We start from the raw sequence: 288,358 nt of genomic DNA, 5'->3' as shown, positions 1-288,358 counted from the left end.
CATGTACCCATCCTCTGATGGCTACTAAGAAACTAAGAAAATGGGACGCAATGAAAACCCTGTGGTCGTTGTGGTTTCTCCTTTGGTCGCACTCATGGAGGACCAAGTAAAAGAAGCAACACTCATTATTTTACTACTTCTTCCAGCGTGCGTGTAGTTGAGTTCTGTTGACAACTTTGCGTAGCTCATAAAAAAAAACACTTACTGCGTTGCTCTGATTGGTTGTAGGTCTATCCAATTGAGTGCAGAGTTTTTTTTTTCCCTGGTTCGGTTAAGACACGCCTCATAATCAAAGCCCTATGGAGCAGTATCAGACTCACATTCTGACTAGAATATGAGTATGACGAAGTCAAGCTACCTTGTTGAATCAATGCCACGTAGAATTAAGGCAGTTCTGAAGGCGAAAGGGGGTCAAACACAGTATTAGTATGGTGTTCCTAATAATCCTTTAGGTGAGTGTATATCTAGTTTTTTTATTGGTGGATCTCATGTGAGTGACAGGTTGCCCCGCCCTCACGCCAGTAGACACGTGTTGCAAGAGGGAGGGGAAGTTATTTTGATTAAAGATTAAGAGGACACATGAATTTAAAAAAATGACGTGCATGCACAAATAAATCGTTTTTAATAAATACTGCAATATACCATGAAAGAAATATTGTCATTTTTGATTTCATGGTGACTTATACTACAAATTTGTTAAGTCACAAAAAATGACAAATAAAACATTTGCAGTTCATGAACATTTTGAACAACAGGCATAACCTGTGATTGGCCAGAACTGATGAATTCAAGTTTTGTTTTACTGTAACTTAAAACATTATGCATTCATTACATTATGGGTCCAAATTGACCCGGTTTACTTTGTTAGTGCACGTTAGTCTTTTAACAATTAACCCGTGCAAGTTTATTTCTTTGCTGCTGATTTTGAATTATGAAATATAACAGTGTAACCGCAAACTAATTTAGGATACTTTAGTTAAGCCTGACGCCGTGTTTGAATTTGTTATTTTTATAACAATAATACATTCAAATAATATAAAAAATACCAATTTGCAATATCAACACCCCATACGTTAAAATGTGATGTATAGGGAAGTTAGAATGTAACTTTTCAGAGCAAATTTGAATCCCCAGTTACTGACTTTATTTGAGGTTTGACTAATGCATTTGTCAGAACGGGCTTGGATCACTTCGGCACATCCGCTGACAGGAGGGGGTTCTGGGAAACGCCGTGATGAGGAGATGCGGAGAGGGGAGCACGCCAGCACCTTTGACATGCAAATCTCCGAGAGCTCAGACAACAGGTGTCCAGTGCCACAGTACCCTCTTTCACCTCTCCTCATCCCTCATTCCCTCGCACTCTTCCCTCCGCACCCTGCCTGACTCACTAATTACTGACGCAAACAACCATTCACCAACGGACAAGCTGAGAGTATCACATTTATTTCATGAAAAACTGCTCAAACTTGAATTTGCATACAGGAGGATGTACAAATTTGAGTGTAAATGAGCAAGAAAACAGGGAAATTAAATCAAAAATAACTAATTTCTTTTCAAAGTGACGTGTGGATTCTCCCAAATAGTGCTGGATTTCAGCTGGTTCCTTTCAAGGGATCTAAAACGTAAATCTTTGAACCACTGCATCAACGAAACCAGTAAATATGGCAAACACTTTACAATAAGGTTGCATTTGTTAACTGTTAACATGAAATACTCTAAAGCATTAATATGTTACACTTTATTTTAAGGTGTCATTACAGTGTGATTATACATTAGGCTAGGCTATATAATAGGGTTAGGATTAGGGTGTGGTTTGGTTAGTTGCATGTAACTATGCATAATGCATAGCTATTACTATGTAACATACACTGCAAAATAAAGTGTTACCTATTAATCTTAACAAAGATTAATAAATCCTGTAACAAATGTATTGCTCATTGTTAGTTAATGCACTAATGGAACCTAATTGTAAAGTTACCAACATATGATTACAAAAATGAAGGGTTACAATTTATGTCAGTGTCCATGTTACAGTGTAATTATACATGTAATTACTGAGTAATAATAATGAACTATGTAGGGTTACAGTTTGGTTTAGGGTTAGTTGCACGTAATTATGCATATTTTACTGTTATTACTACAGTAACTACATGTAGTGTAACAAGGACACTGAAAATAAAGCGTTACAAAATTAAGAATATGCTTGCTTCTCTCATTAAAAATATAATATAGCTTTAGTACAGCACTGTTTTTGGCACTAAATCTATATGAGAATACCTTCTCAACCTCAATGCATGTGATTTCCCACAAGAGTATTGAACCTAACTCTAAAAAGCTTAATAAATATGACACCTGGATCATCAGCGCATACAATTCAGCAGTCGACAGAGATCAAGCATGCATACTAAGTGTCAGTTTGTGGTTCCTCATAGTGAAATATTGGGTGAATGATGTCAGTTAAATGAAATAACATCTGATATGAGCTAGACCACCTCCTCTCAAAGAAAATGACTTGCAGCAAAAATGTCTACACCTCGACCAATAAGCGAATACATAAGAAATCTTGCCATGAATTCTCATATCTTACAAGAAGCCATAGCAAGAAGAGAAATAAAAAGTCTCATAGTGTCACAATAATCTTGGCTATTCTATTTACATCAGAGAAAATAAATCATTGATATTTAAAAAATATAATTTTTTCTTCACCCTACAAAAGGTCAGAGTATTGTGCCCTACAGCATGCCTTCATTTGTAGTAAATCAAGATGGCAATGTGCAAAAACAATCTCTTGGTCAAGAATTTGACAGTCTAAAGTCATGTATGTATACACAGCTAACTTACACATAAGATAACATTGGACCGCAACAGAAATACAAGATGATTATAACTGGAACATACTCAGGGCATGTACACAGTATCTGTGCAAACCTTCTTGCCTCATATAATGATTCTCCCAAAAGTTCATTCAGTGGATTGATTACGACTGACTTTTGCAGGGAATTCAAAACTATTTAGCAAAATAGTCATTTCTGTTTTCATTTTGGCACTAAGTTAAATAGTTTGATATAGTCCATGTTTTCAGCAATGAATCTGTGCAATTTTTGGTCATTTGATGTGATCTCTCCCAATTCTGCTCTAGTGTTCAAGAAGGTGAACTGCAACTGAATTTGGGATTGAAAAAAAAAGAAGCTCAATAGAGCCCCTTAGTGGTCAAGACAATGAATTACAACTGAATTCAGAAAAGTATTTTCTGCCAGGCAGATGCAAAACCTTCCACTCATTTTGATGCTAATGACAAGTACTTAAAGAGTTAATTACATTATTATTTACTCACTCTCATTTTCTCTGAAGAATATTTACACTGACCTAACAGTTATTAACTTGTAAGGCGTTTCAACGCCAGATGGGTCACTGTGGAAAAGTGCAGTGTAAAGATTCTTCAAAATTGATGTTTTTTGGTTCCACTGATAAAAGGATGACATTGTTATTTTTTTGGGAGAACCATTCACTCAAAAAAATTTATATATAGGCCTAAATTTAAGATATTTGAATTGCATATGAAATGTCCATCCATTTGAATTACGCAGTTTAAAAAACCCATTAAACTTCATGTGATGAACATTTGTCAGTCATACATAAATAGAGCAGGAAAAAAAGGGCAATATTTCTGCACTCATTGCATTGAAATATTTTCAAAACATATTCATCCAAATTGCTTATAATGAGCATAAATCGTGAAAATAATTACATTTATTCAGTTAAAAAGTATGAACAAGTAATATTCAATCAGTTAACATGAATGTAACAAACTGGATTGATTGATGATAAATATATAAACCAGGTTATTGTGCATTCAAAACGTTTAGCTTATTAGTACTATTACAGAAATCTGACCCGTTTCATGTATGACTGACAAATCTGCGTCATATTAAATGTATTCGTTCATTTATGTTTAAACTGTGTAAGGATGAACATTTTATAAGCAATTCAAATACAAAAATCTTTCATTTAGGCATAACTATTCAAGAACAAAAACAGACAGATGTAATCTCCTGAGGAAGATGGAGGAAATGTACTTGCATCCCACTACAGTGTGTCTTCTGTACAGGAACCATAACTAGTTTAAACCGCATGAGAACATCTGCATCCAGCGCAGCTCATAAACGCTTCATTTAGAGATCTGAGAGTTGCTTTTGGCTATCCTTCATTTCATTTCCAAACATGCACATATACATATAATCCAGTAAACACACTTTAAAGCTCATGATGTAAAGTGGCATCCTCTGTAATAACTTCTCCTACGTGACTGTGACTCCCACAAGTATAGCTTGGTCATGTGAACTCCCCTCTGATGGGAAATCCTGAGAGTGGGGAGGCAGGAGCGGACTGATGCCAGATGTTTTAGCACAGTGAACAGGTTTACAGGTACGTGTCGTGCTCTGCGCTGCTCAGACTCTGACTGGAGCTCTGCAGGAGTGTGTCTTTCTGCAGGAGCTGCGAGAGGTTGCCGCTCTGCAGTGCTGGGTCTCTGGGTAACGGGTACGGATTAAGGGGAGGCGAGGTGTTAATGGTGTCTTTATTCTTCTCCGTTTTGCTCTTCTTGGCTTTTTTCCCTTTGTCCGCCTGGCTCTCGGTGGTCTGCGGTGCCTCGACGATGATTGTGGGCTTTTGTTTGAGCTCCTGGCGACTGGGCGGCTCGGCGGCCATGATGGCTTTGGCGCCGTGCATTCTGGGTGGGGATTTACAGTGCAGCTCTCCGTGGGTCTCCTTCCAGCGCCGGAGCTGAGAGAGGTGCTCCTTCTCTATGTCTCGCTCAGACACGGTCAATTCAATGACCTGACAGGGTGGGCAAAAGAGAGGGAGATATACGTCTTAAAATGGTCAATAACAATAATAGAAAAGGGAAAAAATACTGTATTGTCAAAGGGTACGTTTCCACGACAACGATATGCTTAAAAGTGAGAAGTTTTTCCTTGAGTTTTCCGCGTACAGACATTGTTAAAATGATCCCCGTTCACATTGATCCACGAAAGCTATTAAAACGCTGTATTCTGTCAGGCCATTAGATGGCGATGAAACACTATAGACTGAATGCGTAATACGCATGTGCATGACGTCATCGTCTTCAGAGATTCACGTTTTTATTGTTTACACAGAGACCGTTTTCTAAAACGTCCACTTTAAAACCCGTTTTCTAACGTTTGCGTTTTCAGGCTCCCAAAACACTGTTGTCGTGTCAACGAACGGCCAAAACGCATAAATAGCTTAACGTTTTTAGTTGAAAACGGTGTCATGTAAACCGCCCCAAAGTTGATATTGTGGCTTTATATTTGGCGAATTTCTGATAATTTTGTACATGTGTGTTTTGTCCGTCATCAGAACGGCAGCAAAGTGCATTGCATTACGTTTTCATCAACGTACAGGTTGTAAAGTTTATTGTGGCTATGTGGGCGCTCAGTTTTTCTGTCATTTGGCAAAAATCTCATGTTATAATGTTATGTTATGCTATTTATAGGCTATGAATCGACAACAAATGCTAAAATTAGACACTTTTTCTCTGCTAATGATTTGTGGGGGGGGGAAAGATGCAATATCAAGATGCAAGGATTCCATCCAACAGCGTCAATTTCTGCGGATTATGACACAGCAAATGAAATGGTACTCAAGGCAGGCCTGAGCCAAAAAGACATGTTACAACCAGCAGGGGGAGACACAGGTTATGTTTGGCTGTTGCTGTCTACACACCGCACAGAATACAATGTATACCTACTACTATTTCTATTCATAATTATCATTCATTTATTCATTCATAATTATAAGAAAAACTATGCAATATGCAACAATTCCAGTGGTAGAATTCTACATTGTTAATCAGCGAAAAACATGGCAAAGAAAAAAAGTTATTTTGCATGCGTGTGTTTTAAATTGCAATTCAAGTGTAACACGTAATGGTATATGTGTGCGATACCTCTTGTACTAGGAAAACCTCGTGCATGTATCGTGGCTCAATAGATCTGAGCAGCTCCATGGTCTCATACTGGCCCTGACACGCCTTCAGTTTCTCTTGAGATCCCAGCATGCACTTCAGGAGCACCAGACCCACGCGGAAGATGATCTTCACTCCTGCATCACACACAGACATGCATTTCCATTAGGTAACAGTGTATATGCAACTCTGGCTATGTTCAGACTGCAGGCAAATGTGGCCCAAATCCGATTTATTTGCCAAATCAGATTTTTTGTCACGACAGTGTGAACGGCACAAACCACACGGAATATGACTTTTTCAATACTGATTCGTGTCATTTCCATATGTGGTGCTAAATCCAATACAGGTCAGATGGTTTGCAATGCGACCTCGGTCTGAACAGTCGTATTGGAATTCATCCGACATTTATGTCACTCTGGATCAACATTCGTCACAATTCTGCACTCATGGGAGTTACTTCAAAGATTTGACATACCCGACGTTAGTGAAGGACAGTGATGTGTCAGAGCTCATAAGTATTACAGTGACAGCTCTATATACAAGCAAAACGTGGGCTCATATCATAAATGTTTAAAAACTCTTTTTTTTTTTGCATCCTCGTCTTTGTTTTTTTATATGGCCTGCGCTTAAATTCGCTGGCTTTGACGGCAAATCACTCTATAAATAAACACGTAATCACTTGCTTTGATGTACTCCGCGTTTACTTCCATTTGACACCTTGCTGCGTGACGTCTTTTTATCGTTCTTTCGTGCATGCGGGTCAGTCTGGACGATGATCTGTTCACTCTGGAATCTGATATTGGCCACATTTAAAACAATGTGAACGCAGCTATACCAAAAAAAGACGAATCTGAGCAATAAATTGGAATTCGGCACTAAGGCTCGCAGGGTGAACGCAGCCATAGAAACGTTTGCACTACTTGTGTATCAGTCTAGGGCTGTCTCGGGTAGCTGAGTATTTATTTTAGAACATATCAAAAACCTTTAAAGCGTCGGTCGACAGGAAACGGACATGCAATGAATGTGTTTTCATAATTGATTGTCCATAAAATAAAATTAATAAATGAAATGTATTAATTTAATATTATTAACATTAAATAGCTTTACTGTTTTTCTAAAATGTGCCCAGTAATAATAAAAAATGAGTAGGTTTGACTGGCAGTATGTGTGTTTTGGAACCTGCACACCTCGAGGAAGCAAGCTTTGAGAGTTCAGGGTGTATGTGACTGTAAGTTAACCTTGCTTTCTGGAAACCCCTCTGAAGTGAGCATGTTAAATATTTACACATCTGCTTTGGCATCAAGTTATTGCACTCTGCAAGTAAATATCACAAGTAGCAAGGTGCAAATCCCTCTGTGGAGGGGTGAGCTGTCAACAATGGACAAAGCGCACATGGTGTTCAAGTCTCACCCTCACAGAAGAACATGTCCCACACGCGCAGCACAGAGGCCCAGGGCAGCGTTCTAGAGAAGGCACACATGAACCACTCTGTCATGTAGAGGATAGGGTCAATCTTGTGTTTCTTCAGATGCCGGTGGGCCACCGGGGACACGCGCTTGAGCAGAGCGAACAGGATCTCGCCGTCTAACTGGATGGCCTCCTGTGTAGACGAGGACGGGTAGGAAACAAAGAAAGATGAAGTCTGGGATGTATTGCAGTGGATCCATTTCCCTATAACCACTTTTCATGTTAAACAGATTCCCAGCATGCAAATGATCTATGGTGAATGAACAGTTTCGCTGATAAGTTTCTACAATCTGACACTGCGAACATGGATGGGTTAAACAAATTTTGACAGCAACAATTCACACGCTAACAACAGAAACGGTAAGAGGAAACCCCGCAGGCAGAAGCGAGTGAGAAAGAGCAATAGAGAGAGAGAAAGATCCTGATGTTGGTTTAATCTAGTTCACTCCTTATCTGACAGGCAGGGCCCTGCCGCCCACTCTGGAGCATTTGCCTGTTGACTCCTGAAGGTCAGACACAAAAGCCCTCACATAATGCGGGATTGCACTGGATTCCTGGTAATGGAACAGCCCCTTTTCTCTTTTAGTTCTATTTTAATCCCGACACCTAAATGCATGATGGTCGCCATATCGATAACTACAGCAACAGTTTAACCTGTTTTGTGTCAGGAATTGTTGACCAGAACAGGACTGTTTGTAAACCATCAAATTGTTTTTAGACAGTACACTCTCAGAGCGGGACGTACCCAACAATTCGAGACCAGGTAGAACTTGTTAGATGTGTTTGTTAGATGGAGTTTAATAGTTTGCATTTGGTTAAGTAACATCCCAGCTTTCCAAATTTAGTCCAAACTTCTGATTTGTAATATTAGTTCAACTGTTCAACTAAAGCAGCCAGTTTTATCATTCGTTATTAATAATCTTATATTTTTTATATGTTCAAAATTCAAAAAGACATTAAATTAAATTCAACTGTAAATGTATGAAAAAAAGGCATTACCACAAACTTTTTTTATTGAATTTCCAGAAATCAAAACTACATTTAGCCATAAAATTCTGGTCAATACTGATAAATGGCTGATATACCGGTAAAAATGTTATATTTGGTCAAAATAAATAAAAAACTGAAATCAAACATTTTACATTTATTTTACATTTAACTTTTTTAAATGCTACAAGTGAATTTAGGCATCACAACATTATAGTGTACTTACTATATGAAAAAAAAGATGTTCATTTCGAGATTTTCTATATACATTATATTAGATTGCATTTAATGTTTAATGCTATTAAATTATTAGTGTTTTTAATAATGAACTTTAAGTGAGCGTTAGATGATGTCAAAGTCACGTTTGACTGTGATATTTTGCCATTTTGTTCACAGTCGGGACTTTAGTGCTAGTGTTAGTGCTTTTCTTGTTAGTGCTTTTTTCTTAGTGCTTTTCCTGACTCCACATACTATAGGAACAAAACTCATAAAACGATGATTTTTTTATCGTCATGTTTGTGGTCTCTCACATTTTGAAAATCTGAAAAGATTGAACAAATTTATGTGTGGGCCAGCCTTTATTTTTTGGGAGTAAACTCAAACAGCACTGACACCTCTGTTCAATTGCATTCACGCTACTAACAACCAGAAGCCATAAAATCCCAATTGAAGTAGCTATTGTACTGCAGAAGTCTTGTTGAGACTAGGAGAGCATGGTTAATCAGTTCTGCAGGGTTAGACAGGCTGTGAAGCGTACAAGAGAAGCAACCCTTGAACTCTGATCACTCTGAACAACAGCTCTCTACATCAGCATATTTCCCTTGGCAGAACAGTGCAAACACAACCTGAGAGCATCAGCATCTTGTCAGCGATTGATCGAGTGTTTTGTCAGGATGATTGATTGCTCTTGTGTGGATCTGAGGGTTGACAGCATGCAGAGAAGTTCTGAATGGAGGAGGACTGTGTGTTGTCTGCTCTTACCAGGCCTGCGCTGTAGTATCCGGGCAGATACTTCTCACAGATCTGGACCAGACCCCAGAATGCATCCTACCAGAGCATGACCATAAAGGAATAAGAGACCAGAACAGGGTATAAGCTTAACTTGCTTCTGTACTCAAAGCATTTAAACCATTCAAGCAAACATATGTATATGTGTGTGTGTGCGCGCACGTGTGTGTGTGTGTGTGTGTGTGTGTGTGTGTGTGTGTGTGTGTGTATATATATATATATATACACTCACCGGCCACTTTATTAGGTACCCCATGCTAGTAACGGGTTGGACCCCCTTTTGCCTTCAGAACTGCCTCAATTCTTCGTGGCATAGATTCAACAAGGTGCTGGAAGCATTCCTCAGGGAGTTTGGTCCATATTGACATGATGGCATCACACAGTTGCCGCAGATTTGTCGGCTGCACATCCATGATGCGAATCTCCCGTTCCACCACATCCCAAAGATGCTCTATTGGGTTGAGATCTGGTGACTGTGGAGGCCATTTTAGTACAGTGAACTCATTGTCATGTTCAAGAAACCAATTTGAAATGATTAGAGCTTTGTGACATGGTGGAAGTAGCCATCAGAGGATGGGTACATGGTGGCCATAAAGGGATGGACATGGTCAGAAACAATGCTCAGGTAGGCCGTGGCATTTAAACGATGCCCAATTGGCACTAAGGGGCCTAAAGTGTGCCAGGAAAACATCCCCCACACCATTACACCACCACCACCAGCCTGCACAGTGGTAACAAGGCATGATGGTTCCATGTTCTCATTCTGTTTACGCCAAATTCTGACTCTAACATCTGAATGTCTCAACAGAAATCGAGACTCATCAGCCCAGGCAACATTTTTCCAGTCTTCAACTGTTCAATTTTGGTGAGCTCTTGCAAATTGTAGCCTCTTTTTCCTATTTGTAGTGGAGATGAGTGGTACCCGGTGGAGTCTTCTGCTGTTGTAGCCCATCCGCCTCAAGGTTGTGCGTGTTGTGGCTTCACAAATGCTTTGCTGCATACCTCGGTTGTAACGAGTGGTTATTTCAGTCACTGTTGCCCTTCTATCAGCTCGAACCAGTCTGGCCATTCTCCTCTGACCTCTGGCATCAACAAGGCATTTCCGCCCACAGAACTGCCGCTCACTGGATGTTTTTTCTTTTTCGGACCATTCTCTGTAAACCCTAGAGATGGTTGTGCGTGAAAATCCCAGTAGATTAGCAGTTTCTGAAATACTCAGACCAGCCCTTCTGGCACCAACAATCATGCCACGTTCAAAGTCACTCAAATCACCTTTCTTCCCCATACTGATGCTTGGTTTGAACTGCAGGAGATTGTCTTGACCATGTCTACATGCCTAAATGCACTGAGTTGCCGCCATGTGATTGGCTGCTTAGAAATTAAGTGTTACCGAGCAGTTGGACAGGTTTACCTAATAAAGTGGCCGGTGAGTGTATATATATATGTATATGTATATATATATATATATATATATATATATATATATATATATATATATATATATATATATATACACTCACCGGCCACTTTATTAGGTACCCCATGCTAGTAACGGGTTGGACCCCCTTTTGCCTTCAGAACTGCCTCAATTCTTCGTGGCATAGATTCAACAAGGTGCTGGAAGCATTCCTCAGGGAGTTTGGTCCATATTGACATGATGGCATCACACAGTTGCCGCAGATTTGTCGGCTGCACATCCATGATGCGAATCTCCCGTTCCACCACATCCCAAAGATGCTCTATTGGGTTGAGATCTGGTGACTGTGGAGGCCATTTTAGTACAGTGAACTCATTGTCATGTTCAAGAAACCAATTTGAAATGATTAGAGCTTTGTGACATGGTGGAAGTAGCCATCAGAGGATGGGTACATGATGGCCATAAAGGGATGGACATGGTCAGAAACAATGCTCAGGTAGTCCGTGGCATTTAAACGATGCCCAATTGGCACTAAGGGGCCTAAAGTGTGCCAGGAAAACATCCCCCACACCATTACACCACCACCACCAGCCTGCACAGTGGTAACAAGGCATGATGGTTCCATGTTCTCATTCTGTTTACGCCAAATTCTGACTCTAACATCTGAATGTCTCAACAGAAATCGAGACTCATCAGACCAGGCAACATTTTTCCAGTCTTCAACTGTTCAATTTTGGTGAGCTCTTGCAAATTGTAGCCTCTTTTTCCTATTTGTAGTGGAGATGAGTGGTACCCGGTGGAGTCTTCTGCTGTTGTAGCCCATCCGCCTCAAGGTTGTGCGTGTTGTGGCTTCACAAATGCTTTGCTGCATACCTCGGTTGTAACGAGTGGTTATTTCAGTCACTGTTGCCCTTCTATCAGCTCGAACCAGTCTGGCCATTCTCCTCTGACCTCTGGCATCAACAAGGCATTTCCGCCCACAGAACTGCCGCTCACTGGATGTTTTTTCTTTTTCGGACCATTTTCTGTAAACCCTAGAGATGGTTGTGCGTGAAAATCCCAGTAGATTAGCAGTTTCTGAAATACTCAGACCAGCCCTTCTGGCACCAACAATCATGCCACGTTCAAAGTCACTCAAATCAACTTTCTTCCCCATACTGATGCTCGGTTTGAACTGCAGGAGATTGTCTTGACCATGTCTACATGCCTAAATGCACTGAGTTGCCGCCATGTGATTGGCTGCTTAGAAATTAAGTGTTAACGAGCAGTTGGACAGGTGTACCTAATAAAGTGGCCGGTGAGTGTATATATATATATATATATGTATATTAGGGATGTGAGAGACCAGTCAATTAAACGATACTCCTGCTGCTAGTCAACTTGGAAATATTAGTCTTTTTCATATATAAATATATATAAATAAATGTGTGTGTTTATATTTACACATATGTATTTATGACGATGTATATATATGTGTGTCTGCATTTATATGTATATAAATAATGATAGTGATTCGATAACACTTGCAGCCTTTATATATAATGCATTATAAAAGTATTTTAATGCTTTCATTGTTGTAATTATGCCTGTAAAGCGCCTTATAATGCATTGTATGATCTCATCAATAATTACAACCACAGTTATTATGCACTAGAATACTTATAATATATTCCTTGTTACACCTTGAGAGCATATAATGCATTAAAACACATGACAAACAACCAATTGATGTAACAAGGAATCTACAAATATTATAATGCATTTTAACTTGGGTTAGAATTATTTATGAACATAAATAATGCATTACAACGTACATTATGAATACGTTTACAATGTATTACACATAAAGGCTTCAGATAAAGTGTTACTGATAATTGTAGTGTTTTGTTATAACACATAAAACATTGCAATAGATAACTGTATACATCAATAAATGATTGATGAGAGGCATCGAGGGGCGTGCGAGTGATCAGAGAGGAGCACAAACACGAACCTCAGCAGGCATGTGCATGAGCAGCACTGCGGCTATAGGGGCCTGCGCCTGACAGTAACCCTCCTCCGGTCTGTGCAGTGTGTATGCCTTCAACACCCGGAACAGATCCTGCTGCCTGCACACACACAGGTCAATGTGTTATGTAACAGAAGGGACGAGGTTCAAAGGCTGAGGCTTGTAGGTGAAGTGACGTACCCGTGGCCTCCTCGAGCTACAAACATCTCGTGGAAGGGAAACTGTCTGTGGAGGTCTTTTTCTATCACGTCCAGCCATTTAGGATCTCCTGGCTGACTGTCCAACTCCTGCCAAGTCAAGTCACATTTATTTATATAGCGCTTTATACTGTACAGATTGTTTCAGAGCAGCTTCACTTTGATAAAACAGGAAAATAAGTGTTAATGTAGTGTAAAGTAGCTCTAGACAGAATAATACTGACATTTTTCAGCTCAATTTTGGTTTCAATTCATTTCAATAACTGTCAACGTTGCAACGTTTATCAATTACGAAAGTTCAAATTATTCAGCTAAAAGTCGGTTCAATATTGATCCAATAACAGCGTAGATGTTGCCAGTAGTGTTCATCCACTTTTGTTTTCAGTGCCAGTGCAGTTAAATCCATAATATTACTGAATATGAATAGCCTTTTAAACCCCAAAATGCAATGATAACTCATTAATGACAGCACAAGACTTAAACTCTGACTTAAACATAAATAGATTTGAGATAGTTTTAAAATGCATAATGCGCACAGATATTATACACATAATATGTGAAATATTATTACAATTTAAAATAACTGTTTTCTATTTTAATATATTGTCAAATGTAATTTATTCCAGTGCTGAATTTTCAGCATCATTACTCCAGTCTTCAGTGTCACACGATCCTACAGAAATCAATCTAATATGCTAATTTGATGATCAAGAAACATTTCTGATTATTATCAGTTAAATTTTTTTTTTGTTGGTGAAAACCATGATAACATTGTTTTTTTGGATGAACAGAAAGTTCAAAAGAACAGCATTTATTTAAAATAGAAATTTCTTTACTGTCACTTTTGATTGATTTGCATCCTTGCTTGAAAATGTTGGCTGAAAATATAGAAATCTGGCTGAAATAAGGTGTCTCAGAAGGTGGCATAATCACGATATTTCGGAACAGTGGCGTGGTGCTACCCAAAGGTTGGAGTGGACAAACCTTGGAGATACTCTCAGTCTCACCTGAAATTTGCCCAGATTCTGTTCTCTCTTCACTTTGCCTCCAGAAAGATAAAGCCAAGCACGACCTCTGAGTGATGGAGGGATGCCCTTCTGACAACGCAACTTCACCTTCGGAGAGATGGAGAAAGACAGTGGGATTTTACACTTGTATTTTAGGATGACCTACGACCCTTAATGGCCAATGACATTTGCCATGTGCCATTACACAAATATTAAATTAAACTGAGCACTTGCGCTCATAAGCCTCATTTATACTTTAGTGCGAGTGTTCATTTAGTGTGCTTGCATAACTCACTACCGCACCAGCAACAGACATATAAAAAAAGAGTATTTCATTTCTATATTTGCTTAAAATGACATTATTTTGATGGCAAAATGTAACTGGAATAATTATGGTTATCGCAAATATTCGCGACAGGCCTTGTCGAGCTGAATTACAGTAATTATGCATGAGCTGCAGATGTGGCGTCTAGCTGCTGTTAACTTGTGAAATGGCTCAGTGTTTTGTCTGGAAGGTTAGTCACTGGAGAGAGATTGAGCACCAAGAGAATCATCAATGACAATCATAAAAGCAAATGGTAAAAAAGCCATTTAACATTTAGAGACTAGTGGTCGTCACAGACATTTTGTGCGGGCCTGGTCATAACTTTATCTGATTCTATTAAATAGTTTGTGAAGCACACGGTGTGAGTTGTGTAGTCAAATTCCTAAGATAACATCATGAGAACATGATTGCTGTTGTTGAACGTTTTATGAACATTACGGCATTCTCTAAAGAATTTGAGCTAATCGAGAACAAAAATAAAACCTGTGGACAAACACAGGCCTGTTTTTCAGTGTCCAACCTTCTTGTGTTTTTTGGCCATCCACTTGTCCCAGCTGTTCAGCATATCCAGCCATTTGGCTTCTCTCTGCCGGAGCACGTCTGGAGGAATATCATCACTGTATCGAGAGAGAACAAAGAGAGATTAGATCATTTATCTGATATAATATCACACCCACACATACAAAATCACGCATGTTAGCAAATACGGGGTTAGGAACAGAGAACCGGTTCTTGTTCAGAACAGACGTTCATGACAATCTGTTCTATTAATGGTAATGGTCTATATGATCTGTGTTTATAAAAAATACCCTGACAGTGTTTTCTGCAACGCTATTCACCAGCAGAGCATCACTGCTACTGAATCTACAATGGCAGTTTTAATCAGCCTAACCACTCACTTCCTCACTGAACCGGTCAGAGTGCTTCTTGACTAATCATAACCACGCTTTCTTCATGTCCAGCTCAACAGGAAGCCAGAAACCTGTTACGGTGTCATGTGTAGAAAAATATACATTTCTTAAAGTTGTACAAAAAAAAGCAGATTTAAAGAATTTTAAAAAATTGCTTCTAATCCCTATACAGTACATTTAGAAGCTCATCCTTTCATATTTATAAACTCATCCCGACATATTTACAAACTCACCCCTATTTATTTACAAACCCATCTTTATATCTATATGTTTAGACATGCATCCCAATATTTACAAACTCATCTCTATATGTTTAGAAATATATCCCTATATTTTTTACAAACTTATCTCTATGTTTAGAAATGAATCCCTATACGTTTACAAACTCATCCCTATGTTTAGAAATGCATCCCTATATATTTACAAACTTGTCCCTATATGTTTAGAAATAAATCCCTATATATTTACAAACTCATCCCTATGTTTAGAAATGAATCCCTTTATTTACAAATGCATTACTATTACAAACTCATGCCTGTTTCGAAATTCATGCCTTTATATTTACAAATGCATCCCTATTCATCCCTGTGTTTAGAAATTCTTCTTAAACACAGGGATGTATTTACAATACATTGTCTACAGTCAACATTTGAAGTGGATCAAACCCTTTCATCAAAGTTATACATGAATTTTGAACAATACTTAGGACAACTTTGATGAACTTTTTTGATCCACTTCAAATGTTGACCACTGTATTTACAAACGCATCCCTATATATTGCAAGTGCATCCCTATGTTTAGAAACTTATTATTTATTTACAAACCCATCCCTATATATATTTAGAAGCTTATTAACTCTTGACCTGATATGTCCACTCCAACTGTTTGAAAAGCATAACGTGGGTGTCAAATTAGCTCAATTGAATCAGAGTACTGTGGGCGTCATCATATGTTCACAGGAAGTTCTTCTGACGGAAACTCAAAACACAAGCTGGTTTCCACTGCTGAAGAAAAATCACCCATTTTTAACTACCACCGTCATGTTTAGCAACTTGCATGTCTTCAAATAAATTACTTAGTTGCACAACCTCTATGTGATGTTAATGTGGGATGACTGTTTATAAGAATGTTCTGGGCAGTCAGAACGGGGGAGACGGAGATCACAGGGGAAAGCCCTGTTTCTGGGAATCTTTCTGTCTGATTGTGTTCATGTGACCCCGGCACCTCGGCCTAGAAACCTTTTTATTACATCCAGATGACAGACACACCCTTACACATGAGATCGAGTGGCTTTATATCAGATAAAACACAGGAAAATATAACAATACAGAGATTTACAGTATTTTTTCTTCAGAAAACGTGAGCGCATGTCTGTACAAAACCTGCCATTACAATTAGGGTTAGGGGTAAAAGCATTATTTAGAAACAACACTTATAATGGCTCTGGTCCTGCTTCTGTGTGTCATCATAACTGCAGTGGTCGAAGCTCTGATCGGTGGGAGGTGGACTGACTCAGCTCAGAGGAGATCTGACATATTAAGCACTGAAGATATATTTTGACAGTCCTTTTACTTATCAAATGGGAAAAGATTAGCATACAATGAATGAAAAACGATTACACGCTTATTACTCAAAGCCCCCGCTGAATAAGAAACAATGACATGATGTTGATTAACCATATAAAAAACAATACAAATTTTAAAAAAAAGTACAAAGACACATTTTTGATTTTCCCTGATGGATGAAAAGTATGTTGGGGAAGTCCATCCCTGAGAAACCATCGCATCCAATAATCCTTTGCCAAAAGGTTAGAGACAGGACAGGCTGCGTAAACCCTGAAGGCACACACACACGCACGGTCACGAAATGGAAAGCAAATATACTCGCACACACACTGTGTGTACACAGATTACGCAGTCCAGATTGGATTATCGTCAGCGATCAGATTACAGATGACTGCGGTTGTTTAGATCTATGGAACAGAAACAGGGCCCGCCGTTCGCCTGTTTACTTTTCCCGTGTACGCAGGTAGAGCTAATTGTGTTATGCTGAAAACACAAAGATGTAGGCTGGAGGATGGACTGCAGTACAAGAGGAGCGGCCTCATGGAAAAGGTAAGGCAAGGCATGTTCACTTTCACCCAACAAGTATCGTATAAGTACTCTAAAAGTGTTTCCTTTCACCCTATAGACACATTCTTCAGGTCAAAGCAGAAAGCCTGCAGTTAGTAGAGGAAAACAGGAAGCACATGACTGCAGCGGGAAAAATCCCTTCCTGGTACTCACTATATATGGCCAAAACAACAGCCGGCAGACAGACAAACTGGCTGACTAAAGAACCGAAAGTGTCAATGTTAATATATGTAGGGCTGCCACCGATTTCTAGCTGACTAGTAATCGTTTCTTTAAGCCATTAGTCGACTAGTCGCAGGTTTGGATGTTAATTGAATTACTTAAATGTGTGTGTGGGGGCATCGTAAAATGGTTTTAGTTTCAGAGCTGAGAAAGAATATGTTAACACTAGCCATTTTCCATCAACCTATTTTTTAAGCAAATTTTGGGATATCGTCAAAGTAAACCTTGATGAAAACACCAAGATGCACCATTTTTTTATTCGATAAGAAGACATGCGCATATAAACTATGATGGAAACACATTCACCAAATATATACCTTGATGCGCAACAAAAAAACTCGCTTGGCTTTGCCTCTACAGAGGATGTGATTGGATAACTGGACTAACCAGTAGACCAATTTCATTGCACAGCATCTCAGATGTTGTTTTGACGGTGGCCGAGAGAGCTCAACGCGCTGCAACTGAAGAAAAGACATGCAAATAGAAAAACACCCGCAAATCATCAGTTTCACAGGTGTTTCAGGTGTGCTCCAAGTACTCACAACACAACCAAATACAGAAACGCACTGCAAATAGCACCACAGACCACAACGGAAATGTTTCCAGGGGACCCAAATGAGTGACGAACCCGGAATGAACATGCGCTCTCTTCCACTCTCATTACCCACAACTGAGGTACCTAACAAGGCACCTAACCCTCAATCACTCCACAGGCGCCGCAGCAAAAATGGGACACCATACTTGGCTACACTTCACTTCACTAATAATAGCGCATATTTATCTAGGTTAATGTTAGAGCAAGCAGTCATGTAAAGTGGCTTATGTTAGGATACTTCTTACATGTTTCAAATGATAAGCATGTTTGAGGTTGATGAATGATAGGCGAACATTTGAATTTCCTGCCCGACATAATTACCATATGGGCCAGCCGTGTTAACGGACTGTGTGACTTTGCCACTTCCTGTGCAGGTTTTTTTTTTTGTGCTACCAAAATATTTGTGTGTACACAAAACAAAAGCACATGAAGGCAGCATTAGCCTCTTCTAAACAACTAATGTTTGGTCGACTATTAGAGGGCAACCCTAATCATATAGATAGTTCAGAGACTAAATTCAGATTGGATGAGCCATGTTCAAAGTGAGAAACCATCCAAAAAAAAAAACTACATTTGGCCATAAGTTCCAGTCAGTTTGAATGAAAACGTTCCTATTTGTAAAACATCTCAAAATCAGAGAACATCATAAGGCACAATGATGAATGGTGAAGCTCTGTTGTGTGCTTGCCGAACGTGAACAGGTTCACTGAAACGCTCCCCAGAGGCTTGGCGCTCAGTTTCATCTCCATGGCAGTAGTAAACAAACGGAGGGAAACAAAAGCCAAGAGGTGAAATGTCATAAATGAGTCCTCTCCATAGAGAAGTGCAATTATCATTGTCAATTGTGCAGACAAACTGTCCTCGTAGCATAAGCACAGTCGTCTTTCTTTAACAGACTTTAATTTTATTAGGCATGAATGATTTTTCTGTCATGATGGTCCACAGAAAACACAGAATCCTCAAAGACCTCTTTTATATGATATTCGATGGGAAAGAAAGAGCGATGTGTGTGAGAGAGAAGGGCAATTGCTATTTTGCAATAAAAATGCACATTAAGGGCGAAAGCAGATTTTTCCTACAGTCGACGTCAAAACCAATGTAATGCATTTCTTATAAGAGAGAATCAGCATATTTCTTAAGAGGGTCTAGATACATCTATACTATCTTTCAAATCTATACTATCTTTCAAATCTATACTATCTTTCAAAAGTTTGGATCATAAGGTCTCTTTGATGATTTGAAAGACGTCTCTTTTTCTTTTTGATTTATTTATTTGATCAAAAACAGTAAAAACAGCAATATTGTGAAATATTATTACAATTTAAAAGAACTGTTTTCTATTTGAATATATTTTGTAAACTGTATTCCTGTGCTCAAAGCGGACACATGATCCTTCAGAAATCATTGTAATGTGATGATTTGATGCTCAAAAAACATTTCTGACTATTATCAATGTTGAAAACAGTTGTGCTGTTCATATTGTGTGTATGTATGTATATACACAAACTGCAAAAAAAAAAGAAACGTAGCTTTTTCAGGATACTGTATTTTAAAGATAATTTTGTAAAAATCCAAAGAAGCTTTACAGAGTTTTATTGGAAAGTGCTAAACAATATTGTTGCACATGCACACGTGTAACGCTCCTTAAAGGGTTAGTTCAACCAAAAATGAAAATTACCCCATGATTCACTCACCCTCAAGCCATCCTAGGTGTATATAACTTTATTCGTTCTGCCAAACAAATTAAGAGTTATATTAAAAAATATCCTGACAATTGTTATACAGAGCAATAAAGAGTAATGTCCGTAAGATGCCTGAGAGTGAAAAGAGTGGCTCATCTTACTGAACAAATTTTTTAACTAGTAGAAAAACCAGAAGACACACATTGGCTAGTTAGTGTCATCCTCCTAACCTCATCTGGTACTACAGCCATAACTACCGATGGGAAAAAAACATGATTGAGGGCCTTTCAGATTAAATACATTTTCTGCCAAGGAAAATGTCAATCGCAAGCATTTCATTATGTTACACAAGATGTGTTATCTGCCAAAGCATTACATAAGTGAGCATGCGGGGATCAGTGAATGTAAAGAATTTACAGAGCTTTTGGAGATTTTCTGTGGATCTGCTAGCACTCATCAGAGTTTAAAACTGACCCTGTCTTGAGCTATTTTATCAGCAAGTAAAACTATTTTGACGCCTGACCGCCACACTATTGCCTGTAGAATGAACTGAATGAGTCACTGAGCAGTTTTATTTCACAACTGAAAACACTTGCAGGGAGGTTCTGCCTAAACAAATCAATGAGCCATTCTGAGTGCTAAAGGGAGTTCACAGCAAGAAGGGAAACGTCCCGCATGAGAGCCTAAATGAGAGACTGGAAAGAAACATTCTGTTACAAAGGGAATAAGGGAGATTCTTCATGTGAACTGTAGAGGACTGATGTGCCTTTCTGTGATTAATTCAACAGCAGATTCATTTGATCTGTGCATGTTTCCTTGGCCAAACAGAACTGCATTGTCCCGAGCCATAAGAGACACTCATGTAAGTCAATGCAAAACAGACAAGTGTTTGTAATAGAAGCATGGGAAGAGGACACAGGCAATTTACTTGATCATCTAAAGCAGTGGTTCCCAAACCTGTCCTCACGGCACCCCAACACTGCACGTTTCCTTTATCTCCCTAATCAAACACACCTGATTCAACTCATCAGCTCATTATCACATGGGTTAATGAGCTGATGAGTTGAATCAGGTGTGTTTGATTAGGGAGATAAAGAAAACGTGCAGTGTTGGGGTGCCGTGAGGACAGGTTTGGGAACCACTGATCTAAAGAATAAATAAATGGATTTGGCGTGAAGATTAGTTTGTACAATATATCCAGTCTTGAGACTAATACACTATAGTTGTATGGGGTAAGGCTTTTTATTTTGAAAGATATTAATAGTTTTATTGCACAAGGATGCATTCATTTGATAAAAGTGACAAAGCCATTAATGATATTACAAAAAAATGATATTTCAAATAAATGCTGTTCTTTTGAACTTTCTATTTTTCGAAGAATCCTGAAATAAATCGTATCACAGTTTCCACAAAAATATTGCCTCCAAATAAATAGTAAATTCACAAACAAATCTTAGAAAATGGAAAACAAATGATAACATACAGACACAGCTTATGATATTACATAACGATATCCGTCCGGTATTACATGACTGGAGGAACGTGAGCTGATCAAGCACTTCTCAAAGCTAGTCGGCTTAGAAGAACTCAACAAGAAGAACAACCACTGGGGACTTTAGCGGTGTTAAAGACCTGTCCACTCATCTGCGCTCACATGGACGAGGACTTTCAGCAAAGACTGTCCACACAGAGTCCACTTAATGCAGTGTGAAAATGTGACAAACTCAAAAACAAAAACATCAGTATGCTTCACACTTCACAGTAACTTTCATGAATAGGTCATTAACAAACATCACATAAGGACTCAGTAAGGACATTTGAATATATATATATATGCAAAAATGTGAAAGTTTCCAAATCACATGACAGTTATAACTATTGTGCCTGTTAGGTATTTTATGATGCTGAATAATATTTGTTAATGTTACCAATGATAGATAAATTCAATTACAAAAATACAATTAACTAACATATAATAAAAAATCCAAAACCTTTTCAGGCATAATCTTACTAAATAACATCACAAAAGAGCATTCTACTTGTATTATACCCAGGGCAGTCCAATAAAATGTTTTGTTACCAATGAAAGTTAGTATAAAGTGTTACTGAGTCTATGGCACAAACAACTGACAGGTATTTATGGTTAATGTCTTTCTTTTACCTTCATAAATGTGACCGCCACTTACTTTTCTCCTGCGCTCTGTTGAGCTCCTCCTATGAAGCCATATCTGTCGGTCTGGGTCTCCGTGTTGGCGAACCCGTTGAGCTCGGAGTCTGAGCCCAGAGAAGAGCTCTCGTGCTCGGCCAGATTCTCCGGCGTGCCCCGCGGACTCCTGCTGTCCTTCCACTGCACTCCGTTCCCCGACTGAAGCTTAGCCATGATGAATGTGCTCTCCAAACGCGACGAATAAACTTGCTTTTGGCCCAAGCAAGTATAAAATGTGTTTTGACACACCGATAGTGGATTTCCTCCTGACAACCGCCTCAAACTATCAACACACTGAGATTTGAGCCTCACAGCCTCCAGTGACACTAACGATACGCCATAGCTGATGGTAAAGACGTTAAAGTGAGGTTTATCTGACCCTGACAGGCCATTGTGGATATTTACCACCAGCTAACTTATATCTATAAACGACAGTTTCACAAAAGACACGTACATAAAGACATATTATTAATTAATGTATTAAATTAGCTTAGCAAAGTAAAAATATCTCTTAGTCGGAGGAAATCTCTAGCGCTAGTTTATTGTGGCTGAAACAAACTGTTCGACTGAATGTAAGTTAATGTTTGTCTTCTGTCAGATTCTGTCAAACAAACCACAATTGTAAGTTATAAGCTAACAAGCTAACCTGACGTAAAATAAACACAGCTTGACAACTCTCCGTATAGACGAATGAAACTCAGACTCACTGTGTTGTAATGTCAGCGTTTGTATAATGTTTCTGACGCGATGGTTTTAATCTTATTTCATATAATCTGTGTTTATGAGCGTTTGTATGTGACTAACTGAGTGGCTTGAGCTAAAGTCGCAGTCGCGAGCTTTAAGGAGGCGTGGCTGATTATGCGCAGTACAGCGCGCGCGTGCACAATGCAGTAGGCTATTATTTACATCACCTTATAATTGCAAGTGCAAACATTAACATAATAAACATAATAATTAACTCTATTGATTTGACTAATATACACAGATTTTGACATATACATTTTTTTTTACATAGTTTTGATACAACAAACAGCAATTTCTTATAGTTTATTTATGTATATCTTATGGTGTAGCTATTACACATAAAATACGTCGATTATTAAATAATAGTAATAATAATTTAATAATGTTTATTTATTATTTATTTAACTGCTTATTTTGGAGAACCGGGTATCATCCTCAAAGGCTTTCCAGTAGCCCAACTTCGAGCTCAATGGTTAACCATGTCATCTGCACTGATTATTGCCTCTCGTTATGACAAAGCAATTATAAGTGTATCCTTCACATGCTGCTCTCATGACTGTCATAAAAGTGCCCTAAGGAACTCGTGATGAACGTGCTTACACATTCAGTTCACATGAGCGCACACACACACATTCGGATGTATGCCTTGGCTAGCCTACTGTGTGTTTAAAAAAAAAACCAAAGAGTTTGAATGTATCTTCTATATATAAACAGATATATTTTCAGATTTCAGTGCTGTAAGGTCATTATTCAGTCCAAATTAAGCGAATGGCTGCCCTCCTGTGGGTGACTCAAATATCACCATGTGCCAGTGAAGCTTGTAGAGCATTTTGCGGGTTCACGTGCATTACGAATGCAAATGATGGGATAGCACAATCAAAATCTATGGTAAAATCTGAATCATAATCAAGTCGAGTGCAAACAAAATTCAATTCTGCTGTAAAGAAGTTGATTCGGTTGAGTTCAATTACTGTGTAAAGTTCATCAATTATGGAATGAGTTCAATTCAGCTTTTAAGCAGCTCTGGAGAAAACAACGATCTCATCATCCATCTCAGTTCAGTTCTCATCAGATACAGTGTCAGTGCAGTCTATAATATTGCAGAATACTTAAGGGATAGTTCACCCAAAAATGAAAATTCTGACATCATTCACTCACAACCCTCATGTTGTTCCAAACCTGTATGAGTTTCTTTGTTCTTGAACACAAAAGAAGGTATTCTGAAGAATGTTGGTAATGCTGGTTATCAACATTCTTCAAAATATATTATTTTGTGTTCAGCAGAAAGAAAGAAACTCATTCAGGTTCGAAACAAGTTGAGGACGAGTGAATGATGTCAGAATTTTCATTTATGTAGGTTTTCCTTTACATTTTTGCTATTTACAAACACATATTGTGTTCTTGCCAGCTCTGTTTAAACCACATGACACCTCATCATCTGTCACTTTTCTGCATCTTTTGATTTTTGTTCACAGATTAAGTTAACATTTAGCAACTCTGTACCACAGTGAATTACACTGTAAAAGAAAAGTTGCTGCCTTAAATTTTTTAAGGACATTCAACTTGGATGTTTAAGTCATTTCAACTTAAATTACATTAAACTGACTTAAAAAAATGAGTCAATGAGTCATAGATTTGTAAAACTGATATAAAAAAGTTAAAATTGCTTAAACAATTATTTTGATGAGTTAAAGCAATGTAAAAACATATGTTGTCATAACTTATTGACTTTTTTTTTACAAGGCAGTAATGAAATTTCATATAGTGACATCCTCTGAGTCTATAGGCTATACAATGTTTGATTTAAATTCTCAGTGATTTATTTTTTATTTATAAATGCATAACGATTATGTTTTTTTTTCACGTGTTTAGAGAAATAAACAGTTTTATTCAGAAGAAAAGCCAGGAGAAGTTGACTGAAAGTAAGGGACAGCTTGGATTGTATAGCGTTATTAAACAATAGAGGATAAAAATCACTCAAATTAAGTTAATAAGAGTTTTTTGGATAGGTATATATAAAATTTATAAAATAAACACACATTTAATTAAAGGAGAGGCTAAATAAACAAACATTTTGAGGAAAGCATTCTGACTATATTAGTTAAATTTCTTACTTTCTTTTTATTTGATTCTTTGTTTGTTGGTTCTGTAAGTAAAACATATATATATATATATATATACACTCACCGGCCACTTTATTAGGTACCCCATGCTAGTAACGGGTTGGACCCCCTTTTGCCTTCAGAACTGCCTCAATTCTTCGTGGCATAGATTCAACAAGGTGCTGGAAGCATTCCTCAGGGAGTTTGGTCCATATTGACATGATGGCATCACACAGTTGCCGCAGATTTGTCGGCTGCACATCCATGATGCGAATCTCCCGTTCCACCACATCCCAAAGATGCTCTATTGGGTTGAGATCTGGTGACTGTGGAGGCCATTTTAGTACAGTGAACTCATTGTCATGTTCAAGAAACCAATTTGAAATGATTAGAGCTTTGTGACATGGTGGAAGTAGCCATCAGAGGATGGGTACATGGTGGCCATAAAGGGATGGACATGGTCAGAAACAATGCTCAGGTAGGCCGTGGCATTTAAACGATGCCCAATTGGCACTAAGGGGCCTAAAGTGTGCCAGGAAAACATCCCCCACACCATTACACCACCACCACCAGCCTGCACAGTGGTAACAAGGCATGATGGTTCCATGTTCTCATTCTGTTTACGCCAAATTCTGACTCTAACATCTGAATGTCTCAACAGAAATCGAGACTCATCAGACCAGGCAACATTTTTCCAGTCTTCAACTGTTCAATTTTGGTGAGCTCTTGCAAATTGTAGCCTCTTTTTCCTATTTGTAGTGGAGATGAGTGGTACCCGGTGGAGTCTTCTGCTGTTGTAGCCCATCCGCCTCAAGGTTGTGCGTGTTGTGGCTTCACAAATGCTTTGCTGCATACCTCGGTTGTAACGAGTGGTTATTTCAGTCACTGTTGCCCTTCTATCAGCTCGAACCAGTCTGGCCATTCTCCTCTGACCTCTGGCATCAACAAGGCATTTCCGCCCACAGAACTGCCGCTCACTGGATGTTTTTTCTTTTTCGGACCATTCTCTGTAAACCCTAGAGATGGTTGTGCGTGAAAATCCCAGTAGATTAGCAGTTTCTGAAATACTCAGACCAGCCCTTCTGGCACCAACAATCATGCCACGTTCAAAGTCACTCAAATCAACTTTCTTCCCCATACTGATGCTCGGTTTGAACTGCAGGAGATTGTCTTGACCATGTCTACATACCTAAATGCACTGAGTTGCCGCCATGTGATTGGCTGCTTAGAAATTAAGTGTTAACGAGCAGTTGGACAGGTGTACCTAATAAAGTGGCCGGTGAGTGTATATATATATATATATATATATATATATATAAACAAAACAAAAAAGCCCCAGCCCTGAGCATCACATCTGGGTCATCTGTCCACATGTGGGCCCTGCAGATGGACCCTTACACACCCCAGGTCTCCTCCTGCAACACTTCCTTCACGTGTGTAAGTGTGTAACGGGCAGGAAGTGTTTCATCTAAGCAAATGAATGCAGCTTTACAGATTGTGCCCCAAACGCAAGAGTTAGCAGGCTCTGTCCACTCTTCACTCCGTCTTACACACGTGTACGAGAGTGTGCAGGAGAGAGAGATGAGTTGAGCAGTGTTCACTCTCTCTCTCCTCTCACAGACACGTGCCACAGCCATGGCCGTAGCCAGCTATGAGGTCACCGAGGTCCGGACCTCGGTCATTTTTTTTACATTCAAAAATAAAATGTCAAGCTCTCTGAATGATTAATTAGCAGTGTTTAAACCACCTCATATGAGTGTTTGCAATTCATGTTGCTGCGAGAAGCTGGCGCAGTGAACTGAACGGGGCTTGAGAGCGCGTTGTGAACGCGGGTGCAGCCTCCGTGTTGCCAGATCCACCTAATAGAAAGGTGGCAGTAGTCACCTGTTTTTCTGATTTAATGTGACACTTTAGGAAGTTATTAATGTGGGAAGGTTTAGTGATATATTAACCTTATTTCCAAAACACAAGCTTTGAACTTATTTCGGATTATTATTATTATTTTGTTTTGCTTGTTTTTCGTAGCAATATCTGGCAACATTTAACTGTCGGCATTAATACATTTAAAAAAAAAGAAGCTTATAGACAAACTGTAATTGCATAAAGCTACCACATTCGGTAAGACAAACGCAATGACAATCGATTATCTGTAAGAAATGTATAACACTATCAAAAACAATAGCATAAAACAGATCTGTATGTTAGCCTACAGAATGAAATTTGCCAAATAACTTACTGGCCAGCTGGAAGACGGCTCATGCTGTTTAGTTAACCTTTCACAAAGCCATCATAAAAACATTAATTAAAGCAGTGTTTCTCAACTAGCAATCTATTCAGTCAGCATATTTGTGTTTGATCTGTGTGAATTTCGTCCGAATTTGACGAGTGATTAAAAGATGGCTAATTCGTAACAGTTCGTACGACCTCACTCGTACGAATTAGTACGATTTTTGCTAAAACGTACATATTTGACGAGTTGCCCAATTCGTATGAATTCGTACGAATGACCCTGACCCCGCCCCTAAACCTACCCATCACGTGGGTTTAGACAAATCGTACAAATTCGTACGAATGAGGTCGTACGAATTCGTACGAATTAGCCATCTTTTAATCACTCGTCAAATTCGGACGAATTGGTCGTGAGATTGCGTTGAACTTGCTAGACCTACTTTTTCTTTGCACAAAACTCTCCAGAAAGTGCCATTTTGGTTTATTTTTCACAAAAAAAATCCCGGGGGGGCAAACCCTCGGACCCCCCTAGTGAGAGACTACCCCACACATAATTAAATCCAAATTTAACCCCTGTATATATATATATATATATATGCCAAATTCCATTAAAAAAAAGGGTCACAGCTTAATGTCCATTGGGAAATGTGGTTCCAATGGCCAAACCATTATTATAGCAAAATTCTTTACACAACACCCCGGACCTCACTAATTTTCAAACCCTGGTTACGGCCTTGGCCACAGCTCTCCGACTGAGAATAAAGGATTAGAGACAATGTGCCGCCAGTGCAGCCAGCAGACGACTGAGGGGTTCCTCACAGAAACTTCTATACAGGGCGGACAACAGGGACCACATTTCCCTCTGTGGCTGATTCTTCAAGGTTTCTGAAAACTTGACAAATAAAACTTGCGCAAATTATATTTTATGTGACTAGTAGGCTAATGTTGAGACATTTATCACATGTACTGTAATACAAATCTGATAGCCTTCGTCCAGTGTTGTTACTGTTAACTAAAACTAATACAAATAGTTTTCGGTCATTGAAATAAAGCTAAGATAAAATAAAATATAAGTATTAGATGAAAAACTTCGATGTAAAATTATAAATTTTGCTTTGGCAACTAACTGAAGTATAATTTGAAGTGCTAAAATTACTAAAACTGAAAAAAAGCACACAGCAAAATAAAAGTACAATTAACATGAAACCGGAAAATATCAAAATAAAAGCTCATTTAAAATATTAATAAATACAAGAATTGTAGGCTATAAATATTTCTAAAATAGCAGTTAAATAGAAATAAATAAACAGTAATAAAAACAAATTAACAGTCTTGGTAGTAGACTGGAGTCAATTTTCAATCTTTTTTGTGCAATGAGTATTCTTTGAACTTTCACATTAATATTAATTCTATTTTGCATAATTTGACATAAAAGTTGATATAAAAATGAAACTACTCACCCTTATGTCATTATGAACCATTAAAATGCATGAATCACACATATGCGGTGATACTGTCTTCTCATTTGGCTTGTGGTAAGAAGGTGTCAACCAAGGTGTCAACCAAAGGAAACATAAAAACAGAGCAGCAAAGTGATTCATGACTATGTGTCTCAGCTTGAGAGTTATTGGGGAAAGCTCATCACTGCTTAAAGGCTAAGGGTGATTAAGTTATACAAGATTAATCTAATTTTTGTAAGTTAGTTTAATGCAATTTAAGTTGAAATGACTTAAACATCCAAGGTGATTGTACTTAAATTAGGGCAGCAACCTTTTTACAGTCATGTTGTCAGTTATACGGTTCGGGTTAGTATTTGACAAGTTACTTACAGTCAGTAATGTCTATTGGGGAGCATCAAAATAAAGTGTAAGTAGATATTGAGCAGACAGTCTACCAATACTCTTGACATGCAGTTGCAAAGTTACTTATACTATATCTATAGTGCTTGAAATAAAGTGTTGCCGAATCTTTTAATACAGAATCATTGTTGACATTAAAAAAAATGACTTCAAATAATTGTAGAGACAGAAAAGCAAGTGTTATTTTACTATTTTTTTATACTATTAAAACTTTTAATTAGCTTTTATTTTTACACGCTTACGTACTTTTATTTAAGTTTCAGTTTGAGCAATTTTGTTTGTGCATTTGTCTTTATAAAAAAAAATTATTTCAGTTCTAGCTTGCTTTTTTTTTTTAGTTAAACTAAACGAAATGGTCTAGATTGTTTTTATGGATTTAGTTTTCTTTCAGTTATGATAATATCCCTGCAGGAAAGTTGAAGAATCACCCTCAGCCTTTAGCTTTCCCCAATAACTCTCAAGCTGAGACACATAGTCATGAATCACTTTGCTGCTCTTTTATTACGTTTCCTTTGGTTGACACCTTCTTACCACAAGCCAAATGAGAAGACAGTATCACCGCATATGTGTGATTCATGCATTTTAATGGTTCATAATGACATAAGGGTGAGTAGTTTCATTTGTATGTCAACTGTCCCTTTAAATGCAAAATATCATTTATATTAATGTGAAAGTTCAAAGAATACTCATTGCACAAGAACAGTGACACAATAATAACCCCCGAGTCATATTTTAGTATAAATACTATATTTTTATTTAAATATTTTACAACTTGGAAAACATATTTACAGGAACTTATCTTGCATTGTTACACTGTACACACAGAAAGTGTAGTTCTCATTTGCACATTGTCTGCTTCAGAGACTGAGAGACTCATCTTGACTGCAGAAGCACCATAGAAACTATCAAATAAGAGAAGGACAGATGATACAACCGAAAGTGACGACACTGCTGCAAGCGACACCCAGACGAGACACGCAAGCTTTGCCACACAAAGGCCTCTGGATGGGACAGTATGAGATTTTAAGGCGTCTATGGTATGGTAATGGAGCCACTGCCATCCGGATTCACTCATAGTGAAACACAGACACAGATTTGATTAGCGTTCAGTCATTATCAGCCCGAGTCAGGGAGGCAAGTTTCCTTAAATTAGGATGCAAGAACATTGCTCTATATTAAAAGTGCTTCTGATTTGATTGGGATAGGCCATAACAAAAGCCTTGTGTGCGTTGACAGACAAAGTGGCAAAACCCCCGACACTAAAATGTTTCAGTCACGACATCATCTCATGCAATGACACTCACTAAAGGCAAAACGTGTACTTTATGCACCACCAGTGACGCCAAACAGAACTGCATGTTTTCAAACCAGTTTAATTGGCTTTGTTCACACTGCACACAAGTCCGATTTATTTTCATATTCTATCCCTAGGACTGATTTTTCCATCGTCATTTGGCTGAAAATGAAGTGAAGAAATCAAATCAGATTGTTCAAACAGCCAATAAATCAGAGTAAAGTAATCAAACTGGTAAAAAAATACTTTCTGATACAACAAATGAGAGTAGTTGTCTGTGTGGATGGAGAGGACGGAAAACTCTTAGCATATTTGGACACAGATCCAGACAATATTGCTCATTTTGTCATTTGTATGATATATGTGGTGCATTCAAACAGAGACGTATGCTAAAAATCCAAAAATGTAATCAGATTTCAAACCATGGATGTTTAGACCAGATTTATTTATTTTTATTGCATTATTTATAGTTTAATTAAATGATTACTTTTCCCATTCCTGACAAACAAAAGTAATTCTTATTGCCTGTATGAACAAAGCCAAACACTGACGTGCTCACGCCATTGGTAGAGCTGGTCAAACACACAGACAGGCTGCAATTCTGTTCGCTGCCTCTAGAGGCACTGCAATAACACACATCACCTTCGACTAAAATAAAATGACTCGATCACTCAATTGATCTTAACGATTGCACATTACTGGCTGTTTAGTTGATTTCCATTTAATTTATCTAGAAAGAAAAGCAGACATGGGACACAATGGTGATTCCGGCAGATACTCTCAACATTTAACGGTTAGTTTGCAGTCTTCAAAAGGTGAGACCTTGGTCATGCTGGTCTTATGGCTTTCCTGCTTTGGTTTTCTTTACAGATTACACAATGTGGATTTGAGACATTGACTTCAACATGACCACGACCCACACTTCTGGTCTAATTTTGTTGGAGGCACAACTGAGGACTTGATTATAGATCTGTAGGTGGAGAACTAGAGCCATGCCTTTGTGGAACATATGAGGATGGCAAACCTCACAAAACATTGAGTTACATGTTTAGTTGTACAGGACTTTGAATATGAAAGCTCAAAGCATATGTATTCACTGGTTATAGTTTGTCATCCTGGGCATGCATGCATGGGCAACTGGAGAAACTAAAACAAAAAAAAAGACACATTTTAAATAACTGCATTGCTTTCCCAATCTCAATAAACTGGACAAAAATATAACCATTGTGTATAGTTTTTGCTTTTCATACAGCAGAATCGGTATTCCACTTTATTGAAAGACTGCAAGGCAATCACTCTCAACACTCAATCAGCTTGAATTGTCGCTTTTTTTGTGAAATAAAATCGTCATCGGCTCACCTATTTTATATTGTACAGGTAAAAACATTCATATAAATAAATGTAGTCACTCACGCATTTATAACTTACAAAAAATTAAAGCAGCACATGAATGTGAAAATGGTCTCTAACGACACAAAAAATGCGTTAGATAGCCTCCAATCAATTAAAAAAATAACCTAAGCCTCACTAGGGAGCACAGAAAACGCCAACAGGCCTTACAGTCGATCCATAAAGACCAAAGTTCCCTAGCTTATGCATTCTGTTGAATCCTGTCCACTAAAAGCTAAATATTTATAAAAATAAACATTTATTTATATACCTGACCTTTCGATTCATGAAAAGCATTGCCAGATGCTAGCCATTTGTGCGTGTAGACTTTCAAACTCAAGAGCTGAAGTCATGTAAATATACATCCAACACGCATTCACAGTCAATGTCAGCGAGTGTATCTGTATATTTGCGGATTGTGACATTCTCTGGTATGACGTCTCTGCAGTTTAGTTTCTATCTCTGGTAAATCAAACACAAGATGTCCATTATAACCCAACTCCTTCCCGCCTTTGAACTTGCAATCCATTATCTGAGACCTCACAAAGTGACAGTGAAGGTGAAGGCTGTATAACTCTAGAGGCAGACATGAACTAGTCAGCACATACTTAAGCACTTATATTTCCCAACAGGTTTAAATCTAGCCAGGCCTCCTTCTGAACATTAACCGACCTTTCCTTTACAGCTTAAACAAAGTTGACCAACAACCAAACAGGACACTTATTACACACGTACCAGCACGTAGAAGCACTTCATATAAACTTCAGAGACGCTCACATTTTTCTCTCAAGGCATAGACAATCAACCATTTAACAACAAAAACTACTTTTCATTTGAAGTATGACAGCTCCTTCCATTAGTAACCCCTTTTTGTTGTAATGCATGGCCCACCTTGCCCCTACTAGAAATGACACAGATTTACAACACAGGTGAAAGATTCTCAAAATCCTTTTGGGAGTGAGGTCATCAATTTTGGACATAGTACCACTTGCATCACCACCCAACCACAGGTTCATGCTCTCCTCTCTGCGCTGACTGGAGATCTACTCGAGAAATGGAAGAATGGAAAGGGGTGCTTGGAGATGTGAGATGGGGAGCAGTGCAATAGGACGGGGTGGAAGACACAGGTGTACGAGAGGAGCAAGCTCCACTGAGCGCGCTCAGTCTGTGTATTCTGCCACAATGGACAGCAGCACTGTGATGTCATCAGGCTTCCCCCCTGAAATGACAACAAAACAATGACAAGGTCAGTCTCTCCGATTATGGACATTCGAAGAAGTTTTGGGATCACAACGGTAATGGAAATCAAGGACCTCTTTTTGTAGACTCACCTCTTACATTCAGCCCGTTGTCACAGGCAAACTGGGCGAAAGGGGACATGTAGTTGGGGTCGTAGGCCAACTGATGAGCCTGTTCAGCGATGCTGCGGGCAGTCTGCTGGATGCTATCATAGTTGGTGTTCTGAGGGAAATTAAATACAAAAAATGATTGATTGGAAAAAAAGAAAGAACACAGTCTTATATATCGGCCAGGGGGATTCATCGACAGTTATACAGCCATTTAGAAATTATTGGAACGATTACCAATAACCTCATAAAAAAATAAATAAATAAAAAACGTAGAACGTGCAAGAGTACCCAAAAGTATTGTGTTAGACCGATATATCGGCCAGGGGGATTTATCGTCAATCATACAGCCATTTTAAGATTATCAGAACGGGCCGATAACCTGAAGATAAAAAAACTAAAAAAATTGAAGAAAGTGCAAGAGTACCCAAATGTACAGTATATTGTGTTAGACCGATATATCGGCCAGGGGGATTAATCATCGATTATACAGCCATTTTGAGATTATCAGAACGGGCCGATAACCTGAAGATAAAAAAAAATTAATTAAAATGAAGAAAGTGCAAGAATACCCAATAGTATATTGTTAGACCGATATACAGGCCAGGGAGATTAATCGGCAATAGGCTTTATGCACAGCTGCACTACTTCCTGAACTTCAGCCAGCCCTTTTACACCTGGATTAATCAGTTTGTCCAATAATGGCAGACAGGAAACAAAGGAGCTGGCTAAAGTTCAGGAAGTAGTGCAGCTGTGCATAAAGCCAATTATACAGCCGTTTTGAGATTATCGTAATGGGACGATAACCTGAAAAATAAAATAAAATGAAAAAGGTGGAAAGTGTACAATTAACCAACTATACTGTTAGAACGACATATCGACCAGGGGGATTAATCAGCCGTTATCCGCCTATATTAAGATTATTGGAACGGGCCGATAACCTGACGAAAAATGAAAAAGGTGGAAAGTTTACGTATAACCAATTACGGTGTTAGACCAATATATATATATATAGTATATATATATATATATATATATATTAGGGGTGGGCGGTATGACCAAAATTCTATTTCACGGTATGACTAATTTTATTTCACGGTAACGATATATTTCACGATATAGTTATTTATATATGTAGCTATTCTCGAAAAATCGACAAAAAGGGCTTTGTATAATAAATAAACCCAAATACTTTAGAAATGAAAAGTACTTCACATTGTTTTCTGTTTCTCTTATTTGGTAAATTATTTCTTTGGTAAACTATTTAGATAGCTAAATATAAACAAAACACACTCATCAACTTTAAGATGAACTGCCCCAAACTGATTGATATTAAATACAACTCATAGGTGCAATTAAACTTTAAATAAAGTGTTTCTGAATATTTTTTCAATCTCATGTTATGCTTACTTCATCAATCAGTTTATAACATCTGAATATTTTATATTGAACTATTCTATTCATGATAAATTAGTTATTTCCTTTTAATTTTGTAGGATAGTAATACTAGTTATGTTTAAATGTGTTCCCCGGTACATTTTTGCCATGTCTGCTTAGGCTGCACTGCGTTTTTAAGGGGCTTGTTTTGCTCTTTTTGTGATATCTGGCCACCCGTCACCATGCGCTTTAATCAATAGAAGTTCAGAAGTGACTAGAAGGAGAGCAGCAGTTTGAAAACCGAACAGCAGCTACTGTTAGTGTTGACTAAGTAGCCTAGTTTAAATTATACACACCTTGTAACTGCGTCATTATTTGACCATAGCCCGGTGAACACCGCGCTCCCTCAGTGCGTGTGCACGCGCGCGTCTTCTGCATCAGTAAAATGCGATCGGTTAATTTGAGTGTCAAGTTGTAATCACGTATCGAATCAAAGGAAGATTTTATCAGCTGGTTCAGTGGCCAATTGTTTGGAGTTAGAAATATATAACTCGCGATGCATATTTAGTAATTTTGCCTCAGATTGGCTACAGGATTACACTCACTTTAACAAGCAGGTTGCACATTACCACGGGCGGCAAACTGTTTGCGTGTTTTAAAACTATAAGAGACGGAAAGATGCTGATAACTATACATTATTTAAGGTTATTTCTATTCGTTACGATATTGATGAACTGTTGTTGTCCAGCTTTCCCCGTTGCGAGCGTTCATGCACTAATCTGTAGCCTGGGTGCTGCACTGCTCTAGTGACTGCTGCGCCTTTCCCCCCGAAAATATCACGTTAACAACAACAACAACCCTTTAGAAAATGTAATTCCTTTGTGGATCATCTTGATCTGCTTTCTCCGTGTTTCTTTTTACAATTCTCAGTGTTTCAGTCTCACGCACGTTGGACACGAGTTAACCACGCCCACTTATTTGCATGTCGCGGTATACACGGAATAAAAAAATCTGTTACGGTTGACATTTTCTACCGCGGTAACGATATATACCGTCATACCGCCCAGCCCTAATATATATATATATATCGGCCAGACGGTTTTATTTTGAGATTATTGGTATCTACTAATAATCGTGGACACGGGTCTGCTTGGGTCCAGTTTTGTCTTATATGCCATCATAACACTGTGTTATATACATATATAAATGCAATATATTGGTCACTCCATTCTCTATAATATTGGTACTGGCCAAAATACAAATCAGTTGACTGTCACCCAAGTAGGGTTCACATTTATTGCAACTATTGTCTGTACTAGGGATGGCGAAAACAAAAAAATTTCTTGACCGACCACCGAGCCTCATTAGCCGGTTGAAACCGGTTAACCGATTAGTTTAAAATATGCTACGCTATTTGAAATAACAGCCATTTCGAGCCGCGCCTGCAATTTCACAACTCTGTCGCATCTCTCTGCCGCTCTGCCTCCCGCTCACACACACACTATAATAGTCTCTGACCGCTGTTTGTCACATTTCCTACCAGCTAGCATAGATGACACGGTAGCTTGGCTTTGGCTACCTTTCTCACCCGAAGAGGCTTGCGGGTGTCGCACTTTCAGGTGATACATCATAGATGATGTGCTACTACTGTATTTAAGCACTGTATCACACAAGTTGCAACTTACATCTGTGTCATTCTTTTTGGTGAAATGGCCCCACACACTACTTTTCTTTGCACGCTTCATCCTGTCGTCTGCCCTGGCTCTAACCTCGAGTGTTTTAGCCTGTAGCCTTAACTTTTCGCAAACCTTGTGAGCGTGCGAACCCAAACGCTGTGACCTCGCGCCAAATGTTTTATTGGTTTATTAAGTACAAACAGGCGAGTTATAAAAAATTGAGTGTGAGGGATTTGTTCACTTCACACAAAAATATCTTGGAATGAGATGGCTAACTGTAGTAGCGTTTAGTCCACTGTCTATAATAGCCTAATTTAGAGATCAACTTTGATCGGTTAACGTCGATACGGTCAACCATCGGTCAAACGGTCATCGGTTAACATCCCTAGTCTGTACCTTTAGTTTCTTGAGTTCTTGCAGGATCATGTAGTCCGGCATGTTGTCAAAGAGGCCATCAGAAGCAGTCAAAATAATGTCCCCTAACTGGACATCAAAGGAGGAGCTATCTGCCGCCTCAGGACTGAAAGATAGAGACAGAAAGACATGCAGTTAGACTTCAGCACAGTTAAACCCAATATAAGACGTACATGGCCCATGCCAACCTTCTATAATACCAGTGTATTTTAATAACTATGCCACCCACATACAAACAAATTGATGCCAAGTCTTAAATATTGTTATGAAAATTTTAACGTCACCTTCTGAATTGCACTGATAAACAAAAAACAATCCAATATGTCAAGTGATTTTTAATGGGCAACGATCCAGTCATTTTGTAGAAAAGTTAATGGGGAAACAATGCTCTAATCCACCAAATTAGAATGAGACACTTGATGAGGGTTGAAACTCAAGTAGTAGGGCGAGAGAGGAACAGGGCACAGATCAGTCTGACCTAAACGGCGGGTAATGGACACTCGGGTTTAAGAGAACTCGTTCAGACCCAACATGACCTCTGGACCAAATTCAAGCAGTCAGGTTGTTTTCTTGGAAACTAGACTGGCCTCTTCAAGCTCCAAATCCCTTGAGACCGAATATTAGTTTAATCCATCTTAGTGCTTGGGTAAGTATTGGAGCTCCGATTATAGGTCATATTTAAGGTAAAAAGAGGACACAAAATATCAAGACTTCAGAAAGAGATATTTTACTAAATGTTTTAGTCACATTTACCTTTGTATGGCTAAATTTTACCGACGAAATGCAGTCATCTCAAGAGGAATCAGTGCGATTGGGAACATTTTCCCCACACAGATTTTGCATCGGATTCAAGTACACTTTTGACAATGGGTAATGGACCAACTTTCCCGTCCAAATTTCACCAAAGTTTTGCCAATGTGACCGCTCTTTATGCAGTGCATGGAAATTGATTTTTTGCTCTGATGACTTGAACTGCCTAAATGTTGGCCACATGGGAAAGAAAGAAAGCCAATGGAAATGTACAATGTTTAAAACTCGCTGGTACTATGCTAGACAGCTGTGGTTGTTTTCCAGAGCTCTGTGTCAATCTATCGCATTTGTTTGCCCAAAAATTGTAAGTCTGAATGCAAAGAAAACACAGCTCTCCTAAACAAGTTGCACAATTTGAAGTATCATTCATGCCTTTAGCCCAAACAGCACTAGATAAGTTACTTCAGGATAGGAGATTTCCAGAACCTTTACTATCTCTGATTCTCTGTGGCAGAACGAGCTTCCACCTGATCTGCTGGGAATATTGCAACCTTCAAGAAGACACCTCTTCCATTAACTGAAACCTCAACCGCAGAGGCACTCTGATAACTCTGTGGTACCGAGACCATTGTTGACTCTTGATATGATAAATTGCTTGTGATGCTCCTTATATGTAAATTGCTTTGGATAAATGTGTCTGCAGATATTGTAAGATAAAAATGCACTGATCATTTAGTCATTTAGCAGAGCATAAACTGTGTGTTAATGGCAAAACATCTTTTGCAAAAGATTAGAATATTGATTGGCCATTTTGCAATGAAAATGACGTTAACAATGAACTCAAAGAGGGTGCAAAGTAAATGCATGTAAATGAGCGAGTCACACTTAGAAGCCAGCGCTCAGGTCAGATTCCCTGCTGCACATGAGAAGGTTAAATGAGTGTTTTCTGTGGAGGTCTGTTATAATGGACTCCGGACGACACAAAAATATTAAGGTCCCACGTAATTTAGCAGGACACAAGGAGCTTAAAATAATCACACCCTCTACTGGGACTTGGGGGGAAAAAATGTTTTCAGCACATCCCTGATTGGCTGATTTGCTTCACCACCCTCCCTCTTTGATTGGAGGTTTTGGGTGTTTGCGTGTGTTTGTTTGGATGTGTGCCCGGCAGTGAGGAACTAGAATCACATGGCCTTGACATTGAGGATTTGGGCCAACACACACACGGTGATTTTGGCGGAACGATTTGGCTGTTTTCACTACTACAGGGTTCATAAGAATCCCAGCTAATATCTGCTAACACTGCTCAATCTAATCTAGTGGAAAACCATTTAATAAGCATCCAAGATAAGGAATATATATATATATATATATATATATATATATATATATATATATATATATATATATATATATATATATATATATATTCATGTTGGATTCAAAATTTCAGAAACTTCAAAAACATTTCAGAAAAGTTTACACTTAATGACCACGATGAAGTATTGAGTTAAATTTCCTTACACCTTAAAGATTTACACATCTTAATTATTAAAAATATATAATTTTATATATTTAATAATAATAATAATAATAATAAATATATATATATATATATATAATATATGATTTATTTTATTTTATTATCCCCCTCCTTAAAAGATAAAAAGCATTTGTTTTTACAAATATCACACATTTAATGCAGAAAGTTTTTTGGAGGTTGTATGGCATCGTAAAATCTCCACTCAAGTTAAAATGATTTATTGACCTTGACACACAGTCATGAGGGTCTGCATGCGTCCACTCTATTATTATTTCCTGCTTGCTTTATGTTTATCTTACAGCATGTTTATGCACATTGGTTGCATTAAATGACTTTGATTTGGCAAATGTTTTACAATTTTTCATGTTTTAACAAAACTACTTACACAGTAATAAAATATTATGCTAAACTACACAAGGTAATACTTGTGAGACTTTCTCTTTATTATAATATCAGCCCCACCATGACCCCTCCCCCCAAAATATAAAAATCTTATAATTAAAAAATGAACTAATAAACAAAAAAAAAACATGCTTCCTATAGAGGTGTATTCAAGTCATTACATGTATGAATTGGATTTTTTTTATGTATTTTTGAATAATAGATCCAGTAGAGAAAGACAAGACAGGAAATGACAGTGGTAAGAGGAGGGAATGTGAAGAATCAAACTCAAACTCAAGTGTTGGCTCCTACACTAGGTGCATTTTACACTATTAATTGATGTAAAAGCCACACGGCCTCCACAGACCGACATCTGTGACACTGATCTGTAACAGGCCACCATCTGTGATACTGCAGTGAGTGTATCGGCTATCACCTGTCGCTCAACACCACTCCCTCAGCCCCCGGCGGAGCTATGGACAGCTGGAAGGGTGTGTTGAAGTAGTGCTGCTGCTCGTCTGACCGATGGACCACCTCTCCACCCCGAACCACCAAGAAGCCCGAGTCTCCCAGGTTACAGGTGTGTATCCTGTGACTCCGACGATCCAGAACGACTATACAAGCTGTGCTACTCCCTAGAGGAGAGACAATGAGAATGAAATGGAGAAAATGAGAGATTACTGAACAAATATCTACTATCTATAGGCTACTATTAGCAACATAGAGTTGCATAAGTTAAGTAAAATAAAGATAACTTTTGTTGAAGTAACGAATATATATATATATATTAATTTTTTTACTCTATAACATGAAATTCATTTTTGCTTGCACATAAAACAAATAAATTAAAAACAATTGTTTACATACAAAACAATTGAAAATCTTTGTCCCCATAACACAGTCATGTAACCTACGTACTGTGCATGACACCATGTCCTCACTGCAAACGGGTGACATAATGCATTGTGGCTCCTATTACATAAGAAGCTGTATATACACTGCAAGCAGCGTGACGACTATGCAGGGTCAAACTGTTGCATGTAAAGTATGTCAGGGGGACAAATATGTCCACGGCAAAAAAACGAAAAAATACCACCACATGTTAAACAACAACAAGCAAAGAATCACGCCTAAGAACAAAAGTTATGCCAAAGTAAAAGTCATTTATCTAACATGTACTTTTATAAAACACAATCAGTAATGCTTTACAGCAAGGTTCAGTGTGTTAGCATTAAACGCAAACAATAAACAACTTTTTACAGCGATTTTTTCTAGGTTAATATTGAAATTATATACTATTGTTCATTTTCAATAATGTTTGTTCAATATATTTCAATTAATGAATAACATTTAAAATATATTTTTTTTAAATACCATTCAAAACAGACAGTAAGATTTTTTTAAATATATGTATCTGCATAAATAAATGTATTCATGAACAAAGGTGACAGTTTAAAAGACATTTATAATGCTAAAATAGATCTCCGTTTCAAATAAATGCTGTTTCTTTGAACTTTCTATCCATCAAAGAATCCTGAAAAAAAAGAATCAATTTGTTTTCCATCAAAAATATGAAGCAGCACAACTGTTCAGCATATAATAATTATTTTTGAAGAACCATGTGATAATGAAGACTGGAATAATGATGCTGAAAATTCAGCAGGAATACATTTTAGTATTTTAACAATATTTTTGATCAAATAAAAATGCCTTGAACACTGAGCAGAAGAGACTTTTTAAAAACATGAAAAAAATCTAACCGTCCCCAAACCTCTGTACGCTCGTGCATGTAAAAAATTTGATTCATAAACGCTGCAAAAGTATTGCTCATCATTGTTAGTTCATGACACCCAACATGTCAATTGACGTTAACATTTTTATTAACCATTTTGTAAAGTGTTACCCTATTCTTTTAAAATAGCATTGATCAGCTTTTAGGTTTAACACTAAAAATACAGGCATTTCTAAATAGGTGAGGGTCTCTCAGTTTATCACTAAACACAACCTTTCCTTCTCTCTCGATCCCTGGCCAAAGCCTTGTAGCCCAAGTGACCTGTCCTACGGTCACCTACAGACCTTTACCGCTCCACATGCCTTCCTAAAATAAAAGCAGGTCACATTAAAAGAGGCAAACAACTCAGCAAGAGGAAGAACACAGAGTGACAGCCCTTGATGTCAGGTTTCAGCAAAAAGACGACCTGTTGCGTGCTTGGTAATCCAACGCCCTCCTCAAGAATCTAACTTCGGCTTTGCTCTTACTGTCACATCAGCAACATGCGCATCCCGAACATTTGTTAACTTAAACCTTAATAAACATTCACATTTCTGCTTTATGAAAACTGTTCCATGACAACACTAAAACAATAACAATCAACAATAAACACGCTATTGCAGTATTTTAAGATATTTGAAATTGATATGTCAAAAAATTGTACTTTTCCTGATGAGACCTTGGTAAAAGCATCCATTAAGGAACTTTCGGAATAAAATGTTTGTCTACTGATATTTTTTATCCAACATTTGGGTGTTTTTTTCAAAGCTGAAACAGCTCTGGAAGATCATCACTCATCCACCAGGATCTTATTACTTGTTCTTTATTCTATGTACTTCTATTGTAAGTAGGTAGTTCTAATTTTCCTCGTGTGTGTGCTTGGTGGTGTTTTCGCGGAGATATTAGCAGAAAACCATCGGGCGCGCTGCAAAATTGCGGACGCCGGTGACGTCACGATCTCAGAAGAAAATTGCTCGTATCTCTGGAACGCAAAGACCCAGAGAGCTCAAATTCGGGGGAGGAGGTCCCAGGGGAACCCTTGCCCGAACGCTAGAGTGGCGGGCCTCGGGGATGCCCCCTACCGGATCGCCGTTCGCTGGGACCCCCCATTTCGAACGGCTATAACTCGGGGAGCCGGGCGAGTTGGACCTCGGGGGTGGGCTCGTTCGAAAGGCCCCGTCCAGCACTACGAACGATTAGAGTCTTGGGAATATTGATCAAAGATTGACTGAGATATAAGCCGAAAAACGAGCGCCTTTAACCGGACGTAACTCCCTGACCGTCTACAATAGACTGTATATAAGGAGAGAGGCTCGGGAGCGCATGCACGTCACATCCGTTGGATTTCGCGGTAAATCCGACCCGGAGACTTCCCATAGAAATAGGAATACTGGCCTTCAGAGGTAATAGCAAAACTCGACAAGTGGATCATTTTAATGTGTGATTACAACCCCTTCACACACAGGAAATAAAAGAAGGATTCATTTTAGTAGAAGAGTAAAGTGCATAGAGCACCTTTAATCAATCATCGATTAATCGTTAACATCCCTACTCGGAAACTAACTGAAATCACTGCTTATTTAAAATATTAATAAATTCTATTAAATAATGCTAAAATAACACACTATAAGACACCTGACAGCAAAATCTGCCGGTTTCCAGCTCTACAATTGTCAAAAAAACAAAAAATCGAATCATTATGGTGGGAAAAAACCTAGACAAGAATCAATACCCTACATCACGACGCAAGGCCAGTGAGTCATCCTGCAGTGTAGGGTTGTGCGATGTCTACCAATTTGGCATCAGACGATGTGTACAGTGAAACATCGCGATGGACGATGATATCGGGAGGAGGGGCGGGGCTAACATTCAAATTTTTCACTTAAGCAATAAGCCCCGCAAAGCCGTGTTTTACAGTGGATTTAGAACAGCTAAGAGGCGTAGGCACAACGCGAAGATATTTTCCTCTACATCTCATCAGCAATTTTGATGTCGGCACGCTCTGCAGCAGCTGAGCACTAAGAGCTAATGTACAGTGCCGTGACATCACTGCCAGATTCAAACTGCGTGCTTTCGCGCGGTGGCTGCGCTGAGCCAGAGACGGACGCGCTCAGCGCTTGTCATATATATCACAACTATTCAGTGTTTTTAACCACATAATGTTTATTTTAGGTTTCAGACATTTAAATGCATATAATTTATAGCAAAACAATACATTTATAGTTTGTAAAATACACAATGGTGTCTATGGAAGCAGCAATTACAACCCATTCAAATATATTTGCCGACGGATTTCATTCATATCAGACACACAGTGTAAGTAACTATAAAGTTAACTATATTCTTCTCCCAGTTCACCGGCCATGTATTTCGGGAGAAACTGATGAATTCACGTGCTGTAATAAACCCAACAGACATGAATCTCTGAACTGCGGTCTGAACAAACATTACGGCGCCCATCTCGCGTTACAGATCAAAATCATTTATAAAGGTTTTTTAAACAACAAAAACTCACTTACACGTATTTGAAAATCGGAATAGAAGATAGTTGATGACATGGTAATCAGGTTTGTTAATATTTAGAAATAAAAGCGCTAACGTTACATCTGTCATACAGCGCTATTTTGGCTGTGGTGAATCACGTGCCAAGTATGATGCGTCACCATGGAAACATGGGGGGGGGGGGGGGGGTTCGCGATGCTGGCTTAACATCGTGATGTCTGTCAGCCATCACGATGGACGATGATATCGTCTATCGGCACAACCCTACTGCAGTGGTTTAATTCGTTTACCCTATAACAGTGGCAGTGAGGATATGATCTTACCCAGCAGAGGTACTTTGTTCTGCAGGAGTTCATAGTAGCCGGAGGTCAGGATGCCCACGGGGCTGCTGGGAGTGAACCGGCCCTCCTTCACGAGCCGCTCGCACGTCCTCATCAGTGTGGCGGAGAACTGAGATGGGTCAACGCCGTAATCCCTCCAGCCCCCGACGCCATCCGCAACACCTGAGACAGAAAGAGCGGGGAGAGATGTTGTTATTAAGTGTAAAAAACAGCCAGACCAGTGTTAATGCTAACCTGAAGGCTTCAACACCTGAAGATGAAAAGAAAGGAAGAGATGGCGGTTTTTGATGCCGCAGAGACAGATGGCAGCTGCCACAAACCTCCTTCCTGCCCTGCCCTGCCGTCTGACTGCGTATTGTGATGGTAATGCCAAACGGCTGTCTGCTACAGCGTGACTGACGCCTTCAGTCAACAAAGAGGTTGTTAGACACTAGGAGTGTAACAATATATGATGTCACGATATATTGCAATACAAAAATGCAACAATATGTATTGTGGCTGGATAGTGACAATCTGTATCGTGTATAGTTCAACGTAAATTAAAATTACTTTGTGAGAAAAATGTGTGTCATTACTACATTAAACTACTATATATAATGTTGAATATAGTGTAAAATAATGCAATGAGGGAATCTTGTGGGTCCTGATAATGGCAAATGTCTGATGTTACCAGTAAAAAGTGGCCTACATTATTTTAAATATATCTAGTCAGAGACAGAGTGCAACCATATTCGTCTAAAATAATTCTGTATTTTCAGCTTCAGAATCATGAATATGTTTATTCTGGTGTCATTGTCCCGTACATTGGGTTTCCAGCACCGAGTTCAAGCCTATTAATTTACATCCACAATGTAACACCAAATTTAGTATTTTAATCAACAGTAAATTTTTTTAACCTTGGCTTTTATCATATGTCTGGGAGTATCACAATAATATCGTATCATGAGTTCAGTATGGAGATAAGTATCGAATCGTGACATGAGGGTATCGTTACACTCCTATTAGAGGCATATCTTGTGAAGCCTATGACCTCTCACTTAGATTTCACGAATAATGACAAAAAAATTAATAAATAAATGTGAAATTGAGCAGAAAAATGGAATATTTTCTTGTAAAATGTACTCCAGTAATCTTCGTTTTATTTACAACTTCGAAAACTTGTAGTAATTGCTGGTTATTCTTTACAAAATCTAAACTCAAGCACTGCTAGTTTCTCAATTCGAAAAAAAAAAGAAGCTATAAATGAAATTCAACCATTTAGGATTTGTCACAAAGATAATTATAAATGTATAATTTAAAATCACCACCATTTGTTTTAAAAAGTAGTTAGCTACACAACAACAGACAAACAAACAGCTATTTACGTTGAAGATATTTAAGGAGACATTTTTAAATAACTATCTGATGAAATATGAAAAACCTTAAGGCTCTGTGTGTCCAATATAGCATAGCATAAAACACTGTGTTATGATGCGCTACACTGCTACTTTCCTCGTTACTGGAAAGTTCCACTGTTTTGAAAACAGCCGAGATCCTGTCGCACTGCTGGAAAATGTTGTCTCTTCAACTCTGATACTGTGACATCTTACACTCACTTCATATTGTAACCACACACACAGAGAGAATTAAGAGATTGCATAGGCACAAAAGGAGATCCAGGCTCATAAGGAATGAAGGGCAACTTATCAGAGTTACACATGATTTAGAGCAGCACAAGTCAAGCCACCATTCACATCTCAATGGAGCTTTGCAAACAAGACCAACTGTTCATCACAAAGCTGCAAACATACTGAAGTTAGAGTAGGAAAAAATCTTCAAAGTGCAGAAAGAATGTGACATTATAACTTGCCGTATACTGTATCATAAGACTTTGCACCAAGAAATTATTATTATTACTGTCATATGATGTAACATTAAATGTCTATCAGCCAAGCCAAATAGCGAAGTCAGATGAGTGATTCAATGGCTCAAATCTTTATTCAACAAACGTTCGTATTTAGTTTCAGAAACGTTAACCTGAGACGGCCATATTTACAGCTAAATGGCTAAAGCGAACGGCTCTCTGAGGAAACGTCCTTCTGTTTACACCAGCTAACACTTGAGCGTATTGAAAAAAACGTTATTATGTTTTACTTCATCGCTGCACAACATGACATTTTTAGAGTAGGCTATTAATCAAAGTTAAAAAGTTCTTGAAAATAGTACAAATAAATCCTATGAAATTAAACTTAATTAATATTGTTTTAATTAATGCCAACACTGAAATGCGTTTCACTTTCATCCAACTGCTAATGTGATTTCAAAGGTTCACACCCTCCTGAAACTTCAACATGAACCGCTGAGAAAACAGATACTGCAACAATAAGGGCTCCAAACAAACCCTGGAGCTGTTTCTTAAAGGGATATTTCAGGATTTAGCATTAAGCTTTATATTGTATTAGTAGAAAACCTGTAGTATTTTCGAATTACCGTGCTTTCCACCCTCATATCCCCCTGAGACGAGAGATTTATGTATTTTTTGTCTGGAAAAAATCCTCCGATGACACAAAAATTGTCATTTTGTGTCATCGGAGGGTTTTTTGGCCAGAGGCTAAAGACTACAGCCAGTAGTAGGGGCTGTCCCGCATGTTCTCAACCCGCCCATAGAGGGTGGGATCTCACTCACAGAATGTACACATAGTGTCAGCCATCTTTTTTTGGAAGCTAAGCTAGCAGGCTCTTGTTCTGTGGAGAAAGCTTAGTAGTAGGGGTTACCATCCTCTTTTTCCCGGACATGTCCGGCCGTCGATGTCCGGGATTCAGCTTTTGTTTTCTGCAGTCGCCATTCATTGTTTACATGCACACCTTTTGTTTCAATCTAACTGAATTCATTCCGATTGGTGAATCTGAATGTAGTGTTTACATGAACGCTAAACAAGTGATCGGTTGATGTGCGTTTTAACATTGCTAAGAAAATTCCCGCTCCTCCGTGAGAGATACGAGACCGGTGCTCAACGGTAATCACGCCACCGGCCTCGCGCCGTCCTGCTCGCCACAGTAAACATAATGAATGGCGACTGTAGAACGCAAAAGCCGAATCCCAGACATTTTGGACGATCTCGAAACACATTTTCGGGCAGACTCATCACGGAGACTCACTAGTAGCCTAGACTTGTTGTTTAACTTCTGCGCTCTGTTACTGGTAGGCGTGGCCTCCTAGGGCAGCGAAGCAAGTGCATTCTGGGAGTTGTTGTCTTTCATCCACATAAGCCAAAAATACATTTTCTGGCTTTTCTCAGTCTAGAAAGCTCCAAATTCAAAAATAATTTCACATTTCTTCTACATAAATGACCCATTTTAAATACACATTCATCTTTCCAGAGGTGAAGTATCCCTTTAAGGGCAGCTTATTAAGCTAAAGTGAAGATCACCTACTACTGACCTTTAAAGACTTGTGATCGTAAATAGAGGAGTTAACCAGACTAAGTGGGCAGAGACACAGACACACATTTAAATGTAATTAAGTATATATATATATAAAAGGGCAGATGATATTGCAAAATCATCTCTGGCAAGGGTGACCAGGACTATTATATACATGATTGGACCAGGATACCGTGTGCAACAGTGGCCGTCCGCTCTTTCAGTAGCCTTGGTTACGAAAGTAATTTCTCCATTCATTTTTCTCATACAGGGATTTTTAAAAAAAAAAGCCTTTGCTAAAACATTATAAGCCATGAACCAAACCAACAAGCTACAAGATGAATCAAAATATCACAAACTTAGATTTGCAGCAAAGTTATTTGAAAATCAGACCCAAAAAAAGTATAAAACTGTATTAAGAGTGAATGAACAACAATCCCATGAAGCATTGTCAATCAAATAAAAAAAGGTGGATAAATATACAACTATTAATTAAAATGTTTATTGTGCATATAAACAGTATATTTTATGTTTATTTCAAAAAATTATTATAAGAAGTTATTATAATATTATATTATTTAAGTAGTTTGTAAGCATAGGGATACTGACAGCGCTTCATTTTGCCGCAATTCTCTGATTGGAGTATTTTTTGCAGAATCATGGGCAATTTAAAGCAGCACTAAGTAGGAATTCCGTTTTAGTCAAACAGCGACCCCTAGAGTCGCTGTGGAGCACTTGTACTGTCGTGAATAGCACTCACGCAGAGATGGCTCGCACTCACGGCCGGATCCCCTCCCCCTGTACACCGGTACCTGTTCAGTAGGATGGACGCTGTAACGAGTGGAAATAAGGTATGGCCCCTTTAAGAGCTGCGCGCGCCCAACACCACATGTATACGGCGCCGGGTTATTTCTGTTTGATGCTCATTTTATCAGAATTTTATCAGATCTGTTTTTTGCCGTAAAGCAGTTCGTTACCTCGTGAGACCTGATATCACACGATACTTCCTAACACTGAGGCCGGCGGCTCGCCGGCCCAAAGTTGCAAGGGTGGTTTTGCGGCTCACAGGCACCAGAGGGGTGCGAGACGACCACCATTCAACACGAAATCAGTAATATAAACATTACAATGACTCCAAAGCTGTTCGGTTAAGGTAAAAAAGTTACTTAGTTCACCTTTAATAGGGATTCTGCCGTTTGTCGAGAATAAGAATTATTTTTAAAAATAAGTTAAAAATAAGTGTGCTGATGGCTTCAGCAAAAGCATATAGGCTACTATTAATTAACAACCTGGTAGCTTTGCTTGTAAATGTTTTAGAAGTTATCGTTAAAATCAATTCCCCTATGGAAAAAACGTATGTGATTTTTACTTCCGAACTTTGTGCTCTAAAGCCGCGGTGACACTAGACTTCGAGCACACGAATGCCGTGTCCCAATTCAGAGGCTGCATCCTTCAAAGGCTGCATTCGAAGGCCGGTTGAGTCACAGCGGTGGGAAGAAGGCTATCCCAATTCAAAGGCTTCTTCAAATGCATCCTTAGTTTCCCCTGAGATGAAGGATTCGACAGCTGGATCCTTCATGGCCCCAGAATTCATTGCGCGCCAGTTAAGACAGGACTCTTGAGAGAATGTGTCAAATTACAATTCAAGTATTAGGTTTCAACTTACTCAAATATCTAATGACATGGCGTCTTTTTTTTCCCAAACATTAATTCAACATATAACAAAATATACAATCGACTCAACTTTACTGAAAAAATATGCATTCTTTTAATTCAGTCAGTCAAGAGGTCACGCAGTGAGTTATCGATCTTCTATTGGTCACACGTCTTCACATGATGCGAATTAGCAGGTCATAGTTCACCAGTCTTAAACTTAGGAAAAACTTCTTTGAAAGAGCTTGCGTTTCCGGTCTGATACATTTGCATATGAATGGAATGAAAAGTGTAGTGTGACCGCCGCTTAAAGGGATACTCCACCCAAAAATCATTTACTCACCCTCAAGTTGTTGCAAACCTGTATGAGTTTCTTTCTTCTGCTGAACACAAAGGAAGATATTTTGAAGAACGATTGGAACTTTGGCACCATTGACTTCCATAGTATTTTTTTTTTTCAACTATGGAAGTCAATGGTGCCAAACAACTGCTTGGTTCCAATCGTTCTTCAAAATATCTTCCTTTGTGTTCAGCAGAAGAAAGAAACTCATACAGGTTTGCAACAACTTGAGGGTGAGAAAATTATGACAGAATTTTCATTTTTGGGAGGAGTATCCCTTTAACAACGACCTAGAATGGTGACAGTTTTGTAGCCAATAAATGCAGTAGCTTGTATTTTGATCTAAGTTACGTGCAACCACAGTACTTTTAGGGCTGAACAGCTGGCATGCTCCTCACGTGCTTGTTAGTATGTAACAAAAGCTGGAGAACCTTCATTGTAGCACAAGGATGTATTAGGGAACTCATTGTTTTCTTGTATTTTGAATCATTTCACATTTTCCCCATGAAACCCCTCCGGTATTGTTTTTTTAGGATTACTATATATTATGTTGTAGAAACAGAAAGAGGATATGTCTTTGGATCAAAGTAAGGACAATGAAGCCGCCTGTGTGTGTCGCTGTCACGTGGAAGCGAATAAACAACATGGCGGCCTCCATGCTCAACCATTCTGACCTTTACAAAGAGCTCCAGCACAATGTACAAGTAAGCCCTCAAGCCTCCTGCGTGTTATAATAGAGTGCAATTATAGCTCATATCGTTCTTTCAAGGGATCAAACTACTTAAAACATTAATATTCATAGCGTGCAATCATCGAATCAATAGAGGCAAAGAAAGTACACTCGATCGGAGAAATCTATTCATGTTCAGCACACCTGACCTCACAACATGTCATCTATATCCATGTTTCCGTGATGGAAAGGTTTTACATGGCAATGATTCTAGTTTCTGCCGCTAGTCGCGCTCAAGGGGTTCAGCAGCTTTCTGGGTGAAAGGTCAACCCAGATTACCCAAGCTTATTTTGCATTAAATTTAGATTTTGTATGATATATAATATGTAGAATCGGTTGCTCCTTATTTAAAGTAAGTATGTTAAATCTACCAACGTGATCAGGAAAATCGCAAAGATTGAAAAAGAGGGAGGTTATCTAAGGTGAGGGCTGGACTGTTCGTCCCTCACACCCTCTCCATCATGAAATGAATGCTGACCTAACCCGTGAAGGTCATTTTCGTAGTTAAAAGCCCATAACACGTGCATAATGTATGTTATCACATATGGCATTTGTATACGTTGTATGAATCGCACTGAATTCTGGTGTCAGGTTCATGATCACTCACCCAAGACGTCCGCGGACTTGTGCCGGGCAATGAAGCAGGCATCATCGCCGTAGCACATGCCTTTCTTCAGGATCCCCTTCCGAAAGTCCTTCCCGAAGCCGCAGCTGGCCGTGATCAGGCTGTAGTCTCTGCCGTCCGTTTGCGAGAGTCCGCCCAGGACAGCCCTGGCAACGATCCTGCCATAGGAAAGTACCGATAACATTCCCCTCCTCCGGTAAACGGTAAGCGTGTAGATGCCGAGCCCGTGCCCCGTGTGTCTAGGATCCGCGCGCGCGTGCACTACCTGCGCCCGTGTGCTCCAGCATTCGCAGATCAACCACACGACACAAGCCAAGCCAACAAACCGAGCCCGTTTAAAGGTGATACAGGGTCTTCTTTACTGAAAGCCGGACACGTTAAATAAATGGCTGTTTTATGTCTTAGCGGATTTAACAGACAAAGTTCCTCCAGTACACTCCATCCTATCGCACATCCTCCCGTGTACTCGCTCGCATTCCCCGTGTTCCGGAGACGAGAACATACGGGACCCGGGGGGCGTCACGTGACCCGCTGCGGTGACGTCAGAGCGTAGTGGAAACCCAAGGACGTAGTGGAAGAACATGTGCTGCTGCTGAGTATTCATTACTCTTGCGACTTCTGTGAAGGTTTATTTTTTCCAGTGCATGCCATATACTAATCTATTTTGTATTGTTGTGGAGCTTTTCAATTAAGAGAGAGAGAGAGAGAGAGAGAGAGAGAGAGAGAGAGAGAGAGAGAGAGAGAGAGAGAGAGAGAGAGAGAGAGAGAGAGAGAGAGAGAGAGAGAGAGAGAGAGAGAGAGAGAGAGAGAGAGAGAGATAGTTTGTGTGTGATAAAAAAAAATATTTAAGAAAATATATCTGATATTATAAAATGTAATAATAAAAAATAATATATATATCTGTGTGTGTGTGTGTGTGTACTAAAACAAATAAAAAAACGTATATCAATAAACCACATTATAGAATGTAATAATAATTAAAAAAAAATCTATAATAAATCAGTGTATCTCAGTTCCGTTGATCTCGTATATGGCATTAATAATAATAAAAAGTTCAGTGGTTGCGAAAACAAAAATAAATCACTGGAGATAGAAACTGGTTTATTTTTCTTGTAGCCAAATATTACATAAACTATTCATTTGACAATATCTTGGATATTGCATAATTAATAATCAAAAGAGTATGGCATTTTTGAATAGTTATAACCAGGAAGACAGTTTAACCTATTCATTTATTAAATTATATTTTACTGTTATATATAGATGAGCCACAGAAATTGCTTGGTTTGGATTTTAATGGGATCTGCAGCTTTGCAATCCCACAATGCATTTCACTTCCTAGATACCAGCAGGGATACCAGTGACACAGCGCGCTGTAACCAAGCATGGCGGCGTTGTGCTGTCTTATTATTCTGACATATTTAGAAACCGCGTTCTGTATTGAAGACACGAACACCACAGGAAACATTAATGTTGCACTCAGAGACACAAACGACACGTCTTCCGATCGAGATGAATCGCTTAATTTCACGGAGCTGGGAGGCAGTTCTACTCCGTCTGATGTCTCTCCTGCAACAGCCTGGACGCCCGAATCCGTGACCGCATTACCGGACCAGACCGAGAGCTCGGAGAGGGTCATCCCCAACCCGACGCCCGAGTCCCCGCGAGCCGCCGCGTCAGCACCGCCTCTGCTCCTGTCCGGAGTCCTCCCTGCCCCGCTCACCGACGGTAGGGGTGTGATGCCTGCCTAATCTGACTGAAATCTGACTGACATGAGTGTTTCCTCGTTTCAGCCTAACTCCGTGTGTGTTCCTCCAGTCGTGCAGCTGTGCCCGTGTAACGTGCAGCACGAGCAGTGCGACATCAGCTGCTGCTGTGACCCGGACTGCGCAGAGCAGCTGCCTCTCTTCACTCACTGCTCACCGCACACTGTCAGGTCAACACACTAGTCTGCAACACTACATGACATTATCCCTTTCCATATACATATCCGCTCACTGTTTAGATTACGGTCCAATTCTCACTAACTATTAACTACGACTTTTGCCTCAATACACCTCTAAATAATTACTGCGCTTATTAATAGTTAGTAAGGTAGTTGTTAAATTTATGTATTGGGTAGGATTAAGATAATATGGTAATGCAGAATAAGGCATTAATATGTCCTTTATAAGTACTAATAACAATACCCTAGTAATATGCATGCTAATAAGCAACTAGTTAATAGTGAGAATTGGACCCTAAACTAAAGTGTTACCATCAATTAGGTGAAATAAGAAAAAATTTAAATGATATCTATCTATCTATCTATCTATCTATCTATCTATCTATCTATCTATCTATCTATCTATCTATCTATCTATCTATCTATCTATCTATCTATCTAAATACCAAGTGCCATATTTAAAAATCACTTTTTATGTAAACATATTCTGAGTAGTCATTTATAATCTAACTCATCATTTAATTTCAATGTCCATTGCATTATATGACGATTTGGGATTAATTAGGACTAAATATTTGTGATATTGTAATCAAATATGTATGATGGGACATTTATTACCCTTTCTGACTTGATTTTGTGTTTGTTTTTGTATTTTGGTCCTGACAGTAATTCAATAATTATTTTATGAAAGAATCAATCCTGATCATGAACTTGTATGGTCCTTACAGTAACGAGCCCAGACTGTGCAACCGGGAGTCAGCTGTGTATTCCCTGAGCTCTACACCAGAGGGTTTATCTCGAGTCCAGTCCACTGTCCAGCGACAGCTCAACCCGGATGTCTTCTGCATTCAGACTGCTAACTGTACGGCAATCTGGGAAATCTTTACAATTAATTCCTTATTTAGTTCTTAAAGGGATAGTTCACTTTGAAATTAATTTTTGGTATGTTTTAGCTTACCTCAAGGGCATCCAAGATGTAGGTGTCTTTGTTTCCGCAGTAGTTTCAATTTTGATATTTTTAGGTCAAACCGTTCTTGTCTGTCAGTCATATAATGCAGGTCAATGGTCACCACCTCAAAGTGTTCATACGTAATTCTTGTTTTCTTTTACGACGGTTTAAACATCCCGGATAACCGCAAATTAGTACCATTTTAATTAGCCGTCTTACCTACAATCTCTGTTCTGTGTAAACAATGAGTGACGTACATGCGCGAGAGATCACTTCCAGCGCTTTCCGGCGCTTGCGCAGACCGAAGCGCCCGCGCCCTCAGATCACTTGGACGTGGCTGTGGTTACAAGAGGTAAAAACGATATAAATACTGTTCGTTTTCTCTCACAAACCGCTCGTTTCGTGTCTCAGGCCATCAATGTGTACTTACATTTACGAGTCATTAAATCATGTTTAATTTGGACTTCTCTGTGCATGCTCTTTGAGGTGGTGACCATAGACCTGCATTATATGACTGACAGACAAGAACGGTTTGACATAAAAATATCAAAATTGAAACTACTGCGGAAACAAAGACACCTACATCTTGGATGCCCTTGAGGTAAGCTAAAACATATAAAAAATTAATTTCAAAGTGAACTATCCCTTTAAGCTCTAATACACCTATAGTCTAGCAATAATGGATTTAAAACATTTTAAAGTGGATTTACAGTATATATTGTCATTCAAGACTTCTAAGCTGTGAATGGTTTTAACAAGCAAATGTTTTCAATCAGTTGAAATTTCTCCGTCGGTTCCTTTTAAGATGAAGAAGGCTTGACGTTTGCGACACCGGAAGTTCCCACTGAGGAGAATTTTGACTCCCTTTTTGGCCGATTTTTGGGATTCTTCTTTGGCCGTCTGAGCGTGACCAGTGCACTTCAAAGTCCTGATGTGGGAAATTCATCAGGATACCAGGTAAACTTTTTGAATATTTGTTAATGGGATATTTGTCGTTAGTCCTGTGTGACTTTCTTTCTTCTGTTTCAGTGTGTCATGTCCAGTTGTAATCTAGATGACACTTACATTAGCGTCAGGTTACATGTAGGAAACAGCGCTGGAATAGATTTAATGTGATTATAACCGATCGGTGTCTGCACTGATATACAGTTTCACCCTCTCTGCCAATGTTTTTACTTTTATTAAAAAACATATTGATTTTTAAAATGTCAGGATGGTTGTTTTTCTGCAGAAGTGGAATGCGCAACTTTAAAGGAATCGGATTACTGTGTCCGTTCCCCATTTAACATGACGGCTTGTGTTAATGTTCTCTTGAATTGATCACTCTTGTTACCAATGTTTAAGCAGTCCTCGTGTCTCTGTTCTGCCCTCAGTATGGGGATGTCATTCACACAGTGAATGCGGAGGGGGAGCAGGAGTTGTTCACCTTTCCTGCCGCCGCGGGCACTGCTCACTGCTTAGACGCAAACCCTGCAGGTAGACAGAACAAATATTTTAGAAAATGTTAATGCTGCATCATGTCCATAAAGTTAAAGGAATACTCCACTTTTTTTTTGGAAATAGGCTCATTTTACAACTCCCCCAGAGTTAAACTGTTGAGTTTTATGCAGCGCCTAAAAATAGGCTACCTTCCGTCAACACAACGGAACTATTTTCAGGCGCTGCGTCATATCATCACGCCTGCTGCTCTCATGGTACGGCAGTAAAGTTTCTTGATTATTACGCAGGAATGAGAGTATAGTTCCTAGCCATTTCAGCCTAGAAAATCGCAACTTTACATTTTCCGTCGGTCTTAGTGCACGATGTAACTACAGAAGAGTCAAGTTTTAAATAGGAAAAATATCGAAACTCTTTGGTCTTTTTTTTTTTTAGAAATGCTAATGGTCTTGTCCACTTCAATGATGTATGCTAAGCTATGCTAAAAGTGGTACCGCCAGAACCGGAGATCGGCTGAATGGATTCAAAAACAGTAAAACTCAACAGTTTAACTCTGGGGGAGTTGTAAAATGAGCCTATTTCCAAAAAAAGTGGAGTATCCCTTTAAGCTAAGGGATTCTTTCATCTATTTTAATAGCAACAGCAAGCTGCATGGCTTGAGGTAATATTAGCTATGTTTTCATCCAAAGTTGCGAATTTAACTTCTACATGAAATTGGAATATTGCATAAAACATTTTCGAATAAAGTAGCATTTCCATCCCATGTGTTCAAGAGAATGAAATCGCCACTTCTTGGGAAACATATACAGTTTAGAGTTTCCTTTTTGTTGTGCATCGATGGATTTATTTGGTAAATGTGTTTCCATTGCAGTTTATGCGCATGTATTCTTATTGGATACAGTTTTGGGGATTTCAAAGTTTTCTAATGCACATTATGCACATCTTGCCGTTTCCATCCAACGTATTTTTATGGAATATCCCAAAATTTGCGTAAGACAGGTGGATGGAAACATAGCTATTCATATCTGTAGCAGCAACAGTGTGGTACAGTTCACATGGCAAAGTGTAATATATAGGGTTAGAGGTTTGTACATATATTTGTTCAATGTTGGGGTTGAACCACTTGCACCACACTAGATCTTCTTATCTTTTGCGTAACATAGATTTCCCTGTTATTTTACAGGTTTTCTGAAGGATCAGACAAGCAGGTGTATGAGGAGCTTTGACTTGGCGCGTGATTGTGCAACACTTGAAGCTCTGGCCTTGAGGACTTATATTAATTTCAACATCCGTTCTGTGAGTTCCTTGGTCATCAAGGCTTTATTGACAAGTTTGATGCTACTATGTCACATAACAACCTCTGTTTGTTTTCTCTAGGGAAAAAAACAGGAAGCTCAAGTAAGTGTTTGGAATTTCACATGATGTATTATTTGCATTTAAAGACATCTTCATGTATCTTTACATACGTTTTGTTTGTTACCTGAGGTCATTGGTGTGGAAGTGGCAGCCGTTACCCTGCAGTCTTTGGAGGGCACGCGGACGCCAGTGGACCCAGCTGACAGTGCCGTCTATTTCCCTTTGCTCCTTGAGTCTGGTGACGTCTGCAGCAATGTTGTGCAGCAGGTGTGCACATAATGCACCTATTACTATATCAGAAATCTGAAATGTGTCAGGATTCGTAAACTGTTTAATAAGGTCATGACTATTCTGTCAGGTGAAGTACACTTTCAGGTACAGTGAAGCTGGGGAAATCCTGAATGTGTTGGCGTCGTTTTTGCTGGGAGCCATTAAAAGTGTCACGGTGCCCATTCAACAAGAGTTTCATATTACATTCATGCGGGTACTTAATTTTACCCTTTCAATATTTTCTTGAAACTTCTTGGATCTTATCTTATCAAGAAGGAAGTAATAGTTTTGTGTACATCCTTTGATAGGAGATCTCTAGCACAGCAGGGTTACGTTTCAGTGGCAATCCTGGCTATGTGGTGGGACGGCCCCTTGTGGCCGGAACAAGAACAGCCGAATATCCTTTATTAGAAGAACCTGTTTGGGCAGATGTCATCATGTATTGAACACCACTAATTTAGTCCCTAAAATGTAGCAAAAAAAATTTATTCAACTGTTTAAACTAAGTTTTTAGACAACTAAAACAATTAACACAAACATCATAGCAAATTTAAATGTTTCAATACAGCACCACAAAATGTCCACCACAATGTTTGGGATATTTTAAAAAGTTAAACGCTGACATCACATTTGAATATTAATTTTACTATATTCAGTAAATTAGAGCATTTTAGATCAAGTGTTCTTTCACCATAGTCCACAAGTTAATTTCTTATTTACATTAATAATTTGTATATTGGTGGAATTTCAAACAATCATTATTAATATTGTGTATTAATGTTTCTGAAAATTTGTTGTGTCTATGACATCATGTTAATTCAGTGAAAATGACATTTAAAATTATTATTATTTATTTAGAATTCTTTCAAAAGTGTGCTAGTGTTTATTTTCCATAATAGATTTTAATAAATAAATGCAAAGCCTGTCATGTATCCAAACATCCACCGTTGTGGCACAGTCCTTGACCCCTGTTTTACTGGGATAGTTCAGTCCACTGACCCAAAAGGATCACTCACTGTCCTCCAAAACTCTGGAAATCAGGATTGCTTGCTTGGCTCGTCTCAGCGCTCCCCTGTCATGTTTGGGATTGACATGGTATCAGGCTGCACTCTGAAGTAAGAGGCTATTGTAATAATAATAATAATGATTATTGAATAATAATTGTGTTTTGATGAATTAGACGGGCATTGTCCAACAACCAATTATGTAATATTAATCACCATTACTATTAAATGTGCATTCATGTCCTCCCTTCCTTAGACTGTCTGATGGAGTTAATTGTTCTCTGGTATCTGAAGTCATTTTATGGGCGCTAAAAGGACAGTGCTTCCCGGATCATGTGGCCTCGTTTGGGAATTCCTTGCCTCAGAAACCCTTGGACTGGGTGCCAATACAAAACCAAACGATAACATCGGTAAACAGCATACTTGTCATTTTCTCTGTGTGTGGAGTGGAGAACTCATGCTGATGTTTGGAATTTATTTAAAGAGAAGTGTCTAAGTTAGGGGAAATGTTGACATGTAAACTTGGCTGGCAGTCACCATGATGATGCAAAGCTGATTTGTAAGCACTGTTTATTCTTTTAACGAATGTCTTGCGTCACTTTATGGTTTACTAAGGGCACACAAGCTTGCAGCATACCACTGTCTTACCATCTTGAAGTAAAATGGACCAAGTACGGAACCTTGGTGAACCCCCAGGCTCAGATTGTGAGCGTCATGGAAACAATCATTACTAACACCAGCAGTTTGGTAAGTTAACATCCCAGAACATTTAAGGTGGAGAGACTAAATTGTAAGACTAGTCTAAGCAGTTTATGCAACTGGCCACAGATATAAAGTTAACATTGTAATCTTTTTTGTTTAGAACCTCCTTACCAGTGCCAGTGGTCTTCTGTCTGTCACAAGTTCAGTGCGTTTTATTGATGTGTCTGCATCTGCCAGTCCAGGATTCAAAGTTCCTCCTACAATTGACGCTAAACTGCCCTTTGACTTTTTCTTTCCATTTGTATAATGGAATATTTTTTAATCTCTTTTGGCAACAGCAAGGAAGACCCCTTATTTCTCTGTATATTCTCATTATTTTTTTCTTTTTAGAAATTTTTTGTATATGGTGTATATTGTCAAGTCATGTTGTACAGTATATAATGTGCTGATTCATATAAAAAAAAAAAGAATACTTTCATACCAGTGTACTGATCTGAGACTATATATATATATATATATATATATATATAAAATACATAGGTGTATAATATATATATATATATATATAATTTGTGTCTAAACAGTTCAATTCAAAGATATGCGCACACAGTGAAATGAACATTCATTTTTACAATATTTACTCAAAATTCACTAGAAAATGTGCACTATTCATTGTAAAATCTGTTGTTTAATGCTTGCACTGTTTAGTGAAATACCACTACTGTTAATAAGCCATTTCATGAACCAGGTAGATATGTTGGTCAACATATTTTTTTTTTACAAAACAGTATTTATTGCATAGCTTTCAGTTGCTGAAACACATTGACATTTAGAGAAAAACGTTAAGAGAAAAGTGCAGGTAGGTCATTGATAAAACAACATTATTGGTTATGATATTTTGGAAAATAGTCATTCAGAGAACAAAATCAATCAATCAATCTATTGAGTTTAAATTTCCAGTATATACCTTGTGCAGTTTATAGATTTCCTTTGTTTTTTTATTTGACCTACATGGGTCACTGGCTTTATAAACCATCTGCCCTTATTTGTGCCGCTAAAGATCTGCCAGGGGACGGAGATCGAGTGACAATAAACATCACTGTAACATGACCTTCTTCACATTTCATGTGGAACGAATAGACATGATTAGTCTTAAGCTCATTCTCATGTTGTGATGCGTTTAATGAATAACCCCGGTGCTTCAAAACTCAATGCTGTGCTGTTTTAAGAGCACACGGAGCCTGGCGTTTTCTTCGTCCTGTTGAAAGATTAAATTAATTAATTTAATAATTAATACAATTAATTATTACTAATGTTAAAGAAGAGCTACTCACCATTTTTGTGTTCCGCTCTTGAAGTTCGTTGACTTGATGAACAAGGTTTCCATTGATCTCCTTTAGTTTCTGAACTTTGTGATGGGCACGGTTTTTCACCGACAGCAAGATACCTATATGAGAGCAAACAAGAAAAGACATAAAGAAATGTGAGATACTAGAGTGCAACAGTGGATTCCAGAAGTATAACAACCTATACATTTTGTCTGTAGAGATTTTTTTTAGTGATAATGTACATAAACATATAATCAATTACTTAAATGGCCCAAGTACGGAACCTTGGTGAACCCCAAGGCTCATAATGTGAGCATCATGGAAACAATAATCACTGATACCAGCGGTTTGGTAAGTTAATCATACCGAAACATTTTTTATGACTTTCAAATGTTTTCAAAAGTTTTATATATTTATTTTATTAATTAATTAAATGCCAATCATTTTATATTTTACTGATGTTTTTGACTTGATTACACATTTGCAACAATAGGCTTTATGTCGAGCGTCAGGTGACCAAGCCGGAAAACATCACATCGCTTCCGATTCAGGTCTTTTGTATGTGCTTCATGACATTTTTTGCGGTTTTACTCAAGATAACTTAAAAGGAGCAAGCAAAAATGAGCATAACCAATGTCCCTCGCATGTGCAGATTGATATTTAAAAGTTTTTTAATTTGTCTTCTTCACACTAACGTTTAGATATTTAAATAGCATAAAACACCAATAACAAAGTGAACTTAGTAGGTTACCTGATTACCTTAAAAATCCATAGATATCGTAGTTAGTTCTTACGGCCGTTAACACTTTCTATGACAAGCGGATGCAATGAGACCCGTTTTCCGGTTTGGTCACTTGACGCTCGGCATAAAGCCTATTATGAGGATGAAAAATTAATTTCCTCTTTAAAGAATTAAAGTACACAGTCTTAATCCCTAAAATTAAAATGAATGGGAAAAACACATCCAGATCCAGGGTACCTGAAAAGTGAGTGATTATTGTTGCACTCTATTGCTGGGTAAAAATCATTCCCGTACCATTAATGATCCTGGCCACTCTCCACAGCCTGAGCAAGATCAGAAGCCCCATGGCATCAAATGCATCTTCCTTCGTGATATATACAATATCCAGGATAAAGGATACCACCACCACAATCCCATCAAACACCTCAAACTTATGGTGGAGGAATTCTAGGCGATAGGCAAAGATTTTCCCACACAGTTCCACCATGAAGAATGTGAGAAGGGCGAGGCTGAGATAGTGGAATACCTGGAATGATGATACCAACAAATTGGATAGTGGAACAGAATAATTGCTGACATCTCATGTTTCTGTTGGCACACATGACACAAACCATCCACATTTTGTGCTGACTGCTTCTGAAGTGCACTCACCTGCGGGGCGATTCTGTGATGATCTGCTTGAATTATAGACAGGTCAATAAGCAACTCGCATAGAACGAAAATGGCATCCAAGACGACCAAGCACACAACAACAATCTAATCAACAAAATAACAGTCCAAAGTTAGTTCATTGATGTAAACAAAATGTTATATATTCATATAAATATTCATATACATATCAAGAGTGTGATCATTTACCTGAAACCTCTCTGTTTTGTAGAGGCGGCGTAGGGAGTCCCTGAAGCTGACCGGCTCCAAGTGTTGCCCTGTGGCGAGCTCGATGTCTTCACTGGCATCGTGTGGTTCCTCGTCATGCCACTGTCCGGCGGTGCTTTGCTCATCGCCCACCGCTGTGAAATGCTTCAGATAACGGGACATTTTCCTCAGGGGTCACATGAGTTGAATGCTAAACAAACGGAACAGCACCTTGCACATCAGAATGACTGAATCAGATTTATATATTTAGTATGCAGATTTGAGACTGTTTTAAATTGTAAAGAAATTTCATTGTGAAGATGGTTTGAACCAAATGTAGGTGAGACCAAGGCAAGTTGTCACACTTTTACTCAAGTAATTATTATGTTAAAGTCAGTTGTAGGCACAATCTTGTAAAAAAAAAAACCCATAAATAAATACACTGTAAAAAGTGATCAGCTTAAAAAAGTGAGGAAACGTTGCATTAAAATGATTTGAAACAGCTGCTGATGGAACAACAACGGCAGCCGGAAGTGAACGGTTAACTGCCGTAGCTAAAGTGCGCATAAATCACTGCGCAACAGTAAAGAGGACGGCGTAGGGGATAATTTAATCATCAGACAAAATACAAAAAAGAAAGTGATTTTAAAAAGTAAGAGAAGGGTTGTTTTTGGCATTTAATGATATACAGAAACGATTACAATGCCACATAACCTATGACATTAACTTTCTTAATCTGTCACGTAGTAACGACTACGGCTAAAACAGCTGTTCTCCCCGCAGTAGAACGTCGCGAAGTAGCAGTTAATGTCGCGCATGCGCAATAGAACGAGAGGCTGTTGCTTAAAGTCCCTAGTAAATAGCCTACACTTCATGCGTAATAAAAAAAAAATAAAAAAATAGGTTATCTGGAATTGTCAAGTTCACATAAAAAAATAAAATAAAATAAAAAATCTTCAATTACGCATGAAGTTTATTAGGCTACTTAATCATTTTAAAGCAACTCATGTCCTCACTTTTTATAAGTTAAGTCACCTGATCACTTGTATAAAGTGTTTCTACATAATTCCATAACATCCACACAAAAAAAAAAACTGATTCCTAGCAGAGCTAATTGTTGTCATATACATTCCAGGCGCAATTTTAAGCAACATTTAAACAGTTTTAAATATAAAGCAATGAATGACATAGCAAATTGTGAACGGTAACATGCAGAAAAAGCTAATAGGCCTATAATCAATCATACATTTTAGATTTTAGTTTCATTGTTGCCCTCTAGCAATTACATACAATTATTTTTCCTGAAATAAGTGTGGATGACTGAATTAAAAAAAAATTAGGAGGCAAACACACGTATGTTTATCAGATCTAAACTAGCGTATATTCTATGCATAAATAAATAACTGCAGTTCGATATGTTATCGCCACTTTAAATGGCGTTTCAGTATTCAAATCTTAGGTTTGAAGAAAAGTTTTGCATGCCTCATCTACAGAAATCTTCAACAGATGTCTTATTATTTAAATAGACCATGCAAAACAATTTATAACAAAAGTGTAGCATTTCTGACTAAAGTAAAACGGCAGTTTCTGTCTATTAAGCGTAACTTACCGAGGCGACATGCATCAAAAAACTCACTTTTCAACATCCGTGACTTGAACTTAACTCGTGATTTCCTGTGACATTTGAACATTTAAAGTCAAAGAATTTTACAAGTGCACTGTTTACTAGTGACGACAATTAAATCTAAGTCAATGGCAAGACTTAAATCTGGTCATTTTAATTTGTGATTTCTCTTGAATACGACAGTGTCATTTAAAATGTTTCAGATTATTCAGTCAGTCAAGCTATTTAATTCGGGCACAGTTCAAAAAGAGAAAAAAAGTTACAATGCAAAAAAAATATTATAATAATAAATATTTACCAGTTTTGTTGCAGGGACGATGTTGCTAACGGCTAACGCAGCATTTTTTCAGGGACAACAATCCGAATTCTGTGAAAAACTTTGACCCTAAACTCCGCCTCTGCAACATGAACGTGATCCTCTGCACAGGACGCAGTCTAGAGTAGGGGACATTTCCCAAATCCTTGAACATATTATGCCCGGGAGTCCGGGACCCAAGAACTAGTGGCATTGGCTTTATGACGCACTGAAACGATGACATTTAAAATTTAAAACGAATTTGGATGTTTTAAAGGTTAAAAAGTTGAACAGTCAGATAGATAGATAGATAGATAGATAGATAGATAGATAGATAGATAGATAGATAGATAGATAGATAGATAGATAGATAGATAGATAGATAGATAGATAGATAGATAGATAGACAGACAGACAGACAGACAGACAGACAGACAGACAGACAGACAGAACGACAGATAGATAGATATATAGACAGACAGACAGACAGAACGATAGATAGATAGATAGATAGATAGATAGATAGATAGACAGACAGACAGACAGACAGACAGACAGACAGACAGACAGAAAGATAGATAGATAGATACACAGACAGACATACAGAACGATAGATAGATAGATAGATAGATAGATAGATAGATAGATAGATAGATAGATAGATAGATAGATAGATAGATAGATAGATAGACAGACAGAACGATAGATAGATAGATAGATAGATAGATAGATAGATAGATAGATAGATAGATAGATAGATAGATAGATAGACAGACAGAACGATAGATAGATAGATAGATAGATAGATAGATAGATAGACAGACAGACAGACAGAACGATAGATAGATAGATAGATAGATAGATAGATAGATAGATAGATAGATAGATAGATAGATAGATAGATAGATAGATAGACAGACAGACAGAACGATAGATAGATAGATAGATAGATAGATAGATAGATAGATAGATAGATAGATAGATAGATAGATAGATAGATAGAAAGATAGATATGTAGACAGACAGACAGAACGATAGATAGATAGACAGACAGACAGACAGACAGACAGATAGATAGATAGATAGATAGATAGATAGATAGATAGATAGATAGATAGATAGATAGATAGATAGATATGTCCATAAGTGTGAGTTTCATTCAGATAAATTGCGCTGTGCTTCTCTGTTTGCTTGTTACCAAGTTACAGCACTACTGAATGAATGAAGCAACCAGTGTCCCCCTCTGAAAATGCCACAGCTCCCATATCTCACATTTTGTATAGCAAACACACATTAGCCAATTCTGTGGTGACCTTTGAAACCCTTTACAGCCTGTCAACATTTTATTCAGCTTCAGTCAGAGTTCCCTTTCTCAAGAATGTGAAATGCTTTGTGCTGTTGATTTGTACACCCTATTGAGCATTTATACAATATATATGTTGTTTGTTGGTGGTATATTACAGGGTGCGTGACAAAAATGTCAATCAAGTAATGTTTAAACTGAAAGGGCAGAAGCTCCCATCAGTATTATATCTCGGGACATCTCTTAAAAGATGATGGATGGCATGAAGAAGTTTATGGATGAAAGTGTTTAAGGAAGGTGGCAAATTGTGCCTTTATATCTGTCACGTTGTGGGTTTTGTGTCTTGTTCCTTGTTCTTGTCTGTCATGTGATTCCCTGATTGTCGTGTGATCCTGCCATGTGTCTTGTCATTTGTTAATCGTCTGATCATTGTTCACAGGTGTTCCTTGTCTGTGTATTTAAGCCCTCATGTTTGCCCTGTGTCTTGGTCTAGTATTGAATGTTTGTCCAGGTTTTCAAGAATTTCATGCCTTGCCATGCCCTTATTTTATGTTTGATTATGTTTTGTAGTAAACGTTGCCTTTGGGTTCTCAACCAGCTTGCCTCCAATGGATTCATAACAATATCATTCAAAGGGACTTTTGCCTCACACTGAGAAAAAATTCAATTATTTTGAATCGTTGTTGTGTTGTTCCATTCAATATTGAAAATAAATATTTTTTTTGATCGTCATTCGTCAAGAACTTTGTGGACATAAAAAGGTAGCATTTTGCTCCAAATTGTCAATTGCTCCAAAGTGTCCTGCTGTGTCACCTTTGTCGGCCAGTAGGAGGCGCTATTTAGCTAGAGAAAAGTGAATGAAAAAACTTGTCATTGCTGTTTTACACATTGTTTCCAGTTTAATCAGTGTAGCATTTACAAAAACAAAGGTTATACAAACGTTAGCCTACTGCCAAGTATTTGCTTTAGAAAATATAGACTACAGTTTAGTCCAAGAAAGCACTACCATCGAACTTAATCCAAACAGGGTAAACCCCTAAAATAGACCTCAACAGTGTGGGATGAATAGCTTCAACTGTTCGTTACCCAGTATGAATGGGGTGCATACAGACCAGCCCAGAGACTCGAACTCAGTGAATCTGGAACTGTGTAGAATTCTGTTTTAGTAAGTTATAAAACAAGGGCGCTTGAATAATTTAATAATAACGGGACCTCCTATTCATTATTGCTGAACTCTCTTAAAGGGATATACTCCACCTAAAATGAAAAATTCTCTCACATTTACTCAGCCTCATGCCATCCCAGATATGACTTACTTTCTCCTGTGGAACACGAGGAGACTTTTAGAGAAATATTCCATCTCTGTGAGTTCATAGCCTTGCTAATGCAAGTGGATGGGTCCCTGAAAGTTGACTCTTCAAAACCACACTAAGTGGACATAAGCATAGTGCGAATTACAAAGGGACAAAAATATCAGTTTTGGGGGGGTCAGATAATTTTTCTGATATTGTGAAAAAATATAATTACAGTTACAATACAAGTCAACTCCTATTTTCACTGTAGGAACATTTTAATGTAAAGCGATTTCAGCGAACACCCCTATTGTGGACCGTACCATTTTTTACCACCGGCACCGTGGAGATAGAGAAGGGCAGCTAGCCGACGCCGAGTGAGTTGTTGTTGTTGTGCTCCTGCTAATGTACGGACAAAGTTGCGCTGTTGCGGCTCGCGCAGTTATTTATAACATTAATTTATAGTTAAGAAACAATATATAGGCTACACACGACCAGAGTGCTGTTTTCCTGAATGCCATCACGATTGAAACCGAGATATTGATTTCATAACAGTTCGATAAACAAGTAAAATAGTTCAAATTAAGTTACTTACATTTTTAGACGCAATGACTGTTTTTGTTCTGTTTCAGCAGCGAAAATAGTTCCAAACAACAGAACCACAGCGCATCTCAGAGCAACACTCATCCACGATTCATTACTGAATAATTCAGCGTTTTGAACTAATCGCTCGAGTCAAAGATTACCCATTACTAAACCGCCTCATTCTGAATAAATCAGCCGTTTGAACGAAATGAATGACTCAATGAATCGCTCACTAAGACGGCCGCCTGCCGCCTCCTACTGGCGGTTTAGTTTCAAAGTATCATTCTTTTCAACATTCCTTATATTATTCAAAAAATATTTAAAACAATCTCATAATCTCATTTAATACAGTTATAATTTTTCAATGTAAATTATTTAATTTGATTGGCCTTGATTTTTCCTGTGATCAAAGCTGAATTTTCAGCATCATTACTCCAGTCTTCAGTGTCACATGATCCTTCAAAAAATCATTTTAATATGCTGATTTGATGCTCAAGAAACATTTTTTATTATCATCAAGGTTGAAAAACAGTTGTGCTTCATGCTTAACATTTTTGTGAATAGAATAGAACTGTTATAGAACTGTTATAGAACAGAATAGAACTGTTCTATTAAAACATCAAATATAGTTGAATATCTGCAAGGCATAAGATTACTGATATTCAGTAGCCGCGCTCTCGCGCGTGTGATTTGGCTTAAATCGCGCGTGGGCTATTTGGTTATACTTTACAAAACAGGGACAGTAAGAGTGCAGGGCAGAAACTAATAGCCTGATGGAGCTTAAGAGAAGAAACTGTCGCTCGACGGAATAAATGCTGCAGAAGTGCAGATAAATAAGTTTCTCCTCCCAGACTGAGAGAAGCGTGAGGGGCGTCAGGAGTGTGTCGGACTCGGCTCGGCTCGGCTGCAGGTGACACAACGCACCCTTTATGCGCGCGCTGGAGGCGGAGGCTGCTGGGCTGGGGTGTGACTGGACCGGAGGATCCGGTTTCGCCGAGAGAGAGAGAGAGAGAGAGAGAGAGAGAGAGAGAGAGAGAGAGAGAGAGAGAGAGAGAGAGAGAGAGAGAGAGAGAGAGAGAGAGAGAGAGAGAGAGAGAGAGAGAAACACACACACACACACACACACACACACACACTCGCCGCCTCTCCGCTCACTCTCCACCGCATGCTGTTCCAGCACACAGCGCGCTGTTCTGGAGGACTCTGGCCAATGAGACACGCTGTGAGTGACTGCTCATCTTCTCTGGTGTGTTGGTAAGCCATATTCCTCACACTCAGCAACAGATGCAGACTAGACTGGTGGTCCTTATTATAATAATTTCCGTCATTCTTAACTACTGTTTGGAACTGTTATTGAACGGTATATGAAAACGCTAGGGCTAGTTACTTATCACATGAAGTTTTCATCAAGATCTGTTTAAGAGAGTCGAGTCTAAAGTCCAGTTAAACAAATTATTGATTTTATATGTTGGTTTCAAACACCTAGTTGGTTTAAACCATCCTAAATTACGGATCTAATTCTGTCCTCCAAAGTTAAAATTACAGTATCTTCATATTTTTGTAATAGCTGTAAACAAGTCAACACAATAAAAACAACATTCAAACAAGAGGCATTACACTGAAGAAAGGTTGAACTCATTGATTTAAAAAAAAAACTTTGTACAGTTTATTAATTGCAGGATTTGTTTTTCATTTGATATTTTTATGTTATATTTGACTTGTTTGCTGTTTTATAAATGTCTTACTCTTACAGTAAAGCCTTTTGTAGGCTGTTTAATGGCAGGCTCCATTGAGATGTCTTACCCTATAGTGCATCAACATGTTCCACTATAGGATCAATAGTGTGTTAAATGAACTATATCTTTCTTGTGGGGAATAGTGGAAATGTTCAAAAGTATATGTACAGAAACTGACTTCCAAATATGTGTACTTGTATATAGAGTTGTCAGTTTGTTCAGGTGAGTTATCTGAATCAATCCTGTAAGAAGGAAGATTTGAACACTTCAGAAACGTATCTAAGTGAATTATGCACTACGGTTCAAACGTTTGGGGTTATTAAGATTTTTTTTTTTTTATAAAGAAGTCTCTTAAATGCTCACCAAGGCTGCATTTATGTGATAAAAGCACATTAGAATTTCATTAATATTGTGAAATATTATTACAATTTAAAATATTTTAAAACATATTTTTTTCCTGTGATCAAAGCTGAATTTTCAGCATCATTACTCCAGTCTTCAGTGTCACATGATCCTTCAAAAAATCATTTTAATATGCTGATTTGATGCTCAAGAAACATTTTTTATTATCATCAAGGTTGAAAAACAGTTGTGCTTCATGCTTAACATTTTTGTGGAAACAGTGAAACAATTTTTCAATGGTCTTTGGTGAATAGAAAGTTCAAGAACAGCATTTGTTTGAAAAATAAACGCTTTATGTCTTTACTTTCACTTTTGATCAATTTAATGCATTCTTGCTGAATAAAATGATTAATTTCATTAAAAAACAATCTCGCTGACCTCAAACTTTCGAAGTGTAATGTATGTACAAGGAAAGTGATGTTACCAAGTGCCTTTTATGCCACACATTGATAAAATAATAATGATTTTAATACACTAATAAGAAGTACACATGCTTTCCTCATTCTAGCATGTTATTCATTTGATCATTTGATCTGAAAAAGGAAATGCAACCTAAAACCTCTACAAAACTTACCATGAATTCCTTCAGATAAACACCGTTTTACTTTTTAACTGTTGGGCCGTCTGCCAAACTGAATCTGCTTCCTCTGCACTAACAGACTGGTGGCTATTGCTTATAGGATGTAGCATTAGTTAAAATAGTCATTTCATTTCATTCTTAATAGAGAGCTGCTGCACGTCTAGACATCAAACTCATTTGAACATTCAATGGCGGCTTTAAATCAAAACTCCATTTTAATTCCAGTAATTGGCTCTCTGATTATTACATTTTTTTTCTTACACTAATGCCCGCTTTCTCTTTCACACACACACACACACACACACATTCAAACTTATTAATATTAATTTGCTATCCTGGGTTTGGAATATCTGGAGATTTTGCAGCAGTCTGTAGGTGTTTATTATACATTATGCGGCACTGAAACAAACCACTGCTAATTCCCTGACAATACCGGCATGCAAATTCAAAGGCTTATCTAAATCTTCTAATCTAAATGGAGACTGAAGGTGAAAGTGTATGATTTCTGCACCGCTGACACCACCAAAACAAGACTGCTAAAAAAACAGGTGGAGTTCTGCCGTCCTATATTGGTGTCGCAGCAATTGCACACTTTTTAAGGGACAGTTCACCCAACTTTTTGTTCATACAATGGGATCCATTCAATGTTTTGGATCATTTAATGGACAAAAACATTCTTCAGCATATCTTCTTTGTTGTTCCTCAGAAGAAAAAAAGTCCAGGTTTGGAACGACATGAGGTGAGCGAATGATGACAGAATTGACATTTTAGGGTTAATTGTCCCTTTAAGTTACATTATTTCATGGAATGCTCCATCATATTTATCTGCAATTACTGGGAATCTTTTTGCTCTTCATGCTCAATTCTTTGAGCCCCAAAGCCAGTATGTTGTAGGTTTCTCTCTTGCTTCCAGAAGACGAGTCTGGTGTCCGTCTCATGCTTAAAAAGCTGTCACGATAGCGCTGCCAACCTGTTGAGGAGATTGCTATGGTGACTAGGTGTCCTCAACTATGTGATCTCTATAGCAATGAGCGGTCCTGCTGTTTTGGGCTGAAAGAAGCATTTGGCCAATTAAGGCATGCAACAAAGCTTTATTAAAGAGAAGGAAAATTAAAAATCAAGCTGACGCGTTGCACTGCATTGCTTCTAAATATTATGTTTAGCTTGCATTAGTCATGATTATGTCTAGTCTAAATTATGCCATCATTTACTGACCTTCATCTTCATGAAACTGTATGACTTTCTTTCTTTTGTGGAACATAAACAAAGATATTTTGAAGAATGTTTTGGAACCATACAACATTGGACCCCATTGACCAACAAAAAATACAGAGAATTTTAATTTTTGAGTGAACTATCCCTTTAATTCTGCAAGTGTAGAAATGTCTTTGCGTACTTTTGCATATTAATCCAAGTTGGTCTTAACTTTTTGCAATCTTATCAAATAGTGACTCAAGAAAGTAGGTAAAATGATTTGAGTTGCGTTCATTCACAATGCTGGCAATGGAAGATCAAGTCAAGAGCAGTGCATTATGGGATACAGTATTTTTTTCACAGTGATCTCTGTGATAGCACATTTTGGCCATACGAGTATTAATTACATTGAACATTTGCACAGTATTTTCATACAAGATAGTATATATCTGTGAGCACAGCCAGTGTTTATTATATTGTAAATTCCTGATCAGATTCTTATAGTGGCTGTAATGATGCATTGCTGGATCTCTGTTCTGGCTGAATCAAGAGCCACTTGTTGGACAAATAGGCAGGGTTTTCTGTTCCCGCTGCTCTGTTCAAGAGCATATTTGTGTTTTATAAAGATTTCAGGGTTGAGAACATTTTTATGAACAAGTGTCCTTCAATTGTGGCTGAAATGTGGGAAACATGTGGCTAGTGCCTGTATGGTAAACCATGATCTGTCAGCACTCATTCTAGATGAAAACATATTTTTTTATGATTCATTCTTCCATACACCCAATCAAATCTGCTGTTCGAACAAATTGGTTATGTATATCGCAATCTATGCTGTATTAAAACGCTTGTGGCTTGTTTGGAAGGGAGGTCTGAATGACAGAGCCATAAATGTTGTCCTTCTAATACTGCATGGAATGAAGACAAGCGTCCTCTAATTTTCCCTTTCTGTGAGTTTTGAAGGCGTATTGTTCTTTCTTTCTTTTCTTTTTTTGGCTGAGGTTGACCGTAATTATGAAGTGGCTTGAATTAAGAGGCTGCTGGATGTCGGAAACCTCAAGTTGAAGGAGGTGCAGATATTTTGTCGTAATGAGAGACTGGTGTGTTTTTAAAGTGCTGACATAATTTGGGATGTGTTTTGTTGTATGTTGGTTTCAGAAGGAGTATGAATGGTGCTTGTGTATGAAGGGGCGTGTAACATTAAATCAAAATTCAGTCTATTTGCATTTCTAATTAATGTCCAAGTGTTATTGTGAATGATTAAATAGTGCATAATCTTACAATATAACTTGCTTCTCCTTTAAAATGACTTTTCCGCTGACGTCACCAACCGCTTTCCTCCAACTAATGGTGTGATCATGTCTGAAAGATCGAATTTTCGAGCAAAATGAACATGAACGCCACCATAAAGTAATTATGAGTGGGAAACTCTGGATTTTCTTTGAACCTCGAGTTGGGACTTGGGAGCATGTAAGAGAAAAAAATATGAAAGATGCAATGGATTTAGTGTCTGTAAATTACATTTAATTAAGTTGCATAAACAAAACCCGACAGTGTTGTACAAGCAAAAACACACCTGGTGCGCAATCTTTATTTACAATTTTGTAGAAGTAGAACCAAAAAATATTACTGTATTTTATTTTTTGTAGAGAAGGTACATTGCCATCTTGCCGACAAAAGTGACTTGAACACACGTGTCATCATATTTACAAATTCCCAACTCATAAACTTCCTAGTATCACACAGGACAGACTTGACGCACAGTTAATTTCAATAGAGTTTGGCATTAGCATGTTGCTAAGCTAGAAATACTCATAACACATATATTGGATAAAACAGTATAAATTAGATCCTTTGTCGAACTATTTTAATATTTTAACTTATATTTTTGGGGTTTTAAATGACTAATAAGTGGAATTTGGCAGCCTTAAATATTTGGCTGAAACAGCAAAAAAAATTATATTAATTTTCAGTTTTAGCTGAAATAGTTTTGGAGGGCCAAAATCAATGAAACAGTGACATTTATTTAGCACTTTTCTGATGACACGTTTTGATCGTTTTGGCGTCGATTTCATGCAGACAATGTGGAAAAGCTACAACAGGTAAACGTGTCAGCAATGTGGACACATTTTAATATACTTTATTATAATATACAACACAAAAATACTGGGTAAAAGTCTAAGTTAATTAGATCTATTTTTTTAATTATAAGAATTATAAGTGAAAATGTGGTGGAAATATAAATATGCCGAGACTCGACTGAAATTGATTTCAGTAGTTTGGAATTAGCATGTTGCCAAGCTAATATATAACTTTAAATACGACATGAAGTGTTAGCCATTTCACTGTTTAAATATTGGCACAAGCCAATCTAAATGCGATCGAATCAATTCCTGATAAAATCAAGTCCCACCTCCTCAGCGAACATCCTGAGAAATGTGTCGCAAACAGACATAAAATGGCTTGTGAACACTGTTTTATGATTTTAAAGGCAGGCCATGTGATAGGTATGATCTGGGTCGCACACGAAGAGATCCAACTTAATTAAGGGGAATGAGAATCACCTGAGGCCCAGGACATCAAAGAGGCCTTTCTCTCTCTCTAAAGCTCTGTTTCTCTAAAGCTCACACATTCCCTGGTTTCCCGCGATTAACTTTTTCCGTCCCCTCAACCCCTGCTTAAAATCCATTACAAACCATCAGATATTCATGTTGGCCCAAGCTGTTTAGATCTGGTCCACCAGCAACCAGCATCCCATGCTGGTCCCAGCATGCAAAACATACCTCGCACTGGTGACCATGCAGTGTTGTGTTTTTCAGCAGGGGCCTCTCTTCCCCCTTGTTTTCCATGAAAGGAACATGAGCAACACCTGGAATTGCTTTCTCCATGGTGTCCTCCCTCTAATGCAGCAGTGAAACACCAGGACTTGACTTGGCTTGTGCGTCCGTGGACTCTCTTTTTCTCAATCTGGATATCCCACCTTGTTAAATTAGCCGGTTCAGACAGTTCCTCTTCAAAGACCTCTCTGCAACCCTCAAGGGAAAGCTGATGTCTTCTTTCAGAAACAACTGGCGCTGGGTGTAGAATAGACTTCCAATAAAATATTTTATACCAGTCGTTGTGATTCTGCAGCATTGCTCGGTTACACAATCCGAAGCATCTATTATTTATATGAGCATTGACAGTTTAAAGGAAAGTCATGGATGAGGATTTTAGATCATTCATTTATGAAGAAAAATGCGAAGCTCTTTTATGTTCCTACTTGCCTTTTTTTGTGTGTACGTCAGGCTGGTCTTTGATGATGGGAGCTGTACTTACACAGGGATATGGACATGCAGCTGGTGCTGTCTAATTTAACGAGGGACCAACAGGAAGCCCATGTCAGGCACCCGTGCCCTGTGGACACAGGAAGTAGTTTAATTAAGAGCAAAGTCGCTGCATACAGAGTGATGTTGAGGGGTTCTCTTTATTTCCTTCTCTATCTCTTTACATCTTTTTGTCTGGCAGTAAAATCCATTTTTAGGCTGTCATGCCAGAAATGTAGTGCAGATGGTGTAGTTGATGCTCAGAAAAAAATCTTTTAAAAGGACGTCACACATCTCAAGGTCTTAGAAATGTACTATTTCTATTTGTGTTGGTTTCATATGGTATTGGAAAACTGTTTTAATACCATTTTCAAAAAGTTTCAATTTAGTGACTCATTAAAATGTCATCTGGCACAACCATCAAGTAAAAAAAATAATGTATTTGTCTTAACACCCTTTCCTTACTATGTGAGTGTATACATCTAAGTCATTAAAAAGAGTCAAAAGTGCTTTTAAATATGTTAAAAAAGTATGTTTACAGATATTGTGAATTATTCATAAATATAGGCTGTATAATTCCTTTTTGGTCAAACCACATGACACGTTTACCTTTTGAACTAACTTTTCCTTGTCATAAAAAGGACAAATCTGATATTTTAAAAGACTTTGATCCTGAGACAGAGGCTGCATCCAAAATCGCTTACTCACTTGATTATTTACTTATTTTGAATAAGTGCGTACTTCACTTCACGACGGCTAAAAAAGTATCTTTTATATAGTATGAATGTGTGTATTATGACTGTAATCCAGACGTAATACATTCGCCTTGTTGTCATCATCATGTGACCTACCAGCGTCAGTTGTGTCGCCTCACTGCCATTCATAAAATCCTCTCCCGTTGCCTAATGGGATAGTAAAGTGTCCATCTTATGCACACTTCAGAATCTCGCCGGAAGAAGTAGTTCATTTTGCCTACTCTTTTATGAGTACTGAGAATTTGGACATAACAATTTTGTCACATACAGTTTTCCGCCTACTATATAGGGAAGTATGCGATTTTAGATGCACCCACAATCATGAGGTTCTCTCTCTATGATGTAATTTCCTGCATGTTTTTACATATTGGTTGCACCACATGACTTTGCTAAGTGGTTTGTTAAAATATCAATAATTTAATTGTTTTAACGAGGCCTTTTCTTTTCTAAATTGTGATATTTGGACAGTTTAGGTATCCCAAAAATATTAAAATGAATTATAATTCAGGAACATCATATAAGTGGTGTATTCGAATAATTGTATGCTTTAATACACAGTCATGCAAAATGTCTCTGTGTTTAAGTCCCGATACTCTGTGTAAGGCTCTTACTGCAGTCAGGCGCAAGGGTCAGCAGAAGCCTGTGTAAATGAAAATTGCAAAATGAGGAAAAAAACACACCATTTCCTGACTGCACACCACAGCCAGATAGTATAACTGCAGCTGACTCTGCAGTTGAAGGCTTGTGAAAGTAATTGAACTAATGTAAATGCGCTTGGTTCTCAAACCAGACGATACTTGTAGACACGCTAGGGATTTTACACTGATTAAGATCTTTGAGGAAGTTGTAAGAAATAGTGACCTGTAACGGAAGGCATTAACAGCATTGTCGCAAAATGTTGTGCATGTAGTGGTGTTTGTAAAACTTAAAGTGCCACCTGTAGTCAGTCATTTTATCCCTTAAAACTAATCTTTAATCACTGAAATTACATACTTAAACGTTTCCTTGAATTGTTTTTCATGCCTTAAAATAGCTTGAATGTAACTCTACACCCTTGGCTCATTTAGTATACGCTGTTCTATAAATATGCAAATTAGCCCCGCCTCCACTCACTCACACCAGCTCAGAGATCCACTCGTTGACGATCACACGTTGATTACTAGGTAGTTTGTGACGTCAGAAACACCAGTGATTTCAAACCTCGTTTTTGAGACTGTCTTTGGTTCACTGCTGTTTTAAGGAGAAAATACTCAGCAATGGTGTCGACTTATGAATTTGCACATGGTTTGTCTTAAAGCATATTAAAAACACCACATAGACATATAAACAACATTAAAAGCTGGATTTTCACCAGAGGGGGACTTTAAGGCCCCGTCCACACTACTGCGTTTTCGTTTAAAAACGGAGACCTTTTGCTACGTTTGCACCTCCCGTCCACACTAAAACGGCAAAAACGGAGACCCAAAACGGAGAAGTTTAGAAACGCTGCTGATCCGGTTTTCGTTTTGAATCTCCGGAGGGCGTTTTAGTGTAGACGGGTCAAAACGGAGGACTTTAGAAACGATGACGTAGTAGAGGCTCACGCTCGGCTCTATGATTGGGTGTCATCAGTCATGGCGTATATCATAGCAGCTGTTGTACAAGTAAATTCTGCATTTTACAACGCTATAACTGCCTACATGCGCCGGAGTCAAGCTATTATTCGAGCGATCTGTGACAATTCCCGTGTGCAGCGGCGGCGTTGACCGTACATGGAGCGTCGGTTTGGGGTTAACCCAGAGCATGGTGGGATCATTTTATCAATGAAGTTGTGTTTCATCGTCACGCACATGCTCAGTGTTGGTGAATGGTCACGTGATCCGCGTTTTCAGTCGTTTTAAAGTCCCCGTGAACCGGAAGTTGCAAACGACTTTTCTCCAGTGTTGTGACGTATTTCCGAGAGAAACGGAATACTAAATGAGGCAAAATAGTGGGCGTGGCTTTTTTTCCAACTAGCACCTGATTGGATCTAGAAAAGTAGGTGTTTTCATTCAGCCTGTCTACTGTCAGTTGGAGGGGCGTGGTTATGGATGTTAAGCAGACACCCAAACCGTAAAGCCTACGTCATTGGGCAAGGTCCTCCAATGCAGAGGGGAGGGGCATTTTCAAAATTTGATTAAAGATTACGAAGCCAAATTTTTTTTTTGTGTGGATTGACTTGCATGGATGAATTGTTCACCACAAAACGATCAATTTAGGCAAACAAAGTAAGTATGGTCAATTTTGATTTCATGGGGACTTTAATGTGGACGGAGATCAATTATAATACGCAGCTAAAACGCTGGTGTGGACGGAGATCGTATTCGTTTTAATTATCCGTTTCTAAACTAAAACGCAGTAGTGTGGATGGGGCCTAAGTCTAATTTATTTCTGCTAGGAAATCTAGCTTATAAGCTGGTTGCTGTGTTTTGGAACAAGGTATTTGGCGTTTAGTTGGTCTAAGAGCTGGAAGATCATCATAGACCAGCAACCAAACAAACAACATTTTGGTCATACTAGCTCAAGGAGTTCAGGCTGGTTTATTAGAACATGTTGGCTGGGCAACCAGTAAATGACCAGCTTATACCAGTTAGCATGTTCCAAAACACAGCTGGATTTTCCAACAGGGATGATAAAGTTTGACCACAGAGTAGGCCAACATTTAAAGAACAAGCTGTTGTTAGCAAGATGGCAAATCACATCTATTAAAACAACAACACTCTGTTTCAGAAGGGAAAATTGAAATGTCCCTTTCTCATTTGTTTGAGGTTGTCAAGCCCCTCCTAACTTTCGTCAGAGCTGTTCAGCCGTGTGTTTGGTCCGTGGTCTTGGCTCTGGTGTTGTATGGCATGGGCACAGCGGGGAGAATGAATTGCTGGCAGACTCGTGCTGTGCTCGTCCTGGCTGCTGTGCGAGTGAGCTGGAACAGCACAACATGGTGTGAAGCGTCTTTTCTACCACTCACGTGTGAGCTCCTAAATGAGACGAAGAGAAAGAAAAGATTTGTCATCTTATTTCACCACCCGTCCTTGAGAGAGATTCAGTTGACTTCTCTTTGCTGTATCCAATATCTAATAGGTTCCAAAAGAGGAAACCCTGATGTCAGAGTGATGATGAGTAAATGAATAAGTGATTGATTGAATGAATGAGCAAATGACTTAGTGAACGATTGAATAATTAAATAAGTAATTGAGAGTGAATAATTAAGTGCGTAAATTAGTAAAGAATTTAAAGAGAGAGTGGGTGAATGAGTAAATAAGTGTCAATTATACGAGTGAGTGAGTGAATGAATAAATGAAAGGGTTTATGAATGACACCCTACACCAGATTTGAGTGGCTGGACGTGTCAAAGGCCAATATAACCCATTATAATCATATATAATACTGACAGCGGTCGTGCACAGGTTAAACATTGTTAGTGTGAACCAATAAGTGATTGAATGAATCAGTCAGTGAGTGTAAGAATGAAGTAGTACGTCATTAAATTTAATCCACCGTCAGTGAGTGTAAGAATGAAGGAATAAGTGATTGAATGAATCAGTCAGTGAGTGTAAGAATGAAGGAATAAGTGATTGAATGAATCAGTCAGTGAGTGTAAGCATGAATGAGTACGTCATTAAATGAATCAGTCAGTAAAGTGAATGAACGAATAATTGAATGAATCAGTCAGCCTTGTAACTGTTGCATCTTGTGCACATAATAGCCACAAACAGTCGTGTACAAATACAACCACGTGTGCGTGTGTGTGTGTGTGTGTGTGTGTGAGAGAGTGAGTGTGTGTATGAGTGAGTGTGTGTATGAGTGAGTGTGTGACTGAGTGTGAGTGATTGTGAGTGAGTAAGTGAGTAAAATAAAGAAAAGAGATTAAATTAACTAGACCATGATTAAAATAATGAGTGAATCAGTAAGTGAATTGGGTGAATCAGTAAGTGAATGAGTGAATTGGGTGAATCAGTAAGTGAATGAGTGAATTGGGTGAATCAGTGTAGTGAATGAGTGAATTGGGTGAATCAGTAAGTGAATGAGTGAATTGGGTGAATCAGTGTAGTGAATGAGTGAATTGGGTGAATCAGTGTAGTGAATGAGTGAATTGGGTGAATCAGTAAGTGAATGAGTGAATTGAGTGAATCAGTGTAGTGAATGAATGGATGACTTATTTTTATAAATAGGTGAGTGAGTGAATTGATGGGTGGATGGAGTGTTTTAATAATTGAGTGTGTTCATATTTGAGTGCCAGTCTCAGATAAATAGACATCCCCCTCCTCAGTGCTGGTCTGTGTCCAACTCCCCTTGATACAGTCCAGTATTCACCACTAACATAACTAATCCTTTCATTAAATCAAGCCTCCCACTAACCTATAAAGAGCTAATTGTGTGGTGAGTCAGCACACACACACACACACACACACACATATTCAGAGATTCCTACATCTCTTTACGCTCTTTTTTTTCACGTTGTATCTTGTACCACCACAGCTTTCCAACTTGCTAACACAGTGTCCCTGTGTGTTCCCGTGATCACAGATACACATGTGTTTGTGACTGTGTGCATATGCACCTGTGTATGTCTATGAATGCTCTGCCTTTCGTGTATGTTTGCTCAACTTACAGTGCGGCTGTTCTTCCCCCGTGTGAGTTGTCAGGTGTGTTCCCATAAGAGTGCTTTTAACACACATCTCTTATTTTCACACATCAGTGACAGCACTGTTCTCCAGAACTGGAGCCGTCCCAAAATGCTTTGTTGGCTGCGTAGGTCCTGAATTTAGACCTTTAGGTCACTTTAAAATAAACATGGCGTGTTTGCAAATAAGATAGACTAACTTGATTGACTAACCTCATCTCTATTTTGTCTGTTTAATGGTATGATAATGCCAAGCTATCAGTATTGATGTACTTTGAAGCCCGACTGATTAACATACAGGAGACCTTCATCCACCTACGGATCTGTTTCTACAGAACATAATGAATTTAATCTTCTTTTCTCTACCTTTTTCTAGATTTATCTGTGAAGATCAGAAGCTGCACATGATGAAACATGCAGAAGACTCTGAAGAGATTAAGGAAGTCATACAGACTGCCTGAAAACTCTTTGGGAAACAACCTCTGTGTTTTTCCAACAACATTGGACTGTTATATGCAGTTAAAAGAAACGGATGGGATATGAGCAGCCAACTAATTTTTAATGGACCAAAGCCATTGACGTTTAATGGCTAAACCTGCAATGAATGGTTTTCTCTTTTGGGTCATTGGGAGTGCTGTAGAATGGAGGATCCATTCCAGACATTCTCTCAAGGGTCTGTCACGCTACCTCCAAGAAGAATGAGCAATTTTCACCAGATGGAGATATGCGCATGTCGCTACTGAACTGGTCAAATGGTTTATTTGTCTGGACAGAGAACTGAGAGTACCCTGAAGAGGAGGAAGTGGCCGTAACTTGACCCATGACAAACTATGTGGCTGAAGAGCCAGGCTGAAGTTTAAAGAGCGGGTGAAATGGGAATCGACAGTAAAAATTTAAACAAAACTTGCTTTGTTGTCTGCACCTGGGAAATATGAGACTTTAGTCAACAGACAAAACACAAACAGTTCTTCTTCTTTTTAATCAAAGACGTAAACGCTGGTGACTTCAACAAGCAGTTCTGGCGCGGGCAGCCTTTGGCTGATCTTTACGTCTTGTTTTTGATGGTACACACAGATGCCCCAACTTTATTGAACTACATCTTCTTACCCGCCTTGCTGTTGAGGTTGTCAGTTGTGATGCTGCGCAGGGGTCTGCTGTTCTGGCTCTCTCGTGTGGGTGTTCTGTTAGTGGTGGTGTGCTGTTGCCTTTCCCTCCTTTATGTCATCTCTTGCAGCCCCCACGCTGATGAGCCCATGGCTGGGCAACCCCTTCCCAGGCCTGGAGGGATGGCTATTGCTGGGGGTCCGAGCAGGCCAGGTGGTGTTGGAGGTGCCCCTATTGGCTCTGCTGGACGGGAAGGGTTTCAGGCCCTGCTTCAAGAGCGGGAAGAGCAGCACCGGCAGCATATTGCCAGCTTGAAAAAACAAATTGCTCAACTTAAAGAGGCTCTCCAGGAACGGAGCGAACAACTTAAGGGCATGCAGAACTCTTTGGAGAAGACGGCTGGGAGGGGCACGGGGGGTGACGTGGCTGACGAGCGCAGTCACAGCGACCTGCAGGAGTTCCTACGCAGCCAGCTGAGCCGGGCTGAGGTGCACAGTGGGGTGCGACTGCCGAGCGAGTACGCTGTGGTGCCCTTTGAGAGCTTCACCTTACAACGCGTCTACCAGCTGGAAATGGGGTTGACCCGTCACCCCGAGGAGAAGCCGGTGAGGAAGGACCGCAGGGACGAGCTGGGGGAGGTGGTGGAGAGTGCGCTGCAGTCCCTCAATGCACCGTATCAAGGTGGAGACAGAATGAAAGCCAGTAAAGTCTACACACCATCAGACTTTATAGAAGGTAAGAAGCTACTTATAGGGATATTCCAGGCTCAGTTCAAGTTATGCTCAATCTGTAAATGTTAAAATACTGACCGTTTCAATAGTATAGCCACACGATTTTAGTGTTACATGGTGCAAGTTAAGAGTGGTTTGGAAAGGATGGTAGGAGTTTTTTGGAAGCCTGTTTGGAAACATTATTTATGCTATTCCATTTAGTGCTGCTGGTGCAGAGATGACAAACTTTACCTTAAATAATGTATCATAGGACATCTCTGCATGTCTCTGGGCCATTGATTTAGGTCTTTAGAGCTTGTTGGACACATTTGGAAAAAAATCTCTCAAAATGATATCTGAAGCATGTTGCAGAAGTTGTATGCTGTGTTTCAAGGTCAGTAAACCAATAGTGCATCCCGTAAGACCATGGAAACATGCTAGTCAGGATATCCTGTGATGACTCTAGGAAATGAACACAGCTGTTTTATATTCCGAGCTGTGTCACCTCTGCCATTTCCTCTAGAGAGAAAGTGACGCATCTTACTGGTTATAAACTTTACAGGAAATACATTATTCATGTTGCTATGCACCTTGATTAGTCACAAATAACTGTTCCCAGCTCTTGAAACTGCAATGCTAGAATTGAGCTATGGTTAAATTAGCAATCTTTCAAGATCAGTTAGCTAAGCTGAGATTTACCTAACATTCCTGCTGAAAAGACCAGCATAAAATCCCATGCTAGTGTTTGCTGGTTTGTTGCTGGTCTAGGTGGTGTTTAAAAAAAAAGTGTGTGCGTCTTTATAAAGAAGACTGGGCTATTTCTTGTAAATTAGAGCCTCTTCTGAGTCCTTTTGACTGTATAATTGAATAGACCTACTCTACTTCACATCAACAATGGAGAGCTTGTGAAGAATTCAAAGAGAGCCAAGGCCAAGTCTTAGCCAGAGGCCCTGTCTGTTATAACTTACAACGCAGTGTCCAGACACAATGTAAATTTACCCAGACGTCTTGCTAACACTGAACGAGACTGAATAATATTGTTGGACATTCTATAAATATTTGGCCCTGAAAAAACACAGGAAGCTTGACCATTACCCCCGAAACGGTGCTTCAGCAAACAGGAATGTTTACAGAAAACGCATCTTTTCTACCCACAAAATAACTCTCCCACCCCGTCCCTCAAGGGATACATGTTTCTCTCTCATTATCCTGTGTCCGTTATCTCTGTTGGCTAACTGTATATAGTGCTCCTTTACCCAGACCCTTTTTGTGGTGACACGATCCAATTTAGAGAGGGAAAGAAACCCCAGGTCATGCTAAAAGTGCAATTTTTCCCTGAGATAATGTTACCAATGTTCGGTAACTCACGTGATAATGTTGAGCGAAGAAATGTTTGTCTTATTTACTGTAGCTAGTTTTTCAGTGGGGTGGAATTGAGCCTGCGGGTTATCATGCGTTGATGGTTTTGCTGTTAGTAGCCTGTATTGATTCAGATGGCTTCCCTAATGGCCCTGCTTTTCCTATAAAAGCATTTTATGTGTGGACTGGAAAGGGGCTGGACATGATCATTATTCCAGTTTGCTAAGGCAGACAGCATCACTGTTGCTGCTTTGGGTTAGGGATTTGGACAAACTTGTGTGGCTTGTTGAATTGTGCTTTAATTTATCTCAATGATCAAACTTATGCAATTCACCAGGCAGACGATAAAACAGGTGAAAAAATCCCACAGACTTAAATTGAGAGAAGATCTCGAGACATATCAATGGACCAGAATATTATGAAAGTGGAGTCTGTTTACTTTGTCCAGTAGGCAACCGGATACTGTAGAAACCATCCAGAACAATCGAGCAATTGCATTGAAATGACCTAAACACCGCACAGATCACCATAGCAACTTTCATACAAATTTATCACAAATTAGATACACATGCTTCCCAGTGTAGATCATAATACCATTACCACACTGTGCTACCAAAGCTAATGAAGTATGAAGCTGTGAAGTATATACATACTTCATACAACTCTTAAGCAAATGGGACTGTTTTGTTCAGGCCTTGCATGAACATGATTTTTCTCTAGAATAAGAGTCAATATGCCTTTTATATCACTATCAGCACCACTGATATGGAACCTGAACAATACACATTTGCTTTTGATGCTGGACAGTGCAGATCTCTCTAAAGAGTTTATTTGGATCATTTTCAGAAGCGTTAAAGTACCGTAAAACTTCAAATAGTAGCCCGGGCTTTTATTTACCCAAATCGTCGAACTGCACCGGCTTGTATTTGAGACAGGCGTCTATATGAGACAGGCCTTTATAATTTAGTGTTGAGATGTTGTTCATTGCCTGTCTCTAATCTCTAAAAATCTCCAAATGCTCCACGTGAAACTGCGGTCTTCCGACCTTTTACTATCGCGTCAATTGATTTTGATTAATATGCGCGAGGGAGAGAGAGCAAGACAGCGCTCGTGTTGTTTGAAGACGTGAGAGTGCGCGCGCGCGGCCGGGGCGCTCTCTCTCTCTCTCTCTCTCTGCTCGTAACGCGCCCTGTCAAGCGCAGCAGTAATTCTATTCTACATCACTCATCGATCAAAAAAAGGCTTTGGAGGGACAAAAATGTGCTTTGGCGGCGGCCAAAAAGCTGGCGATCTGGCGGTTTTAGAGGATTAAATACAACCCGAAACTAAAAAACAGACCAGGCCTCTATTTGAGACCGGCCTTTATTTACCCAAACCTGCAGCCACACCAGGCGTGTAAAAGAGACAGGCGTCTATTTGGGACTCGGCTATTATTTGAAGTTTTACGGTATGTTACCCAAGCCTCAGATGACCTGGGACTCTCTCAACATCTGCCCAGATGTTTCTTCTGAAATTCCTTAGCATAGCTCAGATAATTTGATCTTTAAGGAATTTGACGAGAAATGTTAGAGTTCAAATTGCAATGTGTGACTTTTCATTGCAAACTTTTGAGAGAAATCTCGTTCTCCAGTCTCATTGCTATCTCATTTTTATTCTATAAGTCTAGTTAGTTCTATGTCACACTTAATGTCAATATTTGATTTTGTATGTTATTTATCAATTATGAATTTTCATATATTCTGATAGGACATAAAAAACAACAAATGAGATGTATGTATTATCTCAATTACTTTCTCATTCACTAAGCATTTGTAAGCTAAAATATGTTTGTGAAATCTGCGAAAGACTGACATTTTCGCAAACAAATCATGATTCACAAATACCTTTCATACTAAAATGTATTATAAATTCACAAAAAAATTCATAAATATCGGAACAACTTAAACCACACATACTCAAAAATCACATACTCTTTGGTTGCGTCCGAAAGCTTAAAAATGCTGCCTTCCGAGAAAGCATTTCACGTCTAAATCCGATGTTAGTTTCACTTCCTGTCTCCTGAGATGCCTTCATCTGATCGATTTCTGAAGGCAGCATAGATGTATCCTTCGCTGGCTTTGATATCACACAATCCTGTGCTTTCCATTCTGCGACGGTTAAATATAATACAAATGAAGATGGCATCTGAAAGTTGTGGTTGCTGGGTCAGTTTGTGTGTTAATGTACATGTTTGACCAACGTTTTCCACTTTTGATGTCATTTTTAGCGAGAAATTATTATTGTAGTAATTAAATATTCACTTAATTATCACCAAATCTCTCTCTATTTTGCTGTGAATCATTAAACCGTTATGCTGCTTTAGAAGTCTGTCCAAAATCAGCACAAACGCTGCCTATAAAGTCATTGCCTGATAAGGCAGCGAGTTAACAAATCAGCTTTCTTTCTAACGCAGATTATAATGTCCTTATAATCATGTTAAGATAAAATTGTATATATTTAATCTTAATTATATTTCATCACATACAGTGTCAGTGAAACAGAAAAAAAGCTGCATTATAGCTTGAGCTGCGAGGTTCCTCTGCATAAGAAGCTACATTAGCTCAGAATACTCCAAATTCATTAACATCAGAACAAGGTTAACAAATTCATGCATGTACACACGTTGCGAATTAGGCAAAAATATTTTTTGTGAGAATTTCTCCTTTGCGTATAAATGTGAAATAATCCATGGAAATGTTAGTGAATGAGACCCATTGTCTCCTTTTAGAGTTTTAGAAGAGAATCCAAAAATGTCTCACACTGTCCTCGAATTTGCCCAAAACATCTAGAGACAAAGTTGCAAATACCATGTTACTTTCCTCTGGGTTTTTCAGTCAAGAGATTTGTGACAATCTTTTCAATGTCTGCGTTTTTAATCTCGATTTGTGTGTCTTCCTTCATGTTTGTGTGTTTATCTTTGTAGTATTTGTCCTTGAGCTTTAGTCTTCTTTGGATTTTGCTTTGCTTGTGCGTGTGGGTGTGGGTGTTCGGGAAAATCGTTCCTTTTCTTCACTGTTCTCAACGTCTTCTCATCTCTGCAGGCATAGCGCGCACTGAAAAGGACAAGGGCACGCTGTACGAGCTGACCTTCCGCGGCGAGCAGAAACTGGAGTTCCGCAGGCTGGTTCTCTTCCGCCCCTTCGGCCCCCTCGTGAAAGTGAAAAGTGAGCTTGTGGAGACCGCCAACATGCCCATTAACATTGTGCTGCCTCTGTCCCAAAGAGCCGACAAATTCAAACAGTTTATGCACAACTTCAGGTGACACCTCTCATTCTTTTCGTTCTCTGTTATTATCTGTTATTTATCATCCTCTGCCCCCTTCCTTCTTTCTTTCTCACATTCATACATATCTATATGATATGAATATATGAATACTGGATGTGCCATTTCAAAAAGGCATTAACGAAACCCCATAACTACTGTTCAAAAGTTTCTAATGCTCACTACGGCTGCATTTATTGGATCAAAAATACAATAAAATCAGGATTATAGTGAAATGTTATTACAATTTAAAGTAACTTTTTTTGGTTTCAATAGATTTGACAGTGTTTTCAAAGCTGAATTTTCAGCATCAATACTCCAGTGTTCAGAGTCACATGATCCTTCAGAAATCAGTCTGATATGATGATTTGATGTTCAAGAAACATTTATTATTATTGTCAATGTTGAAAAATGCAGTTGTGCTGCTCAATATTTTTGTGGAAAACGTAATACATATTTTTCAGGATTCTTTGATTAATACACAGTTCAAAATAACAACATTTATTTGAAATAGAACATTTTTGTAACATTATGAATGCCTTTACTGTCATATTTAATGCCCCCTTGCAATACATCTTACTTACCCCAAACTTTTGAATAGTAGTGTATTTATATGCTAATTTATGTTTTTTTCTCTTTCTCAGAATTATACAGAGGTATGGCACATTATATCGGAGAACTATGAGCTCCAGAGACGTTGATAAATGTTTAATAAACATGGAAAATTAGGTTTGAATATGCCCATTCTAGTTTCTATGCTTTTCTCCATACTTTTGTTCTATGAAATGGTAAGACCTAAAAATGGTAAAAACAAAAAAACGTCTCTTTCCCATTCAAGTTTTCCCCCGTCAGGGATTAAACCAAATCTGAACCGCTAAACTACCACTAACCATCAAAAATCATCATGTCACGCTTTAGACCTGAAGCATCTCTGAAGTCTAACCATGGCTTTATTGTGCGTGGGACATAAAAAGATCATGTTCAGGATCTTCTGAAAACACTCGCCACACTTCTCTCAGAATGTGGCTGCTTCAGATCAGGAATTTCCCGCTAGCGCTGCAGTCCTTGTGTGTGTGTTGCGTTTGCAGTGGCCCTGTAGGGTGAGCTTGTCTTGTCGAAATCTGCAACAACACTATCTTCATACATGCTTCTCTCAAGGCCGACTCAATAGCTCTTTCATCTCGCATAATTTCTTCCCACTGAGCTCATTGCAGTGCATTCTGGGATTTATAATGTATATAATTATGCTACCTATTTTTATGATGCCTACTCTACCCACAATGCTTAGTTTTTGTTGCAGTAATGCAAAATATTTTGATTTGGCATCACAATAACAGTATATCAGTTATGAATAATACATTGGTTTTAAAGTGTTTAGCACTTATTATGTTTGTCCTCCTCTGTTTTCTCTTTCTCAGTTTTCAGTCAATGTTCCTTTTGAGCTGGTGCGGCTGTAGATTGTCCCGCTGAGTGCTGCTGCTGACCTCAGTGTGTGTTTGTTTCTGTGCATGTCCATAGAGAGGTGTGTGTGAAGCAGGACGGGCGGGTGCACCTCACCGTGGTTTACTTTGGAAGGGACCAGATGAACGAGGTCAAAGGAACCTTGGAGAACACATCGAGGTATGGCATGTTAATATGTGTGTGTGTGTATCCACACAGTGGAGCAGATAAGGCTGAGAAATACAGTTAAAACAAAAAGGAACCAGAGGGGTTTCATAAGTTCCTTCCAGGCATCCCGAATGCATTATGGGTATCGCCCGAACTGTAGGTCTTTAAACTGATCAAATGAACACACTCAGCTTCTGCTATCAGAAAGTCTACATAGACAGTGCTAATCAACATAAATAATTCCTTTCAATTTATAGATCAAGCAAGACTTAAAATACCCATCTTCATGAATATTAAAATGCTGAACGAGTTGTATTAATAAAAGATGATGATGATATACTGAGTAATAATCAAATGCACAGTCAGCTTGGATTTTTAACAAGATATATGCATCAAATTTTGGGTGGTGTTAAATATATGTAATATTTTATAATAGATATGAATAAATATCGGATTATAACATTATAATATATCTTGTAATAGATACATAAATAAAGATGTATAATACATATATGACATTAATTAATATATCTTTAACAGTACAAAAACAAGTATAATATAGCTTTTATACAGTACAATAATTTAATAAACAAGCAATTCATAACTTTCTTGGTCAAACAAAATATTTTGAATTATTTATATTTTTATGTATTATTATTGTCAGGCCCTTTCACCAGACCTTAAATTCATTGAAAGTCTTTGGGATGTGCTGGAGTAGACTTTATTGTCAATACAAGATCTTGACCAAAAATGTATATACCTCTTAATAGAAATATCATCACAACAATTATATCCGTCAATTTTTGGTCAAGATCTTGTATTGACAATGCAAGAGTCCAGCACTCTGTAAAGTCTCCTCCAGCACATCCCAAAGACTTTCAATGAGTTTAAGATCTGGACTCAGAGGAGACGATTCATGTGTGAAAATGATTCTTCATGCTCCTCACAACCATTCTTTCACAGTTTGATCCTGATGAATCTTGACATTGTCCTCCTGGAGTATTGCCATGATGCGTCTTCCTACGTGGTTGTTAAAGAAATGAAAATCTACACACTCCATCAATTAGGGTTAGAGGAACTGTTGCCAAACATATAACATGCTAGAAACATTGCAATAATGATCCAATCATAAACTCTTAAGCATTTGCCTATTTAAATCCAAACAGCGACTTTTTTTCCCCCCGGGCAGTTATACTGTACTGTATATACAGCATGTAGAGATATATATATGTGTGTGGGACAGTAGGAGAGGAACACGTTCGCATCGCAGCGGAGTATGCTGCCCATCGGAAATCAAAGCATGTGACCTCGTCGGCCAATGAAATTGGCGTGTTTGTCGCCTGCTTCAGATGGCGTACCCATAGCGTCAATCCAAAAGCAGCGTTGAAGCTCCCTTTCTCAGGGAGCCAGCGGTTAACGTCATAAACCGCAATGCTTTCTAATATTCTTTGACTATTTGTCATCATCAATCGCACTGGCACACACACCTCAAATCTGTAATCATGAGAGCACAGCTGGGGTTAGCGGCGCTGTCGTGATTACAGATCGGAGGTCAGTGAATCTGCACTGTTAGACTGCAGTGGCTCCGACCTCCATCCCGTGTGAAAATAACAGGTCAGCTCAGATGCTGCTCGGAGGCAGATGAAATCAACAGAGCAGTTGATTGCCTGGAATCCAGCCAGGGTCATGCTGGAAACCTCCCTGCATTGCAGCGGATAAGATATCTCTCAATTCACAGGAAGAAACGGCCTTTTCTCTTTATGGAGAGGCATTGAAATGCGACTGGACACATTGGTTTTCAGATCTGTCTTCCTTGACCAGGTTTTTCCCACATACAAGGACACTTTTGGAGTGGAATGGGAAAGCAATCATGGCCTTGTACCTTTCAAGATAGGGAAGGGCCAATAATCAGCACAGCTCCTGTTCGTTCTCTGGGAATTCATTGGCTTCTCTCTGATCCAGAAATCAAGGGATCTTAATTCTTTCTGTACTTCAGACCAACTGGATTCTTCATAATAATGCTTATATCTTCATTTCTTAAAGTAATTGTCCTTCAATACAAGTTATAGGATTGACCCAAAAATGACATTTCTGTCATTACTCACCCTCATGTCGTTCCAGACCCGTAAGACTTTCGTTCGAAACACAAAGGAAGATCTTTTTGATGAATCTGAGAGATTTCTGTCCCTCCATTGACGACCTACGCAACTACCACTTTCAAGCCCCAGAAAGGTAGTAAAGACGTCATTAAAGTAACCAAAGCACTTGCGTAGCTTAATAAAATTGAGGTTAAATCATTGGAGTCACACTTTAATGACGTCTTTTTACTACCTTTCTGAGGCGTGAAAGTGGTAGTTGCGTAGACTGTCGATGGAGGGACAGAAAGCTCTCAGATTTAATTATTATATCAGTATCATAATTACCACAGAAAATCATTTTAATCAATCATCATATCATATTATCACATTTACAAAATTGTTTTATAGTGTAGCCCTCCCATTTGTAAGTACAGTATTGAAACCACAATTATTGCCTTTCTGTGGTAGTGAACATTATTCCACAAATTCTGTCACGCGGCTCACCTTGTGTGTCCTGAATTTGCCCATTCTGAGTATTTCTACTGCTACTTTCCATAAGGATTTTGGTGAGCTACAGAACTAGCCATAGCCCTTGAACATCTGACCACAACTTCAATGTGCTGGTTAAAAAATTCAATGTCATTTTATTGAGCCTAATACTCAGTTTCTAGCTGATGAAATTAGCATTCTCAGGGAGAAAGCATTTGTAAATGTATTGTTGCAGTAGATAATGCATCATATCATAAACAAGATGAATGACTATAAATCCATGAATCAAACCCACTTGGAATGGCCACAAGTTTTGACACAATTTTCCACACATCATTTTTGTGATTTATGTCCCTGTGTGTGGGTAGTGAAAAATCATTTGAGAAGAGGAAAATTGCTCCTAGTTGCTATTACCTTCATTTTGCTGCACACACTTCATACAGTGTCTGACAGTTGCTGCATTGGCTGACTGATCGTTTGCATAAACTTGTGCTTGAATCCCACATCACCGAGAGACCAACACCAGCAACTTCTTAGTTTATCTAAATGTCTTCTATTAGCCTGAGAGGTTGACTGAGAGAGCCTTGAAATAGCAGAAAGCAGGAGACGAAATGATGATGATTAAAAAATGAGCGGGGTCATTTTTTTATCATCTTAATTTCATTTTTCAATGCTCAGACTTCATCCTGTACTTTGTCTGACCAGCACAAATCCAGCAAGTGTTATTATACCACACACTGTGAAACTGGCAGGGCAGCTGTGGTTGCCAGAAATGTACCGTAAAAATACAGTAGAAGCATTTTAGGTTTTACAGATTTAACTTAAATTTAAATTCATAAACTGAAATAATGTTATTATAGCAACCTATACTAATATCTGTTTTGTACCTTTGTAATACAATGACAACCACCAAAAATGAGAAAGTCACATGATGAATCAAAGCTCATCACAAGAAGCTTTTCCTCAAGCTGAGAAGGTCATGACATGACATGAAAAAATGCAATAAACATTCAACAACATTAGATGTAACAAAAAACCCTAATGTACGTAACTGATTAGAAAAAAAAAACTAAGAAAAATGGTTATTTCAATTGAAATACATCAAATGTGAAGCGTCACGTTGGGTATTCTGGGAATGTCAATTTATATTTTTTATACTTTAAATTATACAATGGCTTGTTCTTTTTCATTTCCAAAAACTGTAAATTTAACAGTATTTTACAGGTAAGGTTAGATAACAGTTATTCACCATAGTAAGGAAACTTACTGTTAAACGGTTCAGTAATTCACATTTTTACAGTCTTTTACCGTTAAAATCACGATAATTTTTTACAGTGCACAAAAAAAAAGGAAAATTACAATGGAAGCTTGTTTCCTCCACGGAATAAAAAATAATTAGGTAATTGTGACTTTTGACAATTGTGACAATTTGTAATTGTGTCGCAATTACCTTTTTTTTTTATTGGCGGAAACCAGGTTCCACAAATTGCAGCTTTACAACATCGTCCTTTGACGTTAAAACCCTAGAGATGGAGACATTCTTTTGTATCTCTAACCTTTGAAGGTAAAGATCTCTTAAAACCACACAATCTTGAGATTAAACAACAATAGCAAGCATTGCAAGGGCAAGAAAATAAGTAGCATTATAAAAAATATAATAGAAATTTGAATTATATATATATATATATATATATATATATATATATATATATATATATATATATATATATAAATGAATAAAACCTGAAAAAATAAACAACAGAAATGTTGGCTCTTTTGAAGCCACACACACACACACACACACATTGCTGTTAAGAATCTGTAGACGCTTCACTGCCATAAGACCGCAGTGTCAGTCCTCACAGAAGTAGGTAGATGTGATATCCGGATCTGCCGGGCAAAGTCAATCCATACACATGAATAATTTGTGTTCATTTGAGAAAGGGAGGAGAGGAGAGGAGAGTGTAAGTAACACTGCATTATACAAACCTGGTTCATGTTAATATTGATGATGACATTTATAATCCAAGTGCTCATTATGAAATAACCACAATTAAGCATCACCCTGAAGCGATCAGACATGCTAGTGACTGTGTGTGGATTCATTTAGATATAGTTTGGGGACAAATTTGTCTCCAGAATTAAGCTAAATCTAATAAAAACCAAGTGTACTTTATATACATACACTATATAAATAGGGTTTAATGTAGTCTAGTCTATAGTGATTATAATTAGCCCTATATAAAATAGTAGAGGTCCCAAAGCTGAAGTGAAATGGAAAAAATGCAATGAATGACGGAATGAAAAATATCCTAGCTTTTGAAAACAAGTCAGTATCACAAAGAAATATTTGGGGAGTTTTTTTTTTTTTTTTTTTTTTTTTTTTTGCGGCTGATGGTGAATTGAATATCACATGCATGCTGAAACGCCCCGGGCTCTTTTCCAAATCTGTTCCGCTGATGTGACTTAGATCAAATCTTGTATGCTATTTGTAACTGCTCTAAATCTTCACGACTAGTGGCTCTTGAACACTTTTTTGCCGGATATATACTGTTAACAATGACTGGTTTTTATTCAGTGTGACTCCCATGGGCTGCAGCAGCAATGTTTTCGTGGGTTATGAATCTCGGTCAGGGAAAGTAGGTGCTTTTTTTTTTTTTTTTTTTAAGGCAGACATTCTGGCCTATTTTTTGTATTGGGCCAATGAGAGCAGCGGGCAGCCACATGTGACAGGTGCTTTACATTCATTTCTCTAGTGTCTGAATGCTTGTGGCTCCAGAGTTTCATTGCTTTTTTATGAATACCATATTTTCTGTCTTTTTGTGTCCTGTTCATGTTTGCATAATAGACATTATGCCACCAAACCAAAGTTTATAGTTGGAAAGATTTTTTGTTTTTGAAAGAAAAATATAAAGGTATTCATAATGTACATTATAATGCATCAAATCCTTTCATAAATAATTGTAACCAACGTTAAAATGCAATATAATGTTTGCAGATTACTTGTTACATCTGAAATTGGTTGTTTGTCATGCGTTTTGATGCATTATACTTTCGAAAGGTGGAACAATTAATATATATTATATCTAGTATTATAATGCATTATAATTGTGGTTACATTAAGTCATGAGACCAAGCAATGCATTACAAGGCATAATTAATGTATTAAAATACTTTTATAAAGCATTATGTATGAAGGCTTTGAGTAAAGTTACCAAGTCATTCTAATATGCTGATTTGACGCTCAAGAAACATTATTATTATTATGAATGTTGAAAACAGTTGTGCTGCTTAGTATTTTGGTGATGCATGCATGATACATTTTATCAGGATTCTTTGATGTAAAAGAAGTTCAAAAGAACAGCATTTATTTGAAAAAGAAATGTTTTATAAGATTATAAATACCTTTACTCTTGAGTAATTTAATGGGTACTTCCTGATTAAAAGTATTTTTTTTTAAGTCTTAAAGGGATAGTTCACTTTGAAATTAATTTTTGGTATGTTTTAGCTTACCTCAAGGGCATCCAAGATGTAGGTGTATTTGTTTCCGCAGTAGTTTCAATTTTGATATTTTTAGGACAAACCGTTCTTGTCTGTCAGTCATATAATGCAGGTCTATGGTCACCACCTCAAAGAGCATGCACAGAGAAGTCCAAATTAAACATGATTTAATGACTCGTAAATGTAAGTACACATTGATGGCCTAAGACAAGAAACGAGCGGTTTGTGTGAGAAAACGAACAGTATTTATATCGTTTTTACCTCTTGTAACGCACAGACCGAAGCGCCCGCGCCCTCAGATCACTTGGACGTGGCTGTGGTTGCAAGAGGTAAAAACTAAATTAATTTCAAAGTGAACTATCCCTTTAAGTGCCCAAACTCAAAACCGTTGTAAAAAACAACAACAAAATGTATGTTTATAAAAAAAAGTCTTTCTCAGGCCAAAGACTGATTATCTCTCCATTAGAGTGGAGTGTTTGATACCATGGTAATGCACTGTTAGTGATTCACTAATATAAAGGAAGTGTCTCTTCCTGTTCTGCTAAAACAGCTGTATGGCTTTAATAGCAGGTATTATCTGCACTGTGTGTGTGGTGCTCAAGCCCAGCACATTACACTTTAATCATCTTGTGTGTGTCTGTGTCTATGTGGCTGAATGTATTCATAGTCACACAGATTGGCTGAGGACGCCTGTTATTCCCTCTATCCATGAGAAGTGATGCAGGTCACGCTGTAAAATCTTCACCCGCCATCAATCGCTGAACACATCTTTCACTACCGTCACAATCGACTTAATTTCCCCCCCAACAGACACTAAAACGTATATTTAGTGTGCTTCGTTTTTGTGGTAATACTCTTTTTATTCATTGTTGGATTCACATGGTTTTGAAAAACTTTGGTACCATTTTCATTAAAAATATTTTAAATCTTTTGACAGTGTTTGAATTCTTTAAGATAAAAAGTTTTAGAGAGGCCATATTGTGCCCTTTTTCAAAGTCTTGATTTAGTTTTTGGGCTCTACTAGAACAGGTTTTCATGCTTGAATGTACAGAAAACACATTATTTTTCCCATATTTGACATTGTTGCAGCACCTCTCTTCTCAGTCTGTCAGAAATGCTCTGTTTCGTTCCTGTCTCGATGAAGCCCCTCCTTCTGAAAACTACAATGTGCTCTGATTGGTCGGCTGGATCAGTGTGTTGTGATTAGTCAATTACTTCCAGCGTGTTTGGGAAATGTCCCCTTATGTCCCCACCGCAAGTTTCAACACAGTATTAACCCTTTATTTGGCCTATGCCTTAGGTGGGAATTATTTAAATAAGGGATATTCATTTTGGGGGTGGGACTTGGGTGCTGAACATGCTGATTGGTTGAGTTCATACAGCATTTTGATTGGTTGACTCCACGCAGCATTTTAATTCAACCACCATTTTTAAAAGTCTGTTGCGGTGCGCGCAGTAAGGGTTGTTTGCTATTCGAATCAACAATGGAGTTTAAAAAATACGACCGATGGACCGACGACGAGGTTCAGGCTTTATGAAGCTGATATTCGGAGGGCTAATTCGAGCGGGAACTGGTCGCGCGCAGTCCTACGTCACAGGACTATTTGCCTAATCTTCACGGTACTTTAGACCACGATGGAAACGCAAACAGCAACTGATCTGGGGGGGAAAAAGTTCCTGGGACAAATTGTTTCGGGTAATCTGGGTGGAAACGCGGCTATAAACACGAAATGATGTCAAAATACCCGCCTCGGCAAGTATTCTCCCGGTTAAGTCATAAGTGAACAGTTGAGAAAGAAACCGGATGTGTGTCAGTATATTCGGTCCGTCTTAAAGTGACAGCAGCCTAATATTCCTGCTGTCATTAATGTTAATAAAATAAAAAATGTGTTTACATTTTACAGTTTAGCAGCTTGTATGATAAGTGTGCCGCATAAAGTGCGAGTACCAAGCATCATCTCCAGGTGCTCCCTTGGGAACCAGACCAAAAAAATGATGTGCTCCCCTGATAATGGGTCCTCTTTAAAGTAAAAAATACAAAAAAAGGTCTGATATTTGAATTGATCTTGACACATAGTCATGAAGGTCTGCAGTTGCTTATGATTTGTTTCCTGATTTGTCTCCGGTTGATATGGCACTGTTTCCAGAAACCCAGATGTTGTTAAAGAACAACATAAGATAATGCTCATCAATGAGAGAAAGTTCCAGTGACTGTTATGAGACAGTGTGTGATTCTTCTTGTGTCTGTGATTTTCTTGCAGGGAGCTGAACTTCCGTAACTTCACTCTGATCCAGCTGAATGAGGAGTTTTCTCGGGGACGAGGGCTGGATGTGGGCGCTCGTGCCTGGAAGGGAGGCAATGTCCTGCTCTTCTTCTGTGACGTGGACATCTTCTTCACAGCCGACTTCCTGAACACATGTCGTCTTAATGCCCAGCCCGGTGAGACAACAGAGGAAACACTATATATAGCCCCAATAAGTATTCGGACACTTAAAAATGGCCAACACTGATAATAATCTGAGATGTTTCCTGAGCAGCAAAGCATCATATTAGAATGATTTCTGAAGGATCATGTGACGTGATAATACATTTTTATTGTTTCTGAGATTATATTAGAGAGAGGATGGCCATCTAATAAAGTTCTTATTGTCGTGTTGGTATCATAGCCAGCTGTGTGATGGCATTGTCTTACTCTGTTTTAGGAAAGAAAGTGTTTTACCCAGTTCTCTTCAGCCAGTACAATCCAGCTGTAATCTACGGCAGCCACGATCACACCCCCGCCGTGGAACAGCAGCTGGTAATGCAACTCATTTCATCAGGAGATTAAAATGCTTCATCAAGTTTGATGTGATTAATTGCCGCATTGTGATGGAACACACAATCATCACGGTCGCGTAGCATTAATATTCTGGACGTGTAGATGATAAAGAGCTTGATTAAATGTGCTGATAATGCGGAAAGATGACATGAGGCTATGGGGCAAAATTACATTTAGCTACAACCACAAATGCTGATTGAATTGAGAAAATCTATTGGCCTATATATTGGACTATAATAATAATGGACTATATATTTTGCAATATATATATATATATATATATATATATATATATATATATATATATATATATATATATATATATATATATATATATATGTATATATATATTTTTTTTGCTCTTATTAGAGTGATATAATCGAGCTATTACCATGGGTATATACCATATCATGATTTTGGTCGATCTATATCCGTTTTGATTGGTTAATTAATGTATTTTAGTGTCGATTTTCTAGTTAAATTTTTATTTTTATTTTCGTGAAAATACTTAAATTATTGTTTTATTTTTTCGTTAAAAGTGCTGTATGTAATTTTTTTTTACTGTACTAAAGCATAAAAGTACCATAATATGTTTGTAGAGCTTTAGGAAACATGCAAATTCAAATTAAAATACTTCTTTCTTTGAAAAACAATGCAACAGCCAGTTATTCTACTTTGAATGTGTGTTCCAGGTCGAAATGTTTCGTTTTGGTTTGTGTGATCTTGCCCACTGACAGTTTACCCAGTAGTATTTCAACACCCGGGTTGTCAGTTGGTGGGAAACACAGCGTATTGCAGCCATGGAAGCCAGCAAACAAACTGACTGAAAACTTAAGACTAATGGAGGCGTTTCAGGGAGTTTAGAAACCATGCTTACTGAAATAGAGAATAACTCCCTTTGGAGTGACATTGTGCTTTGTAACTTTGCAAACCTTTTCCATGGTCAAACTGCAACTTCCCGCCCACTGCCAGTTTACTCAGAAGTATTTCAACACCCTGGGTTGTCAATTGGTGGAAAACATAGCGTACTGCAGCCGTGAAAGCCAGCAAACTGGGTCAGAGATCGCAGATTCTGCACAACCTAAAAAGCCTCGCCATTCATCTAAAAAGCTCCATGACCAGAGGCATAAATATTGGAGATGCGTTTGAGAGATGGCTCTCTGGCAACTCGCGCGAGCGTCCAGTCTGAGGAGGGCGGGGGAAACAACTCTCTCCAATATTTTGAATTTGGACTGCAGTACCCATTTCAGCCACTAGCTGTCAATATTACATACTGCACCTTTAACGATAATAACACTTGTTGAAATTCTTGTCAAATCGCCATCATTCTTTGAGTTTGTTAAATAGTTACTGGGAACTGGCAGTTTTATTTACTCACCACATCAATTTTTACACACATTTGCGACTTGGCAAGTGATAAAATTGGACCGTGAATGAGACACAAGACAGCAGTTGACAACTATAAAGAAGTATATTAGTGTTCATACTCATCAGTATTCATTCTTTTACAGATCATTAAAAAGGACACTGGCTTTTGGAGGGACTTTGGGTTTGGAATGACCTGCCAATACAGATCCGACTTCATCAATATAGGTAAATATCCTTTTTAAGGTCATTTTTGAATGTTGTTTTGAATTTAAAAAGCACTTATGTAGAGACAGTATGTAGAAGTAAAATACACAAACCGTCAAATTATAATGCAGTCTCAGTGAACACAACAGGTCCGACCTGTGAGAATCAAGCAGTTCTCATGACTTAACCGATTACTTGTGTGGACATGAGTAACATTACCTGACACAACAAGGGCTGAGACTGATGCTTCAGCAGTGCTTAGTAGAGACTAGAGTCACATGACATCTCAGCAGACAGGTGGCAGAAATCCTATGCTCCATTAAGGGAAGTCAATACTTTGTTTCATAAACACAATTAAGCAAATACATAAGCTACATCATATTACACTACTGTTCAAATGGAGATTCGGACTGAACAAATACACATTTACACGCTTTCCTACACAATAACACAGGAACAGACAACAGAGCTGTTTGTCCTGAGGGAAGTTCAAACTTCCTTTTAACAACAACAGATGATGTATGTAAACAACGTGTTCATTCAACATTTTCTTTTTTGCGGATGCATTATTATTGCAGCTGACCGCATTAACAATACAGGGGTCAAATTTAAATGTGCTGTTGCTGCCTTAAATAAATTGAAATAATAAGCTATTTCTGCCTGATTGACAAAACATTCTTAAGAATAAAATTCTTCTTAACTGCCATTTTCTTCTCTTAAAGGGATAGTTTACACAAAAATTAAACAATTGTTTAATCATTTAGCTAAATTACATTCTTTCTTCTGTGGAACTGAAAAGAATTTAATAAAAAGGATCTTTGTGTTTTTTTGTCCACACAATGATATTTTGGACTAATGATGTTTGTTGTAAATTGTTCACAACGTTGAAAAAAATATTAAACAATGTTTAATGCTAAATGGTTGTAAAAAGGTAAACTAAATATATATAAATCAACAAAAGTACAGATCTGTACAGAAAGACGTTTAATAAAGCGTTGCAAAATGTTACTGAATAATCCTTTACACATGATGTTGATTCACCCATGAATAAACGTTTAAATGTCGGATGGGTATGGACAGAGACAGCTGAAACGTTTTTCAGAATATCATCTTTGTGTTACACAGAAGAAAGAAAGTCGTAAGGACAAAATAAGGAGTAATTTTTTTGATGAACTGTCCCTTTAAGAAGTCATTGACATTTTAAGGTTATCTGACAAAACAACTGAACATGTTGAGACTGTAGCCACTTTTCCACCATCAGGGCGAACCGTTCTCTTAACTGTTCCACTCCTTGCCGATCCGGCCCAGCCGGTATGGATATGGTTTCATTTTCCACTGTAGGTGGCTGATAACGGAGCTCTTTGGAATGTGTTACAAATGTGCCAGTGTTGGGGGCAACGCATTATAAGTAACCAGAGTAATCAGATTACTTTTCCAAATAAGTAGTGCAAGTTACTTTGTTTGTATTTACTCTCCTGTCCCTATGTTGAGAGAAATCAGCGTTGTGTGCGCTGTAAAAGTTTGTAATCGCGCTATGCCGAAACAATCTCAAGTGGAAGTTCTTGGATCTTGAGAAGACTGGCATTAAATCCTAAATGTGATCATGTTCATGGCCCTATTTACTGTCTCCCACTCTTCCAGGGGGTTTCGACGTGGACATTAAAGGCTGGGGCGGCGAGGACGTGCACCTGTACAGGAAGTACCTCCACAGTAATCTACTAGTAGTGCGCGCCCCGTCCCGCGGCCTCTTCCACCTGTGGCACGAGAAGCGCTGCGCGGACGAGTTGCCCCCGGACCAGTACAAGATGTGCATGCAGTCCAAGGCCATGAACGAAGCCTCGCACGGCCAGCTGGGAATGCTGCTCTTCCGACACGAGATCGAGGCTCACCTCCGCAGACAGAAACAGAGAAGCGGAGCCAAAAAAGCCTGATGGATGTTACCTCTTCTTTACATGCTCTCAAAGGGATAGTTCACAAGAGGGCGGCCTGTCCTCGTTTCCTCACGCTCGTGACATTTGCCGTTCTTTGTTCTGTGGATGCAAAATGTTCCGGTTGTTCTTTTCACTGCACAATAAAGTCATCATAAAAGGGGTCCACATGAAGCCCAACATTATGTTCAAAGAAGCAGCGATGTCTGTTTTCAGGGGAGGGGGGGGGGGGGGGGGGGGGGGGGGGGGGGGGGTTGGGGGGGAATCATTCTCTTGAGTTAAATCTTTTTTATCGAATCAGTTAACAAAAACGTTCCTGCTGAAAAACAACAACAAGAAACCATCAGAGAAGTTCTAATGTTTTGCACTGCAAATACCATTACAAACCATCAACTGTTAACTATTAAAACCATTACCAAATGGTTTCCAGTAGCATAGTTGGCAAGTTTTCCGGCACTTGTAAACCTGCCGCAGGTTGATTTTTTCCCCCCCTGCGGTTTAAGGGTTTGACATATTGCATAAATTGTAATTGAATGAAAGGAGTGTATTAAAATATGCTACATACCAATGCTAAAACTGCTAGATTATGAGGGAGTTTTGTGAGGGAGGGGCTTTCAGCTCCTTTATGAAAACAGACTGTGATTTTTAACTTGAAATTGTGAATAACACATAACAGTGACTGTAAAATATGTATTTTAGGTATGGGTGTGGCATATGTTGAGTTTTGATATTTGGATAGGGTCATTCGGGCTTGTTTTGGGCTATTTTATGATTTGGCAACCCTGTTTTGAGCCACATTCCATTAGGGTTTAGGGATTTTAACATGCCACCAATAGAAGGCAACAGATTACCAGTAGAGACCCACAGGGACCGTTACAGTTTCCGTCACAACCAAACCACAATTCCCAATATAGCCATTAAAACCATTACAAATTCAGTGAGGGCTTCTAATGTTTATGACAGGCACGTCCCTACTGACAAAAAAAAAAAAAAAAAAACTACTGTTTTCATGACGGATTCATTCAAACATTAAATAGCCTATTGAAGAACAAGTTAAGGAAAAGTATAATATAGTAGCCTACATATATTCAGCAAAATGTTCCTCTCTAGAGTTAATTTTTCTAGCTGACTATCGAGTTTATGAATGACATTTTTGACGTAGCTTTAAGTTATATTGTTTACAAGCTGTTTTATTGACGTCTTTCCCGCAGTTGAACCACTGATTGATCGACTTAATGAAACGTGTTCACGATCAGTGTTCACGTGCTGCTGCTTCACGCCACAGAAAAGCGCGCCAAAACGTAAATTTATTGTTTGAATATTGCAATTGACAGAAATGCAAAGCTGAGACTTTGTTTCAAATCAAAAGTAGCAATGCACAAAGCTTATTGCGATTTATTGAATGGGAGGCGCGCTACAAATATTGAAGTTTTGTTCACGCATCGACTTGGGATTTAATACTCAAGATCGGTTCAATGATAATGATTAGGCCTAACATTAAAATAAGTAGCCTACTTTTGCTGCATTTTTGAAGTTTTAAAGCGCATTGTATTAATCACATGGAAAAGAGCAACCTGTACATTCTTCAGGATTTCTCCTTTTGTGTTCCACAGTGATTCGGTCGGAACGACACGAGCGCGAGTAAATGGCGACAGAATTAATTGATGTTATGCATGAGAGGAGAAGTGGAGGAATTATACAGTACTGCCTTCAGTGAAGAGCCGGCTTTAGTGAGACAGAAGCACACACCCAAACAATGAGATAACCGAGAGACGCCGCAGGAACAGAGCAGACAGACGGTCCCTGAAGACAGTGAAGCGTGGGAGGACCTTCAGTCTCCTTGGATCGCTACAAAATGATCGAGATGTGTGTGTCATGATGTGTGTGTGATGCACTTCACGTGCTCAGCGAGTTACGCTGATAAACTGCTGTCTTTTGGAAAGAGTTCTGTACTATACACTAACTGGTAGGCTACAAATGACATTTCGATTTTTTTTTTTTTTTTTTTTTTTGGAATGCAATAAAATGCCTTTTTGCTGTTAATGTATAATTGTGAATCGTTGAGTAAGACTATTAAGTGTCTTCTTAATGCATGTATCTAGACTGTCCTGACAGTTTACATGACGAGCGGTTCAAAGAACTGCAATTCATTTTATGTTAGCCTTGATTTATTAATGTTGTGGCGCCGCCTAGTGGTGCCAGATGGTTAAAACCGACATGATGGTTTTTAAGGGGGGAGTTTATTTTATACTAAAAAATGTATAATTGTTTTTGAAATTGGAAATCAAATTCTAATATTGATTTTTAGAGAGACCTAGAATCATACTTGATCATTTGTATTGAAGGATTCGATGAGTATGCTATTGTGAGTACTGCATATTAACAGTATTGGTTAGAGATTATTTAATGATTCTTCCAAATGCTTGTATTTGTTCACAATTTACAATCTTTAGATTTTGCAGAATTGTTTTGAAGTTCAGGCAGAATACAAGTCTGTCGGGTATAAAAAGACATCAGGGTGCAAAGCACTTCAAGAACGGCGTACAATGGCTTAAAATAATTATTTATTGGGGGACCTTTTTCACCCCAAAACTCAAAGCTTGTATGTCTGTTTGTATTCTTTAAATATGTTTTGGGGACAAACTCGCTCTCATTTGTTGTAAATGAAAAATCATTTAGATTTTGTGAGGACGAAGCAGAAAATAAAGCAAAAGAATGCCAAATTTGTATACGTCTGCATGTATATCATCGAGTAAGAATGAGAATGCGTTGTGTGGCCTTCACCGCTAGATGGCAGCAACGCATCTCAGGCGGCATGAACATTCTGTAGGCCTTCTGTTTTCTGATTATTATCAGAGACTATTTATTCTTTATATTTGACTTTGTTATTATCAAAGTCTGTTATTATGCATAATACATTGTGATTTTTTAACATATGTAACAATACACTATTTATTTTAAATATTTTTATTGACTTAACAAAGTCACCTTTTCTTATTTTTGTTGTATTCTGTCAGTAAATCATTACTAGCCTACATTTTTTCTTTTTACAGGCCTACTTTAAACATTGTAAACATATATTTTACTTTTAGTAATAATTAGGCTTTTCACACAATATTTATTTATAAATTCCCCTTTAGCCTAATTAAATTAGCCTGCCTCACAGAAAGTTTTAAAATGACTGGATTTGCTCTCATAATTTGTTTGAGTTACACCTATAGCTGCTAGTGGATAAATGTTCGTGCGGTCTTGTAGAAACCGTTAGGATTTTAAAATGTTACCGACTTGATTTTGCTCTGCAAGCGAGCTGCACGGTGCAATATGCCTACAAGACTTTAGCGCACATGGTTTTATATCATGCTAATTTATAAATTCACGCGAGTGTCAAACAGATTATTCCCGTCGGTTACTATGTGACGTGAACAGCACGTGTAATATTGTCTATACTCCGTCCATTAGGTCTTAGTGACAGCAGCCTTTAAAACCCGCTGTCTACTATTGGCTGTCTAGGCCTATTAGTAGGCTAATGAGAATCAAACAACTAAAGAAAAGCTTTAATAAGGATTAAGATATTTAACTTACCGTTATGACTATGCAGAGTTATTTTATATTTGATTATTCAATTTCTGTGGTATTTTTTACTTGAATAGCCTAGGCTAAACTGTTGCATAGCCTACCTGAAAAAATATACAGCATTGTTTAATTTGCATATCTTTATTATATTGTAGGGCTTTTTATTTATGTTACTGCTTCTAATGTGTTTATTCATTATTGTTTTACGACTATTGCAACAAATTAGGCTACCTCATGAAAACATACACTGTGTTTTTAAAGTAGCCTAAATGTTGAAGGTTGCTATTTTTTTAACCATGGTATCTTTGGTATCGAGTAGGCTATCGTGTAGGCTTGGTGCTGGTATCGGTACCGACTAGCTATTCTCGATTTTTGGAAGGCCTATCTTCATCAGTGTAATTAGATTACTGTTGTAATCCTCTCTAAAAAATACGTATTACTAATTACTTTCTAAATCCTATATTAACCTCGACCAGTTGAACAATACATGGATAGACATGAAACTGCACTTTTAATTCTTTCAAATAAATACAATAAAATTGCTTAAAATATTATTGAACCGACCAAAGTATTTAAATGAAGGTTACATTAAAAACATGCATTTTATCATTAGACGTTGCATTTTTATGTTTTATAAAGGCTAAGGCTAGATTGTTCTAAGTCAGTAGCCTATTTAATAAAATTTAATCAGAAAAATAAGAGTACTTTTTTAAGGGAAAAGTAATTAAATTACAGTCATTAATTACGTAGTAATTCATTACAACCAAAACTGCTAAGTAGGTTGATGTATATTTTTTCTTAGATCGACTCTGGGGTCATTTTTGACGACTCATGATACAGCCTAGATTTAATTATATACGCGGATGGGCGTGGTCACGGGGGCGTGGCTAATGCTGAGAGACACGCGATTGGGTGCACTGATCCTCAGCTGTTGTCCGTCAGCTAGCAGAAGCTCTCGGCACTGGCAGTGAGTCCGAACTAAGACACCCGAGACATCAATATACCGGCTCGCCATCGCTTATTCTTAACCTCATGCGGTGAAATGGTCATCGTATCTAAGAAACTACAACCAAGTGGCTCGCTCTACCTCCTCTCCGGCTGATTAACGTTACTTGTCGTCATTACGCAGTCAATGTTAAGAGTGTGTGAGCTCTCGTTAGTGCGCGTCTATGTCAGTGGAGCTCTAGAGGTGGACTCTCAGTTAGTCTGTTTACTGTGGGAACACTGAGGGGGACGCCTTTAATAAAGCCTTCATCTTCATAACTGACACACAGAAGGACACTGACACGATGTTCGAAACCAGAGGAATCCCCTTTATGTTGCTTGACATCGCGTGCCTAATACTCGGTAAGCATCATTTTATACTGTTAGCTACTTTTTATTTCATTAATTTGAATCGATATTGTTTTGACTGCAGTAAGTCTTATAGCGGAGTGACAATTATAACCTGTTTATGCGTTCAGTGCTGTACAGAAAGATTTTAAAGGCATAAATATAGCTACTAAAGGCGTATCTGGAGGTGTCAGTTGTTTTAGATGTTGCCCATGCACGTTTTGTAATTGCATGAGATTCAACACTGCAACAGTAGTCTACTCACTTACACAATAACCTCGTACGACAATAATGTGCGTCATAACTCATAAAACATACCGGAGTCCTCGTCATACACTCATCTTGCGTTATCAACTTTTCCATAATAACAGGGCGTTTACCTTTATGCAGAGATTCTCTTATGCACAACAATGACATCTGAAACTGAACTGTAAATCCTTTAAAAATCGCTTGAGAAACCCTACAGCTTTATTAAACAGCAGCCCATAGGCTGTCTACTCTAATGTATAAGCGTTTATTGCATGGTAGTGTAATATATATTACCCCGGCCCGCATTCTCTCTCTCAGAGAATTTTCCATTTTCCTGAGATAGTTCAACTGCAATGTGACAACTAGCCCTGGTCTCCCTTATATCACATAATAATGTGATTTATTTCTATAAAACTATTTTTAAATCCTTATCCAAATAATAACAAATGACTGATCACTTCATGGAAATTCATTGTTCAAAATATGTGGGAACCCTGAACTATAATTCTTAATTATTATATGCTTAATCTATTCTAGTTGGTCCCCAACAGGCTACTGAGTCTTACAGAATTTATAATGGAAGTTTTGATCAGTATTTTTTTCCACATGCACTTGGAGATTTAAAAAAAAAAATGTTTTTACACAGGGAACAAACAGATTGGACTTTCCACAAAGTAGCCATCTGAGTTTCTTTCATGAGGGCTGTTGTTCATTCTTGTCCTTTGCTAGATGTACCAAGATGGAGGAATGATTTTAGTCAGCATTTTATAAGCATTATTATTAAGTATGATAAAGTATAATATCCCTACACATAAGCTGGTTATTTTTCTCATTTAAAAGTAGTTCACGGTCATGGCTGTCGAGCAGACACTCTTGTGTCACGTGTCTTTCTTTTTTACAGGGAAGCCTTATTGGTTTTTGCATTCGCAAATGGATATTTACATACCACCGGTATCACCTAAACTCTGTTTGAGACTCACAGAAGAGCAGATCAGAACTGATGAGTTTAAACACAGAAGACTTTCCCACTTGTGTTAGTTTCGCCCTTTTGGCATTTACAATGGGGCTTCAGTGGATCTCAGAACAATTAAGTTTTACCTCAATTCAGCTCTTCCTTCTTTCAGGCTTGAGCAGCCAGCTTTATCTATATGTGTGCGTATGTCACATGCACTCAGCGTCAGCAACAGACCCATAGTCTTTTACTGCGAGAGGAGCCTCAGGCTCTATGAATGAGGGTTTGTGTCGTTTTCCCATGATGCTTTGCAACAATAGGCTGAGGCTATATAGAGGACTCAATGTTTACATATGAGCGCTCATGTTAGACTTTAAATCGTCAGGTCGCATTAGTGCAATACGGGATAGATAATGACATTAGGGTCAGCTAAAATGTAAGAGGCTGTAAGTGACAATAGCAACGTGTCTGGTATAAGCACTAAGAAAGGATGACAGAAAGCATTAACATTGGAAAATAAGTGTTTGAAGTGTGGTTGTGATCAATTTAGCCCTTGGATTTGAAAGATGGATTATAAAATTAGCACCATTCAAAAATATACTTAAAATATAATACATAAATACAATACATGTCATTGGGCCCTTGTAAAACTGTCATCAGTCACTGTTGGCTTTACACATTTCACTTCAAAATAACAGATATTCAAAGTCCAAGAGTAGGTTTACACGACAATGATGTGCTAAAAACGGAAAAGTTTTTCCTTTGCATTGTCAAAATGATCCCGTTCACACGGATCTGTGAAAACGACTAAATGCCAGGCCAGTAGATGGCGATGTCACTTTGTAAAGAAACACTACACACCTATAGACTGAACACGTAATACGCATGATGTCCCCGTTTTCACAAATTCGTGTTTTTGTAGTTTACACGGAGATAAAACAGTATCGTTTTCAATAACTTGCACTTTGAAACACGTTATCACAAGTTAGCATTTTCAGGCCACCAAAGCGCTGTTGTCGTGTAAATGAACGGCCAAAACCTTAAAAAGGTGTCGTGTAAACAGCCCCCAAGTCTACCTGTCTTTTCTGAACAAGCTTTCTCATTATAAACCCACATCCGTTCTGTAATTTTTATCTCTTTAGGTGGCAGCAGCCAATCCTCAACACTGAAAATCAACCCTTGCGTTTGATTGGTTGGTAGACCCTTTATGGAGTTGTTAACCCATTGTTAACCCTTCTTTACCTACAGCCGGCCTCCCGCTTGCAGCGTTTAACCTGGGTAAAATCAAACCGTATCAGCGGGGCTTTTTCTGTAATGACGAGAGCATCAGCTACCCCTTCCACACCAGCACCGTCACCTCCTCTGTGCTCTACACAGTGGGCTTCACACTTCCCATATGTAGTGTAAGTAATCCCAGAGACAGTAGCATATACACACTACATGCCCAGCGTCCTCCCTCAGAAGTCTGTAGTGCACTCGAGCTTGTTTCAAGGGATTCATCTTGAGAGTTTAATCGTCTATTGCAGTCACAGGAAGTGGCCCTTCATTGTAAATGAACAAACAGTCAAATGGACACCGAAGAGCAGCTGTTTCAACATGACTCCTGACCACTGAACAGGTGCAAACTGCAATTTCAGTAGAGCTTTGTTAGGTGGATTGAAAGCAGCTGTTCAAGTCACTTGATCTGTGATCGCATTAGTCCATCCAACATTGTGTCTACACTGGAAGAGAGAGACCACTGTCCACTGAGGTTGTCTACACTGGAAGTATCAATGGAGGAGTCAGCTGTGAGCTCAAGCCTACACTGACAATTCTAATTCCTTAACTTTGCATGGGTTGTTTTATAATAGCAAAATAATGTTACACTTAATGATACATGAGGAGAACAAATTTCTGTGTGAATTAATTTTAGGGACGTACATTATATCAGTGTGAGTGTGGTATCCGTTATTGGGCCATTTTAGATTTTTTTTTTTAGATATATACACATTGTTTGATATTGGAGATTTATTAGTACATGCACATTTGCACTATTTTTTAATTACAAAGTTAATAGTTCATCTTTTTTTTTAAATCACTCATTTAAATGTTATAATTTTTATGTTCCAATTTTTATACTGCACATTATAATATTGTGATGCCTAGATTCACATGTACTGTAGCATTTACGACAATTGTTTTTAGTTATTTTCTTATTTTATTTAGACAAAAATATTTGATCATTTTAATATCAGGCCATTTATTGATTATCGGCCATAATATAAAAATAATTATCAGCCCTGATTTGCATCGAAAGCTACAATTAATTTAAGAATGATTTTTACGTATTTACAAAGAAACACTTTCTACTTGTGTTTAAAAAATGAGGACCAATGTTACTTACCAATCATAACACTAGGTCTTATACATTAAACATGAGCAAAACTAATTTCTTTGTAAATATGGCAAAAACATAATGATATGCATGCATACAGTTAAACACAATAGCTGACAGCTCAGACACTTAACAAGGTGGCTCATTCAGAAGTTATTTACATGCATAACAAATAATATTCATCTTTTGTAAATATAATCATTCCATTTCAGACAACTGGGGAAAATAAACTAGTGGTGTACGTCAAAGATAGAAACCATAAAAGACACTTCCAGTGTAGACTGTGTATTGTGATGGACTACTTGTGTCCGGTGTAGACATCGTGTTGGGATTGAAGACATTTCGGCAGCTCGGCTAGGGATACTCTGGGCATGTTGCGTGTCATCAACTTCTTAGCCAAGGATGTCCACCAAGTACAAGAAATTGCCGTTAGCTGTTTCAGATTAGCTCAGGTTTGAGGTATTTTTGGGTTTGAATTTAAACGCGCCCTTCTTCAATCCACTGCTGTTTTTTGGGTTTTTTTCCAAATTAGGCAGAGGTTTCTTTGGTTTACCCACCAAACCACAGAAACTTCCTGAATATGTTTAGGAAGGGTCACCGTTTAGTCACAAGTCAAGTACTCATGTTCATGCTTTTATGTCAAGTTTATTGTGTAAATATTTGCATCAAAACAGTTTTAACACAAAAAAACCCCGATTGAAGGAGTATCTGGGATATTGTGATCTGTCTGGAATGTGATAACAGTGGATAGTTAATTTCTTCTGGAGCACAGATGCCATAGTTTTGCCTCTAAAACATTTCTCCAAAAGTTTCAGCAATACTTTCCTTGATTAACCCCATATGACATCACCCTCAAGATTGAGAAAACCTCAAACTTCCCATAGTGCGAGATTTGGGTTTGACCTCTATGTGCGCAGCCCTCAGCTTCCACTCGCCTGCCAAGTCAGTTCAGGCTGCATGAAAATGATGATCTAAACGAGCGATCCGTCCGCCGTGAATGTTACACCGATGCTCCCAATGACTCTGAAATCCTATACGTTCAGACAGCGCATCACAGACCATGACAATGCAGCTTTCACCGAAGATAGCAAGAAGATACGGTGTAATGTTAGGAGACTTCAGGTAACCTGCTCTGATCCACATGGCAGATTGAGCGGTTCATGGACGTTCACACGCACGCAAATGTCTCAGCAGACCATATTTACTGCATGTTGGGTAAATGTCTTAATCTCTACCACATGCTTTGCTGCCACGCTTGAGTAACCTTCATGTCCCCAACAGGCTTGTAAAGTCTCTGCGGGTCTCACCACTGTCACCCTTTCTGCGCTTTTCTGATGTTTTTTAACTGTGGTGGAGCAGCATTTAAAAGCTCTTTTATAACATGATGGTGTGAAAAAACACGGGAAAGGCATTTTTAGGGACTATAAAGGCTTGTTCACACTTGGCAAATTATAAAGCGACCCAATGTCATTCATCGTCAGTGTTTAGCGAATGTGGCGACTACCAATGGTAGACATTGGAGCTCACATGATCTGTCTCCTGTGATAACTGTAGTCATGACTTGGTAAGACTGAGAACTTAATGTTTCTGTAAGTGTTTATGATGTTCAATATGATTGACTCTGCCCACATACAGTGATATAATAAAATGATGCATGGAAAACCATGTCAGCAACCTCAAGCAATAAAATCACTGTCAGCTGTGAACAGAGAGTGAGAGAGAAGGATTTCACACCATCTGTTTATCAGAATGTTCTGACAAACAAATACTCAACGTTTTGACAAGATCTACCCATCACCATAGCGTGCCGTTGAATAATTTGAGCTATTTTGGCACGTTCCACTTCCCATGCGGACCTCAAAACCAATGGAGAAGGAAAACAAAGCAATAAAACGCATTTTAACAAGAATATCCTGCATTACGCAAAGACAAAGTGCAACTTTTAGCTAAATTCAGCCCGGGCTGCCACACCACACCTCGCCATTTTCTAACCCTTTGTTCATTATGTGTAGAAGTAGAACATGTAATGTCTGTCTAACCCACAGCTTTCCTTTCTGTACGAACATCTCCCTGAGGAGAACGCCATTTGCTTGAATTGGGGAGAATAGGGTACGAAGCACTCTTTTAACCTTTGTTTTTTTTTTTCTCTCACTGCTTCTTTTTTTGCTAGTTGGACTCCCATTCGCAATACTCACAATACAACACAAAACATTCAAACGAGGATTTTTCTGTAACGATGACTCTATCAAGTACCCATATAAAGAAGACACCCTTTCCTATCAGTTAGTAGCAGGAGTAATGATTCCCATCACTCTGATTTCTGTAAGTGCCCGTCTGTTTGTTACTTCCAGCTCACCCCTCTCTCCTCTCATTGTGCCTCCTAATGTCTGTGTGCTTTCTCTGGTCAGTACGACTGTTCCCATGCCAGCTTAAGAAACAGAACTTTAAGATCTAACCACAGTACAAAGGACATACAGTCCTGTAGATAGAGGCTTAAAGGGATCGTTCAATCACATATGAACATTCTGTCATCGTTTAGTCACCCTGTTCCAAACCTGTATAATGTACTTTATTCTGTTGAACACAAAATTAGATGATTTGAAGCGATTCCATTCTGTCTAAATCAAAGCATACAGTGACCAGAAGCTGTCAAGGTCCAAAAAATAAAAGTGTCAAAAGTGCTACATCTGGCTCATGTGCTGTATTCCAAGTCATCTGAAGTCATACATTAGCTTTGTGTGAGGAACAGAACCGAAATTGAATTCTTTATTCACTGCCTGCGTTTGCTACGAGGCGTTGTGACTTCAAACTTGCAACAAACGTGTGACATTAATAACTGCGCTCATTGAAATCTTGGAATATCAGTTTACACCTGGTATTAAGATGCGTTTTGGTCGATCTGATCATTAGTAGTATTAGGGATGGTGAGAGAACATTGTGCTTGGTACGTTTTTTGTCTTTAAACTAAACTTGGGTCTTCAGCCGACAAAGTTTTAATCCCGTCTGGCTAGCGCGCTTCCCATAATGTTGATTCATTACGTCAGTAGGCGGAGAGAAGACGGTCTTTTGTGGCTGTTCGAACGCATTCGACCTCATGAGCGTTTACACTATGAAAGCAATCCGGTCTGATGTGTTTTCGACTACCTCTGGAAGTGGTCAAAAGTGGACAAGCTTAAAACGTTTTTTTGACCTAGATTACACTTGTTTTTAGCGTCGTATACTTGTGATCAGATCAACCAAAACGCATCTTAATACCAGGTGTCTTAATAACAGGGCCTTGGAGTCACATGGACTACTTTTATGGTTCTTTTCTATGGAGTCCTGACAGTTTCTGCGTTCTTTCAGTGTTTGGAAAAGATGAGCATTCCTGTCAATCAATTTCTCCAATTGTCCCTTGAAAGAAAGGAACTCAAATGTGTTGGAATGACATTAAAGTTTTAAATTAAAATGTAAATTATTTTTGGGTGAACTAACATTTGCAATTTAAGCCATATTTGACCTTAAAGTACTTAAGTGGAAACAATGTTTTCTGGTCTTCCACCCACATATATTCTCTCATATACCACAGAAAGTCTTGTGGTGAGACGTTTAGACTAGAGTTGGAGACACTCTCTGTGGTTACATCTTATAACTGTTTCTTTAATGCAGGCTTTTTATCTTGTGTGATACCATCTTCAATTTCAACATTGTCCTTTTAAGGGTATTAGAAAAATATGTTTAAACTGAGCTTACCTATTATGGGTAACATTATATACATACACATTCACATCTGTATAACCTCACAGTCACCCATGTGAGCTCAAAGCACGTCCCTCTGCCTTAATGTTTTTAAAAACGTTTGATTTAAGTTACTGCTAATGTATATTTTGAAAATGCAGAGTTCTATGTATTTTAACCTGCATATTTTAGTAAAGCAAAGGTATAAGGAAAGTATATAATTGCGCTATAATTGATCATACTCCTCAAAACTACAGAAACAAATGTTTTTTTTAAGCTATCTAGAGAAGCTAAAACTGTATTACCGTCACTAGACCGTAGTCAGTGTAGACTCCATATAACAAGAGAGATGGAAGTACAGTCCATTCAGTAAGTTGTATTGGTGTGTACTTCATTCTTGATTGTTCAGTTGATTAGATTTGAGCTGTGGTTGTCTGGTTGTACTGTTGTCCCATCCCTCACAGCCATGTTAATGTCAAATAAAATATGGTGTCTACTCTGATCGAGGCCAACAGGGATAACCTCTAAAGGAGGCAATGCAAACATGGGTAACTGTGATGTTAGGGACATTTTAAAGAAAATTCCTGTGATAGCTGCATTGTCAAGTGCTTCTACTGTTCGATCTTATCTTCTATTCTTGTACGTGTGGACATCCTTGTGAGAAACAATCCTCAAATATCCTCATATTACAAATACGTAACTGGTTGTAACAAAATTGTTGACTTTCTCACCAGAACAAAGAAAAGTAATGCTTCATTGCTTCCTCTCCCATCACAGATGATCATAGGGGAGTGCCTTTCAGTCTATCTAAACCGCATCAAATCAAAGTCTTTCTGCAACAGTTATGTGGCCTGTATCTATAAGGCCATTGGGACCTTTGTGTTTGGTGCCGCCATGAGCCAATCACTCACTGACATTGCCAAGTATTCAATTGGCCGACTGCGGCCACACTTCCTGGATGTGTGCAAACCGGATTGGACGAAGATCAACTGCACAGGAGGGGCTTACATCGAGGACTTCATCTGTACTGGGGACACAACCAAGGTCAATGAGGGAAGGTAGGTAACACTTCCTTTAGGTTCACTAGTTCACTATTCTTTACCTTAACAAAGGGGTGGGCAATCTTGCTCCTGGAGGGCCACTTTCCTGCAGAGTTTAGCTCTGACCTGCTCTAACGTTTCTCCCTGGGCTGCGTTTCCCTAAAGCATCGTAAGCCTAAGTTGATCGTAGAGACCATTGGTGGTAATTGTTCTGCGATCAACTTAAGCTTACGATGCTTTTGGGAAACGCAGCACTGGAAGTTTCCAATGAACCTAGACCTTGATCAAAGACCTTGATTAGTTGGTCAATGATTAGTTGGGTCAGGTACATTTGGGGTTGGAGATAAACTGTGCAGGGAGAAGACACTCCAGAAGTGGGATTGGACACCCCTCCCTTAATTAATTAATTGATTAATTAGTTACATTTATATAGCGCTGTTCTCTGCACTCAAAGTGCTTTACATATGGAAGGGGGAATCTCCTCAACCACCACCAATGTGCTAGCCTGACTTCATCATACTCATATTCTAGTCAGAATGTGAGTCTGATACTGCTCCATAGGGCTTTGATTATGAGGCGTGTCTTAACCGAACCAGGAAAAAAAAACCTCTGCACTCAATTGGATAGACCTACAACCAATCAGAGCAACGCAGTAAGTCAGCTACATAGTTGCATAGCATAGTTGTCAACAGAACAACAATGAGTGTTGATTCTTTTACTTGGTCCTCCATGAGTGCGACCAAAGGAGAAACCACAACGCCACAGGGTTTTCATTGCGTCCCATCTTCTTAGTGATCATCGGAGCCAGCTGATAAAATAAACTTTTGCCGAATCCCGTAGGAAGGACGGCAAACACATCTTTCCGATCGACAAATGCCTTGATTGCAGTTCTCTGTTCGTCTTTTAAAATTAATGCGCTGTCGATTTCTTTTACAACAGACGCGACAGCGGAATCTATACATCTCAGTTCTCCAGCGGCAGTCATCTCTGAGGGAAACCAGTTCAACCCAAGCGCTCTTTGATAACGTGATGATTATGTAACTGCAGATCATCTGTCCATCATCGTATAAAGCCCGCCCTGGCAATTTGATTGGCCCGACGATTTCTGAACCGATCATAATTACTCCTCAATGGATCGAGTCCAGACCGAACTTCCCGACCAAAAAATGTTGTGGGCGGGGTTCGGGCTGGCATCCAGGCTACCAATCTGCAGCATTCACCTGAATAATGCGACGGCAGCCATATTGCGCCAGAACGCCCACCACATAACAGCTTTTCAGTGGAGTGATTAAACCAATCAGTATACAGTATATGGGGATGATTAGGAGACCATGATGATGGACAGAGGCCAATGGACAAATTTGGCCTGGATGCCGGGGTTACACCCCTACTTTTTTCCGAAGGACATCCTGGGATCTTTAATGACCACAAAGAGTCAGGAACTCGGTTTAATGTTTCATCAGAGGGACGAGACACACTAATGCAGGGTTATCCAATATTTCTCCCGGAGGGCCAACTTCTAGCAGAGTTTAGCACTATCCCTAATTAACCACATCTGAACCAGCTAAACCAAGGTCTTGAGGATCACTAGAAATATCTAGGCTGGTGTGACGGCGTTAAACTCAGCAGGCCCTTCAGGAGCACAATCGGACACCCCTGGACTATTGCGTATCCTACTCTTGATGTAAGAGTTGTTGTAAGAAAGGGAAGTTTGTCCTTGAGGTGGAAGTAGGAATCCCTCAAATTAGTTCTTTAATGTGGTTCCATCCTGGAAACTTCCTAACCAGTCTAGCCTGCATCTGCATTCATTATTAGACAAGCTTGTCCCTTAAAATGACTTGGCGTCAGAACATTTTCGGACAGATGGATCCTACATGGAATTAGGCATAGTTGTAAAGATTTACAGGAAAGTGTCTTATTAGCAGAACCAGTTCAGTTGTGACCTCAAGTGTGCCATGAGTTCTTTGTGTCTGGCATTGAGAAGAAACTCCCTCGTTAACATTGAAATGAAGGGCTTCTTCTGAAATGTTTATTGTGAACCCTTTTGGGTCAGTTGGCCACCCAGGCTCTTGGTGGAAATCTGTGGTTCACACACTGTAGTGGTCTCTAATCCTGTGGTAAACCATTTCAGAGCACGCAGAGTTTCTGTTTGGGTTCTTGGGACAGACTCAAGGCCAGAATCCCAGGACCTCTCAGAATGCTCTCATTTAACATAGGTGTGGTTCCCATCTCTTTCACCTCTTTAGTGGTTGTCTAGTGTTTGCCTAGTAGACGATGCCATTTATAGAACAAACAACGAGCAGTATGGGTCTGAGCCCAGAATAACCCGGATCACCTTTCACACGGGAGTGTTCTCTTCTGGGAAAATGGATCTTCTCACTAGGCAAGCAAGTATATTTGCTTGTAAAAGGAGTGAGAGAGTCCTCCAGGTCAAATCAAAACAGTTCAAAAATCTGAAGCATGTCTTCATTTCTACGAGTCTGTTGCCCTTTAGTGCAGTTTTGTCCTCATGCAGATCAGTCACATTCAGTCTGCAATGCTTTATTTTAGCTTCTCCGCCTCACAGATAATTCACTTTAGCTCTACTTTGTCTCATGACTGGGTCTGTAATTCAATCAGCAGGAATATTGAAGATCTGGCCTCATCATGTCTGCAGTGGTTGACTATGGCAGTTAGTTCTGTGCTGCTTGTATTCGTCCAGATTTATTTGCCGTCATTCACTAGGCGGATACTCCTAGTCGACAAGTGGTCTAACCTTAAGTAAACAGGAACACACAAAAGCCTGCCGGATAGCCAGACCACCCTCCCTCTCTGACTCTTTCCGTGCTTCCCCTGCCCCGACCCCACCGGTTAACACACGTCTCCCCCAAGCATGCCTTTATCACCCGGAAAAGGGTGTGTGCGTGCTTTTTGTAAAGGGACTGTTTTATGGGACCAAATGGGACAATGTAAATCTTCACCCAGCCTGGGGTTCAGTGTTAAGATTCCATTCTGCCAATTTGTCAAAGTAATTGTTATTTTGTTTTTACAAAGTTGCAAAACAAATGTCAGCTTCGACTTAAAGGCTTCATGCTGTTGCACAAGCACATGTCTATATGTATTAAGTTGTTAACAGCCCTTCTGGGTTGCCCACATTGATTCTTTGTTGTTTTGCAGACTCTCGTTCTACTCGGGTCACTCCTCTTTCTCCATGTACTGCATGTTGTTCCTGGCAGTAAGTGCGTTTTCATTATTCTTTGCGTGTCCTTTGTCAGGGGTGCAGTTCACCCAAACGTTAATATTCTGTCATTTACTCACCCTCATGTCATTCCAAACCTGTATGAATTACTTTCTTCAGTGGAACAAATAAATTCATATAATCCCATAAAACATTATCTCCCCCCCAGTGTATGGACTACCCATTTAAATTAAAATTTGTTCTCAATTCTATAGAGGATTCTTGTACTGTATACAGTACTGATGTCCTTGATTAATCAGTTAACATTTAAACCACAATGTTAAATAACCGAATAACAAACCAGAACCAAACTGGTCCAGTGAATGGTGAATAGAGTGACCAGGAAATGGGATAAATGCATGTAGATTTGTTTTACCACATAGATTTTTCCATTGGGAAATCCCCATTATGTCACAGTGCAGTGTATCGATTCAGTAGAGCAATCTTAAGGATTCTTATGTCATTCTGCTTAACTTCTCCATTACTGCCTAGTTAGCAAACCATAATCTTATCACGAGAGTACAAGCTTTAAAGACATGCAGCCAAAGTTCATAGCACATTTGACCCGGGGTCAATGTTCAGCAACAGATAACATTGTACTATTTTTTGCTCTAAAATGACCCCCCGATACTGAAACTGCCTAACCACGTTCAAATTTAGATTACAAGCATTAACCACATAAATCTGAACTAGAAACGATTCTTGAGCTTGTGTGCACTTTTTAAAGGGGGTATTTTTTTTTTTTTAGACCTCCAAAGATTTCTGGGAATCTTTGCCCAGCGTGGGGGATTTCGTCCTATCAACTTGTCAAAGTAATCCTTAGTTTGTGTTAAGAGTTGCTAAACAAATGTCAGCATTGATTTTAGGTTTTCAAAACAGTTGCACAAGCACGTCTACATGTAGTGGTAGTTAAACAGACCTTGTTTTGCCCACATTGACTCTTTGTTGCAAACTATCGTTCTACTCGGATCACTCCATCAAACCTCTAAATGAGTAATGAATTTGACAACAAGACCTGTAATGTGATCGCATGATGATTAATATTTAAAGATAATCTACATTTCTTGGAAGCTCAGCATAGTCAACTAAAATAACTTGACTTGGTTCCTGTTAAAGGAAGTCTTTACTGTGTTGGTGGAGCGGATGAATGTGGCAGCTTTGATGCGTCATGCCAGAACTTTAGGTACAATTACCTTGGGCATAAGAAAAATAAGCCACTTCATAAACAAAAAAAAGTTGGTTGCATGAGATCTGTAATAACATGAAAACAATACACACACACCACTTGCTGAAATAAACATGACAATGTTAATGAGGTCATCAAGTCACATGTGCTGAGAGTTTGGCAGGAAGCATATTTGAAACCGCTCTTGAATAGCCTTTCTCTTTCTCAAAGCTTTATCTTCAAGCAAGAATGCAAGCTGAATGGGCACGACTCCTTCGACCCACACTCCAGTTCTTCCTGATCGCCGCCTCCGTCTATACAGGACTGTCCCGTGTGTCAGACTACAAACACCACTGGAGTGATGTACTCACAGGCCTCATACAAGGAGCCATCGTGGCTTTACTAGTGGTGAGTGATTAACCGCAAATTGACCAAAGTTCACCCAAAAATTAAGTCACTTGTCCTCACATTTTCCCAACCTATATGACTCTGTAATCTTCGTGTAACATTAGAATCAGTATTATTTTAGATTTTAATTAATGTTATACTAAAGTCCTTTATTTTTTAAGTATTTACTTTCATTTTTATATCTTCGATTTTTATTGTAGGTTTTTTCGTGTACATACAACGTTGTCAAAACGATTCCCATTCACACGGTTCCACGAAAACGATTAAAAACACTTATTCATGCCAGGCCAGTAGATGGCGATGTAACTTTGTAAAGAAACACTACACACCTATAGACTGAACATAGATATATACACTAGATGTCGCCTTGGCTACGGCAGTTCATTGGAACGAATGAGTCAATAGAGCCCCATCATGGAACAGGGGAGCCCCTTCTCTAATCATCAGCGGCAATGTAGGCAAAGGTCTAACGGAAATATAATCACCGTAAATCGTCATGAATGCGATTTTCTAGGTTTTTTGGTTCGTTCCAATGGTCAGACATTGAGTCCAGAAAAAAAAAAAAAAAATCTTTCTAGTTCAGATTTCGTTCGTGAACATCCATACACAGCACAAAAGTCCGAAAATCCAAAGTACAGGCGGAGATAGCAGCGTTACCTAGCTACTTCCTATGACAAGACCCCTGTGCCAAGATGGCGGCGGTTTTGACGCATGCTTAGAACCCCAAGGCGACATCTAGTGTATATATCTATGTAGACTGAACAATACGCATGACGTCACCGTTTTCACAAATTCAAGTTGTTGTAGTTTACACAGAGAATAACAGAATTGTTTTCATAAACTTGCACTTTGAAACATGTTTGCATTTTTAGGCCCCCAAAATGCTGCTGTTGTGCAAATGAACGGCCAAAACACTTCGTTTTTTTTTAGTGTCATGTAAACGGCCCACTTATTTAACAAAAACATCTTTAGAATGTCTAAATACATTATTTGCTGAATATCTTCAGTCTCCAATTCTTCAGCTAAACCCTTTTAAATGTACTCAAGTACAGTAAAACATACTTTGTTACTGTCCACTGCTGGCTTTAAGTTACATTTTCAGGTATCTGTATTTTAGAGTATTTTATTTTGGAAAGATTTGAATTCACTACATTCCAAAGCATTATATCGTACTTTTTACTCCACTACATTTTATAAAAACATGTTCCGCTTTAGTTTGAACTGAAGAAATCGTCACCCGCTCCGAGACGTGAACGAGCGAGTTTGCATCGGTTCTTGAGTCAACAACTCACTGAATCAAATGATCTGGTCAGAGCGGAGACCCTTGGAGCTTGAGTGCACGTGACTCACAGCACGGGAGGTTAATGCCAAATTTTAGGATTTATTTTTGTTAATAAAATCATATTTAGGTTACGACTGTCAGTTGTTTTTGAACTAAATCTACTGTAAAGGGGCAAGCTTGTTTAAGCATAAAAGCATGTTTTGGGTTCTAAAAACTATGCAAATGAATGCCCATTCATCTCCCCTGCTGTTATTGTTCAAATGATACAAAACTAGTATGTTTGCATAGAGTTCCTCTTGAAACATCAACACATTTTAGCCTGTAACCTATTTAAGCTCCACCTGTTTTTAATACATTTGACCCCCTATTTGCAAAAAACAATCTACAGTAAGTACTTTTAATACTGAAGTAAAAGTTCTTGATTTTTAATGTACCAAGTAAAATTAACAAGAGTAATATTTTATTAGGGCATCTGTACTTTAACTCTAGTACTTGATTTGTGTACTTCGTCGTCCTCTGCTCAAAATCTGTGAGTTTTGTCGTCCAGCAGCCCAAGTCCTCAATAAAACTTTGTGTTCCACAGGAAATAGATAAATGTGGGTTTGAGTGATACAAGTGTTATTTTCTTGCTAAATACAGGACATTGATATTTCAGGCTCTGCCACTGTGACTAAATTACATCACCTCCTCTCACACCCTACAGGTTTTCTGTGTGTCGGATTTCTTCAAAAAGAAAGTGGAACCTCAGAAAGAGGCCGAGATCCCACACACCACCTTACAAGAGACGCCGACGAATGGAAATCATTACGAGAACCCAAGCTAAGCTGACGAATGGAAGGGTTTTCGGCGTGCACCCACTATGAGGGCAGACCACTAGGGTGGAAACCTGTGAATGTAACCTTGCTTTTCAATGTTCTCCAGACACCCCTTTCTGGGGGTCCGTTTATGGACGCTGTCCCACGTTGCCTTGGCTGGACTGCTTCTGCTGCTACCACAGCTTCCTGTGTATCTCCAAAAACTAATATAAGTGTACCTCTATTATGCCACAAAAGAAAACACTTTTTTTTTTATCTGTATGAAAAAAAAGAATCACTATACAGACTTTTTTTTATTAAAATTGTTAAAACTGTATGTACAATATATTGCGCTTTTATGATGAAAACCAGAACCCATTATGCTCGTTGAACACAAATAAAACAATTATGTTCCATGTACATTCTGTCCTTCGGTGTTTTGATGCAAAATGAACAATGACTTGAAAAAAAAAAAAAAAAAAAAAATAACTAGCAAAAGAGCGCTCAAAAACAACAACACAGGATTCACAGGTAAAGACTGGCAGCAAACACGATATCCCTCTTAATCTTCGTTATACCTGTGAAAAACAAGAAAAAAAAATGCCCCGTTTTAAAATCAAAACACTGATATAAGTGGAAACTGGAAAGGCAGTGTCAAAGTGTGGTCTAGAAGAAAGCCTTGTTCCAAAATCTAGTGTGCTGCCTATCTAGACAGCATGTTGAGGAGTCAGACGTGCTACACGACACTTCAGGCTGCTCCATTAGTTACACCTCATTTGGGGATACGTTCCCCTACATTAGGAACTTTAAGCAACAGCAGCTGAAGGCGTTCTGTTGCACACGCGACTAACGGTTCCTTCCTGACCTTCTACTGTAACCGTCTACTCATTTTATGTACGTCATCTGTATATCATGTAATGCCAAAAGCAACTCTTCTCTTGCTTTTTTTAAAAACACTTTTTTTGTACTTTGTCAAATGATAAGTTACGCCGTCCTATTTATTGCTGCTTGTGTTGAAGTCGTCCAGGGAAGTTCATATTCACGAGGTGGGAAGTCGTCTTTACGACGTCGAGTGTGTGTGTCATTTTCGTCGGAGTGAGATGGTATCAAGGTTTCTAACACTATACTTCTAGAAAATAAAGAACAAAGAATGTGTATCAGGTGTGTTTTGCTTTTGTTTAAGTAATGAAGTCAATGTAAACTTCAGCCTTACATATTATTGCTATTTTACAATGCTATCATATTTTGTGCAGGCAATTAGCTTACTAGAATAGCCATAAATATCACTGCTAAATAACCAGCAGTGTTATTATATATTAATATATAAATATTATTCCACCCGTTCACCCACGGGTACCTTCAACATAAGCCCGCGTGCAGGACTCAACGTAAGGGTATAGGGGGCGATTTGGCATATTTTGCCTATTTTTATAGAGGGTCCCACAATGCATTGCAGCAAACTGGTGGACGACTACAAATATATGTTTCATTCTATATTGAAAAGAACTGACATTGATGCAATCCAATTAAAAATGGTCAGCTATTTACTCGACATTTGTCTGTGCTGTATATTTAGACTTGTTAAAATTATTGGCAAGCAGCTTAATAACATACTAACATTCAAATGTATTCATTTATTTTGAACTACATATTTGCTAGCAAATCAAATACTAAATAATTAGCTTAGCAGCATGCTAACATCCAACTAGATTGAAATTGACATTTGCTAGCTTATCGAATACTGTGTAGTTCGATTAGCAACATGCTTAAAACAAAGTGTATTGGAATCAATTTTGAGCGGCAATTTTGACCAATTTAGTTGAAGTGGACATGTTCATAGCTAGTTACCTAAATAACACTTCTGGTTTAACGGAACAGAAGGGAACTCTAGTGCCCCCTTGAGTATGGAGGTCTGCTATAGCCATATGAATGCAGAAAGCATGCGTTCGGTATGTTCAAGATATTTAGAATTGCGTAAATTACTTTCAGCTCAATAGGTTTTAAGGGGGAAAAGTCTTTGTTGTAAACAGTCAAAACACTGAGCAGCCGTATTAACATGATCTTGGATTGTGGCTTTATAGTTAACGTTATCTTATATCTCAAGCCCACGGGTTCTCAGAATGTGATCAATAATTAAATCTTTCCAAGATGCTTTACCAGTCAAGTGCTTAAAGCTGCCCACAATAAACTGGATACTCTTTGCACATGGCTCTATTTAACTGAATGAGTCACACCACGAGTCTATGGCATGTCCTACCCGTTGCAAACTTGTTCTCCAGCTCCGTGTTTCCAATGGCCTTGGCCGCCTGGCACATCTGCCTCATGAGCTCCTCCAATCTGCGCATACAGCGGATAATACTGCCTGAGAGAGAGAGAGAGAGAGAGAGAGAGAGAGAGAGAGAGAGAGAGAGAGAGAGAGAGAGAGAGAGAGAGAGAGAGAGAGAGAGAGAGAGAGAGAGAGAGAGAGAGAGAGGGGAAGAGTAAGTCCTCTCTGTGCTCACTACATACCAATCACATATAGTCATTTTCAGTGCTTGTAACCCATAGTTCCAATGTCCAGTTGCATTAGAAATGTTTATCTCCAAGAAACCTTTCTTGGCACAAGGGCCCTTTAACTGGCATGATGTTCCAAGATCTCCAATGAGACCAATCCAGTACGAGGTGAAAGGGGGAAGGAGAGAAAGAGAATAGGGGAACTTCTCAATTTTTCATATAACATCTCTCCCTGACCCTGACTTCAATTTATCACTACAAGTGCTTTGCTGTTTGCTAATGCACTTGAACACAGCCAAAATCTCACTCAGGAGCTGGAGCACGGACACACAGGGAATTTTGTTTTGAGCGCAAGACATGAGGCTCGCGTAATGCTGCGGACACGGCCAAATCTCAGAGCAGAGTCCTCTGGAGAAGACATGCTGAAAAGACGTCTTAAACCCTTTCACTTCCCAACATGTCTCATGCTGTACTGAAGTCTGGACCAACTACAACATCGCTGATTCCCACTTTTCTCACAAGCTAATTACATTTGTTCATTTCTGGGAACTTATAGTCTTTTTATAGTAGAATTCAAAACAAGCCATTGTCGGGAACTAGAGCTGGGCAATATGGGTAAAAACTAAATATTTTTTCCCCCCAAATATCAATAGTTGTGTTAGCTAGTGCATTAAACATGTAATTTCTCCCCCAAATATGGAAAGCCATAATATGAAGCAAACACCACTATAATACTGATTAAAAAAATAAAAAAGTTAAAAAAAAGTAATCCAAATATAACAAAAAATAAACGCATACAAAATAAAATGTCATTCTATGTCCCAATATAACTAATATTTAATAAATAAAATTCCACTGTGTTTATTTGAAATATATTAACATTCTATAAATATATTTTACACAACACCTTATATGGACTTTAGTGAACATTCACGAAAAATGATTCACTGAAACTGATAGCCTAAGAAACAAAACCGGCCAAAGGAAAAGAGCCTCACAAATCACAGCAATATTTGACTGATACGCTTTAATTAAATCGCAAATATGTGAAAGCTTGACAAGCAGAAATTCAGTATTTTTGGGACAGCTGACTGTTGTTCTGAGGGAACTAGTACCTTCAAACACATCTGTCATTTTGCATATCTGAGCGAACGAGGAGCCGTTGGCCCAGGTGTAGACCACATCCATCAGGTGCGGGCGGAACTGGTTCAGGTAAGTGTCCTCGTTCACGTCCAGCTTGGCCTCTGCGGACACCTTAGCAATTCGCTTGGCACATTCCTACAACCACAGCAGCAGAACACACTCATTCACGACAATTTGGCTTCAGAAGCTTGGACTATGGAATATTATATACAAATGTGGATTTAGATTTATCGGCCAATAAATCGGTTATCGGCCAAAATGTTCATATCGGTGCATCCCTATTTTTAAGAGTGCTATCTCTTAATTTTATACTAATTTAGAAGCAGTTTGTACTAACGGTGAAGAGTTTATCAACACAGCAAATGTAGTAGTGAAATGAGGCCATCAAACTGACCTACACGTACCACACAGAAACTCTTCACACACACTGTAAAAACATTGTCAAACTGTTCAAAACAGTGTCTTTGGAAGATCAGACTGACCTATCTGCATAATCCGTGAATGCAAACAGAGGAGGGAGTCTAAGCGTTATTTGGTAAATAGTGTGTGTGTGTGTGATAGTGAGCTTGTAATGTGAAGAATTTCAGGGGGGTTGAACAAGTCCTCCCCCTCGAACACACTACCTGCATCTGTCGCAGGGGTCCCGCCAGCTGCTCCGTCAGTTTGGGCATCTCATTAGCCTGTGGACGGAGAGAGGCAATAAAAGAACCCTGTCAGAACAAATATACCACACATTTTGACAGTGCACTTTAACTTTCTAAATGATGCACAATAGGAATGTGATCTGCCAGGCTTTATGGGAGAGGCTTTCATTTTAGTTTTGAACAAATGAGGCAGCATGGATGACATCAAATATGTGTTTAAAATTAATTGACTTCTTAACAAAAGCAACAGGTACACTCTGCATCATGTCACAAAACCCCTCAACAAATATAAAGGCTCAAAAAAGTCTATTAGAAATTATACATTTTCCTTATACCTTCAAACGTGAGAATATAGACAGCCCCCCCCCACCACACCACACCACAAATAATTTATTTAGTATTTTTCCAACATGTTTGTTTTACACCAAAATACTAAATTTGGCAGGAAAATTCGGTAACACTTTATTTGAAGGGGTGTGCATAAGACTGACATGACACTGTCATAAACATGACATAACACCTGTCATGAACATGAAGGAGTCTTTATGAATGTGTATGACTGTTGTCATTAAGTGTCATTCGGTAAATTATGACACTTTTAATGCAAAGTTGACATTGTTTAAAATGTCTTTGTTAAGACAACTTGACATTAAAAAAAGACAAAAAATGTCTTTGTTATGACTACTTGACATTAACCAAGAAATCATAACCTGTCAACCTGTCATAAATTTCATAACAGGTCTAATTATCAAACTTAAAGAAGTTATTTAGCTTTGCGTTAACATTACATTACCCTGTCATATGTTAAAGCATTTGTCATATGTTAAAGCATTTGACAGTGTAATAACCCTTAATGACATCATTATAACTAGTACAATGTGTTCCACTTTACTTGACGACAAGTAAAATATTAATGACACCGTTATAATGGTGTCATGACGGCCAAAGTCAAAACCAACCACATATGACAGTGTAATGTAATGTTAACGCAAAGCTAAATAACTTCTTTAAGTTTGATAATTAGACCTATTATGACATTTGTGACAGGTTATGATTTCTTGGTTAATGTCAAGTTGTCATAACAAAGACATTTCTGTCTTTGTCAATGTCAAGCTGTCATAATCAAGACATTTCTGTCTTTGTTAATGTCAAGTTGTCATAAAGACATTTTAAACAATGTCAACTTTGCATTAAAAGTGTCATAATTTACCACTTAATGACAACAGTCATAAACATTCATAAAGACTCCTTGTTCATGACAGGTGTTATGTCATGTTTATGACAGTGTCATGTCAGTCTTATGCACACCCCTTCAAATAAAGTGTTACCGAAAATTCTTAAATATTAATAAGCAGTAATGTAATATTTTTCCTAAGAAACAATAATAATTGATTATGCTATATTACATATCTACTACGATTTCCTCTGGATTTCAGGATAGCTCTACCACATTTTGGACTTAAAAACAAAAACATGTGTAAAAACAAAAGTCACTTTGTATGAATTGCATTTCTTAAACATTTGAATCAATTAATAGATCTGGACTAGGGTGGGCGATATGACCAAAATCTTGTATCACAACACGAGTCGTTTTATTTAACGATATATCACAATATAGTTATTTTTTGCTTTAAATAAGGTTTTAGGATATCAACTTTTTCATTTCATAAATCTCGTCACCAGGGTTCATGGCCCTGGGTGACACTTTCACCCAGTTTCATGGTAAAATAAAACGTGTTTAAACTTCTCTCTCTGCTGTGGGATGCTTTTCCTTTCTATGCCTGTCTTTCCCACCAGCGTATGACAGGTGACAAGGCTCAAATTGACAGATGACTAACAAGAATAAGCAGCTGTCCCATGACCAACACGCTTCACGAACCAACATGCACGACAAACGGCACAACAGGATCAGACACAACACTGGGTGAACACATGGCGTGTTTGGGGTGGGAATATCGGTTTGTGTGACTAACAGCATTACTCTGCGGTGCAACAAACGTTATATACTTAGTGGTCAAATTATTTACTACTTAATTTTAATTGTTCCCTTACAATAAGTTTCTTGCAACAAAAGGCAATTTACTTTTCATGACCATTTTCTGGTTTTGCTACTGCACCTTTAACCCTCTGGGGACTAAGCCATTTTTGGTCGGTTTTCTCAATTTTTACATTTGGGCTTATAAACCATATGTAATGGAGATGGAACACTATGTGTTTGGTATCTATGGATTCAGAAGACCCTAAGCTAACCCGAAGCTAACATAAGCATGCATGCAATAAAGGAAGTATGAGTGAAAAAAGTACAATAAACTAGAGAATTTCAAAAACGGAAATTTGATTTGTCATTTATTTCTGAAAATCACACATCACACAACAATAGTGAACAGTTTTTGAACAAAAAATATATTTGTCAAAGCCTTTGCTTGACAGACATGTGTAATTGTTAAATAAAATGTGTAAAGAACAATGAAAATTAACTTTATGTACAAATAGTCCCAGGCGCTTTTCTTAGGAATGCTTAGAATTTTCTAAGCAATGCTTTCTCCTCGTCACTCTCCAGTAATTGTTCCAGAGCTTGTTCCACCGTAAATCGTTTACTGCTTGCCATCATAAAAGTGCTAAAACAATATATAATGTTATAATTGTATGTATATAAATATATATATTATAATTGTTCTGTCTCTCTCTCATATTTCTCTGATAATCCGCTCCATAATCCTCCGTTCACTCTCTCTCCTTCTCTCCATTCAACCCTGTTTGCGTCATATCCCTAACTTTATAGTACCACCCCTTGCAAGGCTACAGAGTCCTCTGATTTGCTAGATACGTCATTGTAACCTTCCTCTCATTGGATAAGAAAAATTTTTGGTTGGTTTTTGCGGAATCTGCCAAACAACATCGATTTCATTGGCCCTTTACATAGTGGTATTGCGCAACAAGGAAGTGTGTATATTTACAAGCCGGGTAAGTTATCACTGTTTTCAGCGGAATCTGAGGAAGACGGTAAAAAAGACCGCACCTCTCTATCATTAATAGTTATACCCCAATAGGGTTAAAGCCCAAAGCAAACAAAGCCGAACAGTCTTTCAGTAGTTTGATGGTATCAAATCAAATATAAGAACATTTTAATTAGCTAATTTCCATATAGTGCAATCATTCAATGAACACGGCATGCTCTTCACAAGTCTCAAATAGAAGCTGGGCCTTTGAATAACCTCATTCCCTGCATTCATGACCATTTCAATACAAACACAACAGGTTATTTGTGCCCATAACGGTCATAACCCATTGACTTCTCTCAGATTACATCCTCACCACATCTCAGCATGTGCATGATGACATTTTGGCCTTACGTTTTCCTGGAAGACGAAGCAGCTGAGGAGTGCGGTGGCCTGCTCCGCCGTCAGGTCGTTGAACAGCCCGTTAAACACCATCTCTGTCAGCAGCAGCTCGTCAGCACTGTGAACACACAGGGAATACAGAAGACGCTTCACAAACAAGCCAGAGTCTTACAAATAAGGGCTGTTAGGGTGCAAAATTGGAGTGGTTTGCTTTTAGACGCACGTCTGTTAGCTATAACCGTTTAGAACAAGGACTAGAATTGTGAACAAAATATAAGCAAATAATTTTTTACCTGCTGATCTCACAGGCCACACGGCCTTTCACCTCGATGACATCAGAGGAAGTGGCGAATCCCAGGCGCCGCAACACACGCTTTCTGCACTTCAGCTCGTCCATCTGCAGCACAGTACGAGCTTTCTTCAGCTCACGCTTCGCCGCTTTAATGTCCCCTGCAATCTGATAAACACAAGCACAGCGAGAAAACACACATATTACTGCTTTAAATGTAGTTTAACACATCAGTTTCCACATCAACAACCACATGTTCCTGCAACAAAGGTACATTTCAAAGAAACGAGAAAATAGCAGAGCTATTCATAACACACCTGTCGCACGCTCTTGCGTACAAAATACACCATTCGAGCTTTCCACAAACAAACGGCATCTGTAAACACGCACATCAACAAACTTGACGGCAAAGACGCCACATAGAAAACAAGGCTTTATCAGAAGTGTAATGATTTAAGGCATAGACACTGTCACAACACTAAATATACAAAACTAGTGGAGACAGCGCCACCATCTGTCCAAGTGCATAAAACATGAGCAAAAGTTTGTCCAATTTAAGATTAACTCATGCTTCTGCATTCCACGTGTTTCTGAGGCATTATGCAGAACACTTTCTTCAAGAAAAGCCAATTAGTCAATGCATGTGAAGTTACTACTCTAAAATTAAAACTATTTATGCTATATGACAAACACAGCAAATGGAACTGCTGGTCATGGAGAGGATGATGGCAAACAGGAAGTGGGTCATGTTTATTTTTATATGTACGGTTTTTATTTACATTAATTTTAAAAGTTTAAGTAATTTTGTTATGTGCTTTTATTAGGGGTGTAACGATACACAAACCTGACGGTTCGGTTCGTCCCGCGGTTTTGAGGTCTCGGTTCGGTTCGGTTCATTTCGGTGGGGTGGGGGGGTTTAGAAAGCTAAAATTGCTTTTATTTTTTATTAAACAGTGCTTTAATGAACAAATTGTGTCCTTGTCTTTAAATTAATTCAATTACAAGTAAACGTTTCTCAAGGATAACAAAATTATCTGCTAATGCTGTAAACTACAGCCCTTACTTGCACATTACTATAACATTAAAGCTTAACCTAGACTTTTAGCCTAAATGATATAATAATAATCAACACTAAAATAACAAATTGTATGAAAACATGTAAACTGCACATAAGGCAATTTTTGCATTAACATGTTTTTACTCTAATTTGTTATTGTTATATAATAATTTACACAGTTGCTGTTATTTTCATGACAACTATTTTAAACATACATTAAATAATCAAGATGTCATAAACAGGTTAAGTAAAATATAATATATAGGGTAATATATAGCATTTATTTAGTGAAAGAGTTAGCAAACCAGCAAGCTGTGGACACTGAATGACTTGCGCCTGAGGTAAATATAAAGCTATGTGAAAAACTAAGCGTTTTATTGACGTATTTCCGCTGTTGAAACACTGATTGAGTGTTTACACGAGTTATGATGCCTTTCAGTAAGTATACTGTATCTTTCAACATACCTTCGGGTGTCCATTCATGTTTATTCTGTAACTGAGGAAGAGATGATCGCGCTCCGCGCTGCCGCATGCATACAGTGATATCTGTCACGCCACATCTAAGAGCGCCAAAACGGCATTTATTGTTTGCATTTCGTGATCAAATAGACATAATTTGAAAGATTACACCTGGCTTATTATCAAAAGTAACAAAACACTGAGCTTATTGCGATTATATGTGGTTAATGGTGGTTAGGCAACAGCCCTGTATTCGTTGTGTACACATAACACATGAGGTGCAATGAGCCGGGGCTGGGCGGGGCAGCAGGGGGCGGGGCGTGTTCGGTTCGCCATGAGAGTATCGCGATTCGTATCGTGGGTGGTGTATCGGGGTTTTTCGGTTCGGTTCAAATATCGTTACACCCCTAGCTTTTATCATTTTCATTAGTTAGGTTTCTTTTCTTGAATATTTCTAGTTGGATTTATTTTTATTTCAGTTTTAGTACTTAAACGTTATTTCAGTTATAAATTATGGTTTATATACTCAGGGCCAGATGTACGTACATTTGCGAACGCAGCGTTAACAGCGCCATGGCCAAGACGCAGAAAGCGCTTAATGTGAAACCGCAGTGTGTGTGTAATGTACCAAACCTGCAGTTCATCAGGTAATCAGCGCTTGTCCCCTCCCTCTATACCGTAAATATTTAAACCCGCAATTGAATGGGCCTCCTCCTCTCACTGCTGATGCTACGACTGTTTGAAATGATCCTGATGCCAATAATTGTAATGTAGCGAGGAGTTTATCAACTGCTGGAAGGGAATGTGAACGCCGAGTCGGAGATTCGATGTCATCTTTGATTTCTTCCAGTAACTGTAATATCGCGTATCTGCTTAATCTGTAACGCGTAATGATTTCGTTTTCACTCAACTGAAAAAGTGTGATTCTTGTGGCGAAACTCTTCTCAGCTCGTCTCCTTAACCTACGTCTTCGTCTTGCTCGGATTACTGCTGCCATTTCACCAGGAGGCGTATGCCAGGAAACCCGCTTCCTAAGTTACACCTGCTTTTAAGAGGCGGAGAATTTTCAGCGCAAAATAGAGGCGCGCTTTCACCAGCTTTTTCTGTACATAACGCGGAATACATAATTAGGCGCAGTTTACGCTTCCCCTCCCATCTCTTTATGTGACACTCCCACTTTCCCCTTGACCATCCCATGAATGCATATGCATGACACGAAAAACGCATTTTCGCAGTCTGTGCTTTCATCTCGGTGCGTCCCGTTCGTACATACCTCGCCATGGTTTTGTGCGCACTTTGCGAAACAAATACGCCTGAAGTGGGGGGAAAAGCGTTAGTACATCTGGCCCTCAGTCTTTGTTAAAAATCCTATCAACATCAGAGTGCTATACATTTCAGCACTGACCTGTAGTGACAGAGGACTATATTAAACAATTAGTTACCATTCTCTAAGAAATCCAAATCAGTCCAGATAGCTAAAATCAGTTGAGACAGAAAGGTTAAATGGTGTTGGCCTGCTAAGGCACATTTGATTCACCCCTTACAAGACTCTGCCCTAATGCCATTACCCACTTTACAGCTTATCTGAGATCTTTCTAAAGTCAGGCTCACACTGAAAACAGGACACTGAGAAGAGCCAAACTGTTCTCAAGCAAAAAGGGCAAGAATTTCTCACTCCCCCAGAAACCACATCTAACAATCAACAACACATTCTTCAGCATTTAATATCCAAACTCGCTGTATGCACAGTGTATTGCTGATGCTAATGTGTGGTCTGAATGGCATGACCTACATTCATGCCTACAACTAGAACATGAGCCAAAGAACAACTGCTCCTCACGAAAAAAAAAAAAACAGAAAATATGTAAATGTCCTGAAAGGGAGTAAAGGTCATTCAAATCACCAAGAAAAGAAGTTGCATTGAATATTTTATAATATACTTAAAAAGCAAATATATGGCAACAATGTTTTAAGGAAGTCTTGGAAAGTCACGAGCAGTGCAATCTTACAAGTAATTTTATATCATGGTAACAGTATGTCTTGCAATATACTTATTTTTAATTCAAAGAAATGAAAATGAACATTAACATATAATATGAAATATAAATTTTTAAACTAAAATATTAAAATGTATAATACAAATTAAACAAACAAAATATAAATATATTAAATTATAAATATGAAGTATTTAAATAATGATAAAAATAAATCAAGAGATAAATATAATAATTCTATAATATTATAAGTAATTTATTCAGTATATATTTAAAGTATTATAGTATTTTCTTTATAATAAAATAGGTATTACATAAAACAAATTAAATAAAATATCTGCACTTGCATTACAAAAAAAAAAGTTGTACATTTTATAGTAGACTTTATAAGCGAATAATGTATACTAGATTCTGGCCTTAAAGGTAGGTTAGGTCATTTTCGGAGAGGCTAGCAATAGCGAGAAAACTTTGAAAGCATGAGATCCCACCCTTCCTTCAGAGCGCTCTCTAAAGCCACACCTCCTTCAAAACACATGAACACACACAGCAGGGAGCAAATAAAAGCGTCGCGAGAAACAGCGTTAAACTACAAAGCACATAATAAGGAGCGTAAACAACTTAACCCTCTGGTTATCTTCGGGGTCTTTTTGACCCGCAAATGACTTTTGGTGAATTTTTTAAAAAATGTTCTCTTTGTCCAAATGGTATGAAAACTTATACGCCTCTTAACACTGTCTAGATCTACCAAAAAAAATATATATTGGAATGATATCTGTTTTTATGTTAGCGTGAAAAAAATGCCAGCACTTGTTATCTTCGGGGTCCCTGGAGACCCCGCATAGTAAATATACAAAATTCATCATCAAAATCAGAAACAACGAAGAAACAACGCAGATCACATAGACAGAAATAAAGTGGCACACTTCCAACACTGCAAAAAAAAAAAATCCACAATGCACACACACACACACACACAGTAATACATTTGTAAGGCTATACTATGCATACTGCCTGCAGTGCACTGACGCATAAACACCTGCAGTGCACTGTAAACGAGACTGTATGTGATGACCACCAATTATCGTTCCTAGTTGTTCGATTTTTTCCCCATTCACTGTTTTTTTTAACAAAATTGTATTTTTTTACTGCTTTATTTGCTCATTTGTTATTGCTGTTCAGTTCATTGTAGGGATGCTAACCGATGACCGTTTGACCGATGGTTGACCGTCTCAACGTTAACCGATCAAAGTTGTCGGTAGTCGGTAAAAAAAAAAAAAAAAGTGATCTCTAAATTAGGCTATTATAGACAGTGGACTAAACGCTACAGTTAGCCATCTCATTCCAAGATATTTTTGTGTGACGTGAACAAATCCCTCACACTCAATTTTTCATAACTCGCCTGTTTGTACTTAATAAACCAATAAAAACATTTGGCGCGAGGTCACAGCGTTTGGGTTCGCACGCTCACAAGGTTTGCGAAAAGTAAAGGCTACAGGCTAAAACACTCGAGGTTAGAGCCAGGGCAGACGTCAGGATGAAGCGTGTAAAGAAACGTAGTGTGTGGGACCATTTCACCAAAAAGAATGACACAGTAAGTTGCAACTTGTGTGATACAGTGCTTAAATACAGTGGTAATACTGTAGAAATATATTACATTTCAGTGGTAACAGATAAGGTGATAATGATCATCATCTTTATTATTGTTAGCACTACCTCTCAAACTAAAGTGGCGTCTCTTCGGAGCTGTCATTTTCTTAAATGAGCCGCAGCAATGTTTCAAATGAGCTTCTAACGCTAGACTAATGCCTTTATTTTTAACGCGATCACCTTGTACCCAAACCATTTCAAAACTAAGGAGCCATTTGTCCTCCGATTACATACAAGCTCCTCGGCGCCGCGCCGCGTTATAACTTTTGTGTTATAATTGTGATTTTATAATATTTAGATATGAATCCAACTGGAAAAACTTGTGAAAAGATATGTAGTTTGGTTAATCACATAGCAAATAGCTTATAGTGGAGGTCTATGGCCATCTAGTGGTTAAAGTGAGTTTATTTTTATTTTAAAACTGCATTTTCCAAAACAATGGGTAAAAATCTTACATTAAATAATTTAAAATGATCCATGTTATCCCCATAAATGAAAGTTAGAAATCTGGGTCTTTTATAAAGTAAATTTGACATAAAATGCTGTTTTTTGTAAAAAAAAAAGCTTATTTAAATAAATATTTATTTATTTATTGAAATTTAAAAGATATAACAAAATCCTCCAAAAACTGCACAAATGTTGAGTAAAAACATTAATAAACAGACTAAAATTACATTTGTAAAAAATATATATATTATTCTGTTACAAAATTAAATGTTATTGGTTATTGTCTGGGGTCCCTGGAGACCCCAAAGATAATGAGTGTAGACACAAATGAAGATAATCAGAGGGTTAAAGAGCTCTGACCTTTATCACCTGACTGCTGCAGATTTATTTCGGCATTGATAGTGTTGCCATTGAAATGCATAAATTTGAGTCACAAACAGCTCCGGATATAACGTCACATCTCTTACAAATGACTAGTGATCGACCGATGTATCGGTTTACCGATATTTTTCCCGATATTTAAGCATTTTCCCATAATCGGGTATCGGTTTTGTAATATCGGATTCGCCGATTAATGGCGCCATCTTGTGGCCGTTTTGAGAATTCCGCCATTGCAGCCCGCGTCTGAGGAGATCAGTCAACAACAACTCTGTGCACAGGTAAGTATATGTTCTACTTGCTTTGCTTTAATTATTGAACTTTATTTAACATAACAGACATGCAGAAATGAGATTTGAGACATAAATGCCTGATATAGTTTATTTATGCAGCTTGGTTCTAAAAAATTCAGACGAACTCATGGAGTCACGTAGCGTAATCCGTCATGTCCTGCCCCAATAAAGACGTAACTTTACATGAATTAAATAAAACAGACATGAATGAGTGCATGTTGAAAATAAAAGCGCTGAATTTAATTCTCTATCTGTTGTATTTGCTCACCATTAGTCTCGGAAAAAAAGTTCGTTCATATTGCTGAGCACTCATGGGTTGATGATCAGGAATGTTAAAGCACGGCCACTGAATGAAACTTTTGACAAGATTATCTTGTTTAAACACCCTAGATTAGGCTATATGATCATTTACTACATAGCAATTATTTCGCTAATTCACATCTAAATATACCGCTTTGTGGAAATTAATTATTTATTATCTGCACGCGCGATCGCGGTTGAGTAGCCTAAGTTATAGTTCTGTGTAAATGCATAGATAAACAGCACTTTGTCAGAAAGCATTTCATGATCTAGACCGACAAAAATATTATTAATTATTTAATAACATACGAGTTGGAAAATGAAATGATGTATATGCTGTTTTGTTTGTTACTTTCCTGACAATGTTATAGCTAATGTTATTCAGTGAATCAATATTACCCAGTGAATTATTCCTCATTCTTTAAACCTATTAAACGGCACATAAACCTTCTAAAACTGTTTAAAATGAATTACATTTCTGCAAAGGTGATATGACTCCCCTGTCAATTATTTTCTCCATATGAAAACATTAGACTTTTAAAATTTATTTTGCCTATTGTTAACATTGTTGCTGCTGATGCTTATAAATTATATGTATAATTTAGATTTAAATTATATAATGCAAAAATAAAGTTACACTACTAAAATAGCTATGCAAAAAAAAAAAAAACAGGTAATTTAGATTTTTTCCCCCCAATATGTTAGAATAATTTTTGTGCTTTATTTTTTACCTCATCAAAGCTTTTATTTTTAAACAAAGACACTTGTAACAGTGCACTTTATTTTATGGACTTTTATTTTTTTTGTATGCAAGGAGGGAGTGATTGTTATAAATAAAATGGTTTGTCCAGTTCATTTGTGTTGTAATAATTGTGTCAAAAACAGAAGTATAACAATAAATAAATATCGGTTCTGCATATCGGTTATCGGGCACATAAACATGCAAATAATCGGTATCGGTATCGGTTATAAAAATCAATATCGGTCGATCACTACAAATGACAGTAGTTATGGCGTGAGCGCAGCATAAGGTGGTTGACGTGTGATGTGTGTGCGAGCAGCTGCGCTGAGATATGGAAATACAAATGTTGTATATTAATAAATTTGACCTTTAATTGAAAGTAGCCTACATTTACTCGTTGATGCCTTCACAAGCACCCGTAAAAGCAGTTGAGTTGTGTTTGATTTGAGTCAGACGAGCGAAAGGGACAAAATATGCTGTATTTTTTTTAACTCCTCTTGGTGGCACTAAAGACACAGAAACAACATGCTTCAGCATCACCTTTAAACGGTACGCTGCATCGGCTGAGGACACGCATCTAAATCAGAGACGAAAAATAAGAAACACCATGGCAGGTGTCAATTTAAATGTATGCCAGAAGTGTTTTTGTGTTTTTGTATTGAGTTAAAAATAAGCATACAATCATCAATATTAGAAAAAAAAAAAAAATACTTGATTTAGTCTATTTGGTTTTGTATCAAATACAATGTAACTCATGATCGAGATCTGGCAGCAGCAGCACATTTTTCCACTTGGGCGAGCGGTCCACGGACAGCTTAGCCTGCGCATTAAATTCCTCATATGCCAGCAAACCAATGAGAACGCGGGACAATGATGACGATACATAACAGAGCGTACGCAGAAAAGCTGCTGTGGATCGGCTTGCCATCAGTGAGTGGCAGACTTGACAAATGACTGTCGTTTAACAAATAAATGACAGAGTTACATGCGTATAATTGCATTTTATCGTGTAAGCTTTATGGTACACCTCAAACAAGGGAATTTATAGTGTTAATGTTAAATAGCAAGTCCACGAATGGCTTGGGTATGCAGAGCCTTCGCAGCTTATACAGACTGCACACCATTGATATACACATAAATACATTTAGATCACTTAACTTTGTGATTGCTATCAGGATGTGAAGAGACTTTCAAATCAATCAGCATGACAAAAACAATTTCTGCAACAAATCACCTACCCTGCCTTTAAAACAAAGTATTAGCAGGGCTCGAAATTAACTTTTTTAATTGGTAGCACTGGTGCTCCCAACTTCAAAAAGTTAGGAGCACCAGCAAAAATTTAGGAGCACCACAACTACAAAATATATTTTAACAGATTTCATTTCACTGGGGCTTTACACATCCTGTGGCCACGATTTGAAATTGGGTCTTCTGGCTCTATATCGTCTCACCCCGATGATTTTGGCACATTATTTGTCATTTGCATACGTCATCTTAATCGCAACTCCGTTCTTTTCCCATGAGCTGCAACATATTATTTAGTGAAGGCAAGCTCTTCTTTGGCGATGGTGTATGCGGTGTTATATTTGACGTATAATCAGCTCTGCCAATAGAGCGGAAAGACCAATAGCATCCTGCCGATTAAAAGCTGATTAAAAGCCTTAATAATCGAACCTGATGAACCTGATTGGTATGCCACACACCTATCCCCACATTTTTTGCTTGGCACTCTATTGCTATTACTATGCTGTATTAATCTTTGTTAATAAAAATACAGCTGTTCAGTGTTCGTTCATGTTACTTCTCGGTGCATATGAAAGATCAGCTCTACAGGTAAATATAGATGGGCAAACAGGGAGGATGAGGAAGAAAAACAGGATAAAGAGGAAAAGAAAACTAAAGATATAGGCTAAATATATTTTGTTAGTTAGTTTTTGTAAGTTTGTGAGAGGTTTTTTTTTGTTATTTATTATTTATTTTTCTAATAAGAGACATTATTTCTATCATTATTTCATTCATTATTTTTGAAACCTGTCATAATAAAACATGTTGAGTAACCTCTGAGAAGCCTATCTGAATTTGTGTCTTTGGTTATAGATAGTATTTTGTAATATAATAATTTTCCACCCATACAGAGGAGGCATAGCCTACTTTAAATGTAGCCTATTGAAATTAATAAGGCATCTTTGAGTAAACTTCGAGTATCATTTGAGTATCTCATTGCCGGGCCGAGTGTCCTGGTTTTTAGTAATCAAAATATGGTCACCCTACTCTATAATATCTATGGTTTTAACCATTCATTAAAGTGAATCAGTTCAAATGAGTCATTAGTTCGCGAATCGGACGTGTGTAGCCTAGGACCTAGGCTACGTGTGATTATCCCGGCAGTTTATTTTTTAGCACAATTCACACTCCGCGGTAATTCAGGAGAAAACAAATCTCCGAATACTCCGCCCTTTTTCTATCGTGTCAATTGATTTTGATTAATGCGCGAAAGACAACATCTTCGTGTTGTTTGAAGACGTGAGAGTGCGCGCGCGGCCGGGGCTCTCTCTCTCTAAACGTAGTAGATGCGCCCATCGCCCTGTCAAGCGCAGCAGTCATTTTGGCGGCCGCCCAAAAAATATGTAATGCAGGAAAACCCCTGGATTGGTTATATAACGTTGGATAGAATGATCCGGCCATCGCGTATCAGCACACAAGGTAGCCTACACACTGTGAGAAGTAATTTGCAAAGGTTTTTTTAGAGAAATGAAAACGGGTCGCACCACAACCATTATTTGCACTCGCACAAATGCTCCCAAATATATTTTTAGGTCGCACAGATTAAATTTCAGGAGCATATGCGACCAAAATGGTCGCAATTTCGAGCCTTGATTAGGTTCTCTAGGCCATATTGCAGGTTTAGTTCTAGGTTACTTCCTGTAGATCTTTACAGAACAGGGTTGATTGATTTAACCAAAAGTCTAATCCGGGTTGGAGGGATTTTCCAAGTCTCCATGATGCATCTGACCATTTGATCACATAACGCGTACTCCCAACAACAACTATAACCCATGTGCAAAGCCTACAGAGACCGTATTAAAACAAAAACACTTATCCTCTTAATACTGTTGCACAATGTAAGCAACTATGTGGCCGTATGATTGTTGTGATCCGATTTGAGCACCTATTCACCCTGCACTAAAGCCAGTTTCCCGCTTTTGTCTGGTTCTGGTGGACCTTCAAGATTTCAGCCACAGGAAATGACATCCACCCCTTCTAGTACGCTAAACAATGGAGCCATATTTCAAATGACATTGTGACTCCCGCACTGACCAGAAAAGGGCAGCGTCTATGAAAAGAAATGACATTTATATCAATCCCGCTTTGACTTCTGCACATTCACGCACATCCTAGTGGACTCACCAGCGCTTTCTTCTCACACAGTGTGTAAACTGCCTCCAGGCTGGGGTCGCTGTGCAGGGGGTGCGTGTACATCCGGTGCTCGAATGCCTCCACCTTCTGAATGACCTTCTTCAGCGCTGGATCCTTGATACCCATGTCGTCTATGGGATCAAGCAGCGGAACGCCATCTGGGAAACGTTTCTGCACCTCCTGGGAACGAAAAGCAGTCATGTGCTTTAATCTTTAAAATCCTTCATATTAAGATAATGATCATCACTCAACACCTTCCATTAGGAGAACGGTTGAGATGGTCCAACAGGAAAAACAGTCGCAAGGCCGCTCCTAGTGATTAGCGTCTGCAAATACTTGAGGTCAATTCGGTGAAGTGTAAAGGAACTGTGTGACTGTAGGGAAGGGTTCAGGATTAACACGATTAAGCAATTTGCTACGCTCGGCATAGAACTACAACACAGATGTGCCAACTTTTTGTAGTGTAGTGCATGTGCGGTAGTATGCAAAAGCGGTGAAATGCTACAGTGTTGTCCCATGACATCACTACTATGTTTAAATACTATTATGCGTTTATACATTTTCCACTTTCTTTAGTGTGTAATGTTGCTGTTTGAGCATGAAAAAGGTCTGCAAAGTTACCCAGCGCAGTCTATATCAGTGCGCACTGTTTCTGAAATCCCTGAAAGTTTTCTTCCGTGAACAAACATGTCACAGTCTCCCTCCCACCCAAGGCATATGCAAAAAAAGAGGCAAGGCCTGGTTGAGTTGTGTTGTTACTGTGTTGAAACTAGCAGTTATGGTAAGGGACGCTGGAAGCGTTTGACCAATCACAACACACTGGCCCAGCCGACCAATCAGAGCACAGTGTGCTTTTCAGAAGGAGTGGCTTCATAGAGACAGGAACTGAACAGAGCTTCTGACAGACTGAGAAGAGTGCAAGTGCAACGTAAAATATGTGAAAAATGAGGTGTTTTCTGAAGATTCAAGCATGAAAACCTGTTCTAGTAGAGCCCAAAAACCAAATCAAGACTTTGTATTAAAGGGAACCTATTATGCCCTTATACAGTGATATGCGTTAAGTTAATACCTAAATACTGATCATTCTGAATTGAGTAAAAACATCTTAATTTTTAAATGATATATATATATATATATATATATATATATATATATATATATAATATGCCATTAAAAATATACTGTGTGTGTGTGTGTGCGCTGACCTGTATGGATTTAAGCATGCTCTGCCGGTTGTCATAGGGCCGCAGATCTTTGGGGATGTAGAGCCGAACAGAGCTAATGGAGGTGATGAGATGAAGAATCACAGGAACAACCTGAATGATAAACAGACAGTTCTGATTGGACGGACCTCCTCCGGCTGCCTCTGCATGAAGAACTTCACATCGTGGCCATATATGACCAAAACCACAGCGAGAAGCAGGAGGGTCAATCTAAACACATTTAGCAGGACCGGCGCAGACATAAAGCAGAGTTTACGAGCCCACGGAGATAGGGAAGAAAAACAAGAGCCATCAGCTAAAGCCATTGAGCCTCAAACCTCTGGAGCGCCGGCTAAATTGCTTAACGTTTGGGGGAAGAAGTCAAGAGAGGAAAACAATGACAAAATCACAGCTGTATCGTGGCACTTTGTGATTTTTATGCTGTGACATGGACGACAATTTGTTTCGTTTTTTTGAGTAGATTATGATTCAAGAACATTAGTGCCAGTATTTTGAACTCCAGCCAAATGAAACCTGTTCAAAATCCAGCTGGTGGAGGCCGAGGTCCCACGTTCCACAAGAACAGGGTCAGTCTGCTGAATAAAATAGGGCTGCCACTCAATTAAAAACTCCGTAACACTGATCATCAATATTTATGGACTGTTAACTAAAACAATTAAAACCTATTTTCAGGAATTTAAATAAACCTGATATTAAATATAAATATTAGATAAAAAACAACAACAACAACTTATTTTTACAAGTTGCCTTGGCAACTAACTGAAATAAGTTCAAGCTGAAGTACTGAAATTACTAAAAATGAAATAAATTATAGCTATATAGAAATGAAAGAAAATCCCTAATGAGCACAAAACAAAATTACTAAAATTAACTAAAATTAAAACTTAAATTATAAAAATAAAAGCTAATTCAAATTATTAATAAACAAAAATATCAACAAGCACATCGCTGTCAGGGTTTAAATATATTTTTGTTTTTTTAGCCCTGGCCTCTGATTTCAGGGTACTTTGGTGGTTTCCTCTGCACGGCTGAGGTATGGATGCGTTTCCATTATAGTGCCGTCCATCGATTAAAAAGAAAATGAATTAAATCGCACAATTGTCTAATTAATCGTGATTAATTGCACCTAACATTCATTTGGAGATTAACTGAAATATTCCAATACAAAAATTAATCAAAAACTTTAATGTTATACAACATAAAGACAGTTATATTTTAAATATTTGATCTTACAGGTAGAAAATATACAGAAATTTAATAAAGTTAATCAAACACTTCACAGTCTCCACTGCATAAATTATACATTTAATATAGATTAATCTTTATTAAAGCTACAAAAGGTACTCCGGTCAGGAGCAGTGAGTGATTTTCTCTGTCTTGCTCTTTGGTTAACATTGACACAGACAGCAGCAGTTTTATTAGGCTGCTGTCACTTTAAGATCTGAAAGTACATGTCACGGATCTGACACACCCGATGTCCTTACCATTTTTTAAGGTAATTTAAGACTATTTAACTAATTTAAGACTGTGTTTATGAGGATACTTGACAAAGCGGTATTTTGGCATACGTTTGTGTATTTTGCCGTTTAAGCACAAACGAGAACTCGATGCGAAACGGCTTTCTGTGCGCAAGAGTTGTGTCACACACAGGAAATTCACAGACAGTACAGTACAGATAAATCAGTACAGATTTAAGTAATTTTTTTGTCTTATCGTGCTTTAATGGTTTAATGGCACTTGAATGAATGATAGCGTGATCATATAATATAAAAAAATATTAATATAATATCTCTAGTAATTGTGTTAAATATTTATTAATATTTAATAACTAAATTTTTATTAAAAACGTTAAACAGGAGAAAAGAAAAAAAACCTCATGCGTTAACGCAGCCCAACTTCAGCAGCCCTAGATTCTATATAAAATCTAAGCTAGTGTGTCGATTCTGGGGTATGTTAACCATCAAATACTCTCACCTGCATCTCGCCCTTTTCCCCTGGGCCCGCTGGTTTGGCTGCCTCTGTGGCCGCGTTCTTTACGCTGTCTTTGCTGCAGTGGACCAGAACCTCCACCACAAACAACGGGTCAACATCACCACCTCCGACCTACAAAGAACATAATTATTTTTTTCTGCACCAAAAAAAAAAAAGACAGAATTTGTTTTTTCATGACCTTTTTACACAGATTCCATGACCTTTAAGGGGTCCTATTATGCCCTTTTACAAAGTCCAGACTTTGTTTTTGGGGTGTACTAGAATGTTTTCATGCTTGATTGATCGAAAAATGCATTGTTTTTCACATATTGTACATTATTACAGCACCTCTCCCCAGTCGGTCTCAAACACTTCATTTTTGATGAAGCTCCTCCTTCCAAAATACGAAATGTGCTGTGATTGGTTAGCTGGCCCAGTGTGTTGTTAGTCCTGCCCCTTCATAACCACGAGTTCTGCTTTAGTGTGAATATTGAGGGTGGCGTCAATTTCAAACCAATTGAGCCTGATTCAGACCCTGACAATGTTAACGAACAAGAGGATCGTGCAGAACGGATTTTATGCACGGACTTTACAGGACGTTTCACATTTACATTTACATTTATTCATTTAGCTGACGCTTTTATCCAAAGCGACTTACAATTGCTATATATGTCAGAGGTCGCACGCCTCTGGAGCAACTAGGGATTAAGTGTCTTGCTCAGGGACACATTGGTGTCTCACAGTGGATTCGAACCCGGGTCTCTCACACCAAAGGCATGTGTCTTATCCACTGCACCATCACCACAGAGTGGTATGTTTTTTTTTTTACTTTCTTATACATTATAGATGCAATGTTATCTATTTAATCGTGATATTTGTCGGAAAACTAAGGTAATACAAACAGTAATCGATCACTGAACCATGGTTAATTTTCCTAAGGAGCGGCGAAGCGTCTTACAAAAGCGAGAGCTTACAAAAGCAACAGAAAACAAGCTGTTCTCCATAGAAATGTGCAGGGCACAGATAAACGTTGGGATAACAATGTTCAGAAACAGTGTAAAAAAAACCACTCCAAGTTCGTCATGCTTAGGAAGGTCAAACAAATGAGTTTTCGAAACGTCTTTAACGCAGCTCATCCAAGCCTCATCCCTTTTTTTGCGTATTCCGTGGGTGGGGATTATTTAAATGTAACATTGTGAGTTCACAAGATCCGTAAAAAAACGCATTGTAGTCCAAACGAGCCGTTCGTTGTAGTTCTTGAAAAGTGGATTCTGTTAAATAAAATATCTCCCTTTGGAATGGACTTTGTAACCTTGTAGATCTTTTTTATGCTCAAACAGCACCATTACACACTAACTAAAGTTGAAAAGCATAATAGGACCCCTTTAAAATAAAGCTTTAAAAAATTTTTTTTTTGCTGCTGGATATTTAAGAAGCAAGTGGTGATACATATCATCATGTCTGATGAAAGAAAGCTACTCATTCTTGCAGCTGAAGTCTGGAATACACTACACGGCTTTTAAAAACCGTACAGTTTTTAAAACACTAGGCATCAAACACTTGCTGATTTAGTAAATGGTTACAGAGAAAACTGAACATCACACACTAAACGACTGAGGATCGCACACTACCAGACTTTAAGGGCCTGAGTCTACCAAAGAATTTTAGCCAGTTGAAAACGGTAGGCATGAAATCGATGCTCAGCGCCTCGTCTCGCTGCTGCCGTTATTAAATACGCAGCACTCCCATTGAAAACAATTGAAAAAACTCTTGCAGAAATGTGTCTCATTGCTAGGAGAAACAAAACCAATTCTAAAATTGGATAAAATATCAAACATGTTTGATATCATCTGAATGGATTAAATATGTTTTGCGATCTCGGTCAACTTCGACTGCCCAAAATCTGCAAGTTGGCTCTGGCTTTCAGCAACTAGCACCAACTTGACTTTTGCACAGATTTTTTCCTCGATTTGTTGTCTAGACATGTAGTGTATTATAGCCTTTAGTTTCCTTTTTTCCACTTGGAAGGACATTTTGAGTTCTGAAAGAACAAGAACTAGTACAAGTACAAGTCTCAAAAGATCAAGGAAAATTTTATTCCTCACGATACATGACCTCTTATAATTGGGCGCACTTTAACCACAAAAAGAAGAAGAAAAAATACCTTGACATTTGCCTTCTTTTGGAAATTGACGATTACACCCCAACCAAAATCCAGATCTTCCTTTTTCACCTGAAAATGAAAACCCAAAAAATGTTTAGCATTTTCAGTTTCTATAAACCAACAAAACCAAGCATGTCTGAGGTTTGCTAGAAAACGGTTGCTAGATTTAGATGAAACATTAACTGTATTTGCAATGCATTTGTACAGAAAGAGCCACTGGCCATTTACCCTGACCAGTCTGCCCGGCTGCAGGAAGGGCAGGCAATATCTAGGTTTGTGAACAAACTCCTCGATTTCCTTGCCCAGTTTGGCCAGCTGCTGACGGATCTTGTAGTAGGTCACCACGCTCTCTTCATTGGGGATTCGTATTGCATTATACTCCTCCTCCAGCTTTTTCATCTCTGTGAGAATCACATAAAATAAATACACGAGTGAGAAAAATAACATCAAAGAAGTTCTGTAACAACTATATGACAATCCAATTACTGATTCTATGTAAATTCGAATGAACAAGAAAATCTAGTTAACTAAATTTTAACTTGTGTTGTGCTAAACCCGCATGACTAACAGGTTTTTCTTCATTTTGAAAAATGTTCCTGTTGTTCTGTTTCACAGAGAACAACATGATGATGCATAAATGATTACAGAATTTATCCAATGGAAAATATTCCTTTAAATCATAATCGTTCTTACTCTCCACAACACCAGGCACGGCTCTATAGTGCTGGAACTGGTAGAAGGATTTCTCCAGCATGTACTCTGGGTTGATCTCCTCCACACGCAGTAGATTGAGCACCATGTTGTAGGTCAGGTGGAATGCACTGTTCAGAGGATCTGCCGTACCCTACGAGAATAAAAGTTGTTAATCAAATCATGAATCCAACACAATCCATTGACACCCATGCGGTGGAAGAATGAGGGAGTTCACTACATTCATTCGCTGTGAAATGAGACGTGGAATATGTCGAAAGTGCTTCGCTTTGAAATATGCAGTGCAAAAGACTATACACTTATGCAGCCTTTTGTGATTCGATAAGGGCATTAAGCCACATCACGTTTTTGCTTTTAGTTCACTTGACAGATACATTGCCAAAACAATGGCACAAAAAAACTTTTATGTTATATTTGGTTCATTATGAAACTGTGCCAATTCAGATTAAACTATAGTGGGCCGCCAGAGTCTAGGTAATAAATGGGAAACACCGATATAATAAAAAGCACATTTACCCACAATTGCACCATAGAAAAAATGGCTACCCACTGCTCCAGGTGTGTGTGTTCACTTCTCCTAATGTGTGGGTGCACTGACAAATTCTGAGTATGGAATACCATATTTGGCCTTCACATGTCAAAAAGAAAAAAAAAGAAAATTTGGACAGTTGGTGGCACTAGAGGGACTGAGTCAGAGACTTCAAATTTGCTATGGTTAATATTGAGACTTTCCTGTATCTGTGTGATCACAATTTCATTTTTACCATAGTTTTATGGGCTGCCATAGACTCCAGAGCAGAAGAAAACTAATGTCAAAAAAGAAGCTTGTGCCACCATGGCAAACATCTCTTAAATTCCACAACGCAAATAAAATAAAATGTTCAACCAATGAAGCCTTTATACACGAGTAAACAACTGACCACGCTAAGAGTAAGAAAACCACAGAGCTCAGTCTATAAATCAACAGGTTTTGCAACACAGAGTCTGATTCTACGCAGGCCCAGAGAAGAAAATTGAGAAGGCACTACTGATGTGTGCCAGAAAATTCATTTTAGTGACATGGCTTTTTCAGTATTCTCTTTGAAACTTACAAAAGAACCATAATAAAGTACCATTTGAATTTAGTTGAAAGGGCATTGAGCAAGACTTTTTAAAGGACCCCAAGCAGAGATGGGATGTGGCAATCCAAGCTTCAGAGGGGGGAATCGTGAGTCTTTAGGGGGCGAATCCAGGCAGGCAGGCATGTGAGATTGAGAGAGCTTATGGACTTCATGTTAAAGAGTGTATGAATGTCCCTTACAGAGGGTGCCAAGGCTTAGAGGAGGATAAGGGGTTTAGGATCAGAAAGTTTGTGCGTCAGAGTGTGTTGGCCATCGCCTGAACAAAACGTGAGGAGAACTGCTTAAAAAGAACAGTTCACCCAAATACGAAAACAAAAATAAAGAGTCATCATTGTCATGGCGTGTTGGCATGTTAGTGCATACCTTCAGTAACTGTTTGCCAATCGCAGGGCTCATCTTCTCATCCACCATGAAAATGACTATTCCCCTCTCATCCATTCCTCTTCTGCCGGCACGTCCTGACATCTGGATATACTCTCCAGAGGTGATCTAATGTGGGGGGTGGAAAAATATGAATTTATTACTATTGCAGAAGTTGGTTAAATTAACCATATACATTATGTGTAATCACACTGTTGGTTAAATACGGTTTTCTGAATTATCAACTACAAAAAAAATCTATAAATTTTTATAAGTAAGTAAAAGTTTATTTATATAGCACCTTTCACAGGTATAAGACCACAAAGTGCTTCACAGCAAAAACAATTATATCATAAAACACACACAATAAAAGCATAGACAGTACATGATCATATCAATCCACAAGCAGCTTGTGGGTTGTGCATATTAAACACTGAACATGTACTTTACATTAGGTTTTCTTGCCAAAATTTTTTTTTTTTTTACAGCAAACCAACTGTAAAAGGACATACCCAATGTGTGGTGCATTTAATTTAGATTTTATTTAAATATTAATCTATGTATATCCTGTTTTGTTCCATTTTGTTTAGTTAATGTTTATAGAAATGTAGTAGTTAATAAATGGCTCAAAATAAATGGCTACGAAACAGTACAGTTACCAAGGACCAAAATGGATGAAGTGTTCACAATAAGACCAGGAATGTGTATTTTATAAAAAGTAAACGGGGTCCATTTTGATTTCATGTAGATGTTAAATGTATTTCTAATGCCATTCACTACCATTCAAACAATTCAGTTTGGAACTATTTTTTTATGTTTTTGAAAAGTCTCTTATGATCATTTATTTGATCAAAAATACAGTAAGGGACCGTTCGGTATTTATGGAATAGACCACCGGAGGAAAATAGGGGAGGGTCATGTCTTTTTATTCTTTGTTGAGGGGAGGCTCATCCAACTTTTTTTAGTCTAGGGGGAGGGTCACCCAACTTTTGTATTCATGAAAACAGCTAAATTTAAAAGTGGCTTGTTTGGTGCATATTTTTCCACGTAGCTCTCAGTCTCGGCCCCCCATCGCTAGCAGATGGGTTTGACCCAACAAAACCGGGGTGCGGTGATGACGCGTTAATGTAACATGTAAGGGTGCCGCTGCCAATAAAGCACCTAAAAGCTGTTACAAAGAACCGGCAAAAGTAATGATTATGAATATGTCAAATATAGCAAGGAGACATTTAAATTATTTATTAATAAACAAGTGTTTTCTGTGTCAGTGTCGGCTGCAAAGATGAAGTTGACGATGCTGACTCGCGATCTTCGCAGTAGTGAACGCGCCAGAGAGAAATGCACATTTCATACGGATTAAATATATTTACAATTATTAACTGTTTTCTAGTCTTCAGTGTCACATAATTCTTCAGAAATATTTCTAATATGATTTGTTGCTCAAGAAAGATTGCTTATTATCATTGTTGAAAACCGTTGTGCTGACAATTCTTTTTGTTGTTGTTCAATCTTACTAGCTTACTTTTGAACAGTGGTTTACACTTTATATTTTGCATTTCTCTCCATTGATTTTAATAGATCAGTAAAAAGGGCATTCTGTTAACATGCATAATGGTGGTAAAATCACCACAAGATGTGGTTGTTAATAGATTTTGCTGTAAGGAAACATCTGCAGTTGCCCAAACGATAAGGTTTCCATCTGAAAGTTCCTTACTGGTACGGCTCTGATAAATCACAATCTGGCACCAAACTCAAACAATGTAACATATCAGCCCATTCGTTTTGCAAATATTGTTTTTGCCTGATAACCCCTCCTAACGTTCCTCTGCTATATTACAGCAACCCATAGCTGACCCCAGATCAGTCTTATCTTCTATTAACCGCTAAAAGTCCCAGAGAGGGGCTCAGTGCCTGCGAACGGTTAGTCAAAACTTTGAATGTACATTTTCTGGCCGACTCATGGATACCAGATGTTCCTCACAAAACGTTTTAGATGGCAGCTTCCATCGCTCCCTCGCTCTGTGCTGGACAATAAAGCCAAGGGCCTCTTATTCACAACAGCTTGAGTCATTGCCTCACACTCACGCAAACAATACGTGGCTGCTTGGACAGCACCGTTGCTCGACCCTGTGTCCTCTCTGTGCAACGGTGGACGATGAGGCAAAGAAATGCTTTGGGAAATTTTATAAGTGATTTTATGAGAAGCAGAATAGTTTGTGATTTACCCAGCGGAAGTCTTTGCCATCAAATTTGCGTGCACTGGTGAAGAGAACTGTTCGCGCAGGCATGTTGATTCCCATGGCAAATGTTTCTGTAGCAAACAAGGCCTAAAGAGAGAGAGAGAGTGAGAGAGCGAGAGAGATGTTAAACCAAACCATTACCACAGACACACAAGCTATTATGAAAGTTTTGGCTGAGAAACTAGTGAGGTGTCTTAAAGGGACAGTTCACCCAAACACAAATCTCATTCCCTCACAGTCAAACCTGTATGACTTTCTTCCATGGAACACAAAACTTTTTGAAGAATATCCTGGGTGGACGACATGACCTAAATCTTTAATCACAGCACCTGTATATAATGATGCTATTTTCGCTGAATGCTAAACCTAAATTTAAACACGCATGCATACACACATTATATCAGTAGATGCATTTCTACCATTGGATGGTTGAACTGAAATGAAGAAAATACAAAACTGAAGCCATACAATCATTTTGTGTGAGCAACGCACAACTCACGGCATTGCTCCAAGAAATTACGGTGGCATTAGATGAATTAAGTTTAAAGTCAATGTAAATCTTAAGTCTTTGGTAAAGTGTCAAAGATGGTGCACTCATATTACTATGAATGGAAGAAAGTGCAATGCGCAATATGGCGGAATAAGTCCCGCCTTCTAAATAAAAGAGGCAATCGCTCATTGGTAAAGCCATCGTCTCCCTGCAGCTGCTGCTAGAAGCTCTGGCTGTGTTCTGAGACGCACGCCTAGGACGCCACATGCACACTGGCTGGTCCAGCCTGAAAATTCAGATTTTTGTCATGATTTGAGCATTTAGAATCAAAATTGAGACAGCTGTTGTCATATTTCATTTGTGATGTCAAATATGAAATTTAATCGTAAGCTTGGTGAACAGCTTGGAAGAATTTGATGTTCCCCCATTCGAAAAGCCATTTTGCTTAGAGCTTCTGCAGAAAACAAGGTTGAGTCAATGATGATTTCCTAACACAAAGCTTCAGAAGGCTTAGAATATAGAGCATGGGTTGTGTGGACTACTTTTAATCAGTCTTCAGTGTCATTTTAGAGATAGATAGCTTCAGCCCCCATTTACTTTGAAAAAAATATTGTTTCCCATGAGAGAATTTTCATACAGGAAAAACAAGATGGTGAGTGAATTGAAAACTAAAAGGTTGTCAACTCTGAATGACTCTATGTTCAGCTAAGGTGAAAGTGTTTATCTAACATTACACAAAGGTTCATCCAGTCACCTTTATCAGACCCTCAGAGAACAGGATCTCAATGGTCTCTTTGAGGATCGGGAGGAGGCCGCCGTGATGAATCCCAATTCCTCTCTTCAGCAACGGCAGAACATGCTCCACCTGTTGAGAAATGATCTCAATTAAACACACACAGCTTCAGGACTCGGACAGGCCATTACTGGGTTTAATCACAGCCCTGTCAGATCAGCATAGTGAAGCTAATAAAGACCAGCTTAAAGACCTAGTAACACCAAGGCCAAATTTTCCAAGACACAAACAAGCACAAAAAAAATTAAGGAATGGTTCACCTAAAAATGAAAAGTTGGTCATTGTTTACTCGCACACCTGGTCAAGCTTAACTGTGCGTTCACACCACCGGAAGTCATTCATTTTCAATGTGAGCCGGCGGCGAGCTCCGGCGAGGGCGGCATCTTGGAGCGGCGAGAAGAGTTGAAGTCAGGTCAACTTTATGGTAATGAGCTATGACGCGGTTCGGCGGCAACCAATCAGAATGTAGAAGTCCTCCGCTTGAGAGGATCCCAGAGAACGCAGTCAAGTAAACTTTGGTTCCGACCACATTAATTCCCAAGCAAAATAGAGGAGAGGTTGATCATGTGAATTTGATAAGGTGGCAACACTATAGGCAACATTTTCGCACTAGAACGCTTGTTTTTCAGCGGGAATGCAAATTAGATTAGCACTTAACCATGAACACAAAAGACACACCACAAAAATGGCTTTTAATTGGTTTATTTCGTTTGCAAACATGTCACTATAATTAAGTTCTTTCCATCGATCAATTTCTTACTTTCACATTTAAAAGATTCCATGAGGTTAACTTATACCCTACTTGGTCAGTCTGCAAAAATAACGATCAACATGCTTGTTTGCTTTGCGGCCCCTTTAAATAAAGTTTAAAAAAAGAACAAGCATTCGATCTACGTCAGCGTCCACAAATCTTTTTTACAGCGTCGTTGGCAGGGCAGCGAGAGTGAATTTTGCCACTCTCGTCGGCGGCGGTGTGAACGCACAGTAACTCTTTCCCCGCCATTGACGGAATTTTCTGGCTTTCAGTGTTTTAACTGTTATACAGTAGGGGGCGCTATTACGCATCTTCTGAAAGAGTACAGAATCTCCTGATCAAAACGCATGCTAAGATGATGCAGAAACAAGCGATATCATATGTAATCTTATGCATATGTAAAATAACACGATCACCAACATCAAACAGCATATAAATCAAAACTGCCTAATGTTAGTGAATGAAATGTCGCCCCAGGACGAGCTATAGGACTGTGAAGCTTCTGGGGTGTTGATGGACTCGGATTTACTCCATCTGTGTTTTGATCATCATTCTGAATCCGATCTATAGTCTGACAAATGCAATTTTTCTCAGCTTTTTGGTCAAAATGTTGCTTTTTTAATGAAACTTAATGCATTCTTTTTTATCAACACTTGAATGTGGGTAAGGAAGAATAAAACGTTTTAGTTGTTTTTTTTGCTTAAAGGCAGAGGATCTGTTCTATTGTTATATTGCATGTTCAGATATATGTGTTCACATGTTTTTTTTCCTTTTCACACAAAGGCAGAGCTGATCTCTTCCATACAATGAGATTTATTTTATTTAAAATGTAAAGCTATTGAAGATTCAATACATATAAAAATTCAATCAATATGAATAAATTAAAATCTATCATTTTTGTGAGGGTAGTGAAAATATCCGCAAATGCAAATCTGTCAACAGCGTGAAGAGCTCAGGATGAGCTTGTTGCAGAAATGTATCATTGAGAACAAACAGGCAGGGGTCAAGTTGAAGGATGGTCCATTCCTCATAAAGGCAACATTTACACAAACTGCATATTTGAACTAGTCCTGTAATCACTCATCCTCCAACAGCAGGCGTTCTGATGGAGGATCATTTTATCTTCACACTGACAGAGCAGCGTCCTTGAAGACCATCTGATCTGAGATCAGCACCTCTACTGCATGAGTACAACCCTAACTCTGCTCTCCTACAACATGCAAATGGATGACAGCAAAAATGATGTAGAAGTAACAGTGAACAGGAGGGCTGAAGAGAGTGGAAAGTTTTACGAGCCTCTTAAAATCATTTTGGGAATTGCTAACACAGATTCACCTCAAACAAGTTTCACATGTACAGCCCGACTTGGCTGTGGTTCGTGTGACAGGTCTTCAATAAACTAAGCAAGAACTTGTGGGTTTAAGTGAATATTTCGGTAAAACAGAAAAACTTTACAAATCGGGATTTTAATTATATAACAAGAAAGAACATCTTTAAATGTGGTCCATGCGAGGAAAATGTTAGTTTAGTCAAAAAGATAAAAAATAGAGTTATTAGCAATTTTGTGGACGTGCCACTTACTATCATTAAAAATATAAAAAGTTTGGGGTAGGTAAAAAAAAAAAAATTAAATGTGAATTTCTTGTGCTCACCAAGGCTGCATTTATTTTCAATTTATTAAAAAGACAGGGTAACACTATTTTAAGTAGATACATTGTACTTAAATAAGTACTGTGTAATATGAATTAATTACATTTACTTACTATAGTGTTACGGTTATGTTTAGGGTTAGTTTCTTGTAATGATGCACAATTTACTGTTATTACTATAGTAAGCACATGACATGTAGTAACATGTAACTATGTTACCTTAAAATAATGTGTTACCAAAGACAGTTAGTTTAAATTGCAATATTTCACAATATTACAGTTTTACTGTTTAACTATATTTTAATAATAATAAAAATATTCCTGTGATGGCAAAGCTGAGTTTTCAGCATCATTACTTTAGTAGGGATTTTACGGAGGAAATTCACATAAAGTGATACATCACATAGTGTGATAACATCCTTAATACTGATAACACCGGGGGCATCAGGGAGACACTATCAATATGCAGGGTATTGAAATCAATTTTGAATGCACGCTTGCTTTTCAATTTTGTTTTCAAATTCGTGATCACGAGTACTTTGTGTATAGGGAGCAGCGGTCCGGACCACACATTTTACAAGACGCTCAGGATCTGTTGCGCATCAAATCCTCCACCATCATCCTGTCATTCATCTCTCCTTACCCTCTTCACGTGATAAGTGAAATCTGACTCCTGCTGTACTAGTGCTGTGATACTGCAGCTCGTGCTGCATGGAGAAGAGCAGACGCTTTCAGTTTATAATTGTAGTCGACTAGCAAAAAAAACTTTGCAAACTGATTTTCCTGTGCATGTAGCAGGCACCAATGACATACTTTTTTTCTCTGAATGCTTCATCTAAATCTTGTCATTACTGACTGCATTGGTGTTGCTGTGGATGTGACAAAACATGATGGCATGTGCTCTCAGGCACATCCAAGTGTTGCAAATGTTTTATTTTTATTTAAATATTCGGATCTTTTAAAGTGCACCACACCGCACAAGTCTGTTGTTACATGTGCATTAGCTCAATGGCAGCAAAAAAAAGGTTTATTAAAAAAAACATTACTGATGTAAAGATTGTGACTACATTTAAACTAATGTCATGCAAGTAAAATAATAAGAAATATAACATTAATATGAGCATTTACAATTTGTTTTGTTGAAATACTCAACTTGTGGCACTATTCAGGCAGCAAGCGTCATCGTCTAAGCATATAAATTAAATATCAGCAATTTTATAATTTTATCGTCAACAGACCAATTAATAAATAATTGTACAAAACATCAAGTATATGGAGTAGCAGCTTCTGGCTGTAAAATATAGGTAGGCAGATTCTGGTCTGCTAGTTTATGATAAACATTTTGTAAGCTTTATATTCTAATTACTGAACACATCAGACACAGTTTTGGCAGAATTATATTGTCCTTGTGTTATTCAGCCTGAGGGTGGCACTCTAATGATGATTGATAGACTTTAGTACTGGTGTTAATTTCGTTAATGAAATCTGACCAAAAAAAAGTCCGTTTACGACCATTATTTTCCATGACTAATATGAGACGATGACGAGACGACACCAACATCCTTAAACGATAACTGTGACTATATCAACATGCAATATCGTTAAGACGAGACTAAAATGTAGTTAAAAAAAAGTTCTAAAATTAAAAGTTCACATACTTGTTGCTCTGAAAAACAATGCTACAGCCAGTTATTCTACTTTGAAATGTGTTTTCCGTGTCGGAATGTCTGTTTTTGTTTCGGTCTGTGTGATCTCGCCCACTGCTAATTTACCCAGTAGTATTTCCACACCCCGGGTTGCCAGTTGGTGGAAAACAGCACACAAACTACATCAGAGATTGCAGATTCTACCCGACCTAAAAATCCTCTAAAAATCTCTATGAACGGGAGCATATTAAAGAGTTAGGTCACCCAAAAATTACTCACCCTCATGTTGTTCCAACCCCGTAAGACTTTCGTTCATCTTAGGAACACAAATTAAGATATTTTTGATTAAATCTGAGAGCTGTCTGACTCCTTCATAGGCTGCTAGGTAATTGCATCTGCCGGCCCAGAAAAGTTAGTAAAAGCAATTTTAAAATAGTCCAAGTGACTACAGTGGCTCAACCTTAAGTTTATTAAGCGGCAAGAATACTTTTTGTGCGCAAAAATAACGACTTTATTCAACTTCTCAATTTCTTCTGTGTGGGCCTCTGACGTGAGTTCACGAGAGCGCCACGACGCATGCACGAGAACTGAGAAGATGACGCAGATGGATCTCGATGTAGTGTTCAAAATGGTTCTAAAGTGTGCATTTCCTGGATGTCTGAATCGTGAGAAACCAACAAGAAAACGTAAAACTGCCTTACCAATGGCATGAAATGAATGGCTTACCTTTCACGCTTTCCCATCAAATGATCTTGATCGTCATCTTCTCAGTTCTCGCACATGCGTCGTGGCGCTCTCGTGAACTCACACTTTTTCTTTATTTTTGTTTGTTTTTCACACAAAAAGTATTCTTGTCACTTGATAAACTTATGGTTGAGCCACTGTAGTCATTTGGACTATTTTACCATTGCTTTTACTAACTTTTCTTGGCCGGCAGATGCAATTACTAGCAGCCTATGAAGGAGTGAGACAGCTCTCAGATTTCATCAAAAATATCTTTTATCTATATATAAAAGACTAATATCTAGTCTTACGCGGTTGGAACAACATGAGGGTGAGTAACTACTGACAGAATTTTCATTTTTTGATGAACTAACCCTTTAAAACACGGATAAATAAACTCATCAACTTACAAGTGTGTAAGTCTCTTCGCCTTCCATTGTCAATTGCGCTCGCTCCTGTTGCTTGTCCTCAATCTAGAAACCACGTAAGCGTCGAGTGAGGAGGGGGCTGGAACAACTCTCTCCAATATTTTAAATTTGAACTACAGTACCCATTTCAAACCGATAGCTGTCAATTTTACATACTGCACCTTTAAAAGAACACGTTTTCTACCTGGTGTTTTACTTAAAGGTGCCCTAGAATGTTTTTTTTAATTATTTTATAATGTTTCCTGGGTTACCCTTATAATGTTAGTATGTTTTTTAGATAAAAAATAATCATAATTTAGAAATAATTGGCATTTTTCCTAGCCTGCTTTTAGCCTCTGATTTGAACACTCTGTTTGAAGGGGCGTGTCTGCTGTGGGATTCAGTGTAACCGCGGCCACTGCTGTGATTGGCTGACATGCTTGCATATGAAATAGCAACGCATTACATGTGAAACTCTCTCCCGAATACTTTTACTACTGCTATTATACGTTTTTACTATAACAGCTATCGAGATTAACGAATCGTGAGATGTTTTTAAAGTATTTAGATCTATTCCCATCACATAAAATGTTGCCGTGATGAGCATTGAGCAGATGACAGTGTGTTGATCGCGAGAATGAAGATCTTATCATTGCAAAGCAGTTTCTGCACTCTCTCTGCTTTCACCAATGCAAACACGATGAAGTAAATACAGTAAGAGCTTCGTTGTGCAGTAACGTGCGTCATTGATTTCATAACGAGTTTGGCAAGTGTCCAGATAAACTCGCGCTGTGTGGAAAGATTGTTCTTTGATCGCTTTCTGTATATAATTTGTTCACAATTTAAATACGATTATTTTCATCCTACTAAAAGAAACGATGTGAAGCTGATATTTTAGTCACTGGCTTGACTTACTGATGCATAAACAGTATTGAACGATTTTGAGAGAAAGATTACCTGTCTGAACTTGAACAATTACTCATCAGAAAGTGTTGCTTGGTAGCTCGATCCGAGGCCAGCTCTGTATTGGCCCAAGTTGAGGAAACAGTCGTTGAAATGTTTGGAAATTTCCAGAGAAAATAAAATTAACCCATTGTTTCTTCAGAGGCTCAGATGAAGGAACTAAAAAATACTTTTGTGTTCATGTGTACATCCACACAGAGCCACTGCCATGCTTCGGCTGCGCAGTTCCGCCTGGCATTGAGGGCTGGCATTATGCAAATATTTGGAGGCGTACATATTAATGATCCCGACTATTGCGTCACAGTCGGTATTGTGTGGAGAACCGACCGTTTTTCAGGGGTGTTTTTCATAAACGTGAATTAAATGAGAACGCGAAAACAGTCCAGTTTGAGATTCACTCTATGTCATGTCCAGGCACTGAACTCTTGTTATTTGACTATACCAAGGTAAATTCAATTTTGAATTATAGGTCACCTTTAATATTTGCAACCTGGCAACCCATGCGCACATGCTCTCTCTACACTGCGGAAGCGCGGATGATCTAAAAAAAAAACAGACAAACAAGTAAGCTGGAGTTTAGTGATCTCCATTTGAGATTTTCTGCTTGAATGATTCAGTTAGTCTGTGTTCAGTCGGTCTGTGTTCACTCACGAGCCGCTTGCGCTGTTTGCTGCGATCAAATCTTCTCAGTGATGAACCGTAATAAATCCAAACATGGATCTCTCGAATATATTTGCGATTGTGGTTGCTGAATAAATGCACTTACACAACTTCTTTGTGACAGCACAAGTCTTTTAATACATTAATGTAATTTGTAATTATTGGATTTCTAGGAATTTTACTGTTTTACCAGTAGGCCTATATGATACATAGCCTATAATAAATAAGGAAACTGAGGTAAAATAAACCATGTGTATGGGTTGACATTCTCTTGATTTGTGCTTGTAGGTCAAAATGCAATAATCGTAATGAAATGTAAAAATACATTTCTATTTATTATAATTGATTATAATTCTGAGCAAAAATAATCAGGATTAATTCAACCATTACGCAGCATGATGAAAATGGGACTAAGTTTTCATTGACTAAAACTAGACTAAAATACTGACTAAAAAACCTTGACAAAACAAAAACAGGGCAATAAGGTTGACTAAATATGATACAAACTGAAAAGTACATTTGAAACAGGACTAAGACTAAGTTTAAAAAATAGCTAACAAAATGAACCCCATTTACTACTGTAGTGTTACAAATTTATTAAATGTTTAATTTAGGTTCCAGTACAATAGTATATAAACCAAGAAAGTTTATTAGTGTGAATTTTGTCACAAACCTGCCTGTTCCCGTTTGTCCTGATCTCTCTATTGTAAGTTAAATTAATCAGATTAATGAGACTATCACCTTTTGTCTTTGAGTTCCTGTCTCAGTACGAGAAGTCCTGCAGAATGCTGAACACTGAATTAACAATAGATTATGTATACAGAGGTCTATGTTTGCATGAATATTTTGGTGGGGCTCTGGTGCCACACCCGCCCTTACAGACAAGCCGCGGATGAGTATATGCAAAGAATTTACCTGTGGCAGCTTTTTATCTTCATCAGAGAGGCAGTCTGTGGCGTTGCTGAACACTTCTTCCACCAGTTTTTTCTCGTCGTCTGGGATTGGATAGAGAAATTAGAAATCAGACATCAAACTGGGAATTTCAGAGGACCGTTGTTAGAAAGTGCAAATAGTTTTTGGTAGTTCAGTGTGCATGTGTCAGCTCAAAGGCCTCTGAAACACAGCCAGCATCACAAAGTTAGGTGTGTGTGTTTTACACAGCTGCACAAAGGACTTTCCATGATCATATGAAAAGCTAGGGCTGGGCGATAAAACGATAACGATAATTATCGCGATATAATTTTTCTCGATAAAACGATATCAAGAGGTCGATAAATGTTCGATAATGTGTATGCGCCCAAAAGCGGAACGAAACTCATTTGAACCGCGCGCCACACGGACCGTTTATCCGCTCGGCTCAAAGTCCAAATGGCAGCGCGAGCTCACTAGAGCAGACGCGTTTACTCTGATCGTCTCGCTCACAAGATCCAGTGAGAAGCGCTTGAGTTCAGCGAAGAACACAAATGTCCAGTTTAAATCAGTTTAAAGGAAGATGAAACACCGCTGACAAACAGGAGAAACACTGTGCGCAACGATACAGTCAGAATCTGAATTGATACTGAATCTGTTTAGCCTACCATGGATTTACTGTAACGTTAGCCTAGTAATATTAACTGCACCATGACATGTGGGATATACATATTGAATTGTAAAATATTATTAATGTAGACAATGTATTAAATGACTAATGGAATATAATTACAGTATTTAATAATGTATTTAACTGTTAGGCTACTGTTTTTCATACAAATACCTAATACCATAGAAACAATAAAGTTACATTTTGCCATGATAGTGAGGTGCTATAGGTTATGCCTGGCTTTATCTGTGGCTATCATGATCTAAATGCATGAATCATGATACTGGATGACCAATGGTTAATTTTAATAAAACTCAAACAGTCAGAATATTACATTTTACCAAATAAAAATGTGGTCCTTAAAAAAAAAAAAAAAAATAGATGTTACTGTTTTTGTTAATGAACATAAATTTAACATAGTAGCATTAGCTTGAGTTAGATGTAGATTTACTGTCAACTCACTGTCAATTCAAATATGCATTTCGAGACAAAACATGTAATTTGAATATTGCAGCCTGCACTGCAAACTGCTGAAGAAATATTTTTCTTTTCAGATATTTATTTTGTTAAGGAAAAATGACAAATGTTTGAATGTTCTACCTCAGATTTTTAAAACCACAACGCTCTGGTTTATACAACTTTCACTTAGGAGCAAAAATCTGCCTTTAAACTTGAAAGAAATAAAGATTTGACATTTATCGTGATAATTATCGATATCGACTGATATAAAAAAAATATCGTGATAAATTTTTTGGGCCATATCGCCCAGCCCTAGCACTACAAACCAGAGAGATATAGACATAGGGTCAGTGAAGAGAATTAAAATATTCAAGAAGGGTATTGAGGAAAGGGAGAATTGTCCTGTTTTCCTGCTCCCAACAGAGCCTAGAAACAATGTGTCATGACGAAGGATTAGAACATCTCTATTTCTGCCTGCGGCATGTGGTGTAGTCAGTCTCACGAGGCTTAGCACAATCAAATTTACAGCATAACAAATGAAAAACGGAATATAGACCTGCAGTTCTTTAAAATAAAATACTGAATTTTTGAAAACAACAGCAATAAAAGCTCAGTCAGGAAATTAAATGTATTACACTATTTTAACGACATTAATGTAAATATTAAATTTCACAATTTAATAATTGCAAATTAACTTGCACTCTACAGTTAAATTTAGCAGTCTTGAAATGGTCATGGTGTAATGTATTAAGTAAAAAGCAATAAAAAGCAGTAAAAAATCAGGTTGTACCAAATTACATTTAAAAACCCCATTTACCTTTCCAAGTCACAAGATCAAATTGTCTGATATTTTAAGAGACTAAATGACCTTGACACACTCACAACGGTCTGCAGGGGTCCTCTTTTCTCCCTATGATTTTGCATTTTGGTTGCACCACATGACTTTGATTTGGCGAATAAATGTTTCAAATATTTATAATATTTCAACAGCTGCTTCGATGCTTATTTTTTATTTCCAAGAATAAATAATAAAACAAACCAAAGTACTTAAGGTTTTCTTTTCAAGAATTTTGTTCTTTTAATTAAACTTGTTGTCTTTATGATGATATCAGGACAGTTGACCGACCTTCACTTTTTTTACACAGTTTACGATAAATGTTCCGATCCAATCTGACTTGTAATGCTGCCTGAATCATACACTGTTCCTTCGTTGGCCAGAGGAGAACTGGCCCCCCGGCTGAGTCTGGTTTCTCCCAAGGTTTTTTTCTCCATTCTGTCCCTGATGGAGTTTTGGTTCCTTGCCACTGTTGCCTTGGCTTTTGGCTTGCTTAGTTGGGGACATTTAATATTCAATAATATTATTGATCTGCCTTACTTAAGGTGGACGTTGACGCAATTTTCTTTTAGAAACAAACTTTGTTGTATTATTTGCATGTTATCACTGTGAAGCTGCTTTGATACAATCTGTTTTGTAAAAAGCGCTATATAAATAAAGGTGACTTGACTTGATTCGGTTATTCTAATATGCATGACTATATGATTAGGTGCACATTACTGTTTTTCCCCATTTAATATACAAAAGAACAGACCAACCAGAACAAAACCACTGATAGAGAGGAATAAGTGCATCTGAATATGGTAATAAGGCCACAGCATTACTTGAGACCACAATATCTCTGCAGCGGTCACTGCTTAAGCAACGCCTCAAAAGATTAGAAAACCAAGAGACCAATCTACTTGTGCATGCTGGAAATGATGAAAATGTTCTGGAAACCCTCTATAAAAATCACACTTGAGCTGGAAAGCTCTTATGATGACATCTGCTCAGATAGAGCCAATGAAAACAGTCTCCCCACCTAACGCAAGACTTGCAAAACAGTAACAGCTGTGTGGATGACTGCTAGTGCGGTCCCAAGTGCTCACCCATACACCATCAAAGGCACAGGACTTCAAGTTTTAAGTGCACAATATTCACAACCAAAACAAGTTTCAAAGTCCGCAATAATGCGACGCTTCTCTGTGTGCACCACCACATCAGTCACTTTTAAAATAAATTCAATTAGGCCATGTAAAGCAAAGCGGTATGGGAAGTGGCAAAACTTTTGAAGATTGTTAAGTCACACATGCTGTCCATTTCCCTTAAAAGAGAACAGAAGGTTTGACACGTCAATAGACAGGAGGGAGGGCCACGTTCGTGCGTTTGGCTCTGTAACACATTCCGCTTCAAATAGATGAATACTTTATAAAGAACTCCCTGGAACTGTTTCAGAAATGGAAAAATTCCCCAAAACACAAAACTTAGCTCATTTCTTTTTCTGACACTATTTGGCCATGATTTTTTTTTTTTTTTTTTAAATCTCTTTCTAATTAATAGGCAAGATAAATCATCATCGCGCCAATATTTCAGCAATAAGAGTGAGATGAACCTTACGTTCTAGAATGGAAAACTAGCAAATATTTCTCCGAAGAAAAATTGTATGCTCTTCCAAGGCTTAGTTTAGCCTTTGCAGGTGCAAAAGCAACAGTAATGGTCTTAGCAAGAAGCATTATTAATTATTATAACATTAATACCTGTGTTGAAATCCAGTTTAGCCACTTGCAGTGCATAGGCCTCACATTCTTTCTTACTGAAGCTGAAGATGATCACCGGCTGGAAGTTCCTTTCCATGATCATCTTTACGATCTTGAAGACGTTAGATGGACCTGACCAAAAATACCATAAATAAATAAAACACCAAACCAAAAAAAAAGCAGCAATGATTTAATACAACAATCAGCATGTTCCAAACATCTAATGCCCTGTTAATGCTTAATATTAATATTAGGGGTGGAACGGTACACAGAAGTCACGGTTCGGTTCATACCTCGGTTCAGACATCACGGTTCGGTACGATTTCGGTACAATGGAGGGAAAAGCAAAACAAAAATGCAGAAGGCATTGTATTTTTTAAATAAGTTTTATTAATAAAGGCATAGAACCAGTTTATTTGTAGTGCACTGACAATAGTTTTATATAATTAGTTTATTAATTAAATTAATAAAAAGACAAAAAGACCTTGCGATATGTTTGGTAATTGTACCTGAATTAATTTAAAATTAATTTGCTATACTTCAGATCAATATATTTGTTTTCCTTAATTTTAATTAACATTATTAATTAACAATGTAACATTATTCTCATCTGAATTATAAATAATTGATTTCTGTATAAAATACTACCATTAATAACGCATTCGATTTTCTTTTTTAATCAATGTAGAGTGTGTAAGATTAGTGCTCCGAGGACAAGAAATGAAAACCAATGCGATGAATGTCCAAAAGATGGGACCCACAGACTGTTTTGAAATGGAGTTGGATAAATATGTTTTGCTTTTAAAAAAAGTGTGTGTGTGTGTGTGTGTGTGAGAGAGAGAGATTTTGGTTGGGTGACAGTTGTTGGTTACAGTTTGACAAGAGTTTACAGTGTGACAAAAGCACAATGTTGTGTTTTATTGCAAGTGTACACAAATATAAGTAAACACTTTGCAGGTTTAATGATCTGAAAATGACGGAGTATGTTTTTTATGTTTCCACTGTTCGATCGCGCGCCTCTCTCACACACACACAAACACACACACTCCAGCATTGCAATCTTGACATCGCAGCCTGTTCATTATGCGGTCACACCAAACGCGAATAGAGCGTTAAATTCGCGTCTAGTTCGACGCTAGTCCAAAGCAATAGGACGCGCGTATAAAGCCAACGTTTGAAGTGAACGCGCGTTCAGAGCTAGCCGATGGTACAGATTATGTGTCCCTAAAGAACCCGCGTATCTAACAGTAGTTCCGCATTAAATTAATTAATTTTCACGCGAGTTTTATTTATTTTTATACCGTGTATTCTCCGTGTAAATTCGTGCACCGAACCGTGACGCCCGTACCGTTTCGGTTCGGTACGAATACATGTACCGTTCCACCCCTAATTAATATACATCTAAGGCGATTTGATCACATGAGGATATTGCTAAAACACAAGCGTAAATGTGAGACACTGAACATATTAGAAAATTCATTTTTCATCCTGTAAAACATTTCATTTTGTAATCCAGTTTATTAACCATTTATCGGTTGTCTGTGAAATGTGGGGCTGGACTTCATATTATTGATCAAATTGATTGGATCAGTGGGTGTCGGATACCAGAACAGAGCCACTTTTTTGTCCTTGCTAACATTGATCGTGCCATTTTGATTTTATATTGGCTTTTAAATACTAACCTTTGGTTCCACCCTTTCTGCCTTTGGGGTCCCATTTGCCCCCAGTGTTGCCTCCACTGTCCCCTACATCCCTCAGGACCTGCATAGCGGTGTTAAAATTGTCTTCTCTGAAGTCTCCCTGACAAGAAATGCCCCAAAAAATATGATTACATAACTGCAGTTATACTAGGAACATTTTTTAAAACTTGATCAGCTTGTTGCGTAGCAGTGGCTTGGAAGTTATACAACACACACACGCACTCTGATATTGCAGCATTCAGGATCTGTGTTTAATTACATGTAGATGTGCCATTCTTGAATGAAAGCTCCAGTCTACACCCATGTCAGATAATGGTACACTTGAGATCACACAGGTATGTTTAACCTTCATCTCTGATGACGGAATAAAAGCTTTAATGCAACTATTCAAAGTATTTGGCTACTTACGTTCTCGTCCACAACAAGATGGAGTCCATCGCCCCCTGCTGGAAAGACATAGTGCTGCAGTGGAGTGGGGCGGTAGTCTGTGTACACCACGTGACAGGGCTGCAAGTAAACAAGGAAATCACACTCATCCTGGAGGCATTAAGAACTCAGATCCACTTCCTTTAAACTGCTTTAGCAAACATTGCTGATTAAAGTGATACTCCACCCAAAAATGAATAAATGATGACAGAATTCTCACCCTCATGTTGTTGCAAACCTGTATGAGTTTCTTTCTTCTGCTGAACACAAAGAAAGATATTTTGAAGAACGATTGGAACTTTGGCACCATTGACTTCCATAGTATCTACTATGAAAGTCAATGGTGCCAAACAACTGTTTGGTTTCAATCGTTCTTCAAAATATCTTCATTTTGCTTTTGCACTATGTTCCCTTGAAATATTGTGAAATAAATTTTTATACAAGAAAAATTTGGGGGTGTGCGCTTATAAGCTCCTTTGGTTCAGCTCACTCCTTTTGAGCAGAATGGTTACTGCTTAAATAAATAAATACTTATAGTATTAATATTTTGGATTAGCTTTTTTATATTTTCAGATTTCATTTTAATAGTATAAGGTTATAATTTTGTTGTGCATTTTAGCTTTTTAATTCATTTTTATTACAGCTTTAGCCTGAGTAATTTTAGTACTTTAACTTATATCAGTTTCCAATTTTTTTAAATGGAATTTTAAATGGAACCTAATATTTTATTTTATATCAATTCCCAAAAACAATGTTCAAATGTTTTAGCTCACAACAACACTGGATAGGAGATTTCTAGGGCATCCTGAGTGGTTGATAGGCGTTAACGTTGAAAGGCATTCTCGGGTGGTGGCTAACATGTTCAGAGTCTTCAGACCAGAGTTTCCGCTAGAAAAAAATGATGCCGGTCAAAGTGACCGGCAGAGGTTTCGTTTTACGGACATTTTGATGATATGCCGGTCAAATATATCGCCTCTTAATTAGTCAAGTTGAGGAAAACTGGAGGCAGGCTATGTAACTTAAATGACATAATCAGGCCGTATAGAATGCAACATGTTATTATTAGCCTAACTTTCAAATAGACGGAAAAAAACATGAACGTCCGATTGGCGTCAATCAACACCAATTGTTTTTTACTATGGTTTCACACACATTCACTTTTTGAAACACTGAGGCACGGATGTAACTAATACAAATAAATAAAATATCTCCAGTTAACTAGCAGATCATTCATTTAGTTCGCTATTAAATAAGAGATCTAGCGCTAAAATCTGTTGAGCGCTTGTGTCTGCTGAGCGCTTGTGTCCACTGCTATCAGTTGCATGGACGACGCGCTGCGTGAGTTGCGCAATCTTCACTCGGACGCACGTATCAATCTATCGCCGTTGTGGAGACTCTCTATTCATTCCCGTGAAATCACAAAATAAAATGCACACAAACGTGTCCCTGCTTGATATAGGATGTAACCACTGATGAACATAGGCTATTCAGTTTTGATGAGAGAGAAAAAAAAAAAAAAAAACTGTAGCCTATGAGTGCACGGATTAGAACCACTGATCTATATAATGAGATGTTCCTGATTCACCATCGTCCGTCGGGTCTGGCCTCTGAAAAAAGCTTTTAAGGCTAGCCTGCCTGGCCATATTTGAAACGTCTCACTCAATTGTTTGTTGTTTAGGTCTATATTACAGCCGCTTGAGGCGTGCGCTTTATTTGAAATGCAGCATGCGATGTTGTTTAATAACTTTCAAACGGTAGAGCCTGTTCCTTTATAACATAGCCAAAGGTCGGTGTATTTTTGCTTTATACATTTTAGGCTTATTCTCAAATTCATTTTGTGTTAGGGGGGCGGGATTATTACACAATTTTAATCAGACAATTTGACCGGAGAGATTTAATTATGTCGGACATTTCATTTTTTTCCCGGCCAATGTCCGGTAATTACCGGACAACGGAAACCCTGGTTCAGACTGGTTGTTTTAAAGGGGTCATATAATGGTACATGCACTTTTACAAGTTGATTGTACTGAAATGTGTGTTGGCAGTGTCTGTACACAACCATCATATAATGATAAAAATCCATCCAGTGGTTTTGTTTTAATCTCCTTATATGTTTTCCCGTCTTAAATTGAGCCGTTCGTTTTTGTGACGTAAATAAAACGGACGCCCCTCCCACGATTGTTGATTGACAGCCGCGACAGCCGCGTTTCAACACAGACCCGCCCTCGCTAGCTGTCAATCATAGTCAGCGCGGACCGGCGCGGTCATTGTTGATATGCTGGAGCACTGTCTATGAGCAGAATGGCGTCTAAGCGATTGTGGTGTTCTGTTCTTGGGTGCAATAACGAACACAGCAGTCATTTTAATGTTCCCAAATCCGAACCGCTGAAGACGCAGTGGCTGAGTTTGTTTTCGAAGGGAATATTCCCCACGAGCAACGTCAATGCTCTCATGTTTGCGCGAATCATTTCTCAGCAGAGTGCTTTATAAACGAGGATCAGTATAAAGCTGGATTTGCTAAGAAGCAGCTCCTGAAGAAAGGATCGGTAGCAGATATTCGTGTTCCTGCTGAACCTCCAAAAGAACTGAAGTGAGTGTAACGTTTTATTAAACTTTATATTACTATTTATATTAATCCTTGTAAATCGCTAGCTGCATGCTTCACAATGAATGCGTCTAAGGTTTACACTCAGGGTACATTACGGCATGTTTTCTATGTATGACGTTCTCAATATAATTCATAATCCCACGTTTATACTGAACAACGCGTTATGGTTATTGAGTTACAAATGGTGTACGCCAGAGCTCTGGTGACGCATAGAACAGAGAGGCGGAGTCAGCAAAGCTCATGATCATTTAAAGTCATATACACTGAAACGGCGTGCTGAAAACAGAGCTGTTTTTGACCAGGTAAAATAAGTGTTTTCTTACAATACTAATGAGAATTTTTAATTAAAGTATATTACAAACTTTTCATTTAGAACCTAAAGAATCATATTAGCTTGTACAAAAATGGCATTATATGACCCCTTTAAAGGTTGTATCAGTGATTTCAGGCCCAAAAATAAATGATCACATCCATCTAATTTTTCCTTACGATCTGCTAGCTGCCCGCCCCATAAGCAGGCTGTCAAAAAAACGCGTCTCTGCCTAGGCTCTGAAATCTGCACACAAAAACAAATGGGTACAACCACCACTCAAAACCAAAATTAACAGTGGTCCAACCAATCACCGACAGGGGCGGGTGTTGTGAGGTTTTGCGCTTGTGCAGTTGGGTTGGCACGGCTGGACGCGAAGTCGGAGCAAAACCCGCCCCTGTCGGTGATTGGTTGGAACACTATTTATTTTGGTTTTGAGTGGTGGTTGTACCCATTTGTTTTTGTGTGCAGATTTCAGAGCCTAGGCAGAGACGCGTTTTTTTGACAGCCTGCTTATGGGGCGGGCCGCTAGCAGATCGTTAGGAAAAATTAGATGGATGTGATCATTTATTTTTGGGCCTGAAATCACTGATACAACCTTTAAGATAATAGTGGTTGACAGCAGGTTGCTAAGGTGTTCTAGATGGTTGCTAGGCTATTGAGACAGAAATTTAGAGCAATTTAAAGCAGATCAAAGGCTTGTGTGTTGACATTTGGATATTAAATTCATGAAGATTGAAGCAGACTCTGAACATTCTATCAATCTTAGTATTCAATTATAGGAACTAAAGTTAAGAATGTTCAATGCAAGCTTATGGAATATTAGACCTTTCACTAGAGGAACACCACCAGATCTGTCAGAAAAAAACAGAATGAACACAATGACCCACCTGTTTGTGGAGGTGACAAATCCACTCTGCAAACTGTCGAGCGTTGGGAATGGTGGCTGACAGGAAGACATGGTGCACATTGTCCGGCAGTAGGATGATGGTTTCCTCCCACACAACTCCACGCTCTGCAGGTCACATGATCATGAAAGACACAAACTCAATGACAGCAAACATGCGATAAACTTGTGCACTTCACAATATTTCAGGTAACTTGTATTTTCTGCTGATTAAACATTATATACAACCTACCTGAGTCTCTCATGTAATGGATCTCATCAAAGATGACCCATGCCACCTCCCTCATAACCTCGGACCCTCTGTAAAGCATGCTCCTCAAAATCTGAAAGAAAACACCCCAATAAATCAATAAAGAGCCAGTCGTTGATGTTGCAGAGGATAACGGGCCGCTGTCTCACCTCGGTGGTCATGACCAGACAGGAAGCTGTGGGGTTAATAGTGACGTCACCGGTCATCAGACCCACATCCTGGAACTCTTCGTACATCTCTCTGTACTTCTGATTGCTCAAAGCTTTGATGGGACTGGTGAAGATGACTCGCTGCTTTTCTCGGAGCGCCAGAGCAATGGCATACCTGCGTGCAGAAGGAAACACACTGAGATCTAAAGCAGTGTTTCTCAACCACTGCATCACCACAAGACTGTTTTGAGTGGGTAGCAGTGTGTAGTCAGACACAACAACTTAATTCGACATGTTTTTCTGATGCAAGACTTTTATTTGGAAATATGTCCATGAAAGCTGAAAGCTGTTGACTCTTCTGCAAAGAATTTTCTCTTCTGTCAGAGAATCGTTTTTTCCCATTCTACTGCGCTACTTTTCCAGTTTTACTATGTAAATGCGCTAGACGGACGTGTTTGAGTGCTTGCATCTCACGTCTTTTGCACGTGACACAGCGTTCTAAAAACATGAAGTTAAACTTATAAAACACGTCTCTAGACGTCTGTTTTTTGTTCCACTGTCCTGCATCTCATTGTCCTGATTCAGTCCTGATGTCAGGCTAAATGTTAGTGTCATTATTCTAACGTTATTTTCATAACTTGTCAGGCCTAGTTCACACAATGCATTTTTGCGGTAAAAAGGATGCAATGTTGTTAGATTGTCAATTACCAAAAAGTACAAATAAAGTACGTAACTGGCACATGTGTTAGCTGAGAAGGATTTGCATGCAGGTATGTTTATTCTATTCATCAGGATCAGTGTTTTATTAACAGTTATACTACTGGCTGTTGAATGCTTAAATCTGATTGGTTAACAAACATTCTGAGGAGTGCAATTATTTTCAGGGAAACGCACGACCGCATGACTGTTACATATCACTTCGCCAAATGATTTCAAACGCACACACACACAGTAACGTGTTGTCAGCACTGCTCTGTCGATTTTGTCAGTAAAATAGTTTAACAACTTAAAACCTACAAGACATTTCTCACTAACGATTTAATAACAGCGCTGTTCTTGGAGCAGATAAACTTACAGTTTCGCTATTAGTGGAGACGCACAGTGTTAAGATGACACGGTGACTCAGGTAATTCATACACACTTGATAACTCTCTCCCTCTAATAACTGCATTAGTCTTATCTGTGGCTCAAGCCTCCTTTTACTAGCTCTAAAATGATGTTTTGGGATTACAGAGGCGTGGGATTAGATGCGTAAGAAATTAGTCCTACACACAAGAGTGTTTCAAAGGACAAAAACCTGAAAAATATCTTAGAATACAACATCAGGTCAGGAGCGTCACGTGAGCAGCAGTCAAGCGGGGGTTTCGGCGCAGTCTATTTTTGCTGCGCTGCTCACGCTCAATTAAAGTGAAAGCACACACAAAAAAAATTATTTCACAAAAATCTATAGAATATTGTCTATAGAGTGACTGAAACAACATGATTGGAGCTGCTTTCTTGGTTGTTTACCATTTAAATGCGGATTTTGTACACACCCCATGATAACAAACTTTCGAGACTATCAAGTTTATCAACTTCTAAAAACAAATACAGTTGTGTTTGTAAAGAAATGCTTGCTTATATGTAGCCTTGGAGTCGCTGCTGTGACGCTGTACAGACGCTTCCAATGTAAACACTCTTGCTCGTCTGCAGCTGCAGTGACGAATATTACCAAAATACTACCAATTGTATATGTTTGATGACTGTGGTGGCTCATCCCAACTTACTTGTTGTTCATATAACTTTGTTTTTTTGAATATACCTTGTAATGCTGTTTTATTTTATCAGTGTTAGTGATAGTCTTACAAGTTATGTGCATGTTAAACGAAGAGGGACGTTACTTGTGTGTGCGTTAACCATTTTTGAGAAATAAATTTGCTTGGTTCAAATTCATAATTTAGGTTGTGGCTTAATGACAATGGGAAACTGTGTGTCCGATGGCCGAAGGAGTTGAGAACCACTGGTCTAAAGAACTGATCTTAAGCAAAAGTGCGCACAGAGAATATATTTTAGTCTAACGGACACTCACTCTGCACACACTGTCTTTCCTGCCGACGTGTGGGCCGACACAAGCACAGACTGGTTGTTGTCGATGCACAGGATGGCCTCGCGCTGGAAAGGGTCGAGTAAGAAGGGGTACTCCTGCATGAGGGAAAGCAAACCATGTTCAAACAAAGGCAAAGCATTGATGTTGTCATGGGATGTTCAATGAGGTTCAAATCACCTTAGCAGCTTTTCCAACACGTGGTTTCAGCGGAGTGTATTCCTCACTGGCAGGAAGAACCACCTGAGAAAGGAAGATGGGGTCAACCACATGATCATTCCACAGAGAGATGTTTATTTCTACTGTGCGTTTGTGTGTTTACCTCATGAGTGCAGCCCTCCACTGTCTCCACCTGCTCCGCTTTCACTTTAGGCATGAGCTCTGACAGACTGAAGGATGACACAGATGGAGAGAATTACTAGAGGTCAACCAAGAGTGGATTTCACTCATAGGTATAACTAAGGTTGCAAAACGAATAATCAGCCCAATAATAGTTTAAATGAATAATGTGAATTGCCATTTCATTTAATGGTAACACGTTGCAATAAGGTCTCATTTGTTACCATTAGGTAATGTATTAACTAACAATGAGCAATACATATGTTACAGTATTTGTTAATTTTTGTTAACATTAGTTAATAAAAATCCAGCTGTTCATTGTTTGTTCATGTTAGTTCATAGTGCATTAACTAATGTTGACAAATACAACTTTTGATTTGAATAATGCATTAGTAAATGTTGAAATTAAGATTAAAGATTAATATCACATACACCTCGGATGACTTGAGGGTGAGTAAATCATGGGCTAATTTTTATTGTTGGGTGAACTATCCCTTTAATTCCCAGGATTAATTGTAAAGCTCAGGTAAAGTATGAGCAATGTGAAGCAAGATAACCCGGGGTTTGCAATGACCCAGTTCAAGTTCAAGTGTGAAAAGCCCTTATGAAGTATTCCAGAAGTAGTCTACACACAGTACATCGAGCACACCAATCTTACTTGATCTCCTCGGCTGATACTGTTTCCAGCTTTTGTCTTTTCCCAAGCACCACCTCGTCTGGAGCGTCATTTTCTTCATCTCTTTTGCGGACCGCTGCAGAATCGCCCTGCGATTTATCGGCTTTATTGGGCGTCTTCCTATTAGATGTAAAGACAACAAAGATTCACTCAACAGTCATCTAGTGCTTATCTGTACAGATTACTAAACTAAAATATAGTGGCTGCTGGTAGTGACTTGCTGGTCTCCAGGGTACTGCTAAAGCATTTTCCAGTATAATCTGGGTGGTTGCTCTTGTGTAGCATAGGGAGTGTATTGTGTGTACAGGGAGACAGTCAGATAGACTAACGTTAGGTATTTTAAGTTTCTATTCTATCAATGGCGCGTCACATGTGTTCAGTAAGACCATACAAATACTACAATATCTATTGATTAGTTGTGCAAAACAAACATATATCCAGCACGTTTACCTACCCTGACTGAGCTGCGGACTTTGGAGTTGCTTTTTTGCTGGAACCGGCCTGTTCTTCATCAAACACGCTGAACAAATCGTCTCCAAAGGCGTCCGCCATGACTTCAAACCCGACAGACACAAATCCCACAGACCTCGTGCCGGAAATGACATGCGCCGCGTCGAACGTGTGAAGTGAGCAACGAAAATAGACAGTCAAACAAAATGTGTCTCTCTAAAATAATCACAATAACAAATTCCAGAATACATTGTAATTTAAGCAAGGAATTTACCGTAATTTGAGTTTGGAATTTAATGGCTTTTATTTAGTGATTAAAACTTTTTATATGTTTTGATAGACTACAACAAATGCCTCTGCAACTTTGAACATGTGCATTCTACTCTCCTTTTAAATTAAGTATTTTTCCCTGTTTCTCTCTCTCTCTCTCTCTCTTTAGAAAATAAAGTTTTCTAAGGTTTCCGCTGAACTTTTAATTTGAAAGAAGCGTCTGTAGTTTCAGCCTTCACGGACTCTCATAGAGTTGGCTTAGCTGGCTGTCAGCACAGTCTTCTTCAGCATTTTCCAGCTATGAATTTGTGTTTATAGAAATGTTGGTCGGTTTGTGTACTAATCAGTAACAGACACTTGAACTGATTATTTCCGCGATGGGTGGGAAGAAGAAGAAGTCGGCAGCGGTCCCCACGAGTGTGCAGCCGGTTGCTGTGAACGCGACCAATGCAGCATCTGAACCTGAACCCACGGGCAAGAAACACCAACAGAGACCCAATCATGAGAAATCAGCCTCGAAGGAAAACAAACCCAGAGGTCAGACGGCCTTTTAAAAGTCGAATTGATTCTAATGTGTGGGGAGTTTGATGCATAAGACACTCACAAGCATTATGTAATTATATGACAATATATGAATCAACATTTTAATGACATTTCTACCTATTTGAATGCAGATGCACTGTGTAGTGTAATGTAACAATCAATGAGAGTAAGTGTTGCATTGTTTCACTGATTCACGTGATGTTCAGAGCCAGTACAATCTTGACAGTTTGTCTGCAAATGTCTTTAATATTTGTTATTTCTTTTCTTGTAGCTCCCAAAACTTATGGTCTTAACACTAATGCACAGACGGACACAAGCAGTGTGGCTGATAAATCTATCCTGAAGGTATGTCTCACACACATTCATATCATTGTTTATAGGTTCATAACTGAAAACCTACCCAGTTTAAAAATAATTGTTGTTACAATTGACCTGCATAAATGACTTCTGCAGACATTTGAACACATCAATTCCCTTTCAAAAGTTTGGGTCAGTTATATATTTCAGCAAGGATGCTTTAAATTGATCATAAAATAATAGAAAGACATTTATAATGTTTTATTTTCTATTTCAAATAAATGCTGTTCTTTTGAACTTTCTATTAAAGAATCCTGAAAAAAAAAGAAATTTCACAGTTTCCACAAAAATATGAAGCAGCACAACGGTTTTCAACATTGATAATAATCATGTGTCTTGAGCATCAAATCATCATATTAGAATGATTTCTGGAGGATCATGTGACACTGAAGACTGGAGTAATGATGCTGAAAATTCAGCTTTGATCACAGGAATATATTATGTTTTAAAATGCATTATAGAGAACAGTTGTTTTAAGCTGTAATAATATTTCATAATATTACTGTTTTTTCTGTATTTCTATTCAAATAAATGCAGCTTTGGGTGAGCATATGCATTAAAAATAAATCTAAACTTAAATAAAACCCCAAACTTTTGAAAGTTACTGTACACATCAATGTCTGTTATTAGTATTATCAATATCAATATCTGTTTTTTTTTTGCATGTCTCAAAGGTTGTTATCCATCCAGAACTGGAAAGGAAGGTGATCAAGTTGATCAATGATTACAGGCAAGAAAATGCTGATAAAGGACCAATATCTGGAAGAATCACCTCCAAGAAGTTGCTGGTAATTCTTTCCCTTTTTTGCAAAAAATAAAGAATATTATTTATTATCTAATTTTAAAAGGACATCATCTACCATATATTGTGTGTCAGGATTTGTACACAGCCTTGCAGAAGTTCCAGTTTAAGACGGAGCACATCGAGGAGGCCATGAAGAGCAGCGTGCTGTATGGAGGAGATCTGCACTCTGCGCTCGACTGGCTCTGTCTGAATCTCAGAGATGGTAAAAGCTTCTGATTGCAGTCATAAACTTCATAAACCCTTTTTCTGCTCCTCAAACCTAAACCCTTGTTTTGCTTTTCTGTGAATAAAGATGAGCTACCGGAGGGTTTCAGCCAAAAGATGCAAGATGAGAAACAGAAGACTCGCCCTAAGTACCAGCCTCCTAAAGAGGACAAGAAGCAGCTGGTGACGAAAGAAGCCCCCAAAGAGGAGGAGAAACCTAAGGCAAAAGTGTGTTAAAGTGTCATTTTATGATGAATCACTTTTTTTATTTTAAAAGTTCCCCTATTATGCTATTTTAAAGGTTCCTGATTTTTCAAGGTCTCCTACAATAGGTTTACATGCATCCATGGTCAAAAAAGCACTTTAATTTTCTTATAATATACATTGCAGCATCAGCTCTTTTCTCACAGTGTCTGAAACGGTTCGATAAAGTATAGACCAATTTCCAGCCGACGTCACAGTTGCGTCACGGCGCTAGCTGGTGGCAGAACAAAGGGAAAACTGGAGGCGGCAAATACAAACCAGCACAGATTCGGCTACAAAATAAGGATCTTAAATTATTCTTCTTATTATTAAATGTCATCTTGTTGTGTTGTTGGGTGCAAGAATCAATGAAAAATTAATATGCTTTATCTGCAACTTTTTATTTCTAGAAAATATTCACCTCATTAAAATTGCACCGTAATGTCACTCTTTACATTGTCGTCTTCATGGTACTGGCTAGGCAGAACTGCGGATCGTACCACACAACTTGTACATGACCATTCAGCACATAGTTATAGGCATCTAAAGATTTATATGCCCTCCGTTTCTCTATCAGGTAGGTGTAGAAGTCAGGACACTCAACCGGAGGTAGCGTTAACGTTAATCCTGTCAGATCGTCCAGCGTGTAGGCTACAGTACGGGTCGGCCAATCTGGTTCTGTCCGTTAAAATTAACTTTTGCAAATAACAATCGCGGTCCTGGACAGTGAGTGGCCTTGCACATTAAGATAAAATCGGATTTTCTCCAGTCATTGTTAAAAACAAGCTAACAAAACTTGCAGACTTTACGTTAGTGAAGCGGCCAGAGGGATCGTTCTGCCACCACCTAAGCTCCGCCCACATAAAAACGTCACCATGTTTACCAACTGAAAATTGGTCTATTCGGTCTCTCTAAAACCCTATTTTCTACTCTGCTCTGATTGGTCAGATGGCCCAGTCTGTTGTGATTGGTCTACTCTGCTCTGATTGGTCAGGTGACCCAGTCTGTTGTGATTGGTCTACTCTGCTCTGATTGGTCAGATGGCCCAGTCTGTTGTGATTGGTCTACCACTTACAGTGCATGTCAGAAACAAAACGGCCATTTACTATATCTGAATTTCATCTCTGTGTCTTCCTCAGCACTTGACACAGTGATACGAACAATAACGATGGCGTCGGTTTTACCAGATCAATCCTAGCCTGCTCATTGTTTGTAGGCGCATGCAAAGTGGATGCAGATGCGCCGATATCGAAAACACAAACCAAACTCTTCCAGGCCTCACCTACAACTACAGTGTTTGAGAGTCAAAGTAGACGTTGTTCACGGGCAGCCAATGAAGACTACAGGCTGGTGGTATTATGCAAATTTGTTACAAACCTAGCAGCTTTGTGCAGGAAGTAAGACTGGAATTACCGATGCCTTGTTTCAGACAGTTCAGAAACGCTGCTTTTACAATTTTTCAATTACTCCATGATTTATCATTCACTTTGATCGTTGAAACTGTGCAGACATTTTACATTCACAATTTGAAACGATATTACACACTACATGAAACGTAATATCCGAAAAAGCATAATAGGGGCACTTTAATCTTTTGAGAGAAAAAGTTTCATTTGAAAAAACATTTCATTTGATGTCAGAGTCCTGTAAAAGACGGCGGTGGCAGTATGAAGGAGTGGATACTGCGCTACGCTGAACAATCTGAAGACCAGAGCAGCGAAGAAGATGAAAACACGGACACAAGGGTTTATAACCCAGAGTTGGAGGAGAAGTTTGATCCTGTGAGTCTAGTTTCTATAATATGCCGCTATTACGCCTACAGCTTCCCATAAAATCCCATGCTCTTCCTGCAGAATGACAGATACCTTCTGCTGAGCGCTCAACTGTATGATGCCAAGGACATGGCCACAGGATCCAAAGCCAAGAAGGACAAAGCAGGGCAGAGGAGCGCACAAGATCGCATCAGAGTCATCCAGCAAGGTCTCTGTGTCTGCAGTGTTCGCTACTTTAGAGGATCTGTTAATTGTATAGAATGTGAGGAAGGGTTACTATGAATTTGTTTCTTAATAGTGTTTGTTTACATTACAGAAATGAAGTCTTTGGAGTGTCATCCAATGTTTAATTCAGCTATCAAGGTTAAAGACACTCCTAAAGAGGAAAAGAAGCCAGTTACACTCACTGATGGAAAGGAGGAACTCAACTTCAGCCTCTTTGAGCAAGCAGACGCACCACCAGCAGAAAAAAGTAAGAGAATTTATTTATTTGGTTTAATGTATATTCATTTAGTGCGTTAGTTTTATTTCGTGGTGTTTTTTGTACTTTATATTGTTGTTAATTTATTGTATGTTGTATTCTGTTTAGTCTATATTGTTTTATTTTATGCAATGTTGTTATTTTATGTTTTTTTGTCTAATGTTATTTTACATGATTTTGTTTTGTTATGTTGTTTTGCATTATTATTTTATTTTGTTATTTTATTGTATTTGTCATGTTATTTTTATATTTTACATTTTCATCTTTCTATTAATTTTTTTTTATACTTTTGCTTTATTTTGAATTAATTTTTGTTATTTATATTTTGATTTTTTTTTTTTTTTTTTTTTTTTTTACATTATATTGTTATTTTATGTTTATGCTATTATTTTTTATCTTTTATTTTAAATTCACGCTAGTATGTGTTTTGTTTTATGCTGTAATAATGTAAATTTTTTTATTTTATTATTATTTTATTTTTGTGCTTATAATTCAGTTCATTGCCAGATATTAATTTAGTCTTTTTTGCATCTCTGATTTTTAACCCCGTCAGTCTGATTTGTCATTGTTGATACCCTAGCGGAGAAAAAGCAGAAGGAGCCCAAAGACATCCGAAACTTTGACTACACCTCAAGGAGCTGGACTGGCAAGTCTCCTAAACAGTTTTTGATTGATTGGTGCAGGAAAAACCTCCCGAAGAGCCCTCCACCCTCCTTCGACAAAGTTGCAGTCGGGAGATATTGGAAATGCAAGTATGTTGTGTTAAAATTGCATCTTTGATTCTGACTGTGTACTGAATGCAGATTTGACTGTCTGGTTATTTGTCCTTGATGTCAGAGTGCGCATTCATAGGCCTAATGACGTTTTGGAGGTGTGTCCCACTATCCTGACTGAAGACGGCATGCAAGCCCATCACTTAGGAGCCACGCTTGCCCTTTATAAACTAGTCAAAGGACAGGTGAGTTTCAATACAGTTCATATATTAGATGCTTGCTTTATGTATTACATTCATTTCATCTTTGATCTCCATTAGTCTGTGCATCAGCTGCTGCCGCCCACCTACCGCGACGTGTGGCTTGAGTGGCGAGATGACGAACAAAAAGAGGAGGAGCAAACCCTCTCCGCCATCAACAAACCACGTGACCAGTTCATCGCACGCCTGCTCACTCGCCTCAAACAGCAGCAGGCCCTCCAACTGCAGTCCGAGCCTCAGGAAAGTCTCCAGGACACTGAACCGGAAGACTCCTGGGAGAACCTGGACGTGCAGGAGGACCACGAGCCCCAGCACGGAGGAGGCCTGGTGGTGGCGGAGGCGTCCCGCAGGCTGTTCCTCAAACTGCGAGGCTCTCCTGTGGCGCGCAGGCTCCTGGCTGAGAGGGAGCAGCTGCCTGTTTTCCAGCACCGTGAGAAGGTGCTAGAGGCTCTCCGGCGCCACCGCGTGCTGGTGATCGCTGGGGAAACGGGAAGCGGGAAGAGCACACAGATTCCTCAGTTCATCCTGGAGGAGCTCCTGGCCGCTGGGGAGGCCGCGCAGCCATGCAATGTGGTGGTGACGCAACCCAGAAGGATTTCAGCCACGAGTCTGGCCAGCAGGGTGTCGCAGGAGCTGGGGAGTGAGGACGGTCCGGGAAGCAAGGTTAGATCTCTGGAAGATGCTTTATAAAACTGTGTATGTGGAAAAACTTTGCTTTCAATGTTGTTCATCTCTAATAAGTTAGGTGGTATGTGATGGGAATCAAATATTTGGGCCAGTAACCTTAAAAGTTGTAGGTTCAAACACCACAAGAGACAGTCCTTCAGCTATTGCCTTTTAAGGCTCACCAATAAGTAGTTTTATTTATTGTCCCTCAGGTGAAAATAATATGAAGTATATGTGTGTATACCTCCTATATAATAACTGTTATTGAAATATTTAGATAAGTATAAATAATATAAATATTAACACAAATTAATAAGTACCGGTACATACCTGTAAGTGTACTTTTATTAAATGGGTCAATGGCAATGGGTCAATGGCAATGCAATTTCTTTTTAATTAATTCAGAAATATAAAATGAATACACCTCTTTTATGATTTGCACGTTTTTCATTTCTGAATTAAAATTCATTTTAATTTTTTTTAGGGTGTGGTGAGAATTAATTTCTTGAAAATAAAACTTTTAGTATTAAAAAAAAAAAAATCTTCTTATTTTATATAAAATATTTTAACAAAACCACTTAAAATGTATAAAGTTAATGTGTGAAAAACATTTGTCCACCAAATAAATGTCTTGTAGTGCAACTAACAGAAAAAAAACAGAAAATGTCATGTGAAGCCACTCCCCAAAAACATTACATTTGTAAAAAAAAAAACTAAACAAAAAAAAAACCTTTATAAAAATTAAAAATGTATAAAACGTTTGTCCGCCACATTGAGTCATGTGGTGCAACCAACAAAAACAACAACAACATAAGACCAGAAACATCATAGAGAAGGACCCCCTGCATGACTATTTGTCAAGGTCAATGTGTCTCTAAAAATATCAGTTAATTTGACTTTTTTTTATGTTGTAAGATGTCATGTGGTGCGCGCCCCAAAAACTTGATATTCATGAATTAATAGTTTGATATTTGGAAACAAAAATACATTTTTACCATGAAGAAAAAAATAAAAATAATATATATTATATATTATATATATATATATATATGCATGTATATATTTTGAAACTATGATTAAGATGCACTTACATGTATTCAAAGTGTAAGGAAACACCACATGAGTTAAATTAATCCTTTTCCTAAAAATCATCTAAAAGGTTTTCAAACCCATATCTAAGAACTTGAAACTTGCAAAATAAGTCCAAAGAACTCCAGTAAAGGTGTCGTACGGGTAGTTGACGGCAGAGACACCATGGTAACAATATCGTGGAATATTTGCATTACAGAATTCCCTGTGTGGATACCAGATCCGTATGGAGAACCGCTCTGGCGACGCCACGCGACTGCTGTACTGCACCACTGGAGTTCTGCTGCGCAAACTACAGCAGGACCGGCTCCTCGGCTCCCTCACTCACATCATCGTGGACGAGGTCTGGCTCGCATACATCTGGGGATATACCCACACTAAGGGCTGGGCCATGTAACCCAAAAATGATGTCTCAATATTTTAGGTTCACGAGCGCAGCGTACAGTCAGATTTTCTCCTCACGATACTGAAAGATGTGGTTCATAAGCGTGCAGATCTGCGTTTGATCTTGATGAGCGCTACAGTCGACTGTCAGAAGTTTGCCAACTACTTCAACCGCTGTCCTGTGGTCACCATACCTGGCAGAACTTTCCCTGTGGAGGCAAGACTATATACATCTAAATAAATATCAAAAAATACTGTATATTTACATAATGATTTGTTTATTTTGAAATAAATTCCAAATGAGAAAAAAAAATCCAAAAAAACTGTGGCGGCAGGTGTTTCACCTGGAGGATATCGTGGAGGAGACGGGATATGTTCTGGAGCAGGACTCGGAGTACAGTCAGAAGTTTGTGGAGGAGGAAGACGAGGTCAGCATCAGTATCGCACAGAAAGGAGGAAAGACTGTTCAGCACCAGGTGAGACCGAAATCCACTTTTCTTTTTTCAACAGAAGAATTTCATTAGTCCAAGATTAACGCTGCGTCCCAATTCGCGTATTACTTGTCCTAAATACTATTGGAAATTAGAGTTCTTCTGCCTTGCTCCATGACAAGTAACTTTATTTTTACTGTCATTAATTACTCACCCTCATGTCTTTCCAAACACGTAAGACTTTCGTTCATCTTAGGAACACAAATGGAGATCTTTTTAATCCCACCCCTTTTGTCCCTCCATTCGCAGTCTACGTAACTAATCTGAGACGCTTTAAAAAGTTCATAAAGAGATCGGTATGATGGTAATACGATGCCATAAAGAATCGCATACGCAGGGTAAGATTTGTCAAAGTGTACATAAGATTACAAGAGTAGATTAAATTTGCGTGTGCAAGAGAAGATTTGTAAAGGTGTAAATCGCCTTTCAAGTGTAAAGGTCCTTTCACACTGGACGCGATTTTGACGCACGAATAATTCGCGCGCTAGTTTTATTTTTTGATCAGCTGTTTGTGTAATGAGTGCTTCCACACCGAACGCGAATGTGCTGGGGCGAAAAAACTACTTTTATTTTTTCGCTTTGATGACGATTTTTTTTTTACTTTTGCGGCGACCGAAAAGGCTTCAGCCAATCACATACAAGGAAACAAAGGCGAAGCTTGTTGACGCTTTGGCCGCTCTGACGTGGCAGCATTATGTGGGAGAGAAGAGAAGTGTCACAACATGAAATGTAAACTAAAAACAAGCAATACATTGAAACTAGAAACCTTTTATAATGACAGCGTTTTTATATTGCCTATTCCGCATCTCAACGCACGCATACCCTATCATTTATGACATGATGTGTTTCTTACCAGCAAAAGAACGAGGCATGGGATAAAATAGCTGGGATAGTTGGTGTCTCCGGCGAGTTGATGAAGTGCGTGCTGATGATTTATAATATTTTTGACTAGGAGGGAAATAATTGATTTGGAATATTTTCAACAGTCATGGTTGTGTGTTTCATATTATTTGGCCACACCAGAGCATGTGCGTAAATAAAGCAGAGCGGGGTGACGCTTAAATAGGCATATAAGTTAAAAAAACTCAAACAAAACATACGTTTCATATACGTTTAAATAATATAATACTATTTTTTTTTTTATTTCATCTATGTTGATGATCTATATGTAAAGGGAACCGCATGAGACGAGTAAGGATCATAAGATGCCCAATATATCGAAAACATTTGGAATGGGTCAGACATAATTTTGACCACTTTTTAAGTTTTTTTTATAGAAAGCCTTTCTTTAAAGTGAATTTTGTTTTGTATAAATTGTATCTTAATTTTAATCAATGTTTCATCAACAAATTGCCTGGATTAATAGGAATAAGAAGCAAATATAGTAGGCAATATAATTAGGACACGGAGACGCCGGCGCGTGAACTGAAGCGCGTCTCATACCGAAAACTGACAGAAAACACTTTATTAATAAACAATTCAAATGTTTAATGCATAATCCTTTACTTTGGCCGGTTCTTTGTGGCAAAGTTTTAGCTACTTTACAAGATTAGCATTCTCCCCTTCAGACTCTCTGTTCTTTAAGATTAGGTGCACACAAAACCTTCTTTTCTGTCTTTATAAAGAAAACGAAAAGCTCGTCTTCACTGGATGATGATGATGATGATGATGAAGTGTCCGTGTTTTCTCAGCTGCCGGCGCGAAACTTTTGGAATGTTGAAACTCTAAACGTCGCAAATTCGCGTCGCGGCTGATGTGAATGGTTTTGATGCGAACTATTCGCTTTTCCGTTTCGCTTTTTCGTTACGCGTCCGGTGTGAAAGGGCCTTAAGATCAAAATATTTGCAGCATTTTACTGTTATTCGTAAGTGTAATGCATGTATTGTGAAACTGCAACTTCATCCTTACGCATAATAAATATGATTTGTATTCTTCTGACTTCCATTTTTCCGCGCTTACACTTTTATCACGTTTTTTTTTGCACAAACACGGCCAAAAGCACTGCAGGCCTGTGGACAGCAATTTGCAACCGAAAACAACAGTCAGGAACTGCAAAACAGATTGATCGCGTAAAATCAACCTTTGTGTAAAAAATAAACTGTTCAAATGTCTGATTGACTTGTTGATGAACAGATTGAATTTAGTTTTCTATTCACATATGAACATTGATCAGCGAGCGTAAACAGAAGCTCAACCGAACCTTCTTGACTCATGAGAATGAACCTCATTGGTTTCTTGCTGAAGCTCAAACGTGCTGCGTAACATGGGCATGAACCTCATTGGTTTGAACTGAATGGTGCATGACCCGGTCCATTATTTTCTTAGGTTAGTTAGCATGCATAAGCCTATTCTGTGGCGTGTCATTGCAGGCATATATTATTTTGTTCTTATATTCTCTTCAGGAGCTGATTGTGAGGGACTCTGGTTCAGGCTGGGATCTGGGCCCTGAGCTGGATCACTTCAGTAGCCGGACACGACACGTCCTGCAGTACATGAATCCCAATAAGATAAATATGGATCTGATATTAGACCTGCTGGCGTACCTTGGTAAGATAACAACACGTATACTGTATACATAATCAGTGTAGTGACTGAACATGCACCTTATTAGAATGCATACTTTATTATTAGTAGTGTTTGCTAATGAAAGCAACACTCGCAGTTTCCTCAAAGACTGTAAGAATGTACTCGTTAAAGTTTTTATGAATAAATGGAGTGCCTCTGGTTCTTTTCCTAAGATAAATCACCTCAGTTTCGTGACGTGGATGGTGCGGTTCTGGTCTTCCTCCCAGGCCTGGCTCATATTCAACAGCTGCATGATCTACTGACCACCGACAAGAGGTTCAGCTCAAAGAACAGGTAAGCCTAACTTTGGGGCTTCATAGAGACGGGAACTAAACAGAGCATTACTGGCAGACTGAGGAGAGAGGTGCTGCAACGATGTCAAATATGGGAAAATTATGTTTTTTTTTTTTAACATTCAAGCGTGAAAACCTATTCTAGTAGAGCCCAAAAACAAAATCAAGACTTTACAAAGGGGCATAAAATGGCCTCCATTCAAAAGTTTGTACTAATTAGTTTTTTTTTAATGTTTTTTTATGTTAAGACTCTTATTGTCAATAAAGCTGCATTTATTTGATCAAAGTACAGTAATAACAGTCATTTTGTGAAATTATATTACAATTTAAAATACTGGTAACTGTTTTCTTTTTTAATATATTTAATATATTTTTTTAATATTTAAAAATGTATTTTAATTCCTGTGATCAAAGCTGAATTTTCAGCATCATTACTCCAGTTTTCAGTGTCACATGATCCTTCAGAAATCATTTTAATATGCTAATTTAAAGACCTTGCATTACATTTTCTGGGAAGTAAAGCATTCTTGCCATGCTCCATATCAAGTAACTTAATTCATTAAATACAATGAAATATAGAATGATTAAATACAAATTTCTGTAGATGGCATTTATTATCAAATGTTGTTTTATTTATTTTGTAATATGTTTATGTTGTGTTTGTTAACATATATAGATACAAGCTGGTCGCCCTCCACTCCTCACTGTCGTCTCAGGACCAGTCTTCTGCTTTCACAGTGCCCCCTCCTGGAGTGAGAAAGGTACCGTTCAGAAGAGCATATTATATATACATAGTTTTCACATGACATCACAGCCTTATAAAAACGCCCAGCTGCAGGGCAAAACAAGCCTTTCCTCCATTCCCCGCCAATTATTTGACCAGGTTTGTACTAAGAAGTACTAAAGTAGTAAGACATTGGTATTAAAACACCAAATTCAGTATACAGATGATTGATGATGATGCATATACTACGTACAGGCAAGCAGATGAACCCAGAATATAAACACAATGCGCAGTTTCGCATTAATCGTTTTTCAAAGAAACATTGAACCATTTAGCAGTACATAGTATGTAAACACTAGGGTTGTGCCGATAGACGATATCATTGTTCATCGTGATGGCTGGCAGACATCACGATGTTAAGCCAGCATCGCGATTCTGGGTTTATTACAGCACGTGAATTCATCAGTTTCTCCTGAAATACATGGCCAGTGAACTGGGAGAAGAATAGAGTTGACTTTATAGTTACTTACACTGTGTGTCTGATATTAATAAAACCCGTCGGGAAATATATGTGAATGGGTTGTTATTGCTGCTTCCATAGACACCATTGTGTATTTTACAAACTATAAATGTATTGTTTTGCTATATGTTATATGTATTTAAATGTCTGAAACCTAAAATAAACATTATGTGGTTAAAAACACTGAATAGTTGTGATATATAACAAGCGCTGAGCGCGTCCGTCTCTGGCTCAGCGCCAGCCACAGCGCGAAAGCACGCAGTTTGAATCTGGCAGTGATGTCACGGCACTGTACATTAGCTCTTAGTGCTCAGCTGCTGCAGAGCGTGCCGACATCAAAATTGCTGATGAGATGTAGAGGAAAATATCTCTGCGTTGTGCCTACGCCTCTTAGCTGTTCTAAATCCACTGTAAAACATGGCTTTTTGCGGGGCTTATTGATTAAGTGAAACATTTGAATGTTAGCCCCGCCCCTCCTCCCGAATCCCGATATCATCGTCCATCGCGATGTTTCACTGTACACATCGTCTGATGCCAAATTGGTATAAACATCGCACAACCCTAGTAAACACCATCTTCATTTCTCTTTAAGATTGTTCTGTCCACAAACATCGCTGAGACCGGCGTCACCATTCCTGATGTGGTCTTTGTCATTGACACAGGAAAAACAAAAGAAAATCGGTGAGACAGGGCAGAACATATCTGATATTAACTGTCTACGATGGACTGGTTTGGAATGTCAGCGGCTGTCTTCTGTTTCTGGTTTCAGGTATCATGAAAGCAGCCAGATGAGCTCTCTGGTGGAGACGTTTGTGAGTAAAGCCAGCGCCCTGCAGAGGCAGGGGAGGGCAGGACGTGTTCGAGAGGGCTACTGTTTCCGCCTTTATCCCAAATTCAGGTACAACGATAGACTTTTCTTCCTGATTGTGACGTATATCTGAGTGAAACAGGTTCTGGAACAAGAACAAATGTAGGGCAGGACTTGATTTTGTCTATAGGGAATTGATTGGATGGTTGTGGTTTGCTATTGGTGGATCTCACTTGAGTGACAGGTTATTGCCCCGCCCTCCTGCCAGTAAACACATCATTAGAGAAGAGAAGAGATAAGCTGCAAGAGGGAGGGGAAGTTACTTAGATTAAAAATCACGAGAGCACATGAATTTAATGATGTGCACGGATAAATCCTTTATAATAAATACAGGAATTTTACATAAAAAACAAGAATTGTCCATTTAGATTTTTTGGTGACATTAAAGATTGTGGCACATACAGTACTAACCTTCCATCAGAGAATCAGTGACCTGTTTTGGTTGGCAATATCATATATTTTATATGATATTTTAGGAGGAACATTTTTGCATCTCATGATTAGTAAATTTACATGACGATTTAGTTATTGCTAAAATAATTACAATTAGGTGGACCGAAACCTTGAAAGAGTGCAAAAACAGCTTCACATTATTCAATACTTGAAATAGAAGACTCAAAACAGTCAAACTAACATTATAAACTGAATAGATCTCATTTTATATACTGTCAATATATACATTTTATATATATATATATACACGTCATTCTCATGTTATTGTTTTTCCCACAACAGATTCGAGAGCTTCATTGCCTACTCCATCCCTGAGATTCTCAGAGTGCCTTTGGAGGAGCTTTGCCTTCATATTATGTTAAGTACCATGGTTTTCTCTTTACTCTACCATTCAAAAGTTTGTTTTCGGTAAGATATTTTAATGTTTTTGAAAAAAAACATATTTTATGCTTGCCAAGGCTGCTTTTATTTACTCAAGAATACAGTAAAGCTACATTATTGTGAAATATAGACCAATTTCCAGCCGACGTCACAGTTACGTCACGGCGCTAGCTGGTGGCAGAACAAAGGGAAAACTGGAGGCGGCAAATACAAACCAGCACAGATTCGGCTACAAAATAAGGATCTTAAATTATTCTTCTTATTATTAAATGTCATCTTGTTGTGTTGTTGGGTGCAAGAATCAATGAAAAATTAATATGCTTTATCTGCAACTTTTTATTTCTAGAAAATATTTACCTCATTAAAATTGCACCGTAATGTCACTCTTTACATTGTCGTCTTCATGGTGCTGGCTAGGCAGAACTGCGGATCGTACCACACAACTTGTACATGACCATTCAGCACATAGTTATAGGCATCTAAAGATTTATATGCCCTCCGTTTCTCTATCAGGTAGGTGTAGAAGTCAGGACACTCAACCGGAGGTAGCGTTAACGTTAATCCTGTCAGATCGTCCAGCGTGTAGGCTACAGTACGGGTCGGCCAATCTGGTTCTGTCCGTTAAAATTAACTTTTGCAAATAACAATCGCGGTCCTGGACAGTGAGTGGCCTTGCACATTAAGATAAAATCGGATTTTCTCCAGTCATTGTTAAAAACAAGCTAACAAAACTTGCAGACTTTACGTTAGTGAAGCGGCCAGAGGGATCGTTCTGCCACCACCTAAGCTCCGCCCACATAAAAACGTCACCATGTTTACCAACTGAAAATTGGTCTATTACTACTATCTAAAATGACTGTTTTCTAGCATATATTTTGAAATGTAATTTATTCCTGTGATCAAAGCTGAATTTTCTAGCTTTGATCACAGTGTCTAGTGTCACATGATCCTTCAAAAATCAGTCGAACATGCGGATTTGATGCTCAAGACACATTTCGGTTACACTTTATTTTGATGCTCCCCTTTAGACATTCTGTTGACTATAAGTAATGTTGCACCTACATGTCTATTAACTCACATTAGAGTATTAGTTGAGTATTAATAGACTGTTACGGTACGGGTTGGTAGAAGTTGACATGTAGTTGCAAAGTAACAGTAATTATAGTCAATAGAATATCTAAAGCGGACCATCACAATAAAGTGTTAGCAGATATTAAGCACAGTCTATTAATACTAATGACTGCTAGTTGACATGTAGTTGCAAAGTTACTAAAGTGGATCATGGAAATAAAGTTACCAAATGTTCTTCTTATTATCAGTGTTGACGACAGCTGTGCTCCTTAATATTTGTTGTGGAAACCGTGATACATTTTAGGGATTAAAGCAGCTTTTTGCATGAATAACACTGAATTCTGAAACCTATTTCTGTGTGTTAACAGAAGTGTGATTATGGCTCTCCAGAGGATTTCCTGTGCCGAGCTCTCGATGCACCTCAGCCGCAGGCCGTGTGTAACGCTGTCAGCCTTCTGAGGAAGATCAGCGCCTGTCAGCAAGATAGCCACACCCTAACACCGCTCGGCCATCACTTGGCTGCACTTCCTGTCAATGTCAAGATTGGCAAAATGCTCATCTTTGGTGCCATCTTTGGCTGCCTGGAACCCATTGTGAGCGTTTTTTCAGCATGTTATTCATTTCTAACAAACAAAGAAAATTCTGTCATATTCGCTCCAAACCTGTATGACTTTCATTCTTTTGTGGAACTTTAGTGTGCTTTACCTGTTTTTATCCATACAATGAAAGTCAATGGGGTCCAAAACAACACTGAGAATTTCATAATGTTACACACGTTTATTTTTCAGGCCACCATTGCAGCGGCCATGTCTGAGAAGTCCCCGTTTGCTACTCCTATGAGCAGGAAGGAGGAGGCCAACCTGGCTAAAGCTGCTCTAGCAGTCGTAAACTCAGATCACATGACCATCTACAATGCTTACCTTGGGTAATCACTCGTGTTCAACGAAACAGTACTTTGTGGACAAAGGAAGTGAAATCGCTGTAATGAAGTTAGTGTTTTATTAACAGGTGGAAGAGTTCACGGGCCGAGGGAACGCGTGCTGAGATGGTCTACTGCAGGAGACACTTCCTGAATCGCACCGCCCTCATGACGATCGAGGTGACGTCCTCTTACAGCTACTAACACACTTGCTGATTCTTTTGCTGAGTCATGAAAATCTTACAAATGTACCTCTGATCTGCTAGAACTTGCGATGGTTGATCTGCGTCAAATAGAATTTGAAATGTTTCTTTTAAGGTATAAAAAGTGTGTCCAAGATGAAGAGGAGGAGAATTATTTAAAAAACTAGTTTAAAACACAAGTGTTATGCTTTTAAAAATGTATTCTTTGCATTCTTGTTGGTTTCGTACATTTTTTCATACATTATTTATATCGCCATTTATTTTAGATTAATGTCTCTGTGGTGTAACCAACCATCCAGTGATATTTTCGTATTATTAATATATTATTAAAGTATGAATTAATATTTTTAACTACCTTTTATTTTTATATTTAATTTAACTGCTTTAGTCATTTCTATTAGTTCTTTTTTTATGTTTCGGTAAGACTTTACAATAACACTTTCCATTTGTTAATATTAGTTAACTGCATTATTTAACATGAACTAACAATGAGCATTTATTAATCTTAGTTAAGGTTAATTTCAACATTTACTAATAAATTATTAATATCTTAATTTGTATCTGTAAATGTAATTTAATGAATGTGAGCTGACATGAACTACTAATGAATAGTTTTGCTTTTATGGGACCTTATTGTAACCTTAGTGTTACCAATATCTCTATAGGGCTTTAATTTGTTTTGATTTCAAGTTTTAATAATTTAGTACTTGAACTTAAGCATATTTATTTACATTTCTAATATCTAATATTTATATTTTATTTCAGGTGTATTTTAATTACCAAAAATAAAACCTTTGGGTTTTAGGTAACGTTTACACGCCAACGATGTACTAAAAAACGAAAAAGTTTTTCCTTCGCGTTTTTCGCGTACATACGACAACGTTGTCAAAACGATCCCCATTCACACGGATCTGCGAAAACTACCAGAGAATGTCTAATACGCTGATTTCACGCAGCCACCATTTTGAAATCGAAAGCGAGGCTCCGGTGGGAAGAACCCCAGAAGTACAGATAGACAACAGTGCCTTGGACTACCAACCTGAAGCTGCTGCCGCGATTTACACTATTGGATGTTAATATCCAATATAGGATATGTATATAGTTCATTCCTGCTTCTTTTTTTACGTTCTGAATTATATATATATAAAAAATTATTTTATTTATAAATGAATTTCACTGTATATAGTCTAAAATATGAAAGAAATGTATGTACATTTTTAGAATAACTAATTTCTACATTAAACACAACAATACACCATCGCATTCGCGACTCTCCTATGATTAAAGGCGACACTTCCGGTTTTCTTCCCACCGGAGCGATTTCAAAATGGGAGCTGCGTGAAATAATCGTCTAGAAACTACTAAAAACGCTGTATTATTCATGCCAGGCCAGTAGATGGCGATGTCACTTTGTAAAGAAACACGAAGCCTATACACGAATCCGACGAGCGTTCTGTGTAGGCTGCCATCTTGTGGCGACGCCATTACTGAGCTGTTACCGGTATGTAAACAAACCTCCGTGATAACGCACCCTCGATGACAGCTACAGCCAGGCTGAATGACTTGTTGGGTTGATGATGTTAGACAGTGGCTTCCAGTCACAGATGAAGGTACAAACGATCTTACAGATTATTTATGAAAATAGCTTGGTAAGCCAGCTAGGCTAACGTTAGCTAACGAGGAAACTATAAAAAGATCTGTCCATTTGGCAACAATAAATAAACGAATGACATCAAATAAACGAATTCATGTTTTTCATTTGTGTCCATTATTTATCTCATTTTCACATTGCAAAAGGCAAGGGTAAGGTGCAGCTAGAAAGTATACATAATATCGACAAATTAGTGTTTTTAAACCATGGAAAGAGGTCAATATAACAGCAGGAGAACAATTATGTCACATAACGTTACATTTAGCTCAGGAAAGCCATTTAATTACCATAGCATGTTAATTGAATAGAAAAATTAGCTAGAGAGGAGATTTTGCTGAGCACTATATTACATATTTATTATATATTTTTTACTTATGTCATTAAATAATTGTTATTATAACAAAAACTGCATTATATTTAATTTAATTTGTTATTTAAAAAAAATTCTGTCACAGTCAAGCAAATCAAACATTAACAACAGACATAACAGTAATGTTACTAACGTTACTGCCCCAATGCGCCCTTTACTGCCGCCATTGAAACAATTTAAAACGGAACATGTTTTCCCACTCGACATTATAAAAGTTGTAACGTTAGTGACAGTCGTAAATCGCGGGCTGTTTATTCCAGTGGATGCAAGTTGCAACTAAAACAATAGGAGGCAATGGCGCAACGCTACCCAGCAACAGCTCAGTAATGGCGCCCGCTTACTTCCGGTAGTTTCACCGGATTCGTCTATAGAGACTGAACACATAATACACATGCGTCACCGTTTTCACAAATTCACATTTTTGTTGTTTACGTTTTAGGTGTAACGGTATTGTTTTCAGATTATTATTTTTTCCAGCTGATGAATGATAAAAATGCGGCAGACAAAAAAATGCAGCACACGCTTGGAATAAACCGAATGACACTGTCTGTTGGTGTGGACGCTAATATAGTCTTTGATATAGTTTCCTTCATAAAGTAGTTAGTTATAGTTATCGTTCTTGTTGTGAACAAGCTATTTTTACACAATATCATGAATCGCAACAATTTTGAATCACGAATATAAGTGAGGAATAAGTGACGACAGGCCGTTGAATTATTAGAGAAATAATGCACACCCGAGGTGGTATTGCTGTCACGACGCGAAGCGGAGTGGCCGTTACACCTCGGGTGTGCATTATTTCTCTAATAATTTAACGGCCTGAAGTCAATTATTCCGCTTGTACTACAGTAACCACACCGCGTTACACCTCGGGTGTGCATTATTTCTCTAATAATTTAACGGCCTGAAGTCAATTATTCCGCTTGTACTACAGTAACCACACCTCGAAACATTGTTCAAATGATGTATTTCAAGACGTTTGTAAAGTTTTTGTCATTAAAACGCTCTTGTATGTAGGACTAATTTCTTGCGCATCTAATCCCATGCCTCCGTTGCTAATTCCAAAACGTCATTTTAGAGTTAGTAACGGAGGATTGAGCCACTGATAGCAGACTAAATGCTGGACACGACTGGCTGAAACACTCTCTGACTGTTTCCATCGGCTGCAGCAGATTTTACACACCTGTGAACACAGACTGAACGTGCACGCGTTTGGGCATGATCAATCATAACAAAGTATCAAATTACATTAATAACCGCCCTTACAATAAGTGTGTCCTCGGCTTTATGCAGTTATTAGAGAGAGAGAGAGAGAGAAGCATGTGCGTCAATATTATTATTTATTAATTAACTCAATTCGTTTTAATTAGTTCGTTCATGTTTTTTTTTTTTTTATATTGACAGTAGACTAGCCTAATAAATGAAACACAAAGTCCTATTAACAAGTATAGGCCTATCAATAATTATTTATTTGTTATAGCCTATTATCTGCATTAATTACGAAAACCCGTGCAGCAGGACTATCAATGTATTTGGCCTATATTCAGTTTAATTTGATTGATTATAGATATAAAGTAGATATACTTTATTTATTAAAATTAAACTGCATGTTTCCATTGATTGTGAAGTTAGACATTGAAAATGGCAGATCAAGCGCATGGGCTGCATGTTTTTTCTTGTTATGAATTGTATTATATTTTCCGTTATGACAGTTGACTATGCGAAGTGATATGGAACGGTAATGTGGTCAAGACCTGCCTGGAACTACTTTAGCCGTGTGTTTCCCTGAAAATAATTGCACACCCGAACGTTCCTCAACCAATCAGATTCAAGCATTCAACGGCCCTGTAGTATAATGAAGTTTACTGAAGTTAGTCCAGTTTTGACACTTTTTTTGGTCTACAGGGGTCATAAGGGTTTACAGGAGTCCCTGTCTGTGATTATTATTTCCTGTTTTGTGGTTTTCAGACACATGATAACAAAATGACTTCCTGCATGTTGGGTACACCACACTTTTTTTGTTTTTCATTTGTTGCAAAACGTTTTTCAAATACTACTAATATATATTTTCTATTATTTTTTCAGAATCTCTAGATAGTTCCACCTCCTTGTCTGTTTCTTTTTTCTTTTTTTACTTTAAGGCCCTGTTGGCATTAAGATGTGTTTTGGTCGATCGGATCACAAGTATACAACGCTAAATACAGGTGTAAACGGGGTCTAAAACGTTTTAAGCTTGTCCACTTTTGACCACTTCCAGAGGAAGTCGAAAACACATCAGTCCGGATTGCTTTCGTAGTGTAAACACTCATGTGGTCGAATGTGTTCGAACGGCCACAAAAGCTGCTGCTCTCCGTATGTTTTTCCCATCATCTCCGGGCGCGTTCATATGTAAATTCCATGAGCTTATTTCTTTCATTAGATCGAAATATCTGGAAAAAAAACCCATACAGTTACCCGCCCATAGACCCTCCCCTCGTATAAATCAGGACAGAAGTGGTTGAAAGTGGACAAAAGAGACGGATTAAAATAAAAGGTGTAAACGGGTCTCCCTCGTCTACTAGTGATCAGATCGACCAAAACGCATCTTAATACCAGGTGTAAACAGGGCCTCTATCACAAAAATTTACGTCACAAAAATGTATGGAATGAATTTATAAATTCAGAATTGAGGTGCATTCAACTAAATGTATGAATTTTGAGTGCGTTTTTGAATAACTAGAGGCAATGCATTAAACTGACTTGTAACTATTTCGTGTTGAACTTCCTCCTCAGGATGTGAAGAAGGAGCTCATTAGGATGGTGGAGCAGGCCGGTTTCACAGCCTCCAAACCCAGCCGGACTCCTCGCTCTCGGCCCAGCGCCGAACCCAAAGCCCTCGGCTCGCTCTCCAAGCAGGACGTCTCTGTTCTCAATGCCGTGCTGACGGCGGGTCTGTACGACAGCGTGGGCCGTATCCTCTACACCCCCTCTGTGGACGTTCAGGACCGGGTGGTGTGTGTGGTCGAGACGGCTCAGGGGAAGGCCCACGTTCACCCCTCCTCCGTCAACCGCTTCCTACAGACCCACGGTTGGCTGCTCTTCCAGGAAAAGGTGTGTTGGGCTAGCTTTAATATACGATTGTGGCATTTTGTGTGTTTTTTTTTAATCCATCTCATGTTAGTCACATTCTAGGATATGGCTTACTCTGTGGAAGCGTTTTATTATTTGGCAATCAAAATTATGGGTGAAGCAAGTATTACTATTGCTTATTTAACTAATGTTACTAACTAACCCACAATACTACACTTCTGATTCGTCCCGCACAATTTGTGCTACAAAGATGGGTAAGATGGGTCGGTCATGTGCTCTTTTTTTGGTCGATCTATTAATTTATATGAAAATACATTAAAATGCTCCTCATACACTACTGTTTAAAGGTTTGGGGTCAGTTTTTGAAAGAAGTCTCTTATGCTCACCAAAGCTGCATTTATTTAATCAAAAATACAGTAAAAATAGTATTATTGCTAAATATTATTACAATTTAAAAGAAGTTATCTATTGTAATATATTTTAAATTGTAATTTATTCCTGTGATGTTCCAGCATCATTACTCCAGTCTTCAGTGTCACATGGTCCTTCAGAAATCATTCTAATATGATGATTTGAAATTTTATTATTAGTATCAATGTTAAAAACAGCTGTGGTGCTGCATATTTTTGTGGAAACCGATACATATTTTTTTTTCAGGATTTTTTGATGAATAGAAAGTTAAAAAGAAAAGCATTTATTTGAAAACAATATATAAATGAGTAAAAACATCAATTTCCCCCCCAAAAAATCTTAGACCCCAAACTTTTGTACAATAGTCACAAGTATGAATTCACCTCTTCTATGATGGAGATGTTTTTAATTTCTGTATTAAAACTAGTGCTGCCCGATTAATCGTATCGCAATCGTAATCGCGATGTCAAACCTATGCGATTATATAACGCAAAATGCCGCGATTTTATATGAAATAAACAAATTAGGGCTATTAACGCAGCATCTCTTCTTTTTTGTCATCCTTTGACTAGTGTTACATGATCCCGCTCTTCGTGCAAATGCCTTAAAACCATTTTGCACGACAAGAAGTCAAAAGAGAGCGCGCTGCCTGTCAATGTCCTGAATGTGACTCACAGAAAAACGCGCGCCAGTATAATGCGCATGCACAGACCGGGTGCCAGAATACAGTTCTCTTTCGAGCTTGAACGAACAATAACACACACAATTATGCCAAAATGTCGTTTATCTTCATAACATAAGAGCAGTCTTATGATGGACGAAAAGAGTTGTGCTTGTCACTTGTGAGAGAATGAGGCGCGTGAGAGATACGCGTCTCGGCAACGGCTGCTCTTAAAGGGCCAGCAGCGAATAAAGCGTTCCGTCAGTAAAGTTAATCAAAGAACAAAGGGAACAGAAAATTACTCACTGCTCTTGACTAAAGAAGTTTTGTAGCTTTAATAAGGATTAGTCTATATATAATTTATAATTCATGCAGCACAGACTGTTTGATAACTTTATTCAATTTCTGTATATAAATCTGTATATAAATCCTCAATCCTACCTGTTAAGACAATGTGTTAACAGGTAGGGTTTATGTGAGGATTGTTTGAAGTTCACTTAATTTAAAAGCTGTTATTTTTTTTCCAAGCCTAATAAATATTTTAAAAGTTGATAGCTTTCAATTGTATTGATGGAATCACTGTAATGTTGGATGGCTATAATTAACGTTTAAAATGTGGGGGGTGTCGTCATTTTTATCCAGACATCAATGGTTTATTTATCATTATAGGTGTTATTAATCATTTAGTTGTTGTTGCTAGTTTGAGTTGAGAAATACACATTAATACACAGAATGATCACTAATCTATGTGTGCATTTTACTTTAGAACCAAGCAAGTTGACTCATGAAACCATTTGTTTATTATATCGCATATCACAATCGCAATATTGACCTCATTAATCGCAATATGACATTTTCCTCAAATCGTGCAGCCCTAATTAAAATTCATCATTTTGACATTTGTTTTGGGGCATAGTAAAAAAAAAAAAAAAAAACGACGAAAGAAGGGAAGTGTTTGAAAAGAAAACCTTAAGTTTTTTGGCATTATATTCTATTATGTCTTAGACAAATATTTTATTAAAATGATGTAATTAGATTGTTATATTATATATTTTAATAAAATTGCTTATTAATATTTGCAAAAACATCCTCAAAATCATGTGGTGTGACTGACCACATACTTATTTTATAACAATATGGTGCGGCGACTCAAAAACAATTATATTTATGGATTTAATAAAGATGTAATAAATACTTTTACCTCGACATTTTTATTTTAAAACATTTTGGAAATAAAAATGAAGGTGTTTTCTGAAACATTTCTTTAAAAAGTTTTTTAAAACCATATGAAACCAACATGAATACAAATAGTACATTTCAAAGAACTTTTCACCTGCTTTTCCTTTCTTTTAAAATGACTTTTAAATCCTTTTCATTATTAGGGACACTCTTGTGTGTCGTTGACCCTTATCATTTGTGTATTTGAACCACTATTTTCTCATTTTGCCTACAGGTGAAATACTCTAAGGTGTTTCTAAGAGACACTACGTTGATCTGTCCTTTATCATTGCTGCTGTTTGGAGGTGATATTGATGTGCAACACAGGGAGAGGCTCATCTCTCTGGATGGATGGATCTACTTCCAGGTCAGGGAAAGGTTTTGCATGCATGTCCTGTTTCATTGGTTATCCATGCTTGGCTGGTTACCTGCTTTGCATTGATCACCTCATTGGCAGGAGCACCGAGGCATCACAAAATGGTTTGTCAAACTGTGAGATAACTCTGTTATCTGTCTCAATTCCCATCAGGCTCCAGTCAGAATTGGCGTGATCTTCAAACACCTTCGCAAGCTGATGGACTCCCTCCTGGAGAGGAAATTGGCCAACCCTAAAATGAATTTGGAAGGTAACTTTAACCGTACAAGTAACTGGTTATTAAATGAATGAATCATTATATTTATAGTCAGTATATGTATACGCATACCTTTTCGAACAGTCTTTGTGTTGTGAACGCACACATGATGCCGTCTTTCATTTTTATCCTCTTCAGATGAGAAGACCATACAGATCATCACAGAACTGATCAAGTCAGAAAACATGCCCTGAGGAAATGCCTGTTTGTATTCAACCATGAATTGACTATGAATTAAATGTTGACAAACCTCACCGAGGGGTGAGACTGTAAATTATATTGCCAAACTATAAAAAATATTTTAAGACAAACAAAATGTTTGTGGTATTCTTCAAATCCACAGGGTTGTGTTTTTACTATAAGCCTGTAGGAATGCAGAGAACAATTTTGTGGTGATAATGTTATTGTTTTGTTATTGATAGACTGAATGCAATATCAAGTTATGTGAAGTGGTTAAGATTCATGTCTCAAGTCTGACCATAGTTATCGTAAATAAAAGACATTAAAGGTTAACTTTGACAGTGGACTTTGAGGATGGATCTTTCAAAAATCAAATGATATCATTCAGAAGAAAAAAAGGTGGTGCCTCTAAAGGGACATGGTGGTGGGGGAAAAATAGGAGATGGGAGGAAAAATAATAAGTCAATGCTTTGGATTCTCTCGCAAAAACTTTGCGTTAGTTTGCAAAACATTTTGCGTTCCTCTGGGAAACTTTGCATTCGCTCACAAAACGTTTTACGTTCCCCTGAGATACTTTGCTTTTGCTAGCAAAACCTTTGTTCCCCTGAGAAACTTTGCGTTCGCCAAAGTTCACGTTTTGATACATTTTATACTTTCGGACCTTGGTGCGAACTTTCAGGTGTGAAAACGCCCGAGAAAGAAATATGCACCCTAAAACTTTATTCTCTTCTTAAATTGTTCTAAGAACGCGTAGTTTTCTAAACAAAAACAGCTATGGACTACTCATGAAGTGTTAATATTGATGTGAAAGATTCCAAAGTACACAAGAGCAGCGTACGAGGCGGAGGAGCTTCGGTTGCCGCTGAAATGAAGGGCGCTCTGAAGCGCGCGGAGTCTCGAGGCACGCGACGCGTCGCTACAAACACGCGCACCTGACGACAACGGTCGGGCTGTGATGTCACTCCAGGTCTGACAGAAACACTGCGCATCATCACACATGCTCACTCGCATTACTCCACCATGCAGACCTGCTTCTACACTCAGCTGTCTTATTTAATATTACAGTACGACGAATGAAAAAAGCATAAGAATTTGCATGAGAGTCATTTTATGACATTTCATCAGCAGGATAATGGAGCAAGCCCAGACATCCAGTCATCTAATGAAGATCTGTTGTTGGACTTTGCCACAGGTGAGAAGTAGCCTACTATAGACTTGAGAAAATGACAAAGCACTTAGAAACAATTAAGAAGTTATATACAGATACGAATTTACACCTGAAAACTGAAAATATGTCATTGTGTTTTATTTATTTATTATTATTGTTGTAGGCTTATGGCTACAAATATTATAGTAGCTATGGTATTACTTTATATTTGCAAGGACACATGTAAATATGTAAACATGAACATGATGAACAGGCTCCTGAACACAATGTTTCTCTTATTTTCGATCTCCCCCGTTTATTTTCAATGGATGTTCAGTTTTGACCAATATAAGCTCAGATCAATGAGGCCTACAATCAGTCAATTTAAAAAATGAATACCAAACCTGTCCTAACTGAAAGAAAACAAGTTGACAAAAAGATTTAATCCAGCGTAACGAGAGATGATAAGCTATTTTTGTAGGCCATTCATTTTTAAGTGTAACAACTTCAAGAAGGGGAAAATCCCCTCCAAAATACAAAAATTATTCAGAAGTATACAGTTATATACCTTGTGTGAAAAAAGTCAGTAAATTTTAGTCCAATGTGATAACATTAACTAACATTTTCGGGGGAAAGAAAATCCTGCTAAATTGACTGCTAGCTGACTTTTTGTGCCAAGTTTCCAAGGTTTATCCAACCTTTTCACCAAAAAAAGAAATATTAAATGAAAAAAGGAGTCCACTCGAATGTTGTTCAAGGCCATGATCAGATCTTTATTCCGAGATATGTGATAAATGTAAATGAAAATATATGTAGGATGTTTCTCTTTTAGATGCCCCTAACTGAAGAATCGGCCAAAATATCACACTTCATGAGCTCATTTATTTCCCATATCATTGCCAGCAAAGTGACGTACTGTGTTTTACTCCTCGGATCGACCGATGAAACAATTGAAACTGAAACTGCATGCCTTTTCTAAACAAGCTTTTGTGGTTTATATTCTTTGTCACAGTTGTGAAAGTATGGAAAATTGTTGGGTTTGAGAAATTGAGCAAAGTTGCAAACACTAAAGTAACAGTTTTTTTTTTTTTTTACTACCACCAGGCAATTGTTTGGAAAAAAAGAAATGATAAACCAAGAATATAAGTATATTTCTTTTTTATATTTTCTTTCTTTGCAATTTTATTTTGTCTCACTTTATGGAAAAAAAACAGACATATTTTTCTGAGGAGCAAACTGGAATTAAATAGCTTAATGTCGGGTAAAAAAACACCTTTTTGACCCCTTCAATAAATGTCACAAATGTAACCCGTGGGATCAAATCGTTTTCGAGAACCAGCGAACAGCAGAGTCATGAGAAAATATTCACACGCTGCAGTTGCTGATTTCCACAAGAAAAAAATGTGACATAACTGAAGATCACTTCCCTATTTTATGTGTTTCTCAAATCTCATCAAGAGATGCAAGAGTCGTTCAGGCCACACTTTTGTCAGTCCATCCTTATATTTGTAATCCACATAACTGGGTAATCTATTCAGATTCTGTGGCATGTCGTCCAATTCATAGTTTCCTATATGAAAATTCCTGCCTGTGACAATGATTCTTCACTTCTTCAGGTATGCAAACTGAATGACTCTGAATGAGCTCATTCTGTGCGTGATGTTTTGACAGCACATGTTTGACTGAATCACATCATCTCCGATGTCTCCATAGCGCTCACATACTTCACTAATTGTATTACTGAGTAATAATGTGTCTCTGTCAACAGCTTCATGCCACTCTCAGAAGAAAGCAAGAGGAAATATCCACCCTGAAGGAGACGAATGCCCAGCTGAGAAGTCTGGCTAAACAGACGGAGCATTACGCAACATTACTAGATGTAAAGCCTCATTTTTTATTTATTTTTTTATAAATAAGAGTATAAATCAGAGTTCCTTATGATTGTGATTACTAAATAAGAAATACTCTTCCGTCCATGAAGGGCAATTGACAATCACAATTTTGAAGTCAACATATTTACCTTTTTACTGCACAACCCTGGTTTTATTGTGAACATTTCATCTGTTCATGTTATTCCAAAGAAAAATCTGTCCATCCACCACCAAAACCATCCAATCAATTCCTGAATGATAAAATCAGGTCCCGTCGAAATATTTTCTTATTTAAAATCCTGTTTCACCAAGAAATACATCAGTTTTGGAAGTAAAATGCACTGTGAACTTTTGATCCTGGAACAACATTCCTGTCCAAAAACATTGTCCTAACCATATCTCTACCCCAACCCATAATTTATCCTTAAAATCAGAGGAAAACGATAGTTGAATAAAAATGGCGTAGAAGCCCCCGACCCTTGTTGTAAGCCTTAACTTGACATTAACTAAAAAACTATCCCTCAGATCTGTCTGATGGACTGGAAAGTTGTTCTACTTGGTGAAATCACGTTAACCACTAATGACCGTTTGTCAATTCCACTTCCTGTCTACTAGATCTTGACAACTTCGTTCCAGAGAGACTCTGTGTCACACTGTACTTCTGTGAGCTCAACAGAGGATCATTCTTCTGAACACTCCTGGATCTCTCTGCTCACACGGGAAGAGCCATCGGATCCATCTTCCACAGCTCTAACTGACTCCACCACTACTGACACACGAAGCCCAACATCAGGGGTCAAGCGGCAGCTGTGGTCCAGCTGGAATGAGCTTCTCAGTGAAGGACTTCTCTGTGAGGACACCAACTTGAACTGTCCGTCAGGATCCAAGCAGCTCAGGCTTGATAATGAACTTGTACAGGTAGACTTGGAGCATCTGAAGGCCCAGCTGGACCAGGATGAACGGGCTCCTCAACAACTAATAGAAGATTCAGTGCTGACTAAGAATCAAAGCTTTGAGATGTCCTCCGCACAGAGGAAGAACATATTTGGGGCTTTCCATGGACTTCGGGTGGTTACGGAAACCCCATCCATCAAATCTGATCTGAACATGAACAGTGATGATTGGAAATTTGTGTGCTTCAAGACCTCAATCAGAGACCACAGTACTGTAAAGACAAAGGTTTTCCCACATGGTAAGGCATTCACCTCTCACACACCAATTGGATCTTGTCGGTTCCTTTGGGTTCCTAATGAGCATTGAACAGATACAGTATATGGTCCTGTTTACACCTGGTATTAAGATGCGTTTTTAACGATCAGATCTTTACTAGACGAGGGAGACACAAACCTGTTTACACCTGGTGTTTTTATCTGTCTCTTTTGTCCACTTTCAATCACTTCTGTCCTGATTTCTTTGAAGCAAAGATCTATGGACAAGGTAAATGTGTGTTGTTGTTTTTCTTTTTAGATCTTTTCGATCTAATGGACGAAATAAGCTTGCGCAATTTACATATAAATGAGACCGGAGACGATGGAAAGAAATACGTATAGCAGCAGAGTGTGTAAGTGTGTGTTATAAATCAGGAATGGTGAGAGAACATCGTGCTTGGTACATTTTTCGTTTTTAAAAACAAAATTGGATCTTCCCATAATGTTTACGCATTAGGTCAGTAGGCGGAGAGAAGACGGTCTTTTGTGGCTGTTCGAACGCATTCGACCTCATGAGTGTTTATACTATGAAAACAATCCTGTCTAATGTGTTTTCGACTACCTCTAGAAGTGGCCAAAACTGGACAATGTCAAAACGTTTTAGACCCCGTTTACACCTGTATTTAGCGTCGTTTGCTTGTGATCCGATCGACCAAAACGCATCTTAATTCCAGGTCTAAACAGGACCAAAGATTCAAAGAGTATTCCATCGCCAGCAGCCATATTATCCTAAAGCCCAAGACTGGTTGCCCACTGAAGCTAAGCAGGGCTGAGCCTGGTTAGTACCTGGATGGGAGACCTTCTGAGAAAACCAGGTTGCTGCTGGAAGAGGTGTTAGTGAGGCCAGCAGGGGGCGCTCACCCTGTAGTCTATGTGGGCCCTAACACCCCAGTGTAGTGACGGGGACGCTATACTGTCAAAGAGCACCGTCCTTCGGATGAGACGTTAAACCGAGGTCTTGACTCTCTGTGGTCATAAAAATCCCAGGATATCCTTTGGAAAAAAGAGTAGGGGTGTAACCCCATCATCCTGTCCAAATTTGCCCATTGGCCTCTGTCCATCATAGCCCCCTAATCATCCCCATATATACTGATTATTTATTTATTATTATTTATTAATTATGTTTAGACCAGCCAGTCATTATTTGATTAAGGATGTTTCTGAATTTCCACACCTTCATAATATTTACTGAATTCTGTGAAGAACTTCTCAGCCATTGGTCAACCTTAAAGCATGTTCATATCAAGAGTGATAACTATAACGATGACTATATTAGCGTCCACACCAACAGACGGAATCATTCTGTTTATTTCAAGCGTGCGCTGCAGTTTGGTTGTCCATCACTTTAAATGTTTGAGCTCTTTAATGCAGGATGGAATTATCAGCTGGAAACAAATATTCTGAAAGGGATTCCAGCAATATTGTTCCTCTGTGCTGTTTTCGTTTCAGTTGTAGTGTGGATTCTGCTACATTTAGAATGATTTTTAGAACTAAATCTTTATCTACACAAGGAATTTAACCACAAGGACTTTCTTAGTATCTACAGGTATAGCACTCACTGTTCAACTTTCGAATCTGATGGCTCCTCAGCTCCCATGGCCTTATGGGATATTGTCGACTGGTTGCACACTCAGGTGTGTTCACTCGGCAGCCATCTTGGAAATGTTTTCTATTCATGACTCAAATGGACACTCCTCAACAGAGGAATAAAGCTGACATACCACACTGTTCATCAATGGACAATGGGTTAAAATAATATATAGATTTATTGAAGAAATATATCCAGTGGTGCAGGACTATGTATTGACAGTGTCTAGAATTTTACATTATAAATAAATTATACTTTTTGTGGTCTTTTAAAAGCTGTGTACCACTAGCTGAACCAAACAGAAATGTCAAAATAATGACAAAAAATTGTCCCTTCCTGTCTTCCATTGGCTAGCCAAACTGGTAGACCCGCCCCCAAACTCACACCATTGGTTGAGCCTAAACAGGCTGCTCAAACAAACTGCAATTCCACTTGGAACCATTAGAGGTGCAATGTTGTGCACTCCACATTTAAATTCCTTAATCTATATTAGTCAACCTTTTTTACAGTGATTAAAATACAAAGATTTGTACAATGTTGTTTTGATGATCAATTGTTATCAATGTAGTGAGAACTTCAAGATTGGACTTTTTACCACTACGCAAAACGCAATAGTGTCTAAACTCACTCTGTTTGCAAGGGTGGATTTTAGGTTAGCAAGTTAAGATGCTTTTTACACAGAGATAAGAACACCCCTTCATGCCAGGACACAATATATATTCTCACCACACAGTGTGAGGATGCCGGCAACAGCATTAGAAGATAACCAATGTGCTTTTCAGCCCTTGATGGAAAAAGTCGCAAAGATGCTTTTTACACAGAGATAAGAACACCCCTTCATGCCAGGACACAATATATATTCTCACCACACAGTGTGAGGATGCCGGCAACAGCATTAGAAGATAACCAATGTGCTTTTCAGCCCTTGATGGAAAAAGTCGCAAATGCCTTCACTGTATTCCTATAGAGCAGCAGGGTTTGCGAAGACTGGAAAAGAACATAACAATAACTGAAACACCATTTCATAAACAACATTAGTAACTGTATAATACTTGCTCTAGCATTAATATTACTGTTTGTAAACTGTACGTCAAGGTTACATTCCTTCAAGAATTCTTACCGAATTACGCTCTTATTAGTATCGTATTAGGCTGTACCCTGGTTCCGCTACAGTCGAGTATAAAGGATCATCTGAAGGATGAAAGATACAACAAGAATTGGGAATTGTACAAACATACAGAAGAGAATGTATAAACACATCGCAATATACATAATATTTTCATACTCTCTGCAGTTGGCGGTGGAGGAGCTGCTGCTCTCCTGAAATATAACACAGCACGACATAAGATAATATAAAAGCAAGAATTTACGTAAGAAATAAAGTGACTAACTAATCGTTGAATGTCAGTTTGCAAGATCCATCTGTAGGGAGTGAGGGGTCACCTGCCAGGTGTTGGAAGGGAGCGAACTCCAGCCGATCTCTGATTATTGTAGAAGTTCTCATATGGGACAGGTGCTGAGGAAAGATCAGTTTAACAAACATTACAGGGATAGTTTAACCAAACATAAAATGTCATCAAGCTCATATTTGAGTGGAACGCTGCTCTTTACATTATTGCGGACCATCAAGCTCTGATAAGGACACAATAAAAGTAGACCAAACTTTTCAGAAGATTTATGATAGCTTGATGCGAGGAAATTTAAATCCCCACCACCTCAAATCTCATTTGCACATGAGAATATTCAAACCAGGTTTTGTCTTGTAATCAAATTGGAATATGTCATATCGTAAACTTTTATGTTCAGTCATATAGATTAATTTTATGGTGCTTTTATGATGCTTTTTGTTATATAAGGGCAAAAACAGAAAAAAAATGTTAAGGATAAGTAAATGAACAATTTATTTTCTATTTAAATTAGAGCTAAAAGTTTACATAGCAAAATACAAAGTAAAAGTACAGTTACATTGGTAAAATGTCTGCTCAATTTTGCTCAATAAAGATCCATTGTCCTTTCAATAGTGTTGTAATCAGGGCTTGACATTAAAACCCGGGTGGATTTCAGCAGTGGCGTGTAACAGTCACTCCTACTACCCACCTTGGCGGGTTGAATTTTATATATAACATACACTTTTCAATTGTAGTCTTTTAAAAAGACATCTGAAATAATAAAGTGCAATGTAGTGTTGTCAGAAATATAGATTTCAATCAATAGATCGATACATATTGATACTAAAATAATCCAAATTCATCCAATACTCTTTTTTTGCTGAATAGATTCTTTTTCTACCAGCTGCACTTTCTCGCTCTCTTATCTCTCCGACAGCGAGTTGACACACAAACCCGCCTCCCCTCACTCACTCGTTTCATTTGTTCCGGATGAATATTGTTGGTGTTACAGTGTTTGAATTTCGGCACGGGATTGCGCGTATTTGTGCATAATTTTACTCATTCCCGCAGATGTTGTGCTCATACCCAAAGTGAGCGCACATAAAGCTGCCTCTTAGTACTATTGAGCTCTTTTTCGCTGCGTATTGCGCTTTTAACAGTCAAATACACACAAAATAATGTCAAAATGCCGGTCTTGACGAGTTTTCATGTAAACACAGTAAGTTTTGTTTTCAGTGAATGTAAACAGTTGAGAAAGAAAACGCATGTGTAACAGTAAAATGGATCAGGTCTTAAAGTGACAGCAGCCTAATATACCTGCTGCCAAATTATAAGATAATATTAAAAATATCTATTTGGCAGTTTTCCCCCTCTGGTATCGATGTCAAAATTGTGGCCAGTCAAAATGCTGAGTGGCTAGTAACTTTGGAAAACCACTAGCCACAGTTAAAAAAGTTAACATCAAGCCCTGGTTGTAATGTATGAAGTTCAATTCACAAGAAAGTCACTTTCAAACCAAGCAGCTTTCTGTTGGTCAATGTGGTAAAAATTCACTCGAACCCAATGTGAAATCTGTGTGGTAACATCTTTGTCCCTCATGCATTTTGTTTATGTGGATTTTTGACTGTTTTAAAAAAACAAACTCGCTGAGATTACCTGGCGGTTTGTCTCCGGTTCTTCTGAGGTTGACAAAATGCTCGATGTCTTCTTGAACGTTACATTGCTCCAGTGACTTCCTCACTTCCTCATGAATCTGCATAAAACAGAAGTGGAGATGGTAAGGCACGTTCCATATGTGGGTCTTACCTAATGTTGCACGGCTCAGGTTACCTCGTCGCTGGTGACGCACTGCTGGGAGAGATGGTTGAGATGGGTCCACACTACGTTCCTCAGCATGTTGATCCTTTCCACTTCCTGTTTCTCAAAAAACTGCAGCAACATGCACATCAGATGTCAAAGTAGAAAGATCATAACATTATGAAACAACCCCATAAAAATATCTTTCCTTATTCACACTAACCACTTAATAACTTGTTAAAGCGTGTTTGAATTCAGACTGTTTGTGTCGTTCAATAGTTTTACATTTTCGTTTGGCGTTTAATGGTTTTGCTGTGAAACATGAAATACCATTTACAACCCATTTTCAAGATCAGGCTTCGCATGACCTGACATGATCAGGTTTGTTTTGTCATCGATCAGCTGTGAAAAGCAGTCATCAGTGTTGGGGTGTGTGATGCAGGCCGGGGCGTAGCGCTCACCTCACATGCTTTGACATGCTCGTTCAGCCACTCCTCTCTCATCTTCCCCAGAGCCAACACATTCTGACTGTATATCCTGTCTAATACGCAGTCAAACAAAGGGCATAATTAGAAATGAAATAGAACAGTTGTGTTACAACACGAGTTGTGTTCTGTTCAAGTGTGTAGGGCTGGGCAATACAACTAAATAAAGACTATATTTGTAGGCCTTTTGATGATAATTGAATCATATCTTAATATTTATATATCAGATTCATTTGGACAAAATAGACAAGTAAAATACAAACAAAACTCATTATGTGTATTTTTAACTACACATTGACATATGAACAACTACTCAGTAACTAACTAGAGAAGCCTTAAGAACAACATAAAGTAGGTTTTAAAGATTAAGATGTATGTGTTTAATTCACAAAAAAGAACCGTCTCATTAGACTTAATAATTCGGGAATCAGACTACACTCATATTCATGCTGTATGTTTCACGCTGTATATTAAGTAGCAGTGCTCAAAATGACCAATTATCAACCAATTTATCCGTCTGGCTAATATATCGGTATATTATTCTCTTGTCTTAATGCTCTTATACACTCACCTAAAGGATGATTAGGAAGACCTGTTCAATTTCTCATTAATGCAATTATCTAATCAACCAATCACATGGCAGTTGCTTCAATGCATTTAGGGGTGTGGTCCTGGTCAAGACAATCTCCTGAACTCCAAACTGAATGTCAGAATGGGAAAGAAAGGTGATTTAAGCAATTTTGAGCGTGGCATGGTTGTTGGTGCCAGACGGGCCGGTCTGAGTATTTCACTATCTGCTCAGTTACTGGGATTTTCACGCACAACCATTTCTAGGGTTTACAAAGAATGGCGTCAAAAGGAGAAAACATCCAGTATGCGGCAGTCCTGTGGGTGAAAATGCCTTGTTGATGCAAGAGGTCAGAGGAGAATGGGCCGACTGATTCAAGCTGATAGAAGAGCAACTTTGACTGAAATAAGCACTCGTTACAACCGAGGTATGCAGCAAAGCATTTGTGAACACGCACAACCTTGAGGCGGATGGGCTACAACAGCAGAAGACCCCACCGGGTACCACTCATCTCCACACAAATAGGAAAAAGAGGCTACAATTTGCAAGAGCTCACCAAAATTGGACAGTTGAAGACTGGAAAAATGTTGCCTGGTCTGATGAGTCTCGATTTCTGTTGAGACATTCAGATGGTAGAGTCAGAATTTGGCGTAAACAGAATGAGAACATGGATCCATCATGCCTTGTTACCACTGTGCAGGCTGGTGGTGGTGGTGTAATGGTGTGGGGGATGTTTTCTTGGCACACTTTAGGCCCCTTAGTGCCAATTGGGCATCGTTTAAATGCCACGGCCTACCTGAGCATTGTTTCTGACCATGTCCATCCCTTTATGGCCACCATGTACCCATCCTCTGATGGCTACTTCCAGCAGGATAATGCACCATGTCACAAAGCTCGAATCATTTCAAATTGGTTTCTTGAACATGACAATAAGTTCACTGTACTAAAATGGCCGCCACAGTCACCAGATCTCAACCCAAAATGGCCGCCACAGTCACCAGATCTCAACCCAATAGAGCATCTTTGGGATGTGGTGGAACGGGAGCTTCGTGCCCTGGATGTGCATCACACAAATCTCCATCAACTGCAAGATGCTATCCTATCAATATGGGCCAACATTTCTAAAGAATGCTTTCAGCACCTTGTTGAATCAATGCCACGTAGAATTAAGGCAGTTCTGAAGGCGAAAAGGGGTCAAACACAGTATTAGTATGGTGTTCCTAATAATCCTTGTGAGTGTATATACAAGCTGCAGAATTAGTCTAAAGCATAGACTGTAAAAAATATAGACTTAGTGTCCGTGACTTCACCCGTAGGTTTCTGAAGAGCATTTTTGGCATCCGGCCGTCGCCATCTTGGCAGCGCGTCACTCCCGGATAAACCGGATTTTTATATGGGGGGTCTATGGGATTGACTCTCTTTTGCAGCCTGTCTCTAGCGGCCAGTCGATGAATTGCAGTTTAAGTCACCTCCGTGTTGGTTTCAAGAGAGAGACAGGAAGGTTTCCGCTTGGTCTAAAGACACTAAAGAATAATTTTATCCCTTAAAACTCATCTACGACCACCAAAATTAGATATTTAAAAGTCACTTCATGCCTTTAAATAGCTTGAATGTAACCTCGTTTCATTTAGTATAAGCGGATCTATGAATATGCTAATTAGCCCCGCCTCCACTCACTCACAACAGCTCACAGATTCACTCGGTCAACTCTACTGTAGTAAACGCTGCACAATGGTATCGCTCTTTACAACGTCGGACACATAACGGTCATTTATACGAGTTGCCTTTTGCTTGACTATGTTATCAAACTGCTAATAATGTGTTGCTAATGTTACCCAAACTATGTTCAAGTTTGCCATCTCAGTCTGCTTTTCTAAAAATCAGTATCCTTAGAAACGCCTTGAACAACTAGGATCGTCAGTGGAGAAAGGCATATAGATCATCATAACATCATAATATACATCATATACATAATTTAGCCGCTATATTGCTAAAAGTACCCGATTCTTTATGTCAACAGAAAAATATACCGGGATAACCTGGCTTCTCTCAAGACTTCACTGCTTCAGAGAATAGTTAATGATATGCTAAAGCTCGCCGGCACGCTGACGTGATTGGTTACAAGGTAGTTTGTGACCTCAGAAACACCAGCGATTTCAAACCGCGTTTTTGAGACTGTCTTTGGTTCACTGAAGTTTTAAGGAGAAAATACTCAGCAATGGTGTTGACATGAATTTGCACATGGTTTGTCTTAAAGCATATTAAAAACACCACATAGACATATAAACCACATTAAAAGCTGGATTTTCATTGAATATTGTAATTTTTGTTTAAATGCTCTTTTTTTTTATATTGCCAAAAGAATCATTAAAAACTAAATATTTCCCAGCCCTATTTAAAGAATATTATTATTAGCAAGTATATTATTAGTGCATCTTCTTACCAGCTTCCTCTGCTGTCTGCTTGGCTTGCTGTGTTTTGGCGTACAGCTTGAGAGAGTATGAGAGAGTGACATCATTTATACAACAGAATGTCTTTGTATGATCATTCACATCTTAACAGCACATATTACAGACAACTAAACGGCACTCCTCTCTTTTAGCTGTGCTCTAAAAACAGTAGTTTCCTATCGTGTCTATTTACTCTCTGAACGAATGAAGACATATGGTTGACTCGCTACACATGTTTTATAGCCATTCAAGAGTCTTGTCCTCAGGGTATCACAAATACTTCCAACATTACTGCCATGTTTTACGATGAGTAACAGTCCTCTGGCATTCATCTGTTCCCATGCGTGGCCTTGCTGGTTTGTTTTGCATTTCTGTCCTTACTCATTTGCCTTATCTGGAGATACGCTGAATTTATGTTTGCTTTTCTCTCCATTTAGAAAAGAAAGTGTTCCATAATATGCTAATAACGTCGTCATACACACCAAACAGAATTAGATCTTTTACAGTTTTGTGTATGCATTATGCTTGTTTTCTGTCGACCGCACACAAGTATCTTAACTTAATGCAATGCATCTGTGAAGTGTGAAAGCAGCTTTAAAATGATAAAACAGATTCAAGAAAGGAAACCGAATGAGAAGTCATATGCAAATGTCACAACGAACGCAAGATAACATGACAGCGGTTTCGTCTGTGCGCTTTGAGACGCAAGTCATTTATGATGTAGGATAAAAGAGTCACAGTGATTGCAACAACTTCCATTTTTATTCGATATTTTGTGCCAATTTCCCAGGAAGTGTCGAGTTTGTTCTCTTGAATACATGGGATGGAAACGCTGCTTTATTTATTTTTATTCAAAATTCCAATTCCAATATTCCAAGTTAAATTCACACCTTTGGATGGAGACATAACTAGTGTCACTACGTTTGGATTGTACCAGGTCGCTCTAGAATTGGCTGGAATATGTTAAAATCCTTTAATCCAGAGGAAGTTCCAGTCAGGTGTAATCACTGTACTAAATGTACTAAACTAAACAAGTCCTCTTTTATCTACAGAAAGTACTTTCTATTTCTTTTTCCTGTTCTCTCTTTCGCCCCCACACACTCGCACACACAGATCTTGTCACAGTGTCCTGTGAGTTTATCAGTTTCTCTACTAAAATAAATGACAAGTATAGTGAGGTGGTTGTTTTCTTTTTTAAACATGCAGCTTCTCTATTAGAAACGCTGTCGGACACTTCTGAGCACAAGCTCGAGTAATTCACACACACTTAATCTCTCACGCACATAACAACCGCTCAAGTCTTCTGAAATGACAAGCAGGCTTAACTCATTCAAAACAGAAATTATGCATAAGATGCATAAGAAAGTAGTTCTACATACAAGAAATGTCTTGGTGTAACAGTGTAAGAGTGCAACAGTCTGGTTCAGGAAGTAAAACCATAGACTGTAAAAAAAAAATATATATATATATAGTAAACGCCATTCATTCGAGAAATTGATTTTTAACGATAACTTAACTAACGATAACGATACTAAACATTTGAAGACAAACCTACTGTGAGCTACAAGGTTGTTCATCAATGGTATTTGCTTCTGTTAAAGACGTCAGCCCGCATTATTTCAACAAGTAGAATTCATGGTGAAAAACTACATTAACGATGATGCTGTACAGAAAATTACACCAATCAAGAGAGTCGAAACAACCACAATGAGCCAAAAGAGCTCTTTTGCTCTGCCCACTCCAGTAAAGCACTGCGAATGACATAATCAAGTCTCGATACACTCTCAAAATACTTAAATGTTTGAACATATATGCATATTTTGCAATAAACTTAAAATACATGGTTTTTATGTATACATAACATTTGTACATGAGTAGTGTTATATTTCTCCATCGTTTTTGATTCGATTATGCTGTTCGCAATGCATCATGGGATTGTAGTTCTTTCCCTCACTAAAGCCGTTAAGTAGTCTTGTTGTACCTTTGTATTTTTGTCCGTTTTTCAAATACTTTTTTGCTTCAAATCAAAGTTATAATGATGTGATTCACCTCGTAGCTGATTGGCTTGGTTCATCATGGCTTATAACACTTTAACAAAGACTTTTTTGAAATCCCTATGGGAGAATGAACGTAAAAAAATACGTCCGGAACCAACGCCACTGAAAAAGTGGGCGGGGGAACTGTTGCACTCTATACCTGTTCTAGTCTATGGCTTACCTATAACATTCCATTGCAAAATGGAGTCTGTTTGTAAATCGGTTTTAGATTACTCATAGAAGTTTAATAGTTAACAGTCAAGGGTTTGGATTAATCTTTAACTGGAGGAATATCAATAAAGCGATGCCTTGCTAACACTGTAAAAAGTGCAAGTAAAAGCAAAATGCATGAAGCAATGAAAAGAAGAGAGGCTTCTAAATATGCACAACAGCAAAGAAAGTGTAAATGAAAGCAAGATTCTTGCAGCGGTCATACAGGATAGGAAAAAACAGATGTACTCTCACTCTTCTACTTGCATACCTTTTCTTGCTGCTTGGAACTGCTAGTGGTGGCGTTTCTGTTCATGTTCTGCTCTGCTTCCTCTTTATCTCGACACTTTTGATCATAGGTCTTCTTTGCCTTAAAAATACCCATTGACATTTAACCAATGCATCTTATGTCTAACTATAATCTATATTCTATATGATAGCCATAATCTTCCGGTCAAAATTGTGTTACACTTTATTTTAAGGTGACGTAGTTACATTGTACTTACTCTAGATAAATACTGAGCAATATTAATTAACTACATGTACTTACTATAGAGTTACGGTTAGGGTTTGGTTTAGGGTAAGGGTAAGTTACTTGCAATTATGAATAATTTACTGTTATTACTATAGTAAGTAACGTGTAACTACGTTACCTTAAAATATAGTGTTACCCAAAACTGTCTATGCATCTTTATTATACTGTATACAGAAACACAATTCTACACTACCAACTAAAAGTGGACACATTTTTCTGAACTCATGTTTCTCATGATCCCAAAAACATTGTGATCTAGAGATTAAGGCAGAAAAATATAGAATACAAAAACGTAGACAATGACTAATCATCATGGGTATGTATTAATCACCTTCTAATATTTGAATCATATTTATTTATATGGATCAGTTGGTGCAGATAGTGAAGAAAAAGCAACAAATCTATTACTTCAATTTGTGTAATTTCATTATTTTGACAACTTTACTGTTATTCTAAATGTGGAAAATTGTAATAAAAAGTAATTTTTAAAAAGCACAATTATCTTAGATAGCTACACAAATAAATTTGTTCATTTCCACAAAAAGTTCATGTGTTTTCTTAGCTAAGATATACGGATGCTTTATGGAAAACCTTGATGTTAATAAAAGAAAAGGAAACCAACCTCAATACATCAAGTTCAAAACTGTTTTAAGTTTGAATAAGAAGCTGTCATTTTAATGAACAATGCCATTCAGCACTGATCACTTCCCATTTTGTATGGCTAAAATCGGGTGCACTTATTCACTTCCCTCCTGCCACTGCTTCAGAAAATATACTTCCCATAAAGGGCATAAGGTACCATATAAAAGTGGGGTTGAACCACCTATTATAGCAAAGCCCAGATAGACGGCAGTATACAGACAGTGCATAGTTCCTGAGTACGCTTTGCTCTCTGATGTATGCTCACCTCAGCAGTTTTCTTATACTGAGCACCCTTCTGCTTATGAAGAGCGTCCATCTGCTGTTCTACCTAAAAAAAAAAAAAAAAAAAAAAAAAAATATTAATTTCATTTCTTCAATTTAACATGAGTATCATTATGTACTGTAGAAAATGAGGTGTCATTTTTTCCCTAGTTAAAATACTTTCTCCTATACTATAAGCAAGTCATTTGTAGGTTCATTCACCTGAAAAGTGTAAACATTCTCTAACTCTATCAAAACACTATGCGGTTTGTTTGACCAATGGGTGAGGGGATTTTTTCACAGCATGAAGATTAATGAATAAACCGCTCGTTTTAAAATCTTCCCAGTCTACTGACATTTTGTTATTGCATCCGCTTCAAACATGACAATATTCATGATAACTTTCGTTAACTCTACAATAAGTAAATCCACTTCATTCACCAGTTAAAGCCAAAGGGGTCCTATAATGCCCTTTTCACAAGATGTTAAATAAGTCTCTGAAGTCCCCAGTGTGTATGTGAAGTTTTAGCTCAAAATACCTCACAGATATTTTTTATAGCATGTTAAAATTGTCACTTTTTGAGGGTGAGCAAAAAACGCATAGTTTTTGTGTGCGTCCCTTTAAATGCAAATGAGCTGCTGCTCCCAGTACAGAGGGCGGAGCTTCCAGAGCTTGTGTGTTAGCAGCTTCGATTACCTCACACAAACACACACTGAAAATTTAAAAAACTTTTAGCCTTTAATGTTCAAACTGGAGTCGGACAAAGATGGAGAAGTGACAACATACAGATTGCAACAACAGGACATTTCTGAATGGTTAGTTGATGAATTTATGTAGTTTATGTGGAGATCTATCTTGTTTACCATATTCTGTCATGATAATCTATAAATGTGTTCCCGGGGGTGGGGTTTATGTAAATTTTAGGGTTAGTGAAGAAGCTCATTGGTTTGCTGTGGTCCTTAAAAAGCGATTTCTGTAAAAGAAAATATCTCCCTTTGCTTTGAACTTTGAGTGTCATAACTTTGCAGATGTTGTTTATGCTCAAACAGAAACATTACACACCAACTTAAGTTAAAAAAGTGAAATCATAATCAAACACCATCGATGCCATCGAAATATGTATATATGTATATGTATAATAATATGTTACTAATAATAGTATTACGTTATTAATTAATTACATATAATTATTAATTAATTAAAATTATTCAATATAAGTAATTACGTTAATAATATAAATATGTATAATAATAATGTATACAGAGCTTAGCTACAGCAAAAACGGAAGTTCTAAGACAGAATTCTAAAGATGGCTGCACGCGTGTTTCTGCAGGGATGCAGGATAGGCCAATGAAGGCAATGGGTTTTGGGTTAACTGCCTGAAATAAGGTCTGTGGTTAACACAAGCTCAATATATATATATATTCATGTATTATTCTATGACATAAAATACACCAGTAATACCCTCTTGTGATATTTTTAAAGCGTTTACTTGTCTTGAAAAAGGCAGATGCTGACAAGTGACTAAATGGGACTACAGAGGTTCTCAGGACATTAAATGTCATCAGGCCTAACAGGTACAGTTATCTACTCACTAGTCCACTTTCACAGCCATAATCTCACTTTTGAAAACGACAGCCCCTTTCACACAGAGATTCCGGAAAATACGCTGAAAATGTGTCCCGGGATTTGTCCCAGGATCGTTTGATTTTGGTTCTTTCACACTGCCAGTGATTTTCTGGAATCTGTGCATGCAACACACCCCGTACAGCATTGACCCAGCAATGTTACTAGGTCCCCATCCCGGGATCAATCCCGAGATGTGTTTGCGTTCACAAAGAAGGCACTCTATCAATTATATGGCAATTTTCTTGGAATTAATAAAACGTGTAAGAATCATAAGCTTTTGTTGGTCAGAGAGCTTATTTTAATGCAATATTCCAAAAGCCAATGAAAAAGCCTTATTGGGTTTTTGTCGAGGGAACTAGCGTGATGCTAACTGCCGGTTTAGCCTACAAGAATACCTCATCGCTCTCAGCGCACTATTGCTAATGTTTCATTTTAGTATAGTAGCAGACTGTTTGTTGGAGGCTACATATATTCTTCCCTGTAAGCAAGCTTTTGTTGTCCCAGCTCAGGATAGTCGAAATAGTGAAGTGTTCATGAAGAAGTGCGTGTTCGTGTTGTGTCATCGGACAGTTAGTATTGTCATTTCCTTGCAACACCAGAGCAAATGGTCGCTTTTACACCTGGGTAAAAAACAACAACAGTGCCAAGAACTGGACACCCATATTTCCAAGAGGTCCTGCGCCAACTGAGCAACAACCATCAAGATGAATGGGAACGCTAACGAATAACTTTCTCCAGATTAGTCTTTCCATTTAGTGACACTGATAATGCAGCTATGGCACACTTCACTTTTAATATGTAAATTACAAAGTATGAAAAGCTGATTGTGCATCTTACCCTCTTCCGGGCCTCTTTCTGTTTCTCTCTGAAGTCTTCTAATTTTTTTGCTTCCTCCCTCATGGTTTGGGCCAAATGCAGATGAGACAAACTCATATTTTCTGTTTCTAAACATTCAATTTAAACATAAGGGAGGGTAACAGAACAATAAACTGCAATCATTACATTTTCAGACAGTATTTACTCACGTAATTTGAAAACGTCAAGTGATCGTTTCAGGGTGCTAAAAACAGACAAAACATCGATGAGTAATGACATCCATTTTGTGCAATAAAACTATTGTAAAATTGCTGACATCAGTCACTTGTAAAGAACAGTTACACTTTTTTTTTTTATCACCCCATAGTAAGAGGAAAGACACAAACCACAAACCAACTACAAACATGTGACCAACACAGAGACTGTTTGAAACGGTCTAATACAGTACATCAACATGGCACCGTTCAAATGTTATCTTTCTAAAGGGTTATCAATTGTATCTAACCAGAACAACACAATAACATTTTTATTTACTGTCTCGTAAAGTACATTTAAGACATTTGTGGCTAAAAAAATCTAACAATTTAACCACTAAAACAAGACAACAACCTAAAAAGTGTAAGTTGTTGTGGGCAGTTGCTAGAACTTTGCTACGGTGCTTTAGTGTGGTTGCTAGATTACTGTTTACTGACTCTAAAATGGCTCAGGTTCCTCATCATATAGTCTGATTGCTTATAATATTAATAGCACACTTCTCAACAAGAAACCTCATGATTTGATGTCCGTAGCACAAATGCGCCATTTAATACTTAAGAGTTACCGGTTTACCTTTACAATCCTTTCAAGCAATTGCACTTTGTAAAAACATAACCAAAATATTACCTGTAATTACTAGACATTAGTACTTACTTCATTTCGCTGTGTCCACACACTTTCTTAGACAAACCAAGCAGATCCTTGGCGTATTTCTCTTCTATTGCAGCTCTGAAAAGTATGTTTTTATATTTTAGATAAATGTTTTGTATGCAAGCCAAGAAGAAATACTAATATTACGAATGAGTTTTAATCAGTCTATTAATCTATTCGTTAATATAATCAAGTGTTCTACTAATTTTATGAAACATGAATATTGAGCACGTTACAGCAATAAGAAGGATTTTATGTTTCATCATTTCTATACAGAGGAAACATTTCCACACCGCTTTGATATATTCTCCATCCTTGTTTAACAAGTAAATCATTCATAGTTTATTTGTGAGATTTACATAGTTCTGTAGCACTATCAAGACATTAATCAGTCTGACTAGGAAAATAAGATTGAAATTGGATTACAAATAAACTGCATTTCTTTACAAATGCATTCACATTTGTTTCGGGGCATCATTTTAAAATCAACATTTTAAAAACATTATTTTGGTTCATTTTGATTTCATGTTGACTTTAAACCCAGTATTTGTTGCTGTAACTCTGAAGGGTTAGTTCACCCAAATATTAAAGTTTTGTCATCATTTACTCACCCTCATGTTGTTCCAAACCTGTATTAGTTTCTGCTGAACACAAAAGAAGATATTTTGAAAAATGTTGGAAACCAAACAGTTGACAGAAGCCATTGACTTCAATTGTAAGAGAAAAAATACTATGGAAGTCAATGGGAAACTGTTTGATTACAGACATTCTTCAAAATATCTTCTTTTGTGTTCAGCAGAAGAAAAACGCATGCAGGTTTGGAACAGCTTGAGGGCAAGGGCAAAATTTTTGTGTGAACTATCCCTTTAGCAGAGCATGGGAACATTTTTTAACTGTAAATCATTTTCACATGAACAACAGGAAATCTTGCAACAATGCTCGTCGTGAGGCAGTAAAATTCCGTAATATTCGTGTGAATGCACTAAGAAGGTAAATGTATACGAGTGAGACCTTCAGGTGAAAGTGTCAGACTAAAAGTGTTGACTGTGACTTCTCACCTGGCTTTCATGAAGTCCTCGATTTCTTTGCACGTCCTTTTGCCGTCATTCAAGTGCTGGATGATGGTGTCATATCCAGCTGTGCTGGTGATATCAGTGTTCTGAAGAATAAACAAAAAATACACAAAACACATTCAAGTAACTTCACAAAAGTCACTCAGTTTTTGAACACGCAAGCCATGAATCCACACAGAGCCACATAGTATCACTAATTCCTCACTGTAGTCTTCAAAAACATGGTGGTTTGGACTTTTGACTATCATTAACAGAGCCCATCAGTCTATGTAATTTATAAGTCTGAGGGGCAGACATAGCATCATACCCAAAGCCACAGTCAACATGAAACATCTCCCAAAATAAAAGCTAAGAAAACAAAACTAAATTGCACTGCCTGCTTTGCCAAATAAGGTCTCAAAGTCAAAGATCCCAAGCTGGAATCATGGGCAATAGTTGAATATGCAGGCATAATTCAGTATTTTTATTTTCAATGTATTATTTTAGAAGATAATTTCTATTTGGGTTGTTTTATGGACTACTTGGTTTCTCAGGATGTGCTGACCATAACTTACTTCCCTTAAGGGAATTGACGTTGTTTCGATATGTGACAGATGAGCTTAAAATAAAGCGTTTGCTAAATAACGTATACCACATCAGATAAATTGATTATCATTTAGTATTGTGCAAATAAACGGTATCTTCACAATGTTTTACTAAACATCGACTCCATATCCCCCCCCCAAAAATACAAAACCCTTACCCAAAAACTATCCTTGAAATGTAGTTCTCTCATCACGTCGGCTGCTGTTTGCTCAGACAGAAAGTGACTCTGAAGTTCCGTATCAGGCTGTAATAAAGCAGTGACTGATTTCAGACCACAGAGATGGTCTGGTGCACATGGAGAGTTTAAAACACACGCCTCAGGGTCCTAAACGCGCATCTTGCTCGTCTGTCCGGAGAGCGAAGGTTGCGGTGGAGCAGCAAACGGACTTTTGGACTTTTTCACCACCTAGTGGCCGAAATGTGGAGCTACAGTTCAAAAAGCTTTCGGTGACTTCTCGACTTAACACAAATTTTCTTCAACTGAATACGGCATTTGCTTTAAAAACACCTCTAGTTTATGGATGGACGTGTTAAATACTTCAGATGTTGACTTGCGATGATATAACAAGTTACTTGTATATTTGTAAGTGTAATGTTTGTTGAAGCAATGATGTATGGTGGACCTGCTCATTCCTGCGAGTCTGTTGAGCTTTATTATATTTACTACGATGTCTTACTATAATACTAACATAATTTATAATTAATTACATAATTAGTTACATAATAATGGGGATTCTCGGATGTTGTGGTATTTTAATTAGACCTAATTGAGCGAAATGACCAGTAGATGGCTGCAGTGATCCACACATCCTGCTCAAAACGCCGGATGAAGCATCCTACAAAAAGCATCCCGCTTTATTTAAAAAAAGTTATACTAAATTAATCTAATCTAATATTTTATTTATATAAAAAATAATCTAACGGACAAACAATACAATACCACAACCTATATATATATTAATATATATATTTTTTTCTTAAAGTGATAGTTCACCCAAAAATCACAATTCTGTCATCATTTACTCATCCTCAAGTTGTACCAAACCTGTATGAATTTGAAAAAGATGATATTTTAAAGAATGTTTGTATCGAAGGAGTTACACCGCACTCACAATCTTCAAGGTGCCAGACACACAAGACTAAAGATCTCAATAAATAAACTGTCCGCACACTCAAATCCTTAAAGCAAATTTAATAGACCAAGCTTTCGGTCAAAAGACCATCCTCAGGGCCCTGGACCGAAAACTTGGTCTATTAAATTTGCTTTAAGGATTTGAGTGTGCAGACAGTTTATTTATTAAGAATGTTTGTATCAAAATAGTTGATGGGCTCCATTTTTTTCCCACTATGGAATGGTCAATGGGGTCCATCAACTGTTTGGTTACAAACATTCTTCAGAATACCTTCTTTTGAGTTCAGCAGAAGAAAGAAACTCGTACAGGTTTGGAACAACATGAGGTTGAGAATTTTTTTGGTTTGAACATTTTTTCACCCCATTTTTGATTAAACTATCCCTTTAAGCAAGTTGAAATCATGTGTTTTAAAAATGCGTCTCCTAACCCTTATTGTTTTCATTGGTGTAACTAAATTCAACAAAAAATATTCTCTAATAAAAAAATATTTTAATATGTCTAACTGTGTCATACTAAGCTAACAAGCCAAAGTTGTTTATTGCATTTATTTTAAAAAATGTACAATTTTTATCTAAAACAGCCAATCCATTATAACATTTTAACAGCACCCATAATTCAACTCACACTACAGGTCAAAAGTTTAAGGCCAGTAAGATTTTATTAATGTTTTTGAAAGAAATCCCACCAAATGATAACCAAGACTGCATTTATTTGATCAAAAATACAGTGAAAACTGTCATCTTATTACAATGTAAAATAACCGTTTTCTATTGTAATATATGTTAAAATGTAATTTATTCCTGTGATCAAAGCTGAATTTTCAGCATCATTACTCCAGTCTTCTGTCACATGATCCTTCAGAAATCAGTCTAATATGATGATTTGATGCTCAAGAAACATTTTTATCATCACTGTTGATTTTTTTTTCAATATTCTTTGATTAATAGGAAGTTCAAAAGAACATTTATTTGAAATAGACATCTTTTGTAACATTGTATTTACTATTATAATAGTTCAATTAATCCATCCTTGCAGAAAAGCCGTATTAATTTCTTTTAAATGTTAGTGTATAATTTGTCATTACTTGATCAGTTTTTCCTGTACCTTTATAGTTTTGTGAGAAATAAAACAAAATCCTTGGTGTGGGAATTTTCCTCATCTTTATTGAAAATGAAGGGCACAAATTAACACCCTATCTCTCTAGCAAAACCCTTTGAAAACCCCAGCCACGATACTCAAAGAAAGAAAGAAAAATACAATGAACTACTACTTCAAAAACACCTAATCTAAAATATACATACAAAGTGTCCTGGTCCCCACACTTTCCTTGTGAAACATGTCACTCTACAAAGGGCAAAAACATAGTAATTACACATTAAGTGTTACTTCAAATTCATAACTAAAATCAGGTCTCTAGACTATGACCTGTCCCTTGACGGATTCAGGAAGGTTTAGATACTGTGTTTGGGCTTTGGAGGGCAGCAGATACAGAACTGTAGAGTGAAAATCGGTTTAAAAAAGCATCCATGTTGACAGTGAACTGCAGGCAGGTCTTAGATTTTCTTCACGGCGTCGTCAATCTCACTTATCTGCTCTTTCAGTTGGTTCCACTGCTCTGGGTTCAGGGAAATACCTGTAATAAACACAGAAAAACAGAACTCTGGGAAATAAACAACTCGGATCACTTATACACAAAATGCATCTGAATACATATTGTTTTGTTTTTATGGCACATGAACAAAAAAAAAATGTGCACGGATGAATTCTGTAAAAAATTAAATAAGAATTGCGATTCATTTTGATTTCATGGTGACTTTAAAATCCAAACCCCAGTAAATCAGCCCTGTCCCACTGGTTAAAACACACATTGCTGAATCTCTACCAATTGGGATTTCTACTGTCACATTTGAATCCATGAAGAATAGAAACCTACCTTTCCTGCCTGGTTTCATTTCACCTTCCTGGTCCATCCAGTACTCCCGGATATCAATCAGCACTTTTCCCTTGAAATCCCGAACACTCACATACCTCATCTTTCCTATCTTAAAAACAAAAAAACAATATAACATACAATGCAGTGTGGTAATGCTGTATCAAACATTTATGTCATCATATCTCTGTTAGATCATTCACCTGGAACATGTTATCTTTTTCACTGCTGCTGCTTTTCGAGGCTGATGACACTTTTGAAGTTTCTCCACTTTTTTGTTTCTTTGACGGCTTCTCTGGTGTTGCCTGCTTCTTTCTCTTGGCCTGCAATACAGAATTTTACATTGTATTGAAAGCCATTATCAGGAACTTAGGATTTCACATGAAGATGGTACTTTAATCATGGCCAAACGTGAATTTCATAATGGCGCTTCGGTTTTAACAGTCAAACATTAAGATGCAAGTAGTATAGCTAAACATTTTATATTTGACAAATGCGTTATAGAAATGATCCAGTGATGCAAACAGCTCAACCAGATCCGTTTTCAGCATATTAGGCATGTAATTGAGAATGAATGTGTGAGTGAAAATTGTGAATTAATATAATGAACTCAGTTAAAGTTTCCTGATAGTCTCAGTAATTCACTTGATTCATAAATTCTAAAATAATAGAAGTGGTCTATATAATATTTTTTTTTTAAAAAATTAGATATCTTCTGTGGAAGTCTCAGGACCAAAAAATACTCATCCTGTCAACCAAATGCTATTTTTCATTATTTTTCAACTGAATAAATAAAAAAACATCATGGTATTAAAGCTATTGTTATCCAATCTAGAATTAAAATGCACATATGTAGAATAGATCAAGGGAATCAAAATGATCCCAGCAGGGCCCCAGCACAAGCTGTTCTTGGCCCCCATTATTCCAAAACCCTGTGTACGGTCATGCTTCTAATGTTCGACAACATGAAACTGGTGGTTATTCTCAAGAAATATCCAATTTTGCATATGCAAATACTTTTGGATGCAATTTACATTTCTTTCAGTTAAGTGAAAGTGTAATGTGGGGATATTCGTGTCCATACCTTTGTGTCAACTTCACTGTCAGAGTCGCTGTCTGAAGAAGAAGACAACACTTCCTTTGACTTAGGCATTCTGAAAAGGACAACACAATTTAAATGAAAAACCAAAACACAGTTGTGAAACGCATATTTTGCGCTAATACATTCAGGGCTATATTGCTTGAAACTAATTTTGGAATATAATCTAGGTGCAGGCAAATAACAATTTAATCATGGTTGCATCCTCGTGCTTTGCAATGATGCTTTCTAAGTCTATAAAAAATCAATTTATTTTCCGAAGAATTAATGCTTGCATTTTCGCATGTTGTGTTTTGCAGGTATTAAATGAGTGGAAGAGAACCTGATTCAAAGGCGTCAGTCGTTTACAACTATTATAAGAACAAACAAGGCCGAACATATGAACGCGCAGCAAAATGGCCATTTGCCAAGATCCTTTCAATGAAAGAATCTGTTATTGCAACATGTCGGCTAATATTATAGTCGTGCCCGAAAATTGCACGTATCAAAATACTTACGTGATGTTGCAAGGTAAATGTAGGGTAAACTGAGTTAAAAAAAACACAGGCTCAATTCGATGCGCGCGATCGTTCTGCGAAACCTGTGCTGCTGAGCTCGTGCTTGCAAGCTGTACCAGGAAGCTCCCTTAAAGCACTGGATTGTGGGAAGTGTAGTTTTGATTATCCATTAACAGCGCTATACTGCCGTCCAAAACCAAAGTCCAGTAATTACACATTTGGTCAAAACTGACTTAAGGCTTGAAATGGGCTTTGTGAAATCTTTTCTGTCTTGTGTCTTCAGAGAACCGAGAGTAGGCCTATTTTTGATAAGGAACAAGGTGCAAGTTTAAGAAAAAAAGAAAAAAAAGAAAAAAACTATCTCCGTGTAAACTTCAAAAACATGAATCTGTGAAAACAGCGATGGCGTGCACATGCATGTTGTGTTTGGTCTATAGGTATACGCGTTTGAATATATATTTGTGCAGGCGCGTAGTCTTTCTTTACAAATTGACCTCACAAATTTACTTGTCTGGTCTGCATAATACCGAATTTTTAGTCGCTTCTGCGTATCCATGCAAACTGGAATACTTTTTATAACGTTTTATCTGTACAGAGGTAAAGGGAAGGAGGCCTTCACAGGGGAGAGACTATTTGACACTTAGGGCTGCGTCATTGTCATGTCTAGGCGCAGGCCCTTCATCAGGTCTGGATCCGGCCTGGATCCGGCGGATTGCAGTAAACCTCAGGATAAACAGAGAGACTAATATTATCGTAGACACCATTCTTCTTATGTTGTAACGAGTACATCAGATGTTATGGGAAAAGTTCCTGGTTCTGGCTGACCTAGTTTCTCCAGTATCTAGTTTCCTGCTAGTTTGTTCTTTGTTTAATTTTTATTAGTTTATAAGTTTCAGTTGTTTCTAGTGTTCTTTTTTTATTCTTTTTTTTAATCTAGCCATAGTTATTTACATCAGGTTTTAGTTTGCCTCTTGTTTCATTTATTCTTGCTCTGTTATCTTGTTGTGTCTTGTCTTGTTCATTGTGAGTCTTGTGCTTGTCCCTGCCAAGCATCCTGAGATTTCCTGACCACTGACATTCACTGCCTGGCAGCTAGACTGGTGCTACAGCTAAGTGATCATCAAGCCTCTGGTTCCTTGTGTTCCTGCCTGGTCTTCCTCACCGTCATTCCACCAGGTGCTGCCTCTTCTTCTGCAATCATCAAGCCCTTGGTCACCAAGGACTAGCCTTGCCTGTCATTTTGTCGTCAGCCCCACTGTTTAAACTGTTTCACACCTCACTGTCCTTGTTGTGACCTGTCTACAGTCTTTTTTTTTATTTATTTTTTATTTTTTATTCACTGCTATTCTGCACCTGGGTCCTCTTGCAGATCCTTGACAGTTAGTGACAGGGATAGCCTGCTGAATGTGTACAACTGAGTATATTTTTCACTTCGTCACCTGCTTCCTGCTCTTCCCCTGCCTTTAATATTAAACAAATATCAAATATTTATGAAAAATTATTTTAAAAAATTATAAAGCCATTGTGGTGAGCAAGCAGAGGGCCGTGAGAGAGCGGGATTACTGATGAGCGACACACCAGTCTCATATGAATGAATGAATGAAATGAAATACACTTTATTGTCCCCAAAGGGGAAATTTGTGTTGGACTCAAGGTGTTTACATTGACATTGAAACATTGAAATGCATACATTAAAATCCCTAGTATTATAATAAATAACAATTCCTATACACACACATACATACACATACATATACATACACATATATACACATCATTCATCATTTAACAATTTAATTGAAAAAGGGATAAAAGACTTCTTAAAACGGTTATATCTACACATCAGAAATCTGTATCGTCTTCCAGAAGGTAACAATTCATACTCAGTGTACAGAACATGCAATGGATCAACCACGATTTTATGTGCTTCTCTCAGGACCGATTGTTCATATAATGACTCAAGAGACAAAAGTTATTTTCTCCCAATGGTCTTCATCGCTATTCTAACCAAACGTGCAAGCTTCGACTTTACCTGAACTGTAAGGTTACCAAACCAAACTGTAATGCCATATCTGACTATGCTCTCTATAACTGCCTGATAAAACAACCACATAATTTTCTGGTCAACTCCATAAAGTCTGAGTCTACGTAAAAAATACAGTCTTTGCTGCACACGAGAACAAATTGTATCAACGTGAATCCCCCAACTAAGTGTATTATCCACGTAGATACCAAGGTACTTATAGGAACGTACTTGCTCAATTAATTTTCCATGTAAAAGCACTGGTGTGTTAGATCTAAGATCAAAAATCATCTCCTCAGTCTTTTCTGTGTTAAAAATAAGATGATTTAGATCACACCACTCTGCAAACCTTGATATCACTGAGAAATACACTGACAAATCATTCTTCTCATACAAAAGACTAAGTATCGCTGTATCATCTGAGAACTTCACTATAAAATTGTTATGATCACAACTTGAACACTCGTTAGTATACAATGTAAATAAAATCAGAGAACTAACACATCCCTGTGGAACGCCTATACTGATATGTTTCAACTCCGATAAAGTATGATTGACTCTAACCTGTTGGGTCCGATTAGTCAGAACAGAAAGATACCACTTAATTAAAAAGGAATTAACATTGAACATCTTCAATTTCTGAATTAAACGGTGGGGCTGAACTGTATTAAAAGCAGAACTAAAATCAACAAGTAATAAACGTGCATAAGCTTTTGGATTTTCCAGATGCTTAGTAATATAATAAGTCACGGTGTTAACAGCATCTTCTGTACTGCGGCCGGGCCTGTATGCGAATTGTAATGGGTCAAGTACAGAGTTAACTTCAGTCTTTAAAAATATCTCTCACAGAGGAGCGGAAACATAAAAGGAGCGACGACAGTAAATGACGAGAGAGGTCAGGCCTGGACTTATGTTATGTTTCTGCTTTATTATGTGGCAGCAGTCGTCCGTGAGGTGCTGCTGCTTTTACTTTTGTTTTGTATTTGTTTACAGTATTTTATTATTAAAAGTCTTTAAATGTTCGCTGGTTCCCACCACCTCCTTCCCACAACAACAAACTGTTACAGCCATATATAAATTGCTACATTAGTGTATAGAAAATAATGTGACAGATAAATAAACAACATAATTCATTACCATAACAAATTAAGGTAATGAATGTTTCCTCTCTTGAAGCTGCATTAACAGAAGTTGCTAGTTTGAATGCTTAGATCCTCACTAATAACATCCTGCAACTTTTAAAAGTGTGATGACAACTATTATACACTGTAAAAAATGTTTGTAAGTTTAATGGTAAAAAAAACTGTAAAAATACAATGGAAAAGACATGTTAATTGGTTAACAGTATGTACCCTTACTATACAAAGTGAAAAACTTTAATTGCTCTCATGGGACATTTCGTGTAGATTTATGGTAAAATACTATTAAATGTAAGGATTAAAAAAAAAAAAAACCATTCCATTGCATTTTCTGTACCTTACCAATTTAAATTTACGTAAAAAAATTAGCAGCTGGTTTCAAGCGCTTTACCGTAAAAACTATGGAAGTAATATTTTAGGTTTTATGGCATTGAACTTCAATTTATGAAAAAAAAAACAAAGACAAAAAACTGGCAGCTGTGGTTGCCAGCAATTTAGCAAAAACAATATTGTATTACAAACCAATTTGTCACAAAAGTTGTTATTGAAAATTACCAGAGGTTTAGATGTTGATGTTTTATTGAAAATAATTGTGATATATGCACTTAATATGTCTGTGCACTAGAGGCGCTCTAGTTCACTCCCTTCTATGTTGTGTTGAGGCATAAAAGAAGTTCCCAGTAAAGAGAAATTAGTTAACACAGCAATCGTCTCAGCCTAACATTGTGTTATATAAAAGACAAAGACATAATAATAATAAAGCTTGAAGTCACCATTTTGGAGATGAGTGTTTGCTTTAGTGCTTTAGTACAAACAGAAAACACATAGTGTACAAAAATAATTTGGAACTTTAGTATGATTTAGACCTACACAGACATCAAGAATCAGCATATGAATCTCAACAATGGTGACAATTAGGGGTGTGACGGTTATAATATAACCGTGAGACCGACGGTTATAGTTGAACACCGTCATTAGAACTCTATAACCGCCAAAACCGTGCTATTAAAATATTTTTTACAAACATTTTTTATCATAGAGAATGTTTAAATACTAATATCAGCTTAAGAGGGAAACGGAGGCTGCTACTGCTGGAGATGATTCGGGAGAGGTCTGTGCACCTTTACCGATCAGAGCGCGCGCTGACACGGAGTAAAGCCTTGTTTATACTCGACGCGTCCGCACGATCGCAAAGGTGCGCGCGGCAAAAATGACGCGTTCGGTGCGCAAGACCGGCAAGACCCCATTTGGCTTGGCTGTGTGTTTATATCTATGGGCTGTGTGCACGGCTTTTTTTTGTAACAGCGCGCGCGGCGCCGCGTCCGAATCATAGACTTCAAGCCGAATCTGCCCGAGCATGCACGTCTCACCGCACCGGCATGCAGTTTGCGCGTCTAAATTGCAAAGTTCATTCCAAAGTTTTTACGTTAAGGTTTTGTTACTGTGTGTGACTTATTAAAAAAAAAAGCACGTTCATTGCAACGTTTGTTTGTTTTGTTAGTTAAGGATTTGTTTACTGTGTGATACATTTAATGGAAAGCACATTCACTTCTAGTTGTCTTGCTGTTCATGTTAAATAAACGTAGAGCCAGTAGCTAATCAGTGTCTGCTTGTTTATTCAAACTAAGTTGTCCTATAACAGACGAACAGTTATTCAACCCCCCGCCCCCCCGCACATTCCTGTCTGTGTTCGCAGTGACTGTTCCCCTGCGTGTTTCAACACCAGGGAGAGCAGTCCCTAAAAGAGCTTACACAGATAGTTTGCGTCTTTTTCAAGATGACGATCTATCTGTGTGTTTCTGGATGTGGTCGTTACCTGGGGTCACGGGATGGTCACGATCGCTGCCTCGAGCACGAGGCATAAGCATCTGAGGTCGCTTCAAGCCATGTATGTCCCCGGCATGCTAGACCGTGTGGCCGACGAGCCATCACGAGCTGTGCTTCCGGGAGAATCGCGACTCCACCCCCAGGCGGTTCAGCTGATCTGGAGAGAGTTCGGGGAGGCTCAGGTAGATCTGTTTGCCTCCTCAGAGACCTCCCACTGCCAGCTGATTTACTCCCTGACCGAGGGAACACTCGGCACGGATGCACTGGCACACAGCTGGCCCCGGGGCCTCCACAAATATGAGTTTCCCCCAGTGAGCCTACTTGCGCAGACACTGTGCAAAGTCAGGGAGGACGAGGAGCAAGTCCTTCTGGTGACTTCCTATTGGTCCACCCGGACTTGGTTCCCAGAACTCATGCTCCTTGGGACTGTCCCTCCCTAGCCCATTCCTCAGACGAAGGATCTTCTGACTCAGAGACGGGGCACCCGATGGCACCCGCGTCCAGACCTCTGGAAACTCCATGTCTGGTCCCTGGACGGGACGCAGAGGTTCTAGGTGACTTACCCCCAGAGGTACATAACACCATCACTTCAGCACGGGCGCCGTCCACGAAACGTGTTTACGCCCTGAAGTCCTCCTCGACCCCCCTCAATACCCTCTTGGGACCTTTAGACTTAGACTCAAAGCTTCTTTCCATGAAGACTTTGCTGCTGGTTGCACTGGCCTCTGTCAAGAGGGTAGGGGACCTGCAGGCATTTTTCGGTCGACGAATCGTGCCTAGAGTTCGGGCCGGGTGACAACCACAGCAGTGCCCAAGGTTCCTACCACTCCCTTCAGGGACCAGGTAGTGAACCTGCAAGCACTGCCCCTAGAGGAGGCAGACCCAGCCCTGGTTTTGCTCTGTCCCGTTCGCGCTCTGCGTATGTACGTGGACAGAACTCAAAGCGTCAGGACCTCAGACCAGCTCTTTGTCTGTTACGGAGGCCAGCTGAGGGGAAAGACTGTCTCCAAGCAGAGGATGGCCCACTGGATAGTGGATGCCGTTGCCTTGGCTTACCAAGCACAAGGCGTGCCCTTCCCGCTCAGGTTGCATGCACACTCCACGAGAGGCGTTGCATCCTGGGCGCTGGCACGTGGCTCCTCACTAACAGATATCTGTAGAGCTGCGGGGCTGGGCGACAACTAACACGTTCGCTAGATATTATAGCCTACGAGTAGAGCCGGTCTCCTCCCGTGTGCTCACCCTAAACGGGTAGAAGCACCGAGAGGTCCGGCTCTGTCGGCTTGCTGCACCCTACTGTGCACCCTTATTGCTCCAGAGTAAAAACCTGTTGAGTCCTTCAAAACCCCTCGGCCTGGACATGGCGGAGCGTCCGGCGCCAGGCCTTTATCCGCTGAATCCTTGAGAACCGGATCTGGGCTGGGTTCCATATGTGTGACCCTACGTGGATCCCATATGTGTATATTCTCCACGGCTACTCCTAACGGAAGCCCGTGTCTTTCCCTTGGGCTAAGTCACCCACTATCTCATATGTAGTACAGCCTTCGGGCTAGTCCATATGTATTCCCCACATAACTCCTTGAAGTAAGTGGCTTCCGCAGTGTCCTCCTTCCTAACTGAAGGGCACGCTTTCCCAGTGTTATCCAATAATCTCACTGTATGGGTTATTACGGAACAACAGTGACATATACACTCTGTGTAAGCCTCCTCCTATCGTCCTGCACGGGGCGCTGGATGGGGTGCAGCAGCTGTGGCGCTTTGGTAGGGATTCCTATTGGTCAGTCATGACCTACGTAGTAGTGACTGACCGATAGGGAACGTCTCGATTACATATGGTAACCCTCGTTCCCTGAGGGAGGGAACGGAGACGTAGGTCCCGTCGCCACATCTGCTGCCGCCCATCGGGGTGGCCAGCTTTTTCAGGCTTGGCTCCTCAGCAAAAAACTAGTGTGCAATTGCAACAGCTGCTCGTTAAATACCCGCGCTGCGAGGCTGCACAGCTGATGCAAATGATTGCACGCCAATGTGCATTGGCTTGTTTTAGTTTCACTCGAAGTAGATTGGCCTCTCTAGCGAGATTCCTATTGGTCAGTCATAACCTACATCTCCGTTCCCTCCCTCAGGGAACGAGGGTTACCATATGTAACCGAGACGTTATAGCAGCCAGAGAAAGATTAATGTTAGAAAGTCAAGGGACCAACTAAAGAAAACACCGATCACCATCATGGTAACTTCAAATGAAACAATAAATCAACATCTAAAACTCTGTTAATTCTCAATAAGAAATGTAAACATCTGACAGAAATAAAGTCTATCTGGTTAGCAAGTGAGGCTGGTAATGCTGTTTGTGGAGTTGTTTAATCTTCCTCTACTGAGATCTTCAGAGATTTAATGTCTTCTTTTATCTTCAGTTGATCTAAGGCTGTGGCTGAAGTCAATTGTAGTTATTGTGTTTCTGCTCTCTCTTCTCATGTTTCTGTTCTTGTTTCTCTAAATTGACATAGCCAGAATTCCCTGTGTGACACTTCACATTTGATGTCATTTCATTTAAAGAATTATGTTTCTTAGTTTTTGTTATCAGTTATGCACATTTGGGGTTTATGTTGCATCATATAGTTTAATGAATGTTTATGGCATTATTTTGGAGTCATGTGTGTGTCACCATGATGGTGTTTTATGTTTGTGTGTATGATACTGTGCACCTTCATTATATTAATATCTGCCTCAGCTTGTGGAAACCCAATGGGGTTAAACTTTGAATCATCATGTGGTTTACATGCTATACCACCTGTATTATGGTGGATAGCAGTATATTGCAAAGTTATAAGGCAGATTATAATACTTTAGTGAAACAGAATAACATTCATCAGTTAAAGGGTCACTCCACCCATTTCAACATTAATCTTTATTGAAAGTGGGTTATATATGTAGTCGAAATGTAAAAGAAATTTTTAATTTGGTGCCCTCTTGACCGAGAAAAGACAGAAAATAACTTTAGGCCGCATTTGTATGTAAGACAACAACTCCCACAATGCACCACATTGCACAGCTCCGCAAGCCACTCCCACTAATCCAGAACAGTGCAAACAGAGAAATCACTCTTCCGTGACCATCTACAAGGCTAGCTGCTTTGTTTATTTTACTATTAAAATGTTTAAATGTTCGCCGGTTCCCGCCTCTTTCTTCCCACAACAACGAACCCCATTACATTGGCAAACTCATTAGCGAATTACTCCTCGTTTGTATTTCTTTCTATATGGTGAATTATTGCATGATACCTGGATGTTCATTCAGAACATATGCGGTGCGACACTAGGATGGTTCACATCACAACACAAACGTCTGTGTGCTCGTCTGATTCAGAGGTTTCGTCCAGGAGAAATTGCTATCGTTGAAATTCTCTGCAGCAGACGGACTGTATCTGTATCGAGATAGCACAGCGAGAGCACAGGCACCAGCAGTCCGCCCAGCTCGAGCCAGTCCGGGCTCCTCGTCCGCCTCCTGTTCCTCCATCAGCCTCAGCTGCTCTTCACTAAATTGCGGCTCGTAAAAATAGCCACGAACAGCGGATTCGAGCAGCAGAATTTCAAAATTCTCTACTTCCATATCATGTTTAGTTTCTTCCGTCATTGTCATAACTTCCTATCTCACAGCGCTTGTTAGCTTAGCTTATAAACAAGATGGCTGATATTGATTTCAGTATCTACAAGTGAAGTCCCACCCACTGATGATCTGTGATAGCTCTGTTAGCGCATTAGGTCCAACTCCCTATGGGCGGGTACTAGTGCTTGTAGTCTTTACAGAAATCCCCCCCCTCTTACACTTCCTCCTACAATGACGTAAAAGGACGATTTTTGCGTCATTGTAGGAGGAAGTGAAAAAGGTAAATAGCAGATTTCTCTTGTCTCAGGGGAAAATGAGAGAGTGTTGCGCGACCATTCAATAGTATAACTGGGTTTCTAACAATGGAAAGCTTAATGCAAATGGGTGGAGTGTCCCTTTAATGAAACAAAGTTGTCCCATACAAACTTAAGGTTACTACTGTATTTAAGTCCAAAGTAAGGTTGCTATATATTTTTTACAGTATAATACTGGCAACCACAACTGCTGGTTTAAGTTTTTTTTTTTTTTTTTTTTTACAGTGTAGAAATTAGACAAACATCTTTTCTAATCAGACATTAGAAATAAAACTTTTTCCAGTTGGAGAACCACTGAACAAAAATGATACACAGAGAAGATGCGATCATAATGGTTTATTGATTCAAGAGAAATCAAACTTTTAGATTTCTGTTAATAATGACTAAATACTTTGAGGTTTCGGTTAATGATTGAGCTCCTCTGTTGCGGCAGTGACTCATGACAGACTATAAAGTACATCTACGGATGGAGCCGTCAACACAGACGACCCACAGAAATCCCAGGTCAAAGCTCACATGCTTGTGGTTATTGGGACAGGCAACCATCGAGATCCAGTCTGTGCCAGCGGGGTTGGATTGAGTGACACCAGTTCTGCAAAAATATCGTTTCTTTAATGTAGCATTTGATTTATATCAGAAAATTAATAATCACTTTTGTTCATACAATGTTATATGATGAAGGTTCTAGTCACCTTTGGTATAAGTTCCCTTGATGGTTGACACCAAAGACACTGCCATCAGCTGCTACTTCAATCATGGACAGAAGTCCACCAATATTCACAAAGCCGGACCCGGAACATGCATTACTAGACACATCCTGCAAGAGACACAAACTAGTCAACCATAATAAAGTCATAAAATAACTGCCTTTGTTGGTTCCACACCAGTTTCTTTAGTTATGTCAGGAAAAACAAATGTGTGCATGATGTCTACTTGATTAAAAACCTGGTGTATTTAAACTTGAAATCATGCCCTTGTATTTAACATTGTGACATCACCTTCAAGATCCAGATTTGGTCAGCGCTGTTCACTCCCCAACAGCTGTACGGGCCACAGCTGAAATACTTCAGCTTTCCATTAATTGAAACCCAAGGAATAGTGTTGGGTGACCATTTGTTGTTAGCATCCATATTTAAGCAGAATATGTCATCATTCACATTGACACCTGAAATGATCTGGTCACCTCCAGCATCCACCTGTTTGAGAAGGCCTAACAGTACAATCAACAGGTTGGATGAAAGATTAATTCAATAATAAGATATGTCTTAAAACAAATTTTAATGAATGATTAGGCATGTATTGATTTCTGTAATTTCTCTTTTCACCTTGAATCTGCACAAATCTGCCACCCTGCAACTTGAAGATCTTATCAGCTGTATCCACCCCGAGCTGACCAGCAGGACCAACACTGATGTGCTTTAGAGACGTGGCAATCTTTCTGAAGGTATTATCAATTAGGACAAACGCTTCATTTTGATCGTTCACTCCAACCACTGAACCAGACCCAGCGTCTATCTGCTTCAGGTTACCACTCATCACTTCACAGTTTAAAGCTGCGAACACATGGTGCAAAATGGTAACAAACAGACACTTTCACAAAATGAATTACATACTGTTCTAAAAAAAAAAAACGAGCAAAATATATTTATTTTAAAATGGATTTAATATAATGTACATTTGTTACCAAATCACATTAGTAGCTTACCCAGAGTGGGAAGGAACTGGCAGCTGACGAGTAGCAGGACGCTCTGAAAAACCTTCATTGCTCTGTTCATAACCATAAAACATTTATATAAGTGAGCTCAATATGAGTAAGGATAAAACATAATGAATATTAAAATAACATTAATTAAATGAAGACCACCTTCTCTTGATAGATCAGAATTCAGCAGTCAGTGGATTCACTTTTTCTGCAATACAAGTACTAGAAATTTGCATCCAATGTTGGCAAATGTTGTTGAGGGGTCATTTAAATAGCCGAAATGTTTCCTGATTAGACACACCAAGGCGGTGTTCTTTGGTGACTGATTATGCCCTCGTTTGTTTCTATAGTTACATAATTGCTGTCACCTGCTAGCCTGGCATCGTCATACTCAGATTCTAGTCAGAATATTAGTCTGATACTGCTCCATTGGGCTATGATTATGGGGCGTGTTTCAACCAAACCAGGAAAGAAAATGGCGCTATGGCAAGCCATTTTAACATTTAAAAGTTAAGTTTGACTATCGGGAATTAACATTGTAGATATCAACAACATCTTTCTGACTAGTCGTAATTACATTTTGGATAGTTGGAATTGTCATCCAAGATATCTGTAACGTAATTGTGACTAGTCGAAAAACGCCAGATATATCTGTAATTCAGTTTTGACTAGGCAGAATGAAAGTTAAAGATATCTCAAACATCATTATGACTAGTGCAAATTATTGTGCATGACGTTGCTCTATTTTAGATATCCATAAATACGTAATTTCCCCGCCCCACCATAATCAAAGAAGAAGTGGGTTCATTTCCTTATTTCTATGAATAGAAGAAGAAAGAAGCAGTCATGTGCAGATTGTGTACAACTGAGCATTAAGAAATATTTTAGAATTTGTTTTAAAAATATTAAACAAATATCAAATATTTATGAGAAATTCTGTGAAAAAAATTATAAAGCCATTGTGGCGAGCAGGCAGAGGGCCGTGAGAGAACGTTGTGAGGCCGGTGGCACTGGCAGGATTACTGATGAGTGACACACCGGTCTCATATCTCTCACAGAGGAGCGGAAACATAAAAGGAGCGACGACAGTAAATGACGAGAGAGGTCAGGCCTGGACTTATGTTATGTTTCTGCTTTATTATGTGGCAGCAGTCGTCCGTGAGGTGCTGCTGCCTTTACTTTTGTTTTGTATTTGTTTACAGTATTTATTATTAAAAGTCTTTAAATGTTCTCTGGTTCCCACCACCTCCTTCCCACAACAACGAACTGTCACAGCCATTAATATATAAATTGCTACATTAGTGTATGTATATGTAGATTACAACAAGGCATGTGGTGCAAACGGGGTATCTGCTGAGCATTTAAAATATGCTAGCAGTAAACTGTATCCCTTGCTCGCCATTTGTTTTACAGGCTTTCTAATACACGGAGTCGTACCTGACCTATTATTGTCTGTTTTTTTGGCTCCAATTCTAAAAGATAAAACTGGCAAAATTAACAGTAAAGACAATTACAGACCTAAAGCTCTGGCCAGCACTCTGTCTAAGGTGCTGGAAAGGTCCATTCTATAAGTTGGAAAAGTTTTAGCTGCACCTCTGATAACCAGTTTGGCTTTAAACCCAAACAGATGCATTTTTGCTTTGAAAGAAATCTTGGATCTGTATAATAGACATGATACAACAATTTTTATGTGTTTTATTGATGCCTCAAAGGCCTTTGACTATGTAAACCATGCAAAATTATTTTCTAGCAAAGGTGCTCCAAAATGTCTTGTGAGAATTCTGTTTTTTTGGTATGGCCATCAGTTAATGTCTGTAAAATGGGGAAATTGTGTATCTGCATCTTTTTGTGTGTCAAATGCAGTAAGACAGGGTAGCATTCTGTCTCCGTTTTTATTTAATATATATGTGGACGACTTGTCAAGGTTTTTAAATGACTGGAACGGGCTGTAAGGTTGGCAACAGTATACCATTAAGCACCTAATGTACGCTGATGACCTTGTTATTTTTTGTCCATATAGTGCGGGGTTACAAGAGCTGTTGCATGTGTGCTCTCAATATGGAACAGACTTTGATATAACATACAACCCAAAGAAAAGCACTATCATGATAGCCCGGAGCAGAGAGGACTCCACACTGACATTTCCTGATTTTTTTTGTTGTTGTCAGGCAATAGACTTAAGGTCACTAATGAATGCAAATATTTGGGGCACTATGTGACTGCAGACTTGTCTGATGACAGAGACATCTATAGACAGTGTGGCATGCTCTATGGACAGGCTAAGATGCTGAGTCGCAGATTTGGAATGTGCTCAATACCCGTCAAAATCAGACTCTTTAGGCGTACTGCACTACCATGTATACTGCACACCTGTGGAGGCGCTACAAAAAGAGTAGTATGAAAAAGCTAATTGTAGCATATAATGATGCCTTGCGGATGCTACTGAGGGTCCCACGATGGAGTAGTGCGAGCCAAATGTTTGTAAATGTGGGTTTGCCAAACTGCCCTGCTGTACGGCGAAATCTCATGTACAGGTGCATGTGCAGGCTTTCGAGCTCTGTGAACAGTATCATCACTGCATTGACCAACCCTGGGGCGGCAGTGGCTCAGTGGTTCATGTAGGTTGTCTACAAACCGGAAGGTTGGTGGTTCAATCCCCGGTTCCACCTGACCAAGTGTCGAGGTGTCCATGAGCAAGACACCTAACCCCAGCTGCTCCCGACGAGCTGGATGGCGCCTTGTATGGCTGACACTGCCGTCGGTGTATGAATGAGTGTGTGAAGGGGTGAATGTGAGGCATTGTAAAGCCCTTTGGTGGCCATTGGGTCTGTGAAAGCGCTATATAAATGCAGTCCATTTACCATTTAAGCTCGGTGCGATATTCTTCTAGTATCTGGTCTCACTGGTCTCACTTATGAGCCTATGATAAATGTATTGCTTTTATGTGTGTCTCTTTTTGTCTGTAATATGGACCATTATTTACGTGTCTGAAATAAAATACAATATATATATGTATAATATATATAGAAAATAATGTGACAGATAAAGAAACACTGACACACTGAAGATGGCTTAGGCTGTGTGGACATGGTATTTATAAATATATGAGATATAACTAGAGAGTGCGGTTTTTCATCTTTAACAGATAAAGAAACAACATAAATGAAGTTAATGAATGTTTGCTCTCTTGAAGCTGCTCAAACACAAGTTGCTAGTTTGAATGCTTAGTAGGGATGTTAACCGATGACCGTTTGACCGATGGTTGACCGTATCAACGTTAACCGATCAAAGTTGTCGGTAGTCGGTTAAAAAAAGCGTCTTACTGATGACGTAAGACGCTGCTGACGTGTTATCTGGTGCGTCCGTGTATTCGGGTTCAAATTAGGGGTGTAACGGTACATGTATTCGTATTGAACCGAAACGGTACGTGCGTCACGGTTCGGTGCATGCATTTACACGGAGAATACATGGTTTAAAAATAAATAAAACCGTTCCGCATTTCAGATACGCGGGTTCTTTAGGGACACATAATCTGTAGCCCCGCATAGGCGAGCTCCGCCTATGTGCAGTTTTTTGTCAGGTCGACACATAGACAGGTCGACGACGGTCCAGTGAGTGAAGCCAGAGCCCGTCTTACGGAGAGCCTTGGCACTTCCTATTAGCCCCATTGTGTATCATCTTGGTTGCAGTTCCAGTTCCGCTGGAGGTGATCGCGGGCGAGTGCAGAATGAATGGGAGTCTATGGAGCTAGACGGCTAAATGTATCTCTTTCTCCTGCCTGTCGTTGAATAAACATAGATTTTATTGTTGATTCCGCAAGTTCAATATAGATTATAGACCAAAAGTCGAATGAACGAGTACTTATGTCCTTTCGATTTCGTACAGGTTAGGCCGTTGTTGGCCGGAACACACCAGCATTAAGCTATTGTGTGATGTCATCACATTTTTGAACGGATTTTTAGAACAGATAAGTGAACTTAAAAATGCAATTTTCAGCTGAGTGTATTATCTTAGCCCTCCCTTTTGAATGCAACTTTCAAATTACTTGACAAAAAATTACATCCTGAGAAAAGTGGATTTCTGGGGGTGAAACCCCATAGACTCCCATTCATTCTGCACTCGCCTGCGAGCGCCCCCGCATGGACAGAGACGTGTTACTGCAGCCAGTCCAGAAACCGGAAGTAACCAGACAGTGCCAATTCTCTTTCTATTAGACATTCTCTGGTGAAGCCGCCATACCACTGCACACCACATTCGCAAACGATTGTCGCATTTCGCCCCCTAGTGTCAGTCGCACGGAACTTTGAAATTGGTCGTGAAGCAACCGTTACCCTCGGCTATAGAGCATCACAGTCCCGCCCACAGCCCGAGAGAGCATTGGTGCCGGAAGTAAATTTCCCATTCATTTCTCCCATTGACGTTTTGGAAAATCCGTATCTAAAGAGTTTTAGAGCATGTCTGAGGATAACCAGCTACGGCTGAACTCATAAGCATAAAACATATCATTTCGAGTGAAACAACGAAGAGAAAATCCAAAAAAAGTCAAAGGTACAAGACTGTGTACATATTTTCATTTCCGAGCGAAGGAACTACTCATCCCATAAACCACCGCACCTCACTGAAGTCGACTGAAGCCACAACCGTGAAAGAGCCTTTTGAGCGACTTCCAAATCTGACGACGGCCACGTGAACTTTTTCCTCCAGTGAATTATATAGTAAATGTGCAGGGAAACTCCTTTTCCTCGATTTACTGAAGCTTATATGTAAAACGCATTTGCAGCTGCACAGCTAACACATTGTGCATCTGGCTCGCTCATAGGCTGTGCTGCGGCACCTGCACATCCAATGGCGCGGGCGCCTCTGACGTGCGACCAATGAACTAGCCCTACGTCATTACACGATCTTCAGTCTTCACAGACCTTCGCTGGGTTTAAAGGGGTCATATGGTACATGCACTTTTACAAGTTGATTGTACTGAAATGTGTGTTGGCAGTGCCTGTACACAACCATCATATTCATACTTTGCAGTCACGTGACTACCATTGATACCTGGCGGGCAACAAACACTGACAAAATGGCAACAAACAGTGGCCAGCCAGGGGAGTTGCAGCCTTGCAAATTTCCAATACTACAATCAATTAACTATTTAGACCATATAATAATAATAATAATAATAATAATAATAATAATAATAATAAAACTTTATTACAGACTCACCGGTCCAAATAAAACATACAAGACAGTACACACAATACAATACAATATAATAAAAACAAATACAACTTCAGAGGAGACAACTATACCAATGCTTCCATAACTTGGACTTATACCGTGTAGAGCTAAACTTGATATTGGTCAATGCCACAATTATATAATTCTCTGAGTTATTCAGCCGACATATAAATTTGTACATAACATTTCTCAATGTGGCTTGCAGAGTATTAACACCTGCAGCCACAAACATCTCACTGGCACTACACCAGCGTGGTCTTCTCAGCAGAATTCTCAGTGCATCGTTGTAAGCTACCTGAGGTTTATGCAAGCTAGCTTTGCTGAAACCAGACCACAAGTGGGCATTGTGGAGAGGAGTGCAGTAAGCTCTGAACAAAGCAACTTTCACTCTATCTGTGCATCCACCAAACTTACGAGCCAAACTATTCGCCTGAGCATATATAGGGATCTCCCAGTCACGTGACCCCTAGCCGCTTGTCAGCCATTTTGACGGAATACATCCGTCGGCTACTCATAGATCCATTGCCGTGGGTAATATATATTATTAGTATATTATACTAATAATATAATTATTAGTATATTAATATACTAATAATATAATTATTAGTATAATTAGCCTAAATATTGAAATACTTTGCGCTACAGTATTGATATAATTGAATGCGCAAAATCATGGTACAAAATATCTCGATACTGAACAGAATCGATTTTTTCATAGACAGTAAAAGAAATGGACAGAGCGATCTCATTGGAACTCAGTTGAGACAGTTGAAGCCCACTTTTAGCGATTTTTGAGCACTTCCGTTCCTGACGCGCAGACTCAGACCGACTCAAACTAAGCTTGATGACGTGAGCAACCTGTCTGACAGACGTTAATCTTCTAGTAGCTGTGCGTGAAAACTGCCAACGTTAATCTTGCAGAGACGGGGAACTTGAGCAAAGAGTTATTTGGCGTGAGTGAGCAGGAGTAAGTATTCCGTTGCTTTTATGGACTCATTATCTATGGGCTTCTCCCTTGACGGGACGTCCCCCCGATTGCCTGCGAGCTTCTCCTCCTGTCTGTACGGTAACTTCTGTACAGCGCGACAGAGAGTCGAGTGGTTATGACGCAATCGTTAGCCTATTTTTACTAAATCTGTTTCTACGGGGCCATAGTGTAACATAGAAGGTAATGGAGCCCTTTATACATTGTCGTGTTTCTTTAGAAATAAATAATGGACAAATGGAGTCTTTAAACGCCTCAGATGTAAAGTTATTCGCTGTCAAAGTGACGCAAAAATGAATGGGAGTCAATGGAAATGCTAACGCAAGTGAAGTTCTGCTACAACATGGCGGCACCCGGCGGGCTTCAACTTCCGGTCGATGGATTACCCCCTTGATTTTTTCCCCCACCACGTCATGTCATCACACTTATTATTAGCATCACAAAAATAAATATACAAGAGGAAGATAAAGGAATTAGGAATCATATATCCATATGAAGCACCACAAGTTCTTTTTACAGGCATTAAATGTGTAGAAAAACTTCCTGACATTGAGTTCGGTGACATTACAGCTACCTTGTTCACTTCCCATCACGCTACACCGGAGCTTCATTAAAAGAAAATGATTTTTCAATCATCACCGCAAAGGTTGGTCAATGTATTTTTTTCATCAAATTATAGTACCTACAATTTTTAAACTGAGTTTACAGGGGAAAACACAAAACAAAATCACCAACAAGATTAAGTGCATATTTTGATTACCAAAAAACAGGACACTCGGCCCGGCAAACAGATAGGCTACTCAAATGACACTCGAAATTTACTCAAAGATGCCTTATTAATTAATACATTTAAAGTAGCCTCCTCTGTATGGATAGAAAATTGTTATATTACAAGACACAAATTAAGATAGGCTTCTCAGAGGTTACTCAACATGTTTTATTATGACAGGTTTAAAAAATAATCAATGAAATAATGATAGAAATAATGTCTCTTCTGTATTAGAAAAATAAATATATAAATAACTAAAAGAAATAGATCCGAATTGAACAAAAATAGCTCTCACAAACTTACAAAAACGAACTAACAAAATGTATTTATATCTTTAGTTTTCTTCCTCTTTATCCTGTTTTTCTTCCTCGTCCTTGTTTGCCCATCTATATTTTGCTGTAGAGCTGATCTTTCCAAGCAATTTTTTAAAAACCAGGACATTTTCATCACTTTATAAAAAACAGCCAGGACAGGACGTAAAAACAGGACATGTCCTGGGAAAACAGGACTGTTGGTCACCCTAATTAAGTGTATCTTTAATGAATTTGTTTAATCTAGTTTGATCCAAGAAAAACGAAATAGCCTATATATAGGCTACTTTTTTATACAATCACTGACTGTCACTGTAGTATGATAAACTGTCATTGAGACTGTCTCAACCTGTGTTTCTAACGATTTATAAGAAGTGTCAAATAAAATACAAGATCAGCTTTTGGTATTTGAAAACGAAAGAATGTAATGTGATAATAGGCCTAACGAATTAACTGATCTAGGAATGTATGTATGCGTTTTGCCTGTTAATTGCCGCCAACCACTTTTCTCCGTTTTGTTTCTTTTGGGATACGGTATAAAGATATTCCTTTTGTATGATCACGTATCTGATCGCATCCAAATGCACAGCATCGCTCGGGCATGATAGGAATATTTCGCGACGAGCTGTATTATCACCGGCGGTTTAGCATTTTCTATACCGTCAAGATGGCTGCTCCAAATGGCGTGACGTCACGCGGGACGTCCCTATAGAGCGGCATTGCCTATAAACGTCAAGCTCATCCTTCAACTGGTGTGTAATGAGATGCCCAAGATACTTATATTTTCTCAAAACTATCAAGGTATTACCTGCCAAATTAAAAGGAGGAAACATTTGACATTTATCCTCCTTTGTTCTGCAAATCATCACCGCACTCTTGTCTGTATTAAATTTTATGTCATGAACAGTTCCATAGTCAGTTCATAGTCATATAGTTCATAGACCAGCACTGCTAGGACTGAAGACCACAAGGTCATCTGCTGTTAAGAATAATAGACAGAAGATTCAATTGCAAGTAAAAGCTGGATGTTTATTGTACACTAGTGGATGCACAAAAGTCCGTGGGACGGCCGTATAGCAGCACAGGGACGCTGTGGGGTCTCGCAGGATGAGCAGCGATGAACAGTCCGAGAGGGCAGGAGGAGGAACAATCCAGACGTGCAGGTGAAAGTGATCCGAGGAGACCAAACAGAAGTGCCAAAACACCGACGAACCGAGCAGGACTGGAACAGGTAGGAACACGGCGAACAAGAGACAGGTGGGTAACACTGGAACATCCAACAACGATCTGACTAAGACAGGTAGAAAACAAAGGGACTAAATAGGGCTCACTGATGATCAGCCACAGCTGACGCGCAGATAGAGCGCAGCTGGAACAATCAACCGCGGTGATCAGCGACCCCGCCCACGCACAACATGAGACGAGAAGGAGACAGCGAATTCATGAACCGTGACAATCTGCTACATAATATGATTCACTAGAGTGTTACCTATCATACACCCAGTGTTACACAAATTCAAGCAGACAGAGAGCTCATCAACATACAAGTTAAAAATAATAGGGGAGAGGATTCCACCTTGTCTGACCCCGTTCCTGACCCCAAAAGGGGCAGAAACACAGTTGCCCCATTTTATAAACATAGACTGGTTGGCATACCACTAGGACAGAATTCTCACAATACATTTAGATACACCTCTCTTACTCATTTTGTCAAATAACTTGTAATGATTGACGCGGTCAAACGCTTTTGAAGCATCAATAAAACTCATTAAAACTGAGGAGTTCTTATCTCTATACGTATTAACAATTTCCTTTAAGGAATATATGGCCATATCTGTATGGAGGGATTATTGGGTCAGATTGAAAACTAAAAGTCTAAAACTAAAAGTCTTAAACGAAAACCAAAAGTCTAAGTTTGAAACTAAAAGTCTAAGTCGAAAACTAAAAGTCTAAGTCGAAAATGAATTTGGTATTTAGGATTGGGCATTTGGTATTTAGGATTGGGCATTTGGTATTTAGGATAGGGCATTTCGTATTTAGGATTGGGCATTTGGTCATTTAGCCATTTAGGATTTAGGATTGGGCATTTAGGGATTTAGGATTGGGCATTTAATCATTTAGCCATTTAGGATTGGGCATTTGAGGATTGAGGATTGAGGAGTGTATGCAAATAAGGAGGCGTGGTCCAAATACTGGAGGCTGGGTTTGAAATGGCTGGTGCAGATATGGACAGCAGAGGGAGCTCCAGTGCTAAGGAGCACAATGTAATGAAACCGAACAGAGCGAGTGAGCAGGTCATGGTCTGGAGCGAGGACTGTACTTTATAATGTGATAACTTCAACTTAATGACAGCGTTGTATAGGGGTACTGGAACGGTACATGTATTCCTATTGAACCGAAACGGTAGCCTACGGGCGTCACGGTTCGGTGCATGAATTTACACGGAGAATACACGGTATAAAAATAAATAAAACTCTAAATAGCGATACATTTCGCTCTATTCGCGTTTGGTGTGAACGCAGCATAATAAACAGGTTGCGACGTCAAGATTGCAATGTTGGAGTGTGTGCGCAAAGTTCAAACTGCAAAGTGTGTATATTTGTGTACACTCGCAATAAAATACAACATTGTGCTTTTGTCACACTCTAAAATCTTGTCAAACTGTAACCAACTGTCACCCAGCCAAAATCACACACACACACACACACACACACACACACACACACACACACACACACACACACACACACACACACACACACACACACACACACACACACACACACACACACTCTCTCTCTCTCTCTCTCTCTCTCTCTCACACACACACACACCTAGTTCGATCGCGCCCGCGCCTCCCCCCTCTCTCTCTCTCGCGCGCGCACACACACACTCCAGCATTGCAATCTTGATATTGCAGCCTGTTTATTATGCTGCGTTCACACCAAACGCGAATAGAGCGAAATGTATCGCTATTTAGAGTTTTATTTATTTTTATACCGTGTATTCTCCGTGTAAATTCGTGCACCGAACCGTGACGCCCGTAGACTACCGTTTCGGTTCAATAGGAATACATGTACCGTTCCAGTACCCCTATACAACGCTGTCATTAAGTTGAAGTTATCACATTATAAAGTACAGTCCTCGCTCCAATCCTGCTCACCCGCTCTGTTTTGGTTTCATTACAGTGTGCTCCTTAGCACTGGAGCTCCCTCTGCTGTCCATAAGGTGCATCTGCACCAGCCATTTCAAACCCAGCCTCCAGTATTTGGACCACGCCTCCTTATTTGCATACACTCCTCAATCCTCAATCCTCAAATGCCCAATCCTAAATGGCTAAATGATTAAATGCCCAATCCTAAATCCCTAAATGCCCAATCCTAAATCCTAAATGGCTAAATGACCAAATGACCAATCCTAAATACGAAATGCCCTATCCTAAATACCAAATGCCCAATCCTAAATACCAAATGCCCAATCCTAAATACCAAATTCATTTTCGACTTAGACTTTTAGTTTTCGACTTAGACTTTTAGTTTCAAACTTAGACTTTTGGTTTTCGTTTAAGACTTTTAGTTTTAGACTTTTAGTTTTCAATCTGACCCAATAATCCCTCCATATATCTGTGCCATGTTCTGGTTTAAAACCAAATTGGTTGTCAGTAGAGGGGATAATGTCCACAATTCTGCTCAACAGGATGCTTTCAAAAACTTTAGACAATACACTGGCAAGGGCTATTGGTCTGTAGTTATCAGAGCAACCAACCTTACCAGACGTATCCTTGATCACCGGCACAAGCAAGACAGAAATCATTGTATCCGGTAGGAAGCCATGAATTAAAAAAGAATTAAAACAAATACCAAGAAGGGGGGCTAACCTCATGCTGGCATATTTAATGTGCTCAGCAGTGATGTGATCCAACCCACTTGCTTTATTATCTGCTAAGTTATTTATTTTGCATGATACCTCATGTGAAATAAATTGCCTTAAAATCAACAGACTTAATATTGTCAGACATATAAATATCACTTTTAACACAATTAAACAAGGTCCTGTAGTGCTTTCTCCACATCTCAGCAATATTCTCAACACCTGAGATACCATCTACAGTGCACGGGGGTGGTATACTACATTTGTTAAGACCCTTTACCTCCTTCCAAAATTCAGTAGTGTGGTTATCCATTACCTTCTCGGCCATAGATTCTGCCCTCATAGCTTGCTCATTTTATACATAAATATAACAGCATATTAATACGCTGCATTAGCATTTTTCTTTTGTTCAAACAGCGGCCCTTGCCTTGGTCTACCAGCCAAAACCCATGATTTAAACGCTAACTTAGCTTCCTCATGATATCCGGCTACATATTTATTTCAGCCAGGCCTCATTTTACCCCTTTTGTTTTTCCGTTTAAAATAGTGTCTACTGCTTTCATTCAGGGCTCTCACAACATGATCATATAGAGAGGAGATTTCCTCCCTGTGCTTCCAGACATTACAGGTAGGATCACTACACCTAATTGCATCACTGGGAAGACTGATTTTACTCAGCAATCTATTTGTATCAGCATAATAGCCAGCAATATCCTCCCTTGAAAGGGCAGACCAATCCAAAAATTCAGTATTAAAATCAGAACTATCACAAGAGAGCATTGGAATATCCTCAACATTTATCAATATAAGCACAGGCATATGATCATAGGTGGCTGCCCCATACAAAATGTCCATACCCACTAGATGAGTGTGCATCATCTGTGCTGATACAGTGATCCAACCACGAGGCTGTATGCCAAGCCTCACTTATCTAAGTATAAGTATTTGAGGGTAGAAACTGTTGACTTGATAGCTTTAAACTATTATCCTGACAAAACTGGATCATATGATTAGCAAACAGTGAATTTCTGTCCGCAATGTCAGAATTCATATCCCCAATTACATAAATACAAGAAGTATTACTACACTGAATAAAATATTAAATAAAAGCAAGCCTATTAAAGGTGCTCTACGTAACTTTTAGCGGGCTCTAGTGGTGATGTTTCAGATTGCAACCAAATTTTACAAGAGCGCTCGTGCTCGAACTCATAGACAATACCGTCTATTACGCAAATATCTCGGCCAATACTTGACGGATTCGGCGAGCACCGAGCTCGTTGGGACCATCTTGTCGAGCTGAAAAGAACCATATAAGTTCCATAGTTTTTGGTGGTGTTTTCGCGGAGATATTAGCAGAAAACCATCGGGCGCGCTGCAAAATTGCGGACGCCGGTGACGTCACGATCTCAGAAGAAAATCGCTCGTATCTCTGGAACGCAAAGACCCAGAGAGCTCAAATTCGGGGGAGGAGGTCCCAGGGGAACCCTTGCCCGAACGCTAGAGTGGCGGGCCTCGGGGATGCCCCCTACCGGATCGCCGTTCGCTGGGACCCCCGATTTCGAACGGCTATAACTCGGGGAGCCGGGCGAGTTGGACCTCGGGGGTGGGCTCGTTCGAAAGGCCCCGTCCAGCACTACGAACGATTAGAGTCTTGGGAATATTGATCAAAGATTGACTGAGATATAAGCCGAAAAACGTGCGCCTTTAACCGGACGTAACTCCCTGACCGTCTACAATAGACTGTATATAAGGAGAGAGGCTCGGGAGCGCATGCACGTCACATCCGTTGGATTTCGCGGTAAATCCGACCCGGAGACTTCACATAGAAATAGGAATACTGGCCTTCAGAGGTAATAGCAAAACTCGACAAGTGGATCATTTTAATGTGTGATTACAACCCCTTCACAAACAGGCAATAAAAAAAGGATTCATTTTAGTAGAAAAGTTACATAGAGCACCTTTAAGATATTCGGCTTCATTCTGAATACATTCATATGGTGTATAAACATTAAGTATGATGAGCTCCCTGCCACTGTAACTGAGCTGAACACCAATACACCAAGTCAAGTCAGTAAGTCAAGTCTCTTATTCCACAGAATGGCCACACCCCCAGGTATTCTACCCCTGATTACTCTCGAGCTAAGATCAGTTGTTGATTCCTCTGCACCGTGAAAATTGACATCAAGAATGTTTAATTTTGCCAAGTCTTGCTTTGCCAGAAACGTCTCTTGTAAGCACAAAATGTCACAATTTTCCAAGAGATTGTCAATAACCAAACGACGAGCCCTGTCACCTGCGCCCTGGCCCAGACGCAGGCCTCGACAATTGTAGGACAAAAGGAAGAGGACCAGTCATATGAGTGAACTAGTAAGTGCTCACAGCACCAGTAGACCCACTTCTCAACTCGGCAGACAAAACAGCGTTAGTCAAGACAGCCGTAACTCCGGTAGCACCCACCCGGCTCGGCTCATAATATCGGCGGACAAATGCCCCGTCCGGCCAGAGCTCCGGATTGTACATTTCTCTGACCTCTTGACACTCCGCAGAAACTTTAAAAGAGCTATATCTGCCGTTGACATTACCGATCCGGTTGCATGACACCACACGTCCAAGCTTTTCACCAAGATAACCGGAGAGAGCTTCCGCATCCAGATCAGGATCGAACTTAGAAGCAAACACACTCACCAGCTTGGTCTTGACAGTTCTGATGTTACCTGCAGCTCCAGTCCCAACAACAGACGTGCCTGATTTCTTCTTCTTCATATGTCACCGAATGTTAAAATTAGATATCAAGAAAAGATTAACATACTCGGAACGTGTGATCCATACACAGCACCCGCTGATATTTTCATTGCTTTGAAGCTGGCAAAGTCTCTACCAGACTTGGAGTTTGGAGATATTTACATATATCTTATAGAGAATCCGTCACCTTACACCGCACAAAAAATGAAAGCCTACAAAAGTACAGATAGCTATCTTTTTTTCAAGAGTGGATGGGTTAACAACGCTGTCGTATGGGAGGTGAAAAACAGGAATATCTTTATATTCAAAGCAAAGGTCCGTTTGCTAATGTTTGCATCGATACACAAAGTGACATCTGTTCCATCGTGTGATGAAGTCTTCATCTGAATATGTACACCCTGCCTGCTGGCGAATGACAGCTTGATAAGAAGTACAAAATAAAAACGTATGCCAACTGTATCATATATGGCTAGCAGGATGTCAAACATTGTAGCCTACCTGCTTATCCACCCCACATAGCATCAGACAACAGACAAGAGCAGCGAAATGCGTATAATCCTGTTAGCAATCTGTTAGGCTGTAATGTAGTATAGTAATAAGTGTATGATAGTATGCATGCAAAGTAACTGTAAGTAAGTAATAAGTAGACGCAGTACAACAGTAACGTGTCATTCTTTCTCCATGTATTCATCTTCTCATATCATATCAAATCAAATCACGTACAGATGAACGCGTTCTCGCCACCTACTGGCGAACGTGTAAGCACATTTATGTTAAGATTGCACGATTGACATAGTGCATCCAATCGCACAACAACTATCTGGCATGTCGTTTACACCTCAAAACACCAACTTTTGTATATTAAAACTGGCGACGTCCTGGCACGATCCTTGATTAGTTTACTGGGTTTCGTTGCTAGAGAACAACGTTCTTGCCCGCCAGCCAGTACTTGCTACGTCACGTGCAAAGTATGAATAATGATAAAAATCCATCCAGTGTTTTTGTTTTGTTTTCCCCTGCCTCAAATTGAGCCGTTCGTTTTTGTGACGTCAATAAAACGGACGCCCCTCCCACGATTGTTGATTGACAGCAGCGTTTCCACACAGACCTGCCCTGAGCGAGCTGTCATCATAGTCCGTCATTGTTGATACGCTGGAGCAGAATGGCGTCTAAGCGATTGTGGTGTTCTGGTCTTAGGTGCAATAACGAACACAGCAGTCATTTTGATGTTCCTAAATCCGAACCGCTGAAGACGCAGTGGCTGAGTTTTGTTTTCGAAGAGAATATTCCCCACGATCAACGTCAATGCGTTCATGTTTGTGCGAATCATTTCTCACCAGACTGCTTTATAAACGAGGATCAGTATAAAGCTGGTTTTGCTAAGAAGCTGCTACTGAAAAAAGAATCGGTGCCAACTATTTATGTTCCCTCTGCACCTCCAGAAGAAGTAAGTGTAAAGTTTTATTAACCTTCATATTAATCTTTGCAAATCGTGAAATAAAGTTTTTCATGACCATCAGTTGTAACGTCAATTTGTCATCAGTAAACGCATAGCATTCGTATCTCACTTCTCTACCCTGCCAGTATATACAAAAATAGATCAAAGTGACATTACGTTAACCAACCATTCAGAAACGTCCTGTTCGAGCCTTCATTGTCGAACTTCTTTGCGGCCGTCATCTTGTTCCGGGTGCGACTCTGTTTCAAACTGATACGGTTGCACAGATGCCATTCTTTCTCCAAACTATACCCTCAACTGTTGTCAAGGCAATACTCCACGTGTATTGTGTCAAAACGCCCGCAGAACAGAGGGGCAGAGTCAGCGAAGCTCATTATCATTTAAAGGCATATGCACTGAAACGGCGTGCTGAAAACAGAGCTGTTTTTGACCAGTTAAAATTAGTGTTTTCTTAAAATACCAATGAGAATTTTTAATAAAAGTATATTACAAAGTTTTCATTTAGACCCTAAACATTCATATTAACTTGTACAAAAATGGCATTATATGACCCCTTTAACCAGACAGTTACATGACTTCCACCAATCAGATGCATCACTTTGGGATTGTGGGATTGTTCAGGATTGTGGGTAATGAAGTACTTATCCAAGACATCGCGAATAAAATGCATTTATCTAACAACTAACAAGGTTAGTGCCCCATGAACTTTTGGCGTTTATATGAGCATATACAATCGCTTAGTACAGCCGTAGCTGGTTTTAAGTCTACCATGTATGGTTAAGTTTTTATGGCATATAACCTAACTGTCAATGGAGAAATTGTATTGAATTCTTACTTCCGGCACCGGCTGTGGGCGGGACTGTAATGCTCTATTTACAGTGGTAAAATGAATGATTTTAATGAATGTAATGCATGCATGAATATATCCACACAAAACAAATGACTCTCAATACATCTACAATAACATAGTAGTTTTTTTGGAGCTACACAATATAAATATTGATTCAATAATTATAAAATACTTTTTTCTGCCATAATTATTAATAACTGACATTTTACAGAAATAGCTTTTATAGAATAACATTAAAGAGTTAAAATATTGGTAATTCTAGCCTCTCGCTCATAGTTTTGATTAGAATATAACACATCCGGTCGGCCGGTTGCATACAGTCTATTTGCAGAAGTTCAGATATTTCAACGGATCCAAAGCTCAAATCGGATTCGAATTTTCTGAAAAATCTGAACTATATATATTTTCCGTTTGACCAGCAAAACATTCATGAGTCATGATGACAGCTCTTATCTATTTATCCAAACCATTAAAAACAGTCTGTGGGTGCCATCTTTTGGACATTCATCATATTGCATTGGTTTTCATTTTGTGTCCTCAAACAGAGCTAGCCTGGTTAAAACCAGACCATTCTCAGTTGTAACTGAGTTATGGTCTGGCAAAGCTTCATAGACAAATCATTTCCAAAGGGGCGTCACCAACGGACGTAGCTCAAATGCCTCTGGGCGCAATTGGATAGACCTAAAACCAATCAGAGCGATGGAGGAGATGACTTATGCAGAGGTTTCAATAACCGAGCAGACACTGATTAGCTACTTGCTCTACGTTTATTTAAAATGAACAGCAAGACAACTAGAAGTGAATGTGCTTTCCATTAAATAAATCACACACAGTAAACAAAACCTTAACAAAAAAAACTTTGCAATGAACTTTGCAATTTAGACGCGCAAACTGGGTGCTGGTGCGGTGAGAGTGAGACGTACATGCTCGGGCAGATTCGGCTTGAAGTCGGTCATCCTCGGACGCGGCGCAGCGCGCGCTATTACAAAAAAAGGCGTGCACACAGCCAAGCGAAATGGGGTCGGTCTTGCGCACCGAACGCGCCATTTTTGCCGCGCGCACCTTCGCGCTCGTGCGGACGCGTCAAGTATAAACACAAGGCTTTACTCCGTGTCAGCGCGCGCTCTGATCGGTAAAGGGGCACAGACCTCTCCCGAATCATCTCCAGCATTCAGCCTTCGTTTCCCTCGTAAGCTGATATTAGTATTTAAACATTCTCTATGATAAAAAATGTTTATGAAAAAAATATTTTAATAACATGTTTGGGCGGTTATAGAGTTCTAATGACGGTGTTCAACTATAACCGTCACACCCCTAGTTCCACGGCGGCATCCATCTTTGTAAATGTACAAAATCTGCTTCACCGTCGCTGTGCTGTCGTCATCGTGTAAAGCCCGCCCCAACGTACGTTTCTGATTGGTGCCGTGATTTCGACGGATTAGAAATGGGCTTGAATGAGCTCTTTGCCAGACTGCTGCGTCCCAATTCGCATACTATCCGTCCTAAATAGTATTCGAAAATAGAATTAGTACGTCCCAAAGCGTAGTATGTTGAAATGAGTGTCCCAAAGAGACCCGGATGCTCTACAATATGCAGTCAGAATCCGAAGTGCAGATCGATGCACACTCTAATGGCTGATATTTGCCCACAACCCATCGTGCGTTGGACGAGGATTCGGTTAGAACTACAAACACGAGTGAAAAGTGTTAAACAACTACAGACGTGGAGGACGCGTGAGTCCGACGGTTATGTAGAGAGGTTTAGATAAAGGGGTTTAAGTGATTAATTATCAGTATCTAACCTAACGAAAATGTATTTATTCAGTGTTGTCTACATTTTATTGCATCTGCAGCAGCATTGTGAACTTTTGTAAAGATACGTTTAGCCATTAACTTTTAAATGCATCATTACATTCAAATTGCAAACACATGAGGAGAGTCTCCACATGAAAGACCCATGACTGGCAGATGAACGTGCGACAACATTTCTCTCCGAAATGGTAAGGAATTTTATTAGATTGAATGGAGGATTTTAACTGTGATGAGATGATTGACAGGGCAGTTTACGGTGATAGGATGCACACATAGACAGTAAAAGAAATGGACATAGCGACCCCATTGACCCCATTGATTTCAACGGAGAAGACTGAAGCCCGATTATTGCACTTCCTGCCTGATGTCTGAGCGACTGCGCAGGCTCAAACTGAACTTGACGACAGTCTGACATTTGTAAATCTTCTAGTAGCTGTGCCAAGACCAATCTGAATCACATAATTCCTCAAAAACGTTGTTGAAATATTTTGTCCCGTTGCTTTTATGGACTCTCTATCTATGGGCTTCTCCCTTGACTTTATGCCTCCATGTCCCCCCGATTGCCTCATAGACAGTAAAAGATTGCCTGCGAGCTTCTCCTCCTGTCTATACGGTAATGTCTCTATTGTGCGACAGAAAGTTGTGTGGTTATGACGCAATTGTTAGCCTATTTTTACAAAAACGGCATCTACGGGGCCGTAACGTAAGATAAATAATGGAGCCTTTTATACATTGTCGTGTTTCTTTAGAAATAAATAATGGACAAATGAAGTCTTTGGACGCCTCAGATGTAAAGTTATTCGCTGTCAAAGTGACGCCAAAATGAATGGGAGTCAATGGGATGCTAACAGCAGGTGAAGTTCTGCTACAATGGCGGCCCCCGCGAGGCTTCAACTTCCGGCTGATGGATTACCCCTTTGGATGCACGCGACAGAGCTGTCCGTTAAAGATGACGAAGTAGTGTGTCCCAAAGCTTGCCTACTCTTTTGCTACACACTCAAAAGTATGTACTTTTTCTTCACAAAAAGAGTACATACTTTTAGGGCGTAGTATAAGTAGGCGAATTGGGACGCAGCATAACTTTCAGAGCAAATCTAAATTTGCCGGAAGTTGTCTGGGTTTTCCCAATATGGGATGAATATAGTATCAAAATAACACGTGCAAGCACAATTATCTTGATACATGTTGCAGAAATGTTTTATCCATGCCTTTCAACTTGCGTGTGCAAAATTCTAAATTGAATGAATGTGTAGCAATTTGTACAAATAGAGAAATTTTTGTCAATACAAATGTTTTCTTTTGTATTAGTGTCATAATTTGTGCATGCAACAAAGAAGATGTGCATGTGTGGATCAGGTGACACGCGTGCATTCATTGAATTATTTTCTGAGTCGATCTCATTTGATTCATTTGGATTTTGAGACTTTCTTTTCGCTGTTTTTAAGCATTTCACAACCCACACACAAACAACTACAAATGAATAGGCCAAATGTATTGTGAGAATTCTGTCCTAGTGGTATGCCAACCAGTCTATGTTTATAAAATGGGGCAACTGTGTTTCTGCCCCTTTTGGGGTCAGGAACGGGGTCAGACAAGGTGGAATCCTCTCCCCTATTCTTTTTAACTTGTATGTTGATGAGCTCTCTGTCTGCTTGAATTTGTGTAACACTGGGTGTATGATAGGTAACATTCTAGTGAATCATATTATGTAGCAGATGACCTTGTGGTCTTCAGTCCTATAGCAGTGCTGGTCTTCAACAGCTTCTTAATGTTTGCTCTGACTATGGAACTGTTCATGACATAAAATTTAATACAGACAAGAGTGCGGTGATGATTTGCAGAACAAAGGAGGATAAATGTCAAATGTTTCCTCCTTTTAAATTGGCAGGTAATACCTTGATAGTTTTGAGCAAATATAAGTATCTTGGGCATCTCATTACACACCAGTTGAAGGATGAGCTTGACGTTTATAGGCAATGCCACTCTATATATGCTCAGGCGAATAGTTTGGCTCGTAAGTTTGGTGGGTGCACAGATAGAGTGAAAGTTGCTTTGTTCAGAGCTTACTGCACTCCTCTCCACAATGCCCACTTGTGGTCTAGTTTCAGCAAAGCTAGCTTGCATAAACTTCAGGTAGCTTACAACGATGCACTGAGAATTCTGCTGAGAAGACCACGCTGGTGTAGTGCCAGTGAGATGTTTGTGGCTGCAGGTGTTAATACTCTGCAAGCCACATTGAGAAATGTTATGTACAAATTTATATGTCGGCTGAATAACTCAGAGAATTATATAATTGTGGCATTGACCAATATCAAGTTTAGCTCTACACGGTATAAGTCCAAGTTATGGAAGCATTGGTATAGTTGTCTCCTCTGAAGTTGTATTTGTTTTTATTATATTGTATTGTATTGTGTGTACTGTCTTGTATGTTTTATTTGGACCGGTGAGTCTGTAATAAAGTTTTATTATTATTATTATTATTATTATTATATGGTCTAAATAGTTAATTGATTGTAGTATTGGAAATTTGCAAGGCTGCAACTCCCCTGGCTGGCCACTGTTTGTCGCCATTTTGTCAGCGTTTGTTGCCCGCCAGGTATCCATGGTAGTCACGTGACTGCAAAGTATGAATATGATGGTTGTGTACAGGCACTGCCAACACACATTTCAGTACAATCAACTTGTAAAAGTGCATGTACCATATGACCCCTTTAAACCCAGCGAAGGTCCGTGAAGACTGAAGATCGTGTAATGACGTAGGGCTAGTTCATTGGTCGCACGTCAGAGGCGCCCGCGCCATTGGATGTGCAGGTGCCGCAGCACAGCCTATGAGCGAGCCAGATGCACAATGTGTTAGCTGTGCAGCTGCAAATGCGTTTTACATATAAGCTTCAGTAAATCGAGGAAAAGGAGCTTCCCTGCACATTTACTATATAATTCACTGGAGGAAAAAGTTCACGTGGCCGTCGTCAGATTTGGAAGTCGCTCAAAAGGCTCTTTCACGGTTGTGGCTTCAGTCAACTTCAGTGAGGTGCGGTGGTTTATGGGATGAGTAGTTCCTTCGCTCGGAAATGAAAATATGTACACAGTCTTGTACCTTTGACTTTTTTTGGATTTTCTCTTCGTTGTTTCACTCGAAATGATATGTTTTATGCTTATGAGTTCAGCCGTAGCTGGTTATCCTCAGACATGCTCTAAAACTCTTTAGATACGGATTTTCCAAAACGTCAAAGGGAGAAATGAATGGGAAATTTACTTCCGGCACCAATGCTCTCTCGGGCTGTGGGCGGGACTGTGATGCTCTATAGCCGAGGGTAACGGTTGCTTCACGACCAATTTCAAAGTTCCGTGCGACTGACACTAGGGGGCGAAATGCGACAATCGTTTGCGAATGTGGTGTGCAGTGGTAAGGCGGCTTCACCAGAGAATGTCTAATAGAAAGAGAATTGGCACTGTCTGGTTACTTCCGGTTTCTGGACTGGCTGCAGTAACACGTCTCTGTCCATGCGGGGGCGCTCGCAGGCGAGTGCAGAATGAATGGGAGTCTATGGGGTTTCACCCCCAGAAATCCACTTTTCTCAGGATGTAATTTTTTGTCAAGTAATTTGAAAGTTGCATTCAAAAGGGAGGGCTAAGATAATACACTCAGCTGAAAATTGCATTTTTAAGTTCACTTATCTATTCTAAAAATCCGTTCAAAAATGTGATGACGTCACACAACGGCCTAACCTGTACGAAATCGAAAGGACATAAGTACTCGTTCATTCGACTTTTGGTCTATAATCTATATTGAACTTGCGGAATCAACAATAAAATCTATGTTTATTCAACGACAGGCAGGAGAAAGAGATACATTTAGCCGTCTAGCTCCATAGACTCCCATTCATTCTGCACTCGCCCGCGATCACCTCCAGCGGAACTGGAACTGCAACCAAGATGATACACAATGGGGCTAATAGGAAGTGCCAAGGCTCTCCGTAAGACGGGCTCTGGCTTCACTCACTGGACCGTCGTCGACCTGTCTATGTGTCGACCTGACAAAAAACTGCACATAGGCGGAGCTCGCCTATGCGGGGCTACAGATTATGTGTCCCTAAAGAACCCGCGTATCTGAAATGCGGAACGGTTTTATTTATTTTTAAACCATGTATTCTCCGTGTAAATGCATGCACCGAACCGTGACGCACGTACCGTTTCGGTTCAATACGAATACATGTACCGTTACAGCCCTAATTTGAACCCGAATACACGGACGCACCAGATAACACATCAGCAGCGTCTTACGTCATCAGTAAGACGCTTTTTTTAACCGACTACCGACAACTTTGATTGGTTAACGTTGATACGGTCAACCATCGGTCAAACGGTCATCGGTTAACATCCCTACTAAGCATTCAAACTAGCAACTTGTGTTTGAGCAGCTTCAAGAGAGCAAACATTCATTAACTTCATTTATGTTGTTTCTTTATCTGTTAAAGATGAAAAACCGCACTCTCTAGTTATATCTCATATATTTATAAATACCATGTCCACACAGCCTAAGCCATCTTCAGTGTGTCAGTGTTTCTTTATCTGTCACATTATTTTCTATATATATTATACATATATATATTGTATTTTATTTCAGACACGTAAATAATGGTCCATATTACAGACAAAAAGAGACACACATAAAAGCAATACATTTATCATAGGCTCATAAGCCAGTGAGACCAGATACTAGAAGAATATCGCACTGAGCTGAAATGGTAAATGGACTGCATTTATATAGCGCTTTCACAGACCCAATGGCCACCAAAGGGCTTTACAATGCCTCACATTCACCCATTCACACACTCATTCATACACCGACGGCGGTGTCAGCCATACAAGGCGCCATCCAGCTCGTCGGGAGCAGCTGGGGTTAGGTGTCTTGCTCATGGACACCTCGACACTTGGTCAGGTGGAACCGGGGATTGAACCACCAACCTTCCGGTTTTTAGACAACCTACATGAACCACTGAGCCACTGCCGCCCCAGGGTTGGTCAATGCAGTGATGATACTGTTCACAGAGCTCGAAAGCCTGCACATGCACCTGTACATGAGATTTCGCCGTACAGCAGGGCAGTTTGGCAAACCCACATTTACAAACATTTGGCTCGCATTACTCCATCGTGGGACCCTCAGTAGCATCCACAAGGCATCATTATATGCTACAATTAGCTTTTTCATACTACTCTTTTTGTAGCGCCTCCACAGGTGTGCAGTATACATGGTAGTGCAGTACGCCTAAAGAGTCTGATTTTGACGGGTATTGAGCACATTCCAAATCTGCGACTCAGCACCTTAGCCTGTCCATAGAGCAAGCCACACTGTCTATAGATGTCTCTGTCATCAGACAAGTCTGCAGTCACATAGTGCCCCAAATATTTGCATTCATTAGTGACCTTAAGTCTATTACCTGACAACAACAAAAAAAATCAGGAAATGTCAGTGTGGAGTCCTCTCTGGTCCGGGCTATCATGATAGTGCTTTTCTTTGGGTTGTATGTTATATCAAAGTCTGTTCCATATTGAGAGCACACATGCAACAGCTCTTGTAACCCCGCACTATATGGACAAAAAATAACAAGGTCATCAGCGTACATTAGGTGCTTAATGGTATACTGTTGCCAACCTTACAGCCCGTTCCAGTCATTTAAAAACCTTGACAAGTCGTCCACATGTATATTAAATAAAAACGGAGACAGAATGCTACCCTGTCTTACTGCATTTGACACACAAAAAGATGCAGATACACAATTTCCCCATTTTACAGACATTAACTGATGGCCATACCAAAAAAACAGAATTCTCACAAGACATTTTGGAGCACCTTTGCTAGAAAATAATTTTGCATGGTTTACATAGTCAAAGGCCTTTGAGGCATCAATAAAACACATAAAAATTGTTGTATCATGTCTATTATACAGATCCAAGATTTCTTTCAAAGCAAAACTGCATCTGTTTGGGTTTAAAGCCAAACTGGTTATCAGAGGTCAGCTAAAACTTTTCCAACTTATAGAATGGACCTTTCCAGCACCTTAGACAGAGTGCCGGCCAGAGCTTTAGGTCTGTAATTGTCTTTACTGTTAATTTTGCCAGTTTTATCTTTTAGAATTGGAGCCAAAAAAACAGACAATAATAGGTCAGGTACGACTCCGTGTATTAGAAAGCCTGTAAAACAAATGGCGAGCAAGGGATACAGTTTACTGCTAGCATATTTTAAATGCTCAGCAGATACCCCGTTTGCACCACATGCCTTGTTGTAATCTACATATACATACACTAATGTAGCAATTTATATATTAATGGCTGTGACAGTTCGTTGTTGTGGGAAGGAGGTGGTGGGAACCAGAGAACATTTAAAGACTTTTAATAATAAATACTGTAAACAAATACAAAACAAAAGTAAAGGCAGCAGCACCTCACGGACGACTGCTGCCACATAATAAAGCAGAAACATAACATAAGTCCAGGCCTGACCTCTCTCGTCATTTACTGTCGTCGCTCCTTTTATGTTTCCGCTCCTCTGTGAGAGATATGAGACCGGTGTGTCACTCATCAGTAATCCTGCCAGTGCCACCGGCCTCACAACGTTCTCTCACGGCCCTCTGCCTGCTCGCCACAATGGCTTTATAATTTTTTTCACAGAATTTCTCATAAATATTTGATATTTGTTTAATATTTTTAAAACAAATTCTAAAATATTTCTTAATGCTCAGTTGTACACAATCTGCACATGACTGCTTCTTTCTTCTTCTATTCATAGAAATAAGGAAATGAACCCACTTCTTCTTTGATTATGGTGGGGCGGGGAAATTACGTATTTATGGATATCTAAAATAGAGCAACATCATGCACAATAATTTGCACTAGTCATAATGATGTTTGAGATATCTTTAACTTTCATTCTGCCTAGTCAAAACTGAATTACAGATATATCTGGCGTTTTTCGACTAGTCACAATTACGTTACAGATATCTTGGATGACAATTCCAACTATCCAAAATGTAATTACGACAAGTCAGAAAGATGTTGTTGATATCTACAATGTTAATTCCCGATAGTCAAACTTAACTTTTAAATGTTAAAATGGCTTGCCATAGCGCCATTTTCTTTCCTGGTTTGGTTGAAACACGCCCCATAATCATAGCCCAATGGAGCAGTATCAGACTAATATTCTGACTAGAATCTGAGTATGACGATGCCAGGCTAGCAGGTGACAGCAATATGTAACTATAGAAACAAACGAGGGCATAATCAGTCACCAAAGAACACCGCCTTGGTGTGTCTAATCAGGAAACATTTCGGCTATTTAAATGACCCCTCAACAACATTTGCCAACATTGGATGCAAATTTCTAGTACTTGTATTGCAGAAAAAGTGAATCCACACTGACTGCTGAATTCTGATCTATCAAGAGAAGGTGGTCTTCATTTAATTAATGTTATTTTAATATTCATTATGTTTTATCCTTACTCATATTGAGCTCACTTATATAAATGTTTTATGTTATGAACAGAGCAATGAAGGTTTTTCAGAGCGTCCTGCTACTCGTCAGCTGCCAGTTCCTTCCCACTCTGGGTAAGCTACTAATGTGATTTGGTAACAAATGTACATTATATTAAATCCATTTTAAAATAAATATATTTTGCTCTTTTTTTTTTTTTAGAACAGTATGTAATTCATTTTGTGAAAGTGTCTGTTTGTTACCATTTTGCACCATGTGTTCGCAGCTTTAAACTGTGAAGTGATAAGTGGTAACCTGAAGCAGATAGACGCTGGGTCTGGTTCAGTGGTTGGAGTGAACGATCAAAATGAAGCGTTTGTCCTAATTGATAATACCTTCAGAAAGATTGCCACGTCTCTAAAGCACATCAGTGTTGGTCCTGCTGGTCAGCTCGGGGTGGATACAGCTGATAAGATCTTCAAGTTGCAGGGTGGCAGATTTGTGCAGATTCAAGGTGAAAAGAGAAATTACAGAAATCAATACATGCCTAATCATTCATTAAAATTTGTTTTAAGACATTATCTTATTATTAAATTAATCTTTCATCCAACCTGTTGATTGTACTGTTAGGCCTTCTCAAACAGGTGGATGCTGGAGGTGACCAGATCATTTCAGGTGTCAATGTGAATGATGACATATTCTGCTTAAATATGGATGCTAACAACAAATGGTCACCCAACACTATTCCTTGGGTTTCAATTAATGGAAAGCTGAAGTATTTCAGCTGTGGCCCGTACAGCTGTTGGGGAGTGAACAGCGCTGACCAAATCTGGATCTTGAAGGTGATGTCACAATGTTAAATACAAGGGCATGATTTCAAGTTTAAATACACCAGGTTTTTAATCAAGTAGACATCATGCACACATTTGTTTTGTTTTTTCCTGACATAACTAAAGAAACTGGTGTGGAAGCAACAAAGGCAGTTATTTTATGACTTTATTATGGTTGACTAGTTTGTGTCTCTTGCAGGATGCGTCTAGTAATGCATGTTCCGGGTCCGGCTTTGTGAATATTGGTGGACTTCTGTCCATGATTGAAGTAGCAGCTGATGGCAGTGTCTTTGGTGTCAACCATCAAGGGAACTTATACCAAAGGTGACTAGAACCTTCATCATATAACATTGTTTGAACAAAAGTGATTATTAATTTTCTGATATAAATCAAATGCTACATTAAAGAAACGATATTTTTGCAGAACTGGTGTCACTCAATCCAACCCCGCTGGCACAGACTGGATCTCGATGGTTGCCTGTCCCAATAACCACAAGCATGTGAGCTTTGACCTGGGATTTCTGTGGGTCGTCTGTGTTGACGGCTCCATCCGTAGATGTACTTTATAGTCTGTCATGAGTCACTGCTGCAACAGAGGAGCTCAATCATTAACCGAAACCTCAAAGTAATTAGTCATTATTAACAGAAATCTAAAAGTTTGATTTCTCTTGAATCAATAAACCATTATGATCGCATCTTCTCTGTGTATCATTTTGTTCAGTGGTTCTCCAACTGGAAAAAGTTTTATTTCTAATGTCTGATTAGAAAAGATGTTTGTCTAATTTCTACACTGTAAAAAACAAAAAACAGTGAAACTTAAACCAGCAGTTGTGGTTGCCAGTATTGTACTGTAAAAAATATATAGCAACCTTACTTTGGACTTAAATACAGTAGTAACCTTAAGTTTGTATGGGACAACTTTGTTTCATTAAAGGGACACTCCACCCATTTGCATTAAGCTTTCCATTGTTAGAAACCCAGTCATACTATTGAATGGTCGCGCAACACTCTCTCATTTTCCCCTGAGACAAGAGAAATCCACTATTTACCTTTTTCACTTCCTCCTACAATGACGCAAAAATCGTCCTTTTACGTCATTGTAGGAGGAAGTGTAAGAGGGGGGGATTTCTGTAAAGACTACAAGCACTAGTACCCGCCCATAGGGAGTTGGACCTAATGCGCTAACAGAGCTATCACAGATCATCAGTGGGTGGGACTTCACTTGTAGATACTGAAATCAATATCAGCCATCTTGTTTATAAGCTAAGCTAACAAGCGCTGTGAGATAGGAAGTTATGACAATGACGGAAGAAACTAAACATGATATGGAAGTAGAGAATTTTGAAATTCTGCTGCTCGAATCCGCTGTTCGTGGCTATTTTTACGAGCCGCAATTTAGTGAAGAGCAGCTGAGGCTGATGGAGGAACAGGAGGCGGACGAGGAGCCCGGACTGGCTCGAGCTGGGCGGACTGCTGGTGCCTGTGCTCTCGCTGTGATATCTCGACACAGATAGAGTCCGTCTGCTGCAGAGAATTTCAACGATAGCAATTTCTCCTGGACGAAACCTCTGAATCAGACGAGCACACAGACGTTTGTGTTGAGATGTGAACCATCCTAGTGTCGCACCGCATATGTTCTGACTGAACATCCAGGTATCATGCAATAATTCACCATATAGAAAGAAATACAAACGAGGAGTAATTCGCTAATGAGTTTGCCAATGTAATGGGGTTCGTTGTTGTGGGAAGAAAGAGGTGGGAACCGGCGAACATTTAAACATTTTAATAGTAAAATAAACAAAGCAGCTAGCCTTGTAGATGGTCACGGAAGAGTGATTTCTCTGTTTGCACTGTTCTGGATTAGTGGGAGTGGCTTGCGGAGCTGTGCAATGTGGTGCATTGTGGGAGTTGTTGTCTTACATACAAATGCGCCCTAAAGTTATTTTCTCTCTTTTCTCGGTCAAGAGGGCACCAAATTCAAAATTTCTTTTACATTTCGACTACATATATAACCCACTTTCAATAAAGATTAATGTTGAAATGGGTGGAGTGACCCTTTAACTGATAAATGTTATTCTGTTTCACTAAAGTATTATAATCTGCCTTATAACTTTGCAATATACTGCTATCCACCATAATACAGGTGGTATAACATGTAAACCACATGATGATTCAAAGTTTAACCCCATTGGGTTTCCACAAGCTGAGGCAGATATTAATATAATGAAGGTGCACAGTATCATACACACAAATATAAAACACCATCATGGTGACACACACATGACTCCAAAATAATGCCATAAACATTCATTAAACTATATGATGCAACATAAACCCCAAATGTGCATAACTGATAACAAAAACTAAGAAACATAATTCTTTAAATGAAATGACATCAAATGTGAAGTGTCACGCAGGGAATTCTGGCTATGTCAATTTAGAGAAACAAGAACAGAAAAATGAGAAGAGAGAGCAGAAACACAATAACTACAATTGACTTCAGCCACAGCCTTAGATCAACTGAAGATAAAAGAAGACATTAAATCTCTGAAGATCTCAGTAGAGGAAGATTAAACAACTCCACAAACAGCATTACCAGCCTCACTTGCTAACCAGATAGACTTTATTTCTGTCAGATGTTTACAGTTCTTATTGAGAATTAACAGAGGTTTAGATGTTGATTTATTGTTTCATTTGAAGTTACCATGATGGTGATCGGTGTTTTCTTTAGTTGGTTACATTTGGTAACCCTCGTTCCCTGAGGGAGGGAACGGAGATGTAGGTTATGACTGACCAATAGGAATCTCGCTAGAGAGGCCAATCTACTTCGAGTGAAACTTAAACAAGCCAATGCACATTGGCGTGCAATCATTTGCATCAGCTGTGCAGCCTCGCAGCGCGGGTATTTAACGAGCAGCTGTTGCAATTGCACACTAGTTTTTTGCTGAGGAGCCAAGCCTGAAAAAGCTGGCCACCCCGATGGGCGGCAGCAGATGTGGCGACAGGACCTACGTCTCCGTTCCCTCCCTCAGGGAACGAGGGTTACCATATGTAATCGAGACGTTCCCTATCGGTCAGTCACTACTACGTAGGTCATGACTGACCAATAGGAATCCCTACCAAAGCGCCACAGCTGCTGCACCCCATCCAGCGCCCCGTGCAGGACGATAGGAGGAGGCTTACACAGAGTATTATGTCACTGTTGTTCCGTAATAACCCATACAGTGAGATTATTGGATAACACTGGGAAAGCGTGCCCTTCAGTTAGGAAGGAGGACACTGCGGAAGCCACTTACTTCAAGGAGTTATGTGGGGAATACATATGGACTAGCCCGAAGGCTGTACTACATATGAGATATCGGGTGACTTAGCCCAAGGGAAAGACACGGGCTTCCGTTAGGAGCAGCCGTGGAGAATACACACATATGGGATCCACGTAGGGTCACACATATGGAACCCAGCCCAGATCCGGTTCTCAAGGATTCAGCGGATAAAGGCCTGGCGCCGGACGCTCCGCCATGTCCAGGCCGAGGGGTTTTGGAGGACTCAACAGGTTTTTACTCTGGAGCAATAAGGGTGCACAGTAGGGTGCAGCAAGCCGACAGAGCCGGACCTCTCGGTGCTTCTACCCGTTTAGGGTGAGCACACGGGAGGAGACCGGCTCTACTCGTAGGCTATAATATCTAGCGAACGTGTTAGGTGTCGCCCAGCCCCGCAGCTCTACAGATATCTGTTAGTGAGGAGCCACGTGCCAGCGCCCAGGATGCAACGCCTCTCGTGGAGTGTGCATGCAACCTGAGCGGGAAGGGCACGCCTTGTGCTTGGTAAGCCAAGGCAACGGCATCCACTATCCAGTGGGCCATCCTCTGCTTGGAGACAGTCTTTCCCTTCTGCTGGCCTCCGTAACAGACAAAGAGCTGGTCTGAGGTCCTGACGCTTTGAGTTCTGTCCACGTACATACGCAGAGCGCGAACGGAACAGAGCAAAACCAGGGCTGGGTCTGCCTCCTCTAGGGGCAGTGCTTGCAGGTTCACTACCTGGTCCCTGAAGGGAGTGGTAGGAACCTTGGGCACTGCTGTGGTTGTCACCCGGCCCGAACTCTAGGCACGATTCGTCGACCGAAAAATGCCTGCAGGTCCCCTACCCTCTTGACAGAGGCCAGTGCAACCAGCAGCAAAGTCTTCATGGAAAGAAGCTTTGAGTCTAAGTCTAAAGGTCCCAAAAGGGTATTGAGGGGGGTCGAGGAGGACTTCAGGGCGTAAACACGTTTCGTGGACGGCGCCCGTGCTGAAGTGATGGTGTTATGTACCTCTGGGGGTAAGTCACCTAGAACCTCTGCGTCCCGTCCAGGGACCAGACATGGAGTTTCCAGAGGTCTGGACGCGGGTGCCATAGGGTGCCCCGTCTCTCTGAGTCAGAAGATCCTTCCTCTGAGGAATGGGCTAGGGAGGGACGGTCCCAAGGAGCATGAGTTCTGGGAACCAAGTCCGGGTGGACCAATAGGAAGTCACCAGAAGGACTTGCTCCTCGTCCTCCCTGACTTTGCACAGTGTCTGCGCAAGTAGGCTCACTGGGGGAAACTCATATTTGTGGAGGCCCCGGGGCCAGCTGTGTGCCAGTGCATCCGTGCCGAGTGTTCCCTCGGTCAGGGAGTAAACCAGCTGGCAGTGGGAGGTCTCTGAGGAGGCAAACAGATCTACCTGAGCCTCCCCGAACTCTCTCCAGATCAGCTGAACCGCCTGGGGGTGGAGTCGCGATTCTCCCGGAAGCACAGCTCGTGATGCCTCGTCGGCCACACGCTCTAGCATGCCGGGGACATACATGGCTTGAAGCGACCTCAGATGCTTATGCCTCGTGCTCGAGGCAGCGATCGTGACCATCCCGTGACCCCAGGTAACGACCACATCCAGAAACACACAGATAGATCGTCATCTTGAAAAAGACGCAAACTATCTGTGTAAGCTCTTTTAGGGACTGCTCTTCCTGGTGTTGAAACACGCAGGGGAACAGTCACTGCGAACACAGACAGGAATGTGCACCTGTCTGTGCCCTGTCTCTCTCTCACTGGCAGGTCTTACCAGCTGTGAAAACAGCCTTTGAGCTCCCTGAGGCGCACCTTACCAGCTGTTACAACAGCTTTTTTTTTTTTGCTCAGTTTTTAAAACAAACACAAAAAAAAGACAGAGAAGAGAGAGAGAGAGAAAAGACTGCTTTTCACAAACAGCATTACCAGCCTCACTTGCTAACCAGATAGACTTTATTTATGTCAGATGTTTACAGTTCTTATTGAGAATTAACAGAGGTTTAGATGTTGATTTATTGTCAACATCTGACTGTTGTGTTGTCACGCCCGCACCGGGACGGAGAGGTCTAGAAAGGCTCGTTGAAGTCACACTCTCGTGAAGTCACATTCAGTAGAAGCATCGAAGTGCTTGGCTCCGAAGCAAAAAGCTAGTGTGCAATCGCAACAGCTGCTCGTTAAAAACCCGCGCTGCGAGGCTGCACTGCTGATGCAAATGATTGCACGCCAATGTGCATTGGCTTGTTTTAGTTTTACTTGAAGTAGATTGGCCTCTCTAGCGAGATTCCTATTGGTCAGTCATGACCTACGTAGTAGTGACTGACCGATAGGGAACTCTGTGTTTATAAGACACATTGGTTATGGCAAGAAAATCAGAGAGAAAATGAGTCAGGTAACATTGGCTATGTATTGATGATGACATCATCATGTAGTGACCTGATTCACTGAGCTCATTTAGAGTCTTGTTTTTTAATAAGGGGGGCGTGGGGGGGGGGGGGGGACGTGCTTTTTTTTTTTTAATAAGTCACACACAGTAACAAAACCTTAACGAAAAAACTTTGGAATGAACTTTGCAATTTAGACGCGCAAACTGCGTGCCGGTGCGGTGAGACGTGCATGCTCGGGCAGATTCGGCTTGAAGTCTATGATTCGGACGCGGCGCCGCGCGCGCTGTTACAAAAAAAAGCCGTGCACACAGCCCATAGATATAAACACACAGCCAAGCCAAATGGGGTCTTGCCGGTCTTGCGCACCGAACGCGTCATTTTTGCCGCGCGCACCTTCGCGATCGTGCGGACGCGTCGAGTATAAACAAGGCTTTACTCCGTGTCAGCGCGCGCTCTGATCGGTAAAGGTGCACAGACCTCTCCCGAATCATCTCCAGCAGTAGCAGCCTCCGTTTCCCTCTTAAGCTGATATTAGTATTTAAACATTCTCTATGATAAAAATTGTTTGTAAAAATGTATTTTAATAGCACGGTTTTGGCGGTTATAGAGTTCTAATGACGGTGTTCAACTATAACCGTCGGTCTCACGGTTATATAATAACCGTCACACCCCTAATTGTCACCATTGTTGAGATTCATATGCTGATTCTTGATGTCTGTGTAGGTCTAAATCATACTAAAGTTCCAAATTATTTTTGTACACTATGTGTTTTCTGTTTGTACTAAAGCACTAAAGCAAACACTCATCTCCATAATGGTGACTTCAAACTTTATTATTATTATGTCTTTGTCTTTTATATAACACAATGTTAGGCTGAGACGATTGCTGTGTTAACTAATTTCTCTTTACTGGGAACTTCTTTTATGCCTCAACACAACATAGAAGGGAGTGAACTAGAGCGCCTCTAGTGCACAGACATATTAAGTGCATATATCACAATTATTTTCAATAAAACATCAACATCTAAACCTCTGGTAATTTTCAATAACAACTTTTGTGACAAATTGGTTTGTAATACAATATTGTTTTTGCTAAATTGCTGGCAACCACAGCTGCCAGTTTTTTGTCTTTGTTTTTTTTTTCATAAATTGAAGTTCAATGCCATAAAACCTAAAATATTACTTCCATAGTTTTCACGGTAAAGCGCTTGAAACCAGCTGCTAATTTTTTAACGTAAATTTAAATTGGTAAGGTACAGAAAATGCAATGGAATGTTTTTTTTTTTTTAAATCCTTACATTTAATAGTATTTTACCATAAATCTACACGAAATGTCCCATGAGAGCGATTAAAGTTTTTCACTTTGTATAGTAAGGGTACATACTGTTAACCAATTAACATGTCTTTTCCATTGTATTTTTACAGTTTTTTTTACCATTGTCACAATGTGGGTTTGTGTCCTGTCATGTTCTTTGGTTCCCTGTCTTGTTCTTTAGTTTTCCCAGGTGTTTCTGATTTTCCCACGCCCCCTTGTTATCCTGTTAGCTCGTTTGTCCCTGATTATTTAAGCCCTGTGTTTCTGCCCTGTCTTTGTGAGTTGTTATATGTTTCAGGATTAACGTGAGTGTGGGTTTCCCAGTGTTAAGATTCTTGTTCCACGTTCTGAGTCTCTGTTTGAATTATAGTTTGTTTAAATAAAGCGTGTAAACTGCGTTTGGATCCAGCAGCCATGCCTTTCTGGAGTCCAGACGTCCAGATTCTCCGTCTCCGTCAAGAGAATCGCGCCATCGAGGAATATGTCGCAGAATTCCTTGAACTGGCACATCTCGCGCAAATGAGCACCCAGTGCTTGTTGATCTTCTTCCGCGGGGGATTATCGGAACCACTCCGGTCTCTGATGCCCGAACCTGATCCGCACGGGTCTTTAGAGTGGTATATCGACCTGGCCCTGTTGTGGAGCGGCTCTTCGTTTACCGTGGGCGTGGAGAAGCTGCGAGAGCCTGCGCTTCACATCAGCCCGGTCGCGCCCGCGCTCCACAAGCCTGCAATTCACGTCAGCTCAGCCGAACCCGCGCTGCACGTCTGCTCCGCCAAACCCACTCTTCGTGTCGGACCCGTATTCCGCACTGGTCCTGTTGATTTTGCTAATCCAGAAACCGCGGCGGAGGTTTCGCCAGCCGAACCGGAGTTTGAACGCGTGCCAGCCGGCGCGAACGAGTCAAGTGAGTCAAGTGCCGCCGAGTCAAGTGAGTCAAGTGCCGCCGAGTCAAGTGAGTCAAGTGCCGCCGAGTCAAGTGAGTCAAGTGCCGCCGAGTCAAGTGAGTCAAGTGCCGCCGAGTCAAGTGAGTCAAGTTCCAAGTCAAGTGAGTCAAGTTCCAAGTCAAGTGAGTCAAGTTCCAAGTCAAGTGAATCCAGCCAAGTGAAAGTTTCAAGCCCAGTGAAGCGCCGTCGCAGGAGGAGGAGGACTCGTTTGGCTCGCCAGGCTCCGGAGGGCGTTCCCAGGCGCCTCGCCCTGCCGGCCCCGCCTCTGCGCCTCGCCCTGCCGGCCCCGCCTCTGCGCCTCGCCCTGCCGGCCCCGCCTCTGCGCCTCGCCCTGCCGGCCCCGCCTCTGCGCCTCGCCCTGCCGGCCCCGCCTCTGCGCCTCGCCCTGCCTGCGCCCTTCAAGCTCCGGGAGGGCTTTCCTGAACCCGTGGATTTCCCCAAGTATTTTTTGGGGGGGGGCCAAGGGTCCGGTGAGGAGACCATGAGGGCTGCGCCACCATGGTCGTCTGCAGGGGCTTCACCTCCATGGCCGCCATCACGTCCTGCTCCGCCCTGGCCGCCATCGCGTCCTGCTCCGCCCTGGCCTTCGCCTCGTCCTGCTCCGCCCTGGCCTTCGGCCCAGTCTGGTCCGCCCACGCTCTGCGGCCCAGGCCCGCCTTGCCTAGGTCCAGGTCCCGTTCCCCTGCATGGGCCTGGCCCCCCATTCCTCCCCCAAGACCGCCCTCCTGGACTTTTGTTTGTTTTATTGGGCTTCAGGAGCCGCCCTTAAGGGGGGGGGGGGGGGGGGGTTCAGGATTAACGTGAGTGTGGGTTTCCCAGTGTTAAGATTCTTGTTCCACGTTCTGAGTCTCTGTTTGAATTATAGTTTGTTTAAATAAAGCGTGTAAACTGCGTTTGGATCCAGCCTCCTATCTGCCTTCACCGCACCACGTTACAACCATTAAACCAGTGGTTCTCAATCTTGGTCCTAGGGAGCCACTGCTCTGCACATTTTATATGTCTCCTTCATCTGACACACCCACTTCAGTTAATAAAGCTCTTTCCTAACGAGCTGATGATCTGAAGCAGGTGTGTTAAATGAGGGAGACATACAAACTGTGCAGAGCAGTGGCTCCCTAGGACCAGGATTGAGAACCACTGCATTAAACTTACAAACATTTTTTACAGTGTATAATAGTTGTCATCACACTTTTAAAAGTTGCAGGATGTTATTAGTGAGGATCTAAGCATTCAAACTAGCAACTTCTGTTTATGCAGCTTCAAGAGAGGAAACATTCATTACCTTAATTTGTTATGGTAATGAATTATGTTTTTTATTTATCTGTCACATTATTTTCTATACACTAATGTAGCAATTTATATATTACTGGCTGTAACAGTTTGTTGTTGTGGGAAGGAGGTGGTGGGAACCAGCGAACATTTAAAGACTTTTAATAATAAAATACTGTAAACAAATACAAAACAAAAGTAAAGGCAGCAGCACTTCACGGACGACTGCTGCCACATAATAAAGCAGAAACATAACATAAGTCCAGGCCTGACCTCTCTCGTCATTTACTGTCGTCGCTCCTTTTATGTTTCCGCTCCTCTGTGAGAGATATTTTTAAAGACTGAAGTTAACTCTGTACTTGACCCATTACAATTCGCATACAGGCCTGGCCGCAGGACAGAAGATGCTGTTAACACTGTGACTTATTATATTACTAAGCATCTGGAAAATCCGAAAGCTTATGCACGTTTATTATTTGTTGATTTTAGTTCTGCTTTTAATACAGTTCAGCCCCACCGTTTAATTCAGAAATTGAAGATGTTCAATGTTAATTCCTTTTTAATTAAGTGGTATCTTTCTTTTCTGACTAATCGGACCCAACAGGTTAGAGTCAATCATACTTTATCGGAGTTGAAACATATCAGTATAGGCGTTCCACAGGGATGTGTTAGTTCTCTGATTTTATTTACATTGTATACTAACGAGTGTTCAAGTTGTGATCATAACAATTTTATAGTGAAGTTCTCAGATGATACAGCGATACTTAGTCTTTTGTATGAGAAGAATGATTTGTCAGTGTATTTCTCAGTGATATCAAGGTTTGCAGAGTGGTGTGATCTAAATCATCTTATTTTTAACACAGAAAAGACTGAGGAGATGATTTTGATCTTAGATCTAACACACCAGTGCTTTTACATGGAAAATTAATTGAGCAAGTACGTTCCTATAAGTACCTTGGTATCTACGTGGATAATACACTTAGTTGGGGGATTCACTCCTCACCACGGCTCGTCTCAGGTGCTGCGGTTATCACTCCGCCCAAGTAGCAGTGTTCCCAGTATTTATACGGTTAAAATATGTCTGTGTCTCATGTGACTTTATTTTTTGTACACTCTGTGACTATACAAATCACAACATGTAAATAGGAAAATGTTTGCGTTATTTTGTCACTTATTTGGATTAGTATGCTAGCTGCAAACATTTACATCCAGTCTTTGTGCTAAGCTAGGCTAGCGGTGCACAAATAAGTCATAAGTCGTGCGTCCTATAAGTCAAACAGACTTATAGCACGCACGGAGATGAAAAAGGTATGTATGGATTTATCTAACTCTGGGGGATAAGGTGAATAGGCTAAAGTCCCAAAAAGTCGGAGTGTTCCTTTAAGAAGTCTTTTATCCCTTTTTCAATTAAATTGTTAAATGATGAATGATGTGTATATATGTGTATGTATATGTATGTGTATGTGTGTGTATAGGAATTGTTATTTATTATAATACTAGTGATTTTAATGTATGCATTTCAATGTTTCAATGTCAATGTAAACACCTTGAGTCCAACACAAATTTCCCCTTTGGGGACAATAAAGTGTATTTCATTTCATTCATTCATTCATATGAGACCGGTGTGTCGCTCATCAGTAATCCCGCTCTCTCACGGCCCTCTGCTTGCTCGCCACAATGGCTTTATAATTTTTTAAAATAATTTTTCATAAATATTTGATATTTGTTTAATATTAAAGGCAGGGGAAGAGCAGGAAGCAGGTGACGAAGTGAAAAATATACTCAGTTGTACACAATCAGCAGGCTATCCCTGTCACTAACTGTCAAGGATCTGCAAGAGGACCCAGGTGCAGAATAGCAGTGAATTTAAAAAAAAAAAAAAAAGACTGTAGACAGGTCACAACAAGGACAGTGAGGTGTGAAACAGTTTAAACAGTGGGGCTGACGACAAAATGACAGGCAAGGAGGATGACCTCTGAAACTAGTCCTTGGTGACCAAGGGCTTGATGATTGCAGAAGAAGAGGCAGCACCTGGTGGAATGACGGTGAGGAAGACCAGGCAGGAACACAAGGAACCAGAGGCTTGATGATCACTTAGCTGTAGCACCAGTCTAGCTGCCAGGCAGTGAATGTCAGTGGTCAGGAAATCTCAGGATGCTTGGCAGGGACAAGCACAAGACTCACAATGAACAAGACAAGACACAACAAGATAACAGAGCAAGAATAAATGAAACAAGAGTCAAACTAAAACCTGATGTAAATAACTATGGCTAGATAAAAAAATAGAAGAAAAAAAGAACACTAGAAACAACTGAAACTTACAAACTAATAAAAATTAAACAAAGAACAAACTAGCAGGAACCTAGAAACTAGGTCAGCCAGAACCAGGAACATTTCCCATAACACCTGATGTACTCGTTACATCATAAGAAGAATGGTGTCTACGATAATATTAGTCTCTCTGTTTATCCTGAAATATTAGTCTCTCTGTTTATCCTGAGATTTACTGCAATCCGCCGGATCCAGGCCATATCCAGACCTGATGAAGGGCCTGCGCCTAGACATGACAATGACGCAGCCCTAAGTGTCAAATAGTCTCTCCCCTGTGAAGGCCTCCTTCCCTTCACCTCTGTACAGATAAAACGTTATAAAAAGTATTCCAGTTCGCATGGATTCGCTTGCAGTTCGCATGGATACGCAGAAGCGACTAAAAATTCTGTATTATGCAGACCAGACAAGTAAATTTGTGAGGTCAATTTGCAGAGCTGGGAGACTCGAGTCATATGACTTGACTCGAGTCAGACTCGAGTCGCAATTTTCTGGACTTGAGACTTACTTGACTAGATCTCTGAAAAGACTCGACTTGACTTTAGACTTGATCCTTGTGACTTTAGACTTGACTCGGAGTGGAGCATATGTTTTCAGGATTGTTTATGAATATCAAGTACAAAAGAACAACATTTATTTAAAATTATAATTTTTTTGTAACATTGTTAATTTAATTTAACGCATCCTTGACCTTGCCTGCTATAAAAGTATAACATTTCTTAAATCATAGTGATTCCAAACTTTTGTCATGCAAATCTTAAGTGAAAAAAATGCCAGAATGTCATGGTTGAACATCTATCCAACAAAGATTAAAGGTTTCATTTTTCAAGAGTTCAAGTCAGAAGTGGCTCTAATTGAAGCCCATTTTAGAACATACATGTTTATGGAACTTTTAAAGATGAAAAAATGATGAAAAATTGTTGAATGAGTGTTTGTTGTGCAACAAAATAGATCATGCATTTGTATCAATGATCATCATTGTGAATCATCCAGGGACATAGTGCAACACATGAGGTCAAAGAAAGAACATGACAAAGATAAACATCCGTGTAGGGTGCAAAATGTTTATTTGGACACTGATATGGTTGTGGCGTTATTTCCCAGAGATTATTGCCAGAGATGACACAGTTTAAAAGCTTCATAGGTATGGTATCAGAAGAGCTTAGCAATAAATAAATTAAATGGCAATGGTTCATGTATTTAGGAATATTCTATATCTGCTCTTCTGTTGGAAATAAGTGTTGCTGTAATCATTCAGGTGTTCTGGAATATTTGGTTTCACGGTAAAAGTGGAACCTTAAACCTTGTGATATTTTTTGGACATTTATATTTTGTTTGCAAAAATGTTTTAATATTTCTTATTGCAGTGACATTAAACAAAGGCTAACAAAAGACAGTTTTAAAGCAGTGCAATGCACAAAGGAAAAGCACAACGAAATGAACGAGTTGAAGTTTGCTGTGCTTTATATAGGCCTACACGAAGTGAATGCCAGCAATCAAGTCATTACAGAATGCACAAAACGTGCAAACATAATAAAAACATTATGAACTTTACGAAACAATGCACAAGTTTAAGTTTGTAGTTTAAGTTCACGCTGAAACTTTATTTACCTTTTTTGAAATAATCCATTAAACCTGCTGAGAAACGGATAAACGAGGAGCGTGAACTCAAATGAGCAAATATGTGGGAAACTCACGAATATTCATGTAGGCTCCGCCCACTGCCTCTACAGATGCACAACTCTAGCCTAGAAATCGACTCGGTTACTAACGTAACCTCGGTTCCCTGAGAGGAGGGAACGAGTATTGCGTAATCTTACGCTATGGGAAAACTCCTTTTCTCGAGAAATATTGAAGTCTCTATGTAAAACGCATTGCAGCTGCACAGCATACAGCAATGAGCGAGGCAGCTCGGTCATTGGCTGTGCTGCGGCAACTGCACGAACCAATGACGGGGCGACTCTGAACCCGCTTCCAATGAGCGTGCTTCGCGCCCACGCGCGTCAGAGCCCGCCAAGATGGGCGTGGCCAAGATGGGCGTGGCCCTATATATTGGGCGCCCCGTCGTCTGAGTTCTTTAGGTTCAATCGACTGAAGCAAACTGACCAAGCACAAGCACGGCAGATTACGCAATACTCGTTCCCTCCTCTCAGGAAACCGAGGTTACGTTAGTAACCGAGTCGTTCCCTTTCGAGAGGTTCCTCCTATTGCGTAAGCTTACGCTATGGGAACGCCATGTAAAACGCCGTGCGTGCTAATTTCGCTCTATTAAGCCGGAGGCAGGTGCCTGAGCCTTTGAGCGAAGTAATTATCCAACGAGCCAGCCGAAGGCGGGCTTTATAAAAGGACAATGTGGAACGGCCCGATGGGCGTCCAGAGACACACACAAGCATATTTTTATGTACTGTCATGTATGAAAAATCCTCCACATCAGTCAAAGATGTGATTCTATGAGGGAGGAGACAATGCTCAGCATGTACACACCCCAGCCTATGCATAGTTAGACCGACAGTATGTTAGAGTGCAATGAGGGGACCTGTAGGTTATAAAACCTGATAAATGTGGACGGCGAGGCCCAGCCTGCTGCCGCACAAATATCTTGAATGGGTATCCCACTCGACCACGCCCACGAGGAGGCCATGCCTCTCGTAGAGTGAGCTCTGATGCCCAAGGGGCACTGAAGGCCCTTGGCTTTATAAGCCAGCGCTATAGCATCAACTATCCAGCGCGATATTCTTTGCTTTGAAACAGCCAGACCTTTAGTGCGGCCGCCAAAGCATACGAACAACTGCTCTGTCTGTCTGAACAGGGCAGAGCGTTCCAAATATACTCTGAGTGCCCTGACCGGGCAGAGTAAATTAGCGTCGCTTTCGTCTGCTGGGGACGGTAGCGCGGCCAAAGATATCACCTGTGCTCTGAAAGGAGTAGAGAGCACCTTAGGAATATACCCGTGTTTTGGCCTGAGGACAACCCTGCTGTCGTTAGGTCCAAACTCCAGGCAGGTAGCGCTTGATGACAGCGCGTGCAGGTCGCCCACTCTCTTGACCGAGGCGAGAGCCAAGGAGAGAGCAGTTTTGAGCGAGAGCTGTTTAAGGTGCACAGTTCGGAGGGGTTCGAACGGGGCACGCTTAAGTGCGTCCAGGACCGTGGCCAGGTCCCAAATCGGCACCGAGGGGGGGCGTGGGGGATTTATCCTCCTGGCGCCCCTCAGGAAACGAACAACTAGGTAGTTTTTCCCTAGTGTGCGTCCTTCGACCGGGTCATGTGATGCCGCTATGGCAGCCACATATACTTTGAGCGTGGAGGGGGTGCGGCCTGCCTCGAACAGCTCTTGTAGGAAAACGAGCACACTCGGTACTTCGCATGTCTCAGGATTCAGGTTCCTGGATTTACACCAGTCACTGAACACCTTCCATTTCTGGGCATATAAGCGCCTTGTAGAGGGCGCTCGCGCCTCAGTGATGGTTCTCAACACTCCACTGGGGAGGTTCCCAGGAATCCGTTGAGGGGCCACGCATGGAGGGCCCACAGATCGGGGCGGGGATGGAGGATCATCCCGTTGGCCTGCCTGAGGAGGTCTAGCCTCAGTGGAATCGGCCATGGGGCAGATTGCATCATCTGCATCAGTTCTGGAAACCACGTCTGGTTCTTCCAGAGTGGGGCTACCAGGAGCACTGCACATTTCTCCTCCCTGATCCGACTGATGACCTGAGGTAGCATCGCGACCGGAGGGAAGGCATACAGCGGGCGGCTCGGCCAGACTTGGGCGAGCGCGTCTGTGCTCTTTGAAAAGAAGAGAGGGCAGTGCGCATTTTCCTTGGAGGCAAAGAGGTCGACCTCTGCTCTGCCAAAGGTTTGCCATAACCACTGAATCGTCAGGGGGTGGAGAGACCATTCTCCTGGGAGAACTTTGTCTCTGGACAGCATGTCCGCTCCCTGGTTCAGAACACCTGGCACATGCGCTGCTCTCAGCGAGCGCAGGTTGCACTGGGACCATAGGAGGAGCTCCCTGGCCATCGAGTGCAGGGAGCTCGATCTGAGTCCACCCTGACGATTTATATGCGAGACTACCGTCATGTTGTCCGTTCGGACTAGGACGTGCTCGTCCTTCAGGTACGGGAGCAGGGCTCTGAGAGCCAAAGCGACCGCTTTCAATTCCAGACAGTTTATATGTAGGCGCTTCTCCGGGTTTGACCACAAGCCGGAGACAGGCCTGCCCTCGTAAAAGGCCCCCCAGCCTATTTTGGAGGCATCTGTCGTGATCATTTTTCTCCTTGTGTTCACGCCCAAACTCACGCCGGACTGATACCAGTCGACAGCTTTCCAGGGCGTCAGGGCTTTTATGCAGCCCTGATTTGCTCTGATTAAAAAGTGGCCCGAGCGCCACGCGTTAGTGGGGACACGGCTTTTGAGCCAGCGTTGGAGAGGACGCATGTGCAACAATCCTAGCTGGAGTACAGCTGATGCTGAGGCCATGAGACCGAGCATCCTCTGAAATCGATTGACGGGGGCGCGCGCACCCGCTCTGAACGATGTTGCAAGGCGCCGGATAGTGAGCGCGCGCTCTGATGAGAGGCGCGCCGTCATCTGCACTGAGTCTAGCACTATTCCCAGAAAAGAAATATTCTGGCTGGGGGATAGCATGCTCTTTGCAAAATTGATTTTTAGACCCAGGCACTCTAGATGACTGATAATCCAAGACCTGTGTGTCACTAACTGGCTCTCTGATTGTGCTAGGATTAGCCAATCGTCGAGATAATTTAGTATTCGCACTCCCCGCTGTCTCAGGGGGGAAAGTGCTGCATCCATACATTTCGTAAATGTACGGGGTGCCAGTGACAGGCCGAATGGTAGTACTGTGTACTGGTATGGCTGTCCCTCGAAAGCGAATCTCAGAAATGGCCTGTGATGAGGCGCTATTGGAATGTGAAAGTAAGCGTCTTTCAGATCCACTGACAGAAACCAATCCCCCGGGCGAACTTGCGCGAGGATATGCTTGGTTGTTAACATTCTGAACGAGCGAATCATTAAAGCTTTGTTCAGATGTCTGAGATCTAGAATGGTGCGGAGACCGCCATCCTTTTTCGGGACGAGAAAATAGCGGCTGTAAAAACCTGCCTCGCTCATAGAGGGAGGGACTGTCTCTATAGCGCCTTTCTCTATCAGTTTGAGCATCTCGGTGCGTAGAACATGTGAAACATCTTTTCTCACTTTCGTCTCTACCACTGCTGTGAAGCGGGGCAGTCTGCGAGCAAATTGAAGTGAGTAACCGTGTTTTATTATGTTCAAAACCCATTTCGGCATGTCGGGGATATTTTCCCAAGCTTTCGCTCGCACAGATATGGGCTGAATGCTGGCCGGGGGCGTGTCGCAGTGACGTATGGCTCCCGCCAGCGAATCGTTCTGTGTTAATACCGAGCTTACAGCTCTCAGCGGCGCGGGCGCGCGCTGAGCAGCTCTGTTGAATGCCGAGTGCAGGGGTGCGTGTGAGATTACAGGCACGCTCGCTGTAATACTCACAGTGTGAGATGGGGAAATGTTTAACACTGTGTGTATAGTGCTTATGGGTGGGGGTGCATAGACTGTGGTAGGCACGCGCGCCACTTTCATAAAACTTCCCGCTCATGGCGGGAGGTTTTTGGCCATATAAACAGTGTTTGTGAGTTGGGGTGCGTGCATAACAGCGGGCACACGCGCTACTCTTATACAACTTCCCGCTTTTACTGGGGAAGTGTTTATAACTGTGGGAACAGTTCTTGTGTGTAGTGGTGCATACGTGACAGTTGGCACACAATCTACATTTAAGGGGCGAGAAATGACGCCTTATCTGCATCCTTCATCTCTGTTAGCATCAGCCACAGATGGCGCTCAAGGACAGTCAGGTTAGCCATAGCACGGCCGATGGATTGGGCGGTGGCTTTTGTAGCTCGCAGCGCTATGTCAGTGGCGCTGCGTAGGTCCTTAAATGCCTCAGGATCGGGTCCAGACTCGTCCATACTGCGGAGAAGTTTAGCTTGAAACACCTGGAGGACAGCCATAGAGTGAAGCGCTGATGCAGCTTGGCCGGCGGCGGCGTATGCGCGACCGGCGAGAGCTGAAGTAGACCGGCAAGGCTTCGAGGGATGAGAAGCTTTAGCTTTCCATCCAGCGTTGGAGGGTTGACACAGATGATTGGCCACAGCCTCCTCGAGGGGCGGAGTCCCCTCATAGCCTCTTTCTTTCGCGCCGTCCACAGAGGAGAGCGACAAAGAAAAAGAAGGCTTTAGGCGAGCGGAGTGCGGGGCTTTCCACGACTTCGTGAGTTCGTCGTGAACTTCCGGGAAGAAGGGGGAGGGTCTTTGTCGAGGGGCCTGTCGGCGCCCCTGCAGGAACCACTCGTCCAGTCGGCTGCGGGCGGGTTCTTCCGGGGAAGACCAATCGAGCCCGAGGTCTTCCACGGCCTTAGATAGAATGCGGACGATCTCCGAGTCCATGCTGGAGCCCGCGCTCGTGCCCGCTAATGTCGATGGCGCGGGGTCGAAGGACGAGCCCGGCCAGTCGTCGGATGCAGCATCACAGGAAAAACTGTCATCCTTATCATCGTCATCCCCTGACGCGCCAAACGAGACGAGCCCCATCGCTCCGCTGGAGGGGTGCTGGTCCGCCTGTGTGAACTGGACTGGCGGCGGGGAGTCTTCGGGTGGTGGTGAAGCACGCGGGGATTGGCCCGGCGTGACATCACTGCAAACCGCGTGCTCCGGCGGCCTCTGTGAGCGGCGTTTTTTCTTTCGCGTCTCGACCAGAGGAGATGGCAGCACGGAAGAGGTGGGCTCTTTCGCGGTGAAAACGGCGAAGCGAGCGCGCAGCTCGGTGAGGCCCAGGGCGTCACACTCGGGACATCCGCCTCGAGTAAGGGCAGCCTCTGCGTGGTCCGGTCCCAGGCAGCGGGCACAAATGATGTGACGATCCCCGTCCTGGAGAGGGCCTCGACACGAGGCGCAGGAAGGCATTTGAAACAACGCCTTGTTAAATTTTCTCTTTTAGAAAGTGTCGCGGGGGCGAACACTGAAGCTTTTGAAAGGATATTAGATGATGCGCGCCGGATGGCTTAGCAGAAGGGCGATCGAAGGCGGCTGAAGGCGCCGGCGTCCTCGAAGCAGTCCTGCTGTAGGCTTGTCGGCGGCGGCGGCGAAAAGACTCCAACAAATCCGGAGGATCCAGCGAAGAGAAGGTTCTTTGCTGAAGGAGATTAAATCTAAAGAACTCAGACGACGGGGCGCCCAATATATAGCCCTTGGCCACGCCCATCTTGGCGGGCTCTGACGCGCGTGGGCGCGAAGCACGCTCATTGGAAGCGGGTTCAGAGTCGCCCCGTCATTGGTTTGTGCAGTTGCCGCAGCACAGCCAATGACCGAGCTGCCTCGCTCATTGCTGTATGCTGTGCAGCTGCAATGCGTTTTACATAAAGACTTCAATATTTCTCGAGAAAAGGAGTTTTCCCATAGCGTAAGCTTACGCAATAGGAGGAACCTCTCGAAAGGGAACTAGACGCACCCTAGCGGCAGCAAAAATTATTTTGTAGCAAAGTGTGGTCTAGCAACTCTCCGTTGGCTTTTCGAGCTGGAAAAACCAAACTCTGGTCAGGCCAATCACATCGTGTAGCCTATAGAGTTGGTGGGCGGGCTTAACAATGACGGCAGAGATGTGACGGTTCCGCGTGATTTCCATAGGTGATTTCCCTGCTAACGTTACTTGAAAACAAAGATGCTGCTGGCGAACAGCGGTCTTTCGAATCGGATTTGGCCGCGACTCTGGAGGACTTGGAGTTAAGAGAACGTAAACTTGTCACTTGAAAGCGAAAAACAGTGTTTGAGACTCGTAGATTCAAGCAGTTGAAATTATGTACTTGTGTTTGTAGAATAATATATATAAGACATTTCATTTGTAGGAAAATATTCTACAAGTGAGCAACTCTCATTAGATGAATTCACATACTGATTTGCGGATGAACAAAATTTCTCTGTGACTTGATGCGGGTGTGTAAATGCGTTTTGCACCATATTCACTGCAGCAACTGTGGCAAAAATGTGAGCGTACGAGTTTCTTAATTTGTGATATGTAGAATAGGATTTGTCCACCTGCAATGAAGAATTTTGAGAAGGTGTAACTGTTGTGTTGTTTGTAGAAGATAAAAAAAAGTCTACAAGTTTACAACTCTTAAAACATTTCTATCTGTGACTTTAAATTTACTGATACATGTGTGGCTATTCTCTACAACTACAAATTTCACTGTCACTGGCGTTCAGTTGTTTTGCACCAAAAATACCTTCTTATTCCGATCAGTTCCTATCAATTGTTGTATGTGGGGCCTTAATTAGTGGGACACCGAAGAAAAATATATCGCTTCTCCAAGCGACGCATGGTGTAGCCTATGCGGACGGGGAAGCAGAGGAATGAGAGAGTAGGTAAATGATGTCTATATACTAATCTTGCCTCACTACTCTGTTAAATGTGAATAAATTCCACGTGTCCATCATCCCATTCATTGTGTGGTCGTGTTTCCATGGTGTCCGGAGGTTACCATTTAAAGTCTGCTACATGTGCATGTAGACTGAGTACAGTTGAGACACTTTTTGCGTTTAGATTTTTCACACAAAAATAGATACTGAAAAGAAGTGAATTTCCACATGACATCCCACAAGACATTTCATTAGCTTGTAGACTAAGATATTATCAATCAGTAATACCCATAAGTAGTTTATATTTTCCACAATTGGCTCATAAAAATAAGGTGCTTTTTGTCTCAAGGTACAGTTGAGACAGTACATGGTACAGTTGAGACACCCATTTTTAATGATGTAAAGGTAATTAACCATTCATTGCAAATAAAATAAATAAAGACAAATAAAGAAATATATATTTTTTTCCCCCTCTCTCTCTCTCTCTCTCTCTCTCTCTCTCTCTCTCTCTCTCTCTCTCTCTCTCTCTCTCTTTCAAATAAAGTGAGTGTGGAGGGTGCTGTACAAACCAACATTGACAAAACGATCAGGTGACTTACAATAGAGAATATGATATGGGGCTGTGCTTAACGCCTTTTTTCATTCATTAATCCAAACACTGATGATTGATATGGATCTATAGACACAAAATATTGAATTGCAGCTGCTCAATTTTATGTTTGGACTGGCAAAGCTCGTAATTAATAAAACAAGTAAGAACAGAATAAAAAATAGATGTGGTCAAGAGATTACATCTTTATTTAAAGAAGGACCCTTCGTAGCCTTAAATGCAGAGGCGGACAGAGTACAGAGCTTTGTTACTTGAGTAAAAGTACAGATACCCCTTGCTAAATTTTACTCAAGTGCAAGTAAAAGTACTACATTCAGATGTCTACTTAAGTAAAAGTACTAAAGTACTTGTTTTTAAAAGTACTTGAGTATCAAGAGTACAAGAGTAGATTTTCTAAATATTGCATTACTAATCTACTGCCACAGTGCTTACATTTATGCACAGAAACGTCCTACATGGAGTTATGAAAAATGTTAATGTTAATACCTTGGAGAATGTAAAAGGAATTGAAAGTAAAATCAAGTCATTTTCATCTTTTTACCATGTTGCTTTATTTAATTAAATTAAATTTTTGGGGGGTCCCATCTTTAAATGCGGGGACAACACACACACACACACACACACACCACATGTAAGGGTGGCGCTGCCACTAAAGCACCTAAAAGCTGTCACAAAGAACCGGCAAAAGGAATGATTATGAATATGTAAAATATAGCAAGGAGATATTTTAATTGTTTATTAATAAACACTTGTTAATAAACAAGTGTTTTCTTTGTCAGTGTCGGCTAGATGAAGTTGACGATGCTGACTCGCGATCTTCAGTAGTGAACGCGCCAGAGAGAAATGCACATTTCATACGGATTACATAAGCAGAGAGCAGTCTGTAGTCTGTTTTCTTTCGTTTTGAATTTTTCTGTTTAAAAGTAGACATGTCTGTGAGGCAAGTAGGCTACCTTATACACTGTGTTTCGGTTCATTTATGAGACGAGATCCAGTTCACGTGCCGGCGCCTCCGTTTCTTATCTATCGTCTGCTATTTACTTCTTATTTATTAAACCCAGGCAATTGGTTGATGAAACATTGATTCAAATTAAGATACAATTAATGCAAAACGAAATTCAGGTTAAAGAAAGGTTTTGTGTTTTCTGTTTGATGTCTCTGTGAAAGTTTTAAAGCATTTTTTAGTGCCACTTTCAGAGCGCTCACGTCCTTAACGGAGAACACGTCCATAACATTGTTTTTTCCTCATAAATGCAAACCCGAAAAATCAAATAAAACAAAATTAATATTTTATGTACTGTGGAGACTGAGCGCCAACCCTTCTTCATTCGCTGGGTAGTAGCCTACTTTGGTTTGCGCAGTGTAATTCACATAATCAGTAAAAATATATTTTGCCTCCTAAAGTTTTTTTTTTTGAGAAATAAGAAATCCCTCGTGGCTACGCCACTGCCACATTTGAACCTGACTGTGTTAAACACACCACATACTCAAGAACATCAAACCAAATGCTTGGCTTACATAAATGTGTAATATAAAATCTGACCATGGAGTTGACTTTGGCGGAAAGCTGAAAGTGATTGCTGATAGGCTGTCCCAATCAGTGGCGCCTGCACAATCCAATCACGTTTGAGAGGGAAACAACAAATTGAGGATTTCCGAGATTTTTCTTTACTTTTTTTTTTTTTTACTCGGGGAACTCACGGTTATGGATAGAAATGTATTGGAGTAAAGAGTACAATATTTGCCTCTCAAATGTACTTGAGTAAAGTCATGAGTACTCCCCAAAAATGATACTCGAGTAAAGTACAGATCCCTCAAAATTGTACTTAAGTACTGTACTCAAGTAAATGTACTCCGTTACTGTCCGGCTCTGCTTAAATGCCATACACTATGAACGAGTGAGCGGTTTCGGACACAGCTATGATCTGTGCCTTGCCGTGGCGAGTGAGCTTTTGAACTAAACAGGTCTTGTCTACTTGTGTTTGTGTGTCATATGAATAATATATATGTGCCCCATACATGGAATCATGCCTACTGTATGTAGTAAATGGAAAATCGTACTCGGTTACTAACGTAACCTCGGTTCTCTCTAGAAGAGGGAACGAGTACTGCGTAATATCTTACGCTAGGGGAAAACCTCTTTTCCACGAGATATTGAAGCCAAAAATTATCCTTAATTTTGTATAAATCTAAATCACGTTGCGGCAGCATGCAGACATAGGCAAGGCGGCTTGCGTGCCTATTGGCTGCCCTGCGGCAACTGCAGCAGCCTATTGAGAGAGGCCCTTTGGTGACGGTCCAATGGGGGCACTTTGCGTCACCTTCCCACCGAAGTAGGCGTGGCCTAGCCCTATAAATATAGCTCGATGGACTGATATCACTGGTTTTTCATCGTCGAAGCGAACCAGAGCGTGTTGCAGGCACGGCAAGATACGCAGTACTCGTTCCCTCTTCTAGAGAGAACCGAGGTTACGTTAGTAACCGAGTACGTTCTCTTACGAGAGGTTCTCTCGTACTGCGTAATATCTTACGCTAGGGGAACACAGTGTAAAACGCTGTGCGTGCTGGGATCCAACACCAAAGTCCCAAGGGCAGGTACCCGGGGCTCATATAGTGCACAATCACCAGGGACTCACAGAGAGTCTGAGAAGAGAGGCTAACAGCGTCATTCCCAATAAGCTAGCATCCAAAGGGAGCTAATCACTGTTGCAGTGTTTCACACAGTCAGGGTGAAAACATTCGGCCTGAACTGTGTAACAGTATGGGTCTTACTTTTTGCCCATGGGGTAATTTTATCGGTCAGCGAGCGGTGCTCAAGCGATTTTAGTATTCTGCGCCGAAGCAGCGGGGCAGACAGTACTTGATTTTATACCAATAGCAGTTTAGCCTGTAAGGCGGGAACCTCTAGGTTATAAAACCTTATAAATGTTGACGGGGAGGCCCAGCCTGCCGCCATACAGATATCTTGTAAGGTAATCCCGCTAGACCAAGCCCACAACGAGGCCATGCCTCTTGTGGAGTGCGCTCTAACACCTAAAGGCTGGTTCACACGGGACGATTTTAAAATTGTCGGCCGATTTTACAAACCTGAGAGACCCCACACACAGCGATAAAAAATCACGGGTCTAACAGTTTTGGTCGTACAGTGTGTGGTGCGCAGCCACACGGCAAAATCAACACATCACACACGAACCGATTTGACTCCCGAGCATTCCCAGGTCAGACGGAAAATCTCGCAAAATCCCTCAAAATCAAACGTGACTTCAGAGTAGCCTAAACAATCATGGCGGACGAAGAGGATGTTCAGTAGTTTGTAGTTTGTTTTTAACCGAAAAAAAACGTTATCAAAAGAAAAGTGCGGGATGCACGGGATACCATTGTGTTTAAACTTTATTTTTCAAAATGGATAATTTCTTGAATTTTCTAAAAAACGACATTTAGCCTACTTGTATTTTTAAAGTCAATTTTTTGGGAGGAAAAAGCTCAGTATAATATAAGCAATAAAATACTTCACATATAAAAAATTAATATAGGGTAGCCTAAAACAAAAACATTTAAAAAAAACTGTAAAACGTTAAGTTATATAAAAATAAAACATTAATAAATTATTTTTTGATAAACATTACTGTCTTAAGTGAACTCATGTATAGTTATAAATGCAAATAATAATTGTCATTATTATTAGCCTACATTTTGGCTAGAAGACGCTTTTATCCAAAAAAGGAACAAAGCAATTCGTCAGTCATAATACTGGTTAGACAATAATAATACAGGGCTAAGATTATTACAAATGACGCATATCCAGGGTTTGTGCGAGTGTGGAGCGCGCTCTGCATGACCAGAGGCGCGCGGGCGCGAACACTTGCGTTTTTCTATCAACAGTGGAAACAACTTAAAATACTCTATCATTTCTGGTCATGCAGAAAATAAAAAATACATCAGTCGCAACTACTTTTATTTGTGTAAACTCACAATAACAAGAAAACGTTGTGCTTTTGTAAAATAAAATAAAACAATCAGGCGCGCTTTCGTGGTCTCCGTAACTGGATTGCGTCTCAAAAATGAACTGAAACAAAACATAGCCTACCTATATATGTAATGCTTGAAATGTCAATTTTTAAACGAATAAATTCGAATCGAAAGCAAATGCAGTCTGATTATGTAATCCATATGAATTTCTCATCTAAAGGCGCATCCGCTTTACAGTGGAGATGGAGATATTTCCAGCTGATTTAAAAAATACTAGGCTAGTTTATTAATAAACAATTAAAATGCCTCGTTACTTTTTCAGACACATTTATTATTATTAGCCTATAAATCATCTATAGCCTAAATCAGCTCTCGTATGGTTCCAGTGTCACATTTGATCAATTAACTTTCTCTCTCTCGTCTTGTGTGCTGTGTGTGTGTTTAGTGTGGGCGTGGTCACTGATCACTTCTGATCAGCAGCGCCAGCTGGTTTCACTTTGTATGTGGCTTTATATGCTCAGTAACTGGTGTCTCATGTTGTCAGATCATTGTTCGTCTCCGGTGTGTTCCTGTTCCTCGTGCCCCTGTGTATGAGTGGTATTCCTGTTCCTCGTGCTGTCGTTCCCGGTGTGGATTGTGTATATCGTTACGTGTTCTCTGGATTGTCTTCACGGGACTTCCACAAGCAGTCACGGATACTCACCACGGGATCACCGAGCACCTTCACGGAGGATTATCACCAGCACCTGCACCATCAGCTCACCTGGGTCCCTGCGCCACTGTTCCATCTGTGTTGTGCCGTCTCGACCCTCGTAGTGTCTGTTCTGACCTACCTGTCATTGTGATCTTTGATAAAGCGTTATTTGCAATTGCATCCAGTGTCGTTCTGAAATGTCACAGAATGATCTGACCTCAATGGATGCAGCAAGCGCATCAAACTGGGACAACTTTGCTGCCAACAGCATCGCGAGGATGGACCAACAAGAGGAGGGCATTGAGAACATGGGTCGAGCGGTTCAAGCACTTGTGGCGCAGGTGTCCGAGCTCACCCAACAGCTACAACATCTTAGAGTTCCCACTGCGCCACCCACACCGCCCGTTCAGCCCACACCCCCACAGGATCTGAGTCTTCGCGAGCCTCGCTTACCCACACCCGAGGGACATGCAGGTGAGCCCGAGTATTGCAGAGCATTTCTGACCAGATGCTCTATGCACTTTTCGTTACAGCCGCGGACGTTCGCTCAGGAACAATCCAAGGTGGCGTTTGTACTAACCCTGCTGTCTGGAAAGGCTGCACTCTGGGGAACGGCGGTGTGGGAGAACCGAGATCCATGCTGCGCCTCGTTCCTGGCACTCTCGGAGGAGATGAAGAGAGTTTTCGATCGGGCTGTGGCGGGTAGGGAGGCGGCCAGACTACTCGCCGATCTACGCCAGGGAGACCGCTCTGTGTCGGAGTATTCCATCCAATTCCGCACCTTGGCCGCAGAGTGCCAATGGAACGAGGAGGCGCAGTGGGACCGTTTCCTGCATGGGTTGGCTGACCAACCATTGAGATTTACATGTTGGATTTACCCGCGAGACTTAATGGACTCATTGAGTTGGCTCTTCGGGTTGATGCTCGGCTGAGCAGGAGGAGTCGGGTCGTCCAGAATCGTCATTTCGTCAGCACGGAAAGGGCACGCGCCTTAAGCGAGGACACGGTCAGCCCCGTCACCGATCACGAGCCCATGCAGGTGGGCAGAGCTCGGCTTTCCCGGGAGGAGAGAGAAAGGCGGAGATCCCAAGGACTGTGTCTCTACTGCGGTAAATCGGGGCACTTCATCCATTCGTGCCCGGTAAAAGAGCAAGCCCGATAGTAACAGTGAGGCTACTATCGGGTGGGATCTCCGCCGAGAAGACCTCATCATCTACTCTCCTTCCGGTAAGGCTCAGGTGGGCTACTCACTTTCACGACACCAAGGCTTTACTGGACTCTGGGGAAGAAGGTAATTTTCTGGACATTAGACTCGCTAAGCAGCTTCTCATCCCCATTTCCCCACTCCATCACAAGATATCCGTCAACGCACTCAATGGTCAAGAGCTCCCTAACATTTCCCATGTTTCTGAACCCATTACACTCACTACATCTGGCAACCACACAGAAACTATCACATTTTTCCTCATGGATTCACCCATTGCACCAGTGGTTCTCGGGCACCCCTGGCTTACACTGCACAACCCGAGAATTGATTGGGGCCAGAATTCTGTGTCCGCTTGGAGTAATAAGTGTCATGAGTCTTGTCTCGTATCTGCGTGTACGTCTGTACCTGTTTCTGTGTTCCAGGAGGAGGAAGTGAATTTGTCAAACGTGCCCGAGGAGTATCAAGACCTGAGAGAAGTGTTCAGTAAGTCTCGTGCTGCTTCTCTACCTCCGCATCGTCCTTACGACTGTGCCATAGACTTAGTGCCAGGTGAGTCTCCGCCTAAGGGCAAGTTATATTCACTTTCTGTACCAGAGAGGGAGGCTATGGAGAAATATATTTCTGATTCTCTAGCATCCAAGTTCATTCGCCCTTCCTCATCTCCAGCGGGGGCGGGGTTCTTTTTTGTGGGGAAGAAGGATGGATCCTTGCGACCTTGTATTGATTACCGAGGGTTGAGCAACATCACGGTAAAGAATACTTATCCTTTGCCGTTGATGTCTTCAGCTTTCGAGAGGTTGCAGGGAGCATCCATCTTCACAAAACTGGATTTACGTAATGCATATCATTTGGTCCGCATAAGGAGGGGCGATGAGTGGAAGACCGCATTTAATACCCCTAGGGGGCACTTTGAATATTTGGTCATGCCGTTCGGGCTGTCCAACTCCCCGGCGGTCTTCCAGGCACTCGTCAATGACGTGCTGAGAGATATGGTTGACCAGTTCATATATGTTTACCTGGATGACATATTGATTTTTTCATCTTCTCTCCAGGAGCATGTTCAGCACGTCAGACGAGTGCTTCGGAGGTTGCTAGAGAATGGGCTTTTTGTCAAGGCGGAGAAATGCGTTTTTCATGCACAGTCTGTTCCTTTCCTATGTCACATCGTTTCGTCTGAGGGAATGCGTATGGATCCTGACAAGGTTAAGGCTGTGATAGATTGGCCAAGTCCAGATTCCCGTAAGGCCCTACTGAGGTTTCTGGGGTTTGCCAATTTTTATCGGCGTTTTATTCGCAACTACAGCCAGCTAGCCGCACCTCTGACTGCCTTGACCTCCCCCAGAAAGACGTTCAGGTGGTCCGATACAGCTGAGGCTGTATTCGTTAAACTCAAGAGCCGCTTCGTTTCAGCTCCCATTCTTGTCGCCCCTGATCCATCACGTCAGTTCGTGGTGGAGGTCGACGCGTCAGAGGTGGGGGTAGGAGCAGTTCTTTCCCAACGCTCTTCCTCAGACGACAAGATGCATCCTTGCGCGTTTTTGTCCCATCGTTTATCTCCTGCCGAACGCAATTATGACATAGGTAACAGAGAGTTGCTGGCAGTCAAGTTAGCGCTGGAGGAATGGCGTCACTGGCTAGAAGGGTCAGGGGTACCTTTTATTGTTTGGACTGATCACAAGAATCTAGAATACATTAGAACTGCTAAAAGACTCAACTCTAGGCAGGCTCGGTGGGCACTGTTTTTCGGACGTTTTGACTTTTCTCTCTCGTACCGCCCGGGCTCCAAAAACATCAAGCCCGACTCATTATCTCGTATTTTTGATCAGACCGAACGCCCGTCTACTCCCGAGCGTATTTTACCAGAGTCTATAGTAGTCTCCGCTCTCAGGTGGGAGATCGAATCGAGGGTCTTATCGGCCTTAGAAGGGGTAACGCCTCCGCCCGAGTGTCCACCGAACCGTCTATTTGTGCCAGAGGGGAATCGGTCCGAAGTTATTCAGTGGGGACATTCTTCCAGCATAGCGTGTCATCCAGGAGTTAACCGCACCAGTTTTTTGGTCAGACAACGATTCTGGTGGCCCATGATGGCTCGTGACATCCGCAATTTTGTTTTGGCTTGCTCGGTTTGCGCCACTGGTAAGACTTCCAATCGACCTCCAGATGGGTTACTCCAACCGTTGTCAGTCCCTTCGAGACCCTGGTCCCACATCGCTCTAGATTTTGTTACCGCCCTCCCGCCCTCCCAGGGAAAGACTGTCGTTTTGACGGTCGTGGACCGGTTCTCGAAGGCGGCTCATTTCATTCCCTTGCCCAAATTACCCTCAGCCAAGGAGACAGCGGTAACTGTCATAGATCACGTCTTTCGACTTCATGGCCTCCCGATAGACGTGGTCTCTGACAGGGGTCCCCAGTTTGTGTCCAATTTTTTGGCAGGAGTTCTGTAGGTTACTGGGGGCGACTGTCAGTCTATCTTCAGGGTTTCATCCCCAGAGCAATGGACAAACCGAGAGAGCCAACCAAGACTTGGAGAGAGTGTTGCGATGTTTGGTTTCCAAGAATCCTTCCTCCTGGAGCCAACAACTCCCTATGGTGGAGTACGCCCACAATTCGTTACCAGTGTCATCTACGGGCCTCTCACCGTTTGAATGTAGTTTAGGTTACCAACCACCAGTTTTTGCTAGTATGGAATCCGAAGTCGCGGTCCCCTCCGCTCATGCGTTTGTCCAGAGGTGCCACCACACCTGGAATAGAGCCCGTGAGACTCTCCTCCAGGCGGGGAAGCGCATCAAGGCTAAGGCCGATCGCCACAGGTCAAGGCCTCCCGTATACGTCGTGGGTCAAAAGGTGTGGCTTTCTAGGAAAAATATTCCTCTACGATCCGTATCTAATAAACTTGCCCCCAAATTCATTGGCCCGTTCCCTGTCACCAAGATCATTAGTCCGGTGACAGTCCGCCTCAAAATTCCTCCGGCGTACAGGAGAATTCATCCCGCCTTCCATGTTTCCAAAATAAAGCCGGTGTTTTACGCACGTATTAATCCGCCAGTCCCGGTTCCCCCACCGCCGCGTCTCGTAGACGGGGAACCAACGTATTCGGTAAATCGTATTCTGGACTCGAGAAGGAGGGGACGCGGATTTCAATACCTGGTGGATTGGGAGGGTTACGGTCCGGAGGAGAGAAGTTGGGTACCTGCTAGAGACATCCTGGATCACTCTCTGATCGATGATTTCAATCGACAGGTAAGGCGTCCTGGGGATGCCAGGAGGCGTCCCTAGGGAAGGGGGTACTGTCACGTTTGATCAATTAACTTTCTCTCTCTCGTCTTGTGTGCTGTGTGTGTGTTTAGTGTGGGCGTGGTCACTGATCACTTCTGATCAGCAGCGCCAGCTGGTTTCACTTTGTATGTGGCTTTATATGCTCAGTAACTGGTGTCTCATGTTGTCAGATCATTGTTCGTCTCCGGTGTGTTCCTGTTCCTCGTGCCCCTGTGTATGAGTGGATTCCTGTTTTTCGTGTCGTCGTCGCGGAGTGGTATTCCTGTTCCTCGTGCTGTTGTTCCCGGTGTGGATTGTGTATATCGTTACGTGTTCTCTGGATTGTCTTCACGGGACTTCCACAAGCAGTCACGGATACTCACCACGGGATCACCGAGCACCTTCACGGAGTATTATCACCAGCACCTGCACCATCAGCTCACCTGGGTCCCTGCGCCACTGTTCCATCTGTGTTGTGCCGTCTCGACCCTCGTAGTGTCTGTTCTGACCTACCTGTCATTGTGATCTTTAATAAAGCGTTATTTGCAATTGCATCCAGTGTCGTTCTGAAATGTCACATCCAGAGACACGGGTCTTCACCACTGCGGGAAAAATATAATTTCCGCGTTTGGCCTTAGAAAACCAGTAAAATCTAAATTTTTTCCATATTAATTTGTGAATATTTTAAATGTTTAATTTAGGGACAAAAAGTCATAAACAAAAATCTGAAAATACGTCAATATTCATTATTTTGCGCAGCATTTGGAGTATAGCCTATGCATTTCAAATTAAAATTTTGGTGTTCAACTTTACGTTTTAGAAATATAACAACCGTTCATTTTTCAATTACGGGTTAAAAAAGGAAA

At 39.4% G+C, this 288,358-nt stretch overlaps 13 protein-coding genes across 15 annotated transcripts; 6 read left to right on the top strand and 7 right to left on the bottom strand.

Annotated features, from left to right (window-relative positions):
- Positions 1-3,698: 3,698 nt before the first annotated feature.
- Positions 3,699-22,640, bottom strand: tbc1d10ab (TBC1 domain family, member 10Ab). Its single transcript, XM_056253363.1, has 9 exons — positions 22,134-22,640; positions 14,926-15,022; positions 14,081-14,188; positions 13,057-13,163; positions 12,862-12,976; positions 9,425-9,490; positions 7,400-7,589; positions 5,969-6,123; positions 3,699-4,836 (listed from the first exon to the last, which is right to left on the bottom strand). Exons 1-9 carry the CDS (start codon positions 22,325-22,327, stop codon positions 4,420-4,422), a joined length of 1,449 nt encoding a protein of 482 aa, XP_056109338.1. The 5' UTR covers positions 22,328-22,640; the 3' UTR covers positions 3,699-4,419.
- Positions 22,641-32,752: 10,112 nt separating this feature from the next.
- pptc7b (protein phosphatase targeting COQ7 b) lies at positions 32,753-51,141 on the bottom strand. The gene is made up of 6 exons (XM_056253362.1): positions 50,604-51,141; positions 43,854-44,033; positions 39,694-39,892; positions 36,566-36,689; positions 33,102-33,231; positions 32,753-32,989 (listed from the first exon to the last, which is right to left on the bottom strand). The coding sequence occupies exons 1-6, from the start codon at positions 50,803-50,805 to the stop codon at positions 32,931-32,933; spliced, it is 894 nt and encodes a 297-aa protein (XP_056109337.1). The 5' UTR covers positions 50,806-51,141; the 3' UTR covers positions 32,753-32,930.
- An 821-nt stretch (positions 51,142-51,962) lies between these two features.
- Positions 51,963-58,635, top strand: tctn1 (tectonic family member 1). The gene is made up of 14 exons (XM_056253361.1): positions 51,963-52,349; positions 52,440-52,557; positions 53,295-53,428; positions 54,321-54,472; positions 54,889-54,991; positions 56,136-56,248; positions 56,330-56,350; positions 56,438-56,575; positions 56,667-56,792; positions 56,887-56,975; positions 57,556-57,693; positions 57,839-57,992; positions 58,198-58,329; positions 58,445-58,635. The coding sequence occupies exons 1-14, from the start codon at positions 52,007-52,009 to the stop codon at positions 58,589-58,591; spliced, it is 1,908 nt and encodes a 635-aa protein (XP_056109336.1). The 5' UTR covers positions 51,963-52,006; the 3' UTR covers positions 58,592-58,635.
- Positions 58,636-59,273: 638 nt separating this feature from the next.
- Positions 59,274-63,239, bottom strand: hvcn1 (hydrogen voltage-gated channel 1). Its single transcript, XM_056253360.1, has 6 exons — positions 63,132-63,239; positions 61,213-61,420; positions 61,006-61,110; positions 60,649-60,880; positions 59,619-59,731; positions 59,274-59,542 (listed from the first exon to the last, which is right to left on the bottom strand). Exons 2-6 carry the CDS (start codon positions 61,390-61,392, stop codon positions 59,486-59,488), a joined length of 687 nt encoding a protein of 228 aa, XP_056109335.1. The 5' UTR covers positions 61,393-61,420; positions 63,132-63,239; the 3' UTR covers positions 59,274-59,485.
- A 4,211-nt stretch (positions 63,240-67,450) lies between these two features.
- csgalnact1a (chondroitin sulfate N-acetylgalactosaminyltransferase 1a) lies at positions 67,451-99,600 on the top strand. 2 transcript variants are annotated; one of them, XM_056253358.1, is made up of 8 exons: positions 67,451-67,562; positions 79,293-80,755; positions 85,170-85,386; positions 86,908-87,009; positions 95,327-95,505; positions 95,769-95,863; positions 97,396-97,477; positions 99,098-99,600. In XM_056253358.1, exons 2-8 carry the CDS (start codon positions 79,978-79,980, stop codon positions 99,385-99,387), a joined length of 1,743 nt encoding a protein of 580 aa, XP_056109333.1. In that variant the 5' UTR covers positions 67,451-67,562; positions 79,293-79,977; the 3' UTR covers positions 99,388-99,600. The 2 variants fall into 2 exon arrangements, with proteins under 2 accessions (XP_056109333.1, XP_056109334.1); XM_056253359.1 differs by having other exon boundaries at positions 67,454-67,554.
- A 4,337-nt stretch (positions 99,601-103,937) lies between these two features.
- plpp1a (phospholipid phosphatase 1a) lies at positions 103,938-119,907 on the top strand. 2 transcript variants are annotated; one of them, XM_056253357.1, is made up of 6 exons: positions 103,938-104,304; positions 110,035-110,186; positions 112,359-112,639; positions 115,778-115,835; positions 117,235-117,411; positions 119,397-119,907. In XM_056253357.1, the coding sequence occupies exons 1-6, from the start codon at positions 104,247-104,249 to the stop codon at positions 119,514-119,516; spliced, it is 846 nt and encodes a 281-aa protein (XP_056109332.1). In that variant the 5' UTR covers positions 103,938-104,246; the 3' UTR covers positions 119,517-119,907. The 2 variants fall into 2 exon arrangements, with proteins under 2 accessions (XP_056109332.1, XP_056109331.1); XM_056253356.1 differs by lacking the exon at positions 110,035-110,186 and adding an exon at positions 106,739-106,893.
- On the bottom strand, positions 119,783-170,665 carry mtrex (Mtr4 exosome RNA helicase). The gene is made up of 27 exons (XM_056253355.1): positions 170,518-170,665; positions 170,046-170,183; positions 169,371-169,437; positions 169,229-169,291; positions 169,034-169,146; positions 166,966-167,140; positions 166,799-166,889; positions 166,550-166,674; positions 162,724-162,822; positions 162,298-162,415; positions 160,616-160,747; positions 156,922-157,001; positions 149,166-149,276; positions 147,907-148,008; positions 145,685-145,810; positions 144,183-144,333; positions 143,718-143,890; positions 143,490-143,558; positions 141,329-141,457; positions 139,337-139,447; positions 138,123-138,311; positions 127,402-127,565; positions 127,121-127,226; positions 123,747-123,803; positions 123,096-123,258; positions 121,745-121,849; positions 119,783-120,065 (listed from the first exon to the last, which is right to left on the bottom strand). The coding sequence occupies exons 1-27, from the start codon at positions 170,613-170,615 to the stop codon at positions 120,013-120,015; spliced, it is 3,108 nt and encodes a 1,035-aa protein (XP_056109330.1). The 5' UTR covers positions 170,616-170,665; the 3' UTR covers positions 119,783-120,012.
- A 355-nt stretch (positions 170,666-171,020) lies between these two features.
- On the top strand, positions 171,021-195,054 carry dhx29 (DEAH (Asp-Glu-Ala-His) box polypeptide 29). The gene is made up of 27 exons (XM_056253354.1): positions 171,021-171,320; positions 171,598-171,671; positions 172,358-172,471; positions 172,561-172,690; positions 172,781-172,920; positions 174,576-174,716; positions 174,789-174,915; positions 175,024-175,179; positions 175,769-175,940; positions 176,026-176,146; positions 176,222-176,824; positions 178,116-178,259; positions 178,341-178,517; positions 178,636-178,776; positions 181,194-181,338; positions 181,530-181,650; positions 182,326-182,410; positions 183,486-183,574; positions 183,663-183,791; positions 184,497-184,572; positions 186,035-186,259; positions 186,455-186,591; positions 186,675-186,765; positions 191,582-191,899; positions 194,404-194,535; positions 194,698-194,794; positions 194,939-195,054. The coding sequence occupies exons 1-27, from the start codon at positions 171,161-171,163 to the stop codon at positions 194,992-194,994; spliced, it is 4,101 nt and encodes a 1,366-aa protein (XP_056109329.1). The 5' UTR covers positions 171,021-171,160; the 3' UTR covers positions 194,995-195,054.
- A 2,807-nt stretch (positions 195,055-197,861) lies between these two features.
- On the top strand, positions 197,862-199,389 carry mcidas (multiciliate differentiation and DNA synthesis associated cell cycle protein). Its single transcript, XM_056253240.1, has 2 exons — positions 197,862-198,006; positions 198,614-199,389. The coding sequence occupies exons 1-2, from the start codon at positions 197,878-197,880 to the stop codon at positions 199,256-199,258; spliced, it is 774 nt and encodes a 257-aa protein (XP_056109215.1). The 5' UTR covers positions 197,862-197,877; the 3' UTR covers positions 199,259-199,389.
- Positions 199,390-201,693: 2,304 nt separating this feature from the next.
- pstpip2 (proline-serine-threonine phosphatase interacting protein 2) lies at positions 201,694-216,486 on the bottom strand. The gene is made up of 15 exons (XM_056253353.1): positions 216,334-216,486; positions 215,577-215,677; positions 214,522-214,596; positions 213,822-213,856; positions 213,634-213,740; positions 211,171-211,233; positions 210,000-210,098; positions 207,476-207,521; positions 204,441-204,520; positions 204,013-204,111; positions 203,839-203,935; positions 202,238-202,310; positions 202,080-202,114; positions 201,915-201,985; positions 201,694-201,781 (listed from the first exon to the last, which is right to left on the bottom strand). Exons 1-14 carry the CDS (start codon positions 216,364-216,366, stop codon positions 201,930-201,932), a joined length of 999 nt encoding a protein of 332 aa, XP_056109328.1. The 5' UTR covers positions 216,367-216,486; the 3' UTR covers positions 201,694-201,781; positions 201,915-201,929.
- Positions 216,487-218,455: 1,969 nt separating this feature from the next.
- sub1a (SUB1 regulator of transcription a) lies at positions 218,456-220,923 on the bottom strand. Its single transcript, XM_056253352.1, has 5 exons — positions 220,836-220,923; positions 220,324-220,393; positions 219,443-219,562; positions 219,243-219,351; positions 218,456-218,942 (listed from the first exon to the last, which is right to left on the bottom strand). The coding sequence occupies exons 2-5, from the start codon at positions 220,390-220,392 to the stop codon at positions 218,863-218,865; spliced, it is 378 nt and encodes a 125-aa protein (XP_056109327.1). The 5' UTR covers position 220,393; positions 220,836-220,923; the 3' UTR covers positions 218,456-218,862.
- A 9,166-nt stretch (positions 220,924-230,089) lies between these two features.
- On the bottom strand, positions 230,090-231,638 carry LOC130087123 (fish-egg lectin-like). The gene is made up of 6 exons (XM_056253350.1): positions 231,606-231,638; positions 231,447-231,508; positions 231,067-231,294; positions 230,740-230,951; positions 230,434-230,558; positions 230,090-230,333 (listed from the first exon to the last, which is right to left on the bottom strand). Exons 2-6 carry the CDS (start codon positions 231,502-231,504, stop codon positions 230,189-230,191), a joined length of 768 nt encoding a protein of 255 aa, XP_056109325.1. The 5' UTR covers positions 231,505-231,508; positions 231,606-231,638; the 3' UTR covers positions 230,090-230,188.
- A 25,178-nt stretch (positions 231,639-256,816) lies between these two features.
- LOC130087124 (fish-egg lectin-like) lies at positions 256,817-258,468 on the top strand. Its single transcript, XM_056253351.1, has 6 exons — positions 256,817-256,919; positions 257,016-257,077; positions 257,230-257,457; positions 257,574-257,785; positions 257,973-258,097; positions 258,198-258,468. Exons 2-6 carry the CDS (start codon positions 257,020-257,022, stop codon positions 258,340-258,342), a joined length of 768 nt encoding a protein of 255 aa, XP_056109326.1. The 5' UTR covers positions 256,817-256,919; positions 257,016-257,019; the 3' UTR covers positions 258,343-258,468.
- Positions 258,469-288,358: the final 29,890 nt, after the last annotated feature.

This window comes from Rhinichthys klamathensis, unplaced genomic scaffold (assembly GCF_029890125.1).
Source record: "Rhinichthys klamathensis goyatoka isolate OS25496 unplaced genomic scaffold, OSU_Roscu_1.1 h1tg000104l_1, whole genome shotgun sequence".
Lineage (NCBI taxonomy): Eukaryota > Metazoa > Chordata > Actinopteri > Cypriniformes > Leuciscidae > Rhinichthys > Rhinichthys klamathensis.
The sequence above is the reverse complement of the archived record's forward strand: the minus strand, read 5'-3'. Positions and strand labels throughout refer to the sequence as shown.

Bases quoted from the DNA above. Each gene is read 5' to 3' on its own strand.
- tbc1d10ab (XM_056253363.1), bottom strand. From the start codon at position 22,327: ATGGCTAAGCTTCAGTCGGGGAACGGAGTGCAGTGGAAGGACAGCAGG. The intron at 13,164-14,080 runs GTGAGACTGAGA...TTGACTTGGCAG, and splicing joins AGAATCTGGGCAAATTTCAG to GAGTTGGACAGTCAGCCAGG. The intron at 6,124-7,399 runs GTGAGACTTGAA...TGTGTGATGCAG, and splicing joins GGACATGTTCTTCTGTGAGG to GAGTGAAGATCATCTTCCGC.
- pptc7b (XM_056253362.1), bottom strand. From the start codon at position 50,805: ATGTTATCGGTACTTTCCTATGGCAGGATCGTTGCCAGGGCTGTCCTG. The intron at 44,034-50,603 runs GTGAGTGATCAT...TTTCTGTCTCAG, and splicing joins CAAGTCCGCGGACGTCTTGG to GTGTTGCGGATGGCGTCGGG. The intron at 33,232-36,565 runs GTACAGACTAGG...AATTTCCCTCAG, and splicing joins AAGAACTCAAGAAACTAAAG to AACACCAACTATGATAGCAT.
- tctn1 (XM_056253361.1), top strand. From the start codon at position 52,007: ATGGCGGCGTTGTGCTGTCTTATTATTCTGACATATTTAGAAACCGCG. The intron at 56,249-56,329 runs GTGAGTTCCTTG...TGTTTTCTCTAG, and splicing joins TTAATTTCAACATCCGTTCT to GGAAAAAAACAGGAAGCTCA. The intron at 56,976-57,555 runs ATATCCTTTATT...CCCCTGTTTTAC, and splicing joins GCCGGAACAAGAACAGCCGA to TGGGATAGTTCAGTCCACTG.
- hvcn1 (XM_056253360.1), bottom strand. From the start codon at position 61,392: ATGTCCCGTTATCTGAAGCATTTCACAGCGGTGGGCGATGAGCAAAGC. The intron at 60,881-61,005 runs GTGAGTGCACTT...TCATCATTCCAG, and splicing joins ATCACAGAATCGCCCCGCAG to GTATTCCACTATCTCAGCCT. The intron at 59,543-59,618 runs GTGAGTAGCTCT...ATCTTTCAACAG, and splicing joins AAGAGCGGAACACAAAAATG to GACGAAGAAAACGCCAGGCT.
- csgalnact1a (XM_056253358.1), top strand. From the start codon at position 79,978: ATGGTACACACAGATGCCCCAACTTTATTGAACTACATCTTCTTACCC. The intron at 87,010-95,326 runs GTATGGCATGTT...ATTTTCTTGCAG, and splicing joins ACCTTGGAGAACACATCGAG to GGAGCTGAACTTCCGTAACT. The intron at 95,864-97,395 runs GTAATGCAACTC...ATTCTTTTACAG, and splicing joins CCGCCGTGGAACAGCAGCTG to ATCATTAAAAAGGACACTGG.
- plpp1a (XM_056253356.1), top strand. From the start codon at position 104,247: ATGTTCGAAACCAGAGGAATCCCCTTTATGTTGCTTGACATCGCGTGC. The intron at 115,836-117,234 runs GTAAGTGCGTTT...TCTTTCTCAAAG, and splicing joins ACTGCATGTTGTTCCTGGCA to CTTTATCTTCAAGCAAGAAT. The intron at 117,412-119,396 runs GTGAGTGATTAA...CACACCCTACAG, and splicing joins CCATCGTGGCTTTACTAGTG to GTTTTCTGTGTGTCGGATTT.
- mtrex (XM_056253355.1), bottom strand. From the start codon at position 170,615: ATGGCGGACGCCTTTGGAGACGATTTGTTCAGCGTGTTTGATGAAGAA. The intron at 166,675-166,798 runs GTAGGTTGTATA...TGTGACCTGCAG, and splicing joins CCATTACATGAGAGACTCAG to AGCGTGGAGTTGTGTGGGAG. The intron at 127,227-127,401 runs GTAAAAAATTAT...GTGTGTTCACAG, and splicing joins GTGGCCTGTGAGATCAGCAG to TGCTGACGAGCTGCTGCTGA.
- dhx29 (XM_056253354.1), top strand. From the start codon at position 171,161: ATGGGTGGGAAGAAGAAGAAGTCGGCAGCGGTCCCCACGAGTGTGCAG. The intron at 183,792-184,496 runs GTACAACGATAG...TTCCCACAACAG, and splicing joins CGCCTTTATCCCAAATTCAG to ATTCGAGAGCTTCATTGCCT. The intron at 186,592-186,674 runs GTAATCACTCGT...TTTTATTAACAG, and splicing joins ATCTACAATGCTTACCTTGG to GTGGAAGAGTTCACGGGCCG.
- mcidas (XM_056253240.1), top strand. From the start codon at position 197,878: ATGTGTCTCTGTCAACAGCTTCATGCCACTCTCAGAAGAAAGCAAGAG. The intron at 198,007-198,613 runs GTAAAGCCTCAT...CCTGTCTACTAG, and splicing joins ATTACGCAACATTACTAGAT to ATCTTGACAACTTCGTTCCA.
- pstpip2 (XM_056253353.1), bottom strand. From the start codon at position 216,366: ATGAGAGAACTACATTTCAAGGATAGTTTTTGG. The intron at 207,522-209,999 runs GTATGCAAGTAG...TACTCTCTCAAG, and splicing joins GTTCCAAGCAGCAAGAAAAG to CTGTACGCCAAAACACAGCA. The intron at 204,112-204,440 runs GTGAGCGCTACG...ATGTTGCTGCAG, and splicing joins AGCATGTCAAAGCATGTGAG to TTTTTTGAGAAACAGGAAGT.
- sub1a (XM_056253352.1), bottom strand. From the start codon at position 220,392: ATGCCTAAGTCAAAGGAAGTGTTGTCTTCTTCTTCAGACAGCGACTCT. The intron at 219,563-220,323 runs GTATGGACACGA...TCTGTATTGCAG, and splicing joins ACAGTGAAGTTGACACAAAG to GCCAAGAGAAAGAAGCAGGC. The intron at 219,352-219,442 runs GTGAATGATCTA...TTTGTTTTTAAG, and splicing joins AAAAAGATAACATGTTCCAG to ATAGGAAAGATGAGGTATGT.
- LOC130087123 (XM_056253350.1), bottom strand. From the start codon at position 231,504: ATGAAGGTTTTTCAGAGCGTCCTGCTACTCGTCAGCTGCCAGTTCCTT. The intron at 231,295-231,446 runs GTAAGCTACTAA...ATGTGTTCGCAG, and splicing joins CCAGTTCCTTCCCACTCTGG to CTTTAAACTGTGAAGTGATG. The intron at 230,952-231,066 runs GTGAAAAGAGAA...TTGTACTGTTAG, and splicing joins CAGATTTGTGCAGATTCAAG to GCCTTCTCAAACAGGTGGAT.
- LOC130087124 (XM_056253351.1), top strand. From the start codon at position 257,020: ATGAAGGTTTTTCAGAGCGTCCTGCTACTCGTCAGCTGCCAGTTCCTT. The intron at 257,458-257,573 runs GTGAAAAGAGAA...TTGTACTGTTAG, and splicing joins CAGATTTGTGCAGATTCAAG to GCCTTCTCAAACAGGTGGAT. The intron at 258,098-258,197 runs GTGACTAGAACC...ATATTTTTGCAG, and splicing joins CAAGGGAACTTATACCAAAG to AACTGGTGTCACTCAATCCA.